The sequence below is a fragment of the Perissodus microlepis genome, chromosome 23, assembly GCF_051167445.1.
Source record: "Perissodus microlepis isolate ML-2025 ecotype Zambia chromosome 23, ASM5116744v1, whole genome shotgun sequence".
NCBI classification, from domain to species: domain Eukaryota; kingdom Metazoa; phylum Chordata; class Actinopteri; order Cichliformes; family Cichlidae; genus Perissodus; species Perissodus microlepis.
In genome coordinates this window covers 37,306,105-37,515,137 of record NC_140482.1, presented here as the reverse complement: position 1 = coordinate 37,515,137, position 209,033 = coordinate 37,306,105, and the positions used below count along the sequence as shown (strand labels likewise).

At 39.8% G+C, this 209,033-nt stretch overlaps 1 protein-coding gene across 3 annotated transcripts; it reads left to right on the top strand.

Moving 5' to 3' along the window:
* The first annotated feature begins 33,078 nt into the window (after positions 1–33,078).
* ncanb (neurocan b) lies at positions 33,079–208,310 on the top strand. Of its 3 annotated transcripts, XM_084921783.1 has the most exons (17): positions 33,079–33,474; positions 46,327–46,392; positions 73,092–73,174; positions 85,570–85,799; positions 85,905–86,073; positions 90,701–90,875; positions 94,030–94,157; positions 98,703–98,996; positions 99,939–100,808; positions 106,831–108,030; positions 134,443–134,559; positions 161,707–161,820; positions 184,584–184,742; positions 190,615–190,697; positions 190,909–191,053; positions 199,188–199,370; positions 201,688–208,310. In XM_084921783.1, exons 3-17 carry the CDS (start codon positions 73,102–73,104, stop codon positions 201,822–201,824), a joined length of 4,077 nt encoding a protein of 1,358 aa, XP_084777909.1. In that variant the 5' UTR covers positions 33,079–33,474; positions 46,327–46,392; positions 73,092–73,101; the 3' UTR covers positions 201,825–208,310. The 3 variants fall into 3 exon arrangements, with proteins under 3 accessions (XP_084777909.1, XP_084777907.1, XP_084777908.1); XM_084921781.1 differs by lacking the exon at positions 46,327–46,392; XM_084921782.1 differs by lacking the exon at positions 46,327–46,392 and having other exon boundaries at positions 33,079–33,480.
* Positions 208,311–209,033: the final 723 nt, after the last annotated feature.

Genomic DNA, 209,033 nt, shown 5'->3' with positions numbered 1-209,033 from the left:
TTTATCTTCATTTAAAGAGTCAAAGCTGTGTTAAATTTTTCCATAAGTGCAACTGATCGCAACATATAATTAATTATTGATCAGTGTGTTGTGTGTCAAAAACTTTATATAGAGAAGTTTGATTTAAACAGTGTTTGCTAAAATAATAAATACCCAGAAGCAAGCTAGTATCTAACTGGGATTTAATCTAAGGAGCTTGGAAAGAAAAGCATCTGGACTTCTTTAAGTTGCTTGAAGACGTTTCACTTCTCATCCGAGAAGCTTCTTCAGTTCTGAACTGAAGACTACGATGACTACGATGACCTGGATGACTGAGAACCTTCACAGACAACTGGAATTTAAGTTTTTGTAAACTATACATTTCTGAAAATGTATTTGCTTTGCTATGCTCTTTGATAGCAATATTATAAAAGGAAACAGATCACTTTACGGATCCCTTTCTGCCTCCCCAGTTGAGCCCCCATGTCTGTCTGGCTTCCCCGTGCTGTCTGTTTTGCTGTCAAGTTTGTATACGTTAGTCACAGTCTCTTTGTCACTTCCTATTTTATTTTGATAGTCACTCATCTTAGGTGCGTTATTTTTAGTTTTTCTTTCCTTGTCTCCTTGATCAGATTCTGTTCAGCTGTGTTCCCCAGGTGTGCCATACTTCCCTCTTCTGTGTAAACTGTCTGCATCTCCCTCTGAGTTTTTGTTGTGTGTGTAGCTTCACACTTCATGGTGTGTGTGTAACTTCTATTTGTTATCGCCTGTTTACCAGACAATTCCTACCCAGTTTTCTGCAAAATGATAACCAAGTTAGCCTTTTCTGTTGATACAACCTACCTCCTTTGGTAGGAACCGGTGCTACACTGGCAGGGCTAGGGGCCAGGACTCTCCTCTTCGGGTTCTTGGGGAATGTTGCTAACTCCAGGTCCGATAACAGGCACCACACCCGCAGTAGATGTGCTCGGTGTGAGGTCTCGCAGCAAGCTATCAAATACGGTGCATTTCTCGGCTTTTAAAAAAACGCTATGCGTCGCCAGGTGTTTCATCAGATTCGAGGTGTTACCTCCTTTGCACAGTATCACCTTAAAGCACTTGTTGCAGGCTGCTGAGTTTGCATCTTTTGCTGTGAAGTACAGCCAGACTTCTGACCGCTTCGCCTTGGGCATTTTTAATCTGTAGCTCTGCTCTAAGAGAACGTACGTACCTGGGCCCGCCTACTATCCATGGAAAGGTAAAATGATTGGCTAGAATCCAAAGTGTATGACATCTCAGGAAAAAAAAAGCACCGAAATAAAGCACCGAAATGTGCGCTGCTTTTCGGTCTGGTTACTACCGTTTAAGTCAGAACTGGTGCCATTATCGGTATCCATCCCTATACACTACCCAACAGATAAGCATTTATTTTTAATAGACATCAAATATATTACATTTCATTTTATACCCTTCTAATTTGTCATAATTTGTCTGACAGCTTTTTACTACATTCTTCTGTCCTCTTATTTTTGGTTGAAGCACGAGTTCACTGTTCACATAACAGATGAGTAAATGATAGGAGCACAAAAAAAAGACTTGCAGTAAACTGAGAGAATATTAACCAGCCCACTTGAGGACCTTCAGTCGAGCAAAGGTTAGATACATGAGTTGAAAAAACAAGGCAAAAAACATTCAGGCAGATGTGACTGCACTCCTACACAGGCAGGACCACATAGTTTAACCCTGTTAAATTGTTTCCACAACAATTAAGAAAAATTGCACCTTCAATTAGGAGCTCTTCTTGTCATTACAGCTTGTTGTTTCCTCCTGAAGGTGACAGACAACAACAGCAAAGACATGCTGGGTGCTGTGAGGGAGTTGTGCGTAGGCGTGTGTACAGCTGATAATGTCGAGGTGCTGGGCTGACAGATGTGTGTTTATGTCAGGTAAGGTGTTATGCCATGCAGTCAGGGGCTATACAAATGTTTGTGTGAGAGTGTGTGTGAGTTGATGGGGTTACATGTTTTGCTTGCACAGCACTGTTCGCATGTTGGTGTATTTGTTAAAGTGTTTAGCTGCTGTCAGATGGGCTTCGTCTTTAATCTGTGCAGACAGCTTTGTAATTGGAGCACTGCATGAAGAGCAGCTCATAGTGTGTAAGATCAAGAAATAATTGAGGTGGAGGATGGGTGCATGTGCAGGGGTGTATGGCAGGGTGGTTGGTTGGGGTTGAGAGCCCAGGGACTGGTGTCAGTATTCCCGGGGCTGAGGGGGTTCTTGGTTTGTCACCGGGGCAACAGCATCATTGTCTGGGTCAATTCACTCGATCCCCACCTGTGTGCCCCCTCAATCTGGTCAAAACCAATTGAGCGCTTGTATGAATGGATTCCAAAGGCAGCAGTAAGAGCCTGCCCAATTTTCATTTCAATGCATTTCAGACACATTACAGTTTCACTTTCAATTCTCCCCCATCACAGGGCCCCAACATAATGCGGTCCTCTCCTCTGGTTCCAGCCTCCTCCCCCAAGTACACCCACTGCACAGGAGCACAGGAGATGAACTCACCAGACAGGTGCCATACTGCTCACCAGAATGACAATGTGCCTTTTGGAAATCAGCCTCTGGCTCCATTGTGTTTCCTGAAATTGAGTTAGCCCATCAGCAGACACTCAACAGCTCCCTCCTGTCCCCTCCCCCTCCCTCCCCCTCCCTTTCTCTCTGTTTCTGTCAGTCCCTTTAACATTAAAGCTAGCTGAGGAGAGTGCTTTCATCGGAACGTCTTCACAATAGAAGCATATTTTAAATTGGAAAAGCATTGCATATTATGCAACTGCTAGGGAGCTGTCTAGCATAAAAGTTGTAATAAAAAACTGGTCCGTATGCAGGTGAGCGGCAGCAGGTATTCATTTCATCTGCACAAATTGTGTCACTGCAGTCATATTGCTTATTTTTATGTGACATAAAATAGGAAGGTAGGCCTAAAAAATGCAATGCTTCTATCAAGCAAAAAAGAGAAGACACCGTTTTTAAGATAATAAGTCCCAGCCCTCCTGTGTCATGAAAAGAATACCCTATAGTACTTTAAAACAAGCACCTGCTTCCTATATTCATTAGAGCCCAATATCAGCAACTCTGGAGACATTATAGATAATCAGGGCAGGCAGTATGCAGAAAGATATTGGCTGCCTAACAGGGTCCTTGGTCAAGCCTAATTAGCTGCTGTATCCAAAATCAAATCTGTTATCCATCAGGAGAAATGGTTTAGAGCTTCATCCATCTCTGGTGTTCCTGCAGAACATACAGTCAGACATTTTAATTAATCTGTATTGCACAGGTAGCAGAACTAACCTAGTTACTGTTGCAATAAGGCTTAGGTGGTGCGGTAATGGTAGGAAGGCGAAACTGGAAATGCAAAGATGTGCTCCACTCACTTAATTGGATGGTCATATGTAACAGTGAAGCTGAATTATTTTCAACCTTAAGAGCTTTTATATTATTTGTGGCACCTCGTAAAGCACTTGCCTCTTGCCAAACAGTGACAACAAACAACATGAAGTTAATGTGGCTAATAGATGTCACATTAAAGGCTTTGTAAATTGTTTTATTAAGACAGGTCATTTTTTTAACTGAATTTTTCTGCTGTCATTCATTACCAGAGAGAACAGAGAATTTATTTGGTTGTTTAATCTGTGATCACACTAATGCACACCTCATTTACAGAATATACTGATAAGCAAGGGTCTTTGTGACAGTACTGAGACAATTTTTTTTAAGGAAACGGAGAATGCTTGCTTTGGTTTCGATCACCTTAGGTAATGTATAACTAAAGAGTTGGTTGCTTTAACTGGCTGTACTGCTAGATAGCAGATATTTTTCTCTTCAGCTAATACAAGTGTTTATATATTTGGATTATTTATTTAAATAGTCTGGCAACAGTATCACTTGGCAAGCATTTTATTGTACAATCAGACGATGTAAATTCTTACATCACCTGCAACAACTACTTGCCGTAAAGCATATAGAAATTTGCATTATGAGTTAAGTATTGTTATTGTAGGCGCTAAAATAATATATCAGGTGACAATGAATAATGCAAATTTTATGCAAATGCTTTAACAGCAGTCTGTTAGAGGACAGAAGGGAATTTGGGTTGTAAAGAAAGATTAATTAAACCTACACAATCTTGACTGGAAAATTGTCAAGGTTATTTTTTAGAAAAGATAGAAAACAGGTCAAAGTACCAGACCGTTCTTTAGGTTTCTATGAACACAAGCAGGCACTATTTAATAATAAAATTCTACTATTGATCTAGTGTTAGGTGGCCATGCAGGATTTTTGATTTTGTGCACTTCTGTTCCTCTTTGTAAGCGATGTGGGGTTTTTTTCTTTCTTTTTTTTTTTTATTAAAGCCAAGTTTCTAAACGATGTTGGAAGAGGATTTATACGTTCTGACCACAAAAAGGTTTGGACTGAAAAACTGTCTTATAGAAAGTGAGTGTGAGTGCTTGTCTTCTGCTCTTACCATTGTGCCTGTGTGCATGTGTTTGTGTGCGGTGCCTCTGCTTTGTGTTGAGTCCAGATGGCTTTGTGCTTTCCTTAAGGGGGTGGTGTCAAGAGCGCTTGCTTTGTTTCTCAGGAAAAAAAAATCTGAACATTGACCCTTATTGACAGATCTAACGGACAAAAACATCTGTGAAAACCGTGTGTGCAAATGTTCCTATGTCAGTTTGTTCTTACTCTTACATACACATTTAGATCTGCCTCATGCAGAACATGCATGTGAACAAATGATGAAGACCTGGAAGTAGTCAAAAAAATTACACAGCTTTAAACGCAATACTACTACTAAAATGATAATACTAATAATAAATGAATACTAAAAATAGTAATAACACTAATACTACTAATAATACTATTATATTATTAGTGGTATTATCAATTTTATTATTATTATTATTATTATTTCTTACTTGTAATTATTTACAGTTTTCCCAAGATAATTTGAATTGAACACACAAGATATTAAATTGCATAAAAAGGGCTAACTAGTGTAGACTTTTGTTATAGGCATTATCTTGTCATGTCTTTTCTCATGTCATCTTGTCTTATCATTAACGATGACCCCCATCCTATCTAAATGTTGTCTAATATAGTCTAATTTCTTGCCACTTTCCCACAAATGCTGGAGGATCTGGATGTTTATTATTGCAGTGAGTTTCTTATCTCAAGGTAGTCTCCACCGGTCTTCTCCCTTTTTTGTATTGTCAAGGATTTTCGTTTTACTTGAGCCATCATAAGTGCAAAGGATATTTAGAATCGCTGTTATTTCACTGTTATTTTTTTAACCATCTTGACTCCTGTGAAACACTTTTGAAAGGTGCATATTTTCTGGCCTCCTCCTCGGACACTATTGCTTTAATTTCTTCAGGCTTCATTCTGTCTTTCTCTCGGCATTTTTCTCTTAGTGATACAGGCTTCTCTCTTACAACGCCTCTTTCTCCACTTCACCTAAAGGCAAATATTTTTGCTTGTATAGAGAAATCTGGGTGTGGGCATATGCAGACTGCAGATAGTGACCATGAGCTGGTTGATATATATTGATTTTGATTCACTAACATGTGCACAGTAGTACAAACAAAACTGACTGGTACACTGGTGCACATTTCATGATTCTGATTTTGCAGACACACATACAAACATTTTTGCACACATATTAGTGAGTCAATCCCAATTTTTTGTTTAGATCACACATCTTTATCTGTTTGTTCCTATTCCTAACATAATAAAGCAGTTTTGTTGACTCTTTACAAACTTCATGAGGGTTCTCCCATTTCTTTTAAGGCAGCATTTGCCCCCAAAAGGGAAACCTTCTGTCATTGAGAGCTTTACCTGTGACACATGTTACTGCCCAAGACATTGTTATAATATATATATCTATATATATATATATAGATATATATAAATAAAAATAAAACCCCTTGGGAGTGTTTTCAAATTTGAATACTGCTGATTTGTTTACATTTCAGCTTTTTCTTCCAGTGTGCAGAACCTGGAATCTCAATGCAGTTAATAGGGAATGGTCTTGACCAAAGTAATACATCAATGCCAAGTAGGACTGAGATCTGCTAGTGAAATATGATTTGCTCTTTATCAGTATAAATAAGTTCCCATAACTCCATAAACTGCTGTATTTGCCAGCCAAAACCCACTTACTTATGGTGGATGTGGATGGTGGATACATGGGAAAAAAGAGGAAATAACTGTATATATCTTTCTACACGAAGTAGCAAAAATATGCTTTGTCCACAAAAAAGGGATGGAAATTACAGATGGATTTGGAACTTCAGAACTCCACATTCTTTACTCATAAATAAGATTATGAAGAGAAATCAGGTTTACAATTTCATTTCTCGAGAGGTTGAGCATCATGCTGTAGTTCAGAGAAAAGCATTATGAAAAAAAAGCGGGTTATGAATCTGTTTTCAAATTGAGGCCACCTCACCAACACTTAAACTCTTTTAAGTAGGGGTGGGTTTTTATAATCGATTTATCGATTAAAATCTATTCTGGCTTGGATAACGTGAAATCAATTCATTAAAATCCTGAATCGATTTTTTAATATAAATTTATTTTGCCCAAAATGCCAGAATCTCAGTTGAAAGATCACAAAATTTCAATAACCACCAAACAGCTAAGACAGTAAATGAGAGCAGGTACACGGATTCTGCACAAAGACGTAAACACACAGCGGGACCCGCGGATCAGAATCAGTGAGATGTTGCCTTTCTCACCTGACGGCACGGACACGGTCGGGGCTGAAAGCCGACAGCTCGCTGATTCTGATCTTTCGGCGGGTCCGCGCTTTGTGTTCACGCCCTTTTTGCGCCGATTCTAATGCTGTTAGTTTGATCTCTCTCCAAACAATAAAAATAAAACTGACTGAACCAGCAGCAAAAGAAGATCCGAACTACGCTTCAGATAAACATCGTCATGAATTCCCTCTGACTTTTACTGTTTTGCTTCCACCACAATAAAATCACACTTCATGCACAGTTCTCTCTCTCTCTCTCTCTCTCTGTACTGTTTTCTGCATTATTCGCTTGCTTGTTACGCACAAGTCTACCGTTGTTTACAGCGCTGTCGGCCGCTGTTTTTTTTCCGTTTACATACTTCCGAAAAGAAAACCTAATTTCTGCCGTTCAATACTGAACAAATTTACACTTTTTAAAATTATGCAAAATGCAAAACGCTCAGCCATGTCTCTAATAAAACCGCTGTAACGTCAGACGTAACGTTCATATGTTCATTAATGGTTTTCTTTCGTTTTTGATGTACTGCAGAATATTTTTATAAAATCCCAGGCCAGGAAAACCTTCATGTTTTTCTGTGTTTTATCTTTAGCTACTTTGACACAAAGGCATCTGCTGTGACGCTCACACCTTTGATAAAGTCTTGCGTGTGTCAGCTTCCTTTTTATACAAAAATATGTAAATTTACTGATCTGAATTATAATATTTCTGACTGTCAAAATTTCCCATATTCGAATCGAATTGAATCGAATCAAATCGAATCGAATTGAATCGAATCAAATCGAATCGAATTGAATCGAATCGTGGATCGAATCGTGGATCGAATCGATTCGGGACCTTGTGAATCAGAATCGAATCGATTCTAGAAATCAGTGACGATACCCAGCCCTACTTTTAAGCTGGGAAAAAAGAGTGCTCGAAAGAACCATTCAGCTTTCTTGCCATTTCCACTCTTTTTTCTTATACTGTGCTTCACATTAAACACCTTCAGCAAAATGCTGTAAAATAATAACTATTACTGCAGGCAATGTAATCTCTTGATGTTCAGTGAACATTGTCAAGTAATAGAAGCTTAAAGGGATGTAATGGCCATTTCTCTTTGCACCTTTTTGGCTCAGTGTCGCCCACCTCTTCTCCATATCACCTTGGCCATAGGCTATTTTCATCTGTACAGGCTGTAAAAACCTTACAAGGGCTAGCAACCTGAATGACATTCACTTAAATGAGACAGTACAAATCGCTTTTAGGACAACAGTCTTCATACGAGTGTACTTGTGCTTGTCCTTGTATGGGTTGATTTCAATTTCCACCTGTCATGCTGTTTAATCATATTTCTTTTTTGTAATGCTGAACAACACCTTGAAAATATATTATGTCCTTCCAAGAACAGCTATCTATTTTCTGTAATAAACTAAAGATTGAATATTAACAACTCTTTGTGCATGGTAGGCAAAGTGTGATACAAAACCAATGTTGACAGACGAATTATTCAGGGATATTTTTGTTAGATAATATACACAGAAAATGAGAAAAATAGAGTTCTATTTTGCTGAAATCAGCCTTGAGCATTTGTCATAAGTCCTAGTCATAGAGTGAATATTACAAATGGATATAGCCATTGTGACATTACCCACTGGTTAATGAAGTCTTTTGTGTGGCTTTGAGCTCAACTTTTCTTGGTTTTTGAAATCACACATCATGAGCGAGGGACACTGAAAAGGATGCTGCATGCCCATATTGCAACTACTTATCAATTGCAAGGTAAGACTAGCCTGATCTTGCCCTCCTTTAGTGTCCTTTTTACTCTAATATATAGTATCATGATATTGTATCACACAGGCCTAGAGTCAGGAACTCCCTAGTAACCTCCAGTCTGTAGAGAAAAATGTGTATTCTCCAATCAGTTGGCAAATAGTCACTAGAGGTTGTTGGCTGCCACCCAGTGAAATCAGTTACTAGCATATTGCTACAGTTACAGTTAAGACACCAACTTGTCTATGAACATCAGCTAATTTTCTAGCCATAGTGGAACTTGAAAATCTGCAAAGGAAACATGAAACACACAGTAAAAGTCGTGCCAAACAGCATGTTTCAAGAAGTTTCAAACACTTTACTTTGAAGAGAAACAGTTTCCTTTCTTGTTTGCATCATACTTTTCACCCACAGGACAAGACTCAGCAGTCCATCTGCATCTTAAGGATAAAGGACACTCTTTCGAGGATGCCAATGTTCACATTTTGGACAGAGAGGACAGATGGTTTGAAAGAGGAGTGAAAGAAGCCATCTATGTCCACTGTGAGCGACCATCTTTGAACAGAGGCGGGGGTTTACGACACCAACTCTCTGCCATCTATAATCCAGTTTTGAGATCCCTTCCCAGACGCCTTAACGCCCGCTCACATCCTGGGCCATCTGACCTCAGGAATTCGCATGATAAGGTGGGGCCAGGTTTCACAATGAACACACCCGAAACTCTGGCTGATTGGGACCCACACCCAGTTTCACACCTTGGCTCAGGCGATTAGAAGATCATCAGGGGGTCCTTTTGTCCCTCTGTGGGGGGATACTCCCACTAGGTTTATATCTGGGACTCTCCACCATTTGACCTTAGAACTGAAGAAGCTTCTCGGATGAGAGGTGAAACGTCTTCAAGTAAACTTAAAGAAGTCCAGACGCTTTTCTTTGCAAGCTCCTTTGACATACTTTTCACCGTTTCACTTCTGCCTCTGCAAACTGTAGGTGAATGCGGCAACCTGCAAGTAAGCAAAGCAGTCACAGGGAGGTTTTCACTGCACCGATCTATTTCCTCTAGGGATTGGCAGGAACTATAAACAGTCAGAAAATACACATTTTTCCTGGCAAGGGGATTGCCAAGTGGTATCTAGACATGTGTTACTGGAAATTACATTACTAAATAAAAGTAAAGCAAAGAAGAAGAGTCTTAGATTTGAGAAGCTAAAACAATTAAATGTTTTTGTATTTGACTTGATGAATAACTTCTACACATTAGTTTTCATTTTCTCTTTTTATCTGGTGTTGGTTGAATTTAGACTCGTCCGTCATACAAAAATTGTTCACTGTACTAGCATGTGTGGAACTCTGTACTGCAGGGCTGTTTCTATAGAATAGAATAGAATAGAATAGAATTCAACTTTATTGTCATTGCACATGCACAGGTACAGGGCAACAAAATGCAGTTTGCATCCATCCAGAAGTGCTTTAGTGATATAGATATATTACAATATATATTAGCAATAATATAGATATGTAAGTATATTACAGAAATGGGTCTATTATGGTATGTTATAATGTACACGGTATGAAGTATGTTGTGAATATTCTATAACTATAGGTATGTACAGGCTGTAGTGAGTACAAGCTATGTACAGGATATGAACAGGATATAAATATGAAAAACTATACAGAATATGAAATAAATAACTTTACAGAAATCTGAGATATACAGTTATACAGAAATGGGAACTATGCAAGTTGTAAACAGTTGTAGGGTTAAAAATTATCGTATGTACAGAATGATTATTTACAGAGCTATACAGTAGTGCAGTTAAGATAAGTGAGATATGTGGATAATTTCTACAGAGGCTATATAAAGTGCTAGTGGTTGTGAGTGGTGGTTCAGTCCATGTTATTATTGTGTGTTTGAGGGTACAGTTGTCCATTGTGGGTGTGTGTATGTTCAGTCCATGTGTTAACGTGGGTCAGATGTCAGGAGGCAGAGTTCAGGAGTCTGACAGCTGTGGGGAAGAAGCTGTTCCGGTACCTGGTGGTCTTAGTCCGGAGGCTCCTGTAGCGCCTCCCAGAGGGCAGGAGGGTGAAGAGTCCATGTGATGGGTGACTGGGGTCTCTGATGATTTTCCCAGCCCTTTTCAGACACCGCTTCCTGTAGATGTCTTTTATGGCAGGAAGTGGTGCTCCGGCGATGCGCTGGGCAGTTTTCACGACCCTCTGCAACGCCTTCCGGTCCGAGGCAGAGCAGTTCCCGTACCGGACTGTTATACAGTTGGTCAGGATGCTCTCGATGGTGCAACGATAGAAGTTCACCAGGATGTCTGAGGACAGGTGGTTCTTCCTCAGAGTCCTCAAGAAGAAGAGGCGCTGGTGAGCCTTCTTGACCAGCTTGGAGCAGTTGGTCGTCCAGGTGAGATCCTCGGAGATGTGGACTCCCAGGAACTTGAAGCTGCTCACACGCTCCACAGCCGTCCCCTTAATGTGGATGGGTGGATGTGGGTCAGCATTCCTCCTGTAGTCCACGATGAGCTCCTTGGTCTTCTCGGTGTTAAGCAGCAGGTTGTTTGTGTCGCACCACTCAGCCAGACGATCCACCTCCTCCCTGTAGGCGGCCTCATCGTTGTCACTGATGAGGCCAATCACCGTGGTGTCATCTGCAAAGCAGCAGGGGTTAAAGAGGGCATGGAAAAGCACACTCTAAGCTTTCTTTGTTGGTCTTTTCTCTATTTACTTCTCTTCATCTAAGTTGTTCCCTTCCTCACAGAATGTGAGGCTCAGCTTGTTTGTGGCCCTAGAAATTACATATTCAAAGATGAATTGTATCTGTGCATTTGATATTCACAGTACTTCTTATTTAGAATTTTGAAATTATGTTTTGTGAATACAATGTTGAAGAGATACATACAGAACATGTGAATTTGTTCAAATTCTGCTCAGGGTTGTTTCATGTAAATTAGATGTAATACTGGCAGTAATAATACTTGTAATGCTAAAGTGATCAAAAAAGAACACTTTGGTTAATGAAATACACGCTGCTAGAGCTTTTGTGTCTTTTTGTATTTCTACAAAAATAATGCTGTGATCACATAAAAAATGTGACTCATAGCCACTCAAATGCCCTTATTACTAGCTCTTTGGGTTCTTTTCTGTCCTTTAGTCTGTTATATAATTTTTTTATACGCGTAAAAGTCCACTCTAAATTGAGCGTCTCTGTCCTGCATAAAAATGTTGCCAAACTGCCTAAAATGCTATATTTATAGTTCAGACTTTTCTTGTGTTACTTATTTATGTTCCAATTTAAAACACTGACACAAATGAACAGCTCTTTCAGTTAATCCAGATGGAGCAAACTGACAGTCTTCATGCACTCCCTGCATTTTAAGATTTCACTTATTTTCAACTCAATTTATATACAGCGCCAATCACAGCAACATCGCCTCAAAGGGTTTAATAATGTAAGGTTAAGATCCTATAATAATACAGATAAACCCCAACAATCAGACGACCCCCTTATGAGCAATCACTTTGGCGACAGTGGGAAGGAAAAACTCCTTTTTAACAGGTAGAAACTTCACACAGAACCAGGCTCAGGGAGAAGCTCTGGGAAAAACTCCCAGTGAGTAGAGCCTACATTTCTTTTTCTATTAACAAAGCGCTATATAAGAATCAGTCCATTTACCATTTCCCACGCTCCAGCCAGCACACCTGTTTTTTTTCTGTTTTGTTTGTTTTTATCAGTCTAATCACCTGCCTGCATATAAGGTCTTGCTCTATCAACCTTCACCAGATTGTGTCCTGCATGGCTGCAATTCTTCCAGACTCACTTACCTGATTCCATCAAACCGATCCATGCCTTCTGGAAATCTCAGGTCAAGAACTCATCTCTTGGATCTACCTATGTAAGACCTACCTGTCTCTACCTTTTCCAAAAACATGACCAGTGGCTTTGCCCGCTGTTTACTTCAAGTGTCTCCAAAGTGAAAATACCTACCTGCATTCAGAAACTGCCTCTTACGTTGCAAATCTAAACATATTCCAATATAAAACCAAACAAAATAATAAATGACCTCTAAATGAAATAATGCGTTCTCTAAATTAATATAACTCAACACTAATGGTGCATCATGCTATTAAAGTCACCAATATAGCTTGAATTTGCCATTTAGCAAATTTTTTGCTGAATTAATAAATTATAGCATTACCTGGCATTTTCCATGTTCAGTAGTAATGATTTTGTTACTCTGTGGTCTTTTAGTAGAAAAAGCAATGTCATCAGTCAAAATGCACTGAAAATATGCTTTGTTATCAAATCGAATGAGATACCGTATCCAGACACCGTCATCCTAGCTGTGCTTGTCTTTTATCTTCCTCGAAGGCACGGCATTACTTTAGATGTCTGTTAGAAATTCAGTGTATTAAAGCGCTTGGGTTACAAGGGTTTGATCATGAATGTATATATGCAGTTTGATGTGGGTAGTGTATATGGTGCAGTGTCTCTTTTCTTGGTCCAAAGCATGCATATCACATTGTTGACATCAGCAGTTGCGTTTCCAGCAAAGATTAGTCACGACACTGGCTCTGATACTGTCTGCTCACGGACTCATTTATAAATTCTTATATGTTTTGACAGGTACGAAATATGTTTGGACAGCTGAAACACATCAGACTGCATATTCTAGTGTCAAACACCATTTTAGTAACTGTTCTGAAATCTGCAGTGTTAAGACTGGCTGCGCGGTAGATATGTGTGTTTCAACAGAGGATAATGAGCGACAGATACAAAGTGAGAGCGAGGAAATAAAAGACGAGAAAGCAGATTTTATACATCCTTAATTGTCTTCCTCTGCCAACATCAAACAGAACAGTATGTGGTGTGTGGCATCTTGAAAGAGACTTCATCCATAATTTTGAATGCAGCTCCACAATGTGCTGTGTACTTGCATAAATAAAAAAACACACATAACATGCAGAGGAAACATGATATGAAGACAGAGAAGGAAAAGTTATGAGGCACTGCTCAAGAGTGGCCTCAACTGCTTACAGCTACAAACCGTCACCAAAATTTAAACTAACGATGAATGGAAGTGGTTGATCTTATTTTCTAACCTTAAACTGTACTCTAAAATTTAGTGAAGGAACATTATGCAGCACTGTATGATGCAATAACTCAGATATGGCATTGCTCCATTCTCACTTACCCAATGGAAATTATTTTTTTCAAAGAAATAATTTGTTTAATTACCCCCAGTGGTGGAGCCAATTAAGAATATAAACTCAATTAAGTCTTAAGTGTGAATTTTTACTTGGAAATCAGATAATGAAGTGAAACAGACAGGAGCCTCTGTGATAAGTACAGTCATTCATAAAGAAGATTGTTTACATGTGTAATTACTCTCCATGGCTTTTCTACCATGACAGGCTTGCCTTGAACAGACTCTTTCTATGTGTAAACCTTCTGTGAATGTGTTGGTGAGTGAAAGTGACTTTCAGATCCATGTTACTGATGATGGCTAGACCTCTGAACCTGCTGTCATTGAGTTTGAAAAGTCTGCCAAGATCTGCTGAGATTTTATAGATTTATAGATTATTAAGTAGCTGATTTTCAACAACTCTTTTATTTATAAATTATACAAATTGATGCAACCACATTGCCGCAGCTAGAGGCAATATTTCCCTGCCAATAACAAGAGAATTTGTTTTTCCGCTTGTGCAAAACTAATGGACGTCTGGCAACTTCCCTCTTGGGTTGCTGCCAGTGTGGTTATATAGATGATAATAATGAGCCTCTTTTAATTTGGTACCATGTCTTTTTTTTTTTTTTACTTCTTATTTGGTACTACTGCAATAAAAAAATAAAAAAAAGCAGTTTGTGTATTGAACAGAATATATCATTCTTGGACTATATTGTCCCAAATGTCCATAGTCATTTTAGTTACAGAAAGGTAGTGCACTCTTTAAAAGGTAATTTCAACTGAGATGCAAATTAATTGCTCCCACTTTTGTAAAAAGGCATCTCTTAGCAAGAAAGTGATTCTCGCCATTATAAATATTTCCATCTCTAAGTCCACCCATTGTTTAAGATTTGGAGTTCTTTGTAATTGCTTTGGGGGGTTTTTTCTTCCGTTAGCAGTAATGAGTTTTAACAACGTTCTCTTTTTATTACCCCAAGGTACAATCTCATGACATCTTGGGGATTTCATTTCATCAGCGGTTTTGGTGCACATTGACATGACAGCATCTCACAGTTGCTGCAGATTCGTCAGCTACACATCCATTGTGCGAATCTCTCATTGCACCACATCCCAAAGGTGCTCTATTTTATTGAGATTTTATGGCTGTAGAGGCCATTTGAATACAGAGAACCAATTGTAAAGTTCAGAAAACCAGTTTGAGATTATTTGAGCTTTGTGATAAAGTGCATTGTCCTGTTGGAAGCAGCCATCAGAAAATGGGTACACTGGTCGTAAAAGGATGGACAGTTTCAGAAGCAATCCTCAGGTAGACTGTGGCATATAAATGATCGTTAGTTTGTACGAATGGGCCTAAAGTGTACCCAGTAAATATTCCTCATACCATTATACCACCAGCAACCTGAACTGTTGAGATGAGGCAAAATGTATCCATTCTTTCGTGTTGTTTACACCAAATTCTTACCATACCATCTAAATGTCACAGCACAAATTGGGACTCGTGAGACCAGACAATGTTTTTCTGGTATTGTGTTACTGAGTTTTGGTGAGCCAGTGTAGACTATAGCCTTAGTTTCCTGTTCTTGGCTGTTGCTCCAAATGAGTCTTCTGCTGCTGTAGCCCATCTGCTCCAAAGTTCGATGTGTTGTGCATTCAGAAATGCTCTTCTACATACTTTGGTTATAACAAGTTACCTTTGTCTTCCTATCAGTTTGAAGTAGTCTGGCCATTCTCCTCTGACCTCTGGTATCAACAAGCCATTAATTTTCTGATTAATTCTCTTTAAACCCTAGAGATAGTTTAGTTGGGAAATGCTAGTAGATTATTCTCAGAGAAGTCTATTTGATCTTTCTTCTCCATTCTGATGCTCGGTTTGAACTTTAATAGGTTTTCTTGACCATGTCTACATGCCTAAATGCACTGAATTTCTCTTATGTGATTGGTTGATTAGATATCTATGTTACCAGTAGTTGAAAAGGTACATCTAACAAAGTTTTAAAAATAAAAATATACAAAAATTTAATTAAAAAAAAATTCCAGCCTCTCCACTTGCATGAGCTAGTAGATGTGAGTTGTATTACCAACATGGAGTGACAATCTTCTTCAGATTTCTTTATCTAGTTCTTTTTCCATTTTTTTGACACATCTAGTTTTATTTGCACATGTATCTGTTTCTGTAGATACTGGTGTAATTTAGAGATGGTTTTCATATTAGTGTGTTTATGTGTTTCAGTCAAAATGTGCACCATCTTTAATTGGCAGCAGCTTATCTACAAGAAAAAATCTAAAAGGCAGTTTATTTAAAAACGAATTTTAATATATTGTAATAGGTAAACATGTCTAAATATAAAGATGAAAGAGAAATCAATTTAAGACTGAAAGCAAGCCAGCCTCCCTTCAACATCTACTACAAGGAAAATATAACTTCTAAACGATCACATTTTGAAAACCTAAAGTTAACCACTACTACCAGTTTAAAAAAATGTTACATTAAAAACTCATGGTCTGTAAGGCTGTGTAGCCAATAGAGCTTTTCACCTGGAAAACTCTGAAGTCCTTGTTTTATTTCCTGCCACTTTCTATACTGTTTGTAATCTGAAGGGTGTAAAAAATACTGGTTGTATTATATTAATTTGGTGTGTTTTTAATTAATATCTGATGTTCAGATAAAAGCCCTGGGACTTAAACTGTGATGTAAAGACATAAAATAATAAAATAATCTTAACCTCATTCTAATTCTCCCTGACAAGCACCTCATGCCAGACGGCTCTCCTGATAGGCGATGCCAAAATGAGGTGAAACACAGTGCGAGGAGAGGGCTCTGCATGCAAGATTAAAGCTATGTTGATTTTGTCAGCAAGCAGAGGTTATCTGGAGTTTAACAAATCAGGGAAATTCACACTCACAAGACTGGGGCTTTTTCAGGACAGGCCAATAAAGAATAATTTTTTTCCCAATGGACCTGCAGTGTGGATTCCCCTCTGCCATTACTGTATCACTTCCTCTTTGCCTTTTACCTCCCTTTCGCCCCCTCTACTTCTCCAAACCAAGTCCCCTGGCACATAGCTTCTTACTCATCTTCTGTCTTGTCTTTTATACCATATCTTTTCACTTCACCTACTATTCTTAGCCAGAGGCATTTTGTTTTTTCTCCTTTTTGCCCTCTCAGCCTCCCTCGAGCCTTCTGTCTCCTTATCTGTCTCTGTCCATCTAGTCTTTTGAGTCACAAATAAAATTTTCTGTCTGCCATAGATGGTAGAGGAAGGAAAAACCAGTCTCAGTAAGGTGATGGGCCGACACATGCCACCAGAACACTAATTCATCGTGGCATTGATTCTCCAAGTAGTTCGGACTCTACTGGAAGGATGGAAGACTATTCTCCCAAATATATGCCCTTACTTGGTGTTTTCATGATGTCAGTGATTCAGTTCAGTGACTGCACCTGCCTTATGGATGAAGCATTGTAATCCCAAAAGAAAGTGACCCTATTAGTTGTCTTTTTATAGGATAAAGGAAGGACTTTGTTGCAGAGTTGCCGTGGAAATGATGGTCTAGTTTTCACCAAACTCTTCTTTTGTGTATATCTACGACCATGAAAGCATAGGATTGGTTAATGCTTTATCATGTCACTGCAGAGCCAAAAAACAGAATACTGTTAAATTATTGGACTAACATGCTTTTTCTTATTTTTTGTCATATTTATAATATAGATCAAATATAAAATAAAGAGATCAGCCTATATAGAAGTAATCCCTGTGAGCAACAACCTGAGGTTTCAGTTTGCTTTAACTATGTTGCAGAGAATTTCTACGCTCTGCATGATGTCATAGAGTCCAGATATGAATAATATTGTCATCTCAGACACACAGCTTAGTTTGCAACTAGAGAAACCCCACCTACCATCAGATCTTTTGTTTGCCAGTGGCAGCCAGTCATTGGAAAGTTAGCTTGAGGAGGCTTAAAAGAGTCCAAGAATAGAGTGGAAAATGAGCAAAATCCCACACTTTACCACTGTTATTACCTGAAGCAGATTTAAAAGTGTGTTAAAATGTATAGGACATTCAGTCACCCAGGGACAATATAACAATGCTATCAGAATGACATTTATTACTCCAGGCACACAGTAATGATATATATCATCCTACCTTTCATAATACTCTTGCAACCAGCAGTGTCAGTAACAGAAATGTTATTCCCAACACACTCACATCTTTATATATAAGATACATCGGATCAAGATCAGGAAGTTTCAAAGGTTATTTGTAAGGAAACCGACAGGCGAACAAAAGCCTTGTGAAGATAACGCACAAAAAGGAAAATGTCACTTCTGAGAATGTGGGGGAGCACATGTATGTAAATAGAGTGTATTTACATACTGGGCATGTTTGTACATGTGTGTGAATGCAAGGAAGAAAAATTAGAGACATTTTAGCCACAGACAAAAAGCACATCTGAAGCGTATGTTCTGATTGCCCAGATTTCTCCTTAAAGCAGAGATGTTTTTCAAAGTGAGTTTCTTTAAAAATGTCATCTCCTGCTTAGATAAATGGTTTACACCTTCTTTGCTGCCTATTGAGCCGTCATAGTTCCATTGTGTCGTAAAAAGAAGAGTATACTCAGCGCTATATAAAACTATAATAAACTTGCTCCCTGCAAATGTCTGCAAATCCTGATATTTATTCTTCAGGAAGATCATTAGAGAGGAACTGGAGGCAACCATATGGACACGAATGCTGCTCAGCTCAGTCCATTACTTAAATACAGATCTTGGTAGACACCACCAGTAGGCTTTCTCCATCTGCTGGCACAAACACATACCTAGGATGCAAGGCAGTAACTTGAATAAAATGTGTTATAGAAAATGTCCCTGTTCAGATGGTTTATTTTAAGTTGAGTTTTATTTCAATACTGAAAGTAAAAGTAAGACATCATATTGGGAGCTGATAGACAATGACAGGTAATACTGTTGAAATCCAGAACAGTCAGCTTTATAAGAAGTGTCTCGAACAGGCAGTTGTATCTGAAAGTCAGCAAAATTGTTGCAAATTTCCCCTGAAACCGTTTTAACACACATCCAAGCAGTTCATAGTCTCATGATTCTGTTTGAATCATTAACCCGTATGAATGCTTAGAAATTACATGATTTGTTTTTGCAAAACAAATGTGAGCAAATGTTTTAGCTTTTAAAATTCAACATTTACACAGATGTATATGATAGCTGACATTATACATTACTGTAGCAACACGATCACCGTTTCTTTTACGACATCACCATAACGAAGGCACTAAACAGCAGCTTGGCTGCTCTTTTGTTTCATTTGACTCCAGAAGACAAGAGAAAGATCAACATGAAAAAGAAGCAAATTCATATTGCCCCCGGCGTGCTTTTCCATGCTAAAATATGCATCAGAGGCTGTGATTATTATGCCTGCCTCTTTCTATGGAAACTAGTGGAGCAAGATTATTTGGTTCTACATAAAATGCAGCTGAGGATGCCTAATATAAGAGTAGTTCTGCTGCTGTATAACGTTTTTTATAAGTTAAGGTAGATGAGTATGTGAAATTCTTGATGGTTTATGACATAGTTGATTGTTTATTTTTCACTATTCAAGTAGCCATCACATCACAGATATATAACATTTTGTGGTTGGCAGTGTGGCTATTAGGGAATTCATGCAGTACAATGTAAGGCACTCAACATGCTTAAATTAGCAGCAGGAATTGCTGGAGGTTGGAGAAAAGAAAAAAAGGTGTCATGCAAGAAAAGTGTAAAAAGAGGGCTGGAGTTAAATGATATGCACGAGATAATTAGAGATTGTGAAGTGAAGAGATGAAAAGAACCAAGTGCCTCAATATTCCAATACATGAGGGACCCTGCAGGTGGACACCAGGCCTTTAGGCTGAAATATATACACTCATTTTCTTGCCACCAATTGTACAAATTGTTCTCTGTGCTGGTCTATCTACACATGCTGTCTTTCCAGATAAAGCCAAGCCAAGGGAGCCGGAACGGCATGCTGTGTTTGGAGGCTTGATTATGCAGAGTGGCAGACTGAGAGAGGCGTTTGGAAACGCTTCAGCAGACAGATCACTGCTGGGCCTCTACGCGGTGTGTGTTTGCTGTCCAGTAGCCGAGCTTCACAGATAGTACTGCTTCCCTGTTGACTGGCAACTCTTTAAAGGCCCCCCTGGACTGAATGAGCTCTGTGGGAAGAATGAGAGGAAAATGGGTGAAGAGACCACTCAGGACAAACAAATTTAGAAGAAACAGGGAAAAGTGTACCTTTAGAGAAAGGGATAAATACAAGAACTTATTACAGATGCTTTATGAATTGTATTGTAATGAATTTTGAGAAGCCCAGAAACATGTTTGATTTTACTTCTCAATGGGGTCCGATGTATTACTTTCAGTGTAGTGAGCAATATTAAATACTGCCGACTGTGACTTCCGTACCTCAGCCCTTTATCAGATTGTTTCTGTCATCGCTTTCCTGCCCTCCACCTCATCAGAGACACTGGAGTGTCCGTGGATGAGACTTCTGCAGTGAAAAAACAGTTGCAGACATCGTCTCTCTGGTTCCCTGCACTGACACTGCGATTTGTAGAAGTCACACACTACAGTGATTGCAAATAATGATGAGCTGGTGAAGAAAGGCTGAGGGAGAGATGAGGTGGTGATTGCTGCTGCACTGTGTAAGTCAATAATGGAGAATATATGTCATCTGCCATTATGTATCTTACAGCGCCCCCGTAACCCATATGCTAATTAATGCTGATTTATGCCTCATTATGTTGATTTATAACATGGCTACCAGAGTGCTGTTGACTGACTGCAGGACAAAACCCCAGTTTGAAACATGTTAGCATCACTCTCGCGTGGTCTTCGGGATGGCTCAGTGAAGCTGTGTCTCGTTGTTTTAAAAAAAAATCTCACTTAGAATAATTTTTTGAGCGGTCATGATAAATCTATGTCATAAATTTTTTTATACTGCACCATTAAAGGGCCAAAATTGTAGCTCTGTGTGATTCAGTCCATTAACTGCAAATCATGTACACTTTGCATTACTGATGGCCATTTTCCAAACCATAACTTTGATTTCCTACGTTCGAGTCACTCATTCATTTGCCTCATTTCAATAAAATACATACATCAACTTGCTGAGACTTGAAGCTTACTCGAAATAGGCAATCCATCATAGCTTTTACTGTATACATGGCAACTCATTTAAAAGTTTTAAAATATGGAGTGGCAGTGCTTTTATAGCAGCCTATGACATTCAAGTTTTCATTGTTACCTAGCATTTTGTACTAATTAGCTATGTTAGAAAAAAAAATCTCCGACCAAAACACGAGATGGAAGGCTGTTATTTTTCTTTCTCCTAAACTCTACACAAAGTAGCAGTACAAAAAGCCGGAAACACAAAACTGATCTACTATCACTTCATAAAAAGTCATAGCAAACAAGTTTTAACCAAAAGTTGCCCATTTTCACATTTGTCAGACATGTAGCAACATTAGCATTATTTTGACTTATAGTTCAGGCCAAGTGATGGAAATAATTCCAGAATTCACTCTCATTTTAGCTTTGTTTATGTCCCGAGAACAAGAGATAAATGGAATATGTTAATGACAGAGCTGAGTTTGATCAGAAACAATAAAACTGTGCACCATAAATCAAAACCAGTGGAATGGAAGATGTTTAACAACATTTCAGAGCTGAGAAAAACTGAAGGATACCATTATTTGTATCTTCGTCAGAGCATAATATTACACTTTATTATTTGATTGATTATTAATATGTAAATTTAAATCAGAGGAGCTTTAAGGAACTATTTTTTATGACCAAGTTTTATGCAAGTTGGAACGATGGGGTCCATTAATCTATATTGCATGGATGAAAAAATCTAAGGTCTCCAAATATCAAAAGATCAATGGCAATAATGTGAAATACACTGGCCACTTCATTAGATACACCTTACTAGTATTGGGTCCACTTGCTTTAATTCTTTGTTTCATAGATTCAACAAGATGCTGGAAACATTCTTTTGAGATTTCCTATTGATGTGATAGCATCATACGGTTCCTACAGATTTGCTACCCATCATGTGAATCTCCCATTCCACCATATCCTAAAGGTGCTCTGTTGGACTGAGCTCTGGTGACTGTGGAGCTCATTTGAGTACAGAGAGCTCATTATCATGTTAAGGAAACCAGTTTTAGGTGATCTTAGCTTATCCTCCTGGAAGCATCCATCACAAGATGACTACAGCATGATCGTCAAGAGATGAACATCATCAGCAACAGTCCTCAAGTAGGCTGTATAAATGATCCTCAGTTGGTACTAAGTGGCCCAAAGTGTACCCAGAATATTTTCCCCCTACTATTACACCACCACCACCAACCTGAACTTGTAATACAAGGCAGGTTGGATCCATACTTTCATGTTGTTTACCCCAAACTCTCACACTACCATCCAAATATTGTAGCAGACCAGAAAACATCTGTGATTATCCAATTTTAATGAACCCATGCAAATGTTATCCTCAGTTTCCCGATTTTAGCAGACAGGAGTGTCACCTGGTATGGTCTTCTGCTGCTGTAGCCCATATGCTTCAAGATTTGATGTTTGTGTATTTAGAAATGTATTTCTGCATACCTTGTTTAGAACATCTTCTGATCTCTGACATCAACAAGGCATTTTCCTCCCACAGAACTGGCGATCACTGGATGTTTTCTGCTTTGTGGACCATTCTCTGTAAACCCCAGAGATGGTGGTGCAAGAAAATCCCAACAGATCAACAGTTTCTGAAATACTCAGATTTGCTCGTCTGACACACCGATGATGCCACGTTCATAGCCACTTAATCATCTCTCTTCCCTATTCTATTCTTGATATGAACTTCAACAGTTCTCTTGGACATTTCTATTGGACATGCTTAAATGCACTGATTTGCTGGCATGTGATTGGCTGATTGGTGTTTGCACTAACTAGGTGTACCTAATGAAGTGGCTGGTAAGTTTCTAGATAATGGGCTAAAATATGGAAAATTATCAGTAAGTGCTTGTGAACACTTCACTAAATGCTAGAAAATGCTGATTGATTATACATATATTCAATTCTACCTTCTATTTCAGGCAGCAGGTTCAGAGTGGCCAAGTATACTGATATTTGTAAAGAAACTGTAAAACTGGCATTTGACCTACCTACTGTTTTTGTGCATGCTCCCTGGATTTAAAGCTCGTGTTTCATCTCAGCCTTCTGGACCATGGCAGACACATTTACTTCAGGCTTTTTCACCAAACAGTCATCTCCACCTTAACAGTCAGTCTTCAAAACCGTACAGCATGTCAGCAGTGGAGAAGTTCTGCTCCCTTTTTGGTTGCTTGCTTGGATGACATGGCACCTTTTCAAGAGGAAGTGATAGCATAGGTTCTGGATGTACAAAGAAATGAAGAAGACTAAAGATATTGTGTTCTCTAGAGAAGAAAAAGTCACTGGTATCAGTGCTGATGGTGCTGTTAGTGGCTCCCATATAAGTTTGTAATTCGGTCCCAGGATACAGTCTTTGATCAAATCATGCAGTTTCTGAAGCAGTGTGCCAGAATGTCAGTAAAGAAAACAGAGTTTTGGCCGCACTTGACTGAGCCTTTTACTTAGAAGCACTCGCACGATGAAGGAAATGCATTCTTGATCATTTTGTTTTAATGGAAATGTTACAATTATGCATCATTAATATGCTGTTGGGCCTCATTGACAAAGGTTAAGAATAATATCAGCTCACCCCACTGTAATGCAAAATATGAAGAAAATCTGTATGGTAGTTTCTCGTGTTTGAGTTAATTTTATTTGTAGTATAATATTTATATACACGATGTGATTTTCTTTGATCACACTCCTTTGATCAGAAGGGGGAGAACTGTCAGCAGATTGGAGAAGGGCTGGCGGTAGAAACACAGCTAAAATATGGTTTCACAAATAATGCTGTTCAAATGGAGTTCACATGCCTTACTTTTTGAATTTGACAAAAACAAATCTGGTAAACTGGTTTGCTGATGAAACATCCCAAAACATAACATTTCCATAATTCACAACTGTCAAAAAAAGGTTAGGACGCAAATGGAGGAAGTTAAAGGCTGATTGACTTAAACGAAAAAGCTCTAATGCTGAAGTAAATCCAATTTAAACAAAGTCCAAACATGAAAAGAGAACTCTATAAACACTAAAGGCAAAAGAAATTACAGTGCTGAACATAAGGAGAAAAAACAGGAAACGAGCCGAAGGTCCAGTTCCCAGTTAAAAGTTTAGCCTTGCTGCCTGATTCTGGCTGCCAGGCAAAGGCATTTTAACTTAATATCTCATGGTCACGATGTCCTCCTTATAAAAGCCTATTTCATGAGCAGAACATACACTCAAAGTCGATACATTGCGCAATTGCCATTCTCGACCTCCATGACCATATCTGTGTGACAAGACAATCCCAAAGGCCAAAACTAAAACAGCTATACCAAAAGCTGATATCATGAAACAGACACTAGAAAAGAATATTTCAGTATGTCGTTCACATGGATGGCATGTTGTCTGGGTCCAGACATATGAGTCAGTCCACTCCACTGAGTTGTCTGATTCATATGGGACGGGGAGATAAAAGGTGAATGTAGTCACTGTGACCTCACCCGTTGGTCTGTGTACTTCTGTTTTAAAGCTTAGGTTTCTTTAGATTTAATGTCAGTATCTTGATTTTTTTGAAGAAGAAAAACAGCAAGGAATTGGTCTGATGGGAACCCAGAAACAGATGGAGGACAAAGGATACCCTTCTATATCATCTATTTTACCCTCAGCGCGACCATTATTTATAGAATAAAAAATATCCTGTAATGAAGAAGGCTTGAAATTACAAACTGAGACCATAAACTCATTAGGAAAATGTTTACTGAGGTAATAAATCAAGAAGTAGAAGAAAAGTAGGGCCTTTGCTCATAGGCTTCTATACAAGTTGACGTATTTTTGCAAGCAGAGGAGTTGGCCCCTGCTGGTTATATTTGCAGGTTTAATGCTGAAGGGGCAGTCTTCATGGACCACATGCTGCTATTTTTAATCAGATTTTTTTGGATTTGAGTTGTAAACTGATAGGGGTTATACACTTTGTGTTTACTGTATTTTTACTATAACCAGCAATGCCAGCTGTTAGTAAAGAGACAAAAGCAAATATTGAACAAACAAAAATTGAGTAATATACAAGGTCAGTAAAAATAAAAACTGTGTAGGATGGCTTAGATATGTTTGTTTTAACCCTGCAGTGAAATTTGAATCTGTACATAATGGTTTCTAATCCCAGTTCTTATTGATTTTAGTATGTTGACACTTTGCCTTTATTATGTCCTCCCTGCCACGACCCTACAAAAACAGATACTGATAAAATACATTAGCAGGAAAACGCTAGATTCTGGCTGCAAAAAAGCACATGTATTCTTTGTGTTATGCCTATACTGGGAACATCATTAAACATCAAACCAAACCTTTCTTGCTCCCTGCCTTCCATCAGGGTCAGTCAGAGAGTCTCCAATTGGCTGTCTGTTTATAATAGGCTAAGCAAAGCCCAGCTAACAGCCTCTTGTCTCCTCCCCTCTCACCTTCATTTATTATAGATCACCTGCCCCCACCTGCATGGCTTCATTACTCCCTCATTTACAGCTTCTCTGGTCTGCTGACTCTTCTTTTTTTCCTCGGTGCCTAACAGCTCTCCTGGTGCTGCTGTTTCAAACCCCGCCAGCATCACCCCTCTCTTTGTCTGTCTTCCCTCTCCTCCTCCTATCCCTTTCTCTCGACCATCCTGAGTTCTCATTTTCATCCATTAGGTAATTTAAACCGTCATGCAGGCAGTCGTTCGCAATGATGGTAAATGACTGAGTGCAGTTTGCTGATAGCCTTTTAGTGCTAGTGTCATTCATTTCTGGGTCAGTAAGCTGCAGGACCTGGATTGGCACCAGTGGTGACCCTGACATATGACACACACAAATATCCCTCTCTATTTGTCAGACACACATGCACTGTTACTCCCTCCCTCTGTTTAGCTGCTTACCGATGAGCCTATCTAGAAAGCTGTCTAATGACATGACAAAGCCAAATAAACAAAAGAGAACAGAGTTATTGGCAGCTGGGCCCAGGAACCTTTTGCTGCCTTCTTATTTCTCTTAGTCTACTTATACGTGAAGGTGTAGTACTGTCTAAATAGTAATAAGCTAATTGACCAAAGAGTATTTATTTGATTGGCATTTACTAACCTTGCTATACCGGATTTTTACCTGCGTGTGCTCCCTTTATTTGCATGTTTAGGCTTGAGTTGCTTTCTCTCTTACCTTGTTTGGCCCTCAGGAGACAAGCTATCCTGAAAAAACAAAACAAACAAGCACAAACGTAAAATAAGCTTAAGGCCAAATCACTGTTGCTACCTGTGTACTGTTGCTAGTCTGTGTACTGTTGCTAGTCTGTGTATGTGTGTGTGTATTTTGAGTTAAAGGAAGAATAAGGTTTTAGAAATCTTGAAATGTTTGAATTTGTTGATGGAAAATTATTTAATGGGGAATGCACTCAGCATCAAGTCTTTTCATGCTCTCTCTTACATATACAGATGCCTTGAAACACAATAAAACCCACTGCTGCCTCCTCCACTTTTCACTTGGTTGTTTACTCAGGCTGGATGTGCATCACTTTCAGCTTTCTTTAAATGAAGGCAGCTGGTGGGAGTTTGTGTATTACAATTCTAAAGATTAACATCAGTTTGTCAGGATGCTTATGTAACTTATTAAATTTGTTTTCCATCACTATGACCATTTAAATGTGAGGATTTCTCTGAGTAATTGGAAGCAGGAAAATGCCGAGGTTGGCTGGTTAAACAAGTTTAAACTCAATGCAACAAAACCATTGGGGATTAATTGTGATTTGTTACCACGCTAGCTGTGGGACACTAAAATGTTGTTACAGCAGGGAGAACACAACCTGCTGACCTTGGTAATTCCCTAATTTGGTCTGTGCAGTCACCAACTTTACTTGAACACACAGGTGTTAAAACTATGGCCCATAGGCCAAAATCAGCCTCCCAAATGAGTCAATCTAGACCACTTATGCAACAGTATTTTTGCACTTAACACTGTATTTTGTATAGAGGGACACTGTGTTGCAAGATGCTTAGAATGAATAATGAGAGCAGCTGTCTGACCTAACACATTTCTGGTAAGAAATTTACATTCATCATGGGCGTTAATGTCTTAGTAATTTGGGGCTTTAAAAGATTTCTTTAAACTTTTCTTTTTCTAGGATGGAATGATTGTACAGCATACATAGTGACAAGTAGGGGCTTCTTTCTTGGTGAGCACCCTCTCAGTTCATGGTGATAAAAACTGGCTTCACTGTGGACAGTGGTGCTGGTATTCCAGCAGTTTTCAGTTTATGACAGGCTTCAACCTTGGTGGTTTCTGGGTTCTTGAACATCAGAACCAAATTTCCCCTCATGTAAAGGTAACAGTTTGGGCCATCTTCCAGACCTTGGCAAAGTGGTAACACATCCGAATAACTTGTACTCATGTATTATTGTTGAAGGTATGATCCTGGAATATACCATTATTTAGAAATCACTCCAACAGACCTTCCCAATTTTTGTAAAATGTAGAATCTCCTTAGAACTTCACTTTGGCCCTTGGACTTGCCTGTCGTTCGTAGTATTGGTCATCCAATGAGTGCTGTCAAACAAATGCTTTTTACGGTGGCAAAGTGAAACTACCAGTTGCAGTCAATAAGGATCATGAAAAAGAGGTTAAAAGGCCTTTGGTCAGATGTGTGCTGTAAAGTTATTCCAACTTGGAAAAAGAACAGTTCAAAGAAATTATTAAAAGCCCAAAATTACCACCACATTCATGCTCCTGATGACTGTATATAAATTTCTGATCACAACTGTAGATTATTCTGGCCTACAGTATAGTAGACTGAATGTGGAAAATCTGAGACATTGTTGAAACTGCATAATTTTTCTTATGATACTCATGTTGCTCATGAATGTTCTGAACGTAGTTCTTCACACCAAAATAAAGGACATTTTACTGTGTTTTATTGGTTTTTAATAAAATTATGTTAGTCTGACTAACTTGAAATCAAATTAAGCTATCCCATGATCTAAAATGAACATGTTCAGGATGGATTGGCTTATCATTTTGTACAGATATTCACGATTTCCTGATGATGTCACAGGTCCAAACAGACTCAAGCGCAGACCAGGTTTATTTCAAAATGAAAGTCAACAGTTTATTTACAGAAACACCAAGTGCAACATAGACAATATGCAGGTCCCGGGGCTTTCAGGGATCCATGGGGAGGAAGGGAAAAGGTCCCCACACACACGCAACGCTCCTCTTCAGTCACTCAGGCTCTCGCTTCACGCATATCTCGCCACTCAGCCACTCTCAGATAATCCAGGGACAGGAAAACGGAACAGGTCCAGAGGACTCTAAATACAGGAGAACATGGTCAGAAACAAGCTAGAGATTCGCACAGGATAAACAGGTTTGCCAGAGGTGCGCTAAGACAGGTTACTCAACGATCTAGTGGCAAGAAACGCTGAATCGCCATCTTAAATAGCGGCCAGGTAATCAGGCAGATCAGCTGCAGGTGGACCGAGGATAGAAGAGAGGACATCTGACTTTCTAAAGGCACCATAAAGTTGACTTTTGTGGTTTTTCATGAATTGTTTGGAAAAATATTTGATGTGAACATACTGGCTGTCTAACCAGGGTGCCACCTGTTTCTACAACAACAGTTGCAGCCTGCATTTAATAAGTGGTTAAGAAAATGAATTGGCGGATTTGATGTTCCCATTATGAATGTAACAACTTAAATGGGTCATTAACTTAATGTCCAGTGCCACCTTCAGATGAAGATATCCTTTTGCATTTGCTTTCACTTTTCTTCAGTTCCCTCTGTGTTAAGAGCTGATTGTTAGAATGCTAATACTCTGACTTCACATATTGAGCATGGTAAACATTATAGTAGTTACAAAGCAAAAACTCCTATGTACTTCATTGCAATACTATTAATTTTTATTTTTGAAATTAAGGGCATAACAGCTATTTAAAATACAGCAGCCTTATAACAAAACCATGGTTTTGTTATAAGGCTGCTGTATTTTAAATAGCTGTTTTTTGTGGATTGTCATTATATACATGCTACAGTTTATTTCGTATGATCAGGTCTAGTGTATGGCCAGGGCTATCTTATAAAAGGGATGTGATTTATAGCCAGATGGAGTCACTGATGCATTCAAGTAACTGTTTTAAAGATGAGGGTAGCTCACTGGGTAATCTTGCACTCTGGGTCAGAGTTTAAACACACATTTGTTGTGTCTGATTGAGACTACAGAGAGGACAGATTATTTAAGATGGGAAAACAACAATGAGCACAAAGCTTTAACAGCAGAAGTCTGTCTGGGCGTCTGCATGTCTGCTGACCTTTTTCCTGATTTCCTCTTCCTCAGTGGCAGAAAAACAAGCTTCAATCAGTTTGTTTTAATTGCCAAACAAATATACGTTCTGTTAATTAAAACTGAAATACGATGGCTTTTCTTTGTGTTGACTTCACTCGAGATACTCACCCACGTACAGTACCGTGAGATGTTTTCAATGAGTTTCTGGGGATAGAAAATGCAGTGTTGTTGTCATTAAAGCTGATGTGTGCTTCTTGATTGTTACGCCTCTCAGAGTTAAGTCTGTGTGCAAACAAAAGCCCAGTTCCTGTCAAAGACTAGGGGGTAAACTTTATCCCAGAATCCTCTCAGGGACGAACGCATTTCTCTGCTCTGTTTAATTATTCCTTTGGGTTTTAGGGGTGGCTGGACAATGTTTTAAGAAGCCAGTTCTCCAGGGATTAATTTCTCTCATGCTTTGCCTAATTAAGGTATTAACAAAATGTAATAAACTCTTGCCAGAGGATGCTTCAAAGCAGTGCATTGCTCATTGCTCCAGTTGCCCCATCAAATATGTATTTAATCTAAGTATAATGTAGTGGCTACAGAAGATAAACACATTTACCCACAGCTATAAAGCCTAGGAATCGATATAAACCATTTCTTTGTTTACTCTCTTGTTTGTAGTTTGATTGCCTTCAGGGAAACAGAGAAGCAGGAAAAACAGAGAGGCAAAGATTAAAACAAAAAAAAACAGGGAATAAGAAAGCACTGTCTCTGTAGTCTTCGTCATCATCTCAATCATCACCACCATCATCAGAACTCTTCAAAGGATCCTGCCCTTTTGAAAAGTCGGGATATGAGGAGATCTGATAAGCATGGGCTCAGGGTGGTGCTGCAGTCCTTTTGGTGTCAAACTCACTGGAGAGTCCGCCTGGCTTCAACTATTCTTTAAAGCTGAGGATAGTCTCAAGCACTTAGCCAGGATTAGCTGAAGAGCACTGCTTTCAACAGGACAAAGATTTCAGCCATCCCCACAGTACAGCCATTATGCCATCAGCAACCTGTCTGTAAACATCAGATGATTTGCTCTAAGTGATGAGTTGTTTAAGTCTTTTTCTGCCAGTGATCATTAGAGTTGCCTCTCATGTTTTTTCATCAACTCTGAAATCCAATGATATTCCCAATATGCCTGCAAATAAAATCTGCTGTATGCCTGTTTATTAAATGTAAGTTGAGAGCAAATAAAAATAATTTCAAGAAAAAGAATGATATTGATTGTAAGGCTAATTTTATAGTGAGCAAGCTAACTTTGATGCACAGAAACAAGGCTTATGCATTTCATGAGGTATCTTACAGTTTGTGAATTATGAAAATTACATCATCACAATCAAAAATATTTTTTAATTCTAATTTGAGCATTTCTCTCACAGTCACTTTTTATCCTTCAAACCTGCAGCATTACAATTGGCCAAAAGAAGATGATATACGAGAGAACATGATATACTTTCCAAAGTCTCACTCTTGGCTTTTATTTTATAATATATTTTATGATATGCCTTATGATACTGCTCAATTTTTAATTACTCAGGGGGCTAGCTCCCAAATATATAACACTTGTGGTTATTGGATAAGTCTTGTCTGCATCTTTATGTTCTCTGGCCTTTTTGTTGCTCCCTTGGCTAGGACTAACACTTGTGTTGAGGCAAGTTGTAGTTTCATGGCCCTTTCCTCTAAAGCAGCCATCCAAAAGACCGGGAGGCATTTGAACCTGCTGACAGCTCCACAGAATTTCAAGTTATACTTTGTCAACAAAGTATTTAAATAATGGCAAACAGCAGCTGGGGTCAGCGTGAAGTATTTTTAAGTACCATCGAAGAATTGTTTTTCTTATTGCCTTTACTCTGTCTTGTTATGCTTCTGCTATAATTAATAATTTAATGCCTTTTTTTTTTTTTTTTTTAAATATGTGCTGGAAGTACTATGGAGCTGGTTTAGACCACATTTAACCACTGACCTTCTGATTTGGGAGATAACCAACACTTCCTCATGAGGCACAGCTACCCAAAGATGAAAAATAAAATAACTAAGAAATGTTAAAAGTAACATGTAATCGTAAAAATAGAATTAAACAATAAATCAAAGATTTCTTTTGCTTATGTTCGTTCACAGTTAACATTAACTATAGGAACAGACAGCTATAATGGTCTGCTGTAAAAGGAAAGACCTTATTTTTGGCTGTGTCTGATGAGATTAAATATAAAGTCTGTTTCATGATTTATTGATCATCATGTGATGATTTTAAGAGCTGAACTTCAAGGTGTCTTTTTCTGTGTGTGCGACTAGAATGGGAGAAAAAAAAGTGAGCCATGGAGAAACCTTTTAAAGATTTTCTTTTTCTTGTTTTGCTTGTAAAAAGATATTGATTTAAGTCTTCCCAACTTAGAAAAAACATTTTAAAGCAAAGATGATAGACATCATTTCGCTATGCATTTGATATTTGTGGCATGACAATGATTTATAAGTGCCAGCTCTTTGGCGAGCAGACATGCAATCATGCTTTGGTAATGCCAATGATTTAATATTATGTCATTAAATCTAAGCAGCAGCCTAAACCATACCCCCGCCATGCATCCTTACCACAGATGCAACCAGCAAACAGTGTATTGATTAGCACGAGGATAGCAGGATAAACAAAATGTAATTTGTGACATTTATGTGTATCGTACTCATTACACAAGACAGACTCAAACAGACTCGAACTTTATCTCATTCTTATGTTTCAGTAAAAGCAACCGTCATTCAATACTTACTACCTTCAGGTCCAACATGAGCTGCTCACTTTCACTTGAGAAGGCAGAGTGAAGGCAGACACGGGGCACAAGTATAAATGGAAACAAAGTCCCTCCAGTTGTGGGGATTTAACGCAGGGCTATTCACACTTTATGCCGCTCAAAAGCTTCAGCACCACGGACAGCTCCTTTAGTCTTTAGAAGCCGTGTGGTCTCCATTAGCGACCCTTTTTACAGCAGCCAAGAATACTGGAGGCATATGATAAAAACGCACTCTGCCTATAGAAAAAAAATATATACATGTAAAATCAACAAAAATGCAAGCTGCCCCAGTTATGCGTAAATTATACAACTCTGCTGAACAATGCCTTAATCTTCCTGTCCGCACGGGTCTCACGGGGGATCATTATTCTTTAACAAAGCAGTGGGTCTTTCAAACTGCCCGTGAATGTATACAAGCGCCACTTTTGCAAACTCTTTCAAATGACCGTTTTTATTTTTATTTTTTCACAAGCACCACAGTAATTATGCTAATGTTAAACTCCCACCGCGCAGACTTTATACAGTGCAGAGTAGAAAGCCAGTAAGCCTCGCTATATGTCCATGTCAGATTCGCTCTTATGTGAAAAATGTTGATTCAACGTTTGCCGCTTAGGCCTGCCAACTAAATCCTTGGCAATTTGGGCATTAATCCAATTTGATAGCCTAAGCTCGCTCCATTGCAAGTAAATCTCAGGTTGAGGTCACTGCTACGCTGCCAAACAAGGTAATTCTTTCCCTAAAGTCATTAATTACAGCGCTCAGACAAAGGCCAAACGGGATTGTGGGGGCCTACAGTAGGACAGAGATGCCAAATCACGTCTTAAACTAAACCCTCTCCCTCCCCGCCTGTCATAAATTCCTTGAACAGATAATGACTAATGGATTTGTGATTGTTGTGTGCCTGGGTTTATTACAAGCAACCACACGTCTTGTCAGGCGGTCTACGTGCATTACATTAGATGGTTTTCAAGAGATGCTCGAAGTACAAACTTCTGATCTTTATATCAACCTTAACACTAAAGGCTCCCCCCCCCCAACACTTTTACACACACTCACACATCATCCTCCTCCCCTTCGTTCCGCACACCCAACCACCAGCGCCCCCCAATCTTCGTTCATCCCTCTCTCCTGCTATTTGAATAGAGAGCCTGCGGAGCACTCTTTTGTTCAGTAGCGCTCAGCTGCTGGAGAGGTGAGCACCACTCTGGCTGGCGCTCATCCACTCATCGCGGCTGCTGATTCGACAAGTCCCCGAAAGACGCAAGGACACGTCTCTGCATCCAGGCGCACTGCACACGAAACGACACAGACCCTGTCTCCCTGTCTGACAGAAATTCCTCGGACTCGCGGGGCTTTTACGCGTCTCTTGGATGGTTCAGCTTCCCTGACTGTGGCGCTACCACCTGCACTGTATCACACAGACGCTCCTGTAAAGCTGCGGCATCGCTCTACATTCCTGTAGACGGGACCTGACTTGATCTGAAAGGTGAAGGCGAGTAGTCTTGTGTGTTTTTGTATATCTATTTATTTATGAATTTGTCTGACTGTACTATAAAATAAGTCAATTTAACATTATTTTAATTCCACGAAAAGAAATGGGTGTTTCACGAATTTTGTTCACTTAAAGTCGATCATCATTTGGAAATGTCCTTGTCGGTACTATTCAAAGACAAAGATATGTGGCTGTTACCAAAAGAAATGTGCTTTATATCGCAAAAGTGTGTAGTCTTTGCAAGCATGCGAGTCACTGCTTGAAGCTAGTTACTGTTTCCATAAGGCTATTTTTCAATTAATCTTTTTAGGTTTTGCTGTGTTGGTGATTTAGTTTTAATAAGACTCCAAAATGCACTTTGACAAAAGTTAAGCGATTTTGCTGTTTTCTGTCTGTTTGAATTACGTCGTAATTGTCCAATTATGCAGCATCTGTTGAAAAGTAATAAATGTAGCAAAGCGTCGTTCCCTCTTATTTTCTCCTTTGAGGCTGCTTATGTTCAAAAGGATGTTTGACAGCGCCGGTTACTGTACGATTTGGATCTGTATGACCATGAGCTCACTTCTTTGTAGTGAAAATCCCATTTTCCTCTCCTTTGGTAAGCCTTCAGGTGAGGCAGATGGGGACAGAGGGAGCTTTTGGAGTGGGTGTAAGTCGATAGGCAGCGCAGGCAGGGCTGTCAGCGCTGTCAGCGAAGCAAAGGAGGGAAACCTGAGACATTATCTTGGATGGCACTTGTACTCCACCTAAAGGGTCTCTCAATTATTTCTATTGAAGAAAGGCTGGCATCTGGCAGAAGGAGCTCTAGGTCACAAACTGACTGAAAAGGAGGAGGTCCAGCCCAGCCTGCATGCCACGGTTCAGTCCTGTGTGGCAACATGGCTTTCATTTGCCTGTGTAGCAGTGAGGAGTGTTTTTTGTGGATGAAAAAGAAAGTAAAGTTTTGTTTCGTTTTTCATGTTTGTCAGAGAACGCCAATGGAGCTGGAGTGGAGTTGCTCATGACCCCCTGGGAAATTAAGCAGAAATTCAGCCAAACTGTTTCTGAAATGGTTACTAGCCTCCCTCCCTCCCTTTTCTCACTCTCGCTGGGTTCTTATTCTGTCTTATAATTGTGTGTCTCAGGTATTTGCATACATGTGCACACATTCACTCAGCCAGCCAACCTAGCATTTGTCTAAGCAGTCTTCAGCTAAACAGATTATGCACCATTTTTATCTGATATTCCATCTCTCCAAATCTCCCGCAATTACACAAATCTTTTGACTCTGTTTGGGTTTAGCATTGGCAATGTGATCCTTGATACTCCAGGTCTACAAACTGGCCAGCCTAATTTCATTCTTTGACTGATTGTAGATAAAACATTCTCCTCTCACTGGTTGGGCAGCCATGTGTAGGTCTTTGTCTATCTGATAATTGTGTCTGTGTGTGTGTGTGTGCGTGTGTGGTGGTCTATTGTGTGTACATTTATGGCCACCTATGCTTCCAGTTAGTGAGTTTTGCTGTTGGATGATGTGGGCATCATCAGCTCCTGTTGCACTATTAGTATCTGGCTGCACATTAAACTGCCGTTTAAGTCCCTCTGCTTCTTTCTGCCTTGTGCACTCATGCATATTGCAGAAGGTTTCTGTGTTTGTCTTTGTCTCTCTTTCTCTTGCCCTGCACTGTTTGGACTCTCACTCATCACTCTTGCACTGGATCGCAGGCTCTGCTGTTAGCGCTATTGTTCTCAGAAGAGGTATTCTTTTTCTGTGGCATTGCCAGTTCACTGCCCCCATTTTCACATTTTCTGTGTGATGAGGCATTACAATGGATGAACAATATTCCTTTAGAGAGTGGTTCATCGCTTCTTAGTGGCTCCTCTCCAACTGTGGTCAAGGCCAAAAGCAGTTCGGAAATGTTGTCATCACATCTCATGAGCATGGACAGAAAAGCAAGACAGAACGAAAGAGGAAAGAGAGAAAGAAAGAAAGAGAATGAAGAAGGGATGTAACAGACTGTGGGAGTTTTACAGCATTATCTGCTCTTTGCATGAGGTTGCGTTGTCACATATTTCAATAATGTGTCTTTTCTGGTTGGCTGCGCTCAGCTTAGTGCAGACACTTGTAGCGGAAGACGTGAATGGGCCAGAATTCAATTTTGCACTTGAGTAGTGTCCAAGCAAGTAAATTGGAAACTGTGAATTTTTACAGAGATTTCGCAAATGTAAGACATTAATATTCCTACAATGAACCTTCTGCTATGCTTAAAACAAACAAAGCCACCTTGGCACAGGATGAAACAAGGGAAAGCTGCCAAGCAACTGCACAATATCAGTACAGAAGATCTCTGGGCTTGAGTTAGGCTGTTTGACTGGCAAAGGCCTCCAGCTTGAAATCCTGTAGTTGGAAGAGTGTGGTGCTATGAATCAGCTGTGATCCTGCTGTGTGTAATTTTACAGTGGGAAGGAACATTTATTAATATGTTTTTTCTTTTGTGTGTTTTCGATAAAGGTTCAGAGCTGTAGGCTCATGACGTATGTTACAAATGGGTGTAGTTTTTTTTCCCCCCATGGTGGGAGAAGGGCCAGGAGGGATACTGGAAGACTCCTGCAGTGAGAGACTAATTTACACACTTACAGTAGATAACCTGGATCCAATTAGGCAGTGAAAACACTCACAGCAGCCTACGCACATATTCAATTCTGTTTGTATAAATGATCATGAGAGTGTGCGCTTGCTATTGTCTGTTCAAATTACACGTGTGTCGCAGCAGAACCCTGAGCACACACGACCATAGATCACATTTTAGGCCAGGATCCACTTGGCACCTCTGTTCCCCCAGCCCCAGGGTCATTTCATTGGTTTAATGAATGCTGTACCTTTGCTCGCTGGGCGACGTCAGTCTCCTTGATAGGCAGCTCTGGGTCCCTCCATTCCTCCAACCTGACACCACCAAGCAGATGGAGTGGAGCCTAAGTGGGCTGCTGCTAGCTTTGCCTTGGCTAATAATATAATAGCCTGGCATTAACCATGTTGAACTAGCCACTGTGCGTAGCGCCAAGCAAATGAGCAGCGCAGCTGGGCCATCATGGCAAGTGGCAGAGCAGACAAAGCCCAGGAGGCACAGAGGCAGAAAAAAAGGTAGTTTAGCACAATCCCTCCAGACGCAGCTTGTGAATATTCATCAGTCAACCCCTCCATCCCCACCTCCCCAAATCCAGCGCTCTCACCAAATGTATTATTCAAAAGAAGCATTTTCACTATTAAATACTATAAATAAGTAATGACATCTGGTAACAGTTTTTGTCTGCTGAATTAATGACAGGAGCACAGTTGAGTATCTTCCAGTGATTGGAGAAATTATTCCTGAAGGTGGATTTTTGTTGAGCTTCCTTTCCCCTTTGTCTTGCCAGTTCAGTGTGTTGCCTCCTTTGTTAAACTCATTTGGCACATCAGTAAATCTGAATTGGCCCATGTCTCTATCATTCACCTTCTAAAACACCCAAGAGGAGACGCAAATACTAAGAAGCTGCTTATTTTACCATTATGTCTGCGTTTCCTTGCCTGAGCTAATCTTCGGAAAATGAAAAGCTCCCTGTTGGCTCTTTCTGTGGTTTCAGCACTGGACAGCGCCTGAAGAATTGCCTGTTTTGTCTACCTCATTGTTTTTCTTTCCTGCTTAACAAAAACTCAACAGGGTTCCCACATCTTCACGCACATAGTGTACAACTGAAAGACGTCTTACTGAAGGATATCAGCTATAAAATGCTGGAATTATTGTTGTACAGACTGTATCTGTCAGACTCTGATGAGCTGGTAAACAGGGAGTGCTTGGAAAGCCTACAGATGGTCAATGTTTTCCACTCATGTGTGCTCCATTTCCCAAAGGAGAAACCCACATTTTTGTTGTATGTGACTAAGTGTTCGATTTTAATCTGTAGCGGTACAGAGGACTCCCCTGGATCTGCTCGTTGATTTCCAGACAGGAAGATCATAACTAAAGCTTGAGAAACACAAGACATAAGTGGGGAGAACAATAAGAAGGAAGTCTTGTTACCAAGAGTGATTTCTGTCTGTCTTCCTCTACTTTAGCCTGCCGCCTGGATTCTACACAGTGGGGCTATTTATGAAGCCGAGGCACCAGTATGATACTTATAAAGCCCTCCTCGCTAATCACAGATCTAGCTCTGGGGTTCCTTAAACCAATCACAGGGATTTATGGGAGAGAATTGGAAAGTAGTAAAATTAATTTTATTCAGAACCTTTGCACCCAGGTTAAGCTTATCCATGCACACTGCTGCCAGGTGGGGAGCACATTATTCTAGTTCTGCAGCTGTTGATATTGGTTAGCACTTTTGAGCCACACAAAATAAGACACAATGTGATTTTCCCTGCTTGGTGTTATTCAGGCAAATGTTGAATGGCAAATGTTGAAAAACCATTATGTTCAGTAGTCCTTAGTGCATGATTTCTGGAAATTTTTTTGGCTTCAGAAGGTTTCTTGTTGGTTTATTTTGTCATTGTAAAAAATAATAATAAATCAGTTCCGCTTTTTATTCTGTACCCCATCCAGGAAAAATAGGTTTCTGTAACCCTCCTGTCTGTCTCTCTGGAGGCAAAGAACTGTGAATCATATTTTTCTTAAAGGTTTTTATTGTTGTGGTAATATTGGCTTTTACTCTTGTTCACAGTTCTTCTGATGAAGCAGCGCTGCTCATTTTAATGAATCCAGACGCTCTCACAAATTAGATTAAAATAGATTAAAATATAACCGTCTTGGACTATGACAATCACATAAAAGTCACTCTAAAAATATAGTCTAAACTTTAATATGTAAATCTACTCTGACAGAAAGACCAAACCAAGCCTTCTTATGTTGTATTTTATAAGGTGTGATCAAAAATTCAGAGAACAGGTCCATAAAAGTCAAAAGCCTTACCTGATTTAAAGTTGTCCGATTTCAGATTCAAGGTCATCTTTTTCAGGCATGTCCAGGGAGCCTTGAGTGTGGCTTCTATCATTAGCGTCTTACTGGAAGTCTTGTTCTGAGCACTTGCACTGTGCACTCTGCAATTTCTCTACAGACCTCCACAGAGATTAAACGTCATATTCTGCTTCAAACTAACCCACATTTTGTGTGGAGGTTCATGCTGGTAATGAGACCTGGGTTTCCATCCATAAACAAGTAGTTTTAAGTGAAAGACTCTATGCTTTCCAAGCCAGAGGGCATGTGTGTCATGTGTGACATGACAACCTCTCTGTTTGTCATAGTGTTTATCATGAATTATCATGATAACACTGTTAACATGGAGTTCTGATCTAATGTTTTGAGGTGTCTGAGGGAGAAAGTTCAACTTAAAAATAAAAAATGTCTCTTTCTAGAGAATGTCCTGGTCTTGCCCTGGTCCCAGAAAGTTAATAACCTAATGTGTTTTGCACTTGTGGGGAAAACCAGAGATTAAACCATTTAAGAAAAGCATAAGAAGTGCTCCAAGCAGAGAGCACTTTTGCCTCACAGCAAAAAAGATCCTTGATTCCAATGTGTTAATCACTGAATTGCTTCAAAAGAAATTTTTGAAGATATGTGAAGGGCTACATTCAAGGTCACATTTAAATCAGGTAATATCCTTCAAAAAGTATTTTTATTAATCACACTTCATATGTTATGTCATATAAGTAAGATGAGACAGAAAAACCCTGCTGAATCAAATATGTTTATAAGATTTGTATGTATATACACACTTGATCTTATCCATGTTTCAAACCAATAATGTTCTTCTCACAAGCTCTGGCCACTAAAGTTAACTTCAGGTTGGTGCGATTAGAGACTTATCAAAGTCAGTAGGATTGTTTTAAAGGGAACATAAATTTCCATACAATATGTTATAATTCATGTAATAGATGCTGAGATATCTAAGTCTCAATCAAACTGGTGTATGCTGAAATCAGCATTCACCTGCTGAGTGGCTAAAACCTGCAAAGATTTGTGTGCACCAGTTGGCTCGTAAAGTACTCTTTAAAAACGAAAACGAAAACTATCAAGGAACATTCTGAGAGATATGAGACAGACGGGGATATAGATACAGATAAATGGGGAAACAGTCAGTGTGAGCAGCAGGAGCTGGCCAACTTCCAGCCCTCACCAGGTGGATTTAGTCAATTGTGTCCAAAGTCAGCCTTCAGGTGACTCTTGGATTTGTCGTCCATGACGGTTTACCCACCGACATGAGCAAATCTGCTCCTGGAGAGGCTTGGACCTGTCTGTATTGCAGCTGTATCCAAGCACTTCTGTGTGTGTAGGTTTCTGTGTGTGTGTGTGTGTGTGTGTGTGTGTGTGTGTGTGTGTGTGTGTGTGTGCACATAGGTCAGTGGGATCCATGGATATGCTGAGCTAAACAGAATGTGCCAGAGGATTAGAAAGTAGGTGAAAAGGTCAAACCAAGAGCTACCTTCATGTGGTCAGGGTTCATCTTCTTGGCATTCACCACAACACATCTATTCTACTAATTTGTTTGTTATCTGTTTTTACAAGTTATCTCATAATCATATATGATAGTAAAATTATAACATCTAAGGTGAGAGGAGGATGTTAGTGAAGCTAATGTCCATTATGGACAGCACCTCTCACTCCCTTGCAGGAGACTATGGAGGCACCGAGCAGCTCCATCAGCAGTTACAGCCAGAGTGTATGACAGCACGCCATCGCAGGTCCTTCATCACGACAGCAGTCACACTGTACAGTGCACACAAGTGTACAGAAACCTGCTATAATTTACCTGTATATATTATCATTTTCACTGCACTTTAAGTAAATATGAAAGATTCTCTCTAATTGGATTTACTGCATAAAGCAACAATTTATAAATAATACTAATGACTCTTTTTTTATTTTTACACTATTTTTCTAATCTATTTGTTTTTCTAGTTTTTATTTTTCTAATATATCTCTAATTCACTTCCTCTTGCTGACCCTTGTGCTGCTGTAATATTGCGTGAATTTCCCCAGGGTGGGATTAATAAAGTCTTTGTCTATGTCTAAGTCAGTGTCTGAATCCAGGGTGATATTTCACATCTTCTCTGTTTCTTTCGTTGGTGCTGAACGAAATGCTGGAGACACCAACCTAATATTGAATTTGCAATGCAGATAACGGGTCAGATGTCCTGCCAGTAGAGTTCGTAGTTATTTGGCAGTTCTTAATAAGATTGCCAATGCTCCACCAAAGTGGCTTTTACACTGAGCTATGACGCATGTTGCCTTCAAAGCCCTGAGGTATTAGAGTCAATTGTAGAAGTGATGGTGGGGGTAGCGGCAACTGTGCATGTGTGTGGGTAAGGAAGTCAGGGGGTTAAACCTTTGGTCAAGGACTGTGGCTAATAGGAGTGGACAATACAGTGTCAAAATTATATCATGATATTTCAAATAAATATGTAGAAAGAATTACTAAATAAAGTTTTATCAGCAATTGCAGCCCGGAGGATTTAGTAGTGCAAGCAAAATGAATGGCGTTTTCCATCCTATAGTGCAATAGTAGTGACACAGCATAAGTCATATGTAAGTAAAAAGCAGCTTAGGTAGTGCCTTCCCTGGAAATTTTATGTATGCACTATATTGTGACATCATAACATTGAATTTGAAAAATATTTTCTACCTGGGATGTACCAGTTACTTAAATCCCTCCTTTTCCCACCATGTAACCCTATTTAGTAATTTTGCATCCACCATTTGCTCTTCTTCTAATATGAAACTCGGTTGAGTCATTCGCTTACTTTTTGGTTGCACATCACCTGCTGCTCATATCTCCTCCTTCACAGCTTGGTTGTAATTGATGATGTTTTTTTTTTTTTGCCTGTGTGGTGAAACAGATTAGTTTCCACTTTTAACAGTTTCCTTCATATTTTGCAAAGTATCAAACTTTGTTGGAGGTCTGACCTCTTGTATCCCAGCCACTTCCTTTTATTGAAGTAGCTCCCTTTTTTTTGATTTTAGGTAATTGGATGCTGAAATGCTGGACTCGCTCTTAGGCATGTTTGGGCTTGTGTTGTTGTTGTGGATAGTAGGGAACATAACAAATGGCATTACTATATCACTGAAAGCATAATACTGTTTATACAGTAAGTGTACGGTATGAGGAGGTGGCATTTGGACTCCTGGTTTAGAGGAACTGATTTAATCAATTTTTTGGGAAGAGAAGAACTCATTTCCCCAGTGTTCGTGGGATTGCTAGCAAGATCACAGCTTGTTTAAAGAACAATTTTCAATTCAAATAGCTTTTCCTGTTTATTTTTCCAAAGCACTGATCAAACAAAGAAATAAAATCTCTGTTGTCTGCTGTCCAAATCATGACGAAACCAAGTTACTCACCGGGTCATCCAATTTGTCACACTACATGTGGAGGTCCATTTTTGTGGTTGCACATTTTAATGTACAAGGCTGTTAAACAATTACCGTGTTGCGGCTTTGCACAGACTCTCTGCAGGCCAATTCCCCTCAGCGCTTAGAGTAGCTTTTCAGTTCTGCTCTGGCAAATTCAAAATGAGCTGCTGGGGTGCATACCAGTACTGTTTTGTAATTAACTGTCACACTGCTAAATTAATAGAGAAGAAAATAAAGCATGGAAAATGCAGAAAATGAAGAGCCCTTGCTGCAGTCACTCAATCTTTAGTCAGACAGGAATTACATTAATCAGCCGTTTTTCTTTATGTCAAAGTGTAAATCTTCAACCCCAACATCTGGTTTCTCTGTCATTGAGGCTTCCTGCATCCCTGCCTCTGGCACCCAACAAAAGGCCACATTCAGTTTGTGCCCCTTATGTTCTCTCCCCAACCACTCTTTCTGGGATTTTCCCCCACAGCTGTAATTAAAGGGGCTGTCTCTCTGACTTTCTAACTGTCCTAATAATTACACATTGGTGCAGAAGTGCTGGAGCCCTCCGGATTGCTCCTGGACCTCTTTGATAAATTTGGCAACTGCTCCCAGAGCTGTTGCTGGGGCACCTCTAGTGACTGTGAATGCCCGTGACTTGGTGGATCTGTGCGTGATAGAAAGGTTGGTGTGAGATCACTGCCACTGTATCCCCAAGCGTTCAGTTCTCTGCAGAGATTGATTGGGGGTCGCTGTTTCTGATGGACCCTTCTGTGTGCACTCTTGTTTGCACTGCAAAGGGGTTGCTGCAGCTGCACTGAGGACTGTGTGTGATTATAGCATAGCATAGCATAGCATCTTTATTTATAACGCACTTTACATCCAACAATGTTGACCAAAGTGCTACAAATATAAAACAGAGAGGAAACAGTTTAAATTACATATAAAATATCTTAAAATTAAAAATAATATAATTAATAAGAAACAAGCTTACGATTAGTCCTGGGCACGCTCAGGAGGAGCTGGTCTGCCAACCTGAGGGACCGGTAAGGTATGTATGGATGAAGAAGCTCAGAGAGGTACACAGGGGCATCATTGGACAAACATTTAAAAACAAATAAAAGCAGCTTAAAATGGATCCTAAAATGCACGGGCAGCCAATGAAGTGAATATAAAACTGGGGTGATATGCTCATATCTACGAGTGCCAGTTAAAAGGCGTGCAGCAGCATTCTGGACTAACTGCAGTCGAAAAACAGAAGATCGACTCACCCCAAAATAAAGAGAATTACAGTAATCCAGCCGAATGGTTACAAAAGCGTGGATTACTGTTTCAAATTGCTGTCTCGTAAGAAAGTGCTTAATTTTGGCCAGTTGCCTCAGATGAAAGAAACTAGACCTTACAACCAACCCGATCTGGCTTTCAAGCTTAAGCTCAGGATCCATTTTAAAACCCAGATTAACAATCTCTGGTTTACAGAATGATTTCAGGGATTGCAAATCAACACACGGAACAGCAGTGGAGGCAGGTCTGAACACCATTACTTGAGTTTTAGAATCATTAAAGCAAAGAAAGTTTAGCGCCAACCACGACTTGACGTCCTCCAGACATGTTTGTAAACGATTTACAGACGACCCATCTTTCTTTTTAAGAGGAACATAAATCTGGCAGTCATCTGCATAACAGTGAAACGAGAGTCTGTGTTTTCTAAAAATTGAGCCCAATGGAAGTAAATAAAGTGAAAACAGGATAGGGCCCAGAATGGAACCCTGTGGTACTCCATGAGACAACGGAGCACGGGAGGACTCACAGTTTCCTAAGCGAACTGAAAAGGTTCGGTTTGTTAAGTAAGACCTGAACCATTTCAGAGCCACACCTGTTATACCGACACACTGCTCCAAACGTGAGATTAAAATTTCATGGTCTACAGTGTCAAATGCAGCAGTTAAATCGAGTAAAATAAGAATGACACTTTCACCAGAATCACATGATAAAAATATATCATTAAAAATTCTTAAAAGTGCTGATTCAGTGCTATGCATTGCTTTAAAACCAGATTGAAAAATCTCCTGAACATTTTGTGCATTCAAGTATGAGATCAATTGGTCATATACAATTTTTTCCAAGACTTTAGATAAAAAGGGCAGCTTAGATATTGGTCTAAAGTTCTCAACAGCGTTTGTATCTAGCCCAGGTTTCTTAAGAAGTGGTTGCACAATTGCATCTTTGAAATTCTTTGGAACCATACCTGAAGTAAGGCTGCTATTTAAAATGGTTGGACCTATGGTAGAAAAAACTTCTTTCAGAAAAAGGGGAGGGATAGGATCATAAGGTGAGCCTACAGGCTTTAAATGATCCACCACCTCCTGTAGCTGAGCAAGAGTAACCGACTCAAACTGTTGAAAGACAGCTGAGCAAATTGGAAGATCAGAGGGGTCAGATGTGGGCAAAATAATCTGCGCCCTAGCCGAGGCTACCTTGTTTATAAAGAAGTGCAGAAACCTTTCACACATTTCAAGTGAAGGCTCAAAACTAAGAGCAGAGGGAGGGCTTAAAATAGTCTCAATTGACTTAAACAATATATGTGGTTTCTGATAATTCACCATAATAATGTTTGCAAAGTGTTTCCGCTTTGCTTTTTTTATTGTAAGCTGATATAAGGCCCAGCACTCTCTTAAACTTTGTAAAGAGACCTGTAAATTATCTTTTTTCCATCTCCGCTCAGCCCTACGACATTCACGCCTCGCAGCACGGGTTTCATCATTCAACCAGGGTTCAAGCTTTGTCTTAGAATGCTTAATTTTTAGAGGGGCAACAATATCCAAGACAGTCTGACAAGTGGTATGAAACCAAAAACTGAGTTCCTCTACGTATTGGAGTGTCTCAGGAACGGAGAACTGATTATAGTAGGTGGAGAACAGTGCTGCCGTGGAAGAATTTAACAAACGAGATGTCTTTGCAGGGACAAGCCCCCTGAATTCATTTCTAGATAAAGAGATGTCAAACAGAACCGGCATATGATCAGAGAAAACAGGATCGGAGACTTTCAGATTAAAAACAGGCAATGAGTGGGCTAAAACCAGATCGAGAGTGTGGCCACACTGTTGCGTGGGTGCAGACACACATCGAACTAAATTAAAAGAATCAGTAAGATTCAAAAAGTCTTTAACCATGGGCTTATCTGGACAGCACACATGAATATTAAAATCCCCAACAATAAGAAAGGAGTCATATTTTATCGTGACTTCGGTTAGAAATGCAGCAAATTTCTTTATAAAGTCTTTACTGTATTTTGGGGCCCTGTATATTATTGTGCACAGTACTATTTCAAACAGTAACAGTTCAAAACTGGAAAAATAAAATTCCAATGAAACCTGCTTGCACTTGTAGCGATCTCTGAAGATAGTAGCTGCTACTCCTCCACCTCGACCAGATCTGCGTGGGACATTAAAATAGCAGCAGTCCGAAGGCAAAAGTTCTGCAAAGGCGCTGGAATCACCAGCAGTTATCCACGTCTCAGTTAAGCAGAGAAAGTCCAAGTAGTGTGACAAAAAATATTCCTTAAGGATAAAAGTCTTATTCGATACCGATCTGGCGTTTACCAGGCCAAATTTGGCCGGAGTTGAATAGTCACTAGACTTTGAAGCTCGCGCAACATAACGCAGGTTTTGCATACTCACTCCGCGCCGCCGTGGACAGGGAGGCAGGGAGCGGCCGGGCGGGAACAGCCCAGAGCCAGCGAGCGGCACCAGACACGCATAGGACGGCCTACGAAGATGCCAGGGAAAAGGGGCGCGACAGGCAACGCCAGGGACAGCACAACCAAACGCCAGACAGGCCATCAGTTTCACCAATCTCCCACTCCTTTTGCCGCGACGGCGGCCCCGCTTCCGCGGAGACGGCACGGGTACACGGAGCAAGTGAGTAGGAACCAACGACAGGAGTGGAGGCGGTATTTTGTGTGCATTTCCCAGTCTACACACCGGCGTATTGGGAGATAGTCGGAGATCAAGCAAAACTTGGCGATCATAGACCAGCAGGGAGTCGGCATCATAACAAAATAAAAACATTAAAACAGAAACGTGGAGGAACAGACGGCAAGCCATACACATCGGCGCCATCTTACCCAAGCCGATCAGCTGATGTGCACACATTCATTACCAGATCATCCGCATTTTAGTCTGACTCTTCTTATCTGTTTTGACCTGCTCCAGCCGTTACATTAGAGTCCATTGGCTTTGTGGATAGCAGCCAGGAAAACGGTGCATAATAATTGTAGTAAAATGTCTCTTCTCACTGGTGTCCTCTTTTTGCTTTAATGTGTGTTGGGACATATGGTTTCATAATGCTCGACTATCCAAATGCCTGCCCCCCCACCCCCAGAAGCACACACGCAAACCCTCTAGACAAAGAAAAACACAGAGATTCTCTTTGCTCACTTCAGGTATTTGAGGCCAAGCTCTAATTGGACCTTGTCTTAGTCTGACCTTCATTGTTTTCACAGAGAAAAGATCGCAGAGAGACATTCCTCTCCTCTCCATGTCAAACTATCAGGCTCAACAGTAAGGAGGTATGTTAAAGCAACCTTTAGCTGCCACCCAAAGCTTCTCCAAAAGGGTCAGCGCTGTCTGAAGCTTTGGAGTTTATTTCTTAGCACTCTCCTCGGTAGGTAGTCAGTGTGTGTGTGTGCCTTTTGATTGTTATATGCACATTTTGTATGTGTCTTGGCTGCGACTGCAACAAGACAAGCACCCAAGAATTGCAAGTTTCAAATAGTGAGTCGGCTTTCGAGTTCGTGATGTGATTTACCACTGAGCCATTAGCAGTCAAGCTGGGTATGCTTCAGGTGTTCTCAGAGGGAATGGGAAAAGAAATACTCCCCACTGCACTGCACACTGATTTTAAAAGCTCCCTTGTGATTTATTAGGAAAACATTTCTTTAGACCACCCGCAATCACGTCACTGCCTTAGAACGTATAGATGCAGAGTGTGCACACAATCGCAAGCTCGCATGCTGAAGTAGCAGGAGAGCAATTTGGGGCGGATTTTAAGTGGCCATTGGAGATTCACAGTAAATCACTAGATTTTCTCTTCTCTGAGCTCTAAATGTCCTGTCATCTTAGTGCTTTGGTAGGGGCTTTACAGAGCTGCTTGTGCCAATATCTACATGTTTTTGCTGTCTACTCCCACTTGGGGTACGGCAATATATCATATAACCTTTAATGTGAGCTACTCTTGTTTTCGTTTGTGCTCCCCCGTCGATCCTTTAGCTTTTGCTGTGCAGTGGAGAAGACAGATGTCTTAATGTTCATTAATTTCTTTGCAGTGGTGAGAAACTGAAAAGTCAAAATTGTTCACTGTTTCTGCTTTTCATTCATGCCACAATAATCTTTCTGTTGTTGTTTCTTTTATCTTCTTTGTCTTTATTGTCACTCCTGCTATGATTGTTCCCTTTCCAAGTTTTAGACCAACTGCCATTTCAGCCAGTGGGTAGCATCATCACTGCTGGGTAATACTCCAAGCACGTGTCTGTTAAGATGCTACCAGAACCAATTCTTACAATAACTTTTTTCTAAATTTCAGCATTCGGCATTGTTTTTTTAATTACAGTTTTTTTGTACTGTAGGTGACATTAGCAGTGTACATCCCAAGTCTGCAATTCCTCCAGAGCTGTTGGGGGCAGCATATGTTTACAGGTGTTCTTGTCTGACTTTACATCCTGAAGAAGAAGGAAATTTGCAAATCAGGGATAAGCTGGATTGGCTTGTGTTACTGCAAAATTGGGCTGCCTGAATACCAAGTAAATACAGGGCCAGTATAATAGATACACCCCGCCCCCCAAGAAAAAAAGAAAAAACAAAACAAAACAAAAAACTTTTAATTTGTAAAGACAGCTTATGTAATAGAGAGTGGTGTGTCTCCTGCAAAAATAACAATAACAGTAACTAGGTTTAACACAAAAGGGTTATTAAATCTGGATATCTTCATACTTCATGTTTATGTATGGTTTTCAGTTCCAATAAAATAATTCATTTAACAAATGTCAGTGCGCTAAATATATTATGTGTATTTCTGAATGTGTTTTATAATCAGTGTGCTGAAGTACCAATTATGATGACTAATAACACTTTGAAAATTACCTGTGATTAATGCAGATCTGACATGAGTCATGACTGAATCATCATTTTCACCACTATATGAGCTACCTGGTTATTCTTTGCTTCTCTTAAAGGACTTTGCTAGTGGGCTCCATCTCTCTCTGAGTCGGGTCGACCTGGGTTTATCTGAAAGATTTCCTCAGATTTTCTTCGCTCCAGCAAAAAAAAAAAAAAAAAAAGTTCCAAAGTTTTCATGTTTTTTTTGTATATTTCTATAAATTGGCTTTGCTGCCTCAGTAGAGAATTTCTTTCTGTATCATTTGGGAAATTTTCTTATACAGCTGCAACATATCTCCACGTGATGCTCCTTTTTTACACTCACTGAAGCTTGCATCTGTCTGCTTAGTGCAACTGAATCACACGGAGATAGCAAAACACAGCCGAGGACTGGAGGACGGGGAAGGGGAAAGGGTGCTTGCATAAGGGAAGTTTGCACAGACATGTGTACTGTTTGATGAAATGGGAACAACGTACTGAACATAGCTGAGAGAAACAAACGAAAGCATTGATCCTATCGTGCTAGCATCAATCTGACACCAGTTCAATGTTGGTATTGAGACTATCAGAAAAACTACACATGGACTCTCAGAATAGCTCTGCCTGGATGTCATTCGTATCCCAAAATAGAAGTTACCATTTCGTTGGAGGCAGAGGGCATTGCCATTGTGAAATCATGCATGATTCCTAAGTTAAAAGGTTTTTAATGGATAATGTTTTATCAACCAATGGAAGCCTATCCAGGAACCATGTAATGTTAACATTTTATGGCTTTCCATCATCGTCTCATTGATTTTGAATGGTTAAACATTTAAAACTTTTTACTGAAGGAGTTTATCACAGTCAAAGTAAACTTTATTGCCATCTCTGCTATATACAGTACAGTATATAAAGAGACGAGACGACAAGGCTCCGGTTCCATTCAGTGCAAAAAACAACAATAAATACAGGAAGAGTAAGAAATAAATATACTCTTTAAGACTAAGGTAAGGGGAGTCAATATGCACTTAAACTAAAAAGGATCAATCATAGTCTAGCTTTACAATTTACAACTGAGATTTAAAGTGACCTTGAAGTGGTTTAAAGAACATGGGATAATTTGATTCTTTATATTTCATTCTGGTAAAAAAATTGGTTATTGATTAATGTGTAATTCTACTTGTACGAGTATCAGCTGGTATTTCTGGTATCATTCCCAGTCTTTGTAGTCTCTACATTGCTAACACTTTATTACAGGCATTGTAAATTAAATAAATAGAAAGGCTTTTTTAAAACTGTTGACACATAATGAAATTATAATTAATAATGTTTACTGATTTGCTTATGACATAAACATAGATTGACTCATGCTTACTATTTATAATTAATTATCATTTGATTGTTTACAAATGAAAGAAGTCTTATATAAACTTATATTTTATTAACTATCAATGCACAATTTATGAACAATAGTTGTTATAACCTGCTACTGATTTCCCATAATCCTTTCCACATAGATGGAGAGCTTATGGATATCGTAAAGAATGTGTCTAACTGATTATGCATAATGTGTGTTGTGTTTAGTACGACTACTACAAACATATTACATCTCCACACAAGGAAATCATTGATTCTTTCTTCCTCCTTTTTTTTGCATCTCGCTGAATCAAGGTCACATTTGAACTTTAGCACGTTTAAGAGGCCAATCCTGCAATCACGCTTCCTGATTGGGGTGTTTATTCTCAATCAAGATCTCAGGAAGGCCAACATCTTTAACAGCCCATCATCACACCTCACAGCAATCACAGCATTTGTCATTTCTTGTCTATTACTACAAACACCCTTAATTGGCTGCTGTATCTCCCTGGACCACGCTGCCGCTACCGCTGCTGCTGACGAAGTCACTCAGGATTAATAGCACTTTTTCATAATGCAGACTGAAATTAGCTCTGTAAATGAATTCTCAAGATTATGGCTTGGCTGCAGTTTTTTTTATTTTATTTTAAATTATGTTTTTTTAAAAGGTCTTGCTCCAGTTCATTCTGGGTTTTATGTTCCCCCTGACCTGGCTGACCTTAAGCTTTGGCCGAGCTCTGTTTTAAACTGCTTGCCTGTGTGCTGTCCAACACCAGTGTTTGTCCGAGCAGCTTTGCCTTTTCCTAAAGCCGGGAGCTCGGGCTGCTCATCTTGTCACTACCGTGGATCCAACTGCCAGCTCCTCAGGCCCCCAGTGACATCTGCTCTTTGCATTTGGCTGCCAGATAAATGAGGTGTTTGCTTTTCTTTGGCACATCAGTACCTTTTGGAAGGTCAGTAAGGGTGATTTCACCAGGGAAAGTGAACACTGTTGATATTAAAGGACAAGTAGTTCTGAATGTGTTAGCCCATTAAACACAAATCATATACGCTATAGGTTACTGCCAGCCATTTCCCAAAGGCGACTAGGTATTTACATAAATTTCTTTGCTTTACCTATCCCACAGCAAAGTGAATATTTCTTGACGTTAGTAATCCATCAGGGTGAGCATTAAGTTCATGAAACCTCTTTGTGTCCAACCTCTTTTGTTCCATTTGTTGAAGGTTGCAGGCTGTAGATTTTGTAGCCACTGAAAACTACAAGAAATACAGTAGAATTCTCAATCCTCTCAAATTTATCAGAATGATTAATCCCCTACCCCTCTCACAAGTTTGTAGTCCCTTCCCACAATAAAGTGAAGTTTTCAAGATCAAAAGAGCTTCTATTGGAGACTTCAGTTAAAAGAAAGGAAATGAAAAGCTTCTTCGATATCTGACCATTACTTTAAGTAACATGAAGTGTTCACATTTCTCACCAGGCGTCAAGACCAGGCATCAGCGGCAGTTTGTTCATTCTGTCCCATTTAGGAAATGCTTTTACTGGTGAAAAAATTATACCCACAAACAGGAGCAGTCTAGTATTACCATTTTTGTGAATGTGTCAACGTTACACTCAAAACGCAGCTGATGAACAGCCTTGCAGAGCTGCTAGTATTTTAGAAAAGTATGTGCTTTTTGTTGTTTTTATATGACTGGGAAATGCATGATAGCAAGCTCTGACAGTCATACAATCAAAGCCATGGCAAAGTACAGGGTGTATTTGTTTAGGAAGAAGTTTAATGTGAATGGTAAATGGCTTGTATTTGTATAGCGCTTTTCTAGTCCCTAAGGACCCAAAAGCGCTTTACACATCCAGTTATCCACACACACATTCGCACACCGGTGATGGCAAGCTACATTGTAGCCACAGCCACCCTGGGGCACACTGACAGAGGCGAGGCTTCCGGACACTGGCGCCACCGGGCCCTCTGACCACCACCAGTAGGCAACGGGTGAAGTGTCTTGCCCAAGGACACAACGACCGAGACTGTCCAAGCCGGGGCTCGAACCGGCAACCTTCCGATTACAAGGCGAACTCCCAACTCTTGAGCCACGATCGCCCGTTAAAGCACATGAACCATGTTTAGTTTTAAAAGAAAAAGGAAAAAAATTCAGGATAGGATTCGAGATAGTTACCTTGATGTCTGATGAATGTCTTACAGACCAAAACATGTATTATATAATGTATTATATTATTACAGTTATTACGGATTGTTATAGATAATGTGAATCTGTAATTCACGTAAAAAAACCCTGCGAACTAGTTCAAGCAGAGAACTTGAGCAACCCCAGACAAAGGTAGCATGTCTAAGTCTCCTTATGTACACAAAACATATCAAATTTAAAGCTGCAAATTTCCCTTTGACATGCCAGTGCTGCTACCATCCATTGTTGGCTGCTGTTTCAGCTCCTCTACCGCCTCAACATCCACTCAGGCTCCACGTGAATAATTACTCATCATTCCCCAATTTTATATGTAACATATTTGCAGCGACACGCTTGGCACCTAGATGCCAAACTCTAATTATGTTCCTCTGCTGTAATCATTTCAACTGTAAGATGTCTGTCTAAACTATGCTTTTTGCTTTCTTTTGCTCATGTACTGCAGTTAGCTGGCATGCAGCATCGGTCTCTGGCTTCAGAAGTCAGATTCAAAGCTCCCAGAAAATTGAAAAGGAAAAGAAATGTGATATACAAAACCACAAACATGTTTAGAGGATATCTTTTCTGTTAATGGGTCAGACTGGTCGAAGCCCAGTGTATCCAGCTCACGAATCTGTCTCAAGGAATACACTAAATCTCTTTATTACGCCAATGCCTTCTGCCTGCACATCTTTTTCAGTAGGCAAATGTTTTGTATTCTTTTACTTCTCTCTACCACACCGATCCTCCACTCATCCATTTATAGACAGCTCTGTATTTGCCCTCCCTCTTCTGATTCTTTCAAGTAAATCCTCCCATGATCATTTACTTAACATAGCTCCTACTCAGACCCCCCATCACTTCACCCAGCCTCTGCATGGAAATGTGCTTTGAATTAGCGCCAAGTGTTTGTTTTTCCTCTTTCAGTAAACATTGTTTGATGAGATAAATTAGCTTTGCCATGCCTTCTTCTTTAGAGCAAAGGTACGCCACAGGAACAAGAGTGCGTCACACACACTCCGTGAAGCTTTAAATTCCCTCATACAGATCACCGTCACCTTTGATTAGCTTTGAATTTTCTCTTGTGTCTCATTTAGGACTTCTCTTTCCTCGGTGCTTTTTGTGGCCACTGTGTAACATGTAAATCTTCCTTCCTTGATCTCAAACCTCGGTTTGCAGCCAGCTTCCACTATGACTCATTTTGCTGGAGTGCCTACTTTTATGTTCACTGTCATTAATTATACAGTACCTACGTAAGTACCGTGCATAATTATCTCACAGCCTCAACATGGAAATGTCTTGTTGCTGTTCCTGTTCCATATGGGAGTTATTTGTCAAGATGCAAAACAAAATGTTATAAAAAAAAGACACTTGTGTTATTTACCTCTTATACTCTGTAAATGAATGAAATTACACAAGAAAATGATGTAGTAAAAATAGTTCCTTAACTTCAAAAGGCACTTTTCCCAAAATCTAAATATTTTTCATTCTTTTAGACCTTATTTCTCTATAAATATTATTGTTGCAACATATATTGCATCTTTCCACTAGTTTTCACAATCTTTTACCACTGTCTATAATTCAGACAAGTAGTATTTTCATTGCCAGACAGCATGGCACATCCCACCTCTTTGACTTTTTCTTTTGTCAGGTTATAGAGATTCATCTAGTAGCTGTCAGAATGAATGAGGTGAAACATATGTTTGAGGTAGAAAATGTCCAGTCCGTATCTGGACAATCTTTTCCATATAAATATTATATTTAAAAGATGAAAAAAATATTGCTCTACCAGTTTTACTAAGTAAGAGAAACATCAAAAGAAATAACTGCCAAAAGACTCCTGAGTCCAGGGCATCACTACAAATTCACTTAACATGCTTAGTATAGTTAAAGGACTAGTGTGGTGTTTTGGAAAATACACCTGAGGTGGCTGCTTGCATGTTAGATGAGAATACTGATTAGGATACAATCAATTAGACTGGAAGAAGGTTGCACCTCATATTTTGTTTCCAGGTACAGGTAAACACATTCTGGCAACCCACTGGTTAGTCTGCGACAAAAACCCTGATGACACGTGTGGGATGGTTGGAGAGTCCAGGCTCAGTTATGTAGGTAATCATCTGATGTATTTACCACCACTTCATATTTTAAATAATGCTCACTGGTAGCTTCTTCAATGACGTGTCTCAAAGTTGTACTAAGTTACTTAACCGAATGTTATTTCACCTCTAATTGCTACAAGCTTCTAAATTTCATTTAGGACTTCAAGTTCTGTCCAAACAAATGAAGCATGAGGTCTTTGAAATGCTAAATAATCTTTTTTTAGCTCTTACAACCACAGCGGCTTAAACTTGGGTGGCCAAGAGAACTTGGACTGCAAAGGGACTGCATGTGGAAACTGGAAAGCTTCATATCTAGTGTAGCCATATGTTTAATCTGTTTATAATGATTAAACTAAATATGATTCAACCCAAGGATACTGATGATTGACATGAGCAGGTGGTAAATACGTTAGAGGATTACCCAGGCAACTGTAGCCTGGAATGCCCACTAGCTATAAGTGGTCAGCAACAAAATAATGGGCATAGAGCAAATCCCACATATACTTAATTTTTTTAACTCTTCGGATTGAGCCGGAATACGTTTTTAGTTCTGTCTCCTGACAAATACAGGTTAGTAGGAAATACCCTCAAAGAGCAGCATGAAATTACATGTATCCAACAATAATGGCTCATATGATGCAATTCGTGCATAATTTACATTTCTACTGTGCTTATTTCACGGTTACAACATCCACCTGCTTCCCAGAGTTACTCTTTTTGAGAGAAATTCATCCACCTATGAAACAGGATTTCTGTTCTGACACTACTCTGATGGGATTAGTGCTGTTCAAATGTGCAAAATACTCAATTTATCAAGAAGCCAACAACTGGGAATCGTGAAATTAGAAATGAAATGCTGTCTCTCATATAAACCTGTACCAAATAAAGACTTGGATCTCTTTCTGCAAATAGGGTGCATAAAGACCTAGCCACTATTTGAGCATTTACAGTATTCATGGGCACATGTAGTATAAGATACATAAACCTTGTGAGTGAAATTCTGATGATGTTATAGTCTTCCTTTTCATTTGTTGCACAAGCCTATTGGCATCACACTTTCTTCTCTTCCTTCCACCTGTGCCTCTCAACATTGCATCACTTTGGCTTTCTCTCAGTCAGCTGTTATGATATGTTGTGACACTTTCTCCTCAAGTAATTGTGTGTGAAGGAGATGTCGCTGAACTTGAACTGCTATCACGGCCATATTACTCCCACCAGAGGCAGAAGAATGCAGTAGCTTTGTTTCTTTGTAACTTTACCTCCCCTTTGACTTAATCTTTTCACCACTTTTCATATACCTGCTATCATTCACCAGGCGGTGGGTCAAAACCATCAACGGCGAAGTAAAAAAGAAAAAGAAAAAAGGGAACAAAAAGGAGGAAAATGGGAAAATGTAGAAATGGTTATTTGCAACGAGATTTTGAGGAACTGCTGAGTTCACCCCACAATCAAATATAAATGTTTTCCCTCTGAGTGGTAGTGCCAGATTTACATTTAGATTGTTTTAGCGTGAGATGTACAGCATTGGAGATATCGCCTTTTAAATGTTGGTGCTCCCTCTGATATGTAGTAGAGCTAACTGGCAGCAATGTCAGTGCACCAAAAGTCATGTTTTGTGTTCCTCAAAAAAAGAAAAAAAATCCACAAATGTTGTTATGTTAGCTTCATGAACTATTAGTGTGAAAACTTTTAAGTGTGAAAAGAAGCTCATGCTAACACAAGCGTGACAATGCTAAACTTTTGCACAAAGACAGAAGACAGTGTTGCTGAGCTTTTAATTTTTGGGTACTTGAGCAACACAAAGCAAGGGGACTTAGTTTCATTATAATCAAGGCAAGGCAGACACCTCTATAGCTGAGAATCCAAAAACTGGGCAATACACATCAATACAGGCGAATGGAAAATACATACTTTTAATTTTCAGTTATCGAAAGAAAATCATGTTAGAGAATAATTATAGAATAATTGAAGATGTGGAGCAGCTATTAAAATCAAATGTGTCCCTAAGCTGCCAGTGCTGTATCCTGAGGAAGACAGGTAATGGGCGGCGGTCGGGGGGATGAGAGGCATCCGCTGCTTGAACAGTTGGCTGCACTGACAGGACAGCATCCATCAGGGCTTCATGGATGACGGCAAGTTACCAGGTACGAGCCCAGAGAGAGTGAAAGAGCTGGCCGCATTGACAAACACACATTCACAAATCTTATCCCAATATTTACCCATCATTGCTTGTGAAATATGAAATGTGGGTTGTTTATCCTGAAGGTAATAACCAACCATGTCCGTAATTTGCCTCAGTTGGTGTAGAGGGAACTATTATTTGATGCATGACTCCACCTCGGAATTGCAGATCATGCCTATGAAGTCCCACTACAGTGGTAATGCAGGAGGACAGCTGAGAGCCTGTGGCTGTGTGTGGTCGTGATGAGATGTGTAATTATCCAAAGCAGCCTGACAAAGTGCTGCAGGTGCATGAGAGATGAAAGGAAATGAGCCAGGAGAGAGGTCAGGCAAAGAGGAGAGGAGTAGTTATTGTAGCCTGCAAAATTCAAGGTTGATCCAGTTTGGTGAAGTCATGCAATGATATATTGTTTTTTAGTCTTTATGTCAGTGAATTCAATACTCTCTTGCTACGTGCTCAAGTCAAAGCATTTCTCATTCAGTCTGGAAATACAGTGTTTTGATAACCACTGCTGAGGATGAATATCAAGGCTACAGTATGAATCAGGTACTTTGTTTGCACTGCCAAGAGTCCAGGTGGAAGAGGTGGAGGTTAACATCACCGATCAGGGTAATTAATTGCTCCAATTTAGTCATTAAGTGTTGAGCTGGAACCGATAGCTGACACCTGCAGGGTCTCTGATAGAGTCACAAAGAGAAATGATAGGGGGAACTGGAACAGTGGGATGGAGGGACAGGAGAAAGCTAGTGACTGTATCGTTTTAAAAATAAAGGGAAGTATATAAGCTAAAAATGAATGGAAATTACCTATTCTCATAAATTGAGTGATATTACTACAAGAAAACTGTATTGATTTGTTTTGTAGCTCATTTTGGCTGCAGTTTAAAATTCAGTGGCAGTTCATAGGTGGTTACTGTGTGTGCATGTCTGTGTGCGTGTGTGTGTGTGTGGGTCTGTGGCCACTGAGGTAAATTCTGACAGGCCCCTGGAGTGACACCTTCACTGGTTCTGCTTCTGCCAAGACACTCATCAGTGATCCCACGGAGAGGGAGGAACAGAGCAGAAAATTGGAAGGCAAGAGAGAAAGAAAAAAGTTAGAGGAGAGGCAGAAATGTGTACAAAAGAAAATCTAGGCAAAGAGAACAAATGGCAAAAAGTTGAAAAAAAAAAAAAAGATGGCGTAGCTGTTAATCTGCAGAAAGACTTTTAGAATAGCACAAAAAATACATATAATTTTAGGCTTCTGAAAAAGCATAATTATAAAATGAGACTTTCCTGATTGGAATCTGGATTTAAATTCAGCTCCTCAAGTAAAAAAAAAAAAACTTAAACTCTGTAAAATCTGCTTCCCAAATAGTTATAAAAATTTCCAGTATAGAAACTGGCCATGTTACATAAAGCCACAATAGAGGCCACATAACATTCCCTGTAATTTGTACTTTTAAATCATTTCTCACTCTTACAGTCTTTTCCTCTACTTCCCAAGTTGTCTTGACCTTTCCTCATCGCTTTCTTATTCCTCCCTTGCTTTCAAAATGCTCCTAGAGCTCCTTCACCTGCTTTCATTGTCTTCAGCAGTGCCTGCTCTGTAAATCCAGTGTTTCTTCTTGGGTTCCAGTGCTGAGTAATTACAGCACAGGCTGGAGGAGGTTACGTTTGCCACACCAGCACTCTTTTTCTCTGATATTCAAATGAGCTTTTGCGTCCTCATTTGTCATCTGTTCGATGTTGCGTGCACGCGCGTGTGCTTACATGTTTGTGTACGTTGCGTCTCATCTCTTATTTAGTGTATCCCACGGGAACGTCGGTGAGGTGAGAAATTAGAAATGGGGCTGATTAATTCCTGGAAAAAAAGGAATTAAAGGGTTCTTCCCTGCCATCCTCTTTGTGGAGGAGCTGGGATTTACCTGCAGTGTGATTGAAGGTGGCTGCTCTGCGCTGCCACTGTCATTAATAATCACCAGCCTTCAGAAAGATTCATGCTGCCATGTGCTAGTTGGTTCAAAACACTTAGCCATTACACATGACACCGAGGGCTTGATAAATGACAGGCTAATAGCTCTCCATTCCAGCACCAAAGCTGTGGGACAACAATAAGAACCATTAAGCTTTTATCAAAAAGATTACAAGAACAGGTTACAATTCAACAAAAGTGGCAGCTTGTCAGAAAGCTGAACAAAAATGAGTGACTGTAATGGAAAATTAGTACAGCTTGGTTTATTCTCTATTTGTTTGGCTGGTATTGTAATAAATTTTTAAAAAAATCAGAGGCTGTGCATTTCTCGTTTGGGGCCTGTGTGCTTGGAATGAATATTACTGGGGAGAACACAGGCGCTGTTGACTCATAAGCAAGAAGCATCTTTCTGATGGAATTGCTTTGCTTCTGTGATGCTCTCATTTAGTCAGCTCACAGAGTAAAACCTTTAAAGCCCCCCTACTCCACTTCTTCTTCTCATGTACAGGGAAAAATATAATAAATGTGATCAAATTTACAGGTTGCTAACAGTGTTCTCTCCTGTAAAGCAGGTTAATTTGTCTCCAATAAAGAACCAGTCGGAGCAAAATCGCTTTATTACTTTAGATTCAGGCTGGAGTGCCTTAGTTTTTTTTTTTTTCTTCACTTTTTTTCTGAAGGTGTATTCAGCAGAGATGAATAAGCACTTCATGGCTGGCTCTAATTTTCACTGGTCAAGTGTTAGGCTGCAGGTACTAATCAGTTTCATTACACTAACTCAGGTGATAAGGCCTTATGGGAAATTGGAAAAGGAGTGTTTAGTGCTGCAGCACAGCCTTTTACCTAGCCCGAAACTCTTCATGTGTTGCATGCAAAATGAAAAAGCAACACAAATGACAGCATGTTACACTTTTAAAAAAATTACATATTAGTAACGGCCTCAAGGATATAACTGAAACAACCACCTGTAGTGTAAGAGAAATACAATGGCACTTATATATTGGAGGGCATAAAGTATTTCCATGCTTAAATTTTGCAGGTTGCACGGGAAGCTTTTGGGATCCAAAGTCTGTCAATTACTGACAAAAACGTGATAGAACTGAACTGATCAAAGGCTGTCCTGATGTAGTCTGGCCTCTTTGTTCCTTTCTCAAGGGATGGGGGAAGGGGTTGTATTGATGCTCTGCTGCGACTTCACATTCAAAAGGCTTCTCTCCAGACCAGAAAGCAAACAGAAATTCAATGCACATGGCTGAAGACCAACGCACATGCACAGTCACAGACATACAGTATTTGTACAGATTGACTCACCCGAGCATGAGAATGGCTAGCGACAATCTGTCACATCAGAGCTACGCGCCTGTACAGGTGCACGGTATGCCCCAAACTGCGTTAGAATGATATCATATGTTTTCCTGTCGCCCTCCCAGAGAGACCTGCCTGACCAGAAAGATGATCGCCGCGCCTGAGATTAATTCTGGTTTTTGCTGCTAATTATTTTATGCCTTCGTTTGAACTGTCTGATGAAATCCAATTATCAGGCAGTCTGTGTAGCTTACAAGATTGGGGTGGCGACGAGGGGAGGGGAGAAATTGGAGGGCTGGGAGAGAAACAGGGACAGGGGAAACACTGTCTGCTTGTGAGATATGAAGAACCTCACAGAGCAATCCTTTATATACGATGCTTTTAAACGCTTGTTTACTTTGAAATGGTTACTGTGTTTCTTTTTGCTTTTCAAATTACCAAATAAATGTCTGCCTGGAGCTGGTTAGCTTGGATTAGCTTAGCCTCTGTAATTGGGGTGAAACACTAGCATGGGCTCTGTTTAACAACATCAAATATCTATCTACTAACACCTCTAAAGGTCACTAATTAAGACACTGTGTCTTTTTTTACACAAAGACTGAGGAATAGCACCAGCAGCCCCACAGATTAAGTAACAAGCTAACAAAATTAAGGCTTTGGAGATCTTTGTAGTATAAATTTAGAACTATTTCTTGAGAAAAAAAGGTACACAAGAGAAAAGATGGAGTCAAATGGACAGGAAGTCTCCAGATATCTTCATTGTTGACGAAGAACTTAAATGACGACAGGGTGTAATTTAAGGAGTATCGACTTTGCAGCAGGGAGTGACATGTTGCTCATGTTAAAATCGACTTGTCTGTATGTAGGATAAGTGAGCCTAACAACATTAGAAAAATAGCCTAAAACTAACAATCAAGCGAACCTTAAATTGAACTACACACCTCTGAGAAATGTCAATTTGTGTTGCCTACCTGGTTCTGCTTTATGCAGCTCATGGGTTAAATCTGTGTTCTGCTGCATGCTCAGTGTCCCGCTCTTTCACATCCACTCACATGTTCTGAAATTGGTTGTCATGCCTGGACGTGGAGGGCTGCTGGTAGCCCCAGCAGGTAGCCACTTTATTCCAAGACAGCCAGGAGCAGGGCTAGAGCAGACACCAGATAAATAGGTAAATAAACCTCTGCCTTAGGCAGGTATCATCAATTTTGATTCTCCCAAATGAGTGTGCCTGAGAATCGATATACCTAGGGGATCCTGGTCCATCTCCATCTCAAACCGAGAACTCGTGCTTGGACTGAGACCGCACTGTGGCACTTTGCAATAAAGCCTGAAATAAGCCAGACTGCACCATGAAACCCCTCCCATCGCCTCTTGCTCTCTATCACTCTTTTCCATCCTCAGTCGTTCCTGTTATCTACTTTTTTACAGAGTTGCCCAAACTTTCGATTCTTCTCTTCATCTCCCATGGCTTCACTCCCACCAGTGCCTCACACCTTCCTCACCCTGCTTGTTTACACGTTAACAGCAATTGTACTCCTTTGCCACGCTTAAAGAAAGACTGGAAACATCTGTACATTTTTACAACTCATTAACACTTCTGCATGTGACTTTTTAATGCATTTAAGCGCAGTGAAGCTACTCCCACTATTATGTGCCTGCTTTCTTTTCACCTTGCATTTTACACCCCACCCCCCACACAGAATTTCCTTTCTTAGTGCTTTGAGTATTTGATTTTTTTTCCCTCCTTTCTATTCTCACACTTCGATTCTTCCGCCTCACACAGTTATCACAGCTCAGTGTCTTTCTCCTTCATGCTGTTTCTTTTCTTACACTCTCTGTCTACCCTGTCAAAATCAGGTTCCCTTCATGGCCCGAGTATGCTCCAATTCCAATTTCTGCTCAATTCATTCACTGTACTTTTCATCTTGTCTTGGTCTCTCAGTTTTTTTTAACCTCCATTTTCTTCCCCAGTTTCTTTCCATGTTATTTCCTATATATCCGCTATCTGGTACAATTTGTCAGAGCTGATTCATTGTCAGAATCTTATCAGCAATCTCATTGTCACTCTTCTATATTTCAGTTGCCTATAAGACTTCGGACTTGTTAATCAGCCCTGTTTCTTTCAGTCGCACTTCAATTTTAGACTGAGATTAACACAACTTCACGTTTCTAGTCCTGAACATTTTCAGTCACATCTCACTGCTCTTATTAACTGTACTCATTTATTATTTGTCTAAAAAAATTAAGAATTTTCTTCTAGGGGCTATAGCTTTTAGAACAGAGTTGTAGAATGTGGATGTATTTTTAGTGCAGATTTTACTGCAAACTCTTAAAACTAATGATGAACAAAACCCACTTTATTGCATTTTATTTTAAGAAGCACCACAAAAAGATTAAATTGGATCATCGGTATGCTGTTTCATTCAGCAGTCACAGACATTACTCATTAATCATTCACAAATGGTGGGTGTATTCTTAAACACACAATCTTTTTTATCTTTTTTTGCAGCTCATTAGCTTCACGTCCTTGTTTTTGCCTGAATGTAGTGTTTTAATAGTTTCAGTTTGTCGTCAGTCCTGCCATGATATTTTCTGTTTTCCATTTCTCATGTGGCATACTTTCTCAATGCCCGACTTCCTCTAGTGATGCCATAACATCAAAGGTATGGCTTAAATTCAAATTTTCTGTCACAAACACTCAGTGTCCAACTCAGGAAGAAGAATATTTATATTTTAATATTTTACAAAGCCCTTGTATATCTGCTACACTGTCAGACCAAATAATGTTATCTTCTGGATTAGCAAAGAATGATGCTAACGCTCACGCTCTAAAAGTAGAGCTGCACTCTTCAACTGGGCGGGGACCAGAATTGGCCAATTTTCAGTGTTCTTAACCATGACTGGCAAGTCTGCATCATACGTTTTAGCCATGTGCAAACCAAGCAAATAGTTGCATATGCAATCACAGCTACGTATTAAAAGGTCATCAGTGTGGAAGCTTTTCACTGTGGGCAAAGACACAAAGGTAGCCATGAAAACATTCTTAACAAGAAACCTAATCAGACACTTAAATCACATTTTAAAAGGCTTAAAGAGGAGAAATGGCTAAAGCTATAGATATCCAGCTCAGAGCCCACTGTACACCAATGTCAAGGTGACGATGTGTGGCAGGCAGGATGTGGACCCAAATGCAAGACTCAAGACGAAGGAATAAACTCAAAACGGCAACTTTATTGCTGGAAAAACTTCACGTCAAGTACAAAACTAAACTAGAAACTGGAATCAAGAAACTCAAACACTAGGAAATAAACCAGGAACTGAGAACTAGGAATTAACTAAGAACACGGAGGGGGGAAATACAGCATAGTGAGAGTACAACATGACAACGGAGAGAGGAAAACACAGGGCTAAAATATACCAGTGAGTAACGAGGGAATGGAAAACAGGAGGAAAGCACAGCTGGGGCTAATCTGACATAACGAGACAAAGGAAACAAAGCAGAATACACTAACATAGGACACAGACTGTCAAAGTAAAACAGGAAGCACAAGGCATTCACAAAGACGCAGACTAGACAGAGACATGGAAACATGACAGACTCTGGAACAGAAGGAACACAAAGCAAAGAGACGAAAGTAACAAGACATGGGAAGAGATTAGTTAATAAATAAGCTGGAGAAAAAACAAATGTCAGATACTTACATTATTGTTACTTACACTGTTTTGTATATAAATCTGTCTAAAAGTGGGTGCACAGCAGCTCGTTTTCAGTTAATTACGTATACCTTCTTTCTAATAGCAGAGCAATTTTCAATTATTTAAATGAGAGATGATCTTTAACTTACTACAAAATATTATTGTGAATTAAAAAATTTATATTTGCTCGTGTAGGATCTTAAAAAAAAGAAAAAGCTCTTAAAAAGTCTGACTAGCTTATCCTAAAAAATCTAATTATAATAACTGCTATTGCTGTTATCCCATAGATTCAGTTCTGTCAGTGATGTGTTTTTCTCTCTCTCTCTCTTATAACGTCTATGGTTTGACCGTCAGTCAGCCAGAAACTGTGACACCAAAGGTCACAGTCCAGTCCAGTTCCCGCTCAGGGGGCTGCAGTGTTAGCTGAGCCATACACACAAACATCCAACCCCTGTGAACATGATACAAACACACCATCTGTCCATCTGCATCCTGGTGACTTCACGGTTAAGTTTGTGTGTATGTGTGTTTCAGATGGATGTCTGTGTCTGGCAGTTGCAGCAATCGTGATGAGATGTAGACTGATTTAATTGCACATCAAAGCAGCAATTTACCCCTGCCACAGGGCTTGTGCATGCTTCTGTGTGTGTGTGTGTGTGTGTGTGTGTGTGTGTGTGTGTGTGTGTGTGTGTGTGTGCGTGCGAGAGAGAGAGAGAGAGAGAGAGAGAGAGACCACCTATGCATAGTCTTCTCAGTGTGTTAATTGTGATATGGTTTAATGAAAAATATAAAAGTGGATTATATGGATCTCGCGTACACACACACACGTACACCGATTTTGTGTCATACTGGGGTGTTTCTATATAAATATTTCTCTTATTTTGGTCAACCCTCCCAGAATGGCTTCTCAGCTTCCTTTTGAAAATACAAGGGACAATTAGATAAGTCCCTAAACAACAGGCAGCTCTCATCCCTCTGTTAATTAGTCTGCTCTCTCTGTGTGGCTGACTTGCATGATGAGGGAGGTGGAGGAATGAAGGAAGGAGAAGGAGCATGTGTATCACCAAGGGAGGAAGGATGGAGTATTCAAACTCATCCATCATAGACAACTGAAACAACTGTGATGGCAGTACTGGGTTTAGTTCATTAAAATCCTAAACTTTAATAAATGTGTATCACAGGAATAATTATCAGAGTATTGATATGAATATTGATCAGATGAGAAAATCACATCTAAAATGATCTAATTTATTCTCAGTACAGCTAATTTTGCTCCACAACTCTTCATATGCATTGCATACTTTTACAGATTTGATAGCATTACATCATCTCACAATACTAAAAATAGAGGAGAATACACCAGCCACCCTTCTGTAACCCATCATGCCTGTGGTGTGGTGGTTGAAAAGCAAAACTCGAGTCAACTCATGCTACTGTACATAATGTATGATCGCACTGATCTGTAGACTGCTGCTCTATTTATTCTAATGGGAGAATCTGGTGCACAGTTGATAGTGCTGGTTTACTGACCAGCTCCTTGGCCTTTGCCTCAGCATGATTTAGTGCCGCTGCTCAGCTGACATTGATTAACTGAGGAGTCTTTACAATCTGCAGTCAACATCCTGGATTTACTGTATCCCATTCGTCCCTGGATCCTGAAAACAGACCAAAAAAGGGACAAATTGAGAGAGGAAACACAAAGACGTACGAGCTGGAGTCAGATGACAGAGAAGAAACAATGTAGAAAAGAGAGAATAAGAGAGTGAAAGAGGTAAAGAGAGGAAAAATCTTGGCAGCTTTCCCAGAGAAGTATGTCCTTCTCCAAGACCTGCTGTAATAAACTGATAACATCCTTTCAGCACCGCCATGTACAGTGGTATACAAAATATGTTTGAGCCTGTGTTTAGTAGCTATATTGAGAGGAGGATGGTTTATATACATAGATAGATAGATTGTCTAAATGAGCCCTGATGGCTGATGCAACTTTGCCTCTCGTGTTCAAGGTGTTGAAACTATTTCTTTCCTGTACCCTGCCTCAAGCTACATTTACTATTCCAGGCGAAGACAAGTAGGCGGCCAAGGGGACCTTGATGTCACCAGAACAAGTTTAACATTTGCCACCATATAAAGTGGCTTTGCAGGCCGGCCAATGAGAAGCCTCAGACATTTGAAAATTGCCTGGCCACCCTTCCCGCACATAAAAAGCTTTCTGTCACCTCATTTTTCAGGAGAATCTCTCACTCTGTTCCTCTCTCTCTCTGTTCGTTACCTTTCTCTTTCTATCGTTCACTCTTGCCCTTTTTTATTCACATGTAGGATGAGCTCGCCTTTTCTGGCCACAGAGAGCAAGGTAATATGTTTTAGAGAAAGTAATGGGAGATATTCCACTTCCAGCTGACTCTTTAACAGGAGCTCAGGTTGTGGTGGCTTGTGTGTGGGTGCGCTGTATGAATGAGGGAGACCAGGGTGGCTTTCAGCTGTAAGTAATGGCTTTCTGTATGGTTCTGGGCAGCCCTGAAGCCTATTCCCACTCGGCACCATCAGGGTGCTCAGCAGTGTCAGCCCTGCTTTCTATAGCATAGAAGCTGTTTCTCTTTTTTTTAACCTGTCCTTTGCCACTCAGACCTTCGTGTTTATTGAAAATTTGAGGAATCGCAGCAGAAAAGCATCTAAATGCAAACATTCAGACAGACAAATGGACTTGATAAAAACACCTGTCTGGGTTTGGATAAGTGTGCACACGCAGTTTTGTGCAGCAAAACACAGTAATTGACAGCACTTTTCAGCTCTGAGGCACACAATGGTGGAGGAAGCGCAGTCTCATCCTTGCTTTTTATTCCCTCTTCCTTCATGGCTTTTATCCCTCTGTCCCTCTTGTCCCAACTCCTGATTAACTGCACCTTTTCATGTGAGTACGAGGAGCTCCTCATTCATGTCCTACAGAGCCTATTAAAAAATAATCTGCATTCGTGTGGGACCTTTAAATATAACAATTACAGAGTTCTTTGTAAAATAAAATGCCTCACTTGCAATATCAAAAGAAAAGCGAACAATAAGAAAAACAAAAGCATGAAACTCTTTGTTTAAAAAAAAAGCCACAAATTATCTACAAAAAGCATTCAAGTGTGTCCTGAGTTGAGATGTATGCACAGGTGTATGCACTAATGAGTTTATATCAAGTGCATGTCTGCATCCGAGTGCGTGCGAGCAAGCATCTGTTCATGTCATCCACACTTCATTCACACTCTTAGCACACAGGTATATCCACATTCCCATAGGTATTTTAAACATTACTTATTCAGTGTTCATAATATTCCAGGCTTCATTTTAATGCAGATCAGTTCTCCTCCCTCATAAACAGTGCCTTCTTCAGACTTTCAGGTTCTAAGGAAAATTTTATTGCCTGTATTTGCAATGTTGGCATGCATACGTGCATGTGTGTGTGTGTGAGAGAGACATGGAATAAACCTGTCTCTGAGTTAACCTGTGTGTCTAAGCCCATATGGTGGTTTCTTAATCTCATGGCAACTTTTGCGTTTTGGGAGTCTTGCCATATTCCCTCACCCTGGTCTATGAGCTTCTGTTCCCTTCCAAGCATATACAGAGAGTGCAGGCATAGCAAAGCATCAGGGGAAATTTATGGCTGCTTAAGATTCAAGTTCCCCTCTCATCCACTCAGGCTTGGCATTTGAGTTGGGCTGAAATAAGCCTTGGCTTTCTCAGTACCGTTTTTGTTTCTCTGTGCCTTTTCACACTTTGTTTACCTCACTTCCTTTCGCTTTTATTTCAGCTACCTGCCCATTTTTCTTCCTCTCTCAATTTGGATGGTAATTGAGGAGTTATCAATGAGTCATCTCAATTGTCAGCTGTACAACTTATTCTCTTCCAGCACACAGTATGTTCCTTTTTTCTTTCATTCTTTTTTTTGTCTGAACAGCCGTAGTGTCCTGCTGTTTTGCCTCATACAGGTTTTATAAGCTGGAATATAGCCACCCACTCAGCCATTGTTTTTATTTAGGTGTTTCATGCTGTAGCTCGCCAGCAACAAAAGAAACCCACCCAAGGATAACACATGCTTCAAGACAGGTGCAAACACAGAACAGTCCCCTTTTGTGCAGAAAATGTGAAGTGCTAAAGCCATTTATGTATGACACAGCGTGACAGGTTGCTTGCTAAAACCTTGGTAATATCCTCCTGGAAGGAAAACAGCCCTTTGTCACTCGAAGGGTAGCCTCATTTTTCACTCTAAGGGACTTATACACAGACACTGATGGGACTAACTCCCCCTGTGAAACCAGCATTAATGTGTGCGTGAATGTGTGTGCATGTGTGCTGCGGGGACAACAGAAGTGTGTGGCGATGGAGTGACAGGAAGCCCGAGTGATTAATGTGCCTCCTTAATAATGCAGCATGGCGAGGAAAGAGTGTTGCGACCATTTGAGAAAAGCAAATAAATGAAGCAAGATCAAACTTGTGTGTGAGAAAAACACACACAAAAAAAGACTTCTTTGAGCCACGGGTAAAGATGGTGGCAGACGTAGACTGGCAGCTAATTTTATCCAAATATAGATAGACAGAAAAAGGTAGAAGGTGAGATTAAGATGGAACGACAGATGGATTGAGCAAGTCATCATCCATGAACGGCTGAGGTTGGACCAAGGTCTTTGGAACTGAAAGGAAAATGCGACAGCTTGGCTCTGTATCTTTCTTTCAGGATGTCTCTGTATTTTTGTCCGTCTGTCTGTAACCATCTAGCTGTCTGTCTTATCTACAGTATCTGTGACAGGCATGGTGGGGAACAGGGCACATCTCTGACATGCTGAGATCTGGCTGAATCTTTCCTGCTGATATTACCACACAGCAGGAGAGATCATACTGACTTTCAGTTGCGATTAGTCAGCTTCGGTTGGAAGACTTTCTAATAGCATTAATAAATCAAGGAATCTCTGTATGTTTTTCTGCCTTTATTTTCTTTGCATATCTCATTAGCTATTCACCCGATCCACTTCACACTTATATTATAGGGGACCTAGATAAGTGAAGCGTCAGCTTTGAGGCTGTATAGATGAGGGGCTGGGCGGTAAAGGTAGTATTTGTAGGTTCTTATGCTAGATTTATTACTTCCTGTCTGTGATCTCATATAACATATTCAAGTCACATAGTTCAAAAAATAAACCTTCATTGACTTGTTGTCATTTATTCTCCTTTTTTGCTGGGAAAAAATAATATTAAAAGTAGCTGAACTCTTTTAGTCTTTCAGTTTCTCAGCATCTCTTAACATGTACTCAGCACAAAATGATGTGACACAGCAATTGTAATCTTATTTTTCAGTTGGTGTCAACAAAGTGGATATCTTCCTTTATGAATGTTTCGACAATATGTTGGCACATCCTTACAATTTACTGCACAATGGAGCTTAATGTCAGCTGCACAGGATAGTTAACTGATTCTCATTTCTAGTCAGTTAGCAGTGACTTAAATAGAGACTTAAATAAAAGAAGTAGAATAGTAAAGAAGTAGAAGTAGAATAAAAGTAGACTTAAATACCAGATCTTATATGGTTTGCCTACTCTGATGTCAGTGGTAAGCATACTGAAGAGTCCATCCACAGCTGATACTTAAAAAGCACGTGCTACTGGTAGGATCAGAAAATTGGTACAAGATAAAAGACCTAAGCTGATCAAAAATCTACATCAACATGTATGGTATGATTCTTGTGAGGCAGAGCCAGTTAAATGGTATATTATGTTGCAGTATTATAGTTCATCAAAAATGAAGAGTGGAGCAGAACGTCTTTAATATTTAACTATCAGACCAGCTAATATTCAGGCTCCATACATAGTGAACTCTGCTGCACCTATTTAGTAATTAAACAGCCCTGATTCTGACTGGAATTTGCTTGAGTTCAATATATAAATGTGGAGCCAAGAATGGAGCCAAATTCACATGGATCAGAATATTTTTCCTGCATCCTCCAAACTCCTGATGGCGAATTTACGCTGCTGAATTTAGACTCGATGTGGGAGTTTAATGTCAGGTCTGACTCAAGTGAGCTGATGTTTTGAAAGGACAGTCTCAGCATGTTGTCTGGAACATACTTTGTAGAAAGCACTTAGAATACAGATGTAGAAAACCGCTCTCACTTATACAACATTGTCCTAGAATCCTTGTAACAGCCAGAGTCCTATTGTGGATTTACAAGAGATAACCTTGCATCACAAAAGAGGAGAGAGGAGGAGAAAGGAGGGCACAGAGGTCGATAGAGAGGTGTGACGTACCAACGCAAAACATTACCGTTGTCCTGGAAGAGCTTTAATATACAGGGAGTGCAGAATTATTAGGCAAGTTGTATTTTTGAGGAATAATTTTATTATTGAACAACAACCATGTTCTCAATGAACCCACAAAACTCATTAATATCAAAGCTGAATGTTTTTGGAAGTAGTTTTTAGTTTGTTTTTAGTTTTAGCTATTTTAGGGGGATATCTGTGTGTGCAGGTGACTATTACTGTGCATAATTATTAGGCAACTTAACAAAAAACAAATATATACCCATTTCAATGATTTATTTTTACCTATGAAACAAATATAACATCTCCACATTCACAAATATACATTTCTGACATTCAAAAACAAAACAAAAACAAATCAGCGACCAATATAGCCACCTTTCTTTGCAAGGACACTCAAAAGCCTGCCATCCATGGATTCTGTCAGTGTTTTGATCTGTTCACCATCAACATTGCGTGCAGCAGCAACCACAGCCTCCCAGACACTGTTCAGAGAGGTGTACTGTTTTCCCTCTTTGTAAATCTCACATTTGATGATGGATCACAGGTTCTCAATGGGGTTCAGATCAGGTGAACAAGGAGGCCATGTCATTAGTTTTTCTTCTTTTATACCCTTTCTTGCCAGCCACGCTGTGGAGTACTTGGACGCGTGTGATGGAGCATTGTCCTGCATGAAAATCATGTTTTTCTTGAAGGATGCAGACTTCTTCCTGTACCACTGCTTGAAGAAGGTGTCTTCCAGAAACTGGCAGTAGGACTGGGAGTTGAGCTTGACTCCATCCTCAACCCGAAAAGGCCCCACAAGCTCATCTTTGATGATACCAGCCCAAACCAGTACTCCACCTCCACCTTGCTGGCGTCTGAGTCGGACTGGAGCTCTCTGCCCTTTACCAATCCAGCCACGGGCCCATCCATCTGGCCCATCAAGACTCACTCTCATTTCATCAGTCCATAAAACCTTAGAAAAACCAGTCTTGAGATATTTCTTGGCCCAGTCTTGACGTTTCAGCTTGTGTGTCTTGTTCAGTGGTGGTCGTCTTTCAGCCTTTCTTACCTTGGCCATGTCTCTGAGTATTGCACACCTTGTGCTTTTGGGCACTCCAGTGATGTTGCAGCTCTGAAATATGGCCAAACTGGTGGCAAGTGGCATCTTGGCAACTGCACGCTTGACTTTTCTCAGTTCATGGGCAGTTATTTTGCGCCTTGGTTTTTCCACACACTTCTTGCGACCCTGTTGACTATTTTGAATGAAACGCTTGATTGTTCGATGATCACGCTTCAGAAGCTTTGCAATTTTGAGACTGCTGCATCCCTCTGCAAGATATCTCACTATTTTTGACTTTTCTGAGCCTGTCAAGTCCTTCTTTTGACCCATTTTGCCAAAGGAAAGGACGTTGCCTAATAATTATGCACACCTGATATACGGTGTTGATGTCATTAGACCACACCCCTTCTCATTACAGAGATGCACATCACCTAATATGCTTAATTGGTAGTAGGCTTTCGAGCCTATACAGCTTGGAGTAAGAAAACATGCATGCAGAGGACGGTGTGGACAAAATACTCATTTGCCTAATAATTCTGCACTCCCTGTACAATTTGCAGAAAAGGGCATACTAAGATAAAATGTTGTATTTACTATAGCTTTGTGGAGGCCTTAAATTTAAAATGCAAAGGGAATGAAAAGCAAACACCATGAAAAAAGTGAAGGAACGATGGATAGTAGACTAAATGTAGAGATGATGGTTGGGTAAAATAAAAGGAAGCGATGAAATTGGTTGGTCACAGTAAACAAAACTGTGACCGGAGAGTGCACATGAGTAGCTGCTAATGATTAACAGCTTTGATAAACTGAGGAGGGAAAGACACAAGAAAGAGTCAAACCTAGCAACCAGTGAAGGAAAATAAAGCACAATATCAAACTATGATGAATATGGAGCTGCAAGACAGAAGGAACAGAGGTGGAAAGGAAGATTCATGAATGCACTGGAGGAAGATGTGGCTCAGTATACATGAAGAGGATGCAATAGATAGGGTGAGATGGAGGCAGATGACCTGCTGTGGCAGAAGCTTAAACTGTGACTGTGTAATTGCTTAAGCAATTTTGAAAACAATATGCTTTTATTTTAGAATTAATTAAAAAAGTTCAGAATGTTAGAAAATACGGCACTGAGCCAAAATAGCAATTAAGATAGACTTTTAATACATGCTGTTTGGACTTGCAGAGTCTTCTGTGTATATTCTCATGAAAGTTGAAATTAAATACCTGATACTGATCTAGCGTTTCTAAAAAAAATAAAGAAGAAGAAAAAACAGATCAGTTCAGTTAAATTGAACTTGTATTGTGATGTCATGCCGGTCCTGCACATAATTAAGGCTGCATTACAGGCTTTTAATAATTACTTTCAGAGAGTTTTGTAAAATAGCTGCATTTATTTGCCTTAACCATTTGCTATTAAGCAGGATTTTACAAAGGTTCAGCTTCAAAAATGTTCTTTTTGCAAACTTGCTGCTTTGACGTGTGCTGCCACCGTGGACATTGAGCTGTTGCAGAGCATATGTATTTGGTATGAGGTCAGTGTTTTTGTCCTTGGCTGTAACGTTAAGATTGAGTCAGAGAGACCAGCGCTGCCGTAACTGACACTGGTTATCTATGTCCTGCATCTCTGCGACCAGCCACTAAATCCTCCTCCATCCCTCCCACCCAGCTCCTCTCCTGCCCTCAGGCTCCGCTCGGCCTGCCATGTCTCCAGAGATGCCATACTCATTATTTACACCCGGGACCCAACAGCAGGAGGCCGACTTACCTCATTTGGTCTCCATCCCCTGGCTTTTGTGACTTAAAGACATTATGTTATAGTCACATATACATAAATAAATGCTCAGATAATAGTGTTACTTCAGCCTTGTTTGTATGGTCGTCCATCTCTTGTTTGCTTGTTGGCTTCTGTAAACTCTCGGACAACTATGGTGAAAAATACAAAAGGTTGCAAAGATCTTGGCAAGAAAGAAAAAATATTCAGTCCTGTGATGTACACTGGCATTGGGTAGTCATTATCCGCATGTTTTTTTTCCTATACTCCTTGAATTTTAAAGTGAAAGCTAAGCCAGCATTGGTGTAAGTCACAAATATCCCTAGTTATTTAAAAAAATGTTTTCCAGATAAACTTATACAGACATACCATAGACACCTCCTGTCAACCTACCTCTCAAATGCATAGCTTTTTTTGTTGAATGTGGCAGACTCGATCCTGCTTTGATTCAGCAGAGTTTTCAGCAGGCAGTGTGGAACAAGTGAACCCAGAGGTCCATCATGTTAGATTTGGCTCTAGTACCCTTATCTATCTATTTTTATTCTTGAAATCCATCAGCATCTCTTCCTCTTCTTCAGCATTTTTCCCAAAAAGTCTCTTTTGCTTTTCCCCCCTCCATTAAACCTTTGAACAGCTTGCTATATCAAGCAAGCCATTAGGCACATTATATAGTTAATATTTTTTACCAGAATTTTCATCTCATCTATTGCCAGTTGGTTGATGGCTTAATGCGCAAAGATGGTATGGCATGGTTTTTGAGAGCTTGGATATAAGGTGAAAATTTATGCCATGAAATATTCTGAGAAAGGAGCACATATTGGGATAGATTTAAAGATAAAAGGTAAATCTCAGCCTGTACATTTAATTCTGAGCAATAGCTATTTGTGAAGTGTAAAGATAATCGTCTATTTCTTTATTGTACTTCAAAAGGATTAAGCACAATGGTCACATCAAGTCGAGGTATTTATTACATAGCCTTTAAAAGCCTTTAATCACCATTGTCTGAAAAGGCTTCAGAAGACTTCATCCCACCCACATTACGAAACAGCAAATTAAACTGAAGACTGAACTACTGTATGTGTGTCCTAAGGCCTTCACTGAGCAACAGGGGGAAAAAATCCCTTGAAAAGGAATTATTAATGATGACTCATCCAAGCATGTCTTGTGTATTAGAAGAACTTCACAAGGGCAGTGTGTTGATTACAGTTTCCTTTGTGTACTCACATTCCCTCCCTCTCTCTTCATCTCTGTCTCCAGGTGCAGCAGGATGCAGGGCTTACTGCCTGTTTGTGGACCGCAGCTCCTGCTGGCCCTCCTTCTGCTTCAAACTGCGGTCTGGGGTGAGTCCTCATTAAACTGTGGGCAGTCCCCATCGTCTGACCTAGAGTTCATGTAATACAGAACTTTCTGATAACCATCTGCACACAAAGCCATTAAACCAGTGTCTCTGAAATCTTCCCAGAAGCTAAAGTTTCTACAAATTTTCTCTTACGTGTATGATTCTACAGTGTGCAGTTATTAGATTAATTATAAACAATTAAATCACAAGATTTAGGTTCTCTGATACACAGACCACAGACCACTCTTGCCTCACTTTTCTGACCCAGAAGTTATATCCGAGTTTTATATCTTTTGTTTCTTAGCAGTAGCTGATAATGTCTAGCTGTGCCAACTAAGGATAATATAATATGGATAATAGCTATAGTCATTTAGATGTGGCCAATTTGTGAAATATTGCGTGTTGTGAGCAGTAGCCCTCCGCAGCTATCTTCAAGGAGATTAAAAAACCACATCTCTTTACATTTCTCATTAGCTCTTCTCGGTCGTGCTGACATTTTCTTTGTCAGTGTGTCCATTTCCCTCTAATTCTGTAGCTGCGCTCACGATGTGAATGCTTGGCAGACCTTCACCACCAGCCCACTTACTTTCATTTCATCTGCTCGTAATTACCCCAATAGCTCATTCAAGAGGAGCTTGAAAGGATGAGAAGTACAACAGAAATCACATCTGAGATCTCCAAAGCTCGCTTTCACCCTCTCAGCCATTTTAGAGAGACTGAAATGATTTTGATTGAGATTTGATAAGTCTCTGAGAAATTTATTTCTAATATAAATTTGCAGAGCTCATTAAACTTTTCTTTGATTGGGCTCAAAAGCTGGACTTTACGATCCTAATCCTCTCATTATGTGTCAGCGAGTTATCCAAACTTTTGAATGTTTGTTTTACTGACTCACTAAACCTTTGATTTGGATGAGAAAAGGACATCGTGACAGAGAAACATGCAATTGGGTGTATGAAAAGAAATCATCCATACAGTTAAGATGAAACTCTAAGTCTTGTCAGCCTGTACGCCTAATCTGGTTAACTGCTATCTTATCTGTCTGTTTAGTAGTGTTATCTGTCCATTACAAGGACACAGTATGCAATACAAGGATCTACAACCCACAGTACTTATTTGCCCTCTCTAAACTCTCCTTGTACACTCCTGCTGTGTATCTGTGTGTATCTGCATGTGCTGGTGTGTATGTAGGACAGACTGCACGCCCCCTCACTGCTCTCAGTGGCCTCCCCAACCGTCTGCTCAGTGTATTGCATTGTTTCTGCCTTCTGTGCAAGAAAAAAAAATCTACTGTCCTGGCAGCAGGGCCTTTCTGTGACGATTCCACAGCAGAGAGATGATGAAAATGCAGCCAACTCTTCTGTCTTTCTCTGTGTGTATTTGTTTGTGTGAAAGCCTCAGGTTACATCTGCCAGGTAGTTGCAGCCAACTTACAGAGAACTGTAGCCCGCACACACACAGAGCATCTCCAAGGAGTCTGATAACACACTCGTGACAATTCAGAGTGTGTATGTCATGCGAGAAGACACTCCCTGCTTCTGTTTTGGAGTTTTGGAGGAGTTTTTGAGGCCATCAACATCGCCTGTTCTCGCTTTCTTTTTTTCCTCCTTGTATTTTGTGCTTTTTTCCACTTGAGTGGCTCTGGAAATAGTCAATGGTAGGGGACTACTGGGAGGGGTGGCACTAAAGCTCACCCTGTGACACTTTGCTTGACAGCCCTGAAATGGAAAGATGGTGGGGAAGGAACAGATTAGGTGCGAGCTTTTTGCACATGTGTCTGTCTGTGTGTTGGCGATAGTGTGAGCTTGCCTTGCACTCCTGTACAAACGCTGATATACTTGTATATATGCATGTTTATGAATTTTAAAATGTCGGCAGTGTGCCAAGCAAGATAAAGGTATCATTATGCCTCAGAAGATCCAAAATTAGTCATGGCAGCAGCCTCAGGGAAGTTAGTGTGAAGCCTGACATGGCCTGGTAAAAGTCAGCTCAGGCACAGAGAGCTACAGTGAGAGGGTTAATAACTGTCACCTAGGAAGGCGGAGGAGACAAAGCATGTAGTCAGATTTAGAAAGGATTTAAGGCATGATTTAAGATTACAGTAGGTATGGTGGAATATACCTGATCACAAAATACCCAGGGAGTTGGTAACGAGGGTCATTTACTTTAATCACCAGCTTAAATTGATTTGTTTGATTTGATTGTTGCTTGCTGGCATCGTGACTTGTGCAATAAGTTGAGCTATTGCTTTCATGGTAAGGCAAGGCATGGGAGAGAGTGTCTGGCACTGTCAAGTCCTGCATTGCACGAGCGCTAGAGGATGGCACTGGTTCAGATGGTAAGAACAATTTGTGGAGTGACACAGTTTGCTGTGTATGATAGTCTTTTTCAACGCTGGACATTAAACAGCCAAAATGCCTCCACATTCCCATATTCCGTCTTTTCCACAGTGCCCTCTTTTGAGACATGTGAGCCTTGAGCTGCGTCAATTGGGGTGCCATGTTTGGTAACATTGTTTTTGTCTTTTATCTCGCTCACACTCCTAATGTACTGGTGTACATTAACATTAGTAGAAGTGGTACTCTTGCAGGCTGCGCCTCAAACCTACCCTCACGTGGCTTTAACTGTATTCAGACCACATGCCTGGTTCAGGATGGGACTGTTAAATTAGAGCTTTTCAAAACCAGACCCTAGAGAGCAGTCTGAAAATAGCAGCAGCACTATAAACAGTCCAGAACTGCATATGAAGGTTGCCTTGAAGAAGCGATTGGTCACATTTAGATCATATATGTTTTTTGCCTTTTATGATTATGCTTCTTGTTCAGAAACTTGCCTAGCTCTAACCAGGTCAATAAGCACTGTGTTAATTTATCAAGGCTTAATTATAATAGTCGTGCATTAGATAAATTCCCACCCTGCAAATTTCACAGCACAAAATAAATCCATCTTTAATCCAAACTCTGGCTGTTTGAACACTATTATAGTTTCGAACACAAGTCACAGTTATTCTTTCTCACTTGATCTGATTGTTGCAAACTCTGCTTTCCGCTGCAGTGTGATCATTTAGAAGGCTAACTTGCTCAACAAAGCACCGACTGTCTGCGTTTAGTTACAAGCAGATAAAATATCTGTTAAGATTCACGTAGAAAGATTTCTACAGGTGACATTTAGAGGAAGGAATAAATGTCTGAGACGCAACGTCACTCGGCCATTCATTTCAGCCAGTATATCAAACTGAACATAATCTTAACTTTATTGTATAGCCACATTGTATATTCCTGTTACATAGCACAGCATCAGTTCAGTCTAAATATCAGAAATGTTTTCCTGATTTGTCTCATCTGTTCTGTCTTGTTTTCGCTAAGACTGTGGATTCGCTCTATCTTCCGTCTGTAAATCTTTTTTCCTTCGCACAACTGGTAACATTAGCACATACCTCTGGCAGAGACATAAAGCAGCTAAAATGCAAAATGCTGCTCATTAGTGCGACGTGTCAAGTGGCAGAAACCGTTTGTGAAAAAGAAATCCTTTTGCAGAGGATACATTTTACAAATCAGGAACATAACAAAATACATGTCTGCATATGGCTGCTGTTAATTAAGTAAGACAGGAAAATTTGCAATTAGTGCATGTGTACATTCTCCTGTCTGTCACATAAGGTTTTGTTTCCAAAGGCTACTTTTCATTAATTTTAGTCTAGCTTTGAAATAGGATTAGGATTTATATGAAGAAAAGCCAAACTGAGAAAAATGAGGAGCAGGCGTTAAGAGAGAAAGAAGTCGGTTGGGCAGAAAAGCATAGGTGGTATATAATAAGAGCACAAAATACCCAGTGGATGGAGAAGAAAGACGAGAGCACAATAGGAAAGAAAACATCAAGAAGCTGAGGAGGACTCCTGGAAACAAGTGGGAGTTGAAGGGATGTTTTGGTGGAAGATATCATGAGAGAGAATGTCAGCAAGAAGACATTAATTCCAAACCCTGCATGATGTCCGCCTGGCAGATCTGGTGTGCTTAGAGAGGTGACATGAATGTGCATGCACACAGACACACACACATACACAGAAAACTTAGTGTGTCTTTGAATGTCTTTGGTTTAGAAGATCCAACTGTTTGTGTAACTTTGTATATTTACAGTGTGCGTCCCTGCAGATGAGACTGTGTACTTCCTGTAGGGGTAGTGCAGCTGCACTGCAGTGAAACACACACCACTGATCAAACACGATGGAAAAATGAGGAAACCAGCCCTTCATTTAATTTATATCATACAGTACATAGCATCAGATCTGCTCTTTGAGGAGGCCACCCACAACGCACACAGTTAAAGTGTGCATGCATGTGTGAGCGCGCGTGTGAGGGTGCTTTTAATCAGAAGCTTCTTCCCAACTTTTTTTGCACTTGTGGCGCCTCTGTTGCCATGGTTATGGTTTCTTGGCTTGGACAGGGCGGCATCAGCCTCAGCGTCGTTCACTGTGCTCTTCGTAAACGATAACGTGGCAGTGCTTAAGGATCAGCCATCGCCGTTTTCATATTATTCATCTTGTTCTCTCCATTTGTCTTTGTGCATCATCCAAGGTCTTTTTCAAAGGATGCATTTCTTCACAACCAACAAAGAAAACCCCAAAACAATAAAGACAGCAAACGAAATGCTCTCAGGAAAACAAAACTAACCCCCACTTACCACCATTGCCCTTGACGTATTTTATTCACACAGAAGGCAAAACTTCTACAGCTTCCACTTGCTCTAAAAAGTTCGACTTTACCCTCTTTCTTTAGTTTTCCCCGTTTACCAAAGAAACTTACCACAGTAAAATACATATAAATATTTCTCCTTGTGTGTTAATTTGAATAATTTCTTGTGAAAAAATTTAAATGCAACTATAACCTCATACTAAGCAGCTACATAGTCAGTTTTGAGGTCCACTTTGAGGTCTAATGATTTTTAACTTTAAACAGGAGTACCTGTTTTTTATTTTGTTGTTGTAGTTAGTTTTTTTTTTTTAACTTGCAAAGTATATGGTTAATAAATAATATTTAATCTGATTATTATTAATTAAACAACTGAGCAGTATTTGAGTATGCAGAGCGGTAATGTGCATCTAAAATAAACAGCATCATTAAAACACTTGTCATGTGCATTAAGTGCATTTTATCGGATGTCTTTGAACACAGAACTTTCATTTCTGGCAGATTATTTAACCCAGTTCTGTGTTTTTTAGTGAGGTATCAGAGCACCAAGTGCACAGGAGGCCAGTTAAACATACAAAACTGTTACAGTCTACAAATAATCAGAACTAATCTAACTGTATCATAAATAAATACTTGAGTAAAAGTGCAGTAGAAAATTTCTTAGGAACTCAACAGTTGCAAATCTGTTTATTTTTACACAATTATGTTTCTGATAATCATATATGAATTATTAGTAAGGCATTTACCTATTGCAGTTAAATAAATATAAACCGCTTCCTGTGAACTGTCGCTGTATGTAGCACCTCCCAGGTGAAAGCAAAATCTCAAAAGAATTCAAGCCGAGCCTGCTGCTGTGCAGTTGTATGTGTTGTATCGACTGTCATTTCTTAACACAGTAATCAACAAATAGCGGCGTGACTCTGTCAGACAGCTCGTCTGTCATGATTTATGACCTGCACACACTTGTCCACACACACACACACTTACACAAACATATAATCAGCTGGCATGCAGGCAGCAGAAGTGGAGTGGCGACGACTGCAGAGGGATATACTCGATCAGTCCCGGGAGCTCTTGACTGGCAGGTTGGCAGCTGTGATGTTGGCAAATTGAAGACAATGCTGCCTTTATCTTTGGAAAACCCATTGCAAGCCCCATGGAAAGAAAGAAAAGGAGGAAGAATAAGAAAGAGAGGACGAGAACAAGGAATGATGTTCTCAATTGTGTTCCTATTACAGTGAAAATGCCATTACCGCCCACCCTGTGTCTGTGTGCCGCTCCGTGCCAGCTACATTAAGGCTCTCCGACTTTTTAATAATTCGAGAGCACCTCTAATGGAAAGACAGATGGGTCAGTGGTGACGATCACGCAGATGCCTCTGTGAACCAACAGAGAAAATGGGAAAATCTAAGCTCTACCTGCAGGCTGCTGGAAGTGGATCTTCCGGGAAGAGTTGCACGATGTGTCCTGTTACATCTTACCCTTCTCGTACCCATGCAGGCAAAGACACAAGATGAGGTCAATAAAAGATCACCCGGTGACATTTAGAAGAGTCCTCCATAGCACCTTGGGTTTTGCTATCCAATGTTGCCAGTGGACAAGTTTTACTGAGCACATGCTCCCTTTTTGAGCACCTTTCTGCTTTGTATTGACATTCAGGATTTCCTCTTGTCTTTTTTCACCTCACAGCCAGCCAAGCCTTGTTTAGAAAAAAGAATGACAATGAGAAATATGAAACAGGGATAGATAACAAAACAAAAGAGCCTTGTGTGGGTTATACCTATGACAACATTTCCATCTAAATGCAGATTTCAGATAGAGGTGGCACTGGCGCCCTTGCTTGTTTACATTCATTACCATGGAGGAAGAGAACAATGTTGTTGTTTGTCTTGTTTTTTTTTCTTTCAAAATTCCCCCAGTCCCCTTCGAGATGTGATTTAGGCTTTTCAAAAAGTGAATCGGCAATTTATTTTATTCAATTTCTCTGAGCAAATTGCAGCACTGGCCATGTAACAAAGATAAGCATTTGTCCAAATAAAGTGGACAGAAAGAGTGAAGAGTGGGCGGGAGAATGTGAATGAGATTTTGATTGTGAAGCGTGGTTGGCTACATTTAAAGCTTTGTATCACTATTGGCAACATTGGGGTTGTTACCCAAATGACGCTTACGCAGGTGGAACTTGGCAAGAAAATGACAGGCCAATTAAAAGAATAAATTTGCCTATTTTTGTTCTGTGCACACTTTAGGCAAGGAAGTTTGTAGGTTGATTGTCTTCTGGGAGCGCGTTTCACTCTATTTGTGTGTGTCCGGGCATGTGTGTTGGGTGGAGGGGCACGTGTGTGACAATCAAAGACGAGTGCCACATCCTCAAGGGGGATAAAGCAAAGAGCGTGACAGCAGGGAGTGGAATCTGATAGCCTCTCTTCTGAAAGATGTGTTCTTTAAGTGAGCTTCTGTTTGTGTTTGTGTTTGTGTGTATGAGCGTGAATGTCTCACTTTGTCAATCTTTACACATCTCCTGCTGAATCATAACAGTGCATGTCTACTTTTTCCATCATCTTCGCTTGACTCCCTTTCCACATCACATCACTTCAATTTTCCTGTTACACATACCCCCTGTTTCTTTTTTCCTTTTCTTTCTGTTTGTTTGGATATTGGGTTTGTTTCTCTCCCATTCCTTACCTCCTTCCAAACTCATCATCCTGGACTCTGTCACGATTGAGTCAGTTGTGTATCTTTTACATTACTTCTGCCAGTTCTTCTATCAATGCAAAATTATATTGTTGCTGCCATCAAGTAAAACAGAAATCAGAAGTAAATTATTTCCTGCACATCTACTCCTATCATACCAGAGAGCTCAAGTATTTTCTGTGCTGTTATTGACAAAATTAATATGAATAATTTATTAGAAATTATAAGCATCCCAATGGACAGGACACCTGGTAACCTTGATGCTTTGATAAACTTAAACCTTCCACTGAGTCAACATTCAGCCGATGTGAGCTGCTCATTATATAAAAACATTGCTTAGTAATCAGGACTAGTGAAAGTGCCTGAAGTCATTTCATTATTATTCGCAAAAAGGGACTTTCTCAGTGTCACAGCTTGCCTTGACTGAAGGTGTCTAAAATGTGTGGCACTCTAAAACACTTTGCAAAAACTTAATCAGATGCATTCCCTGTGCAGCTAAGCAGACCAACAGTGACCACATGAGCTGCCAGGCAGGAGGAAAAGAGGAAGACCACAGAGGAGATTTATGGAAGCAGTGAAGGAAGACATGCAGAGGGGTGGTGTGACAAAGGAGGATGGTAGAGATGGGATGAGCAGAAAGTTAGATGAATAGAAGAGAGAATGACATCACAGTCCAATAAACCCTCAACAAACATGGTTGTGGGAATATACTTTACTTTCTACAAAATCACCTGACATAAACCCCAATGGGAGCATTAAATACTGAGAAAGTCAAGCATTCATTACATGGCAAGAGGCTATTTGGAACAGCCATGCTGGCAAAACAGTGGTATCCATGGTGTCTGTGCAGCTGAGATGTATGGTTTCATATATATGTTTTATATTTTTGATAATAAAATCAATATTGTTATTGATTGAGCCTAACAACGCAGGAACTCCAGCAACACTTAAAGCTAAAGAGGAACAACTTTTGTTGCTATTTACTGATTGAGCCACCAGAAAATAAATATGAGCATTCATCTAACTAAAAAAACATTTTTTTTAATACATAGGCGAGAAAAAACAGTAATCAGAAAAAGTTGTCTTCTCTACGTAGCCACTGGTAACAACCCACAGTGCTTTGCTTGCTTATTCCTCACCTCCCCTTCTTGTCTTATCGTTCTGCTTTGAAAGCTTCATGCATTTTGTTTCACAGGTCACCTCACTCGACGGGCTGAACGCCTCTCGAGTGCAAAACGAGAGGCCATTTCAGGGCACAAATACTGTTTGATGTTGCCATGCCAAGCAACACAGATCTGTCGGTGAGGGAGTTAAACAAGTAGCATTTGTCTAAGGCGATGTCACTGGGAGAAGCCGAGAAGTGGGTATTAATGTGTGTTTATGCGTCTGTGGGGAGGTGAAAATGTGATGGGAGGGCTGATGTTAAGCTATCAGGGAAGAGGCACTCATCCTCTTAGCTTGAGCAACTGCAACAGGATAAGGGCTACAGGAATGAGCAATGACAGCTAATCATGCACATTTTTTATGTGTGTTCAAAGGCACATTAACTATCCAGTAAGGGATGAAATGTGGCAGCAAGGTTTGTGTGTTATGTGTGTGTGTCTGTGTGTGCAGAGCAGAGAGTGTGCACTTGATGTTCCATGAATAGTAAATAAGAGATAAGATTTTTTTTTTCCACTTGCAAGTACACACACATGCACATCATATTCCCCTGTTGGAAGCATTCAGTGGCTGTCAAAGATAAGGCAACTAATTCAAAGTTGAGTCAGAATGGTGGAATAAGTGAATTTTTACAGAAGGGCTAAGGAGGATCAAGTCCTGAAAACAATAATAATAATAATAAAAAAATAGTATATCTTTATACATAGGTGGAATAAAAATACAAAAATAAGAAAAAGTGAGTTGAAAAGCTCATCTGAAAGCTGGCAGGTGGTTGTACTGCAGGGGACGAAGAGGGAAAAGAGAATGGCAGGAGATGGGGAGAAAAATGACAAGGATGGGAGAAGGACGGAGGGGTTGAGCAGCTCACGCAGCGATGCGTCTGTGATCACTGGAAAAGCACTGTTCCAGAAATATGCCATTTAATTACAGGCAGGACAGGCTGACCTTATAGCGTGTAGTACTTTAACATGGATTCAGACAAATAGGAATGGAGCATTAACCGACACTAATAAAAGAAATCGGGTAGGCTCATTTTCTCCACCTCACTGTCTGTTTCACAATCCTTGGCTGTGCTAAATTCTTTATTTGTTTTTTCTCTCTACTTGTCTTTTGTCACTCATTCTTAGCAGCAGCTGTACCTGTTTGATATAGATCTTCAACTTCTCTGCAGGTCAAATTGTGTTTCTAATTATTTTCTGACTGACTGACACTACAGGCCAGTTTTAAAACATGTTTTATTAATAAAGTAACTTTCTGTGGACCCTGGTCTGTTCCCAGTTGCTGATTTAAGAGTTTCTGAAGTCTCAGTTTCTTATTTATTTTTAGGTACTCTGTTTCTTTGCTTTAAGGTTTCTTTCATTCTTAGTATATTGTTGTTTAGTGCTGAGGTTTTATTTTCAATTATTCCTGACCATTATGATGCTTGTTATCTTTTAGCAATAGATACTGTTTACATTCATGAATTTATTAATCCCTCTGTGTCTTTCCTCATTTTAAATTAAACTGGTGTTTATATAGTGCTTTGCTATTCCAATCGTTTTAGTAGTACAAGCCTTATTAATGCATTCACATTCATACAACCACTTTTATCTATGGCTAAGAGTTTTAGCATAACATTCAGACGCTCACACTCTGATGGATGCATCAAGGGCAACTCTGTCTCACTCAGAAACACTTTAACATGTTTTATTTTTATAGTTACTTGTCTCTTCTGTCTTGATTGTCCTCACAAGTGACTCAAGTGACTCACACTTGTGTCTCAGCTGTTTCCACTTCCCTGATTACCCCATCTGTATAAATAGTCCCATCTTCTCCTCAGCCTTTGTCTCACTATCTTTTTAGCTCCCCGTGTTAAGTTCTCGTGTGGCCTGAAGGATCTTGGATTCTGTATGGGACTTTTGTTTACCAAAGACAGACAGCAGCATTAAAGATTTAAATGCAACTTTGTGAGATAGTTTTACAGTCTAGGGTTAGAGGGCAGAGCAGGGTGATAGTGAACAGAGTTCAGTCTTCTAACATCCTGGTGAATGAAGCTGTTTATCAGTCTAGCAGAGCGAGCCCGGATGCTCTAGAAATCTTCTTCCCAAAGGCAAGAAGCTGAAAAGGGAGTGTGAAGGGTGGAAGAGATGGGTGTTGAAAATGTCCACGAGGAAGGGCAGGAGGGCACAAATAATCTTGTTGGCTGCACTCACTATGACTTGCCGGGTCTTCTGGTCAGCCGGTCTTCTAGCAGGAGGTTGTGCAGCCTCGGTTCCACACAACAGCCAGCGAGGACACTTTCAATGGTGCCCTGGTAGAATGAATACATGATAACAATTGCTAATGACAAAAACCAATTACAAGAGCAGAAAGCTAATCGGGATATTCCATATGTATTTTTCCAGCAACTAACAAAACTTTAGTCAGCCTAATTGTTTCTTGTTCTTCTTGGGGAATCCAGAGACATGCTGGGCCAGATAGATATCACCCCTGAAGTTCCAGGTCTACCCTGAGGTCTTCAGGGGAAGTTTCCCTGGAGGAATCCTGATTAGAGACCTGCATCACATCGCATGGCTTCTCTTTGACACAAGGGAGCAGCAGCTCTATATTTCTAAAGCTATTCCCTGCCAGCCTACGGAGGAAATTAATTCATCTAAATGTATCTGCAATCTAATTCTTTTGGTCACTACCCAAATCTCATGACCATAAGTAATAAATCAAAGGATTTTCTTTCTTGCTCAGCTCTTTCTTCACCATAAGTCTGCTACACAACCCTCATCACTTGCAGCCCTACACTAACCCACCTGTCCATCTCACAGTCATGACTTCAGATTTGGAGGTAACAATTCTCTTCAATTAAACAAACAAAAATACAATAAAAGATACAATGAACCTTTCATGTAAGAATTGCTTGCCCAAAAGATTGAACCCTCCTGGAGTCATGGAGCTCAGCCAGGCACGGCTGCAAGAAATATCATTAAGCCACCCATCAGCTGTACATTGAAAATGAATGTGTTTCTTGGCTGTTTATTGTCTTTGGGGCAAATTAGATAAGACAGCAACATTTTTTTTATCAGCATTCTTAGAAATAAGAGAAAGGAAGTAGTGACTGATAAGCGAACTATAAAAAAGTGAGATGAGGGGAAAGCGTTTACAGGTAAACCTCATTCATACACTGTGCACAAGAGAAACAAAGAAGTGGATAAAGCTCAGAAGTGATAAACTGCATCACTGTGTTGTTTTGTTTCCCTCTACAATGTAAATGAGCTACCTATATCTTTTCTGTGAAGGTGGCACAGGATTAGAGCATAAAGATAATGTATGATGTGTATTAAAGAAACTCTATCATTGTAAAAAGAGTTTTACACTGGTTGAAAACAAATATCAATAACAGAACTTTGCAGGATTTTGCTCAACACACTACCTTTTCTTAAAGTCATCCATTTTGATAATATCCTGTCCCTGCATTTAGGATAAAATATTTGTATTTTTACGGTGGGGATGGTGGTGACTTAAACTGCAAAAAGAGGTGTGTAATATTGATCCTATAATTCATATCCACATTTGATGTATGGTTCATGAAAGCACCTTTGAAATCTTTTATATATATGCCTCCCAGTGTTAGATATCAAGCTAATGGTCTGCTGGATCAATGACGGATAATCAATAATCATAGAGATACAATGAGCTTGTGTTTTTTCCCTTCTACTCTACTACAAGAAAGATCTGATGGGGTAACGGAACTCAGAGGGAAAGCACATGCTTGACTCTCAAAGAAGCAACTAAGAGAAACCTGCTTAATGAGACAAAACATTTTGTTACTTCATTTACAAATGAAAAGCACTGATTTATTTCTCCTCTCCTCTCTTCTTCTCAGGCTTAACCAGTGCAGATACAGTGGTGAATATGCGGAAGGTTACCCATCAGACCATAAGTGAGGAGCTTTCTAAAACAGTTCTGCTCCCTTGCCTCTTCACCCTCCGCCCCAGTGCTGGTTCATTCCATGAGCCGCCCAGAATCAAGTGGACTAAGGTTTGGGGCCAAAGAGGCTCTGATGGCCTGCAAAAGGAACAGTCAGTCCTGGTAGCCAAAGACAATGTGGTCAAGGTACAGTAAACATATTTACCGCTAGTAAATGCTTGACTCACCTGTAATTTAGCTATTTCTCTCAAACATTTTTTTTCACTATTTTTCTCACTCTCTGCTCCTCAGGTGAAGAAGGCCTTCCAGGGTCGTGTCACACTGCCTGGTTATAATAAGAACCGCTACAATGCCAGTCTTGCTCTGACTGGGCTACGCTCTAGCGACTCTGGTCTATATCGGTGTGAGGTAGTGGTGGGCATTAATGATGAGCAGGACACAGTTCCTCTGGAGGTCACAGGTGAATAAAATGTAAACTTTTCTTTCACTGTGATAGTTATTTTAAATTTAAGGTAAAGTTTTCAACATTTCACCTACTTTTAAATTACTGCTGGTAAAATATAGTTAGTGGTCACACTAGCATCACCCGCTTCTCACCCTACCTCTAAGGCAGAAAACCCCAGAAGTGGAAGATTTAGAGCCTGATAACCTCATCCACAAACTAGTACGAAGAAAACTAGGCGGTCTCCTGGAGCCAAGCATTTGGTGGCCAGATCTGTAACCATGATGCTTGGTCAATTACAGTGGAAAGAAATAGCATGAACCCCTGTCTAGCAAAGTCCATGTATCTACCCCATCCTGTGGATCCACCACCTGCAGGGATAGGCATTGATGTTGCGTTCAGTGTGAGCTGGGAGGTAGGCAAAAGTAGGCTCCAGTGTCTTTTTTTGTAAGCAGTTGCAAAATAAATATATCTGCAGTGCTGAATTACAATAAAACAACAGTATAATATTTGTGACTGGATGACTGATTCTGTTTTAAAACTGCTCCAGTTTCATTTCAAAATGATGCCAGTAACGGTCCAGTTGATTTGAAAATTATTTTAAAGCTTACACTTCATTATTTAGTAGTGTGTACAATATCTGTGCAACTGATTCAGGATGTAGTATCTGTTATATAAAGAAACAACTTGGAATACAACGCAGTAGCAATTTAAAATTACTACTAGTTCATCTGGTTGGATGTAGCATCATTGGGAGTGCAGACAGAATTACCAGTAATAAAAAAATCAAGAACTAAACTAATAAAAAGATTCAAAAATTATTTGGGATAATCTTCATTAATTATTTGTGTTATTATTGTAGTGTTCAGTTATACCACTGCCTCCTCTCATTCTAATCAGAGCTTGTACATGTAACAAACTTAGGACATGACCAGGTTTTGTTTTAATTTGATGGCTATAAGATGAATTACTAACACTATTTTCAATGTTTTGTAAGAAAAAGAAAAAAGGTAGAAAGCAGGAAGTATCCTCATAAAAACTGATTATTTCTATTCAGTATGTGTTGATGTACGCGATTACATTATGTATGCGTTATGTGTGTTTAACCAACACAAAGAACTGTCTCAGCAAATAACTGCCGCACTGGTTGTGTATAGCTCCATTGTAGCTCTCAAGGTCTGCCACTATGAATAATAATGACCCTGTTTCCGTGTCAGGCTAGTACAATCATTACAGCAAGGGTTGTTTACTGTTTATGTAGAATGTATGATGATAGGGAAAAGGTGAAGGAACTCAAACACATTAAACATCATTGACCTGGGCCATTCAGGTGCTGTTCATGCACTGAAAGCCTAATGAAGCCAATAAGGTAGAAACCCAGCAGTGCACAGTGTTGTCAAATAGCATTGCACCGAGAGCTCTGTGTGGCTCTAGGTGGCTTAACTAAATAGGCAAACCATTTGCTCTGTCCAGGAAACCGAAATTTGTGGAATACCACGCTACTTGGAGGTATCTCGCTCTAGTGGAACCATTATTACTGTGTCAGGGTGTTTTATCTGCAAAGCTATCATAGGTTTTTGTCGGGTCACTCACTATTTTTAATAATAACCTACTATCATAATGACTGCGGGGAACTGATTCATGCATTAGGCACTGTACACCACGCCACCACTTACTGCGAAGCCATGCTACCGCTAACATAACCAACAGCAGCTGTAAAAGTTCAGAGGACTTTTTGGCTCCATTTTCACTCTTCATAGTAATAGAGACAGACTGCACTCAGTTTCTGCACATGTTCAAATGTGAACATGTGCAAGCTTGTTAATGTCTGTGGGAAATTTGTGTGTGCCTGTTTGTAAAGACCACTATGCCTAATGCCTAATTTCAGTACTTCAACAAGGATGCCATCTGGTTTTGTCAAGTATGAGGAACACCTAATAGGTGCTCATAGAATATTACATTTCGTAAGTGAGACCCCTGCCACTTTGCTTGGGAGACCCTGTGTCCTCCCGTTCTTGGCCAATTGATTAATACACCATGAAAGCCACTCCTTCAGAGAGAAGCCAATTACGTAGCTGGCGAGGAGTAGCCTTCTCCAGGGCTTAGTCTTAATTGGAAGTCACGGTACATGGCAGACCACAGCCGTCCTCTCGCTAATTCTACCAACTGCTCAACATGTTAATTAGCAGGTATTGATACTGCTCAGCTGTATTAATATCATATTAATCCACACCACTCTTCTTATAGAGTAATTTGTGTGTTCCCTGATGTCCTCTTCTGCCATTTGTTTTTTTTTTGTTTTTTTATTTCGCCCTTGTTCCCTCTGCCTTTCTTCCTCCTTGTTTTGTCTCCATCGTCTTCCTTTCTCCTGGCACATATTGACTGACCAATTGGCTGTGTCTCACCAATTAGAACGCAGTGCTATTGATTGTGTTTGTCAGACTTTCTCTGTGGTGACATATGGCAGCTCACTGCTGTAAGAGCAGTGCATAGTGTATCTGCACTGACTATTGTTAATGTAACCTCTGAATGGAAGGAAACTACTTGAATGGCCAGATCATGTCAGCTATAAGACGACCATCTAGAAAAGCTGATATCAACTCTGCAAGTTTCTGAAAGTTTACTGGAGAGATTGAAGTTGTTTTCTTTTTTCCAAAAGTTTGTTTGGTTTTGTTTTTTTCTTATTTTGTGGATGATGATTGTAGTGCATCGAACAGCAGTGTCTAACACACTAGTCTAAAATGTCACTGCTTTGAAATGTTTCCTCATATAGCGCTTGTGTAACTTACAGGTCAGCACTGCGACTGTTTAATTTTACTTTATGTTCTGTTGTTTCCTTTGTCACCTTTTCTGCGTTGTCACAAATTACAAATGAAAGTGTGGTTTAGAAATCATACTCTGAACTTAAAATACATCGTTTGCAGAAAGATGATACAACCAAGAGGTGGGAGTAAACTATCTTTAGACTTGTAATGCATTGCTCAGTTTGTTAACTTCATTGTGACACATTCATTATTTACATGCTGTGCCTTTAATCCAATTGCTTGCAGTTCAGACATATGTGTTTAAGTGATATGTAAATATCACTTGGCCCAATGTAGTAGAGTTACTGTTGCTCCTTTCGGAATGGCACAAAATGTTCAAACGCTGTCAGACTAGCTGTTTCTGTATTTGCTGTGTTTATATTGTCAGACTTGAAAGTGGTTCTCTGATCCATGGCCAGAAAGCAAGTAAGTGATTGTATTTTAAAAAAAATTAGCACTTTGAAACAGCTCTTACCGCTCTGTAATTTAAACAAAAAAGGTTGATCATTTACTCAAAATTGCCTCATTGTATTTGTTGGGTTAAATAAAGAAAAATAATTATACATTTTTATACACTAAAGCACATTGCGCCATATAATAATTCAAGTGTCAAGAGACACCGGCTCCTGATTAGTGTAGCAACGAGGGCATCATATGGTGGCTTTCTGTTTTTCCCTTAGGAGACTGTGTGGGGATGTACAAAGATGCATCATGGTAAAAATAGATGAGATGAGGTATTGTGCATTCCCTGTGGAAAGGCACTGGGTTTCCCATGCTGAGAGGAAACCCATTTATCTCTCTGGTGCATGTGTTAGCCAGCAAGCTACAGTAGCATCTATGTTTGGACAAAACCCCGCAGCCTCAAAAGAGAAGGGATGGAGGCTGAGAAATTAGGAGAAGAGAAAAGAAACAAAACATTTCTTCTGCCCGCAACAGCAGATGCACTGCTGGTGCTGTGGGAACTCTCTCTGTCTACAAATGGCCCTGCTTACTCTCTGCGCTAAAGCCTGGAGTGTTAATGCTCAAATTGTCACAAGGGCCCTACGTCTCACATAGGAATATCTGTCACTCTCCCAGACAATGCCAGCGAAGATAAAGGCGATGTATTAGTTGCCAAACAGCCACTAGCTTTCATGTCGCTGGATGCACATCAGGGGCACAGTGTTGTGTGAAAGGCAACCAGAGGTGTGAACTGAAGGATAAACACTTGAACTTGGATAGACCTTCTGATGCAGTTCTATTTCAGGTTCGATGGAATATACTGTGCAGTGATCAGCTACAGATTTGCAAGTGAAAAAAAATTGGGGGGGGGGGTTGTCATGTCTTTCTACTTCAAAATTTTTAACCAAACTTTTCATATTCTCCGCCTATTTTTCTTTTCACTTTGGTTTAATGCACGCATGGTTTTCCTTTTCTTTGTCTGTCTTCTTTGTCATTCCATCACGGGTTCGGAGGCAGGCGGCGTGCAGCAGGGGGACACTGTGTTTGTACTGTTAAATCAGTCAAATAAACATCACCACTGTTTGTCTATCTCTGTATCCAAGGGCAACATCTCTTTTCTCAAATAAGCCAACCGACTATCCGATGCAAATGAGACTCACGTATGGAGGTTCCTGAACCTGACTCCTGTAGTTTCATATCACACAGATGGAACAATGTCAACACCTGATGAGGATGTCAAGGGGGCTTTGTGCACATATGCCTGTGAGCATGTACATGCTCATGTTTCAGTGGTGCAAGGTTATAGTTCATAAATACTTTGGTGAATTGAAGGTTGCATGTTATGTATTCGTGTTTTTTGAGCTTCCTCTTTATTTCTTATCACAATTTCTTTGCTCCAGGTGTGGTATTCCACTACCGGGCCCCTCATGACCGCTATGCCCTGTCCTTTGCTGATGCCAAGAGGGTGTGCATGGAGAACTCAGCGGCCATTGCAACACCTGGTCAGCTGCAGGCTACCTTTGCTGATGGCTATGACAACTGTGACGCTGGCTGGCTTTCTGACCAGACTGTACGGTGAGGCTTTTAAAGCTGGGTACAAGAGCTATTTGGGTTTTGTTGGAATAAAATTCAAGAATACATTATTCAATATGACTAGTTAATATAGTGACACTGGCTGAATTACCACATTCTAGAAACTGTATATAAACAATGTAAATAGCTTCCAGGTCTTTAAAAAATGTATCTAGTTTTGAAGTGCATTAAATCTGCGTTCTTTCTCCTCTGTCATTACTTTCTTATGATGTGATGGGCCAAATCACTGGTTTCAAGTTATTTATTCACAATGTCCGTTTTTTAAAATTCTGGCACAACGTAGAATGGCCTGGCTAACCGCCCACCTCACCGCTGTTAAATTTAGATGTTTTTTGCTTCTATCATTAATTACCCTTTTATTTACCCCAAATCACTCAAATCCACTCCACACTCATGGAGTTTGCTTTAAATAACACAAGATGTTTATAGCCAGTTCACAAACCCAAGTGACTCCTCAGTCTTTTTGTGGAATCTGTGCAACAAACCCCCATTAAATAAAGGGTATCATCAGCAAATCCAGGAGAAAAATGTGGAAAAAAAGACATATTTTCCCTCTGGCTAGAAATGGCAACAATAAAGCTGTGTGACTCTGAAGTCTTGTTCTGTATGTCTGTAAATTTTCTCCCCAACAAACACAATGTCGACAAAACGTCGTCACCTGCAGGTGCCTTTGGTTTCATTCTACAATACTGGACTTATTTTTCTACAAGGTTTGAACTTTGAGGGTGTTTAAACAAGAGAGAAAAGTGTGAAATGTTCATGCCTGTCTGAGAAAAGTGTATAAAGTGTGTAGTGAGGGGTTTTACAGCCTTAAAACATCTATAATAATTGTAAAAAATAAAGTTGGCTAATTTGCAGATTTCACCTGTCGCGGGTTATTTTTAGAACGTAACTCCCGCGAAAAACAAGGGACCACTGTAATGGGAAATGGCATGAGTTCATGCATAGTTTCATAACATGTGTAAGAATTGGTACCCTCAATTTATTTGAATTGTTTTCTGCTAATCCAATTGGGGTAAATTTTAAAAGGTCATTAATGATAGCTGAAATGAAAAAACAGTGTGGTGAGCAGTTAGGCAGGACGCTATAGGATAATGATCTAATAGTGCCAAAAATCACAATCACTTTCCGTAAGCTCTGTCTTTTCACTTTCATAAGGCTTTGTCTGAAGTTCATCTATGTCACTTGATTGGTGCTTTTCATTGGCTGTGACTTAAGAACGCACATGAGTCATTTAAAAAATCCCAGTAACATTTGACTGAAGGTATTTTTGGGGATGACTGGAAGAGGTCTTCAAAACATCCATTACTTTGATGATTTTGTATGGTGGAAATTGACCTTGTAACATGCTTTGAACGCTTTGCTTGATCCTTTTTGAATCCTTATTTATGTGGTTTAAAGATCTATGCACAAAATTACTTACAGCAATCCCAACCCCATTTGTTGGGCTTGCTATGCTCGAGGTGTAGTCATGAGGTTCGGTGAAAAATATCAGTCAGTGTGCCAAATTTCAAGTTTTTGAGAATCTCTGAGGAAACTGTCTTCAGTTACAGGCAACACATTATTTATCCTATAGACATTACTGACTCATAGATTGCAGCTGAACTTGACTTTTAAATAAGTTATCTATCTAGTTCTCATACTAACACGGTTTGCTGAAGAGAGTTATCGTATAAAACCTCTTTCAAGCAGTAGATAAGACTAATATTTCTGATTGCTTTCCTCACTATCAAACATTATAACAAAAGACAATCTCTAAATAATACGTCTACAAGAACAAGTTAATGAACTATCTATAAGTATAAAGTATCAAAGTTTGAAAGTCATTGTGATATTTTGGGGGTTTTCATAGACTTGATACTGTGCAACATAATTGGACCTAATAGCTTGTTTGTACACTGGTAAGGCAGTTTAACTACATCAGCCCCCTCTGAGCTGTCTGTCAGCCATGTACTTCAGCTTGCCACTTTCTGTTAAATCCCTTTTTACATTATCAGTCAGAGCCTGCCTCTCCACATTGTTTTCCATATCAGCATTTTAATTTCAAATTGCCGTTGCTCCACTTGGCAAGCACACTGACTGTTGTCTGCCTGACAGTTTTTCACAGACTTCCTGCGGCACGACTTCCTTGCCTTTTTCTTTCTCGCCTTCCATCCCGCACTCCTGTTGTTTTCACTCGGGAGCCACCTAATTGGTCCAGATCCAGGAGGCTCTGACTGCACATCAGCCAGGAGGAAAGTGTCCAATTAATACTTGGTGAAAAAATATAGACACCAACCACCATTTCATCAGACACCAAGCAAAAAGAAAGTAGCTGCGGCCTGAGACACTAAAAGATTTTGTTCTCTTCTTATATCACAAGCATGTCTGTCTTCTTCATGTATATTTGATTGCGCATCTTTTCCAAGTGCTTCATAAAGTCCCTGTATGCCCAGCATAATCTTTTAATCAGCCTCTTTGTTTGCGCTGTGGTGCTGCAGGAAACAATGTTCTTGTGGAATAATTGCTCAGTTGGAGCCTAAATATAGATTGTTGATGTTGTTTTTTTCTTTTTCTTTTTAGCCCCACAGGCATGCCAAGCCACCACAGAAATTCCTGATTCTTTTAACCTCTTCTTGACTTTCTATCTCTCTTTCTTTCTCTTTCTAAAAGCTTGAGCATTGACAGTCTTATACTGCAAGAGCACTAAATGCATTTTCAAATGATTTAAAATGAAACGATTTGGTTGTGAAACTCACACTGAGGGCAGAACAATTAAAACAAACAAGATAGTGTATCCATTGAAGTGCTTGCCAATTATTTTCCTGCGGTTGTTGTCGCATATTGTGAATGTTACTATATTTCTTGCTTCCAACCAGATTCAAGGGAGGACATCTCTGTGTTTATTTTTCATTAGTATTTGGGAAATATATTTTGGTCAACTCTGAGAGGAAGATATGTTTAAACTTATTGTATTCAGGGCAGGCAATGATAAAAGTGTACCTTTTATCTGATTTTGTATGCGTGTGAACACAGACTCATCCCAGGGGAGCCAAGTCTCTGGCTGCTTTTTTCATGGCCAGGCTATATTAATCTCACTCCCTTTTCTTCTCTCACTCTCTCTGTCATTGTCCCTATCTCTTGGGTTCCTCTGCAGGTATCCCATCCAGTCACCACGGCCAGGTTGCTATGGTGATTGTGAGGACTCACCTGGAGTTCGTAACTACGGCAATAGGTCCCCTGATGAGCTGTTTGATGTCTACTGTTTTGCTAAGCGTCTTCAAGGTAGGAGTCAGGAGCTTCTACCATAAATTTGAGTTTAGTCATGCATGGGTCCACTAAGCCGAGGGTTCGCAGTGCCAGAAGGCTGTGACCAGGCCTTAATACTCTGTTAGCACAGTGTAGAGAAGAGCAGTGGGAGAGGAAAGGGAGGAGAGTTTGTTCAACTGAGGGAGATGCAGAGGCCTGAAGGCAGAAGCTAAGTGGGTCAGTAGTGTTATCCTAAAAGTTTGCTCTGATTTGCAGCGCCACAAGAAGAGGTGGCACTGGGCACATCTTATGTGTCCAAAATCTTATTTACCCCAATTGCTGCATGTTGTAAACTCAATAGCTTACACAATAAAACCGGGAAATCTATAGATTTGGTGTCATGCTTATTCCATTTTTATCATTTTAATCTTTATTGTGAGATTTTTACAAGGATGTAATAAAGATGTCATGGACTGTGTGTCAAAGATCGGCTGTGTGGGAGTCGAAGGTGGACTGCAATAGAAAAAGCAAAACAACCTTAATCCTGTCTTGCAAAATGTAAACAACACCTAAAAACAGGGCCATAAAATACAAATAAAAGACAACAAGGAACAAAGGAACGCAAAGCAATGAGGGACGACGTGGCAAACAACAAGGCGACTCAGACGACATATACTCACATGATAACAAGGTGGAGAGGTAATGGGTGAGAACACAGCTGAGGATAACTTAACATAATGACTCAAAAGGAATAAAAAAAAAAAAATGGGAACAAAACAGAGACTAAACAAGCCATGAAAACACAAGGGAGGCAGGAACACACAGGAACTCAGTGACTTAAATACCGAACTTGAAGTAAAAGTAAAAACAGAAAATATAAATATAAAGAAACCGACCAGGAAATGCTATTACAAGAAAAATGTCAAAACAAATGATTCTCAAAGCCAAAAGAATAATATTTTACAGAAAACTCAGAACCCTGACTGCACACTTATAACTGCAAAAAGGTAGGTGAAAGCTCTCTTTACACATTAGAGACCTAATATAGATTTACTTTGCAAGTTAGAGGGCATATCCTGATTTCATAAAGTGTTGCTCCACCTTTAAGTTGTTCTCCATGGATGAGTAACTGCAAGTTGGCTGACTTTTTGCCTATAGCCTAAATCTGTTAGCATCACATCATATAAAATATATAGCAATTGAATGCATGTTTGAAGCATTTTTACAGAGTATTCTGTTTAATGCCAGTTAGCTGGAAGCATTGCAAGACGGATGGAGACAGAGTTGGTTTTCATACATCAAAATCAGTGGTTGTTGGCTAGAAATTGGAGGCCTGCTTTGGTTTTCTTTCACAGATGTCCATAAATCTTGAATGATAGATCTGACAACTATGTCAGTGTTTACTGCATCACCTCAAAGCCTGACGATTATAGCAAGAGTAGCTGGTAGGCTGCACCTTATAAAGCTGCTACTGTGCAAAATGAAAGTCCTCCAAATCTACAAGAACTTCAAACCATTTTTAAGGATTAGAGAAGAAAGATGGCCACATGATCAAGCTATTTAAACGTTATTTAAAGAAAACATTTGTACTTACATCTTGAAATCAAATATTGCAGTGATGAAATATTTTCTGTCATTGTCTGACTTTTTCTTTTTGACTGAATGACAGAAAAATCAGATGGCCGTCCATCATTTTTGACAGATTAGAAGAATGATGGTGACCTGCCATTAGATCAAATAATTCATATGCAATAGTGACAAGAATAGTGCTCACAGCATTGGCGACTTCTCTTTTTCTAAACATAACATCAAACATTATACAGAAATATCCTCCCTCAATTTCTTTGGGTGCATCTGTGACCACTGCAGGTCACAGATGGATTCTGTTGCACCCTGATACAGAAGAAACACATGTGGTCTCATGTAAAAACAGTATTGCTGACCTCTGATCGCCTCCCTGGGGGCAGTGTTTCTAGACTCGTCCATCCCATCCATCCATTCTCTTCAGCTATAATAGAGCAAGAGGCGGGGTGCACCCTGAACAGGTCGCCAATCTTCAGTATATGAGGTTACAATGAGGGTTATTATAGGATTACTGACAGTGGCCCCATCAGTTATCTTACTTTATCAAGCGAGCATCCTGTTTTCGTCACATTTGGTTGTTTAATAACAATGGCTGGAGTATTTTAGTGTCACTTTGAGTAAAAACTTACGTGCTTCTTGTGGTGTTGACATGAGGAGTGATCCCAAGGTCAGTGAAACTGTCTGTCCTTTCCTGATAAATGCATGTTCTCTTCTCTGTATTAAACAGTGACTGAGTTGTTTCTTTATTATCTTTTTATTGAATATATTTCTTTATCAGGATAAATTAAAATTAAAATGACTGGTAATAATAGATTATGATGGACATTTTATGACCCTGTCTGTCACAATGACAGATGATGCAACCTCAGCTTGAAAGACATCAAGTCAGCCAGTGACCTTTATGATGCTTATTCCTCTTAAAGAGTCATTGATGTGCTTTGAGATTTGCCTTCTTTCTTCTCAAACGTCTCAGTTACATTTTTAGCCTTCTATTCTTTAATCTCAATATTGGATACACAGTATTTGTTGCCATCTTGATGAGGACTGAGCAGCGGCTAAACACCAGGGGGAATTATGGATATAAATCAATTAAACTAGTTGATAAGTTTTATTGTTTTTAGGTCAAATTAACAAACATATCTAACATTTTGCTCCTCCTGTTTGATTTAATTGGTGACTGAAGCCTCTCCACTCCTTACTTATCTTAGATAGATGACAGCTGTGCAAGTGTGCTCAGGCATCACAAGTTCACTACCGCTCATACTACATGACAAGCTCCATGAGTGCAATCGTACGTCCAGTGTATCCTTTGTGTAACGCAGTATATTTAAGCTGTCAGAGCTCTGATTGCTCTCTTGTTGCCACACTGCTATGAAAGCCATTCTTTCAAGTGTTAGTGCTGTTTTTAGAGAATATTAGATCATCTCCAAAAATCCAACTGTAGATTGTAAGTATGTGGTCCTCAAGGGGGAAAGTGATTATCATTTCTCTCTCCTCCCTGCTGTGCTGAGCGTGGTGTTTCCTCTAGGGGAATGATGGGCTCAGTGCTGAAATGGCAAATATTAACACTGCATATATTCGTCATTCACACCATAATCACGTCTATGCCTGACTGAACTTAAGTGTTTGTCATACTTTAACCTCGTGCAAATTCCAAAGCCCAATTACAATAACTGGCATCCGTTTTTCTAATAATTTTAACACCGCATTCTGACCTGCAACAGGGGTTACTTTATCTAGGTCTCTCAGTATGAGGTGTGCAACTGTCATTAAGCATCATAGTAGTAAGAAAGCCATTCCACTATTTAAAGACAATATTAACACCTAGTATGGGACTGATGTGCTGAGAAGAGAAAATTGTGCAACCATCTCTAGACTTTATATCCTGCAGTTAAGAATGTTGTTCAGTGGAATTAACAACCTGATTGAAGTAATCAGCAAATAATTGTCTGCAGTCAAAGCAAAATTCCTGGGTGATACATAGCTGGTGTTTCATTCATTAATAAGAAAACAACAAAAACTAAAAGATGAATTAATAAATTCTGCAACAGACCTTTCTCTACATGTACAAAAGCTCAGCTGGGCTTGATTTGCACAAAAAAATGAAAGTATATAGGTCTTTCGCTGATTTGTCAATCTTTTCTAATTTAATCTGCAATCTATAAAAATTAGCACATTTTCAGCACCTTTTAAATGCCTATTTAAGCATCTTCTAACTTTAGTTCTGACAAATAACACCTCATATATCCCCTTTCTGGCTCTTTCCCATTTTATTTTGCTTGGATCTTGACCTTTTTAACTGTTCAGAAAAACTGAAGTGACACTCTTCTTTCTTGACATAAATCTCCTAGATCCTCGTATCAAATGCGTTCTTCTGTTTTCTGCTCCTCATTCTTACTGTCCAACCCTCCAGCTTATATATTTTTCATCACCACACCCTGAGCTGCCAGCGATCATATAAATGCATTTGTGCTATGTTCTTCTTGAGCACTCTCTGTCTTGCCTGTTTTTGAATTTCTTCTTTATCAGCATCAACAGCACCATTCTTCAGCCTCTTTTTTCTTCTTTTCTTTTATTCGCTGTCTGTGTACTTAGATCTTTTTAAAAAAAAATGTCTTTGATTGCAAACAATTTCCTTTAGTTAATACTTTGAATTACTGATTTCCTTTTATTATTGCAGGCAACAATAAATGCCTTCTGCTTCCTCACTTCTAGTCTACACCTCTTACTTTTTTTACAGTTCACAAAGGAGAAAGAGAAAATGTCTAGAACTGATTGCCATTATAGCACCTTAAAAGAAAATACTAATACGATTCAACCAAGAAGAGACAGACACAAACTCAAATTCACTTAACATAATTTTTCAATACCAAATGATCCAAGAATCAACCAGCACTCAAAATCCTGCAACTGCCAACCAACAAAACAAAAATTTTCTCAAGGCTGAAGTGCTTTTGCTCTGTAATACAACTCAACGCTTCTTTTTACACCTTCCAGGTGAGGTTTTTCACTCCACAGTGCCAGAGAAGCTGAGCCTTGCCACCGCCTCCACTCACTGCCATTCCCTGGGAGCCCAGCTGGCTACTGTTGGGCAGCTCTTCCTCGCCTGGCAGGCTGGTCTTGACCAGTGTGATCCCGGCTGGCTCGCTGATGGCAGCGTTCGCTATCCCATCAACGTCCCGCGGAAGAACTGCGGCGGAGACGAGCCTGGGGTACGGACTGTCTACAACAACCCGAACCGGACTGGGTTTCCTGACACCGCAGCTCTGTTTGATGCCTACTGCTACCGAGGTACTAAGCCCTCTGCGATAATGAACGTGATGCAGTTACATTGTGGTAATTGCCATGGTAACGAGCGTTGTATCTGGGGAATTGTTTCCCCTTCTGATTTTTAATTAACATGAGATGTTGGTGTCACACATGAAGGAGTTGTGAAGAGACTGTGCGACATTTGCTTCCCCTCAATGGATATCAGGGCTTGTATGTTGTGGGTTGCTGCGCTTGCAAGACAGAATGGAAATATGGATCAAATAAGAGTGAGAGCATGACTAAAGCAAGTCTAGCTGGGGTCTGCAGTGACTGTGTCTGGCCTTGTCCTCTTATCTGCTGACACACGAATAAGTTGGGCTCATCTTCAAACCGAATGAACTATTTTGTTCACTGTTTGTAGCCAACTTTTTCCATCAACACACACAGAATAAGAACTGATATTATGAGAAGACTACAAATTAATATTTAGGTAGGAAAAAAGAAAGAATGACAATTTCATCTTTCACATTGTCAGCCCATGAAAATGTAACTGAAGTGAAACATCTGCATAACCCAGTAATTTTAAAGTAAACAAGAACAGCGTGAGAGCAGAGCAGCAGTGAATCTGTCAAAACAAACAGCTGACAGATGAACCTCTTCATAGCACCAACAATCCTGAATGCAGATTTACAAGAATAATGTCTTTCAGATAGCTAAAAGTAGATAAAAATGGTAATGGATTTTGTTTATTAACATAGATATGGTTTGTGTGAATAATATTGTGGATACAGTCACATTTGTACATTTGCTGATTTCAAATGGTTGTAATTTTTTGTAGAAAAACAGATCTACTTGTGATATCTATAACACATGTGTGTCCTACTCTGGATTTAATCTTCTTAAAAATAAGGAATGTGAGGTTTTTGGCTGTGTTGTAACGTAGAAGACAAAACAAGTCAATTGATGTGTGATTGTGTGTTTCAGCCCACCAGCCAGCAGGGGTGCAGGCTGCGGAGCCACAGCCTTTGTATCAGACACCTCACCCGGCAGCAGAGGCCATGTCCTTATTAACCGAAGCCCAGGATAGTGCCTCTATTCCTAAGACTTCCACCTGGACTGGCCTTGTTGACTTAGATGAAGTACGAGTCCCGTCCATTGCTGGAATCAACAACTCATCTGAGATCTCCGAAGAGCATGTGATCATCCACTTAAGGCCTGAGGAGGGTTGGGATGAAACTCAGGATGGACCTGGAACGCCAGAACCCAGCCAGAATGAGTCACACAGCTTAAATAACAGCAAGACTCTGGGCGTTTCTGACCTTGAAACCTTCGAGAAGCATGGAGGCTCTGCCCATGAGGAAGAAGATGGAAGCTACTTTGGATCTGAGACCCCAACATTATCCTCAATTTCTACTTCCACGCCCCAAGTTCAAACCAGTAATAGTATTCTGACTGACTTTGTTAACACTCTTATGAGGCCTTTTAGATACTGGACTCAGAGTGAGGAAGGTGATGATACAGAGAAAACACCCATGGTGCCAGACGAAAAGACAACAAATAACCAAACACAGGGGGAAGCGCCCAGCAGGAACCCAAGTTTTCCAAAACCCAGTGGGAAAAAGGGCAGCATAGATAATGCCATTATGGAGCACAGAAGTGGCACTTTTTCTTTCAGGAGTCCGGTGACTGAGCTGCAGAACTCAGAAGAAGGTCTTTCCAGTGAGGAGAAAGAGGTGATGCCATTGATTCAGTTAGTACCTGCAGTCCAAAGCACAGAGGCAAGTGGTACGAGCAGCCCTCCAGGAGAGAGAACAACGAGCCCCATCGCTGACCACATTCAATCTGCTGTTAAAGGTATGAGTTCAGCTTTTAATTTGTATGTATATTTCTATCTACAATTCAACTTTACCCTTTAAAACAAATAACTACACGTGAAATTGAAGCAGAAATGAGCCTAAATTGAAGCTGTTTTGTTTCAAATGGAGGCGGAGTGCATTTGAATATCTCTGGTAAATATAGAATCTGTTTGTGTCATGCCTTTTAAATAGTCTCTGCCTCTCCATTCCACTCTATCTTCTTTCCCCTCGAGTATGCTATAATATATTCCTCCGCAGGGCAATTTGAAGTATCGCTGTAAATTTAATTAAACAGTAATTGCAAACAAACAAAGGGGGCACAGCACATACAGTAATGCAGGGTGTTGGAGTGTTCTGCCTTCATTCTCATATTTATTGAAAAAGCGCTTTGTTTACATTGCAGGCTGTAAGAGTAACAGCTATGCTTACTTTTTTAAACCTATTTGAATGTGATGAAATGGTTTTTTTTTTGCCTTTTGTATTTTTGTTTAAAAGAGGACAACTTACAGCCTGTTTTTTAGGAAATGGAGCTATATTAGACTATATTAGTGGGAATACCTGTGGCTAATATTATAATATAGAATAATATAGAAACATTTCAAAATCCATCTTTCATAGTGATTAACAAGGATACAAAAAAACCCCAAACATACAAGTCATAAAATCCAGAGATTTAAAGGAAGACATGAGAATCTGGAGTGCAAAGTCTGATATATAATACTGTGCTAAAGTCTTGAGCCCCTCATTTCTTTTTGCTTTGATTCCAAGGAGCCAGATTTTCTTGTGATTGTTTTAAAGTGGCGTTGGGCTATAGTTCTCTCAGCTGTCTGAAGGTCTTTCAAAGTTTCTCTTTGATCATTGGCTGCTCTTTCACACTTTTTCCATCCAGTCCCTGCATGTGGCCATTTTGAATGGAATGCCTCTTTGCTTGTTAAGCAACCTAAGACTGACCTTTGAATCCTTCAAGCATAAAAAGGGCACCTAACTCAAGGGACGAGCCAGCGTTGTGTCCACACATAACAGACAACTTAGCAAAGAACACATTTTAAACTGTTTCTTTAGCTAGCCTTATAATAGCAGCTTGTTGTAAAAGCACGTCATTTGTTGCGATTTCTTCTGTTGAATCTACAGAAATGCCAAAAATAACACAGTTTGATTGGCATAAAATAGTGTTTGTGGTACAATAAAGTAATTTTCAAAGAGTTATTAGCCAAAAACAGGCATTTTTTTTTTAGCATAGTTTGCTGTGTGTCCTTAAAAGTTTTGAGGAAACAGGACAAACAGAGGACAAAAGAAGAAATGGCAGGTCTAAAAAAAACTATCTGCAGCAGAAGAGCAGTATCCAGCAAAGACCTGACAGAGGACTTGAGAGAAGCAGCTGGCCCTTCAGTTGATTCATCATCCGTTCACTAAAGCCTTGTCAGAAGTGTATGGAAGTGTAGCTGTCAAGGAGCAATTCTCGGATAGACAACAGCAAGAAAAGCCTGACAACTGCCAAATTACACAAGAGCTGGGCTGAAAATCAGTGGCAACAGGTCTGATGGAGTGATGGCTCCAAATCTGAAATTTCTGGTTGAAACCGTGATCAACAAGTGTGGAGCAAGTCAGGAGAGAGGCACAACAGTGAGTGTCTACAGCCATCTGTAAGACATGGTGGAGGCTCTGTCATGGTTTGGGGCCACATTTTAGCGAGTGGTGTTGAAAATCTTGTCAAAATTGATGGAATTATGAATGCAGAGAAGTACCATCAGATTTTGATCCACCATACAATACCATCTTTAAAGTATTTGATTAGTAAATAAGTTAATTGATTAGGTCAGTGCATACAAGAATACCTGGATGGAAAAACACAATGGAACACTATCAGTCATGGATTGGCCTCCCCAGAGCAACACTCCCGAAGCAACGCTGCCTCATCTTGACAAAGAAAAGAACAAAAAGGTAGCCAACATCCAAAGAAGAGCTTTGAATGTCCTTCAGGACGAATGGAGAACTATTCCTGAAGAATAGTAAAAGGAATTACAAGAAAGCTGTCTAAGAGAGTTCAGGCTGTGTTAAAAAATAAATATGGTGTTACCAAATACTGACTTTAAAGCTCATCAAAATTGTACACATCAACTGTTTTGCCTTATACAGTGTATTCTACTATAATACTAAATTAGAGCACATCAGAAAGAGGTAAACAAGCAAGGCTAAAAAGAAAGTGTACTACAACCTTGGGTTGATGGAAGCAGGAAGCTTTTCTTTAATGGCCGCCACAAATAACACATTCATGGCACCAGCTAAATAGGAAAGATCCAAAGTAAGACAAACATTCACACCAGCAGCCAAAAGAATGATTCAATAAAGGTGCAAGGCTTTTCTCACCTAGCAATAGCTGGCTTTATTAATATAAATACTCACTGCTGTGCTACCTGAAATCCCATAGCAACCCAATCCCAAGGTATTAATGAAAATCCATCCTTTAGTCCGCATGCATTATTCACAACCTTATCCAATTAACATGGAGGCTGGGCTGCAATGCCGTTCACTCTAACCACCATCCATGTCTCTGCCAATTAGGCCCCAGCTCTTTGAAGGTAGGCAGTAATGATCACTACAATGTGGGTGAACAACACACGAGGAGCGTGAGCATAGGAAGGGAGAAGCAAACAAAGGGAAAGATGGAGGAAGGAGTGTGAGGTGTAGTTTTTTTTTTTTTTAATGTTGCTGTGATGGAAAACTGCCCAGCTCATGTCTAGTAGAACCAATGAGCTAAATTAGCTGTTGTTGTGCATCAAGGGCTCAACACTTGATAGCGATTAACATTGCTGTTTTGTCTCTTTGATTGAGGGGGAGGAAAACATTTGTTAAGATGGGAATTTATATAATGATCACATTTATTTCACATGCTTCAAAATTCTTTGCATCAAGAGCATTAAGTTAAATAATTTGCCAAGAAAATATGAGTATTTTGAACATTTTAATAAACTGAAACAGCATGTTAACAAATTATATTCAGGTCAAGAATCACAGCTGAGGAAATATTTGCCAGCTTCATACCAGTCTCAGAAGACAGTGAGGTCTTCACACTGACACTCAGTGTGGCTGCTCCTGACATGATTCACCTGGCCATGCAATAACTTTACCTCAGTCTTTTTTTATTAGATGCCATATCTGTAGATGGAATGAGCTGGCATTAGTACCATCTTCTGTCTCGCGCTCCTTCTCTTTCTATCATTGTCGGTGTCCTCGCTCGCAATTTAATATCATGTCTGCCTGACCTGCAGGGATTCTTTCAGCCCGTTTACTCCACTAAAGTGGAGTCAACACAGCAGAACCACTCAGTGGAAGCACACAATTACTGTCTGAATGAGGTTCATTATAAGTTTATTTTGCAGCATTTTTGCTCTGAGTTCTGGCCATTTCCACCAAGCCCTCCACCAGCAGATTTACAGCAGCTGAGCTGAACTCTAACCATGCTCTAAATAGCGCCATGAAATCACCCAAACCTATGCCTAATTGTCTCATTTTATTTATTACATGGGTCATTACATAGATGATCAAACCAGATTAATGTGTTTAATTATTCTCACTTCCATCAGTGTGTGTAGTAAAAGTATGTAATTAGCTATTTGGATTATTAATAGGACAATTACGCCAGGCTACATGGCTCTTATGGAAATGAACCTCAGGCTCGTAAACCTCACTTAGGCATACGGCAACAGCGAACCTTCTGAATAATTTACATACACTTTAATATTTTATGCATAGACATATTTGTGCATGTTGTCCATCTTGAGGTAATTTGTTGTGGTGTATTGCTATACTTTTCTGACACGTTAACTGAACTGAGGGTAGCCAAACTGGGCTGAATGATTATAAAGGTGGGATCACTAACTAGACCTCTCAGTAATGTGACTGCACCACTGTCCTAAAAAAAATCCCCACGAATCATCCATGAGTTACACATGCAGACAGAATGAATTATTGATGGTGTGGACAGAGCCTGGTTTAAAGCTGTAAGCTGATAACATACAGTGGAACATTTCATCTAAATAAACAGATCGAGATGGAGCTTGTTGTGGAGCCAGTCATTTGCTTATCGTGCTGCAAGTGCATCTGCATTTTTCCACATGGCTTCTCTCACTACAGGCAACTGTATACCAGCAGGAACTTGTTTTAGGTAAAAGAATCCACAGGGAGTGGAGAAACAGGGACAGAGAAGTGTGAAATTACATTTGAATACATCCTCCCATCCTTTTGGTGTGAGTTTATTTGTGGGCATGTGTGCATATACTCCAGAAGAGGAGGTTCCAATTTTTGTCTACAAACTCCAGCAACTTTAATACCTACACTGATCAGCTCCAGTGGTGCAGAAAAATATCCAAAACATCCAGCTTACAGTAAATGGCAGTTAACTGCTTCTTTTAGTTTGCCAAAATTATCATTTGACTACAGCTTCAAGGAACACACAGAAGAAAAATTGAACCTACATCTCAGGTACATTGCGTCCGTAGTAAACGTGTAAAAGCACAGTTAAGATTTTAAAGACATTTTAATACACTTTAGGTTGTTGCAGCAGTGCATAAAAATGTAGAAAATATAGTTTTATGGAAATAATAGAAAAACATGGCATGGCTAAACTACAATTGTTCTCTGCAGGTGATTGCGTTACAAACCAAGACTAAGAAGAGTAAATTCTATTCGAGAATGCAGCTTTGAGGGAAAATGGGCTCCATAGGCAATAAACACATCTGAGAGAACTCTGGATTGTTTACTTTGTTTGATCTGGTTAATATAATTCATTCTGAAATAATGTGTTTAAATTATTAACAGCTTTAGTTTATTACATGATAAATATGATGAACAAAAACTGTACTTTCCAAGCTCAATTGGAAAACGCAGTGTTGGATATTTCTGTGCTCCGGTCAAGCGCGAGGAACATTTTGCTGTTCTTTTTTTTTTTTTTGCATCCTGACAGATAAGTGTGTATGAAATCAGTTTGAAACCATAGCCACTCAGCCTGATTGATCAAGCAACCAAGAATTATTCTTTGTTTATTTAACTTCATATAAAAAAAACCAAAAAAAAAACAGGGATATTACTGATGGAGCTTATGGAATTGTTGCTTGTGTAATCAGGAATCAAATGGTAAAGAGAGGCATAAAAGGAATGACTTCATGGCATTTCAACCTCCATTGTTTCATGGTAAACTCCCTCTTCATTATTTACATGCATTTTCACACACTTGATTATTTTTACACATTTGGACCTGATTATTTGAGTGTTTCTCTCACCAAGACTTAGCTAAGACTGGCTGGCTGTGCAAGCCCTTTCTGACTTGTGTTTCCCTACTGGCAGGCTTACAGCCACTGTATCTAAAATCCTCCATTGGATAGACTCCAACTCCAACTCCACTATCTTGTGTTGCATCTATGATGGTATTCTTTGCTTTTAAAGTTCACTGTTGGTCTCTAACCAAACACTGTGCAGTGCAGAACAAGGACCACCGTTCTTAACTGCTCTCTAAGGGCGCGAGGTTGCTCATGGCTCTGTGGTTTATTTGCCGTAAAGTAGGGCAACTTTTATTTGCAGAGTTGCATCGTTTATGTCGTGTTATTTATTCGTTCTTGATGAGTGGGTGGGTCAGTGGGTGAGTGGTTGCACCAACCAGTGAACCTACCTCATTCTTCAATATCCACCCTTTCCATTACCTGCAAATCCAATTCCAATTCGGTTGGGGAAAAAAGCAGAATTCTATTATCTCATAACTGCGTACAGTGTGTGTGCAGGAATAAAGGAAATATGCAAATACTATGAATGAAATCAGATACAGTTAACACACACCATTTCCAGCTCAGAGCACTGGCCACAGCAAATCTGTGTTCTTGCTGTTATCATTCATTTTTTAACTATGTTCCCTGAACAGTCTCCATGGGGTTGATGTAGTCTGTGCTTGAGTTTTAAATTGCTAATTCTAGATAACATCCCCTGATGCTTTGCTTAATTAGTCTGTTCTGTCTCTGTATTTTCTATAGAAATCCCTGAATCGGATCCCACTGAGAGCTCACCACCCAGTGAACATGTCAACTTCTCCAGTCTTCAGGGTCTCAGGCGACACCCTACCTTTGTTCCTGCTCCCAGCTCCCAGTTTCAGTGGGCCATCAAATCAATGCGCATTCCCAAACTAGGCCTTCCTAAAAATGTGGGCTATGTGGGTAAAAAACCCACCTGGGAGCCAATGGAAGCTAAAGCAGGACCCATTGAGATGATGACCCTGCCCACCTTCCTTCGACAGGACTACACAGATAATTATTCAGGTGAAGGCAAGGAGCAGGATACAGAGAATGTCAATACTCCAACTGCCAGAAGCGCATCAGGAGAGGAGAAAGTGATAGAGGGTAGTGGAGAAGGGAGCAACGTGCCGGATGGATTTGGAATGAAAGAAAACAATTTGGACAGCAGTGGCATCAAAGTGATTACTGAGTCGAAATCTTCACTCAGCCAGAGTGATTTTGCCACTGTGGCTGAGCGCACAACTCTGTCCCACTGGCAGCTGGTGGAACAGCCCACCACCCCACCTCAGGTCTCCCAGGAAACAGAGTCAGCAGAGGAGGCTAGGGGCGAGATCTTCTACATTCACAGGCCTACTGACAAGCTCTCATCTACCTCCTCACACAGCGGAGAAGTTAGTTCAAACTCCGGATTCACCCCAGTTTATAGAAAAGACAGTAAAGGTACAAGCACTGATGAGGTGATGATTACCGCACATGAGGCTTTGATAGAGATGCTGACAACTTCTGAAATGACGACGGCAGAGCTTCTGGGCAGAGATGCACAGACAGTGGATCCTGCTACCACAGCAGCCACTATAGAAAATAGATCTTATACAGAGGAGCCATCTATTTCCATTTCGTGGGCTCAGGAAGACAAGGAGAAAGCTACAAGTTTACCCAACATGCAGGGGCTCTCATCGACTCCTGCACCCGAAGGAGCATCCACAACCACTTCTGGAGTCATTCACTTGACTACTGCCGTATCAGACATCAAGGTTGCTGCTACAGAAATGGAATCCAGATCTGCCGTTTCTGAGTCTTTTGTTGTGGGAAGCCATTGGACGCCATTCAAGGGCTTAAAGTCAGAGGAACATAAAACCCCGCCAACAACAGAAGATACTGGTACAAAGAATCCTTTTGGCATTCTTGTACCCAGCTGGGAATTTGGGCTCATCCCATCAGGTAGGTTAGCTTCATGTTGTTCCCAGTGAATTAACTGTCATTATTGTCTTCATCATTGTGATTGTCTAATCAGCAGAGATTTATTTAATTATGTATGCAGATTAGTTGGAGACAAAAGCATCAGTACCCTCCACCTTAAAACTAACTCAGATATAAAACATATGCTCCCAACTTGGTCTGTCTGTCACTTGTTGTTTCATTCTACATCTTGTTTCTGTCTCCTGCTTTGACATATATCATGCATTCTTAATCCAGCCTCGTTTGCCCTTTGTGCCTTCACATTTACTTTCTTTAGACAGAGAAGTAGTGCAGTGAGGTGAGTCCAGCTAGGTCTTAGTGAAGTAATTAGCGGGTCACAGCAATTAGGTGAGCTGGGAAGAGGCAGAGATCCTAGTCCCCAACAAATCAATGTAGACACAAACTACAAGATGGAACTCGTAATAGACTGTGGTCTCTTCTTCTGTCTCATTTTCTTTTGTGTTCATGTTTATTTGACTCGATCTTCCATTTTTGGCTCAACTATGTTTTCTTATACACTCACAATAATTGCAATGTCTGTGCTCTTTGTCTCACCACAATCACATCGATTTCTTTTGATACTTAATGCACCTGCTACTTGTGGCAGAAAACCTCAAAGTAAATGAACACGGCAAATGCTGCATGCTGTATAAGTCTATTTAGGTCTCTGAAATTTGTCTGGTTTTAACAACCAAAATGTGTTTGCTCAATGTTTAATGAATCTATGTGGAAGGATTGCAATATTTATTGCATGATCCTCCTTAACTAATGCCATATATTCATCCTCAGATCTGTGCTTCTAGGTTTTGAAAATGCATTTTTAAAATCATGATTTGGATTATGAGTCATCCTGCTCAGTAAAGTGCATTTCTAAAAGTTTTATGTCATCACATGTAGTTGGTGCTGTTTGGAATCACATTGCACGTGGCCCACATACTGTACAGTTTTTTATGTATATGTAGACAGATAGATAGATAGATAGATAGATAGATAGATAGATAGATAGATAGATAGATTTACACTACCAGTCAAAAGTTTGGACGCACCTTCTTATTTAATGGTTATTTTTTATTTTCATGACTATTTACATTGTAGAGTCTCACTGAAGGCATCAAAACTATGAATGAACACATTTGGAAAAAAGTGTGAAATAACTCAAGACATGTTTTATATTTTAGATTCTTCAAAGTTACCACCCTTTGCTTTGATTAGTGCTTTGCACACTCTTGGCATTCTCTCAATGAGCTTCATGAGGTTGTCATGTGCAATGGTTTTCCAACAGTCTTGAAGGAGTTCCCACAGATGCTGAGCAGTTGTTGGCTCTTTTGCCTTCCCTCTCATCTCATCTCATCTCATCTCATCTCATGTCATCTCATCTCATCCCAAACCATCTCGATTGGGTTTAGGTCTGCTGACTGTGGAGGACAGGCCATCAGGCACAGCACTCCATGACTCTCCTACTTGGACAAATAGCCCTTACACAACCTGGAGGTGTGTTTGGGGTCATTGTCCTGTTGGAAAATAAACGATGGTCCAACTAAACACAAACCGGATGGGATTGGATGTCGCTGCAGGATGCTGTGGTTGCCATGTTTGAATAAATCTCCAACAGTGTCACCAGCAAAGCACCCCCACACCATCACACCTCCTCCATGCTTTTCTGCGCCACACAAAGACACAGCGGGTGGAACCAAAGATCTCAAATCTGAACTCATCAGACCAAAGCACAGATTTCCACTCCTTGTGTTTCTTGGCCCCCAAAAAATCTCTTATGCTTGTTGCTTTTCCTTAGTCATGGTTTCTTAGCAGCTATTTGACCATAAAGGCCTGATTCGCGCAGTCTCCTCTGAACAGTTGATGAAGAGATGTGTCTTCTACTGGAACTCGTAGCATTTATCTGGGCTTTAATCTGAGGTGCTGTTAACTTGTAATTTCTGAGGCTGGTGACTCGGATGAATTTATCCTCAGCAGCAGAGGTGACTCTTGGTCTTCCTTTCCTGGGGCAGTCCTCGTGTGAACCAGTTTCATCATAGCACTTGATGGTTTTTGCGACTGCACTTGGGCACACATTCAAAGTTTTAGTAATTTTCTCGACTGACCGACCTTCAGTTCTTAAAGCAACGATGGACTTTTGTTTCTCTTTACTTAGCTGATTGGTTCTTACCACAATATGAATTCTAACAGTTGTCAAATAGGGCTCTCAGCTGTGTACCAAACTGACTTCTGCACAACACAACTGATGGTCCCCACACTATTAAGAGTTCACGAAATTCCACAAATGAACTCTGACAGGGCCCACCTGTGTAGTAAAAACTATTTCAGGTGATTACATCATGAAGCTCACTGAGAAAAGGCCAAGGGTTTGCAGCGCTGTCAACAAAACAAAGGGTGGCTACTTTGAGGAATCTAAAATATACGCCAATTCCATATCTTGTTTTAATATAGTTGATGTTTTCAGTATGAAGACATTGAGAAGGTGTGTCCAAACTTTTGACTGGTATATGCATTTAAAAATTATTATATATATGAATGAAGTCATCCCCACAGGAGAAATCAGATTTGGTCGAGTGATGTTTTCTAGTTTACAGGGAGCTGTAAAGCAGGAGATGAGCTTTCATCCATTTAATAACAACAGGAGGAGGAGATAGATTTTGATTTCAGTCGAATGCACCCCAGCAAACCAATAACGTAGGCTCAACTCTGTCTTGTTTGCTTGAGGTGCATGCATTCAATATATTTCACATTTTATGAATGCTTTCCATGGAGCATGACCATGACCCATTATGCAATCATTTAATTTAGTGAACGTGTAAATCCTGCCAAATTATTTTATTCAGAGAAGGAAAAAACTGTTTATATAAGTGTAGCTCAAGGGCATTTAAAATAAATGTAGACACTATATTCTCTGTGTCCAACTGTTTATTACGTCAGAAAAATAAAAGAAAACAGTCAGTAGTAGAGGACATTTTGTCTTTATCATGGTGATATTTGAATGGACTGAGTGGCCCTGCTCTTGTTGAGTGATTAGAAGCATGAGACCACTTCCTCTGTGTGACCTTTTATAGTTGTCAGTTTTTAGTACAGAGGAAATTACAGCAATGGTTGTCTGCCCATTACTTCAGAGAGATAGAGACAGAGAGAAGGGAAAGGGCAGGAGGATGGACAGCCCTGGGAAGTAAGAATAGGGGGCGGGAGGGTTGAGGCAGAGCTTGAGAGAGGTGAGCGTGTCCTCCACAATGCTGTGGGTAGGAGAACATAAAGCTCTTTAATCAATGATCAGAGACTACACTAACCATAGTCCTGTGGGCATCTAGAGAGCACATTGTTCCTCCCCATGTTTTCTTTTTCCTCTCCTCCTTTTTCTTTTTTAAATTTTTCTTTTACATGTCTGTGCTTCCTTCCGATCTTCATTCATCGCTGTCTGATCAGGCTCAGCCCCTCTGTGTCCTGTTTGGCTATATATCTCTGTGATAAGACAATGGTATATAACGAAACACCCAGCTTTTCCAATCCCTTGTCGCTTTGCCCTCCAGCTAAACCCACACAGATGGGTGGACACACACACTCAAACACAAACACATACATAAGGGAGAAAAAGATATGTGAAGAAGCACCAGCATGCAGAGCTCACTCTGAAGTAAACCTCTCTAATCCATCCCACATGTCACACCATCATATACAAACACACACACAGGATATGTGCTAATCCCTCTCTGTGAACACTGTGAAAAGTAGAGACATTTATTTTCTTTTTAAAATTTATTTTATCTTAATTTCCATATTGTATAATCCTAAAGACGGCATTTGTTGAAGTTTGCAACTACGAAAAGTTACAAAAATTGATTTCCAATCCAACGTGTCTCAACAAGCATGGAAATTTACCAAATGCTTCGGAGCACTGGCATCCGGCCCTTTAGAGTGATGAAGCGAGGCAGGTGCATACAGTAATATTGGCTGTCTATCCAACCTTTAAATTACCAATGCTGGTCTGATACTCTGGCAAACAGGGAGCAGGATGCCTCTGAGTTATAGCCATTTTGACTGAAGCCTTGTCCCAGGCTCTAGATGGATCAGACCTCTGGCAACATCAATAACACAGCAGCCAGCTCTCTACCAAATTAGAGTGTTAAATTTGGAGGAGAAAAGCCAGTAGGTTGAAGTGTGTGCATGTGTGCGTGCGTGTGTATGTGTTTATGGGAGGGGGAGACGGAGATAAATGGAGACAGGGACAGAATGGGGTGGCATATTATGAGTGTGGGTCTGTGGATAGCTGTTCAGTTTGTCTGCTGGCTGTTGGAGTCCTTGGATAGGCTGTCTGGAGCAGCGAGAGGGCACATTCTCAATGCTGCATATAGAAGTGTATTGATTTTCCTGCCTCTCTCTCCCTGTGTCTTCCATCTTTTTTTTTTTCTTGACTATCCTTCTTTCCCTCTGCCCTACTAGCTTTTCTCATCTCCCTCCTTACCCATCTCCCTGACTTTATGTCTTTTATTACTCTGCTGGTCATTGTTATGACTCTCCCTGGCATAATGTTTTGATAGCCTCTTGAACTCCAACATGATACAACACAAGGCAGTCAATTGCTGTCTAACTGTATCTGTCCCCTGTAGGATCCTCTGCCTCAGCAAAATCACTTGCGTTTAAAAAAGAAGTCACCTCACTTTAAATCCATTCATTGCCTAATCAGTCATCCTCCCCTCTACTTTCCATCTCCAAGTTTCTCTTCTTTCTTTTCATGGTGTAATTCCACCATTTTTCCATATCAAACACTCCTGCCGAATCGAATCCAGTGCCACTGGCTGCTGCTTATTAAATGAATGGGCTTTGTTAAAGAGGAGCCTTAAGGGACTTTTGGTTCTATCGTGGTGTGGGATGAAATGGTGTTACATACCGCTCTGTGCTGACTGAGCATAGGCCCTTTGTATCCCGTTAACCAGGGAAATAACAGCACTACCAAAGTGTTGAAAATGAGCTCAGATCAACTATGCTGAGCCTTTTGTGTACATCATTAACTGTTAATGATATTAATGCAGACCACTCTTAAATCCACTGAATTTCCATCAAATCCTACTGTCAGTTTCTCTGTAAACAGATGTATAACTTTGGGGATATCTCAGTGATTAATCTCAGGTGAAGTCTACTAAGGAGAGGATGTCATTCTTTGAGGAAATAATCATGCCGGGACCCAAATACAGAAACCACGGAGGCAAAATGGAAATTTACAAAAAATTCACTCCTTTATTTTTAAGTCCTAATCAAAACAACCAAATGTAGTAGATTATCTTGAGATCACAAATGAATTATATGCAGAAACAGAAGGGCTTTGTGACAGCAACCTGACAAATATGGAGGGAGAAAATAAATACATACATAAATAAATACAAATGCATACTAAATAAATACACCAGGGAGAAGGGTAAGAAGGTGCAGGTGAATTCAATTAAGACAATAATGATGATGGGAGAAGGAAAAAAAGAGGACAGTAAGATGCAGAAATTAGCATGAAGAACTAACCTACAAAATGATTACTGATTACTACAGCTATAAAAAAAAAAAAAAGTCAGTTATTTGCCCCTCAGGGATAGGAGAGCAGAGACAAACAGAAACAAACAAATCCATTGTTTTACTGACAAACTAGTCTTTTCTTCATTCTTGCATTCTTGCTACAGTTACTTGTTATGTTGTCAGTTTGTATTCCCTAAATGGTCAGACACAGTGTTACCACCCTGAGATTAGCCTTTAGGTCCGTATCCTCAGGTAAACAAGATGGTCTCAATTTCCAGTCAGCTGAAAGATCTCTTACAAGTGTGAATCGATAACCCCTGTTTTACCCCCAAATCACGGTTTACAAGAGAATGTTGGACAGCAGGACAATCAGTACAGCTGGTATCAAAACCTTCTTTCATTTGTTCTTACAGAACAGAGCAAAACTACATCAATGCTATCACACTGTTAGTCATAGACTAAACCCATCCGTATGGCATTAACTCCAGCAAACTATAGACTGGATGGACATGATGGATGTAACCCAAACTCTATATTGCTCAGCCAGCTACACGTGTAACCTTTTTTTTTTTTTTTAAATTATGGTTGGATCTGCCCCTTAATGCATCTCCTCATACTGTGTTTCATTCTTAATCATAGTAAGAATGAAACATTCCATTATGCAAGAGCATAATTCATTAATTTGAACTTGGAAGAGTTTTCATTTTTGTTGTTTTGTTCCTTTGAAAATTGATAATATGAAATATACCATAAAGTACACGGTGAATAACATAAACAGAGTACATAAGAAGAAGAGTAAAGATTAAAGAGAGCAATAAAACAAAAGCAGCCTTGATGAAGTACAGAGAGCTCAGTCAAACATGATTAACCTTTCCCAAGTCAAGCTGAGCTTTACTTGCTGAGCAACGTCCAAGAAGTGGGTAAGCACAAGGGCCAGTGATACAAACGCTGTGCCTGGCAAGGTCATCATCTAACATCAACAGCAGTGATATAAAAAACCAATTCTTGCTCCTTTGCAAAGCACTGTTGGTTTTCAATAAATAAACTCAAACCCATCCTGAGTAAATTTCACCAGGGAATTTTTATTTTCATGCTTTTCATGCAATTTTTTATTTTACATCAGCCAAAACGCTCCAGCAAAAATATCTGTTATCAGTGTTCACTGTCTTCTGGGAATGGAGAGCATTCTTTAAACATGTAAAAGTCAATGACATGCCACTTCAGTTGGTAAAGCTAATACTCTGTGAAAATTTTGGTTTAATATTCTGCAGCAAGCTTGGAAAAGCATAGAAAAGTCTTGAACAGGCGTTTTTATGGCATCATAAAAATGCTTTATTATGTTTGCTGCCACAACAAAACCTGGTGATTATTCAGCCTAGGAGCCCCATCACAGGCAGCTGTATTTTATTTTTTAGATTGTGTGACCCAGAGCTCCCATTATGGCAGATGAATGACTGCATCTCTTGACTGTTCCTGGTAGCAAATCCGCAACAGAATTGATAAACAAGTTTTGTTGTTGTTTTTATGAATATTTTCTCATCTCAAAGCCCTCTAAAGATCAGTTGGGAGGCAGACAAAAGTGCGGCGTTAACTCTAGTAATGCAGTAACAGTCGATACTAAACTTCAGGTTTTTTGTGTCCCTGGGCACAACATATGTCTTCTAATCATGCATTTGTCTTTTTATTACTCAGCTTTATACTCACATATGCACAAAGCCCCTTTGTGTGACCATTTGTGGTCTTTTCTCCCATTCAGCTCTCAGTAACTTTGCATTTTTGTATTGCAAGTTTACGATAATTAATCCTACTCCCATACCAGCCAAAATATGGCAAACATTTGCTCCTCTTGCCTTTATGAATGAGTCACATTCAAACCAGCTGACTCAATGAGGAGTAAAACAACTAAAAGTAAAATCTCACAGCAGATACAGCCATCAGCTGCTTGGTGGAGCATTCAGGCAACCTCATCTCTGCCTGTTTTATGGTACTCATTTTCATTTTGAAGCTGCTCAAAAGAAGATGAATGAAGACCCCTCCTGGGTTGTATGTCACCCTATTTAGAAAAAAAAAAATAAGAACAAAAACCAAAGAGCATTTCACTCAGGGATTTTTTTTTTCTTACCCAATGAAAAACTGAGTGTTTGTTGTCAGGCACAGACTTTGGGATCCTGCTGGTTTGTAGAGTTTCAGTGAAGCAAAGAACAACATCACCTCTGTGTGCCACCAATTGTGAGGTGATAGGGGCGATGGATGGAGACAGAGAGCTTGACGTGGTGCTGTCAGACAGAATAAAATCCTTTATGTGGAGTCATTGTGTGACTGTGCAGAGTAGAAAACACTCACCTGGTTGCATGATGTAGGTTACAGTGGAGCATTCAAGTGCCATCAGATTAGATGTCAGGAATCAGCTTCCTTCTGCTGAAAGAGACAGGTATGTAACAGTTCTGTCCTCTCCGAGGTCAGAGAAATGGGACAAAATATCAGCTACTTTTATTACAACCAAATGCGGAGCATGTAGGCATTAATTTTATGGTAACAGGTCACTAGGCAGAGCATAAAAACAATGGCTGCCAAACATGATTTGAATACCAGCATCCTTGCGTGTTCCTCTCACGTTTTTGCTCTCCATTTGCAGTCAGACACACGCGTGCACACCTGTCAGGATCTCAGCAAGTCACACATGCATGCACTTGCCGTCAAAAAGGGAGCTGCCTGCCATCAAGGTTAACAGCGAAATGTATGATTTCAAATTGAGGTATTTTCTAGTTACAGAGGAGTGGCAGCAGAGAGGATGAGTGCACTCAGCTGGGGGTTTTGAGTTGCCAGATTGCCTGACTGACTTTGCTCCTTCTCTGTGGTGTTAAAGGCAGAGCAGAGCAGTGGCAGCGGTGTTTGGCTCCCAGCATCAGTCACAACGCATCATGTAGCAGCAGCCCACAGCGGGTGCAAGGGCTGAGCGGTCTCTTCATATAGGGCATGTCAGACACACCCACGGATCTGTCCCAGCGAGAAGGATTCAGAGACGAGGAAAAATTACAAGTCACAAGAGGGGGAAGGTCTCTAAATGGGTAGAGGATATGAAGGTGTAAATTATACAATTTTCTGAGTTTCTGCTGGCAAGCGGCACTCTGGGGTCATCTAAAGTAGTTCTTCTTTGTTGAGTTTTAAATATTTCTACAGGCAAACCCTCCTGCCCACAGCTTGCTTGTAGTAATAGTGCTGCAATGCTGTCAGAACAACTTCCTCGTGGTAACCACAGTGGGATAGAGACATACACACAAGGGAAGATGAGATTCCCTAACCACACACACGTGTGTGTGTGTGTGTGTGTGTGTGTGTGTGTGTGTGTGTGTGTGTGTGTGTGTGTGTGTGTGTGTGTGTGTGTGTGTGTGTGTGTGTGTTTGTTCCCTTCTATTACCAATTTTCTGACCTAAATCCATTTAGATAGTTGCATTGTGGAGACCTGACTAGATTTCAGGGACAAAAAACAAGTCCCTAAAGTTTAACTCATTCAATATAAGGTTAGGCAAGAAGTAGTTATCCTTAGGGTTTAGAACCCTGAAACGAATAAAAGTGTAATGTCCTCTAAAGGAATAGAAATAGAACTCTGTGTGTTTGTGCTCGTGTCGCCTTTGCTTTTCATTTAAAGCAAAAAAAAAAAAATGTCGTGTGTCCAAAGTCAGTGAGGCTGTTTCCAAGCATGCTTGGCATATTTGTAGATTTTTGCAGAAAAGATTTGGGAGAAGTAGAATAGAAACTGAAGTATTTTGGAGATTAATCATTGCCTTCCCAGCCAGTCTCAGCATTAGCCTCATCTCTTTTAAGCATATGTGTCAATCGCAGTGAGGAAATGGCTCGTCATTTTGGATGTGGAAATAAGCTTCACCAAGCAAGAAAGTATTTTTGTTTTTGATCCAGTTTAACTAGACACAAATGTACACCATCACACTGTGTTTCCAGGGGAGGTTGTTCCTTTTAAAATTTCATTTAAAATTCTAGTGTGTCTCAGTGATGTGCACCTAGTGCTTAGTACCATGATTTCTAACAATCACAGTTAGAAATACAGTGTCTTTTAGGTGTGAAATGTTTCTGATCTATACACCCACCAAGAGTTATATCCAACACAGTCCAACACAGGTACAAAAATTTAATATGAATGACTTCAAAGAAACCCTCTCAGAGCAGCACCAGCTTCTCATTGAGAGCAATCTGTGCTTGGGTGAGGTTGGACAGGCAGGTCACCATTAACAGGTCATTGATGTTGGAATTGAGCATGTTCTCAAAGTCCTCAGGTGAGATAGTGGGTACTTCGTTTACCAGATCCATCAGGAAACAGCCCACGCTGTTGTCTGCTGTCACCTTGCCAGACAGCACATCCTCAATGTATGCCAGCACTGTGGTCAACATGTACAAACAGCATTAGATGACATATAACAGAAATATAAATGATAATTTGTTTTACAGCTTATTTGAAACAATGTTTAACAAATCATCAAAAGCATTTTTTCTTGCTAAAACCTCCTTATTATTCTGAAAATGCCAAAACTCACAAAATTCACCCATTTTCCAACCTCTTGCTTCTGATTTGCATGGAACTCCTTTGTAAATCTTTTGCACCACATGTGCTACAAGGGCATAAAAATATCAGAGGAGGACTGTGGATTTCAAGGTCAAAGCATACCATCATGTTCCTTGCACTTCATGTGGCACATTTTGCAGTGCAGCTTACTGAATACTGAAAATATGAAACAGCGTACTGCACTCGTTGCACACTTAATTTGACAGCATATTTTTCATTCATCGTGCATCTTGATGGAATTGTTCAATCACTTCATGTGTAACGCTGCAAATTCTTTAAGTCAAAATATAAATAATTCATAATCATTGGCAGTGTTTAAGCCCCTTTTTAGTTCTGTGGGTATATAAAATGTTATTAGACAGTTAAAAATGGGAGGATGTGGTTGATTCAATATTCTATTTCACAAAGCTCTGAAAATGAAAGCAAAGACAAATTGAAGAGAAGGGGGAAGAAACCCAAAGTGGATCGAATGTGTTTGTGATGATAAGCAAGGATGGATTATTTTGCTGCCACTCTGACAGTCCAGATAATGCAATTTATTTAGCACGATCGGAGACGCTACAAGTGCTGCTCTTGTAACAATGGACCCTCAATTTGTTCGTCAGTCTCGCTTTACAGGGCTGTGGAATTGGGTTGTGTTGAATCCCTGGTATGTTACTCCTCCCCGGTCCTATCCAGGCTGATTCAGTGTGACGCTCGGCCCACAAGGTGCTCACTAAGAGTGCATTGGCTGCTTTCTGCTGTCTCGGGCTGCTGGTGCTGTAGCTAATCGCAAGTGTCATGCTTTTTCATATTTTGTGTTGTTGTGTGTGCGCGCTTGTGTGTGTGTATGTGTTTGCTTGGAGAAAAAAAATTTAATATAGTTAAAAAGAGATGAAGTTGAAAGTGGAAAGTTTTATTTAAATTTGCAATGGACCAAAAGCCAGATTGGGCTAAACTAGATTTGTAAACTTTCATCAACTTCAGCTTTTTGTATATATACATATTTTTTCTTGTATTGTGAAGTGCAAGTTTGTTTGAATTAATTGTTTTTTCTGTAACACATCTGAGCCTGTTTGCGTCTCTTTTTGTTTTGGGTTTGTTTTTGTGTTATATTTTGAAAATGAAATTGCAATGGACTCTTGGGCTGTCTTGCTATCTACACAAAGAAAAATTGATAAATAACTCTAAATATGCTTTATATCTTAGATTCCTGAGAGTAGCCATCCTTTGCTGGTTTATTGACAGCGCTGCAAACCCTTGGCCTTTTCTCAATGAGCTTCATGATGTAATCACCTGAAATAGTTTTTACTACACAGGTGGGCCCTGTCAGGGTTCATTTGTGGAATTTCTTGAACTCTTAATGGTGTGGGGACCATCAGTTGTGTTGTGCAGAAGTCAGTTTGGTACACAGCTGAGAGCTCTATTTGACAATTCTTAGAATTCATATTGTGGTAAGAACCAATCAGCTAAGTAAAGAGAAACAACAGTCCATCATTACTTTAAGAACTGAAGGTCGGTCAGTTGAGAAAATTGCTAAAACTTTGAATGTGTGCCCAAGTGCAGTCGCAAAAATCAAGTGCTATGATGAAACTGGTTCACACGAGGACCGCCCCAGGAAAGGAAAACCAAGAGTCACCTCTACTGCTGAGGATAAATTCATCCGAGTCACCAGCCTCAGAAATTGCAAGTTAACAGCACCTCTGATTAGAGCCCAGATAAATGCTACGAGTTCCAGTAGAAGACACATCTCTTCATCAACTGTTCAGAGGAGACTGTGCGAATCAGGCCTTTATGGTCAAATAGCTGCTAAGAAACCACGACTAAGGAAAAGCAACAAGCATAAGAGATTTTTTTGGGCCAGGAAACACAAGGAGTGGACATTAGAGCAATGGAAATCTGTGCTTTGGTCTGATGAGTTCAGATTTGAGATCTTTGGTTCCACCTGCTGTGTCTTTGTGTGACGCAGAAAAGGATGGTCTCTACATGCATGGTTCCCATTGCGAAGCGTGGAGGAGGAGATGTGATGGTGTGGGGGTGCTTTGCTGGTGACACTGATGGGGATCTATTCAAAACTGAAGGCCACAGCATCCTGCAGTGACATCCCATCCGGTTTGTATTTAGTTGGACCATCATTTATTTTTCAACAAGACAATGATCCCTAACACACCTCCAGGTTGTGTAATGGCTGTTTGACCAAGTAAGAGAGTCATGGGGTGCTGTCCCTGATGGCCTGTCCTCCACAGTCAGCAGACCTAAACTCAGTCGAGATGGTTTAGGATGAGATGGACCACAGGAGGACGGCAAAAGAGCCCTCAGTGCTCAGCATCTGTGGGAACTCGTCCTCATGAAGCACATCGAGAGAATGCCAAGAGTGTGCAAAGCAGTAATCAAAGCAAAGCGTGGCTTTAAAAACCATTAAATGAGAAGGTGTGTCCAACCTTTTGACTCGTGTATATATATGGTCTTGTTTTTCCATTTTAATTTTTTATTTGGTAATACATGTTATTTGGGCTTTTTTCCTTTATGCGTCTCCACAGCTCTGTCTGTTTAGTGTCACATACACCAGCAGGGTTAACTTACCCCATTGAAATATGACTGAAATTGATCCCCGTACGATTTAAATAAATAATACTTTGGAACAGTTTAATATATTGGCAAGGTAGTAGGAGTCATTTGAGTAATCCAGTGTTGATTGCAACTTTAAGCATTCTTATTAATAATTAATGGAGCACTGTTATTGGTTACATGTGGAATGGCTGAGCAGTGTGTTTGACATCTAGAACTACAGTTTACATCCAGTGTTGCTTTCACCCCTTTTCACCTCTGGACACACACTCTCTCTCACAGACACACACAGGTGTGTAACGGCAACTAGACAAAGGACATCATATGTGGTCAGATGGACAGAAAAAGCTCCTCTCTCCCCTGCAGTGCTCATAAATCCTATTTTGTCAGACTCAGTACAGTAATCACATCACTACACCTGCTCCATGAACAACCTTGCCTCTAAGATATGAACACATTCCCAAAGGGTGCAGGCTTCTGTCTGCAGCTTTTGAAGTGCATCAGGTGTTCTGATCATCCAATCAGCTCCTGGCGAGATCAGTAGTCAGGAGACTGATCGATAGAATTACAAATGACTTCACACTGTTTGTAGTTTTTTGGCCTTTACATTCACCTACCCTAATCAGTTTTATCACTACATTGACAATGTGACTTTGCACAGAGAACTTTCCGGTGTTTTATAGATTAACACTGACAATTGAAACCTTTGACTTTTGAGAGACAAAAAACAGATTTAGATGTACATTTACAAGCCGTTCAATAATGACATTAAATCATAGAGAACACACTTCTGAGGCAGCTGCTCCTAGACTTTTTTCTTTTGCAGAATTTGCCTGATTGCTATCCCTTGGTCTTCCAGTTAAATGCAGACTGTGTAATTTCCACCCCTAGGGGTTTCTCAATAAAACTGATAATAAAAAAGGTAATTTGACAGCGTTGTGAAGGAGGATGAGGTTATAGAAGTTGTTGTCTTACTACCATTGACGCAAAAGTCTAGTGTGGGTAAAACTTTTTAATATAAAACCTCATGGTATCTTTCAGGGAAACAGAGGTAAGACGATAACGTCCGTCAGTGAATATTATTTTAACTCGAAACACGATATCTTGATGTTGGTAAGATGATATTTCAAATAAGCCAACCCTATCCCAAAACGCTTTCTCCAGATGAACAGATTCAACCTTTTGGGATTTACTTACCTGGATGATTGAGCATGCATCAAGACAATCTAACCCTATCAATTCATTCTAATGAAATATGTAACTTTAGCTAAGATAATATTATTTTCTTACCTTCCCACTAAACATTGGCTGTCGGATAGACGTACAGATCATTTTTTTATTGGATTTTGTTATTTATAAATATCAACATTATTGTTTGAAAAATAACACAAAAGAACAGATTGTTTATAAACAAAAACAATTTATTACACGTTGGCCAATTTATTTATTCAGCACATGTATTTTTTGTGCTTATTTTACATTTTCTTGTTTTTCCTTAATTGGTTTATTTATTTGAATAAATCAACTTAATTGTTTGTAACCAGGCTAAAACTTTAGTAAAATGTGTTGAAAGATTAAAAACGTTGAGATCCATGTTAAAATTTAAAATAATAATAGTATTTAGTATTTAGAAAAACTTTTTGAATTTCCTTTTAGAAGGAGTACAATGTGTTTACTAAGTTTAAAAGAGCTTTTGCACTATATATGGTTATTTTTTATGAGTACCCTGTTTTATTGTGAAGAGCTTTGAAAGAGGAAGTCAATGTTGTTGTGATCGGCAGCAGGACAGAGAAGTTGCGATGGAGTTTATACAAGTGTATGTATGAACTGGACTATCTGCGCGACAGTCTTTGTCGATGTGCACATTTTGCAAACTGTCTGTGAGAAGCTGGGGACATATCTGGTCGAAATCCACCATGCAGCTGCTCACTTTTGTTTTAGCTTGAGAGCCCACAAAATCTTGGAGATGTCCGCTGATCACTGCATTCCTTCACACACAACTTTTTGTGTACAGGAAACATGCCCTCCACTCTTTGGACACATGGGACTACAGAGCCTTCAGAAGCAGTATAAAAACCATCTCTATAATGAGTCGAAGTTTGCCATTGAAAAAACGTCCACAACAACCACATTTTGGCCCGTACCTGGAGGTCATATGGACAACAACACTAGACGTTCAGGAGACATTGAAAAAAAGACGTTGCCTGGTGTTACAAAACAAACCCTTCAGTAGCCGAAAATTGCACGTCCGTAGTTGCATATGCAACTATCCATAATTAACATTTAGCTGATTGTCCCTTCAAGGTCATTTTTTTTTTTGTGTATGTTCAAGCAGCTTACTAAGCAGCTTCTGTTGTTAGGTTTGCCACTGGCAGTCCTGCTATATTGCCTTGCACCAGTTATGGTGTATTACACTGAATCTGTTCTGTACACTGAAATGTCTTCTGTTTATCACCTTTGCCTCTCCGTGTGGGATGCACTGGGGCATTTGCCTCCCAGGTAGACACTAAGCAGAAGTTGTTGGTATGATCAAAAATGATGGTATATGCAGCAGGTCAGGTGTTTTCTGCTGAATGTTCCCCATCAAAGGCCACAGGATGTTACACAAGAAGTCAGTTTTGATACTCTCACCGAGGGACAAATTGGAGGTGCACAACATCTTGAAAGTTGAAAAAATAGCGAAGAATGGTCCTGGGGTCCGTTCTTCGTACCTCGCTAAGTAAGTTAGCTGGATTTGATTGTTGACGATTTCGCGTGATCTTGGATCGTTAGGTTCTCCGAAGCTCATCCGGGACTTGCTGTCATAGCAACAGATCCGTAAGCGTAAACCTGCTTGGGAGCAGGCTTACTTTATGTAAACAGGATTAGATCGCGGCCACTCAGGTATGTCCGCCTCATTTATACGAAAGCAACAGCGATATTTTTCCACTGTTTTTCCATAAATAAATATTATCAATGTAACTAAAGATAATGCAGTATTTGATTCTTTTATTGATTTCATACAGATACATACAGGTCATTTCCTAAAAAAAGGGAAATGTACTATTAATCATTCTATTTCATGTATTTGATTATTTCAGATGTAATTCATATTTTAGAGTAGTAATAGTAAATTACTTCGTGTAATCAAGATGAGAGACCACGGCTATAAAAGCGAAGGTGGATTTGGGAAGTCTGTCGCAGCCATGTCCTGTCCGTTTGTACGCGAGCAACCCATTGCGGAAGGTGCAAGATTGATAAGGAGAGTTTTCAGAATTCAGCGTATATTGCGGGATAGACAGGATCCTTTAGCTCAGCGCAACAGTGTGCTCATAGAGAGATATCGATTTTCCCGTGAGGATGTTATTTACTTAACCAACTTGTTGACGAGGGGGTGCAGGACCACCACCTGTCTTTTTTTGCTCTGCCCTTTTCTTGGTTGCAAACAAACAGATTATTTCAGGGTCTCTTTTCAAGAGACTAAAAGCAATATAAGTGATAAATATTACCATTCTGTAGAATATTCTTATATTTCACTTTTACTTGTTCCCATGTTCTAGTGGGTCCTGTTGTGGCTCTAACGTGAAAGAGGATATAATGTAATATAATATAATATGATATAATGTAATATAATATAATAAATTTATCCTACCGCCTACTGGTGTTGGCCAGAGGGGCCGATGGCGCGATATGTCAGCCTCGCTTCTGTCAGTCTGCCCCAGGGCAGCTGTGGCTACAACCGTAGCTTGCCTCCACCAGTGTGTGAATGTGAGAGTGAATGAATAGTGGCATTGTAAAGCGCTTTGGGTGCCTTGAAAAGCGCTATATAAATCCAATCCATTATTATTATTATTATTATTATTATTATTATTATTATTATTATTATTAAATTACTTACGAGTTTAATTTGTCAGCAACTTTCTGCCAGCCCTCTCTCCTTGCTTTTGCAGCCTTTGCAGTGTTCCCTTGCGTTTTAATTAAACTCTGAAACTCCTGAAATCCCTCAATCAAGAGTTCTTGCTCTGCTGCCGAAAAATACTGAGCGCGCTCCTTCGACATTTTCGCCGACCAATCAAAGGGTTGCCGATCAATGTTTCTACTATCGATGCGTAGCCCCTTTTAAGCCACCCAGTGATCTCACATTACTTCATCCAGCTGTACTAATCGTCAACAACAGGTGTGTTCGGAGAACCGGAATAGCGAGCTCAAAGTTGGCGCGATGATTTGATCTTGGATGTAGTAAGCGAGGTACGAAGAACGGACCCCTGGTCCCAGCCCTTGACTGTTTTGAAAAAAGTAGAATTTTGAAGCAAAATCCGCTGTTTGGTTTCTGAGTCATAGCTGGAGATCCAGCATTTTTTACCACCAATGATCCTCCACTCAAAAGTCAGGCCATTTTAAAACAAAATTGGTATTTGAGCTTGGGGTCAGTGGTAAAATCACACAAGTACATAGGATCAGAACAGGTCTACCAGGGAATGTTTTGAAAATAGTTGTATGCAATAGCTTGGTAGCTGGCAAGAGTAAAGTGCAAAATTTACATTGTTCAGTTTGTAGCACAGATGTAACCGACTTTTCGTTAAAACCCTGAGATTATATTTTTAAATCCCCACTTGTTTTAATAGAGTAACCAATAGGAAGTGAAAATATTGCAATTATATAGCATTTCACCAAGAAAGAGGAAGTACAAAGATTATTTTTAAAACCTGAAAACCACAGTTGTGATAGCCTCCAGCTCCCTAATGACCCTTAACTGGATAAATACAAGAGGATGGATGGAATGAATTGCATTCAGTTAAACCATATTTAATTTTCTTCTAAAATGCTACCAGTCTTCACACATATCTTGTGTACCACTGCTTTAGACTGGTAAAGGGAGAGCAGGAAGCAGCTTTTTCTCAGGGAGTTGAGACTGGCTGTTGTGTACATGATCCCTTAACTTGTAGGCCTGAGAAGTTTAGTGTAATGCTCCAGACTGCAGACTGACAGCTCTTGCGTGCATTAAATTGACGGTTGGGGCACTGACATCAGTAAGAGGCGAGAGCTGCACTACCCACAAGTAAACTTAACCTCTGTCTCACTCTATCTCTTCTTCTGCCCTTTTCCACTTTCTTCACTTTCCTTTCCACCTTTGTGTAGCTCACCTCTGTAAATCAATCACTTTGAAGTAATCTAAGATTGCATTGGGGTCTGCATCTCTGTGCTAGAGAGACGTGTTATCTATATTTCAACACAAAGCGGTTTTATATTTCCCCAGTGTGTATTCAGCTTGCAGTGGCAGTAATTGTGGCTGATCTGCACTGAGTGACTTTCCTGCCCAGGGGACACTGATACATGGCTAATGTTCAGACATGTGAGTCTCTATGTCATTCCTGTCAGAGGCGAGATGGAAATTTGAAGTCATATAGGTCATACGGATTATTGACTGAACCGTAGACTTTGGCAGAGCAGACAGTAGAGCCAACCTTTTACAATGGGTGTATTTTTCATCATGGAAAGTCATGCCGCACCTAATTATCTTAAGGAGCACTTCTAGTTTTATACAATCTGGCCTAGTACTCAATGCTGAGCTGTGCAAACACTAGAAGTATTAAGGAGAAGATAAGAATGATTAGAACTTAGGTGTGAGATCCCTAAAAGTTAAATGGGCTTTCATTGCTTTCTCATTTCCTGTGTGTCTGTATACCACAAAAGGTGTGACTATGAAGTTCAGCAAGTCTGCACCTAAAAATTAAAAACATTGTTTTTAATTAAAAATTAAAAACATTGTTTTTAATTTTTTGATGTGCACATCGTTTCTGAAACATCCCTAGGAAGTCACGTTTTGCCCTCTTTTTCTTGCGTGTCCGCAGCATTGTTTCAACATTTCTAGTTTTTTACGTATTTTACTGTCTGTGAAGGTTCTCAGTCATCCAGGTCATCGTAGTCAAAGGAGCTTGCAAAGAAAAGCGTCTGGACTTCTTTAAGTTTACTTGAAGACGTTTCACCTCTCATCCGAGAAGCTTCTTCAGTTCTAAGGTCAAATGGTGGAGAGTCCCAGATATAAACCTAGTGGGAGTATCCCCCCACAGAGGGACAAAAGGACCCCCTGATGATCTTCTAATCGCCTGAGCCAAGGTGTGAAACTGGGTGTGGGTCCCAATCAGCCAGAGTTTCGGGTGTGTTCATTGTGAAACCTGGCCCCACCTTATCATGCGAATTCCTGAGGTCAGATGGCCCAGGATGTGAGTGGGCGTTAAGGCGTCTGGGAAGGGATCTCAAAACTGGATTATAGATGGCAGAGAGTTGGTGTCGTAAACCCCCGCCTCTGTTCAAAGATGGTCGCTCACAGTGGACATAGATGGCTTCTTTCACTCCTCTTTCAAACCATCTGTCCTCTCTGTCCAAAATGTGAACATTGGCATCCTCGAAAGAGTGTCCTTTATCCTTAAGATGCAGATGGACTGCTGAGTCTTGTCCTGTGGAGGTGGCTCTTCTGTGTTGTGCCATGCGCTTGTGAAGTGGCTGTTTGGTCTCTCCAATGTAGAGGTCTGGGCATTCCTCGCTGCACTGTACAGCATACACCACATTGTTAAGTCTGTGTTTTGGCGTTTTGTCTTTCGGGTGAACCAGTTTTTGTCTGAGCGTGTTGCTGGGTCTGAAATGCACCGGGATGTCATGCTTGGAGAAAACTCTCCTAAGTTTTTCTGATACACCGGCTACATAGGGGATGACAATGTTGTTGCGTCTGTCCTACGTATTTTACTCTATTTTAAATTCTAGACTCCCCAAGTGTGGGGAATTCTTGGAGTTATACAGCACAGATGTTGCCACTTTCATATACAAAAAATGAACAAACGATAAAGATGTTCATGGTGGCCACTGAACAAGTGACTATATAAATATTTCACACTGCGCACACAGATGAGCTGCCACAGTGATGACAACAACTCTAGTGAAGCCCATACTTTGCAGTTTAGCCCTGGCATTCATATGGCTCTAACATTTCTGTGTGCTTCAGTACCTTTTCGGAATGTATTGTAGCATTAAAGTTTTATGGGCCAGCTCTTTCTTGGGCCTAGGTGATGGCTTATCACGCTCAGAGAGGGGGAACACTTGAACAGGCTGAGGTATGATCTGTGTCTCAGCAAAGCTATTACAAGGTTCACTGAGTCCAAGCACAGCTAAATGGTGGGTGATAAGCAGGTGTATATACAGTAAATGTAAGTGCATATGTGTGCAGTTTTGCCACGTGTGGGTGTGCGTGTCACACATTTATTCATGCAGACTTCAGTGTTTCTGTCAGCACAACCTTTTCAGCAGGCTTCCATTCAGATGAATTTGCTAACCACTCAGCCTCAGACTTCATAGGACTTGAGACATTTCCCCGAGTGCAATCCTCTTTTATGGTCCATTCTAAATCCTGTGTGTGTACGAGCACACATCGAGGAGTAGCTTCCCAAATATGCCACAACGCTAAGATAATCTCTCTCCTGAGAGGCTTAGAAAAAAACTAAAGATGACCCAATGGAGCAGTAAAATGTCACCCAGCAGAACATATTTCATAAAACTCTGCAGAGGAATGAAGAGATGTTGCAATATCTGCTCATTGTCAGGGATGAAGACTTTACATTATCTGTTTTGTGAGTATGAATTTGTGTCACACCGCAGACCTTAGCCCTGGAAGTTGAAACCCTGCAAGGCTGAAAATGTCTCTCTTTTGCTATATCTGACTATTTCCGTGTGTCTATGTCAGGGACAAGTTTCTCTATCTTTCCCCTTGTCTTTTTTCAGACTCTAGCCTCCTATCTTTCTTCTTCGGTCTTCGGCACAGAAGGAGAAAGACACACAGAAGGGATAGAAGGAGCGACCTATTTAAAGACCAGTGTGTAATTAATCATAAGATAGCAGCATTAAGAGAGGAAGAAATGTATGATAGTTTTCTCTGTGGCTTTCTGTCCCTCTCTAGTTGGCATTTTCTCATACTTGTGCTTCTCTTTAATAAATGTGAATTTGTATCTTCTCCTCCCATCTGTGTCACGGACCAGGGGCTTTATCTCCTCCCTCTATTACTTTTTAAAAACTGTTTTCCACTTATATAATAACTTGCAGTTAATATATGTGTACAGACATGCCCACAAGTACACTGTTCCAAAAAATAGTAATGTCAAAGTATCTTACTGTATATTTTACAGTTTTGTACTGTCTTTCTAGAATATCATTAAATTTACATAAGTAGACTGTGATTTTACATGTCAAAGGTAGAATAACATAACATCACTGTAAATATAGTAAAACACAATTTACTTGTTTTTTAAATATATTTTTTGTACATATGCATATTTAGATTGTAAAAATATATCAGAATCAGAATACTTTATTGATCCCTGGGGGAAATTATTTTTTTGTTACAGTGCTCCATTATAAACCAACATTAAGACAAGACAGACAATACGCTAACTAAGAATAGTACAATATATATATATATATATATATATACATATATATATATATACATATATATACATATATATATATATATATACATATATATACATATATATATATATATATATATATACATATATATATATATATATATATATATATACATATATATATATATATATATATATACATATATATATATATATATATATATACATATATATATATATATATATATATACATATATATATATATATATATATACATATATACATATATATATATATATATATATATATATATATATACATATATATATATATATATATATATATATACATATACATATATATATATATATATATATATACATATATATATATATATATACATACATAAGTCACTCATTAATAAATAGCTGGAAAAGAAACGTGTAGTTGTAGCAGTAACCAGTGTGTTAAGTGGATGCGTTGTACAGGGAGATGGCCACAGGCAGGAAAGATTTCCTGTGTCGTTCAGTGGTGCTTTGCGGTAATCTCAGTCTCTCATATTCAGAAATGTATCATAATTTCACAAATATTTGTCTGTTATTTGAAAGATCGAACTGTTGAATTCAAATGTAATGCTATGGATTTGATTTGATTTGATATACCTTTATTAGTCCCACAAGGGGAAATTTCATAAGGCTGCCGACCTATTGCACGCAATGGCGGCGCCATCTTACCCTCCGACCATACATACATTACACAAAACATCACATGGGGAAGACAGGTCAGAGAGGTATAACAATGGAAAATGCACCACATGAGGAAAGATAAGGAGAAAAAAATAACTCCCCCCAGACTGAGCTCCAACAGGGAGATCAGTTTGAGAACAGAAAAAAACACCTCTGCACATAGCACATGAAAAAACTCTTAATACACCAAAGAAACACATGACAAGCAACAGAGGTGGGTAAAGGGTGAGAGACAGCCGATTTAGACAGTACATCCGGGCCTGCAGCCTGTGCGCTGGTCTCCTTGATCCACCGTCAGCATCTGAAGGGAATAAGTGTCGAAGGCGTTTGGAAAGGGAGGGGGGATGAGTGTGTGGAAAAGTATATAACATGATTCCTATAAGCTTGTGTTACATCACATAAGTATTATTATCATTGCTATTTAGGGTGATCATGGCTCAAGAGTTGGCAGTTTGCCTTGTGATCAGAAGGTTGCTGGTTCGAGCCCCGGCTCGGACACTCTCGGTATTGTGTCCGTGGTCAAGACTCTTCACCTACTGGTGATGGCCAGAGGGGCCGATGGTGCGATATGGCAGCCTCGCCTCTGTCAGTCTGTCCCAGGGCATGCAATCCATTATTATTTAAACCAACTGTTAACTGTATATTTCTGTACATTTAAGTATTATTGTTCATATTGCCACATTCATTGACCTTGTTTATAGGTAATTTCATTGTTTGATCACGTTAAAATGTTCGTAATTTGATGTGTAAAAGCACTTGGAAAAGGCAGAATCCCATGTGAAATTAGCGCAACAAACTCTATTTTCATTACTGAAAATAACTGTATTTTCATGAGAAAGTTATTTTCTGTTATTTTACGGTAGAGTTTTGGCGCCCCAGCTGCCGGAATATTACTGTTTTTTTTAGGATTCGTTTTTTTTTTCCTATTTATAGATAATTTCATTGTTTAATCACATTAACATGTTCCTAATTTAATGTTTAAAATCACTTGAAAAGGCAGAATCCCATGTAAAATTAGCGCAACAAACTGTATTGTCATTACTGGAAATAACCGTATTTTTATGAGGAAGTGATTTTCTGTTATTTTACGGTAATATTTTGGCGCCCCAGCTGCCAGAATATTATCGTTTTTTAAGATGCTTTTTTTAACAGTGTACTAGATGCAATGGGCTGGCTTTGCGTCTTCTTAAACATTCAAGCAGAACCTTGATGTGTACTGAAACTTTCCTGTACTCACACAATCCATACCTATGATTTCAGCACCAAGTCTGCAGGCTATTGTTTGTGGACAGATGGTGAAGAACACGGTCTCATTTGTGTGTAATAAGTCGTTACTAATTGTCTGCAGATTGGATCAATGTTCTTTTCTGCTACAGCTCAGCTCCTTGTCTGTGTATTACCATAGACGGCACTGCCACCATTTATCACTGCTGGTAGAGGAAAAGTCCTTTTAAACTCATTATTAAGGCAATTTTGCTAGAACTACTTTAATTATAGCAAGAAATCATTTCTTTTGTGGCAAAAATTGAACCAATAGGAATTCATTTATGAGGTTTTTAAGGCATAAATGCATACATTCCCACATACATGAATAAACACAGCTGCCACACACAAGCTTTGCTCTAATTTTTCCTATCAGCTGGCAATGCCATTCACTGATATCTTAAAGAGCTTATGGATTACTTTTGAAGATCTGTCACTCTAATTTTTCACGATTGCAAAGAAGAGCCTTGTGCGACATTAATTCCAACAGCACCACAAGCCAAAGCTATAGTGATACTCTGTGTGGTTTGACTGAATGGGGGTATAGTCATAAGGAGTTTGCCTTTTGGGTTCTGAAGCCTTTTTCACTGATAACCTGGTCCTCAGCTGCCAGTTACTTTGTGTGCATCGCTGCCTTTTCTACTGCACCAGTCAAGACTTGAGACATTTGTGTAACTGATTGAATGCCCAAAAACTGACAGAGATAATCAAATGTTAGACCTATCTTTGGCAGTATGTGGTAACGTTTGAGTAAGTGTGACTCAAGCAGTTTATTAAAGTGGGAAAGAGACTATTGGTTTATTTCATTGCAACTTTAATGTAAACATTTAAAAGATAACATGTAAAGGTTTGTCGAAGAAGCCATATAGATATTTAAAACTCCAACATATTAGACTGTCTTTGTTTCTGTCAAACATATGAAACATAAACAGATTTCCCTAACATTTGTCTTGCATATTTATTTTTCCATTAATACTCGGCCAATCTCTGCTGGGATCAGCTAGTCATTGTTTTTTGAGGCGTTCCAAACTGTGTTACCAACAGGGAAACTGCAGAAAGTCTCTACCTTCAAACTACATCAGCACTAACAATAGTTTAAGGATGTGTCTTGTATCTTCTTTACTTTTTTAATTTTTGCTTTATCAGCAATTATAGATGCTGATACTGAAAGGCATTTACTAACAACATATAGCCAATATGGGCCAACCAGTAAATTGTTGGTGCTCTAATATAAAGTTGTATACTTGAATTCTTGCTTCAGCCAGGTTGATCTCTACCTTAGCATATAAATTTGGTTTTAATACGAGCAGACTATACTTTTTATGGGGAATTAGACAATTATTTTTATTAGCTCTACTATATTTGAAGTGCATACCATAAGGGTATCTCGCTGATACTGATACCTTCAAACACTGCACAACAACATTGCGAAGGACATTTTCTTCACCCCCAATTCCAGTTAATGGTTTTATTTATATTATACAATGTAAAATGTAAAAAAGTAGATTTTACAATGAATCACATTTTGTTTTTTATTAAATGTGGATTTATAAGATTTGCAAATCATTGCATTCTGTTTAAATTTTACAAAACATCCTAAGTTAATTGGAATTGGGTTAAGCTAATATTAGCTTTGAGGCACTATGACTTCTCTCTATTGCTAAACCCTGCCTAGTTGTCCCAGTCTGCATCTGAGGTCAAAAGAATAAAGTTCAATAGAATCTGTGCCGAGCTGAAATAAAAACATTATCGTCACTACTATTCATCACTGATTATTTATCACTAATTTTCCATTAAAAATAATTCTATGCATTTCTCCTTTTTTATTTTTTTTATTTGAAGTATGAAACATTATTGACTTTCAAGTCACTCACTGTGAAGCTAAATGCATGTGTGTTACATGTGCACTGGTATTTACAGTATGGCGGCTAACCACCATTTCCACATTACCAATTTACCTTTAGCCATGGTGGATGAATTGATAGACAGATAACAACTCAGAAGGTGTCTGTCCTTCACCTCTTTCCTTCATTTCCGCAATTTTTTCTTTACCCGACATTTTCAAACCCAACCAAGCCTTCAAATTGACCATATCCTAAGTGTGTTTTCACTTTGTCATACACTACTAGTACTTAGAGATTTCACCATTTCCATCAGCACGTCATTAACCTTTAAGCAATGTATGTTTTCAAATCACGTACAGTGTTGCTTTTTCCTCCCCACTGCTGAATTAAGAAATGAGCCTGTCTCTAATGGTTTTTCTCATTCGGCGAATCACTTTTATGTATTTTCAAAGCCAGCATTTCCATCAGTGCCCCTGCCCGCTGTATCAACAGCAGCCCCTCTGCAACAGCAGGAGTTTATCACCATGTTTCACAGAAAATTGCGGCCACATTATATCTCATGTGCATGCAATGAGTCAGGGTCAGAGAAACATCCAGATATTCGCACACATATGCTTCCAGATGTGCACATGTATAAAGACAGTAACGCACCCACCAATGCAAGTGTTCCCACACTTTTAGACCAAGTGTACTCTGTGTTGTGCACAGCATCTCTATGCTCATACATCATTAAGTGAGCCTGGGTGTTATTATGGAGAAGATGCAGTGTATTAGATGCCCTGACAGATTGTGTCAGGGCCTGCAATCCTATCAGGATTGGATAATAAAAAGACACTTAATCTAGGCAGTTCCCTACAGTCCTTTGCACACAGAATAAAAAATCCTGATGATCATTCTGTGCTCTAACTGTCCTTGTCAATTTTTTCTCCTCCCTCTGTCCCATACTAAAATATAAGTTCAATAATTACAAGTTAATCTCAATCTCCACCGTTCATCTGCCAAAACATTTCCCATGAAAAGGCACAGAGTTATAGCCCACCAACGTAAAATGCGTTTATTACCTTCTCTGCAACTCACTAATGGGCCATAGAAATAGGTTCCTGCATCAGTATGGATGACTGGAGTATGATCAGCTAATTTATGAGGACCTTGTCTCATCAGTAAGACCTGAGATGTGGGACAGTCAACTTAGCATGCTGTGCTTCTGGTGTGCCCCTGTTTACTATCATTCATGATAAATAGGGGCATGACAGACACAACAACAGCCAATCCGTCACCTTGTTGAAAGTCATAGAGTCTGAGACAGCTCTACATACTGTCCGCCTATGCTCTTCTTCTGTCCCTGCCAGAGAGGAGCCAAAAAATGAGCTCTGTAAGGGTAATGACAGAGGCATAATGCGGGCACATTGCCTGTTATAGTTTGTGAAGACACTTTTATAATGCTCTCTATCTATAGAAAGATACCTGATAAATTCAGTTAACTTCTCCCTCGTCTTGTTTTCTTTCCTGACAGTGGAGAGTAATCCATGCCAGACCAATCCTTGCCTCCATGGTGGAAGCTGCCTGCAGGAAGGGGATGGTTACAGTTGCTACTGTCCTCAGGGGTTCTCTGGAGAGAGCTGTGAGATCGGTGAGTCACTGCCAGGTCAGGTATGAGTGAGGGAACCTCAGAGGTCAGCAGCTGCAAACTGCTGTGTCCCTGAAGCATAGGGGGAAATAATGACAGGCATATTCTGACTTAACATTTAACATATGCAGTCTACTGTGAGGTGAATTCATGAGGAAATGGCAGATTGCCTCTGTGGGCCTTGTTTCCATATTATGTGTTTGAATAACTGATTACAATCTCAGCGGCTTCACTGTCAGGTCCGGGAGGCCTGGGTCAAGCTCCCTGACTGAAAATGAACATGGAATCTCCAAATGCTGCAAGTCGGCCGTTTGTGCCAGAGGCTGTTCAAGATGAAGTATAGAGAATGTGCCTCAACTGTCTGTGTGTGTGTGTGTGTGTGTGTGTGTGTGTGTTTTCACCTTCTGCCCTGAGAGCAGTGGGCAGCTCATGTTTCCACTCAGCTATGTGATGTGAGAATGTGTCTGTCAGAAAATGGCAGTGCAGTGATTTAGGTGAATGAGGCTGTGTGTGTGACACAAGGACATATAGGCCACAGAGGAGCTCTGAGCTCACTGAGCAGTGGAGCAGCTGATTAAAGTATTGTCGAAGCAGTGCACGCCGCAGTGGATGAGGGAAAATACAGAAAAGAAAAGGAAGATGTGGCAGTAGTAGAAAATATCAAAGTGACTTTACTACTTTGAATGGCACTTTAAAAACTGAGAAACACTCAGTGGAAGACTTTGACTGAGCTTAAACACATCACCTTTGGTGCAAAGTTGTTGACAGCATTCAGTCTGACATTGATTCTGGGTCCTGGCCAAATTTCTGTGGGAAGACCACAGTAAATGTTAGCTTGTGCACAAGAGTTACACTATGTTGCAATATGTGCATATCAAGCCATGTCCTGTTTTTGTGTTGTCCTTGCTGTAACAGCTCCAACAGATGAATTACAAACATCTCCAGTTGTGGTTCCGTCATCCATGGTCTGGTGGTCTTTTTCAGTTTTTCACAGTCATCCATACAAAGACATTCGGCCACGCTGTGGTTTTAATGATCAATACTTGATCAATAAAGGAGTCACAGATCAGGGGTGAATATATTGACCTGGCTCTGATTATTCAATGCCTTTTAATGCTTTGACTCAAAAGTACCTATTATACAACATTTAGGCATGCCTCTGCATGAATGTCATTGAAGATCAATCAACACTCTGTTGGATCAATGAAAATTGATGCCAAATGAATGTATAACATCCACGAATGCACTTTGTAATGATTTTTAGCCACTGGATTTGGTTAAGGCTGCATAAAGCTTGATGGTTTATAGAAGCAGGTAGAATAAATTGTGATATTTTAGCTAAAATTTTTGGGCAGAAAAGCACTAAAAAGTCACAAAATATTGGTTATTTACTTATTACTTCTTCATTTCTGTGTCTCTCTTTGGCTTTCTTTGCTTTGAAGTTGTTATTTCCCAATGTAACTAAATTGCTGTGATGGCAATTAGAGCAGCTGCATATCTGATGTGTTTTACTATTACTTACCGCTAAAGGCAAAAAAGGTTAGCTACCTATAACAGAACATGCTTGACTACAATTTAAATATGTGCTATTTTGAAGAGGGAGTAGAAAGTCAGCTTTAATAACAGTGTTTCATTTCACATATGTAGCCTCAGTGTCCTTAATCAGTCACTGATGGACAGCTTATTGACGAGCTTCCATCTTTTTTCTTCTGGTTCAAATTGATTTTAGACAGCCAATACAATCATATTATAGCCATAAAATCCAATAAACCAGTATTCCACCCATCGGCCCCTGCTCCATACAAGGTGATTATTTAGGCAAAATGATGCAATGTCATCCTTAGGGACTGTCTCTGGAACTTTTGGGAATTCTTTGGGAAGAAGCATTTTAAAGAACTGTGGTATCCCACTGATCATGAGAACCAATTTTTAGAATGCTGCAATAGAAAAAGTGGTTGATGAGGCACATCAAAGCCTCTAAGTTTGATGGCCATGTGTTGATACACAGTGATTAATTATATTATCCATATCCCACAGCTGGAATGAGTTGGAGATACAGCATAATTTAATAAACATTTACTGCACAAATAAAATAGTTGCAGGACTTGTTGAAGTGATTATCTTTAATCATTCTTGTTGTAACAATGAAGTGTGTGGATTGCAATGTTAAGGTAAGGAGGCAAAGTTGACAGTTAACAGAAAGCTTTTAAATGCTATCCAAACAAATGCAACTTGAGCGGGGACAAACAAGAGCTTGTGAAAGGTAGGACACAACAGGTACATTCACAGAAAGCCTGACAAAGAGGGCAGGACTATTTATACACTGGGGGCTAATTGAAAACTAGAAAAAAGAAGCACATTCTGAGATGCATTACAAACCTAATAACTAACGCAGTCCACTATACAGCACAGTTAATTATTGTTGAGTGATGACTAAAAGGCTTGTTGAGAAATGATAGGTATGTGTGGGTGCGAAATGCTGGTTGCTTTTAATTAAAAAAATGAAAGGACTTAAGTTTGTGTGAGCCAAACAACTTTAACAAGGGCACAGCAGCACAACAAGCATCAACTTCGTACATCTACTTTTCAAAATAGAGAATTGCCAGCCTTCTACAGCTGAGGTTAATAAAAGCCCCGTTTACTTTTTTATGAAAAAACACACAAACCAGATGCAGTGCCCCCAGGCATTAGTGTATCCTAAGTAACCATGATAATAAATATTAAATCTTGTTTAAAATCTTTCTCATATTTATTAATACTAGAATCTCTAAATTTCACACACACTATGACTTTATCTGCCAGCTGTAAACACTGATTGAATCACAGACCTGAGGGGTGTACTATGAAGTGAGATTAGTGTCTTAGCTATGCTAAGCTTAAAATCAGAGGGGGTTTTTTTGTATCATGAAAGAGGCTCCTTTCTCACCTGGCTAAGTCATAGTGGTAACTTTAACATTTCATTTACAGCATGTTTTACATTAAGTGCATTATAGATTCTCTGTTGGGCAAATCTGTTTTATATGTGGAAGTTGGTTAGCCACACCTTACTAAAACCACCACCAAATGAAGTGCACACCACATTATCACTGGAAGGTGCATACATTAATTTAGTGATGCCAAAAATGTATAAATGCCATTATAACTGATCCTAATCTGCTGCTAAGTCTATTTTACACTGCTGGAATTGCAGCTACTAGAAGAACACACACCAATATTACTTGTTCAGTGAATTAAAGTAATTTCACTTTGATCTGTTGACAAATTTCCATGTCTCCTTTATTGGGCTATGGGACAGTAACCTTTAATGTTCAAACGTATCCAGTTTAAAGTTTCAGAAGTCTAATGTGCAGCCAACACCGTAGAAACAGACAGCAGTGCTGAGAGCGCACTCAGCAATAAAATGATTAACTCGCATTGAAATTGTTTATTTTACTGCTCTGTGCGCTAAAGCGCCAGATTAATGATTTTCTGAAGCATTAATCTCGTCTCTTATTTGCGACAGCTACATTTTACTTTTAGATTTTTTATGGGCTTTATAGATTTTTATCATCATCATCTGATAATGTCTCTGCTTGGAATAAGCAGCACTCACAGAGATTATTTTGTGTGGAAGAAATGTCATGTGACCCACCAATGGCCCATTTTTATGTGAGTGTGCACAGAGCCAGAAGCACGAAGCTCTGCTTAACAGAGAAAGTTAATAATCACGACTGTGATACAAGTCAATGGGGTTTTAAAATTTTGTGAAATCCTTCCTCTACGAAACTAGTATTAGTACACCTCTCTGGTCTGACTTTACTTGACTGGACTCTCACAATCAACTTGAGAGTGTCTCCACTTTACAGTGACACTTAAATGCATGGAGAGAACTAGATCATTAACTTTTCTCAGTGTTAATTTTTCAACAATACACGTGTAATACTATTAACCAACAGTTTAAATGCAAAACCTGAAACCAGATGCATATGACAGTCCACAAATCATCCAGTTTCTATAAAAGAATTAGGTAGTAATGAGAATTTGTGCAAGTCATGGACATACATGACATGCACACGCAGTTTCCTAGTTTTAGTGATAACTATCCTTGCATTTTATCATCAAGTATTAAGTACTTTATGAGATCTTTTAAAGTGCGAGCGCTACAAATGTTTTACATTTATGGTACAGCTTCTATGAATATCCACAGCCATATGTAGCAGTTGTTCATAGTGACAAATGCTCTTGCTTTTGGAGGGTTTTGCCCATGTGACACAATGTGTTCATTGCCATCCATTCTGTTAAAAGGTCTATTAAGTATTAACTGCACTGCAAACTAATATATTTATGCCCATTTCAATCTATCTGGAGAGGGAAAAGCAGCCTTATGCACATAAATTCATACAGCAAAATCAAGTACATGTTTAGTTTTATCTCATACTATTTTTTTGTCCGTGTATGTTCACAGTGTCACTCGTGGGTTTTTTGTAGTTTTGTGTGGTATCTTTCCTGTACTCCTATGTTTTGTAAAAGGAATGCTCCCACATTCATCACATAAAACACCACGATTACATTTTAGTTAGAGTGATTTCGTTTGTTCATGACCTTGAAAATGGCAGCAGCCATACACTTCATTCTTCAGTACTTCCTGCCTGTATCGCACATTCTGGCAAATCCAGCAGGTTTATTTTATTCAGTTGTTGTGTTAAATTTAAATCAACATGGATGAGAAGTCAGAGTTCAGGATCCTGTGGCTTCTAATCAATGTACTCTGCAGTCTGTATACAGTATATTTCAAAAAAAAAACAAAAAACTCCTGCCATGCAACACCAACAGGGTTATAATGGTGCAACATTTGTAGTTCTTTTGATTTATAATCTGCAACCAGAGCAATAAATCACAAATTTAATAAATTCCTCCAAGATTAGGACCGTTGTTTGTCTTTATTTATAGTATAAAAACAAAATCCAACTCTTTCTGACAGAAGCAGCTTTTTCTGTTTAGTTCAAATGTGGCTTGTCGAGAAGGAAATGCATTAACCTATCTCCATCTATTTCTAAAGACTGGCCAACAAATCACAGTGATTCTAGGCAGACCAGGAATTATGCAAATTATTTCAGGTCAACTGCTATTTGCTTTGCCAGAAGATCACAATCACTCCATCAGTCCGTCAATCAGGACAAAAAAGGGAGCAGGCAGGTAAGCAATTTCAGGCTGTAAATCACTCAAATGCATCTAGATTAACAACAACACACTGTTATTACTGGCAACACATAGACGTCTGAGAGAAAATCAAAGCTAAAAGCTAGTAAATAAACTGTGATTTTTGGATTTCATATTCAGCGTGTGTTATAGGGTGAAGAAGGTAAATGGTGGTGTTAAAAGTGGGAAATTACTCTGGTCATCCTATTCTCACTTCCTGTGTTTCAACCCCTGTCTCACTTCATCTCTGTCCATCTTTCTCATGGCCTGGTGTGGATTCCCCTCCTCCATTTTCTCTGTCATTTGCATGATGAGTTGGAGGAGATAATAGTACTTGTGCTGCTTCATAAAGTTCAACAGTTTGGCCGAACTGACATGGTCACAGTTGCCTTGTAAGGACAAGCTTCCATTCTCATAAAGTGCAACTAATGATCTGAGTAACTGCTACACAAATACTGATCATCGAAACTGACGACTATAATTGCCACATACAGTAATAGAATATTGGTAAATAAGACTCACACACTGTGTATTAAAATACATGTATTGTTTGTTTGTTGAATTGTCACATTATCACGGGAGTGATACGGGGCAGGGTTGTTCCACTTGACTGTAAAACATATTGTATGATTTATTGTTTGCTAGATGCCGGCTGAATAAAAAGGCTTATGCTAACATAAGCCAGTAAAGGCTGTATATTTTAATTCATCTACTGAAGAAACTTAACTCCCAGGGTGTTCAGGCAAAATAGTTCTTTGGTTGCAACCTTTTATTAATTCTGGGAGGACAACATCAAGTGGGTTTTAGGTAGCAGGGTCTTTGGTTTTACTGGTTAGATGTACAATTGGAGTCAAAGCTTTATATATATTTATTATGGGCATTAATGTCATGGTAAGTCTGGGCTTTTAACGATTTCCTTAAACTGTTCTTTTTCCAGGGTAAAATTATATCACAGCATACATCTTTAATGACTTTAAAAAATTAGAAATGCACAAGTTTTAATTTATTTAGGATTTTCTCTAATCCAGACAGGGTCAAAAGAATGCTCACTAATATTTGGTTAGCAAGTTGCGCCTCAGCCAGCCACCTCACCTTTGATAGTCATCAACACGCGTCTGGTATGGTTCTGAATGGATTCTGAATTCCCTACTGAATTAGTTGGGTTCATTTAAATTGGTTACCTGACGAGGACCAAGCTCTTAAGCATAGTCCACAAAGTTTCAAATCCAAGTCCAAATAAATGTGTTTCATGTTTCAAAACTCCTCTTGGACTTGTGATTTCCTCTTTCTGCCTCTTGGGTCACTTGACCAATTTCACATGCCTCATAAACTCGCCTTATTTCTTATCCTTAATCAGCCTTGCTCATTTCTTCTCAGCTTTCCAAAAATTTCTCAAGTAAATCAGTCAAAAACAACACCACGTCTAATAGGCATAAACATCTATCCAGTTCCTTTTCAATTTAACAGAGCACATTTGCTCAGACTTACAGGTGGTTTAAAGAACTCCCTGGTCAATTTCAGCAAAATAAATTGAAAAGCAACATCTTTTGCAGTATGTTTGCACATAGCAGAGTCCTCAGGTTGGTTTTCTGCTTGACAGGAAGCACTCTTTTTCTTTTCTTTTTTTTAATTTGCACCTTACCACACACTCTGCTCTTCCAACTTTTCCAATCATGGTGATTAGATCGGAGTTATTTCCCCCAGTTCCTTCCTCTCTCCCTTGCTTGCTCTTTACCGTTTATCAAATATGTTTTTTCTTTTTCTTACATTTTTCACTTTGACCGCATCTTCATGTCTTCACCTCATTTGCCACTCTTTCACGCTCCATCTCCTTATTTTCTTTCCTAGTTGCCATTTCCTGTATTTTTCTTCTCCTTCTGCCGTTCTTTTGCACCCATTTCTTCCCTCTCTTCTGCTCAGACCATCATTTTTCCTTCATCCTTCCTCCCTTCCTTGACCCCTCCAGAACATCGCTCTTTGGCAAAGCCTGCAGTGTAGGGCTGCATTGAAATCGCGCTGCAGTGCAGAGATTGGGGTGAACACAAACCCTCCACCCCACACTACCACCTCCATTTCTCCCAAATAACACATTTCATTTCCTGCCACACTTCCTCACTCTCTCGCAACCCCGAACCTCTCCCCCCACCTCTCTCTGTGGCTCCATGCCTTTTTTTCTCCCTCTCTTGCTCAGTATTTTTCTGTCAAAGGCCAATACAATTATTCATACCGAAATGTCTCTGTACTCATGCATAAAATGAAACTTATTCAAGCTCACACGCTCACTCACCTGCATACTCGAATTGCCAAATATGCTCACAAGGGCGTGTGCGAAATGTATTCTCCTTTTTATGTCCTTTTTTTCTCCACACAGATCTGACCTCCCCCCCCACACACACCTGTTTGTACCTGTCTTATGTTAAACTAATATGTACTCAAGACTATAAGAAGAGCTAATGCACAACTCTTGTTTAAAGAGGGCATTAGAAATGCCTCCACTGGTTGATGTATTAACTAATTCATCCTCTAGGGCCAACTCCTTTCACATCAGCTCATATGATTGAGCCTGAAAGATTCATGAGGTTGAGGCTATTAATATCAGCGGCCCATACCCACTTCACCAAAGGTCCATACATCTAAGCGGTGAGGTCAAAGACAATTGTGAAAGTGCAAAGCACAGACTGTAGCTGAACATGGTGGATGTTCTGTGGCAGATACACACAGGCTGTTCAGATATTTGTCAGCAGATTCTCTCAAGATTAACAAAGTGTGAAGCTAAAGTTGGTATTCTTAGAGCTAGAGGTGATTTATGCAGTAAAGCAAAGAGTTATAATCAGAAGTGTAAAGAAGTAAGAAAGAAATGTGCAGATCGATAGATCCTAGGTGAGTTGTTAGGTTACATATAGGAAGATAGATGGAAGGAGCAGGAGCTGCCGTGCTGCTCCCCTCAGGACATCTCATTCATTCCATCATTAATGATGCAATGGATTTATGTGTTTGGCTCCAAATCCTTCTAGTTCTAGAGGTTAGGCCCATATGTTATAGAGTTTCTAGTGCTTTTTCTTTGCTTCTATTTTTCCTGCAATAATAGGACAATCACCACCAGGTAGGAAAAAGTGATATTAAGAAAAGGTCATTCATATGCCACCAACAACTCTGACAAACTCAACCATGGGAAAATACAGTCCTGGTCTTTAATGATCCTGGATTTTTTTTAATCAGACGTTTTTTAACTCAAACACGATGCTTTTAAGAGCAATCTTTGCTGAAAAATATGGGGTGGTGATGCATTTTGTGGTTAAAATTTTATTGGTGAATTATTTTGGTTTGAAGGTGGTATAACAACAAATGACTCAGCATTGTGACTCAAAATGAACAATCCATGAGCTACCATGTGATGGCAAGTGTGCGAATGGCAGAGAACGTCTCTTTTGGTGTGATTGATGACCGGCAGTTTTTCACAGTTTGTCAGCAGCTGACGAGTTCTTAAAGGGCTATGATTGGCTGGCTCAGCCAGTACCCCATGCCTCATTAATTCCTCCACATCGCTGGATTCCTCAATCAGCATTATGATTGGCTGTACCCCCGCTGCCACTACCATGCATACTCTTACCCCAACACCACCAAGAATGCCAAAAAAAGCCTGTAGTGCTGATTGACACTGCGCCTGCAGCTGACTCAGCTGGTGGTGCATCCATTAAACACATTCAAAAAAACGCCACAAAAAAAAACATTAATAAAAAAAACCCAAGCATCTGCAGAGGGGTACTGGAGTGTAGGCAAACTCTGTTCACAGAAGATATGAAATAGGTGACGGCATAATTTCTCAGTTTTCAATCACCATGGACACTCCCTCCCCTCAAACCTCCTCAGGACAATGAGAAACAAAGGACACACTGGCTGCAGAGTTGAATAAGAATGAGCTACAGGGCTCATAATGTGCGTGCGTCCATGTGTGAATACATGTGAGTGCAGCACGCCGTATCTCTTTGGTGTGAACGCATCTGCAGATTAATGAGCTCCTGGCCAAGTTGCCAGGATTCACCTCTCTCTTTTTATCTTTTTCACTCTCTCACCAGCTCACACATACACACTCACCACCACCTTGAGTTGACTCATCTTTTCTGCCACTCTTTGTAATTCACTTGTCAGCTGGAGTGCCGAATATGCATAGAAATTGAATGAATATGCATGTATGTAGCTGATATGCGTTTGATTTAGCTCAGTGAGTATGTGTGCGTTGTGTTGGATGGAGGGAGGCAATGGTTCTGTATACATTGGGTGACAGCTGTGGGAGGAAGTGAAGCATATAAAGGCTGGCCACGTAGAAAGCGGGACAAATTGATTTCCCATGAAGACCGCAAACTGGGTTTTACACGGGAGGGTCTTATCAGTGTTCCAGAAACACTCACACAATGACACTCAAGTACAGACACACAAGCACCTGCAGACTGAGACTCAAACTTATGTCAGCTGTAAATATGAATTAAATACTTCTTCAACACAGTGCACTCATGCAAGAAAATAAAAACATATGGCATGGTTTAGACAGGAACTGTATATATAAGATGGACTTAGCCAGTGTGACATCATCGACTGGTTTTGACTTCACAGTTTGAAGCTGTTATCATTTAGCTGTCACCGTGTTGGCATGTTGGCTCTATGCAGACAGTCATTACCATATTTGAATGAAAGTGATTTCATTAATTAAAGAAATTAATTTGTTGGTGGAGCCAACAAATGTAGCAATGCACCTAAAAAGACAAATATTTAGTAGTTAACAGGCATAGGACATTTTTACACATGTAGGCTAAACAATGCCCACTTCTGTGCTGTTAATTCACTTACCATTAGTATCCATGGATACAGATTTTGTACTATGTGCTAGAATGTAAAGACCATTTAATGTCTGATTCATGCATCTGCATTCACCACCTGGTAATGACTAGATTAGTTTTGGAGCTGCACGTGTAAGAACAAATATAAGTATAAACACTGTATACTTTGCATATATTTGACATTTTTAATGAGGAATAAAATGCAAGAAACACTGTACTAAAATGTATGAGCAAATGCATTACTGTACACCTTGTGGTGGCCTAACAGTGGAGATTTTTTTGTTATATCTCCATAGCAGCAACCCAGAGGGGGGAAAATAACCAAAGAGATGAATGAGGCAGAGTGAGATGGAGCAAGAAAGCATGAAAGAGGAAGAGACAGAGCAAAGATGACTGAGGGGATAAAGGCCTTCACTAGGCTCGTGTCTGAATGACTGTCAGATCTACACCGGCTGAAAAATAGTAAATAATTCCTTCTTAGTATTTACCAGAGGGCAGTTTTTTTGATTTTCATTCAATTTCCTTACCAGAAATAGATTTAAGAATTCAACATCAGAGCTCTCACCACTCCGGAAAACATCCTTATATAATTTTACTGTCAGTGATTAATTGATTCTGACAGGACAAAGGGAAAAATAGATAATTTTAGTCTACTATTTCCTCTTTAACTATGTCAGAAATAACGACAGGAGGTAAAGAATAGCCTGTCACTCACCCCTCTAGGGAACTGCTCTACTTAAAGTTATTGTATTTTTTAAGTGTGCGCACTCATAGAGGTAAGGACCAGAAGACAAGGAGGCGAGGAAGGATGGAAAAGCGTGCAAGGAAGGAAGCACAAAAATGAAAAAAATATAACAAAGTATGCACGAAAAGGAGGAACACAGATTGAAGATGGAGGACTGGAAAAAGCTTCAAGGAAGCAAGTGGAGAAAAGTGATATCACAAGCAATCCATTGTAAGATTTAGACGTGTGGTTCCTTTAAGCTGTGATGAGACGTGTTAATGATAACACCTGGCACCCTGGGTGTTACGGGCAGACAGAGCTGTCAGAGAACAGACCTTACACCACACAGCCTTGAGGGACACCATCACTGCTAACACCAGGAACCCTAAAGGGACACCTGTAAACCTTGTAGACTCAAAGGAAATCAGCCCGGTAAGAGCCACAGGGTGAACGAGGATAAACTTGCCATTAAAAGATCTCCAGAGGGAGAGAGAGAAAATAGAAGGTGAAGAGACTCGGAAGTGACTAATATAACAGTAGTAGCGAAGACAACGAGGGAGGAGAAATAGAAAGGAGAGGAAGAGGATTCTTTGGATCTGTTCTGCATGTTCTGTCACTTTACAGTCCTGAATATCTCCAGTTTCCTTCTTTCGACTTCTGTGGCGAGACAAAAATAGCGTGAGGCTGTAAGATACTGGTGGCATTGTGGCAGCTTGCTTGGCTTCTCCTGTCCCTGGCTTCCATTTCTTGGCCATTGGCCCCCTCCCACACAAAATATAAACAGACCCTGAAGATAAAGCCAGTGAATACACACAAACACACACACACAGCACTGGGGAGCGGAGTCAGACTGTCAGAAGTGAAGGCTAGCAGAGCGATTTGAGATGTTGTGACACTTTAGCTCATTACATTTTCCCAGGCTGTTATGAATGTTGCAACAGTGCTGTCAACCAAAGCGAAGACCTGTCTGAAACATACTGTGGGCACACACATTCACAGACACGCCACTGACGCAGCCTGCGCATTGCCACATCCACATTGCAGGCCTTGAATTAAGATGAATCTTTTGCTGTTTTTATTCTCAACGTTGCAGATTTTTGGGGGGAAATGTCTACAAGGAGGGCTTTAGGCTCACTTTGCTCACTTTCCTTTGACACAAGAAAATCTGGTAACCCCTGACGAGCCGGATCCCTGCCTGCATGAAGCTCTTAGTACATCATCTGGGCTCCCACATGATGTACTGGTGAAGTAATGTAGTCTTGTTCAAAAGGGGTGAAATACTTTTCTCTATTTCTAACCAGAAATGCACAGTAAAGGAGATTGTGTTATCGTCAGACTGTGGATCCTCTGATCAGCTGATCACGCCCGAGCACGCTCTCTTGAGAGCAGCACAGAGCCTTGGGCAGTACCAGAGCTGCTGTGTAGTCTCCTCTTGTCCCTGCTGATCCTGATCCATTTGTAATTCACTGCACCTAAAGACAGCTTAAGGCCCAGGACTCTACTGTGTACTGGTGGTGTACACACACACATGCACACACAAAATTCGTATCTCACATACATTCATACACGTCCATGAGCTAAACACATTTTTACACTGATTGCAGCTATTTTGTCTCCTGTCTGTCTATATTTCACTGGCCTCCAGGAGACCTACGAGTACTGACCGTCGAATTTGTTTTTGTGTTTTTCCCTTAAGTCAATATGCCGCAACCAAATATTTTAGCTGTGATATATGACATATGACAGGTATTATTATTATTATTATTATTATTATGTCTGCCTCACCCTTAAAGGTGCAACCTAAGAACATGGATAGATATTTCTCGACTGTATAAATAGACAATGTCACACTAACAACTGTTTTTACATTTGAGGCTTGAGGTTGCTGTTCCCTCAACATAGTCCGCTGAATGGTTAATGTGGCTGTACTAAATTCAGCCCATGGTGAAATTGGGTTACTCTATTAATGTAAGCTACATTTGCAAGAGAAAAACCACTAGGCAGAATTTTGTGACACTTGGTGTTGCGGTGGTTCACAGGCAACAGAAATTGTTACGTTTTGGTGCAGACTGGGACGACTTTGAAATGTTGGAAATAGGGAATTTGCACTTGCATCAGCAGTGGCAGTGACAGTGGTGGAGGACCTTGCTCTCAGATAGCCCCTTTTGTGTTAGCATGGCATACAAGTTAAATTTGTTGTATTTAAGACTGTCTGATAAATATCAGTGAATTAGTGTTATTGCTATTTTTAGCTGCTGAAGACACTTCTTTGTTCACCAGTTTGTTAACAATTTTGTCTGTTTCTGTTGGACAATGTAGAGGACTGGTGATCTAAAAAAAAAAAATCACAATCCCGTATTGAAGTTATTTTTGGTAAATTAATTCAAAAAGGATAATTTTATTCACCTCCTTCACCACAAATTACTGCTCCATAAGGCGTGACATGGAGAGAAGCAGCTTGCAGCAGGCTGAGATGTTACTGAAGCCTAGCAGTGTTGGTCAAGTTACTTGAAAAAAGTATTTAGTATTATATTATAATATATTATAATATTATAATATTCCAGCATATAAGACAAAATAATGTTTTGTGTTTACACTCACTCTTTCAAATAGATGCAAGTAAAAACAAAAAGCAAAAAATAAATAAAATAGTGCTGTCAGCGTTATTCTCGTTAAAATGACGTTAACCGCATCCGCCATAACCGCATTAACGCGGCAAATCTCCTTTGGCAATCTAATGCGGATTGCCCCATGCGTGCACAGCGCTAACACGTTAACGAGCTAACCATGCTAACATGTTGACGTCATGCAGCCCCACGCACGGGGCGATCCACATTAACTAACAGAGATTTGCCGTGTTGATGCGGTTATGGCGTTAACGTCATTTTAACAAGATTAACGCTGGCAGCACTAAAATAAAATCAAAAATTGAGCGGCACTAAGTCCTGTCGCTCTTAAATCTATTGTCACCTGTTTAGCAGGAGTGGGGCGGGTGGAGGTTTGCCCAGTACCAGGAGTCATGTCAGTGGGGGGATCCGGGGGTTTCTCTGTGAATTTCACATTCCCGTGGCGGCTTGCTAGGTGCTTGCTCAGATTTGAAGTTCAACTTTTTGCTGTAGAAAGAAGTTTTCTTCCCACGCAGAGTGTACAGAGGACGCTAATGTTTTTGTCTCTTTTTACGGAATAAAACTTAAAGTAATGTAAGTACGTCCACGCTTTAAACGCTGTATGGTCATACTCTCCCCCACACTCCATATTATCCATTGTTGATCTACACAGGTCTGTTGCTGCCACGAGCGTCGCACGGGCTTACGTCATTGTCACAACAGTTTAATAACGCAGTAACGCAGCATGCTTACGGGAAAGTAACAGTAATCTAATTACTTTTTTACTTTGTTACTTGAAAAAAGTAATAGGATTACAAACTGCTCATCTCTGAAGCCCAGATTGCTTTGATAGCAGCCTTCACATTCTCTAGTTTTGTGTTAAGTGTTTCTCATCTTCCTCTTGATAATACAGTCATGTTGACTGGTCAGTCAAGCGCAGTAATAACATGGTCAGTAAATCATTTGATAGTAGTTTTGGCACTGTGCTTCTGGAAAAAGAAATGGTCTCGATTTGTCTGCAAGTGCTCTAAAGTCAGTTTCCTAGTAGACAACTGCAGTTTGAATTTGGTAAAACACAGCGTACCAAACAACACCAACACCAGAAGATGGCACGTCAAATCATCACCGAGTGCAGAAACTTCATACTGGAGAACAAACACCTTAGATTTTGTGCCTCTCCACTCGTCTTTTCACTTGGAACTTCCAAATGAAATGAAAAACTTCCTTTCATCTGAAAAGAGAATTTTGGAAGTCTAATTCTTTTCCTCTTTAGCACAAGTAAGACACTTGTGATGTTGTTTCTGTTTCAGGAGTGGTTTGATATGAGAAATGTGACAGTGATTTTTGTGTGTCATAGTTCTTCATGCACTGACACCAGCCTCAGTGCACTCCTTGTGATTCTCTCCCAAGTTTTTGAATCAACGTTTCTTGACAGTTCTCTGTAGGCTCTGTTCAGCCCTGTGGCTTGTGCACCTTTTCCCACCACACTTTTCCCTTCCAGTCATTTTTACGCAAACATGCTTGAGTACAACACTCTGTGAACAGTCAGTCCTTTCAACAGTGACCTTATCCTGTCAGTGATATGCACAACTGTCAAATCAGCAATTTTCCCCACGATTGTTGTGTGCATTTCACTTTACATGAAATAAATACAGAATATATGAACGTTTACATTTTTGTGTGAAATTATGACATTATAAAATGTAACATTATGCATTAGAACAGTGGACGTATCTGAGCTGACTTGTGATGCTGGAAATTATGTTATGATGATTTATGATTTGTGAGTTGAAACTGGGTTAAATGATGAAAGCAGTATGCAAAAAATTAATAAATGAACCAAAATAGTTAGCTGAATGACACTAAAACCCTTTCTGTTCAGTGAAACTGCAGAGCCGGGTGATAGTTCTCTTATATTCACATATAAAAAGGAAAACATCTTTTTATCCATTTTTAAATATAAAAATGGTAATTAGTGCTGCCAAAAATGCAAGAGAAAAGGGCTCTTGCTCAAAACAAAAGCGGGAGAATAGAGATCCATTTAGGCATCTTGGCACAAACACATACTGAAACACAAGTACATCGGCTGCAGCTGCAGATATGCAGTCTATAAACACACAAAACCATATAATTGTTTTCTCCTACACACTCATACACAGCCGTTAAACACACATTCACAAAAACATAACAAAATTCATTTTATGCTCATTAATGTCACTGTACACACACACACACACACACACACAGCACTCACCTACATTATAGTTATTGACACAAAGCAACATGGTCCATTGTGTGCTGTTTGGACGAGCGGGCGCTCAATAGAAAGGTATCCTTCTTTGTAGAAGGGCATGGAAATGTCAATGCCCCTCAGCAAGCTAAAGGAAGCCAGTCTCCTAGGGTCTTTTAATATGAAAGACGACAAACACAAAAAAAACCTTTTAGCAAAAAACACTTTTTGTCATAAACATTTCAATGTCAAAGCCTCCATTTTGCAGGATCGGATGTCAGTTTATTTTTGGATAATGTCAGCTGTCGTTCTTAGGCAATTAGAAGAATGTGTTTGTATATAGGTGTCTGAAGGCAATAGCATCATTGGGAGTGTGTTATGGTTAACGTGCATTAATGTGTATTTTTCTGCATGTTACCCTCCCTCTGTGATAATAATACTGTCCTTTCATCCCTTCTATGCCACACTGTCAGGTTTAGAAGTCCTCAGATGGCATTTAGTGGTTCAAAGGTTCTCTGTGTAATTGATCAGACTGATACTTGATCTGTACAGCTGGCATTTAGTCCACACAGAAAAATGTGCTTTTCCAGCTCTGTTAGGATAAACTTGCTTTCAAATGTCAGTGCCTGCCACCAACAGAAGTTTGATATTGGATGAATTGTATACAGAGCATAATGAGATTTCAGTTTCTCACCTTCCATCGCTTGCTTTTGTGGGCATACAGGTATTTACATAATGAGTCAACACAATTATAATAGATGTGCCATACTGCAAATATACGCTCACTAATGGCTTTATTTTGTTATCTGAATGTTTCAAATTTTCTCTGTTGCTTTATTCTTTGTTTGCTTCTTCTTTTTTTTTATCATTTAACAAAGCTCTTTTTGGAAGGGTAATTATTTTTGACCAAAGCAGTTACACCATTTTGCAAAAACGGCACTGTTTCTTTGTCAGAATTTTCCCTTAAATGTTAAATAGGTTTAAAAAGAAGTCAGCTGCAGCACTACATTTCACAGCTCCTACTGCTCTTTCAAACAGTCATTATGTTGACAGGTAAATGGCTGCAATCTTGACCCTCTCAATAGAAGTTTATAGTGGTTTTGGGTAATCAGAATGGGCACCCAGCAGCTTTACTCCCTTCTCACTCCTCTCAAGCTACAAAGCAAACCCCAGATGCAGGATCATTAAAATCATTTCTGAGTGAAATTTTTAGAAGTTGATCAGAGGGAATTGTTACTATTTTTATATCAAAGCCCACAAAAAGTTAAAAAAAAAAAAAAAAGTCTTAAATGCTTTTCTTTTTGACGTTTGCTATCATTTGATGTGGTAGGTGAATATTTATGAGTGTCTGAAATGGGGATCAGGACATTTGCAAAAAAAATCAGACCATGCCAAAAAAGATGACCAAAAAGGACATAGTCACCCTTCAGTTAATTTTAATGAGAGGGGACAGATAAGAATATACACATTTCAAGCACTGTCTTTCATCTGTGGAATGAAAAGGGCTTCCTCTGTGCAAGTAAATGCTTTTATAAGTAACATCATGTTCCTTGCAACTAGAACGTTCTGAGAAATGGACCTGTAACTGAATTTTCAATTTTATTTTATTTTTTTAAATTCATGAAAAAAGAGGAAATATATGTAGACAAAATAATTTGGAATATTCAAAGAACAAAAATGGGGCTAATTTCATGCAATAAATATAAGACCTAGTATTTATTTCCAAATTGGTTTTATATCTTCAAACAGTCTTTAAACACAAAGTCCTGTACCAGGAAGCAGGATTTGGGGTTATTCAGGTAACTTCAGGGTAATCCTGTACAACACAGGTGGATTACTTCTTGGATTACTCCAGAGAAGGTTATGTTCCAAATTAGAGATCAACAGGTTAAAAAACAAAATCACCTCTTTCTGATCTATCAATTCTCCAGAAGTATAAAGTTTTCAACATCATTTGAAGGCTTCATCTTTCGCTGATGGGCCTCAGCAAATATTGATGTTTAGATATAGCTCTATTCCTGTAAAGAATTTTACAACTGCATTGATGTATGTATAAAATATGACACCTAATTGTTCTTGCTGACCTTATGAAATGCATATACACTAAGCCTATGTTTGAACTAATTTATTATTTAAACAGAACCATTAAAAACCACTGGACCTACAGCTGGAAGAATTAATATTAAAACTGTTTTTTGGATATGAATTTAATGAAGTGCATGATTATAATCTGTCAGTAATGACAATCAAAGCTGTGACATTGATAAGTCTGATAATTTGCACATTTACTGTTATTGTCTTATAAGTTATGTAACAGAGCCTATCCTCATTATAATTAAATTATAAAAACAGATTTTATTTAATGTCATTTCTCGTGTTAGACTAAAGAGTTTAATAGAAGGATAGTTCCAATCTTATAACCGTGGTATATATTTTATAGCATAGTTACTAGACCGCTAAAATAATATACTATGTTTTAATGCATAGTCCTTTGCTGAAATATTTCTTTCTTTCTCGAAGCCTTTATTTCCCCCTAAGTGGACTGTCTCTGCTGTACTCTTCCTATTTTATCCCGATTCATAGCCATTAAATAATGATTGTTTTTCAAGTCTTGTTTATATAAAAAAAGAAAAAGAGCTTTATACGTTTTATTTGGCCTCAATATTCAGAAACACGCAGGCTGGGGCAAGTGTTAAAAGTGTAACTCTCTCTGCTTGAAAGTAGAAAAAGACCATCTGGAAGCACAAGCATGTCAGATAGGTCGACCGGGTGACGGAGTTGAACTTTAGCGTCACAATGCTCTGGATGAGTAAGCAGCTAATAGGAATTAATCTGATCTATTGAACTGAGAGATAATCCAGAAAGGGAAATGGGGGAAAGGCTGGACCACGTTATTCTCCCACCCATTTTCTGTTGACTCCCACTCTTATTCTCTCTCTGTATCTCTCTGTTTCTTTCTCTGTCCCTTTTCAATTATTCATACTATGGTTTTGACACATGCCTGCAGTAAGCCTCCAGATATTCTGTCAAGTGACACCACCCCCAGTTTGTCTGGTTGCTCTCTCACTATCCTCCCCCATATTCCTCTCTCTATTTCCCCTTCCTCCATCCTCATAACTCACCAGCTCTCCTCAGCTACACACAGGAAGATGAGAATAAACAACAAGTGGAGGTCAAATTTTCATCTTGCAATCAGAAACAGCCCCATTCAAATTATGTAGTTAAACCTTAATTTGATATTTTTCATCACAGTAACTTATCGAGTTTTTGCATTCATTTGCTTCCTGCCAATTCAATTTAAAATACTGGCTCAAATAAAAGCTAGTAGGGTCACGAGTTTGTAAGCGACACACAGAAATTACCACAGTGGCTGGCATCTGTTTATTCCTCCATCCATTTCTCTGCCAGTAGATAAGTGGAGCACTGCTCTCCTCAACTCCCTGGAGACTGTACTAGTGCCCAGGCCTGATTTGGTTGTGCTGGGGAATGAGCCAGAGAGTGTGGACACACATACAAATTCTCAAATCCAGTCTCACACAGACACTGCCACCTGCTTAAGTTGGATGGTCCTCTCATTAAGTCAGCCGGGCGGACATCGAGTGGATAGGCCCTACCGCACTTTGGCCCTCATCTCACTGTTTAAGGAGAGGAACAGTGTTTTCATGGCTATATAGAGCACAATGATAATATTATATTTTTTCAGCAGCTTTAGATTTAGCATCAAAAGTTAACCTGAATGTTTGACCTTTACTGTGCTGAATGATGTATATAGTTCGGACTGCTGCAGGTACAAGGTTTAGCATTGTTTTGTGACAAGACAAGCAGCTTGGAAACCAGTGATGGGCAAGTAGGCAATTCAAACAAGTATACTGTGCAAACCTAGCCTCCAGCTCTCATTCACTGTGAATGGACTAGGAGGTAAAGGGCAGCCACTGCACATTCATACAGACCTTCTTTTGAATAAGTAGGAAGATAAAGTAACACCTGCTCAATATAGTTTAAAAAATGAACTATGTAATTAAACTTTTATACCAATGAAAATGTAGTTAGCGAACCATTTTAGTTGGACTTATTCTTTGGGTTTTTACTGAAGTCCTGTGATACCCACACAGTTATTATTATACTTTTAAGGAGCACATTAACATTTTTATAAATGATCCCTCATTTTTTAATGACTAATAGGTGTATGTGGGATATTTTACTCTTACTCGGGGGACAAGGTGATAGCAAATGCATTTTAGGTGTGTTTTTTCTTTATGCTTTTAATGTAGTGTTTCTCAAATGCCTGATTTCCCAAAATGTTTGATTGATAACTGTTTTATTTAAATAAAGGCTGTGTAAAGTCTTACTTGGTTATTTTCCCTATAGATATATATGTTACTTTAGTTTCACTTCATATTTGTCAATTCGTTTTCCATGCCTCCAGTGGCTCTGCACTTGAGAAACACTCGCTTAATCCAAAGTGACAGCAAATTTGAGTGAAGCCTACATCTATACCTGCTCTATTAGGTCTTCAGCTGCTACTCCAAAGCTCTGTGTCATCAAGGTCACAGAAGTCTGAGAAAAATCTAGACAAAAGACTAGTGTGCTTTTCCCCAAGGCTTTTAAATTGGTTACAAGAAGATGAAATTACCTCTTCAGAAACTACACAGGTTGTTAACTCATGTTTATAGTGGAATTTTGTAATTTCTTTTACAGTGCTTCAAATATTACCTCAGCATTACCCGAGTGAAGCTCATATTTACAGGCAGACAGGTTGGTCAAAGTATGAAGCTACAGAGGAGGATTTACTTATCCTTTTTTAGTCATCATTCACAAGTGTGAATCCATCCAGTCTATCGTTTTTACAAAAGAGCTAGGACTGCATTAAAGACTAGATACTCAGGTATGAAGTAAGAAATATATGTATATTTTTAAGTACTTTCTTCCATATTTTTAGGCCAAAATTAATTCATGTGTGTGCACTTTTCTCTACTGTGAAAAAGGAAAAGGAAACCCATTTCCTACATAATCTTTTGCTTCTTTTATTTGGTCTGACTGAGATCCACTCTTGGTAATTGTACAGCGATGGTCCACTGCTAATACAGAATATGCTGTCTCACTCTCTCTCTCTCTCTCTCTCTCTCTCTCTCTCTCTCGCTCTGCCTTTGTGTGTGTCTGGGTGTGTGTGTGTCCCTCAAAAAAGAAAAGAGGTTAATCAGAATACTGCCATATCCATAAATCCCATTAGAAATGCAGAGACACTTGCACTTTCAATTTAATTCCCTAAAAGTGTAGCTTTTTAATTAATACTTGACTCTTTCTGGTCAATAGGTGCATATATTTTTGTGAACATGTCATCAGAGGAAACCGTATATACAGTGGTGGTTTTATAAAAATAATAAAACAATTAAACAGGGTGATACAGAAAAATACCTATATTGAATGACTTGTACCAGTGGATTACAAACACTTTATTATTATTTTTCTTTACTTGAACATCAAGTTTGTCTGCTTATTCAGTTAGACACTTTGTTAGGTGCACCCATTCAGCTGCTTGTTAACTTGAATCTCTAATCAGCCAGTCATTTGACAGCAACTCAGTGTTTTAAGTGCATTAATCTGAAGTTCAAACTGAACATCAGAGTGTGGAAGAAAGGTGATTTGAGTGACTTTGAACATGGCATGCTTTGTTGGTGCCATATGGACTATTGTGAGCATTTCAGAGGCTGGTATTCTACTGGGATGCATTGTCTGAAAACTGGACACATCAAAGGTGACGTTAGTATGTGAAGAGATCTGTGAAAAGATCATCAGTGGATTAAATATCAGGATATTATATGCATATTTCATAGATGATTATCCAAAGTCAAGGATATTGTCAGTATCTGTGACAAATACACAGATACCAATTCACTGCCTAGATAGTACCATAGTTTAGTGCTTTTATTTCAATGATGTTAGCCATCTCTATAGTTTATCATTTGCAGAGAAAATATGCAGTGAGTAGCAGTTGTCTGGTTGAAAATGGCTTGTTGGTGACAGAGGTCAGAGGAAAATAGCCAGATTGTTTGTAGCTGGCCTCAGCACCATAAATCAACACTTGAAGCAGATGGACTGCAGAAGCAGAAGACCACACTGCGTGCCACTCAGATGCGACCAGAACCTGAGGATATACATCAGCTCACCAAAACTGGACAACAGAAAATTGAAAAAAAAAATTACCTGGTCTGGTGATCTTTGTTGCAACATTTAGGTTTTATGCTTTAGAATTTGGTGTAAGCGACATGAAAACACAGATCCATCCTACCGTGCATCAACAGTTCAGGCTGGTGGTGTAATGATGTGGCATATCCTACCTGAATATAGTTGCTGGCAGTCCATCCCATTATGACCAGTGTACTCATTTTCCTGCATTTCCAACAGGAAAACCAGAGGTGGGGAGCAATGAAGTTCAAGTACTTTACTTGAGTATTTATTTATCTGAGAACTTTTTATTGTATTCCCTACATTTTTAAAGAAATATCTGTACTTTGTACTCTTTACATTTTCAAAACAGGCTTGTTACTTTAGGTTAATTTATGTCTTTTGGCCGGAGGGAGTGCAGGTGCCCGCCGTATGTTGTGTACGTGCTACTTCAGCATCTAGCTAGCACTACTGAGGAGGACAAAGCATGAAGCGAGTGCCATTTTTTAAGTGGCATGTAATTTCAAATTCAACATTTTTATCAGCTGAACAAACATCAGAAAACACACAAACTGTTTGTGTGGAGTTTGTCGCACAGTTTGCTGCTAGCTAAAGGTCCAGCTGCTGGATTCACAGGGAGACAAGAGAATGAGAGCTAACGTCGCTCTGAGATGGAGAAAGATGTAGGAAGACAGACAGAGAGGAAGAAGAGTGGTGAGATTTAAAGGTAAAGACTGCTCACTGATAAACTGCAGATTTAAAGCTTACATGTCATTTTAATCACATATTGAATTTGTGTATTTATAAATTATGTTTTTTTCATTTTGTGAAACGTCCTGCTAAACAAAGAAAGCTATACTAGTGTGTTATTCAAATGTTTGAATGAAAATTCTGGGTAGTTATGTGAAGGATAAACAGGTTAGTTTGCAGTACTGTGGTGAATTCACAATAAAGCGCTCTGTTGGACTGGCGAACAGTGGTTGCATTAAGTGCAGCAGATATGAATTTGTATTTAAGATGATGATGCTTAGATTCATTCACTGAATTCCAACTTCATACCAACTGTATAGGTCTAGTATAAAGATAGTATAAAGGGTATAGTGTCAGTGTAGGGGGTGGACATCGGACTTTGATACTAGCTTTGAAACATCTGATGACATCTTGTTGGATAAATCCACAAAGAGCAGAAGGTTAGCTGATCACAGCCAGTACACTACAAAAACCTACTGAGGCTCACATTAGAAACTGTGAGATGTTATTCTTTTCCGTGCACTGAGCCACTAAACAGATATTAGTATTCCCCACCTGCTGAATCCCACTGTAACCTTTGACTAGACTAATTTTATTGTTTAGGTGTATGCGTTTGCCACCTCTGAGGATAACACACCATGTCACTAAGCTCAGTATATCACAGACTTTTTTCTTGTCCATGATTGTTAGTTCACTCTACTGAAATGAGCTCCACAGTCAGCATTTTGTTGAATTCATGCCAAAAGAATTAAGGCAGTTCTGAAGGCAAAATGGGGACCAACCAGTTACTGGCAAGATGTACCTAATGAATCGTCCAGTGAGTGTATATACAGTAAAAGCATTTTGTCCTTAAATTTCTTCAGATTTCTGTGAACCTGACAACATGAAGCTATTAATATCCACTGTGCTCTTGGCTCTCAACTGAGAAAATATCTGCCGTCTACTGTGGCCCCACTAATAGCTCATGTTCAGAGCTGTACTTTATTGACCCTGTTGCTCCTAAAATCCAAGGGGTGCCTTGAGTCTTCGGCTTAGCTTTCTTCTGCAGTGCTTAATGAGACCAGATGCTGGCTCATATTAGGGTTCTTTTTTTTATTTGAACAGCTGTACTGGCAACCTGCTCATCTATTGGCTCGGTGTGGCTGTGGAGGGAGAGACATTTTCTGGAGTTTCTGAGAGATCCGTTTTTTTGTGCAAATACATTTTATGTTTGCATTCAGCTACACTGAAGATACTTAAACTCACGTTTTTCAATTAAACAGTTTTCAGTTCTGTGTAACCATATTTAGCCTTAGACATGTTTCAGTATTTATGATACCAGTCTCCAGCTGGTAAAGTCAGACTAGGTATCAAAATATGTGTACTATATCTTATAGGTTAACTTTTAACTGTCTCACTCTTTTCTCTTGATCTCTCATTTAGATACAAGCTAAATTTCACCTGCTAATCTTGGTAGCGTATTACTAACCTTTACTTTTGGGCATTATATTGTAGTGATGAAGGAAAAGGCACAGAGATACTGCTGTAGCATTTCATTCATTTAGCCTGTATTTTCTCTTATAATACAGCAAATGGTACAGCTTTTGAATTTCTGTTACACTGAAATATCTTGATGCATGCTCAATCATCCAGGTAATGAAATCCAAGAAAGCTTATTCTGTTCATCTGGATGTAGCGCTGGAAGAAACGTTTGTCACTCATCCAGGTGACTTAAATGAGTGATCCAGTGTTGATCGTGTTCATCGAGATGAACAGACTTTCTGAGTGTTACACTGAGAGTTGGCCCTGTCTACTTTATGACTGATTTCACTAACTTAATCACCCCTGTGCCGTTCACAATGGCTGACGCCTTGTGCGTATTGCTATCTCATACAGCGAAAGCAGAGAGAGAGAGCTGCTGACTTTTTGTTTGTCTGTTTAACTCACATTTACAATAATGTGCAGAAGTCTTGAATCACCCCTCATTTATTAATATTTTGGCTTCTAAGGAGACAGCGTTAATTTTTTAAATGTGGTTTTGAACAATAGTTCTCTGGGCTTTTCCAAGCTGGACTTTGATCACTTTTTTACTCATCTTCAGTCCAGTCCTTCACTTTAGTCCAGGGGCAAACAAATGCCAGCGAGAACACACTTTTACAGACATACTGTTAAATTGTAAGATAATTCCCAAAGAGCTAATAGCTTAAAAACTTACCATATCTCAGTACACTGTGCAGTGTGTTCTTAAAAAATCAGAGGAAACTGGACACTTGGAAACTGGAGGACAAAAAAGAAAAAAGATGTGGCAAGCCTATAAAAAGAAAAATCTGCAACAGATAAACAGTATTTGAAAGCCCCAAAAAAATCCAATTGAGACCTGACACAGGCCGAAGATATAAATCTGGTGCTTTAGTTGATCCAGCTAGTGTTCAATGAAGCCTCATCAGAAATGGTCTCAGTGGAAGGGTGGCTGTCAAGAAGCCATTCTTCAGATTTTGATCCACCATGAATTCAACAGCTTTATTTTTCAGCAGTCATCCCAAACACACTGCCAATGCAGTAAAAGCAAGCCAGATATAAATAAACTTTTTTTTTTAGTAGAGGACTATACAGTAATATTGTATCATTATACTTTGAGGCTTTCATTGTAGTATCTTATTGTATATCATCATTTCTCTGAAGCATATGTGGCTGTGGGTACTTGCTGTTAATTTTAACTTTATTGATTTCACATTAGGTTATTTGACAGCTAATAACTTACATAGGTTGCATTGCTAGTCCAGTACTTCACATGCCATTCGGGTTATTAGTATTGATGCGCCCTATCCTGTTTAGCAGTTTATAAAGCATTTAACAGTCTTGCTGCAGTCTCCAGCTGTTTAGTGTTGCACTTTCTAAAGATTGTGAGAGTCATAAAAGACAGATTCAAACCAAAAACGGTGAAGATGAGCTATGATAGTATAGTTTGATTACTGGCACAGTAAAATCAATTGTATAACAACTAACTCTGATAACTCTTTGCAATACTTCACCAGGAATCGATCGGAATAGATTTCTTTTTTTACTTGTGTAGCTCCCCCATTGGTTTTCGCTTTCCCATATATGGAACTATAATCCAGTGACACTGATGTGTTTGTTTGTTTGTTTGTTTTAAAAGATCAAACCTCCAATTTGAATGAAATTTAAGCAAAAGAGCTGAGCCAAGACAACTCTGTTGACATCAGTTTTTTTATTTCAGTGAAATTTGCCCTCATATGCACTTATAATAACCTTTTACATATCAAACTTCTTGATAAGTTCCTGAGCATTTAAGATAAAAAAATTAACGATGTGCTGCTTTAAAGCCAAAGAATGACAAAGCCTTTCCATTCACTGCCCCTTAAAATTTGGACCAGCCACCCACTTATAATGTCAGATTATCTGTGCCAGACCTAAAGCTCCTTTTAATGGTGTGGGAAGTGTTTACTCTCTGCGTATCTCTGCTTTGTTATTTTGTTTCTTCGTGTACTTTCTTTTTCCACCCTGTCGTGACTCAGACAGAGGCAGTTATACACGGATTTCCAGTGATACACTAAACCAAGCGTCTCATTCCGGTTCCTCTGGCTGGGTCTCTACCTCTTGCATCAAATTCAGCTTTTGATATCAGCCAGCCCAAAGCGGGGCACCAGCAATGAAGCTGTCATGCTGTTTTATCCAAACAGACTCTTCCACCCCAAACAGAGTCTGCCTGCAAAGCCGCTGTAATCCAACCCTGAAACTTGCCAACTTCCCAGACTCACAGAATCGTATCACCTCTCCGAATGGCTTTCTCCACCCATCCTTGTTTTCATCACCTCTCCTTCCTAACTCTGCTCCTCTCCATGTTTGTCAGTATTTCTTTATCCTCTCATCTTCCCTCAGTCTTCTGTCTTTCCGCTGCCTCCCTCCTCTCCCTTCACCTTTCCTCCCCTCCTGTGACCTCTTGCCAAAGCTCCAGGGATTCACTCAGTTGTTGTGATGGCAGAGGACTGTGGGATACCAGCTGCAGTTTTAATGATTTTGCCCCCAGGCACAGATCAGCCAGAGAAATACAGCTACCATTTTTCAACAGAATGGGAACTCTCACCCGGGCAACACCTCTGTGAAATATGTGTGAGTTTGGATATGCCTGTGCACAAACATCTAAACTTGTTTTAATATCACATCTAAGCGATTGCTTCGGCATTTTGTTTCTGGTCACTTTGAGAAATTTTAAATTGCATTATTATACATGTTTTCATAGCTGCTAGCGAGATAACTTTTGAGTGGGAGCAGTGTTGTTGCTGAAGTTGGAAGTTAACTGTTTTTCTCCGTTTTCCTCCATGCCGCTTTGTCTCTCTTCATAGCTTCCACCGTACTCTCCCTCTCTCTTTTGGCTCAAGTTTGACAGCAGAACTGCGGCACGTCCTGCAAACACATTGCAATTAGCATCATGCGCTTCAGTGCATCCCAAACCGCTCGCTGATGAAGTTCAATCAATTCGCTTTAATTATAACTTTCTCAGAAACAGCTCTAATCTCTGCAAGTTTGATCTCTCAGGGGGTTTTTTTCAATAACAAGCTGTGGCAGGTAGTTTAGAAAAGTAGCCATTCGGAAAGTGCTGTTTATACGTCTATGTTTCTGTCTAATCTCACTCACCTCCTCATGTTCTCTCTCTCCCTGCAGACATTGATGACTGCCAGTCGAATCCATGTCAGAACGGAGGAACCTGCATCGATGAGATCAACTCTTTTGTGTGTCTTTGTCTGCCCAGCTATGGTGGTGCTACTTGCGAAAAAGGTAAAGTGGCAAATGGGACTGCTTCCCCTTTTACTCATTAGTTCATTTTAGTAAATGCTGCATGTGTGGAGCAGTGGCAGAGATTGGAGAAGGAAAGACCTAGTCTGTATATGTTTAAAATTAAATGTACTTTTGGGATAATATGGGAGCCTGATGTCTTTCAGACATGGTGCGGCCTGATCATTCCGGACTTGGTACTTCAGGCAAAGAATTTTAAACTTAATTCTGCCTTTAACAGGGATGAAATACATTCCCTCTTTCTAATTTCTATTAGTTCTTAGCTTACCTTAATTTTTGGATCAACCGGAAACTTTAAAAGGGGCTTCTCGGACAACCTGATTATACAAAATTACAGTAGTAAAAATGATAAAGAGAGTTTTTCAGCATTATTTCAAGACAGCATATCCCTAATGTTAGTAATATTGTGCTGTTGAAAGTAGCTACTCCAGGATGAGGATAATGCAAAATAAATACAGAAGAAAAACAGGGCTGTGCAGGACCAAAAGGAAGAGATGATGAAGGTGGAGAAGCAAGGTAACAAGCGAGGATAATAAAAAAAGAAGACTGGGTATTCCTCTGTGTATATGCAAAAGAGAATAAGAAGATGGTTTAAGACCAGTGTGTGGAGACAAAGGTAGATTTAGGAGGATGGAGTTAATGAGTTATGTGTCAGTGAAGACAGAGGAGATAGAGGAAATGGAGAAGGAGGGGGTGAATGTAGACAAAGAAGTTGAGGAGGGGGAGACAAGGAAGCCCTGTAGCATAATGTATTGGGTTTATAGAGAACACCTGCGTCCAGCTGGTTTTGTTTCTCATTATGGGAATTCCCATGTGAGAAAAGGGGCATTTCATGGAAACGTGGCCTACATGTCACTGCAGAACACCACTGAGGGGTACTTACAGCTACTGTTTGCATTAGGGTTTGCTTTGAACAGATTTTTACCCAGATTCTACGACAGACATATTATTGGATATTTTCTAATGTAAGAACCGTACAATCAATGCAGTCTAAAGAAAACAAGGTCACATAACGCTGACAGTTGAGACTGAAAATGAAACCAAAATTGAAGATAAAAATGGAGAAGAAATGTGTACGGCCCTCACCATGTCTCAGGTTAAAAACAAAGTACAGTTATTGCATAAGTACCTTTGTAGTCTCTCAGGCAGATGCTTGTCTAAATAAACAAATGCTGATTTTCTTAGAAATCATTAGAAATACATCCCAATTAACTTTCCTGAGAATCATGATAAATTTCAGGGTTTCTTAAGCATCAAAATAACCTAGTATTAGTTGTCTCTGTATACTCGATACAGTGCAACCAGGGTTTTCTCATAGGTAAATTGGCTCATCTGTGATGATGTAATAACTTAGGATGTCAAGTATTAACAAACGTTGGCCAAGAAAACACATTTGAGATATTGAGGGGGGCAATAACTGTGTAAAGCAAACTGTGAATCTCCTAAAATATGAGCCTTAAGATAGCGCAATTAAATTTAAAAAGTGAAAACCAATGAAGACAGCTGAGCTGAAGAGTTTTAGGTAGAGGGAGAGTTAGAAATTTGTGCTTAATTAAATGCAGCCAAGCTAAGTTCCTGCCCATTCAGGTTGACCTTTGACCTTATCTCAGAAGAAGAGTTGTGTCTCTGAAGATGTGTCTTTTCTTTTAATGCAAGTTTGGCTTCTGGTCTCTTTTGCTTTTTACTACTCTTTTCTGATCTGGGACTTTGAGGGAACAACAATTGATGCTGCGCAAAGAGTGGGAAGAGAATGAAGCACAATGGACATTTTAAATGTTGAAAACTTCAGTTTTAGTTTTGGCAGGTTGCAAAATGAAAAGTAATGACATGTAAGCAGAACAAAAACACAAAGCTCCAAATTAGCTCTGCTCTTTGACAGCGTGCAGGTTCGTTTCCACAGCAGTTTGACACTCCAGTCCTCACTGACACATATTGACTACTGTGTACTGACTTATACTGTAACATTTCTGCTTACGAATTAGCTCTTTTCTGCACTGAGATAATTATTAAAAGAAAACTAATGCATTACATTATTTAATTACTCCCTAGAGACAATCATTTTTTACGCTTCATGTGACATTATTTGTGCGTCACTCTTTAACATAACCTAAAGCGCACTATCATATTATTACAAGTTAACAATGTAAGCCTACAGCCACATGCCGAATCAAATGCCTATCCCAATGAGAACATGCTTACAATCTTTCTTTTAGTGTTTAAGTTTGAATATAAAAGTTGAAAACCAGCCCAAAGAGATTTCAATTTAACTTTCAATTCAATTTCAATTTATTTATTTATACAGCGCCAAATCACAAAAAACAGTCACCTCAAGGCGCTTTATATTGTAAGAGAGACCCTACAGTAATACATACACATACACATACACATACCCAACAATCATACAACCCCCTATGAGCAAATGGGTGTGGCAACAACTCTGATGTAGCAAACTTGTTGCCACAGCAATTCTACAGTTGAACTATGTAAAGGTAAAAATGGAGGCTGCAATATGTTGGCTGTGTCAAAGTCACTCACCACTGACTTTGTTACCTGTTGAAGATCGGGCTGTGGCCGCTGTGCTCGGGTCTGCATACAGACAGACTAAACATCACTCTGGGTTCTTCACCTACTGTAATAGTATTCTGTCTGTGCAGATGTTTGCAATGAGCCCATTTTGTATTAGTATAATGCAGCTGTTTCTGCCCTGGGTGTGATTTGCCATTTACAATAACACCCATCCTTTTGTGGAATAAAAATAAATGTACTGTCCATACCTGTGCTCCTGAGAAGTCATAGACTGATATACCATGTTCCTTCTTCTTTCACACAAACTGAAACCAGCTGATTTTAGTGTAAGGGAAAAATGCACCTTTGACATTTTTTTTTTTGCTATCCACCTATCATGCAGACAACTGAAGATCATTTGTGATGAATATTGGCATAATTGTAACAGAACTGTGATTATTAATTTAGTACAGTAACACGTTACTTTGTAAAGCAGTCCACCCAGGATTTAAAATCTTATTATAGTTTTTATTTTTTTGAAAAAGCACACACAACATAATTGAAAGCAATGCAACACACACTACAGAACATTGAGCTTAGCATTATCTCAGACCAACACAGATGTAAACAATAATGGAGACTTTGGTGCCACAGCTTGCTGCAGTAAGAAACAGTAAAATCAGAAGGATGCAGCTTTAGTGAGAAGTGATGCTGGGACTTTGTGCAGTTATAGTTGTCAAAAATAAGTATGTTAGGTAACATTAGTCTAAGCATCAGCTGTTCCAGGACTGGCATTGTACATAAAGTCATATTTGTTGTGTACTAAAAAGCTTTTACTCCATTTCAGCTGTCCAGTGCTCCCGTACAGTAGCTTGTTGTTTTACAGTCACTATTTCAAGTGCTTTCTCATTCACTTCTGTCTGCTTTTAGACTGAAAGTGCTGATTTAACTATTACCATGCTGTCATATTGCAGATTTTAATAAATGTCACAGATGTTTGATGTTATTGAGATTATTTTGGAAGGTTTCAAATGAGTTTTGTAAACCCTTTACAATACCACATTACTTGAATATATTTCTTGAAAGTCCAGCAACGTCATTCACAAGCAGTGTTAAATCTTCTAAATGCTGCCTTTAATCTCACTGGTCCCTGTATTTTCATTAGTTCTCATCTGCCTCTTTTTGATCTTTAACCAGAGCAAATGTTACTTTGGTCACAGCATTTTATAATTTTCCCTGAGCTTATGATTGTCTCTTTAATATTCATTCACTTCCTGTGGTGCAGATCATGAATAAACAAACAAAAGAAAAACATTTAGGCATAGTTTAAAAGTCCCATAAAAATGCAGAGCTTCTTCAAATCAGGGTTGGTTATTAAATGCTTGATTGATCTCACGAATTAGACTTCAATATCATTCAATATTGCATCTATAAGACATATAAGAAAAAGTGTAGTTTTTTCTTTGCCAAACAGAGAGTACCTGAGTGCGCCTGTCGTTTGACATGCACAGGAGCTCCGCGTATGTTTCCTCTCCTGCTGCGTTGCTGCCTTCATGGCTGATTGGGAGCAGCAGGACTGATTGTGTAAATCTAAAGTCTCTGTTTTTCTGTCGCTTTTATCTCTCGCTGCTCTGCACTCGCAGAAATGTGGGATTCAGCTGTGAAAAGTGCGATTCGCAACAGGCGTCGCTCTGCCATTTCAGCGTGATCTCAGTTTGATATCCAGAAGGAGGTCTGAACTGCGACAGAAACGGCAGAAATGAACTCATTTGTTCCGCCGAAGCTTCCATCCATTTAAATGTCATCCAATTGGTCCCGGTCTCACTAAAGTGGTCCGGTATTTTTTTTCTGTCTCATTGGTTGTGTGTACTTGAGTGCAAGTGTGCATACGTGTGTGTCTGTGCTTGTACACGTTCAGGTCTATGTGTTGTGAGCTCACAGCCTTGGATGCAGGGTAGATCCAGTCAGCTGCAGGCTTCCTCCGGCCTGTTACCATGGTGATCCCATCTGAGAGTCAATAATAGTAAGTTGACAGGGCTGAAATCCTCCAGTGAATGTGCCGAGAGAGAAGGAGAAGGCTTGTTACTGTGCAATTTTAGCAATTATATTTACATTTCACATTTTATTTCATTTTCTTGAAACAAATTGTAGAGCTTTAGATTTCAGAGACATTGTTGATAATCTTGTCATTCGTAAAGCCTTTAGCAGGATTTGCTGTGTAATAACTTAACAATCCATACTTATGCAGATTTTTTGTTGTTGCCAGCAATGAAAGGAGATTTGATAAAAAGAATAGGAGGTTTGCGCTTAGCTTAACAAAGACACCAGTCAGTTGTTTCACTCGCGTTGCGCTGTTGAGTCTGTCCCGCTGTAATTAGGCTCGCTGCCTAATCAGCGGAGGCAGAAACCACATCTTGCTTGGCCTGACTGAAGTGAAAAGTGACGGGCAGAGAATTAACTCCCATCAGCTTCTTTCCTGCTGTCTGCTTTTTTATTCACTCCACAGTTCTTTTCCCTACATCTTTCTAGGGAGAAAAACGACATAATGTGTACAGCTGAGAGTGTGGATTTGTTTCTTTACTATTCCACTACAGCACACACCTGTGTTTCATGTCAGCTTCATTTTTGTTGTTTCCTCTCCCTACCTTTCTGCTGTCACTCCCTGCGATTCTGGCATCCTTTTGCGCCTCTCATCTCCGGTGCACCACAGGAGTCTTTGTTACGCTCTGCGAGTGTGTGTTTGTGTTTTTGCCTGTGTGAGCGCATCTTTGTCAGTGTGTCTGTTTGGGTGCATCTGCTGTTTTGTGTATGTGTGTGTGAAGTTTCACAGAGCTGTGAAGTTACAGATCTTTCAGCTAAACTACCTTTACTCAGCCACCAAACACTCACATGTGCTAGCGTTTCTTTTGTGAGGATCCTCGTTGACATTATCCAGAATTCACACTCGCTTAACATGAGCCAGAACTTTACTCTTAACCCACCAACAGGCCTCTGAAGAGAATGAGGACCAAAAATGGTCATCACTTTGCATATCAAAAAAACAAATTACATCAATCCTCAAAAAGAAAAAAGGCACAAAAGTATAAATGATCTCAGATTCCCTCTTTTTTCTGTTTGTTGTTTTCATTGTTGACATGCTGACCAAGACTGAGGCTGCAAAATGAAGCCAAAGTGCTAAAAAAAAAAAACACTGCAATTTCACACATAGCCACTTGAAACTGTTCCCTAATTGACTGCATATAAAAGGCTGATGTAGCCACAGTGATGGCACCCACTAGTTAGTGGGGTTCTGTTTTGAAGCCATGCATTCCCAAAGCAACTCAATCATTATTGATTCCCAGTTTTGAAGCTGAAATAAAATATCCGAACAATGGATGATATTTTCATAACTCACCAATTAAAACTTTATGAAGGACTGAAATTACGCAATATTACTGGCAGGTAACTAGTGTGACATATGGGTGCCAATTACAGTCTACTAGGTTTCACCTGATAGATCATTGGACTCAGTTAAGCATGCTAGCATTACATGTAGCTGCTCTCTTACTCCAGACAAAATACAAATGGCAAATGGCTTCTATCCTACACTTGAAGCCTTAAAAATGAAGTCCACAAACCAATGGGTGCTATCACACTGTTATTTTTTTTGCCATATTTTTCCATTTTCCAGGCCCAGGGAGCAGACACAGACCACAGCTAAGAGGTTTAAAAGATTTATTGACAGAACTGAAGGAGTTAACTATGGACAGGTGGACTGTTAAACTAAGAACAGTGTTGTCAGGAAATGTTGGAGGTTTCTGTAGGCAGGGAAACAGGCAGTTAGCAAGGACCAGGGAACTACAGGCAGTGCAGAATTATTAGGCAAATGAGTATTTTGTCCACACCATCCTCTGCATGCATGTTGTCTTACTACAAGCTGTATAGGCTCGAAAGCCTACTACCAATTAAGCATATTAGGTGATGTGCATCTCTGTAATGAGAAGGGGTGTGGTCTAATGACATCAACACCGTATATCAGGTGTGCATAATTATTAGGCAACGTCCTTTCCTTTGGCAAAATGGGTCAAAAGAAGGACTTGACAGGCTCAGAAAAGTCAAAAATAGTGAGATATCTTGCAGAGGGATGCAGCAGTCTCAAAATTGCAAAGCTTCTGAAGCGTGATCATCGAACAATCAAGCGTTTCATTCAAAATAGTCAACAGGGTCGCAAGAAGCGTGTGGAAAAACCAAGGCGCCAAATAACTGCCCATGAACTGAGAAAAGTCAAGCGTGCAGTTGCCAAGATGCCACTTGCCACCAGTTTGGCCATATTTCAGAGCTGCAACATCACTGGAGTGCCCAAAAGCACAAGGTGTGCAATACTCAGAGACATGGCCAAGGTAAGAAAGGCTGAAAGACGACCACCACTGAACAAGACACACAAGCTGAAACGTCAAGACTGGGCCAAGAAATATCTCAAGACTGATTTTTCTAAGGTTTTATGGACTGATGACATGAGAGTGAGTCTTGATGGGCCAGATGGATGGGCCCGTGGCTGGATTGGTAAAGGGCAGAGAGCTCCAGTCCGACTCAGACGCCAGCAAGGTGGAGGTGGAGTACTGGTTTGGGCTGGTATCATCAAAGATGAGCTTGTGGGGCCTTTTCGGGTTGAGGATGGAGTCAAGCTCAACTCCCAGTCCTACTGCCAGTTTCTGGAAGACACCTTCTTCAAGCAGTGGTACAGGAAGAAGTCTGCATCCTTCAAGAAAAACATGATTTTCATGCAGGACAATGCTCCATCACACGCGTCCAAGTACTCCACAGCGTGGCTGGCAAGAAAGGGTATAAAAGAAGAAAAACTAATGACATGGCCACCTTGTTCACCTGATCTGAACCCCATTGAGAACCTGTGGTCCATCATCAAATGTGAGATTTACAAGGAGGGAAAACAGTACACCTCTCTGAACAGTGTCTGGGAGGATGTGGTTACTGCTGCACGCAATGTTGATGGTGAACAGATCAAAACACTGACAGAATCCATGGATGGCAGGCTTTTGAGTGTCCTTGCAAAGAAAGGTGGCTATATTGGTCGCTGATTTGTTTTTGTTTTGTTTTTGAATGTCAGAAATGTATATTTGTGAATGTGGAGATGTTATATTTGTTTCATAGGTAAAAATAAATCATTGAAATGGGTATATATTTGTTTTTTGTTAAGTTGCCTAATAATTATGCACAGTAATAGTCACCTGCACACACAGATATCCCCCTAAAATAGCTAAAACTAAAAACAAACTAAAAACTACTTCCAAAAACATTCAGCTTTGCTATTAATGAGTTTTTTGGGTTCATTGAGAACATGGTTGTTGTTCAATAATAAAATTATTCCTCAAAAATACATATACTTGCCTAATAATTCTGCACTCCCTGTATAACAGTTACTGAAGACTAACAGTGATTAGTCCTGTGACCTTTTGTGAAGATGGAAGCAGGTGGTGTTGGGAGGCTTATAAGCAAGCAGTCAAGTTTTCAAGTGACTGAAGGTGAATTTGCTGGAGAGTGGACAGGTAGTTGACAAAAAGTTTGATTCCACTGTGGAACGAATTCCAGCATGGATGGAGGTACGTAACCTGCTGCATTGTATTCTGCACTTCTTAGTGGAATGTGGGAAACAACTCCAATGAACCTGCATACACATTTCAGGTAACTGGAAAACAGGCATGGAGAAAGTGTTACATGCTAGAAAAATGCAAGTGCAAAGACTAAACTGGGAGAACCAATATCCCACCACTGCTCACAATCTTGAGCAGTAGGTCAGTTCTTAAAAACATGAAGTTTGATTAGGGAATGCATTGCAAGTGAGCGACCGGATTGCTCCACCTGTAGGCAGATCACAGATGGACCCACCTCTCCGCTTGAGAACACAGAGTCAGAAAAAGGGAAAGAGAGGAAAAAGGAAGGAAAAAAAAACAAAAAAAACAAAAACAGTGCATGCCTGGATCCTGACAACAGTCTATGAATGTGTACATACATCCCAAAACAGCCAAAACACTTTACCTATCCATGTATCCATCTAAATGCAATGTTTTCCTGCATGTCTATTTATTAAATGGCTGCTTAGATTGCAGCTGAACACTTTCATTCAGGCAGTGAAGTCAGTGTGACACATAACAAAGTTACAAAACCAACAGCTTAATAAGTTTAAAATCCAATCCACCGGAAATAACTTCTGACTTCCCCTCTCAGTGTTCCTTTATAGAACAATAATCTACAAATTAGAAATAAAAAGCCTGTCTTAAAAGGATTGTGTTGCTAATTAATCCCAAGATGTCTGGTTGCTGCTTGGTTATCTTTGAGAAATGTGTTTGCTGCCACCCTAAACACACAGAGTGCCGGCAAGGAGTGGTTCACATGTCATCCATCTTCTCTGACACCCCTTTCTGTTCCTCGTACGCCAAATCATTAATATTTATTGTGTTGTTTTTGTAAGGACGTGCTACAACTTAGTAGGCTGCACAGCTGTTAGCGGAAAGCGTGACCGGTGAGTGCTGGTTGAGAACATAAACAAGCATGCCAGAAGTTTCTCCCAGAGGTGTGTTGGTGATGATTGCAGCCATCAGAAAGTGCAGCAAAAACATCACATGCCACAACCATTCATTGAAATCCAATATAAATTCAGTGGAAGTCAAATTGTTCCAGACAGGCTGGCTCACCTTTTCGACTGGCATACACATTGTCAAACACACAAGCATACATTACATATACGAGCATAGACCTGAAATACTAAGTTGTTTCTGACAGGAAAACAAAAACTCAGAGCATTACAGGGAAGGGGAAGCAAAGTAGAGCACAACCCTCCCAAAGAGGATGCCAGGTGAATCTGGGACAGAGAGCTATGAAGACTTTTGAATATGTCAATTCCAACAGCAACACCAGTGCTGTAGATTGGAAGCAGACAATCTAGTGAAGCCTACACACTGCGGCTAATGAGGAGCAGAGCAGTCTGAGTCGACTAATAGTAGGAAGTGTCTCAGAAAGCACCAGATGCAGTCCTCCAGTCGATCTGTCACTGCTCAAGTTTTTAAATCACTTCCTCACACTAACTAATTTCCTCTTATACCAGTTTACCTTTTTCTCTTGCTTACACTGAAACAGATTTTCTTGTAATTTTGAGTTAGGAGGGATAATTATTTGTGCACTTTTTTACAAGGATTGTGGGGGGAATATTTTTCCTCTGTCGTCCCAAAAAAAACTACCCACATTCTGCACCTAATGATTTAGGTCCACTGTCACCACCTCACTAACCTCAGTGGCCTAACCCATCCTCTTGTTAATGTGCCTTAAGCACAATCTATTCATAATTTCATGCAACTTCATACATTAGTCTGTCTACGGGCTTTTGGAGAGTATTACTACTAGAAAGTATAGAAAACATACTTGGGCTAAACTGAAAATGACTAATATTCTGATGGTTTGGAGATAAAAACAGAGGAGAACTTTGCTCCTCATCTTGGTTGCTGCATTAGATATTACCCAGTTTTTACACTTGTACTGCATCCCTAAACTAAAAATTCTGAATTTCCCAGTGGAGCTGTATGTGAGTGTGTAAAATGTGTAATCTGAATCTGGGAGACTGATGATTAAACTGTCTTTTATCCAGTGAATTCCTTGGGAGCGAGTGGCCTGCTTTATGCACACTGTGACCAAGCAGCAATTTCACATAAAAAGTATTTCCAGTTGTGATAAAGTGTCAGATGCAGAAAACCTCCTTCTGTGTGTTACATGTTCAAAAGGTCAACAACTGTACAAACATTATTCTAAGAAATATTTAAATCAGTGTAGAAAATTGGTATACAAAACTCAGATTCTTTCAGATTTATTGTATGAAAGGTGTAATCAAAAAACAGGATTTTAATGTATTTCTAAATACCTTGATCTGTAATGGTGCATAACACTAAGTAAAGCTTTAAAATAAGAAAAAGTACAAAGTGCAGTAACTGTGTTCAAAATGAAGTGGAGTAAAAGCAGGAAGCAGCATAAGATGGACATAAAGTAAAAGTATGTTAAACCTAAATAAAGTACTTGAGTGAATGTACTCAGTTACATTCCTACTGGTTTAATGGCTTTGATGCTTCCCATACCTCCACCCCAAACACCTTCCTGCATTTAAATTGAATTATGTAAGTGCAAATTGTTGAGAAGACCAATGAATGCATGGAACTTAAAAGCCAGTATCTCAGATTTTGTTTCATTTTTATTTAATTTTATTAATAGTGCTCTCTGAAATATATAGTATTTTCTTAGTTTAAAATGAAGGAGACTGCTTTGTATGATGAAGAGGTCAGGCATTGTTGCAAAAGTCAGTCAAAAAAGTAATCACAGGGAAGCGACGGTTTGGTTGGTGAGCAGGCGACCAAACGCTGTATAACTAACAAGTAGTAGGCCCGGGTTCAAGCCTCGGACCTTCACAGCATAAGAGATTGTGAGGCAGTTATATTTTTTTTCTTTGACGTGCTGGAATAATACAAAATCTATAAAGTTATTCACACATTCAGATTTCTACTGAGTCAGATTCATGCCAGGTTTTGACCATCCCAGGCCAGTTCGTCTTCATCACGTCAAACTGGCCTCTTGGCAAGATGATTCTATTCCGGAAATCCTGTAGGTCAATTTAGATGTTTTCTCTACTATTATAACACCAAAGTGCAGTGTTGCGGTGTATTTTCACTGCATCTGAGACAAACAAATAGAGACAATGTGTCTTGGTGTAATTTGTGGTGGAGCTGCAGCCTTTCTTCTCTGACTGAGACAAGCAGAGTGTACTGAAAGTTTACAGCTACACTTGTTACTGTAAGTGCAATCATCGCAACCTTTGTGAGTAAAACCCAGACCCAAATGTTCATCCAAATGGTGATGAACTGTATTTCTAACTACTTTGCCATCCACTCCACTGCATTTATGTGACAGGCATAAATGTAATGGACTTTATGCAAATGGTAACTTTATTTACCCTTCTAAACAAGTACTTAATGTCTTCTTTTTATTGTATGAGCTTACATTGTTTGCCTAACAGACGGGTCTGTGTGAACAAGTTCAAGCTGGCCAGTAGCTACAGCATCTCCTCCAGTCCCATAATGGTCACAAAACACTGCCTTGCACTTACGTGTTTCAAAAAGACCACAAGGTTAAAGCAAACTGTTAAAAAACGATCTAAAATGAAAGCTGCCTGTGTGTGACTAAACTGCCAGCTCACTTTGTCACTTATCGTCAAATTTTCTAAATTGTTTTAAACTTGGCTCCAGGCTAAAACAGCAGCCACCCCCACTCATTCTTCAGCTGCATTAGACGGGTGCTTGCTACATCAGCTGCAGAGGGAGGGGGGAGAAATGAGCGATAGTGGCTGATGTCTGTCTTCATCATTCCTTCTAAACTTCAGTGAACTTCATGTCAGAAATATGATTTAGTTTTCTGACATTTTGCATTTGTTTCTGGTGAGTTATTATTTTGTGACTTTGAGGGTTGCCCTAAACTGCTCTGGAAACTTTTACTGGTTCTTTTCGTTATTCAGAGTATTAAAAAAAAACAATTTTAGGAGGATCACTAAAGTAAAGATAATATTATATTTGTAGACCTGGTTAATAGTGTTTCCTTGACTATATTAAAGCAGAGAACCACTGCCATCTTCAACCTGCATTTTCAGAGCCTAAGCCCCCCAGAAACTTGGAGAACATTTGTCTCTGCAGTCTTGGTCTGCCACTGTACCCTCAGCACTTTGGCTAGACGTGTGGTAAACAAGCCCTGGTTTGCTGTTTAAGGTCAGCCTCTTCTTGTTTAGGTGAGAACGGAGAAGTCTGAATGGACACAGCGTTGTTTTGATTCTGACAATACTGCTGCTGTCTAAACTGGCGAAAAGCTTAACTCATAATTAAATTCTGTGCATCCTGTGGGTCTTTAGAAGCTATTACCGCTAATGAAGATCCAAGCGTTCAAATAATATGTCGACCAAGACATGTGCAAGACTGAGAAGTGAGGGAGCTGAAGCTTCTTGGATTACCTCGCCCACAGCAATCTCCTGAAGGAAAACACGCGCACAGTGAGAAAGTCAGGTAAACGCACACAGAGGCAGGTATTCACATAGAATATCCCTGAGGTTTTGCCTAAGCCTGGCAGAGACTTTTCAAATTGAGCAATAGCAAGGCTTACTCTCACTCCATATGCTAGTGTGTTCAACACTTGCCAGTTCTCTCTCCAAGCAGTAAACCTTGAGAGATGAGAGGTAATTTTTTTCTCATTCAGGGTGCTTAATTAAACAATGTTCCTGAAGCAACTGTTATCCTCCTCCCCGAATGAAAGAAAGTTCAGGCTGAAGAGAAAGAAAATGTGGAGAAGAGAGCAGAAACAGAAACGAAGCATCTGAACAGGTGCTAAGAAAAGATGAAAAGAGAGGAAGTGTGTTCCAGTGGTGTGCATTAATGAACATTTCGGATGGAAGGTTGTAAAAAGTAATACTTTGAGTGCGCTGGAGGTTTACCACGATTCTGTTCTTCTTCTTTCTGATATTCCCAAGAAAATTGTACTCTGATATTGAAGTTCTGAAGCCTGCCTTGCAGTATTACAATCTCTTTTGTCTTTCATTTGTTGTTATCTCAGAGTTCATTTTCAGCACAGAAAGTTTTCCACATAGGAATTTACCCTGAATTTCAACCACAGGTGCAGGTTCCAGGTTTGTACCTCTTCACACAGCAATAGCTTTGAGTAATAACACAGAACCAGTCACTTGGGGGTATTACTTTCAAGTAATATGCATTTTATTAACTAATTTGGTTTTAATGAGGGCAATCATTATTTGATCCCCTGCTGAATTTGTAAGTTTTCTCTCTTATAATGTAATGAACAATCATATTTTATCATAGTTACATTTTAATTAAGAGAGAATTCATCTCAGTGCTTGACTGTGTTCTCTGGGTCATACTCAGCATTTTTCTTCCTCGATGAGTCGAGTTGATGCTAAAGAGTTAGATTATGGTTTCATCTTTTCCCCAAGCCTCTTTGAACCATTTAGATGTTCACTGGCAAACTTAACACAGACAGGAGGACCTTGCGGGTGTTGCAAGATTTCAATCCATTACAGTGTAGTGTGCTACCAATGGTGTTCTTGGTAACTGTGATGCCAACTGCCTTCAGATCTTTTACAAGCTCCTCCCATGTAGTTCTGGGCTTGTCCACCACCTTTCTCATGCTCATTCTTACCCTGTGCTTCTTCCACTTCCAAATAATTGACAGCTGTCACCTTCTCATCCATTCTTCCTTCTGATTGTCTTGTATTTGTATTTGTAATCAATGGATTTATTGATTTCTGGCTGGGTTGTACGGGATAAAATACTTATTTGCACTCATTGATGTGCAAATAATGTTATCACTTTTTATTTAATGTGGGTTTTTTCCTAGATTTTTGTTGATATTCTTGTAAGTGAGCAAACTTAAAAATTCAGCAGGAAATCAATTATTTCCCCGCACTGTAAAAGCAATCATCAGATCTTTGTTTTGATAGAGCCAGGTGGGTGCTTTTCAGCGTGAACATAATGGCAGGTCTCTTCCCCTACTTCAGTGCAAACATCTGACAGTCACTGTGTTCCTGTGTTCTACGCAATAATAACCAATCTGTTGTTTGTTTAGTTTTTTTATTGGTCTAATTTCCCAAAATGTTTTTTGTGGTTTTTCAGATGGTAGTTAAAACACAAATGTGCTGAAGTCATAATTCAGTTGTAGAGTTTTATTTTTCTGGCTGTGTGATTCCTGGCAATTCTCTTAAACTCTATTTTGTTCATTTGAGGCTGATTAACAAATGATTAGCAAACAGATGCCTGTTTATGCATCCAGCTGACACGGCTAATGGTTTTGGGACACTTCATTAAAAATACCCAGTGGCCACTGTACAGGCTCTCCACGGTTTCCAATATCTGTCTCTTTAGGAGAGATTCTCTGGTACTAATTTTCCAGTGCTAATTTTCTCTGTCTAAGACAAAGGGCAACTTCAAGAGCTAATTAAAACAAAAGTGGCAAAAACTGCAGTTCCTCCATGTGCCACTGGAGGTTCACTCCAAACAGTAGCCACCTAAGTTAAAATGTTCAGCTTTGCAGCACTCAAAAAAACATTTACACTCTGGTACAAGAAAGGCTTTGGGTTCTATTAAACAAAATTATAACTCATTCACCTGGATACTAGAGGCAGCGTTGATTGGCACATCTTATCTTCACTAATTGGAGTCACTGAAGTGGACGTAACATTTTGACTGTAGAGTTATATGTATATCTGTACTTTGTACCTAAACAGTTTATGGATGCAGCTGGCTTATCAAACTTGTTAGTAATGTCTGATTAACTAATTCTAGCTTTTCATAAGGTAACTTATGGCTCTAGAAAAAGAAGCCTTGAAGCTTTAAAAAGGTCCAAAACCAGTCAATGACATCACGTTGGCTACATCAATGTTTTATTCTTTCTCTAGTCTAAACACTGGGTTTGGATGAGCTTTTTGCTTCCTACTGCTGGAAATACTGCTGATCAGAATGTTGAAATTCAACTACAATTCTAAGCACAGTTAATCTGCTAAAGTAAGTTGACCAGCAGCTTTTAGAAGTCTCTGACATTCTGAAATGACCCTCTCCTCAAGATGAGGTCATCTACCTTAATAATAGTACTCAGGTCTTGATTAAAACATACCATTTCTAATTAATATTCTAAACTTTTAAGATGATCTTTGTGTGTACAATTTGAATCACTGTTAGTGGGTTACTTTTTTTATTCTTTTAAGCTGTGTCTTTAACATTTTCGTTTTACTAATATGTTTAATCAGTGATTTAGTTTGTAATGCTTAAAAATGACTTTTCCACTGGTACGTACTCGGATTGACTCGCCACAAATCAACTCAAATCGACTGGTTTTCCATTACAGTTTAGTATTTCCTAATGGTCATTGTCATAGCAACACGGATGAGCATCGCGCAACGTAATTAATATACAACACAAACACTACCACAAAGGTGGACGTAAAAGCAAGAATATATCTGCTTGGTCTGTGGCTTTTCGTCAGACTCGGGTACCATGGTGTTGTTTTTTTGTAGCTATTTCCCTCATTGCCGGATTTCAGAAATGGCAGTTTTGATTTTCATGAACAAGACACTCATGACTCATCTAGTGACTCTACTGACTAACCAATCAGTGGCATGCAGTCGGTCACAATTTAGTAACTGTTTGGATAGCTTGAAGCCCCAGCCAAGCAGGTACTAAAAAAGTACCTGCTACCAGGTACTATGACCTAATATAAAAACCCTGAAAACTGTAGCGAACTGTGCTGAGTCGATTCGAATAGGTAGTAATGGAAAAGAGGCTATACTGTGAAGCACTGCTGTTGACATTTGCTAGAGAGGTAAACTGACATGATTTAACAACTAGTCAGGTAGAAATTTTCATAATTTAAACAACTAGAAAAAACTTAGATAGGGGTGGTAACTCTCTAGTGATTTAGTTGCAAGTAACTTCTTTCATTTAAACACTGACATGTGTCCATTGTTTATTTGAATACTAACGTCTGATTTAGACTTCTGAGGTAAATCTCTCTGTATAACATAACCTACATAAGTGGTTGATATTGTTGCCAACAGAAGAAACACAGAGGGAACTTAAGCTGCTACTAAAAGTAACAAAACATTAACTAAAACAGGATGCAAAAGTGAAACTCCTGACCATAATAAACATAAGGCAAAACAGGAGTCAGGGACTCAAAGGTTTTACAGAGAATTAAGCTTACGGTGTAGCAGAATAAAGAAATCAAAACCCAACAAACACAGAACTGAAACACTTGGAATAACAATATAAACTCAACAGAAGCCCAAACTCACTTATATTCTCAAGGGATTCAAAACCCCAAAACATTACACTTTGTTAATTAATGCATGTGGGCGCCAGTTTAATTCACTAGTTAAGCAGGCAACCAGTTGCGATGCAGCGGCCTGGGCAGGCAAAAATGTAAAAATCAAGTACATACTTTTTTTTAAAGTGTATTATACAATAATAAAATGTGACCTGTCACCTGCTATAGGTGTGTTTACCTACCTTAAGCTTTGCATTAGCTGCAAGCCTTTAAAGCCATTACCGGCCTACTCTTAGAATAACACTGGCAAAGATGCAGACAATGGATGTACACCAATATATTAACATCATATGCTAAGTGCACACTGTGCCCACCCGTATAAGACGGACCAGCTGTGTGCCTGCTGTGTGAATTGTTGCCTTTTCCGTCTAAAGGCTCCTGCTGCCCTCTCTTTTACCTCAGCCTCCTACATCAGCATCAATCTGCAAAGACACATCTATGGGATAATTATGCAGAATGAGCGCTCAGACTGGCATCAGTCATTCATGTTGCACTCTGAAGCTTTTTTTTACTGTAACATCCATTACTCCTAATTGTGAGAATCACACTATTAGAATGTTCCATTAATCAATGCAGCACTCATAATAATCATTATTAATTCCTCAGCCAGTGGCACATTCTTGTCACATTCTCACCTTTATCAGCAGATTCTCGCTGTCTCTCTCACTCATTTCCTCTCTCTCTGGACTTCTGTCTTCTGCCCTCTTGCAAATGGCAACACTGGCCTGTCAGCCTTCAAAGTCTCAAACGGGGAGAACACAAAATGGCAGCACACGCAAACACGCGCAAACGTGAGCACATGGGGTTTCATCATTCAGGAGATCTAAAAGAGGCGAGTAGCAGCAGAAGTATCACTTGGTGATGTGGATAAACGACCCAATCAGTCAACTGGAAGTGTATGGCCTTTTATTTCCTAACTGCTGTTCACTAAAGTCTGTGGGAATATTAATCGCTGAAATGTACCCCCTACGTCTCCCTCCTCCTGACAGAGGGAAAACGGGAAAAAGAAGACGACTTGAATAATGTCTAAATATTTGAAGAGGTTGATGTGATGTCTGGCTTTGAGCCTCACTGTCAGCGAGTGGGAGAAGAAATCAGCAGAGACTAGGTTGAAGATCTGAGGGGGAGAAAACATGCCTGTTTATTTTTGATCTCTCCTTTTTCTTTCTCTCCGTCTTGCTTTACTTTCAATTTCTTTTTCTGTCTCTCTCTTCTCTGCCCTCCCACACTGTAGCTCACTGCTTTCTTAGCTCCCGTTTTTCGTTCTCCTCAGACTCCACTTTTTTCTCAAGCCTATGTAGAAGCCTATGAAAAGCCCCTGTTTACAGTTCACAGCCCCTGTTGTAAAATGACTGGTTAATGCCTAATTGGGAGCAACGGTAACCTTAAATACTCACTGACTCCCACTGTGGACCCCATAGCAGAATGTGTGTGAGTCAGTCAGTGTGTGTGTGTGTGTGTGTGTGTTTCGTCTCTCTCTTTGTGACACCTACCCTGATTCTCCTGTCCCTGTTCCTGTAGATAACAACCCTTTCTCCACTTCCATGAGCCAAACTGGACTCACTCCCGATTGTAATACAATGTACCAGCTGCCATGTGGGTAAACACTTTGTGCAGGTAGCTAGCGGATGTGATGACAGAGTGAAAGAGTGTGTTTGCAGTCAGCAGAGGAAATGACAGCAGCAGTGACTGATTTTTGGTCCCAGAAGACCAAAGATAACACTGTGTTGGCATGCTAATCGACTTTGTGTGTTCAGAAGTGTACTATCTGCACGAAGGACGGCTGGAAAATTCAGCACGTCCCCTGCGAAGTATCCCTAATCCATCCCTTTCCCTCCTTAGGGCTCATCATAGACTGTATATAAAATACTGCATCAAACATTCATATAGTAAGCTATATGCCAACAAAATACTGCATAGTCAGTCATGTGAAAGCTCTGTGACAGCATTTTGCAACTTTTTGGAACTTTTTTATCTTTTGGTCCCACCCACGTGGTAAGAAATATAGATACAGTTACAAAGTAATGCACCAGGGATGTGCGGCTGCATGGATTTGGCTGATTATAGATGATACTGGGTTGCACTGCAGAAAAAGTTGAGCCAGGTTCAACTTATTCAACTGTGTTGTTTGGCTGGAGCCCAGGGGTGCAGCATCAACAGAATAGCCATATCCAAACAAATGAAAAAGCTTTTCCACACAGGCCTTCTGTTGGTTGAGCAGTCTGTTCTTTTTCTTTTGAAGATTATTTAAGCAAGCATTAAGGGGGGAAAAAGGCTATTGGCGTCCTATCACTAATAAACATGCAGGCTTAGGGAACCAAGAATTAAAGACAAATGTTTGTCGGGGGTATTTTGCTGTTTTATGCTTCTTTTTTTCTTTTTCTGTTTTTACTGTATGATCTTGCTGGAGTTCAGTGAGCTTCATAATACTTAATTAAACTTTTTATGAGCCATGAAAAAAATAAAAACTACCACGTTAGTCATCCTTATTTTGAATGAAAGTAAAAGACACAGAGATAGGTTTATATTTTATATACAGACAGATTTATGAACACTTTCAACTGGTCTGTGCAAATCAACAAGTTATTTTTGCCTCTACCAGCCACCTCACCTTTATCTCCTTGCCTTTGCTCTCTGTTGCAGTCATTAGTGATTTTTAACATTTCTGTTCTCAAGAGCTTTAAAATGGATTTAACTCAAAGATGCCTCAAAAGCCATTAGATTCTTATTTTGTCATCAGTGATAGCCAGGAAGTTATATTTTTAGGTTAAGTAGTGTTTCTTAGAGTGTCAGCTGAGCTTACATGTGAGGGTTTTCACTTGTTGAGACAAAACCATTTATACCTTTTTTTTTTTGTTTAAAATTTGAATCATAAAACACAAACTCTTCAAATTCAAACTGTAAAGGAAAAGAACCAGCAGCACTAAGTCCCCATAATGTGAAAGCAAATTCATTCTAAAATGAGCAACAACCTCCACATAAGTCCAAACGTGATGTTAAAGCCAGGCTCATCTTGTTCTGAAGCAGCGGGGCGGACCAGAGAGCCAGTGAGCTGCCCAGAGGAGGCTGAAACTGTTAAAATGGCTAATTGGGTTTCATGTCATTAGCGCGTTTTGAGGTCATCAGATTAATTCCCCAGACTACCAAGAGACATTTGAGCAGGAAAAGAAATGAAGTGATACTCCACATTTACATCATTTACAATACAGTAGTAGCCAAATGTGTGCTCATCTTACACCACTGCCCAGAAGTCAGTGTTATATCAAACAAAACCAGGGTAATCTGGAAAGCAGTCCTCTTGATGATTTCAATAAAATGACCATGCTTTATGAGTAAGTCATCACAAGACGATAAACCTGATCAGACATTTGATGGAAGCTTTTGGGCTCTGACGCATCCAGAGATACTATAGACCAGCGGTCCCCGACCTTTTTTGTTCCACAGGCCGGTTTATGTCCGAAAATATTTTTACAGACCGACCTTTAAGGTGTCACGGATAAAAACAACAAAATAAAACCAGTACCGGTACCAGAAAAAAAGAAGATGTATTCATGACACACAGGAAAAGACCCAGTGAAACTGAGTTAACGATAAAAAAATAACGATAACAACCGATAAAAACCCTGAAAACCATAAATTTCACACCCGAGCCTCAACTCTCGCAGCCCGTTACCAAACGACTCACGGACCGGTCTGCGGCCTGGGGATTGGGGACTGCTGCTATAGATCCATTTCTTGTGGGGGTGGGGGGTGCTTTTGCAGGTGTGAATATATCTTTCTGTGGACAAATTTAATCAATGCTTTTGCCATCAAAACGGTCAGAAAAAATTTGGAAAAAAAATGAACAAGTGGTTGAGTTTTAAGATGGTAATGCTACAACCCATAAATAGTAAAAAGATGCTGCAAAGTGTGACAAGGAGGCCATTTTTATCTCAAATATAGGATAAATCATCAAGTATCTAAATTATACTCTCCCAGCAAGTACTCAAGGAAAACAGTGGTCTGAAGATTTGCTGCTGTACTTTTTGTGACTAAAATGTATTTATATAGAGATGTTTTTGTATGTTAATGATTCACATCAAACAGCTGGCATTTTAAACCTCATTTCATATGTAAGGAAGAGCTAAATCTTCTCGTTTTAATAAGTATATGTTGATCCATGTCTTGTGGATGCTCAAATCTCACTTCCTTTAGTCAGTCTTCCTTAAAGATGATCTGCTTTGGGTTAGGCATTAGTCATCCTGCCCAGTGTTTAAACCCACGTGTGCTTTGCTGTGACAAGATTTTGGATGTTTTTTTTATTTTTTTCGTAATTGCCATAACCAACATATTAGACTTTGAAATAAGAACAAAGTGGGTCGGCTTTTTCAAATGATGAATATTTAAAAACATCAGCCTTGCCCATATGAAATCCTTTAAAAAACCGACCATGTTTTATTAGTAAGTCAACACAACACGATAAACCTGATCAGACATTTGATGGAGGCTTTTGGGCTCTGACGCCATTTTATACTCAGCCCAGTAAAAACATATTGTTAGCAGCCCAGATATATGTCTGACCTTTGTGTGACTGCAACTCATTTTAGAGAATGGACTTCTTGTTTTATGTAGGAACCGATTTTCGTCAGGCCTCCTGCAAGGGGTTGAATGAATGCATGTCAAAGAGGCCAGTGGATGTATGTTGAATTTTAAATAGTGGAGAGTGCCACCAGGGCTTTAACGAGTAAGATAATTGGACAGGCACTTGCCATGACAAATTTCACTGACATACTGTGTGCAAACATTATTGTCATTAATCATTTCTCTGCATCTCTTTCTGGCCCCACGTGCACATGCATTCAGCCAACATGATCATCTGTTTATTTTTTTAATGACATAGCACTAAGCCTAAAGTACAAATATCCAGTAACATGTTGTTGCATGGTGGGTAGACTGTAGGAGTTTGCACATTGTGCAGCCATTTTATACTTTGCTCATTATTGTGGCTGACTGACAATAAGTTTGTCACTCTAACACTCAGAAGAGATACTTGTCATCTTCTGACTCAGCTAATGCATTGAGCAGCAAAAAAGAAACAATGGTTCTGTATTTCATAAGTTTGGACTTTTATATTAATTCAAGGAGAGTTTTTCCAAACTTCACTTTCAGACAAAAAATGTAGCTCTACCTGAGGAGGCGGTGTTACGGTGACCCAGTGCAGTGCATTTTGTGAACTTGCGTCATTGCACTTCACAGCGGAGTACCTCAATGTCCCTGAACACTCTGAAAGGAGGAGAGCTTAACAGTATAAAAGGCAAAGGTTTGGAAGCCCTTCTTTAATATTCCTGTAAAGAAAAGCTTTCATTACGGACTCTTTTCCTCTTGTCTTCTCTCTTCTCTGCTCTCCCTCTTCTTTCCATGGCCAAGACAGCATCTCTCTGCATACTAAGCAGGGCCCCATACGGCCCAATTTGCACTGCCCAATTTACTGGTGTCGCTTCACATTTGTTGGGGGAGAAGCTGAGGCCATTTCCCTGATCCTCACAAAGAGGGAAGGGGCACGAGAGATGGTGAGGATGAGGGAAAACTGGAGGTGGCTCAACTGACAGATCAAGCCTGAACCACATCAACTATGACATTTAAACTTATACACGTTATATTCACAGACACACATGCACACATACACAGTCCAAAGCATAAAATGAGAAGCCAAACACACACCGCATTACAACTCACAGTTGCACAGCTAACCCCCAGAGAGATGAGGAGAGAATAGATGGGAAAGATGAAGGGAAAGAAGGAGGAAGGGTTTGGGGGGGTGGGGATAAGAGGGAGGGACAGACACTGTGCTGACAGGGCTGTGACAGGGCTTAATTACCAAGCGAGCACTGCACACTGGAAGCAATTTCTAAGGATTGTTGTCATTTGAATAGATTAAAACGCCCTTTCACTGGACTAAGCTGTCTCACCAGCGACTTGCCTCTGCTGTAGATGAAAAGTCCGAGGAAAATCAAAGAGGAGAAGACACCAGCAGAGCCAGAAATGGAGGGAAGGAGGCAGAGAGGGGTGTCACAGAGGGCACTAACAGCAACACCATGTAGGGTTTTTTGTTTGTTTGTTTTTTGCTGCAGAACAGGAACATGTTGTGTGTGGATGCAAACATAAACACTAAATTAATGATGGTCTCCCTCTCTTAATGCCCAAATCGTCCTACTTCTTTCCCGTGCAGCACCATGTGGGTGTTTTAACAATTAAAAAAATCTCACTTGTCTTCCCATGTGGATTTAAATTGACTAATAACTGTCTTTTTCAATTATCTTCCCCTTCTCTTTCACTACCCTCCTACATACCCGCAGACACCGAAGGCTGCGAGCACACATGGAGGAAGTTTCATGGCCACTGCTACAGATATTTCACACGCAGACATACCTGGGAGGACGCTGAGAAAGACTGCAGGGAGCACAATGGCCACCTGGCCAGTATCCACAGTGTGGCTGAGCAGAACTTCATCAGAGGTGAGTAAGGAGAAACGGGACAATAGCAGATTTGGCACAGAGTGCAGCTCTTTCGGATGTTGTTACTCTGCAGAAAAACTAAAGTTAGGAAGACAAATTTGGACATTCAAGGGCCAATAAGTCTTGCTATTTTTCTGCAATGTTAGATGACAGCTCACTTGAGCATGCCCAAGGTTAGGTGGACAAAAAATCTCCAAGTTGAAAGCTCAGTTAATGAGACTCTAGCAACTTTGACACAGCCATTCTAGGAGCTAAATGCTAACAACAGCATAGTAACAGCAGCACCATGCTGATGCCACCTCCTTAGTGTTTCCGCCTCATGTTTAACATGTTCATTGTCAGGAGCTGAGGCCTATGTGCAGTTCTGTTTGCAACATAGCCGTCCGCTTAGTTTATGATTGTTTATGATACCCACATCCATTCATCCATCCATTTTCTGCCACAGTCTGGGTCACAGGGACAGAGATGCCAAGACCTACTTCTCCCTAGGCATCCCCTCCAAGGGGACAGTGAGGTGTTTCCAAGCCAGCCAAAACATATAATTTCTTCAGTTTATCCTCCGTATGCCTCCTTATAGTAGAACATGCAGGAAGCATTTTAGCTAGGAGGCATCCAGGAGGTGCCGAGGAAGTACATCCTATTCAGAGGTCCAAACCAACTGAACTAATGCAGAGGAGCCGTAGCTCTCTGCTGATTTCCTCCCGAATAACCAAGCTCTTCATCGTATCTCTGAGGCTGAGCCCAGACACCCTTTGGCCGAAGCTCATTTCCACTGTTTGTATCTGCGATCTTGTTCTTTTGGTCACTAACCTGAGCTCATGGCCATAGAGGAAGGTAGGAATATAAATCGATAGCTCGCTTTCTGTCTTCACCACAATCAACAGTTTCTGAGTCACTGCCACGCCAGTCCGTCTGTCAATCATCCACTCTACACCTTCCGCATTTGTGAACAAGACGCTGAGATACTTAAACGTGTCCACTTGTGGTAACATCAACATAATATGCTTACATTTTTCAACTGAAGATTCTTATGTTTCAGTGTTGAGGACATCTGAAGATTTAGATAGGCATCCTCACGCTTTCTATTTCACGTCGCTATATGTCAGAAATATCTGGTGACACTTGTAATCGCCACTCACGTTTAAAGAAGACATTGCTCAGTTTAAATGATAGTACTGATTTAGTAATAATAGCCTAACCTGCTGTCACTTGGATGGCTGCCTTTGCCTCCTGCACAAAGCTTTTAGAGGCCAGTGAGTGATATCTACTTTTGTACTTATCATACTTGGAGATGACGGACCTTAAAGGACTTGATTTTGCTGCCGTTGAAAACAACCTTAAGGAGCAAAGTCTGAGCTAAATAAATCTATATCACCATTTGTTGCAGTGAGATGACCCTGCAGGCCCTGATATAAGTGTCTGTACAGTAAGTGATATTGATAGCTATATTCTTTCTGCAAGTGTTATTTTTTTCAACTTTTGTGGTAGCTTCACCAAAGCAAATGAATCCATAACCTGAAACTTAATAGGAAAAAACTGGATAAAAATTGATTTAATTACAATTATTAGGACTTCTGAGTTTTACGTATGTGAAACAAGCACATGCCTTGGAAAGGTTTATGACTACTTGAGTATGATCCATATCTTTTAACATAAAGATTTGCATTTTAGGTGGTAGAGGGCATTAAGTTACATGAATGGCATACAAAAAAGGTGTGTGACATCACCAAAATATCATCATACATCTCTTTTCATGGGCACTTATCTATTCAAGGTCATCTCCTCATGCACCTTCAGTTAGCTTCCAGCATAGCTGCTATTTTTAGAGCACTTAAACAAGGTCCATTCTGACTAATCGGGTATATAGATCTGAGTTTTTACCACAGACATCAACCTACTGGGACAGCAAACATAACCTTGTGTGACGGAGTGACTTTTGTGTCAAGGGTCATCCCTGTTGATTAGCTCTGTATCTCAGTGTACAATCCAGAGGCCAAGCAACAGCTTTTTGGGTTAGAATCTGCAGCGTCCAAAATAGACATTCACGGTTTTGTCCACTGAAGACTGTCAAGGCTGAGGTCGTAATGGAGGATGTGTGTATTGAGGTTGAGCTTTTGTTACCTAGTGGCTACACAAGCCACGAAGTACCAACGGCCAGATTTGGTGTGTGGTAGTAACAGGCAAATCCATCCCATTATCCAGTGCACATGACAGACCCACGTGTGCAGGTGGTCAGCTGAGAAGCTAATGATCATGCTCTATATTTGTAATATGAACAGAGAACCCGAGATGTGTTGCTGTGGTTGTTTTAGTATGTAATTATGGTGTTTGGTGTCCTTTCCTGCTGTCCTGAATTGTTTGCAAATCCTATTTTAAATTAAGCCAAACAGTTGAAGAGCTAAATACAGCTCCTTGGCTCTTCCACTCATGTTCATTGTGGACTTAAATATTTGGCCACAGAGAGCAGTTTAATTAGTGCCAGTCAGCATTACCATGCTAATATCCATTCAGTTTTTCTTTGGTGCTCCATAAAGCTTCATCTCTTTATTCTTAAGTTTTTGCCCTCTGGCAAGCTCCACAGCCACTTGTGTTGTAATAAGACCTGATCAGCAGCAGCAAGCTATTCTGGATCAGCCGTCTGTCCCGAGCAGATGCCAAGAAAGGACAGTACCACCCACCTAGAACTTATCTTTCTCCTATTTGCTCACCATTACCAAAAAGTGCGTTTAATTGCCTCGAAAATGGACGTCTCCACCCCTGCAATAAGAGGATCACAGCCATTAGGAAGATTAATGGGCCTGGTAATGATGTTAATCAGATTCACCATGATTGAAATTCCATTACATACAGTATGTGCAAGCACATGCACATGGTTGGCCTACTGCGCACAGAGACACCCACACACACACAAATGAGATTAACCCAAAACACCATTAGGGAAATATCCTTTCACACAAACAAAAATCTCATCACACGTATACCGCAGACAGAAATAATATATCTCTATTAATGGTCATCATTCATCTGAGGTCAGCCAGCTCCAGGACTGTCAAGCTTGAGTCAAGCTCATGTGTGAAACCTGCACTAAGAAGAATAAGAGTACCCTGAGTTATACTACAAAGCCCTCCACTGTTTTACACCAAGGGCAGGGCTGGACTGGGACAAAAAATTGGCCTGGGCATTTTGACTAGAGACCGGCCCACCAGGTATTATAAGAAAAGCCATAAAGCCTTTGAATGAAAACAAACGCTGTTGTGACAGTGACGTACACTGCCTTGTTGGTATATGTATGATTTCTATAGATTTTACATCAGATACAAACTTTGGTTGTAAGATTCAGATAATTATTTATTAAAAACTAGATATTTTAAATGAGAATAAGAAAGAGAAGTATTTCTTTGTGCCCCCCTTTCCCTGTTAATGCCCTACCTGGCCCCCTGGCAAAACTTTGCTAGACTCGCCCCTGCACAGTTACCAGCTGTCAGCTACATAGAAAAGGATCCTGGTGTTATTTGTCTCTCAGAAACAGTTCATAACTTCCCTTCAACTCATCCATGTCACCTAAAAGGTAAACCTGTTTCTCCATCACCTGCTCAGCTCTGATGATTCAGTAAGGACATCTCCTGGTTTACTCTTCTGTTTCCCTCTCACCACATATCCAAACCGATATCATGACCAGCAGCTTTTACAGCTGTGGCTCCAGCAAACATCAGCTGATACTAGAAATTAATATTAAATAAATTCTAACAGCAGCTGATCAAGCTTAAACGTGCTGCTGTTGTTTAACACGACCTCCGCTGGTTTCCTCTTTCTGGCGCAAAGTGGGCAATAAACAAACAAGAGAGACGGGACTTGTGTCAGAAAAGCCGATCAGCTGATCATTGATCAGTTTCATGATTGAAGTAGCAACAGGAGAGGGGGGGGATGAGAAAAAAGAGGCAGCTGTGCAGCGTAATGATGCAGAATAACTCCAGCTTTGTGTCTTTTTCCATTCTAGCTGAAGTACGAGACAAACTGTGTTCCTTTTCAGCTCAATACAAAACGTGTGATATTTTCTCTGAATATGGACGATTCCGTTTTTAAATGGTGAATGGCCTGTATTTGTATAGCGCTTTACTAGTCCCTAACGACCCCAAAGCGCTTTACACATTCAGTCATCCACCCATTCACACACACGTTCACACACTGGTGATGGCAAGCTACATTGTAGCCACAGCCACCCTGGGGCACACTGACAGAGGCGAGGCTGCCGGACACTGACCACCAGTAGGCAACGGGTGAAGTGTCTTGCCCAAGGACACAACGACCGAGACTGTCCAAGCCGGGGCTCGAACCGGCAACCTTCCGATTACAAGGAAGGGGTTTTTTTTACGGGACGGTTGGCAACTCTACTAACTAACCTTATGAATAAAATAAAGTTCACTATCATTAACATCATAGCACCCACCCAGCTGTATAGAAACTCCGTCATGCTAGCTAGAACGCAGTACGAGTAATTGTGACTGACTATAACAATTTAGCACATCGAAAATAAACTACACCTAAACTCGGTTTATATCTGACCCAGACAGACTGCAGGTCATAACTTCTTACCTGAAGTTCACCTGACACTCGGACCGGCGGCCGCCTCGGGTCTCTCCTCCTCCTGCCTCCCCTTTCCCTCATCCTCCTGCTGGCCTCTGTGGAAGCTCCGCCATAGCCACCACCAAAGAACTGAGTTATTTTTACACATCGACCAGCATCTGGCCAATCCAACAGCTTTCATTGTTTATACCGTTACAACTAAACAAAAACAAAAAAAAACACCCATCGGCCCATAAAAACAAAAAATCACCATCGGCCCACCGGGCAAATGCCCGGTATGCCCGATGGCCAGTCCAGCTCTGACCAAGGGTCTGGACATGCCTATACTACAGCATGATCTCATAGTCATTTAAACTAAGGCCCCGATGAGGCATATTTCTAATGCCTTCAGTTCAGTTTTATTTATATAGCGTCAACTCATGACAGCAGTTGCTCCACTGTCCTTAATAATTTAAGGTAGAAACACAACAAAAATCCACAGCTCAATATTGCAAAAACTTTATATAGCTGTAGTTTTCATCTCTTTTAGCGTGATACCTCTGACCAGTGGTTTTAAAACTCTTTATGCCCAAGGCACAGCAGAGGGAGAGCCGGATTTTTCAAGGAACACCTGTATTTGTATCAGCACAAAATACCCTCTGTGCTATCCACTTGTATTGTCGGACCAAGGCACTTTTGGCTCCCCGTTTGCAACATCTGGACCAAACCTAGCATGTTTTTTTGGGTTGTGTGTTTGTTTTGTTTTTGAAAGAGTGTTGCAACACCAAAAGCATATGGCTTCCCTTCATCGCCTCAGCAGACACTTTCACACTATCCAATGAATAGTCTGCCTCTATATAAGATCCAGCTTATTTGGTACAAACTTTGTCCAGCAGGTAATGTCCTCAGAATGAGGGCAGTGCAGATAAAGTCATATGACGAGTAGTTGGCAATAGTCTCTTCTTTAGGTGCTGGATTTTCAGCACTGGTGATTAGGTGTTTTGTTGCTCCACACAACAAAGCGATCAGTTTCCCACCTGAATCAGGGTTTGTGATGTGTCACAGCCTCATGACAAATGTTTTTAAAAGATTTTTTGGGAGAAATGAGTGCGTATCATGTACTCATACAGTAAACTATAGAACAACAATTCATTCCTTTGTAGTATGTTGTAATAATTATCTATAGATGTCAAGAAATACATTGAATTGCCCCATATATGTCTTTATTGTTTATTTGTAGGTGTGGATACTGTATGTAGTGCTCTACTGTTTTCTGTATTAATTTTTTTGTTTGCAATTTCTTACTCAGGTCTAAGCCATGACAACACCTGGATTGGGCTAAATGATCGGACAGTAGAAGATGATTTTCAGTGGACTGACAAGATGGACCTGGTGAGGATCCAGCTGTTTTTGTTTTGTTTTGTAGTCAGCTGCTGATCCCAGCATACTTAAAGCTCCTGGAGTTGCAGAGTAAATTTTGATGTGCTCATTGTAGCAGCCGTCGTGATTCCCAACAAAATGTTTTCTCCACTGCCTGTAGAAAAAGTAGCACTTTTTGCTCAGGTTTGTTTCTTTAATCTTGCCTGCTTGTGTATGTGTGCAGCAATATGAGAACTGGCGTGAAAACCAGCCAGACAACTTCTTTGCTGGAGGAGAAGACTGCGTGGTGATGATTGCTCATGAGAATGGCAAATGGAATGACGTGCCCTGCAACTACAATCTGCCCTACGTCTGCAAGAAGGGAACAGGTGAGAACAGCACAGGGGGAAGAAGAGGAGAGGAGAGTTTTCTGCAACTGAAACAGTTGATAAAGATGACTGAGAAAAGAGGTGAGGAGGCAGAGAGCAGCAAGATGTAAATTGGAAAAAGAGGAAGAGGTTGCAAAGAGTGAGAAATGTCAGATCTGAAGTGCGAGGCAGCAAGGGATCGGACTGAGGAAGGCAGAGACAGAATGAGGATGTACAGCTCACCGCGCTTTGCTGTCAGCTCTTTAGTTTCAAATCCTGTACAGCCTTTAAAATAGAATCACAAAATAGAAAGGTGATGAAAAGTTCTTGAGACTGTGTTTTTTTATGTAAAGCAGCTCGAAAATGCTGCACACCGTCTCTATCAAAGCACAGAGACTGACAGCGCACGTACCTTCAGGTGATTCTGAATATCCTGACTGTGTCATACTTTACATTACACACATCTGTGTGCGGTGCAAGAGATTAAGACCAAGCCTCTTCAGTCACTCTGCATACCTTAGAGTCACACTGCTTGCGTCTTACAAGCCCTCTCTTTCTGATATCCTGCCATCCTCCAGCATCAACTTTAACAAGTTTTCCACACACGGCTCATGTCCTGACTCGATTTTTTCTTTACCCATGTGCTGTTTTAGTTATCATTGTATACGCTGCTACCTCTTCTTTATGTCTCCTGTTTCAGCTGTCCCATCTAAGTGTAGGCTTCTACGTGTTCCTCTGAGAGCATATTAGAGCTTGTTTTTTCATACAGGTCAAACTTATGATCAAAGGCGGGAGGCTTGACATATAAATAGGTAAGCCAGGCTGGATTAGAGCAATACTGGGGCACAAGAAGACACTGGCGGCTGCATTTGAAAAAAAATTATCCTGGAGGTTTTTGCAAATGATCTGCATTTACCGAACATTTATGTGACTTGAAGATTTAAAATGTAAATAGAGCTCTTTTTCACCTTTTTCACATCGACTATTAAAGTTACATCATGGGTTAAAGATGACTGCAGTACTGAGACAGTAGTGAACACCGAGGTGGTTGTGCAAAATTTTATAAATCATTAAACACTTTAGAGTTAAGAGTTTCTCCTTTCCCTTTCAGATAGTGTTAATAGACTGATAACTTTAGTACTTCTTATATGTTTGCAAATCATCGATATGTTGGCTTGCTCTTTATTTCAGGTGTTAATTGCCTCTCAATCTCAGGCAATGCTTACGCTTTGCCTTAAGAAAGCATAAAGGTGTCTTGTTGATTGTGCTTTTTTTAATCACACTTGATTTACTTCTAAGTTGCACTGTTACAACATTTAAAGCATTCTGATCTTCTCTGTTAGATGCGCGGTTTTTATCATGTCCCTGCGTTTCTTTTGGAGTTTTACACCTGGATTCTCTGGCCAATTTTTTTTCTTTCCCTGCTTGCCTCTGTTAGATCCTGTCACCTGCTCTTCCTACAGGCTGACTTTAAACTGAAAAACCTAACATGAAAACCTCATTGATGGTCATCATATCAAATTAACCTAACCATTTGTGCTTATTTGTACCAGGTATAGAGAATTTAATATTTGTAGCCTTGTGAAGAGTGTCATCATTTATCTTACAAATACTAAATGCAAAACCAGTGTGTGAAAAGTCTTCCTGATTCAACAGCTAGTAGAACCAATTCAATAGCTGGTAAGGACCAGATTGTTCTATTATTTCCTCACAGAATTGAAACTTGTACTTTCTTTTTCTCTTGATTATATGTGTTTTTTGATGGATAGACAGTTCTTTGGTTAATCTGTTCTCCGGTACATGATGTGCTGGTATCTGATTGAAATGTTAAGGAATAAATGAAAAAGTGCAAAAGTGATAATTACAAAGTTGTGGCACTTCAAAAGAAAACATCTTTGTCACATTTAATTGCTTTTGGTTGAAACTTCATGTCTGTGACTGATCCTCATACTCAACAGTCTTTTTCTGTATTGTCCTTTACTCTGAGGCCTATGCAAAGGCTCTCTTACCTCTCTTACCTTAGATTTAGTTTATTTTTGTTCTTGGTTTAACTGCTGGCTTTGCTGTAGTAGAAAAGGGCATTCTGAAAACAACATTTATTTCCGTAAGAGCACTATTACTTCAAAGGTTTTATGTCTCAACCACTGTTTGCCAACCGCCCTTTTTTCTGCTCTGTGATTTCAATTTTGTGCAAATCATCCGTCTCACTGTCCCCCCTGTCATCTTTCCTCCCATCATGGAGTTGAGTATTATAAGTTTGAGTATTCATATATGACCGTGGGAGTCTGCGGTCTTCTCAGGAGTTGTATTGAGTTGTTTTCAAGTCTTTATGTGTGTTTTTGGAAAATAGCATCAGCAGATGTTGGATCAGCCAGTTGATCGTGGAGACACGTACAGAAAACAGGCCGCTGCTATATTGGTGTATCAAAGGAGAGCTGTTTCCCTTGTGAGCAAGGTGTTGCAGCACCTCTGCTGCTCACTGTCACAAGTCCCAGGCATACAGCCCACCTCTGACCTTAATCAGTCACTTACGATCACCAGCATCTTTTCATCTTTTCCCTGCTTCCCTGTCATCCTCTTTTTCACTCACTCAAGTAACCCCCATGTACTGTCTGATCGTATCAGTGGAGTTCTCAGCTCCATGCTGAGACTCATTTCTAATTACCCCAGCTCATGTGATCTGATTGTCTTCTCATCACACGAGCCAATCGGGCATCTTGATCAGCTGCTTGGGGGGTCAGTTAGGGTGGCGTGTTGTACAGATGGTGATGATTTCTTTTATTTAAGCAAAAAGACCTGATGCAGTCATCTCATAAGACAGTACAGTATTAGTACTTTGACTCTACTCATTTTACTGTACTCTATTTTTAAATTTGGGTTGGAATAGTATTTCTCATGTACTAATATTTTTTGCATTTTCATAGAGGAACGTTCAGTTACCTTTTTGTCCTTCAAGGACTACTTTTTACTTTCTTACTTTGGGGCCATTTCAGAGCCTGTACTTTCCCACTTTTACTTGAGTAAAGAAGTTGCTTGAGTATTTTTAACACACTTACCTTACTACTTAGCTACTTAACTAAAGGAAGTCTGTACTTTTGCCACCTCTGTAGAAGGATATATATATTTATATCTATATAGCTCTGGCCTTTTTTTTACTAAAAGTGATGCTCTTTGTAGGATTGATTCAACTTGTTTCAACATTCAGATGTAATATTTGATTGCTGGATCAACGTTATCCAAGTAAGGGATAAGGAAAAAATGGAAAAAAGCAAAACTGATTGAGTTCAACATTTACATTTGGATTACAGTGACAAGAATGTCACACAGTCATCTGCCTCTAAGCTCTTCTAGCAAGGATGAGAAGAAATTTACCTACAACAAGACATGTAAGTATTATAAAATTATTCAGTTTTTTATGGCTTATTACAGAGGGGGGAAATCTAATTTTGCATGACATACAGACACTGTGAGCGTGTTGGGAAATAATAGGTTGATGCCAGTGCCTTCAGCAGTTCATGTGTCCACTGGGGTGTAATATAGCCACTGTGTAATACACACAAACCTGCTATTTCTGAATTCTATTTTGTATTTGCAAGAGAAGCTTTACCAGCTTCCACCTTAGTGTGAGACCTACAAGCCTTTCAAATAATTCAAAGGAACAGATATTTATGAATTTTGCTGTAAAATAGAGCACATATTTCCAGTGTAATAATATTTGTTTCGTTTGTTTGGTCTGATGATGAGTCTAGCCATTCAGAGAGAAAATAGAAGGTAAGAAGAAGATAGCTCTCCTCGCCAACCCTTCCTGACCAAGCACAAACTTCCCCCAAGCTCCCCACATATTCTCCACAGGGACATGCCTGTAGGAACACAGCAGAAGGTCAAGGCCTGCAAGCGGCCCTCCAAGGAAATGCTGTCTGACCAAGCCAGACTGCTTACCAGCTCAAAGCTATAAGCTACTTTTTTCAAATAGTCTCCTTTTAATTTAAATCAAAATGGAGAAAAAAAAAATCCTACTTGCAGTTTTGTGTTATTTGCTTCTTAATATCTGTATGTTTGGGATGCACAGACTCGATTAAAACGCACATTATCTGCAGCTACACAACACTAAGGAACCCTCTGCTTCCTTATTACACTGTTATTCTCTTTTGTGTGCTTTTGCAGCTTTTTTCTATTGCCTGGTGTTTTCTTAAGTTGCAGTGCATTTGACCTCTCAGAGTTGGGTGTGCTCGAAACATCTCACTTAGGAGAAATTAACCTCCTAAGACCCAAACTCTTTCATGGCATGCGGTTTTAATTTCTCTATTCTATTCTATTCTATTTGGGCTGATTGGGACCTGATGAATGTAAAAACTAAGAATTGTCTGATTTTTCTTTCTGAGAAAAATGAGATCCACATATGAGGACATTCGTTTTAAATTTCAATAGAACAGTGGAAATATAATGTCCTCGTAAGTGGATATCAGGCCCTTGTAGAGCAACATTTAGTATTTTGGTCTAGACAACCCAAAATGTGATATCCACATATGTGGACGCCATCCTAGTCAGATGCATCCGAGGTCACTCCCAAAGCTTGTAGCCATAGGTGAGAGGAGGAATCGGCGCATAGATCGACCGGTAAAAAATCATTTACGCTCAGCTTTGTCTTTGCCACAGCAGACAGATACTGCATCCACATTATTGCACACATTGCATCAGTCAGTCTCCAATCTACTTCCCTTACTCATGAAGATCCCAAGATACTTGAATTTTTCATTAGAGGCAACAACTCTTTCCCAACCCAAAACAGTCACCCTTTTCCAACAGAGGCTGACTGCAAAAAGCAAGGAGAAGATGCTACAACCACCAAACCTGACATTCTTCACTCCTTGGCTATGTGTGCCTAGAAATTCTAAACATAATCATTGGCAAAGCGCAGTCCTAGCAAAGTCCAGCCATCACTTACTGCCATTGTGGTTCTACAGGTATTGAATAGCCTGTACCACTGGGCCTAACACTCCCAAAAGCCCCCCCACACAGGACACCCTGAAGGATGCAGTCAAATGCCTTCTCCGAGGCCACAGGTTATAAATCTAAGTGGACTTTGACTGAGATTTGTTACCTGTGGTGTATTTCTGTTTAGTGAACAACAAAACAAAACCATTATCTCAGTTGATCTGAGCAGCTGTCAGTGTTCACACAAACAGACTTTCTTAATAAACAAAACTGAGTTTGAACATAACTCTGTGTGAGACGTACTCCCATAGTGTTGTGCAGAGAATACGCACACACATTTGCACATCTCTCTGATTTGTTTTCACATGATTGCCAGTAGGTGTGCGGATGCTTTGAGGCCATAAAGGAACCAACTAGAGGAACCCAGCAGCTGTCTGCAGCTTTCCGCATGACTCACAGTGACTGCCCCCCTGCAACACAAGAAAAACGGCAAAGAAAATAACTATAGATATTTTCACAACACGCATGCAGATATACTGCATAACTTCTTCTTAACTTCCAGTGTTTACTTAGAACAGGGATCTCAAACCTGTGGCTCTGGACCACATCCGGCTCTTTTAAATAAATAAATATAAATAAATAAATATGAATATGAATAATGGTGAGTTTACACATAGTTTTATTCATGCTGATAAGGGGAAAATAGAGAATGTAACACTTATTGAAAAGATTTGTTTGCTTTGATTGGAAATGCTGTTAAAAACATGATCAACACAGGTCAGAGATCTGTTTATTTGATATATTATAGTTTATTTCTATTTGAACTGTTTTAAAGCTATTAGGCTTCTTTATGTTCTATTTATAATCAAAGTAGCCTCCTCTAAATTAGATATACAAACAGCACTCAAGGAATGCAAAGCGGTCTCTACATAAAAGATTTTTTTTTCCCCTTCATCTCACAGCTGTTCTGTTTTATCTGTAATAAGAATCATTTAAAAAGTAAATAATTTTCATTCTGTTTTATCTATAATTTCTAAAATACAGCAAAAACATGACATTATTTTAATGGAAATGCAAAGTTAAAGAGCCAAAATCACTGCAGCTTTTAATTATTTACACCCATGAGTAATGTTGATAGGCTAATTAATAATTAATAGGCTTCCGCAGTGATATTATTTGGGAGGAAACCTGCATTTGATAGTAAAGGTTACTCATCCTAACCTTGAATTAATGCTACGTAGTTGTATGAGCCGTCAGACCAACCAGTCAGGTGGCAGTTTTTACATTTATCCATATTTGGTGAAGACACTAAGCGAAGTGTATTTTAGATGTTGCAATGACAAACAATGCTTCAAATATGGATTTTACTATGAAGAAGTTTCTAAAATGATTCATTGTCATGCAAGCAACGATGAGTCTTTTACCAATCACACGTCCTAAAAGACTGAACAGGTGCTTTTGGTGTTTTTTATAGTTTTTTTGATGGGCTTTTCTAAGACCCAGCTTCCTTTCACTTGCAGCCCTCTACTCTTCACTATAAAAAAAACACCTTTTCCAGCTCCATTTCCCTTTTCTGAGTTTTTTGACGTTTTATTTTATACCTACTTCAGTGCAATCTCACTTAGCTTGTCTGCACTGTGAGAAATCTTTCAACAGCGTACATAGGTGACAGCTAATGGAAAGCTACCTTTTAGCCTTTCATTTGTGTCAAGACAGTAATAGTCTCAAGTGAGGGGGAAGTGCTTATTGCCCCTTCCATCCACAGTGTATTAAACTGTAAATGTGACGTTAAACCCTTCATCAGAGTTAATGGCATTGCTTTCCCTTATTAAGAATTTAAGAGGTATTAGGACACAGACAAGGGAATTAAGGACTGTAAACATTTTCTGATTGCTGATTAAGTCCTCTCCTGACTGGTTTGTTGCTGAACTGTGCAAATGGCATCCAAGGATGAAGTCAGGGGCCATCAAAGCTGACTTTAAGTTTCCTGTCTGAAAGGACCTCAAGCTGGGTTTCAACTCCGGGACGAAGGCAGGTTGACATAGTGGGGACTGATAGTACCAGTAATATCAGTTGGGGGTTTGAAATGGTGCTGTACTGTAGTTTATATTTAACTTTTTTTCATTAGTTGTCATAGAAATTCTTAAGTTCCCCCAGTGGTAAATGGAAAAGTTTAAAACTACAGCCTGTCTATATTTTATCTAGTTAATTTAATAATTTACATAATGGATCAGATGGAGTTAATGACTAAAACCTAACCATAGTTTTTCCATTATTTTGTTGCGCATTGTATTGAAAGATAGAACTGAAGTCAGCCCCGACCACTGCAGACTGACACCCCGACGGGAGAGCTAAAAAAAAAATGGTGAAGTTGTTTGAGTGCCTCCCTGAGGCTTGTCCATCCTGTCAGTCTCTGACCAGAGTGTCAGTTCTCTGTCTGTCTCAGCTTGAGTAAACAATTGTCTGATTCTGCCTCCTCTCTTTTATGTGTCTAAAATGCTGTGTTACGTTGAATCCCACCTACTCACTCGCTGACAGACTTGGACAGACACCCTGTCCTGCAGATGCTAAATCCACAGATTGAAGCGGTTTTCAAAAAATGTTTTAGCCAAGTCATAGTCCCGCCGTGTGTGGGATGTGTCCTTAAAATCTAAATGTAAACACCATTTGGAACCCTGAAATGTTTAAGTGAAGCACACTAATGGGGTGAATCCAGGTTAAAGTCATTACTGTTTAAAGATGACTTATTATGGTCATTTCCAGCTCCATGTTCTTCATCTCTACTGCTTCACTGTTCCGAATAAACAAATAAAATAAAATGTTTTAATTTCTTTTCCCTCCATTTGAGGCAACTTTCTTTTGATTGAACTTCCTCTTAAAAATAAGGATTGAATCGCAGGTAGGGGGTTTCTGTGATCCCACTCAGAGCTGTGTGCCTAAGAGGAACGTATTAAGGATATCTCTTCTCACTGGTGTCATACAGAGCCAAGGGAATCAAAATAGCCTGAAACCGAACATTCAGAGGACTCTGAAGCCTGAGATTGTTGCTCATAGGGATCACTTGAGCTGATCACGTCAGAGAATAACAAGGAAAACAATGATAAGAACCTTTTAAGAATCTTATTTGATTAATAAATACTAATGACACAGCAAGAATTGTAGGTAATTACAATAAAAATAACTAACCTCATTAATATTCTGTATTTCTCTGTCTCTACAGTGCTTTGCGGGGCCCCTCCAACTGTGGATAATGCCTTCCTGATTGGTCGGAAGCGTACCCACTATGACATCCACTCAGTAGTGCGTTACCAGTGCGCCGATGGCTTCCTGCAGCGGCACGTGCCCACTGCTAAGTGTCGTGCTAACGGCAAGTGGGACCGACCTAAAATCATCTGCATAAAATGTGAGTGTTAACAGAGAGAATATGGCTGCTTGGTAAACAGCAAGACTTACAGAATTTTTTAGGTCATTTTCACATTTCTGTTTTGTTTTTTTTAATCATTATTAATATTTTTAGCATGCACACCAAAAAAGACTGAACCCCAAACATCAACAGCCCCCAGGAGCTGCTGTCACTTTGTGTATTCTCGGGCTTTCCATCCCCGCTCTCATTATTGATAATTGCAGTTTTTAGTCCCTTGGGCTTGCTTAGAAGTCACAGGGTGTCCTTTGAAGTGTTTTGTGCTCGAGGTAGTTTTTCTTCCACTTTTCCTTTGTAGACTTTTTCAAAACTAATTCTAACAGGTTGAAGCTTCATGTAATACAACACACGTGCAAGAAAGAAAGGTTCAGTGATTTACTGAAAGATCTGCAAACAAATACAGGAAACACAGTATATGATACAAAATAGCAGTTATGCAGTTTTAATGTGCTTGAGTCAATATTTGGTGTAACCACCTTTATTCCTCAACACAGCCTGAACTCTATTAGCCAGTTTTCTTGTAATTTCTTTAAATAGCAATAACTCTCCAGGATTCTTGAAGGACGTTTAAAGCTCCTTTTTGGATGTTGGATGCTTTTTTTCCGTCCTCTGTCGAGTTGATCCCACACTGCTTCACTAATAATCTGGGGAGGCCAATTCAAGGCCGATAGGTTTCCATTATATGTTTTTCAGCCCACATATATTTTTACTGCATTGGAAGTGTGTTTGGGAACTCAGGGTACTTTTCCTGTTCATAATTCCATCAATTTTGACAAGATCTCCAACAGTACTGGCTGAAATACCAGTTTGTCGTTTCCTTAAGAAAGACTTCTTGACAGCCACCCTTCACTTGAGACCATTTCTAATGAGGCTTCAGTAAACAGTAGATGAGTCACTTAAAGGGCACGGTGCATTTTTCAGGTCCTGTATCAGGTCTTTGCTGGATTCTTCCTATTTCTTAAGGAACTGGCCTTCATATACTGTTGTTTCACAATTTTTAGACGTGAGAGTTTTTCTTTGTACTCCACTTGTTTAATTTCCTCAACTTTTTAAGAACATACTGACAGCTTTCTAGCTAAAACTCTTTGAAAGTCACGTTGTTGGTCCAACAAAACATGAATTTTTATTTTTGGCATTTTATGTAGATTAAACTAAAGAAGTAGGGACAGGTCACATGCCGCTTGTAACAAAGTGTGTCTGAAATTGTAATTTAAAATTGGATCTTTGTTAAGTTGCATGTTGTGCACCGATTCATCCCTTGAGTTAAGTGTCTTTTTCTGCTTGAATGATGAATAGGTCAGTGTTAAGTGGTTTGATAAACAAAAGCACAGTCCTCTAAAAATGGTCAGGTACAAGACAATACTGAAAATTAAAGAAAATACAGTCAATATCTAAAGAAAACTTTTGGTAGACGTTCATTAAGCGCTGAAAATTACAGCTACAACTTTAAAACGGCTCAACTGGCTCAAAACTTTTCCACAGTACTGTTGTTTTGCACATGTAAAACATCTGTACAAAATAATCCTGCACAGTGATGATATCGCACTTGCTGCCGGGTATTTCTAAAACAGCACAGAAAATCAGTTTCTTTCACTGAATACCTTATCTTCTTTAAAATAAACTTTACTTTTATCAATTTTTAAACTGCTCACACTAACTGCGACAGAATATACCGACTTGATGTCATAACTTTTCACCATAATTTTCTCTTCCTCATAGGCCGGTTGATCTATATGAAATATTCAACAAACTGAGCCTTGTATTTCACTTCGCTTTGCTCACAGTGTGACAGTAATGATAAAATACTGAAATAATGTAACTTCTGTTCAAAGTGATAAAGATTCCTTTGCTTATGACTCTTTATCTTTGGACAGAGTTGTTTTTATGGCCCAGAGTTATGATGTTGTTATCATTCATTGCAGACGACATTTCTTTGTTGCCAAACCCAGAAAGGGACGGAGCAATCTAATTTGGCAGTACACACCAGGAACAAGCTTATACCGAGGCAGTGAGTGGGTGGCTAGCTCATTGTGCCCTTGCTAAAGGCGCCCAGTCTAACCAATGTGAGATAAAACAGATTCCCTCAGTGTGCAGGAAACAGTTAAACCATCTGCACATTTTGACCTTCCTGCTTTTTGATCCGTTCTCTCGCATCTTACCTGGTTTCAAAAACTTCTGATGCTTGCCAGTGATTCATCTCCCGCTTGCATCAGTTTTCTACCCTTCACTTTCATCTCATTACATACTGAATTACTCCTTTAATACTTACTTCTCTCTTCCACTTTGGTTGCTCCTCCAGCCCGGCGAGCTCACCGTTACCGGCGCCACCACCACAAGACCAGGAGAGAGCGCAGAAAGCACAAGAGGCACAGCCACAGAGAGGGAGGCCACCACGGCAGAGAGGGAGGCCAGGGTCACAACCACGCCCGCTTCTGAACCAAAAAAAAACATCATCCCCCCCCCCTTTTTCTCCTCTGCTGCCAGCTGCAGTTTGCCTGTCTCCCTGTCGTCCCCATTTCCCCAAACAGTTCATCACAATAACATCCCAAAACTCTCTGACCAAGCCGCCTCCCTCCGGCCTTGTCCCGCACTGCATTGTCCTGCCCTTAGCTCTCCAAGTCAGCCTGTATCATAGTCAACTGCATCAACAGGACAATAATAAATCCCTTTGTACTCTTTTTACTTTCCTTTCTCGGTCCGACGTTCTGGTCATACCCTTGCTGTCTCTTACCTACCTTCTTTCTTGACCCACTTACTCTCCCCTCAAGCTCAACGATGACCTGAAACATGGGGCTACGCTGACCTGTTTTTAAAAAAAAAATCTTTGAGAGCCACACTGAACATTCTTCAGAGAGAAGTTCCTAAATAGGGATTACATCATTGAATTTGCTGTATCAAAATCAGACGAGTCAAGGAAGACATTGTGTTGTTGACTTGAGCCTTTTGTCTGTTGAACACATAGTTATTTTTTACAAATACTCAGTGTTTATTTCTTGACTCTGCTGCTTTTGGTTCGCTCTTTGTAAGGCATTGTACTTGACTTAAAGCGACGCTGAGTTGTTCCGAAACAGATTTAATTGATTTTCTTTCATTCAGAAGCAGTTGTAATTGAATTATTTTAATTGTTAGCATTGTATCTTCTTGTCAGTGTAAGACCATTACTTTAGATCAGATGCTTGACCCCAGAGGAAAATGGAAATCGCATCCCTTCCCATTGCAGTTTCAGCACATCACATCACACATCAGTCACTTTTCAGAAGTGTTGAACAATATCAAACACCTCCTGCTGCGTCATACATCCACACCTGTCATTGTAGAGGGGGAATCTGAACGTTTGATGTCAGCTTGTCTCAACTCAGCTCAGCAGTCCCGCATTTGCTTTGTCTTTTTTCACAATATGAGCTGCTGTGGGATTGTGTGTTGTGAATTAATCAAGGTGATGCAGCAGGGTGAAGAGCCTCTCACGTATCTGCTTCGCCTTTATTTTGAAGGTTTACTGCTGTTTTTACTGCATTGTGTATTCAACAAAAGTATGGGTACATTCATATTGGGGTGTGTCAGACCAAGGACTGCATTAGCTAGGTGCATAAGTATTATTCAGTCCCTCTCTGAGTGATATTGTCCTATTGTTCAATTTTGCAATTAATTTTATGTAGATGTGCAAATGATTAGCAAACATGGCAGTGAGATCACACTTTTATATATCACAAAAACACAGGACTTTCTTTCATCAGGACAACAGGTCAAGAAAAGTAAAACGCTGATTTGGCCATTAATACATGGGAAAATGTTGCTATAGAAACAAACTTAAATCTTCACTCCCAGGTAGTTTAAAACATATGTTTTAAAACCATCCACTTTTTTAACTGTTTGTCCAGCTTATGCTACAGTCACACTAGGGAAAACAGGGACAACAAAATTATTGGGACAGTTTACAATTAACTTGCAACCTCGCTGCCTTTAAAACGGTTGTTTCGAAGACTGAAATCTGGCCCGTGACCATTTGCACTCAGTTGCCATCTTCAAAGTATCTTTGGTTTGACAAGACAGAGATAAACTTGAAATAAGCTTATCCCAGGTGTTATATGGGTAGAGCCAGGGTACTCCGAGCACATGTCCCATCAAAGGGCTAACACAGAGACACAGACAACCACACCCTCTCACATCCACACCAGTTTGGAAAATCCTCAGAGGCACAGGGAGAACATCCAAACTGCATGTAGACACCCACGCTCACCATGAGGTTCAAATCAAGAGCCATATTGCAGTGAGACAACAGTGTAACCACTGTGCCACAACCTTTTCATGGCAAGTCCATGGGTAACAGTTCGATTTGTTTGTCTCAATTTTTAAACATCCAGCCTTTGTAGGGCATCATTAGCAGTGAGTAGTTAAAAGTTACGTGTCAAGCAAAACAACATGTCTGCCTGCTAGATTTGTATCATTTCATTAGGTTTTTATTATTATTATTATTTTACTGAAAACAGCCATTTGCTGCTTGTGGAAAGAGTGCTGATGAGACTGAACCAAAAAGTAAAGTTAGGGGCTACAAAGATTCAATCTCTCAGATGCTCTGAAAATATTAGTGATTTTTGTCTGTGTTTGTCACTGAAATCATCAATTGATCCGTTGTCATAACACTGACATTCAGAACAAGGTTTAAAGATTAAAGGACTGAAGATGTACATTTTTGTAGTGTAGTCTTCAGCCTTAACCAGCCCTCTGAAGCAGGAAGAATTGAGCAAGTAGTGGGAAACAAGCACTACAACAAGCTGAGATTGTTGCATCATGAATCAGAGCTTTGTGCAGAGTATGTGGATGAATATGATGCAGAGGAGACAGAGACAACAAGCTCTTGCTCGTCTCGTGTCTGTCTATGTGGATGCCGCATGTGTGCGTTATGGCTGAAGACGCTGACAATGGCTGAGGTCCCAGTGGATGACGATATAAAGGATCAGCAGAAATTAAGGCTTGCCATTTCTGGAGTCTCGCAGCTGTTCACACCTGAGCTCGCCCCTGTCGTGTCTCCTCTTTTAAAGAGGGGATTGAGATGGATAGAACAAGCACTTTGCTCCCTTTTTCTTCCCCTTTACTGCCAGGTTAAATTGCTGTTTTTTAAAGCCAGCACTTGGGGTTAGAGCTTCTGGGATTACACCCCAGCACTTTTATCCCTCGTTTCTCTATCTCGTTATACTTTTATCATCACCACCTATACACTTTAGTACCTTTCATCTTTGTCGGGAAGTGGACAATAAGCACACCTAAATTCAGTTTAACTTGTTTTTTAGTGGAGAAAGCGTAGACTCAGGGTTTTCAGGAGCCTCTCGCGCATCTTGTGAAAACACTAAACCAGGATCGGGTTATATAAAGTCACTTGAGGTAAGAAAACCTATCCTGCGCACACAAATCCCCCCCGCCTTTGTTTATCTCCCCTCACCTTGGCAATGACAACGCTCCTCCACATGGAGAAGAATAGTGATCGTAGATCCCTGTATCAGTTTAATTAATCTGCTGCATGCCTAATTAACAAGTTGCATTATCTGCAGAACCCCAGAGCAGCCATGACAAGGGGAGGGTTTTGCTGACGGACAGCGAGTGGAAAGTAAAGAGTGACAGACAGGAAGCCCAAAGAACTGTCATAGCTGTCAAACAGCTGTCACTCGACGATGTCAGACTGACACAAACTTCTTTTTTTCTGTCTTTCCTGTAAAATAGACTGATAAAAGAAAGTGGATGAATAAAAGGGCAGACCGAAGACCTAATTCAAATCAGAGTTGACACACAGGGATGGTTTAATTACAGCTGCGTAAAGGTTGAGCTGTGTGACAGGACTAAATTTTAATGCGATAAAGTGATAAGGAAATGAATACAAGCTAGCTTCTAGTGGTTAATAAGACTAGACATTTAAGACATTTAAGGAGGGTCTGACGACTGTCAATTTTTCATTGCCTCTGCAGAGATTTTTAGGCCTTCCAAACAAGATGCAGAAAATATATTTAAATCTTCTATCCCACATGAGTTGATAGGTTGATATGTGTGGAATTTCTACTGATAATGATCCATTTTTTATTTTAAAAAAGAGAGAAGTCAAAAGTATAATAGACAGCACATAAAAGATCCGTTTGAATTTAACGCAGAGCTTCGCCCTCTGGCCCGAGGGTAATGAACAATTTAGCTTTTGCACATCCGCTGGGACTGAGCTGGTCTTTTAAAGGTGGTTAACCTTTCTCACCGGCAGAGATGAGAAAAAAAATCTTTCAATGAATTCAAACAGCCACACTTTCCCTCTTGAAATTTCAAACAGTGTCTGTCTCTCTTTGCTTTTGACTCCTCCTTTTAATCTCCTCCACTCACACTCCTCTCCTCTTCCCTCGTCGGGCTTTCTAGTCAGAGCCCCAAGGGCAGGCAAACAGAAAGTGACAAACTCTTATAATTGTGAGTGTTAATTATGAAGATGAATGAGTTAACAGCGGTCTCTGCCAGCTGTCTCTTGGCTCAGCACCACGCCTCGGGGGGGAAAGCAGCGGGCAAAACGCTGAACGTCTTTGCAGCCCGAAGGCCTCTTCTCAGGCGTAGCCACCTATCGTAATTGTTACCCACTTACTGAGTTCCGCATGCATGAGATAAGAATTGGATTGATGGGAGTGCAGTGGCATCTTCTTGTGCTTGTAGCTGTGACTGTCTGATTGCCCTCTGTCTGAATGTTGACAGCGGGAGCGCAGCTCGGTTAAATTTGTTGTACATGTTTTTGATGAAGCACGTGCCTAGTTGGAAGAGTGTGTCCGAGGCGGGTGCAGCAGCCTTCATAAACTCCAATGTAATTTCCAGTGTACGTGGAGGGCATGAAATTGCAGATAATAAAACAACGTTACAAGAGAAAATCTTTCTAGGATGACGACTTGAAGGCATAGTTCACCCCATTATCAAATATACATGTTTTTCCACTATCCTTCTCAGATTGCATATGGTCTGACTTACCCAGTTCTGTAGTTATCTGCAATTGAGAGATGGCTGCCTTCTCTCTCTAGAATTAAATGGAACTTGTAATGACAAACTATGCATTTGAAAAATATGGCAGCAATGTATTTTCTTTGCAGAAGTCACCACCTGTTAATTACTTAAAAGAAACACATCCTGTATCAGTTTGTCTGCCAAACTATACCTCTAAATTAAAGGAAGCTGCATTAGTATTCAGCTGAAGGATCATTAATGTTTACATCCTGTCACAGTGTCATGGGCACAACCTCTTGTCACAGATATATGCGTGCTTCCTTTTGCACAGTGATACTGCTGGCAAGGCTATCTTGATTATAGAAAAAATATTTCTGAGGAAAAGACATTGAAGCTTAGTTTTTCAAGGCGCTTCAAGTGCTACAAAACCAACGCCATCGTAGTTCTGTTATAGTCGAGAAAACAAAAACAACTGTTTAAGAGTTTAACATCTGTAAAATTGGGCAACTCATAGTGTAAATGGAAAGTATCAGTCACTTTGCACATACCTCGAGGATTGATCAGTTAAATGCCTAATAGTACTGTGATGCCTGTTAGTGTTATGAATGAATTTTCTGAGGAATGATCAGAGCTATTAATGCAGTAACCATATTGCAGCGATTTTCACTTAAAGTGCTTTGTGCAACAGGCTGCTTTCACCCATTCAAACACACATTTATAAAGTGCTTATTCCATACATAAAGCATTCACACATCTGCACTCACACACTAGCGAGACTACGGCTAGGACACCCTGACCTGCAGACTGGAGCAGCCAGAGGTCAAAGTCAAGTCTACCACCTGTTTGCAATGACAAAGAGCATATGTTTGTGGGGATGAAAGAAACCAAGAACTCTTCTTTCCCACATGTATTGTAACATCTTTCTGTTCTCTGGACCTGATGCATTTGAACAGGACACTCATCAGTCATGACAGCCTGATAAGAGCATTAGAGGCTGTTGTCCTTCCTCAATCACACGCAGACAGACTATTGATTTCGTGATTAGGCTGTCTGTCCTGGGTTCTTATTAAGTCCGTCGATGGCATCGGCGGTACAATTGCATTGACTGACTGCTGAGCGTTTTTTAAATGACAGAAAAACAGACTGGTGTAGCTTATAGCACTCCTATGTGTCCATAAGACACTCCAGGTAGTATCCTGTCCCATATGCATACTACTACTCTCATAACTCCCTATCTCAATCTCATAACTATCTCATGAGGATTTTTTTTAAACTTTCGCCTCCCTCCTGAGGACTGCTGCATCACTTATCTAACATAGTGGAAACCACACTGCTGGTATTTGTATAACATCGCAGCTCTGTCTGATGCTGAGTTGAGACAATTTATCACTGTAAAGAAAATGGTTGGGATGGATGGATGAATGGAGATATGTTACAGTGGGATTATGACAAACGCAAAGCAGGAAGCAGTGAAAATGCTCCCTTTTCTCCTCTGTGATATAAATACTCAAAGTTTTTTGTTAGAACAATCCATTTAAACTCTGGGTGTGTTTGTTGTTTAGCCTCTCTGGGCCATATTCACACAGCCTCTGTGGATGAAAAACCCATCGCCTGCTTTCTGTTCCTCTCGTCAGCTCACACGCTGCTGGTTTATACCGCTGCAACAGAAAAACAAGAGGCGCTCGGTCAACAGGAGAGATGGAAGCAAAGTAATAGTTTGCCAAACTGACAAACATCACTTCTTTGGCTCCGTTCCCTGCACAACACTTCAGTCTGTGTGTGTTCGTGTCGACTGTGAGCACAGACACAATATCGCTGACGCTGGGCTCATCTACAGCTGTGTGAATGTGGTCCACAAGTATTTATCCATATTTATTGATGTATGTTCTTATGAATTCCAGTCCTGTCCCTGTATTATATTCTTTACAAGACAAATGATCATTAAAGGAAACCCTTGTTTGGATCCGTTAACTTCTTGCTCAGAGTGGTTATTTGTGTTTGAATTACTAAAAAACAGTATGCACCTTTTTTTGCATTGAATTAAGCTTTTCTTTATTATTATTATTATTATTAGTATTATTATTATTATTAGCATGTTGTCATTTATGTGCAGTACACTGTTCATCACTGCAAATTACCAGAATCAGAATCTTTCTAAGCCACCTTGGTGTGTTGAAAGAGGATTTAATACAAATTATATTAATCACTTTGTTCGTATAATCATTACTAATCAAAATAAAAAGTAAAACATTAGGTGATAAATAAGATTTTTTTTAAAAACTGTAAATTCATTTTTAAAAACTAACAAATATTAAAGGAAAAAGGCTTTGAAGGCAGATCTGGCAGATGAGCCTAAAACATATATATGTTTATTAAAAAATAGTTTGTCGTTTGGTGAATGAAGCAGCCATAAACTGGCTGGTTTATATTGGAAAAAGGGGAGAGAGCTAAATGGCTATAGAGGAAGAGACTATATATAAATATAAAAAGCCAGCATCTTATTTTGGAGGGCTTCTTTTTATCTATGATGACACATATACCTACCAGTTGAAAAAGCTTGTAGTTCGGGCTAGATCAGGTGACCCGGATTCATCCCTTGGCGATGATCCTGCGAGCAACAGGCTCAGACTGCTGCAGAACTTCAGGTGATATACCGCAATACGACAAGCATGTCTTGTCCACTCACCTCTTTTG

What these genes read in the sequence shown, in the direction of transcription:
- ncanb (XM_084921781.1), top strand. Translation starts at nt 73,102, where the DNA reads ATGCAGGGCTTACTGCCTGTTTGTGGACCGCAGCTCCTGCTGGCCCTC. An exon ending in TTTTGCTAAGCGTCTTCAAG is followed by an intron (nt 94,158 to 98,702) that starts GTAGGAGTCAGG and finishes TACACCTTCCAG; the next exon opens with GTGAGGTTTTTCACTCCACA. An exon ending in TGATGCCTACTGCTACCGAG is followed by an intron (nt 98,997 to 99,938) that starts GTACTAAGCCCT and finishes TGTGTGTTTCAG; the next exon opens with CCCACCAGCCAGCAGGGGTG.